This window comes from Copadichromis virginalis, linkage group LG1 (genome assembly GCF_057382275.1).
Source record: "Copadichromis virginalis isolate Kocher_CV1m ecotype Utaka linkage group LG1, C_Virginalis_male_GT1.1, whole genome shotgun sequence".
NCBI lineage: Eukaryota > Metazoa > Chordata > Actinopteri > Cichliformes > Cichlidae > Copadichromis > Copadichromis virginalis.
Genome location: NC_140618.1, coordinates 40,639,393 through 40,860,206, shown reverse-complemented (window position 1 = coordinate 40,860,206; position 220,814 = coordinate 40,639,393). Strand labels below are relative to the sequence as shown.

The 220,814-nt window shown below is 42.5% G+C and overlaps 5 protein-coding genes, 1 non-coding gene and 2 pseudogenes across 15 annotated transcripts; 4 read left to right on the top strand and 4 right to left on the bottom strand.

Annotated features, from left to right (window-relative positions):
- The first annotated feature begins 21,918 nt into the window (after positions 1-21,918).
- On the top strand, positions 21,919-65,552 carry LOC146719306 (CD82 antigen-like). Its single transcript, XM_085463184.1, has 9 exons — positions 21,919-22,036; positions 40,323-40,395; positions 42,791-42,863; positions 52,829-52,950; positions 56,921-56,995; positions 61,020-61,118; positions 63,050-63,223; positions 63,306-63,389; positions 64,027-65,552. Exons 2-9 carry the CDS (start codon positions 40,327-40,329, stop codon positions 64,102-64,104), a joined length of 774 nt encoding a protein of 257 aa, XP_085319310.1. The 5' UTR covers positions 21,919-22,036; positions 40,323-40,326; the 3' UTR covers positions 64,105-65,552.
- A 2,502-nt stretch (positions 65,553-68,054) lies between these two features.
- Positions 68,055-69,032, bottom strand: LOC146719305 (uncharacterized; annotated as a pseudogene).
- Positions 69,033-69,981: 949 nt separating this feature from the next.
- On the top strand, positions 69,982-80,154 carry LOC146719304 (uncharacterized). The gene is made up of 4 exons (XM_085456133.1): positions 69,982-70,359; positions 75,369-75,676; positions 79,481-79,522; positions 80,005-80,154. Exons 1-4 carry the CDS (start codon positions 70,277-70,279, stop codon positions 80,061-80,063), a joined length of 492 nt encoding a protein of 163 aa, XP_085312259.1. The 5' UTR covers positions 69,982-70,276; the 3' UTR covers positions 80,064-80,154.
- Positions 80,155-83,807: 3,653 nt separating this feature from the next.
- On the bottom strand, positions 83,808-178,119 carry herc1 (HECT and RLD domain containing E3 ubiquitin protein ligase family member 1). Of its 8 annotated transcripts, none has more exons than XM_085463108.1 (79): positions 177,747-178,119; positions 174,885-175,861; positions 174,602-174,697; positions 170,013-170,207; positions 168,602-168,913; positions 168,246-168,342; positions 167,860-168,003; positions 167,038-167,165; positions 164,288-164,432; positions 163,878-164,049; positions 163,062-163,196; positions 159,671-159,836; positions 159,406-159,531; positions 158,733-158,954; positions 158,145-158,297; positions 149,779-149,911; positions 149,420-149,611; positions 147,071-147,295; positions 145,667-145,840; positions 145,449-145,563; positions 145,232-145,352; positions 134,311-134,482; positions 133,344-133,680; positions 132,213-132,333; positions 131,453-131,504; positions 130,453-130,718; positions 127,654-127,869; positions 125,715-125,835; positions 125,237-125,474; positions 124,984-125,156; positions 124,594-124,749; positions 124,403-124,509; positions 124,205-124,315; positions 123,957-124,127; positions 122,379-122,618; positions 122,181-122,264; positions 121,077-121,636; positions 119,624-120,251; positions 119,098-119,371; positions 118,791-119,001; positions 118,529-118,695; positions 118,215-118,331; positions 117,707-117,962; positions 115,212-115,333; positions 114,885-115,111; positions 114,298-114,566; positions 114,055-114,107; positions 113,757-113,957; positions 113,127-113,301; positions 112,558-112,825; positions 110,816-111,029; positions 110,125-110,384; positions 109,904-110,031; positions 109,352-109,488; positions 107,742-107,942; positions 107,523-107,653; positions 107,170-107,387; positions 106,921-107,041; positions 106,634-106,783; positions 106,314-106,415; positions 106,041-106,214; positions 105,517-105,816; positions 105,365-105,430; positions 103,233-103,358; positions 102,971-103,109; positions 102,593-102,774; positions 101,079-101,234; positions 100,409-100,531; positions 100,203-100,305; positions 97,458-97,627; positions 95,960-96,098; positions 95,445-95,614; positions 92,150-92,319; positions 91,741-91,906; positions 91,561-91,637; positions 90,158-90,410; positions 88,880-89,032; positions 87,737-88,042; positions 83,808-84,439 (listed from the first exon to the last, which is right to left on the bottom strand). In XM_085463108.1, exons 2-79 carry the CDS (start codon positions 175,833-175,835, stop codon positions 84,254-84,256), a joined length of 14,916 nt encoding a protein of 4,971 aa, XP_085319234.1. In that variant the 5' UTR covers positions 175,836-175,861; positions 177,747-178,119; the 3' UTR covers positions 83,808-84,253. The 8 variants fall into 8 exon arrangements, with proteins under 8 accessions (XP_085319234.1, XP_085319286.1, XP_085319260.1 ...); XM_085463160.1 differs by having other exon boundaries at positions 110,125-110,333; XM_085463134.1 differs by having other exon boundaries at positions 114,906-115,111.
- Positions 91,360-91,464, bottom strand: LOC146719303 (U6 spliceosomal RNA). The gene has a single exon (XR_014921762.1). It is a non-coding gene; the product is annotated as a U6 spliceosomal RNA (small nuclear RNA).
- LOC146719302 (zinc finger BED domain-containing protein 4-like) lies at positions 139,277-141,793 on the top strand (annotated as a pseudogene).
- A 14,783-nt stretch (positions 178,120-192,902) lies between the features above and the next one.
- dapk2a (death-associated protein kinase 2a) lies at positions 192,903-205,852 on the bottom strand. Of its 3 annotated transcripts, none has more exons than XM_085463077.1 (9): positions 205,574-205,852; positions 205,252-205,336; positions 203,964-204,185; positions 201,723-201,861; positions 196,476-196,605; positions 195,677-195,752; positions 195,421-195,573; positions 195,233-195,278; positions 192,903-193,752 (listed from the first exon to the last, which is right to left on the bottom strand). In XM_085463077.1, the coding sequence occupies exons 1-9, from the start codon at positions 205,605-205,607 to the stop codon at positions 193,102-193,104; spliced, it is 1,536 nt and encodes a 511-aa protein (XP_085319203.1). In that variant the 5' UTR covers positions 205,608-205,852; the 3' UTR covers positions 192,903-193,101. The 3 variants fall into 3 exon arrangements, with proteins under 3 accessions (XP_085319203.1, XP_085319213.1, XP_085319221.1); XM_085463087.1 differs by having other exon boundaries at positions 205,579-205,852; XM_085463095.1 differs by lacking the exon at positions 205,574-205,852 and having other exon boundaries at positions 203,964-204,178; positions 205,252-205,310.
- A 1,286-nt stretch (positions 205,853-207,138) lies between these two features.
- Positions 207,139-220,233, top strand: sh2d7 (SH2 domain containing 7). The gene is made up of 6 exons (XM_085456011.1): positions 207,139-207,324; positions 208,403-208,492; positions 208,572-208,737; positions 216,368-216,607; positions 218,737-219,384; positions 219,473-220,233. Exons 1-6 carry the CDS (start codon positions 207,164-207,166, stop codon positions 219,515-219,517), a joined length of 1,350 nt encoding a protein of 449 aa, XP_085312137.1. The 5' UTR covers positions 207,139-207,163; the 3' UTR covers positions 219,518-220,233.
- Positions 220,234-220,814: the final 581 nt, after the last annotated feature.

Genomic DNA, 220,814 nt, shown 5'->3' with positions numbered 1-220,814 from the left:
AGTTTAAAGTGTCATTCTTCAGCGAGAAACATTAGTAAGTGGAAAATGCCTGAGACAGTCAGTATTCCTGGGAGTCAAACCATGAAATAGTGAAATAATTTAAAAAAAATCTGAAGACAAAAGTCTCAGGCTCTAAGGGCCTCAGCATGTTAAATGTTGAAAAAAAAAGTTGAAGTTCATGACAGTTAAAAAAAAGACAGAATAAATCAATATGTAAATATCTGACCATAATGCACAGTACCATGTTTTGAGAAAGCTTAACAGCATATTGATACCCCCCCCCCCCCCCATCAGCTGTCAAGCAGTGGTGCCGGGTTGATAATTTGATTAAACTTCCGATATACCAAAGTATTCTGCAGTTAAATGTGAAGCTATCTGTCTGAAAGCTAAATAATCAAGTGGTGGAAGGGTCCAGTCAAAGTCATGCCCTTAACCCAATTGATGGGGTCTTAGGTGAGTTGTGCACAATAATAATAATAATGGATTGGATTTATATAGCGCTTTTCAAGGCACCCAAAGCGCTTTACAATGCCACTATTCATTCACTCTCACACACTGGTGGAAGCAGCTACAGTTGTAGCCACAGCTGCCCTGGGGCAGACTGACAGAAGCGAGGCTGCCATATCGTGCCATCGGCCCCTCTGGCACAGTAGCACAGTGAAAATATCTGTAAGCTATATGAAGTTTCTTTGTATCTCTTGTTCGAGTTCTGATATTGAAGTTCCACGCTTGTTACAACAAACATCCCAGTATGATTTAATGCAAAAAGTGAAGATATCAAAACAAAGTTAAGATTTTGCCATTCACAGTGTTGGTCAAGTTACTTGAAAACAGTAATTAATTACTGATTGTTTCTCCAAGTAAGTTATTCCGTGACTTTAATGATTATTTATTTTCAAATCTAATTAGTTACTTTATTACTTTTTAAAAACATGACACACAACCTGAATACATTATAAAGTAATAGACCTTTCAGACCAATTTTATTTTTTCTGCATAATCCATCATATAACCCAGAAACCATTTGCTCTCAGCTCATTAAGTGTCTGTCCTCTGCCTTGATGCTGGGTTTTCTCATGGAACTGATCTAAAATCAGGTGTGTAATTATGCCATGTTTGGGTAGGATTATTGGATGCCTCGTGTCAAGCAGTAAGGAAGCCTTCATTAACCGCCCTCCTACCCTGAGAACACCGTCTTGCAATATTGGGTCAAGTTGGAACAAAGGATGGCTCTGTGGTAATTTACCATGGTTCAGTGCTTGGATTTCCTCCTTGAAAGCATCTTCTTGTGCTAATTTTATAAGCACATGACTTGCTTTTCTCCTGTCTTCCACATTTATACCCTTTGTTGCATTGGCTCTTTTGGCTAGTTGCTGGATCCTGGCAACTACATTTACTGCTGTATGCCATTTTGAGAACCTTTAGAGTCTCTCCAAGAAGTTCCTGTCCTCTACTACCTTTGTTTGTAGTATTTGTGTCGTTTTGACCTCTGGATCACCTACCAGAAGGTCTGGAGTTGAGTCTGGTGTGACAAACTCTCTTTCCCACAGGAAATGAGGTCCAATGAGCCAATTTGAACCTGAGGCCTCTGGTTTCTCCTCCAGGGCAACTTTAAAGGAGAAGGTGTCACTGCTTACACTCCACCTTACTCCCAACACAGTCTAAAATGGGAGTTCATGATGACTGATGTCCACTTCCTGGGCTCCACTAGCTCGTTCACTATCTGGAATTAACTCCAGGACTTCTCTGTTGGCTGCTGTGGGATGTTCCCTTTCATTTTGGCCCGCAAGATACTTCATTGCATAATTTGCGCAGCCTGGTGAGGATGCGGCCCCGAAAAGATGGACTTTCATGCGATATTCTTTTGGCTCTGTGTTTGTTTCACCATTTTCCCACCACAGTAATTTCTGTCCTCTCTGTTTACATGAAATCTGTTAAACATCTTCTCTACATCACAGATGATTGCAATTGGGTGTTGGCGAAATCGGCAGAGTACTCCAGTCAAACTGTTAATGAGATCAGGTCCAGTCAAGAGGTGATCATTCAGAGCTGTGCCACTGTACTTTGCAGAGCAGTCAAACACAACCCTGATTTTTTACGGTTTTCTCAGGTGATAGACGCCTTGATGTGGAATATACCACACATTTCCTTCTCTGGGATCATCTTCAGCTCTTTCAGCATCACCTTCCTTGAAGACATTGTCCATGAACCTTACATAATCGTCCTTAAATTTGGGATTTTTCTCAAACTTCCCTTTCAGGTGCTTAAGTCACACCAGAGCCAGAAGTTTATTTTCTGGCAGCTGAGGGCGTGCCTTAAAGGGAAGTGGCATCTCTAGGTGCCCATCAGCATTCTGGTGTATTTTCTCATTTAGCAGTTGCATGAACTGTATGTCATCTTGTGATATGCTCTTTTCTCCAGGAGCTGTGTCTTTGAAGTCTGACTCAAGCACTCTGATGATGGTGGCTGGTGTCAAGGGTGGAAGTTCCTTAACAGATAAGCGATGGCACAGGCCTGTCACTTCTGCTGATGTTGCCATTTTTTGTGAACTGCCAACAATGCTCCAGCCCAGGTCTGTCTTGATTGCATATGGCTCTTCGTCACTTCCCGCGATTACTTGCCGTGGTGCCAGTGCTCTAGGACAGTTGTAGCCTATTAACAGCCCAACCTTGCAATCCATTAACTCAGGCATTTCCTGTGCTATTCTGATTAGATGTTCCCATCTTTTGGCAGTTTCAGAGGTGGGAATGTGTGAACGTTCAAGTGGGATGAAGTCTCTGGTTTAGGCAAGCTGATAAAGCTTTTGGAGGAAAACCCTCTAACTCTGAGCCCACTAACTCTTTCGCTCTGAACAATGTAATCTCTTCCCATCATAGTGGTTAGCTTTAACTTCACTGGCTCTAAACTCATCCCCATCTCCTCACATACCCCTTGATCTACAAAAGTGTTGCTACTCTGTGCATCTAATAGAGCATACACTAAGGTCTCTCTCTCTGGAGTGGTGGTTGAAGAAACCCACACAGGCACGATCATGGATGTGCTCCCACCATCTCCTCTGTCCATGCAACAAGAAAGTGCAGATATGTTTTCTTCTGCCTGCATTCTACGTGATGATGTGTTCACTGCAGTCGTTGGACGGTCTTCGTGAAGAGCTGTTGGATGATGTTTTTTACAAACCCCACAAGTCGCCTTGGGCTTACAGTCTTTTGAATTGTGTCCTCTTCTCAGACAGCCAAAGCACAGGTTATTGTCAAGTATGACCTTTCTTTTGTTCTCCACGGACATTTTAGCAAAGGTCTGGCATTTGTGAATAGAATGGCTTTCTCCACAGCAGATACATGTGACTGAGTTTGATGGCAAAGCATTTGCTTTTCTTTCTATATCAGGCTCATTTGAATTGTTCTCCACTCCGCTGTATCCTGTGGTTGTTCTGTCTGATGCTTTCACATTTGTGATGTATGCATTAGCCTTTGGACGCTTTATGTCCCTAGCTGACCTTTCTTCAGTGTGTTTCAAGGCATGAAATGATGTTACAGGATTGCATGCAACTTCCGCTTCTTGTGCAACAAAATCAGCGAATTGCTTGAAGCTTGGATATTCTTCTGTTTGCCGTAACTGCAATGTGACATGACGATTCCAACGAGAAGTCACCCAGTCAGGAAGTTTTTGGAGCAATTTTTGATTCTCTTCACAGTCATTTAACACCTGCAGTTCTTTGATGTATGGCATAGCATTGCTGCAGTCTGTCAGAAAATCACTGAATTGTCTCAGTTTAAGCGACTCTCTTGAACGAATCTTTGGCCAGTTGTTCAGTTTTTCCCTAAATGCATGCTGGATTATAAAGGGGTGGGCATACTGAGCATTCAAAGCTTCCCAAGCTTAGTCATATGCTTCGTCATCTTTTCTGTAAAAGCTTCCCTCCAATACAGACCGTGCTTCTCCACTGATGTATTTGCGTAGGTAGAACAACCTGTCAGCTGGATTTGTGCATCGCCGTTCTATCAAAGCTTTGAAACTAGTGCTCCACTCTAAGACCTTAAGTGGGTCCCCTGAGAAGACGGTCAGTTTTAGGCCCTATTCTCTTCTCATTGTATTTGCTCCCTCTAGGCTCAATCTTTGAAAAATACAATATCGCCTTCCACTGTTATGCCGATGACATACAGATCTATTTTGAACTTGCTGACGACCTTGCTGTGTCCCTGCACTACTTTCAAGAATGCATGCGGGAGGTCAAAGAATGGTTCCTGAGTAATTCCCTTGTTTTGAATGATAAGAAGACTGAGACTGTGGTGTTCAACAGTAAAATCCCTCGTGCCCAACTCTGTGCTGCCCTGGGTTCCTTTGCTAGTTTTTCTTGTGACTATGTCAGTAACTTGGGTGCACTGCTGGATAGCTCGCTCAAACTCGATAAGCAAGTGTCTGCTGTAGTGAGATCTAGCTTCCACCAACTGCGCCTTATCTCTAAGGCTAGGCATTATGTTCCGCATGAGGACCTGGAGAGGCTTATTCACGCTTTTGTGACCTCCAGGTTGGATTATTGTAACTCCTTGTACTACGGTCTTCCCTCTTCTCTTCTTCTTAGACTGCAAACAGTCCAAAATCCAGCAGCCCGCCTCTTGACTGGTACCAGGAAATTTTGCCATATTACCCCTGTCCTAGCTAGCCTGCATTGGCTGCCCATAAAGTACCGTATTCAATTTAAAATATTACTCCTTACATTCAAAACTATTAATAAATTAGCGCCAAGTTATCTTAGTGAACTTCTCAAACCACATACTCCTGCTAGAACACTCAGATCTGCCACTCAACTACTTCTGACCCAACCCAGATCTCGGCTAAAGTCCCGGGGTGACCGTGCGTTTGCTCTGGCTGCCCCGGTACTGTGGAATAACCTTCCTCTCGACCTCCGCGCATCTGATTCCATTGCACTGTTCAAATCACGACTAAAAACCCACTTATTCAATCTTGCCTTTCCCTCTAGTTAATATTTCTTTTATGATTTTATGTCATGCACTTTTATGCTCATTTAATTTCTTGTTTGCTTTGTACCTGTTGCTTTCCTATGTATCAGTGACAGCTACCTACTTGCATACTTAGTACTTGCTTTGGTCCTATTTCTATTATCCTCTTCCTATTCTCTATCTTACTTGTTAAGCACCTTGGCATACCCTTGGTTTTTAAGTGTGCTTTATAAATAAAGTTTATTATTACTAGGGATGGGTATCGTTTAGGTTTTATCCGATACCGGTGCCAAACCAGTACTTTTGAAACGGTGCCGGTGCTTAAACGGTGCTCGAACCGGTGCTTAAAGAATGGAGAACACAAAATTGGTCCAAAACCCTCTCATGTTTAACTGTTTTCCACTTTTTCTTTGGTCATTTTAGCCTTTTTGGCCAGGGTGAAGGGAGTATCTGCCATCAAACAAGAAGACAGCCGCATGTAGCTATGATGATGTTTGCTAGTTCACCTTACATGCATTAATGTAATAACGTGGTTAGCCTACTCAACGTAAATTACACACGAACAACATTAAGCTACTCACGCAGAGAAGAACGGCTGCTGCTGCATCATCATCCTCATCATTTCTGCTACACTGGCAGGGCCAGGACTCTCCTCTTCGGGTTTTTGGGGGATGTTGCTAACTCCGGGTCCGATAACTGGCAACCCACCCACAGTAGATGTGCTCGGTGTGAGGTCTCGCAGCAAGCTATCAAATACGGCGCATTTCTCGGCTTTTAAAAAAACCCGCTATGCATCGCCAGGTGTTTCATCGGATTTGAGGTGTTACCTCCTTTGACAGTATCACAGTATCAGCTTAAAGCACTTGTTGCTGCTGAGTTTGCATCTTTTGCTGTGAAGTACAGCCAGACTTTTGACCGCTTTGCCTTGGACATTTAATCTGTAGCTCTGCTCTAAAAGAACGTACGTACCTGGACCCGCCTACTATCCTCGGAAACATAAAATGATTGGCTAGAATCCAAAGTGTATCACATCTCAGGGAAAAAAGCACCGAAATATGCGCTGCTTTTCAGTCTGGTTACTACCGTTTATGTCAGAACCGGTGCCATCATGGCACCGGATACCGGTACCCATCCCTAATTATTACTTTACTTGTTACTTGAAAAAAGTAATCGGGTAAGCGTTACTGCCTGTCTCTGTTAACCATTATATGATGTTCACATCTGTGGGACCCTTTTCAATAATACCAAAAGAAAAATGTGATTTATTATGATTTCAACTTCAGACTCCTTCCCTTCAGCTCAAACAAAGGATCACATGAGGTTCCACAGCCTAGACGAAGGGTAGGGAACTCCAGGCCTTGAGTGCCGGTGTCCTGCAGGTTTTAGATGTGTCCTTGAGCCAACACAGCTGATTCAAATTGTTAAATAACCTCCTCAACATGACTTCAGTTCTCCAGAGGCCTGGTAATGAACTAATCATTTGATTCAGGTGTGTTGACCCAGGGTGAGATCTAAAACCTGCAGAACATCGGCACTCGAGGCCTGGAGTTGCCCACCCCTGGCCTAGACGGATATTGCAAAAGAGGTCAAAGGAAGACTGAGAGAATATAAACACAGAGGATAATAAGGGAACAGGACAGAGGTGGTGTCAAAGAATAATGTTTAAATGTTTTTATGCTTTGCTTCAATACTGATAATGTTCATATTTTCACTGTGCAGCTCAGCTTGATAAACGTGAAACTGCAAGCCGCGTGTGCCATGTGATGAGGCCACAAGATCAGCACAAAAATACACATCTTTATTATTCTTAGAAACTGACTTGCTGCACACACACATACACACGAACAGGAAAAACAGGAACTGCTATCTATGCTTTAAATAAAGGAAACGCCTGCAACTGAGTGTGAGTCGCTCTGTTGAGCTCTCACCCGTGCACGTTAAAAATCTCTCCAAGTGTCTAAGTTAGTTAGCTTTCTTGTTATATGTAAAAATTGTATTGTATTTATTTATTTAAATTTTACTTTTTAATTATTTTACTTGCATTTTTAATCACTCTTATATTTAAATGTTCATTTGCTATTTTATCTAGGGATTGAGAGTAACGTAGTTTCTATTCTCTGTATGTCCTGTACATGTGGCAGAATTGACAATAAAGCTGACTTTGACTTTTGACTTTGACTAAGTGTCGTTTCTTCACCTGAGTGTTTGATAATTGTTGATATCCATGACAGGTGGGAACACAGCTGAAACTAATCGTGCACTAAAGAGACACGGGAAGCAAAACCGAACACAATGCACACAGGAGGAGAGACTATCAATGTAAGACAGTCCAGGTGTCAGTGTTAGCTAGTTCCTAAGACATACATGCTTGACACAGAAAGAAAGAAGAAGGAAAAACTACAGGAAAATAAGCAAGAACGAAAGAAGAACGTAAGAAACCAGAGTACACAGGGTTCGTACAGGTGCTTGAAATCCTTGAAAATGCTTGAATTTTAATATTGTCTTTTCAAGGATTGAAAAGTGCTTGAATTTCAGATGTGGTGCTTAAACGTGCTTGAAACGTGTATTTCATTCACCACAAACAACTATCTGACCGAATAGTTTTCTTATCAGAGAAATAAAATGAGTTGCAAAGTGTAAAAGCTAAATTTCTCCGCCTGGGCTGCCTCGCACACATGTCAGTCTGTTTCAATGTGTGACCCCGCCCCTCCCTCCGGACAGTCGGGGATGAGTGCGCTAACTTGACATTGCTGTTTTAATGAGTGTTTGATGGAAAACGACACTGGCGGGATTTGAGTCACATGACAGGTGAGTCCTAGTAAATAATTTCGAGTATGTGTACATAACACAGGCTAATGTTTAAAACTATGATTATTATTTTGCTAGCTATCAAACTTGCTGGAGAAATGATTGAAATGCACTGAGTGTGATAGAGTACGGCAGTGCTAGCACAGCAGTTAGTTATGGCATGGTGATTTATGCAGTGTGCTTTAAACTTGGCTAACATTACTTAGCAGTAGCAGTAATATTAGTGACTTCACTCAAGTGAAAGCTTTAATCGTTAGTCCGACACTTAACTAGCCAATTTAAGCCTTAAAGAAAAACTGGTAAAAAGAGGGACTGATGCATGTGGGCACAAAGAAGCCATTTCTTGTGCTGCTGAAGTTCCCTGGCTTTCATTCAAAATGTGTTTATCGTGAGCACCGACACATTAAACCATTTAAAAATTATAAATGGCTTTAAGCTCACATTGATGCCTGTGGGGCTCTATCAGCCACGGAGACGACAGACACATTTTAGTGTTTTAATGAATGAATGTTTCATACTTTAAGGCTGCCTGTTTATTTAAGGGAGATGAACAATACATTATTATTTGACATAATTCTATGACAGGTGATGGACTGAATAAATAGATTTTAGGTCGATGTTTGTGCGTTCTTAAAGTCTTATATGTTGAATTGAACTGAGTGTGTCATCTGTTCAAAGCCTCCCGTCAGTGCTGTTCTCCATGCCTGTCTTACTGTACATGGTGTTATTAGCACAAACACTTTAAAGCTGATCATTTAGGACTGTAACAATAATCCAGAGAGCAATGTAGTCAAACATCTCACAGTTAGTTTTATTGGGAATGAACTTTGACCTGTTAGGCCCCCAGGGCTTTTCTGAGCTTCCTGCTCGAAAATGAAGAGGCCAAAATAAATGGAGTATTTCTCTGCAATTACAAACTCTGTGTAAACAGTCTTGGTATCAAAATAAAGCTAACGCTTGTGAGCTGTCATCAGAGGGGTAAATATTACTGCAGATGTTACTATGTCAAAGTTACTGGGACTCAAACATAGAAAAAAATGATTATTTCCCTCACCTAATTTTTAAAAGTATTTTATAGCTTATATGCTATAAAATATACTTTGGGTCACATTTAACCAGTGTTGGGTAAGTTACTTTAAATTAGTAACTTGGTTACATTACTAGTTACTTCTATCAAAAGTAACTCAGTTACTTCAAGTTACTCGTTACTTTCAGAGTAACTAGTTACTAGGGAAAGTAACTTTGGTTTAACTCAGAATTCTCTTGTTAATGTGTTGCTAACTGGATACCCAGCAAGACTGCCAGTCTTCTAGCTTGCTTACTTGCCACAAGTGCACTGTGCCACCAACCAATAGAAAGGAAAAGATAACGTGCACATTTCCACGAGAGAAATCCCACGCCTGATTTTATCCTAGCCATTCTATCCTCGCTTTTTACATCCAACACAAAAACTGCAGTCGTGGTGCTTTCGATTGTACTCAGAACTCGGAAATTCTGCCTTCTGAATAGGAAGATGTAGGCAACACCAGACTGCAGATGAGCTGCTTACAGGGCTGGACTGGGACAGAAAATTGGCCTGGGCATTTTGACTAGAGACTGGCCCACCATTATAGGAAAAATCATAAAGCCTTTGAATGAAAATAAACACTGTTGTGACAGTGATGTTCACTGTTCTGATGGTATATATGCATCAATCTATCAATCGTTTGTTGCAAGACTCAGATAATTATTTTTTTAAAAGTGAGACATTTTAAATGAGAATAAGAAAGTATTTCTTTGTGCCCCCCTCTCCCTTTTAATGCCCTACCTGGCCCCCTGGCAACACTTTGCTAGACCCGCCCCTGCACAGTTACCAGCTGTCAGCTACATAGAAAAGGATCCTGGTGTTATTCGTCTCTCAGAAACAGTTCATAACTTCAACTCATTCACGTCACCTGAAAGGTAAACCTGTTTCTCCATCACCTGTTCAGCTCTGATGATTCAGTAAGGACATCTCCTGGTTTCATCTTCATGTTTCCCTCTCACCAGATAACCAAACCATATCATGACCAGCAGCTTTACAGCTGTGGCTCCAGCAAACATCAGCTGATACTAGAAATTAATATTAAATATATTCTAACAACAGCTGATCAAGCTTAAACGTGCTGCTGTTGTTTACCACGACATCTGCTGGTTTCCTCTTTCTGGCGCAAAGTGAGCGATAAACAAACAAGAGAGCCGATCAGCTGATCATTGATCAGTTTCATGATTGAAGTACAAACAGGAGAGGGAGGGGGGAGAATGAGAGAAGAAGAGGCAGCTGTGCAGCAAAGACACAGAGTAACTCCAGCTTTGTGTCTTTTTCCATTCTAGCTGAAGTTCGGGACAAACTGTGTTCTTTTTCAGCTCAACACCAAACGCGTAATAATTTCTCTGAATACGAGACGATTCCGTTTTTTTACAGGACGGTTGGCAACTCTAATAATTAACCTTATGAACAAAATAAAGTTCAACATCAGTAACAGAGCACCACCCAGCTGTATAGAAACTCCGTCATGCTAGCTAGCACGCAGTACGAAAAAGTCAGCACAACGAAAATAAACTCCACCTAAACTTGGTTCATATCTGACCCAGATGGACTGCAGGTCATAACTTCTTACCTGAAGTTCAGTTCACCTGACACTCTCGGACCAGCGGCCGCTTCGGGTCTCTCCTCTTGCCTCCCTTTTCCTTCATCCACCTGCTGGCCTCCACCACTTGCTAATGTTATTGAATCTGTTGAAGCTCCGCGATGCCGCCACACGAAGTAACGAATAACGAGCCTATTTAAATCCCAGTAACGAGTAACGCGTTCCCGGTTTTGGCATAATAACTAGTTACCGTGCTCGTTACCACAATAATAACGTAGTTACTGTAACGCGTTACTTAATAACGCGTTAGTCCCAACACTGCATTTAAGTCCAGAAAATCATAAATCAAAATATGGATGTTACCTGTCCACAGATTCATGGTGATGTAACTGCTCTTTTAACTGTTTGGTGTTTGTAGAAATGGTTTACAGCTGAGATTCAGATTTTCTGTGGACACTCATGTCTGCACTTATTTCTGACCTCGTGTTATAACCGATTAAATGTGATCTCCTCTCTTTTCCCCCATTTTTGGTGGTGTGGGTGCTTAACTAGTTAAAGTACCAAACATCTGTCTCCTGTTGTTGTGTCCCGTAGGAAAGAAGCATCAATATCTGATGAGCAGACTTGTTCATTTGTGCAGATTTCTTCTTTTGTGTGGTTGTTTTTTCCAAGTGGAGATGAGCATCTCTAACAAGTTGATTTGTTCACATTTGCACATCTGCATTTTTGAGAGAAATGAGTTTTTTGAGTTTGTGCACTATATGCATATAAGACAACCATTTCCTTTTTCAGTATTTTTGTGTGGTGCATTTTTCTCTGTTTTAACAAAAGAGGAACAAAGAACATTTAAGTCAACCTAAGACGATTTGTTTTAATTTTTACATGGTCTTACTGAGGTGATGCAAAGTGGAACATGCAATCTTTTTTTTTGGTAATGTGCTGGAAAAGCTTGATAATGGACCTTGAAAGTGCTTAAAAAGTGCTTAAATTTGATCCTGAGAAATCCCTTAGGTGAACAACTATAATACCAGTACACAATAATGTAGCATTCATGTAATGTTTTTTCTTCTTCTTCTTCTTCAGTATAACCATGCTTATTTCCACCCATATCTTGGTCATGACCCAGTTTTTCTTTTTTTTTTAATACAATCTATCACAAAAATGAACGAGGTTGTTATTCATAAATGTGCTAAATGTCAAATATGAACCACACAGCAGGTAAAATAAGTATTAAACACATCACCAATTTTGTAACTAAATATATTTCTAAAGGTGCTACTAACATGAAACTCTCACCAGATGTCAGTAGCAACCCATCCAATCCACACATGCAAAGAACTGAAACCATAGGTGTCCATAAATTATGTGTCATTATGAGAAATGACACAAGGAACAATATTGAACACCGTAAAATGTATTTATTACTTTATGCAGAAGCCTTTGTTGGTGACGACAGCTTCAAGACTCCTGTACGGAAAAACTAGTTGCATGCGTTGCTCAAACCTGAGCCTTCAAATGCAGTCTTCAACTCCTGAAGGTACCTTCTGTAAACTGTGAGTTTTAGTTCTTTCATATTTCACTCTTGTCACTGTTGAGATCACACAAAGTTTCTTTGTGCTGGTTTTCATCTTTGTTTTGTGTTGTTGGCTTTGTGGTGTTACATGCCACAATGAGTGGCACTGCTGTTTTTCTGTTGCTCTTGTCTTTCAGGTGTAAAGCCTCGACCTATTGGCCACGTGTCTATTGGCTGATCTGGGCACAGTAGGCCAATCATTAACCAGGAATGGTTGCAAAAGGGCAGCTCCCTGGGGCTGCTTCTGAGTCTCTCTGACCTCTGTTTGGTAGGTTCTGTGTGCAAATGGTGTTTGTGGTTGGAGGCTGGACAGGTAAGTTTGGGGTACCTGGTACACATGCAACAGAGCAACAATTGTTAGAAACACTAGGTTATGTGGTTGATGCCACTTTTGTATGGTTTTGACTGACCTTTTTGTAGAGCAGCTTAGACAAGCCTTTAGTTTTGGGTATTGGTTGATTTAGCTTTTAGGGAAGCCCCGGGCCTCTTTTGTTTCGTTCATTTCTTTGATTTGACTCAAGCCCCTGGTCCTCCTCCCCCACCTTTTTCTTGTAAGTGTATTGTTGTTAAGGCATGAAAAATGATAAATAAACACTGCCTGATTTTTAAACCTGCTCTCTTTCATTAATTTTGGTTGTCATGTTCTGCTGTCTCCTAACTGCCTTAGCCCGCACCATGTGGGGGTGGGAACATAACAGTGGCTATAGAAAGATAACACGTGTCTCCTCATTAGGATAGTGGTTTGTGTTGGTGTGTGTGACTGTAGCCTATAGTTTTGTATTGTTAAATGGTAATTTCCAACACTGGTGGTTTCCAATTCGGCCTGTCAGTTAGCAGCTCACACTAGCTGCTGAAACATGTGTACAGTGTATTTATTGCTATATTGTATATGAATAACGGATATTATTTTAATATATCTGCACCACTACATTATTTTGGGTAAAAAGAAAACTCACAAGTTGCATGTTTCTAATAAACTGAAGAGTAGGCTGATTTATTAAATATTCCCTTTCTTGGGTGAGGAAAATCATACCATAAAACTGTCTTAAGTCACATTATGAAAAGATATCAGAGCCTTAAACGGGATGATTTTTACTAAGTGGGTCTAGCAGGGCAGGTGAAACACACAGCATCCTCATAAAGATTCAAGATTCAAGGTCTTTATTGTCAATACAACAATATGCACAGTATACAGCATACCCAAATGCTGTTTCACCCCAAGCCCCCTATGGTGCATTTATAAGAACATAAAAAACATCTCCATGAGATATAAAACTAGAAATTACAAATAAATAATAACTCGCTAAATTTGGGTAAAATTACGTGATAAAAAGGTACTATTACTAACTATATCTATGTACAATAAACAAAGACAGGACAGATATAATACAAAGTGGTCATGTACAATTACAGTAACGTGAGATGACTGTGCTGTAGGTATTGAATGCCAGGTTCAAGTTATGGTCAGGACATTGTAGACAAGACGGGAGGAAGACATGTGCAAGGTGCAAAATGTGCAAATATCGTATAATACAGATGTGTTAAGGCATGATGTGACTGAGGTGTGCAAATAAACATACTGTTAAAAGGTTCAGTTTGTTGTGGATTTGTGGAAGTTTTTGTTGTTTGAGTCTTTTGGATGTTGTAAAAGTGTTTGTGTTTATCAGTCCTTGTGAGATGAGGGTTCTGACTGCTTGGGAGAAAAAGCTCTTGTAGTGTCTGGCCGTCACGGTTTTGATGCTGCGAAACCATCTGCCAGATGGAAGGAGGGAGAACAGTGCATGTGAGGGGTGGAACGCGTCCTTCACTATGCTGTTTGCACGTCGGATGATGTGTTTGTCTTAGAGTTGGGAGATGAGTGGCCTCCGATGATGCTCTCTGCTGTCCTCGCTATCCGCTGCAGAGACTCTTTTCAGTGAAAGTGCAGTTCCCGTACCAGAGAGTGATGTAGCAGCAGAGGACACTCTCAGTGGTTCCCTGGTAAAATGATGGGAGAAGGAAGTCTCATTCAGCTTCCTAAGAAAGTGAAGATGTTGTTTGGCTTTCGTCATGATGGTGGTAATGTTCAGGTTCCTCTGATATGTGCACACCCAGGAACTTCACACTGCTGACCATCTCAACAGCAGATCAAAAAGCAGATAAAAGATGATGCATTATTGTAGACTATATAAGTAGAATATATATGAACATCTGCAGAAATAATATACAAAGAACACATACATGTGGCAGCAATAATAACCCAAAATAAAACAGCTTCCATAGAACTGAAGGAAAAACAATATTGACAATTATTATAATGTTTGTTTGTTTGTTTGTTAACGTGGTCCCTACGCTCCATCATCCTTTTCGCCGGGCTGCAGGCAATGTGTTTGCCATGTTGTGCAAAATTCATGTGGTAAACATTTTATCTACTTAATTAAAATTCACAGATCTGTTTTTTTTTTCTCACTGCCTAGAGACAATATTCTAAAATGGTTTTCCAAAAGGGAACGAGGATGCAATTTAAAACAATCCTGTATTTGTAAAACACACGTTTTCTTGTTAGTTTCTTTCTCTATATACTGTACTGTATATAGCAGAGATGACAATAAAGTTTACTTTGAAGTTTTTGCGTGTGTGTGGAGTGAAGCTGTGGAACAGATTGTTTTTATATATGCATAATTATTTATTCAAATTTATATATCTGTAAATTTGTATATCTTTTGATGTGTTACTGGAGTTATAAAAGCAAATGTAACGAATTGTAAGGAAGAATGTATGATGGATAGGGCACAACAGGAAGAAAAAATGTTGACTATTAGTTACTAAATAGTGAAAATGGGGTAAAATAAGCATATGCTTCCTCCGACTCCTTTTTTGAACAGTTAAGTTGATCTTAAAGAAAGAACATTAAATTGGTGTTTTGCTTTGTCTCTTCTTCTCTGTTGTTGTTATGCTAACATGTTCAAAATAAAGATACAAAAAGAATATATATACAGTGGGGCAAAAAAGTATTTAGTCAGCCACCGATTGTGCAAGTTCCCCCACTTAAAATGATGACAGAGGTCAGTAATTTGCACCAGAGGTACACTTCAACTGTGAGAGACAGAATGTGAAAAAAAAATCCATGAATCCACATGGTAGGATTTGTAAAGAATTTATTCGTAAATCAGGGTGGAAAATAAGTATTTGGTCACCTCAAACAAGGAAAATCTCTGGCTCTCACAGACCTGTAACGTCTTCTGTAAGAAGCTTTTCTGTCCCCCACTCGTTACCTGTATGAATGGCACCTGTTTGAACTCATCATCTGTATAAAAGACACCTGTCCACAGCCTCAAACAGTCAGACTCCAAACTCCGCCATGGCCAAGACCAAAGAGCTTTCGAAGGACACCAGGAAAAGTATTGTAGACTTGCACCAGACTGGGAAGAGTGAATCTACAATAGGCAAGCAGCTTGGTGTGAAAAAATCAACTGTGGGAGCAATCATCAGAAAATGGAAGACATACAAGACCACTGATAATCTCCCTCGATCTGGGGCTCCACGCAAGATCTCATCCCGTGGGGTCAAAATGATCATGAGAACGGTGAGCAAAGATCCCAGAACCACACGGGGGGACCTGGTGAATGACCTGCAGAGAGCTGGGACCAAAGTAACAAAGGTCACCATCAGTAACACACTACAACGGCAGGGAATCAAATCCCGCAGTGCCAGACGTGTTCCGCTGCTGAAGCCAGTGCATGTCCAGGCCCGTCTGAAGTTTGCCAGAGAGCACATGGATGATACAGCAGAGGATTGGGAGAATGTCATGTGGTCAGATGAAACCAAAGTAGAACTTTTTGGTATAAACTCAACTCGTCGTGTTTGGAGGAAGAAGAATACTGAGTTGCATCCCAAGAACACCATACCTACTGTGAAGCATGGGGGTGGAAACATCATGCTATGGGGCTGTTTTTCTGCCAAGGGGACAGGACGACTGATCCGTGTTAAGGACAGAATGAATGGGGCCATGTATCGTGAGATTTTGAGCCAAAACCTCCTTCCATCAGTGAGAACTTTGAAGATGAAACGAGGCTGGGTCTTCCAACATGACAATGATCCAAAACACACCGCCCGGGCAACAAAGGAGTGGCTCCGTAAGAAGCATTTGAAAGTCCTGGAGTGGCCTAGCCAGTCTCCAGACCTCAACCCCATAGAAAATCTGTGGCGGGAGTTGAAAGTCCGTGTTGCTCGGCGACAGCCCCAAAACATCACTGCTCTCGAGAAGATCTGCATGGAGGAATGGGCCAAAATACCAGCTACTGTGTGTGCAAACCTGGTAAAGACCTATAGTAAACGTTTGACCTCTGTTATTGCCAACAAAGGTTATGTTACAAAGTATTGAGTTGTATTTTTGTTATTGACCAAATACTTATTTTCCACCCTGATTTACGAATAAATTCTTTACAAATCCTACCATGTGGATTCATGGATTTTTTTTTTTTTCACATTCTGTCTCTCACAGTTGAAGTGTACCTCTGGTGCAAATTACTGACCTCTGTCATCATTTTAGGTGGGGGAACTTGCACAATCGGTGGCTGACTAAATACTTTTTTGCCCCACTGTATATGTGTAAGGATTATGGGTTTGCTGTGTGGCAGGCAAGGTTAGGACCCCAAATGCAGGATTAAATGACATTACCTGGAACAGAGGAAGACCGAGGACTTAAATACACATGATAATGAGAGGATGGGCAACAGGTGGAAACACAGCTGGAACAAAACTGAACATAACACACATTAGATGAGGTACCCTCAAAATAAAGAGGGTACAAAGACACGTAAGCTTGACATTAGGACAGGGGATAAACAGATATGGGAGCACATGACAGACCTTTGTCAAAGGATGACGCAGACAAAGAGGGACACGGAGAGCGAGAGGGCGAGAGACACTGAGACATGACTGGGGAAACTGAAATCACAGGGAGGTACAAAGAACTAACGCAGGACGCAAGCGGACGGGGAACACAGGGAGGAATGATAACAGAAAGCTAAAGGCTAGATAGGAAACTAAGATCAACAATAAATACAAGGATGAAACACTGAATAACCGGAAAATAAATAACCTCATAAACCCAAATCATGAACCTTACTGAAAACTCACTTGTTTACTGTCACTACCTAAGATTTTGTTGCATTGCGTAAAGGACTTGGTATGAAATAAGGAGTTTGTCACTGAAATCATATACCTGTCTGACCAAAGTAAATGGATAGAGTTAAACAAGCTGCTAAAATGATTTGTTTTGCAGTCACATTGTGTATGACTTAAAGATGTTCTATGAATGTCCAACGGAAATCTTCCAGAAGTTTCACGTATCATTGTATATCTTTAGCCTCAGAGTGTTAAAACAAGATACCTAGTACATTTTGTAGATTCAAGAATCCAAATTCAAGTTTTGTCTCTTAACATCTTATGTATGAAAGAATCAATGAAGCCTCTTTGAAACCCGATGAGTGAAGAGGTCCCAGCTGCGATTCTGAGGTCAGTCCTCAGCTTTAGCGCTCAGAGATTGTCACCAGTTTTTAATGTCACGCTTTGCCATGAACCAAGCGACGCCTACAGATCCACAAGTGACTCGTACAGCTTGACGTTGAAGCGAGCAAGCAACTGTCATGATTGTGTGTCTCAGCTACAGAATGACACCATTTACAGGCAGATGGACGCAGCTCATGTTCTACACTATTGTATATGCTGTGGTCTGTGGAGAAGCATTGTTCTCTTCAAACTGGCTCTGATCTCACCATAACCCTCGAGCCCCCTGATCAGCGTGTGCGCACTGAGTGGCTATATGCAAAAAATCACTATTCATGATTAACTTAATGGATATTTTTTACTTTTTAAAAGTCTGTTTGTCACAGTTGAAACTAATTTCCGTTATAATTTTCATTCCAAACTCTTTGAAAGTAGCGTCCAGGTAGCTGGTCTGCACTGTGTTGGCACCTGGCATTGAAGAAGATAAAAGTGGATAGATTATATTTCCATTTTCCACATATGTGCAGGCGGAGGGAGGCATGGAGTCATCTCACAACCTTTTCTCTGTTCGCAGAGGGCCTGGAGGAGGAGCTGACCACCTGGTCGGGGTCTGGACTGGTGGGCTTCCCTGCTGCTGCAGGTGTACGTGTGTCTCCATGTTGGGCGAGTGTGTGAGTATATGTATATGTGTGCATGAGGGTGGAAATGCATAATTGTTTCTGTGTGTGCCTGTTTGTCTATGTCCATGTGTCAGGTCGGGTCTTCGACTCCACCTCTCTTAGACATCTCATTCTCTGGCGGGCCTCAGGGTGTCTGGGGCCCAGGTCTCCTCATGCCTCTCGACGGACCAGTTTGCAGGAACAAAAACATGCTAGGTAAGTGTGTTTGATCTCATGATTCATATAATACTGATGACGGATTTTTAGGCTAATAGTTAGGCTAACACACTTACCTCTCATATTTTCTTTCCTCACAAAAGCGATAGATCCTCCACTTCTTGTGTCTCCCAGTGCAATTCTTAGCATATTTTGGTTCCTGCAACTGGTCCGCCGGGTTATTGTCTTCCCAGAAACACTTCCCTTGTGCTGTTGGAAATCAGTTTTTTCCCGTTTCAGTTTTTGTTTTTCCTATTTCCGTTGTGTTTTGTGTGCCTCTGCAGCATTTTTCTTATTGCTGGTGTTTTCTTAAGTTGCAGTCCATTTGGCCTCTCAGGGCCACCGTATTATAGGGTCTACCTTACAATACAAAGCACCTTGAGGCAATAGTTTTTGTGATTTGGTGCTGCATAAATTCTGATTGCTACAATGCCGAACAGGACAGGCTAAACACAAACAAACAACCAAAAACCTTTGGTATTGCATGATCCAGCCATTAATTAATTCACGTTCACGTTTACATTTCATATAAGAACATTAGCGGTGCAGTTAAATAATCATTTTATGCTTTAAGTTATAGATTGCAAGCGTCACTTTATGTCTTCTATCTATTTTATTTGGTGCAAGTTATTACTGTGTAGGAAGCCTGTAAATGAATGTGCTGCCACACTGCTCCCCCTGGTGGATATCCAAAACATTACCACCGATTTTCATAGATACTTAGCAGCTTTACTACTCACAGTTGCGTCATCTACATCATGAGCGAGGATATTATTACCGCTGATCATCAGCTGATAATCAGTCAGGAATCGTCCGGGCATCCAACATGGTCCTGTCAGGGACGAGGCGGCTATTTTAAGTGGCTTTATCTGTAAATAACTCCTTGGTGGCCAAACCCCTGGGGTGGACCAGGTTGGCTCTGAGTTCCTAAAGGCTCTACATCAGGGGTGTCCAACTCCAGGCCTCAAGGGCCAGTGTCCTGCAGGCTTTAGATCTCACCCTGGGTCAACACACCTGAATCAAATAGTTAGTTCATTCACAGGCCTCTGGAGAACTTCAGGACACGTTGAGGAGGTCATTTAGCCATTTGAATCAGCTGTGATGAGGACACATCTAAAAGCTGCAGGACACTGGCATGGAATTGGACACCCCTGCTCTAGATAAAGCCTCTGCAACATCATGTGCAGATCTGGGGTGGTGCTTCTGGATTTGCAGACTAGGATGGTGGTCTCCATCTTTAAGATGGGGGACTGGAGGGTGTGCTTCAATGACAGGGGGATCACATTCCTCAGGCTCCCTGGGAAGGTCCTCCGTTAGTCAAAACTTGGATACATGAGGAACAATGAGGTATTCACCAATTGAACTCTTTGGACTCCATAATAAACACTATGTTTGGAGGTCAACGCGCATTGTATATCACCCCCAAAATTACCCTGCAAAGAGTAAGCGGGCACATCATGGTGTGGGGCTGTTTTCTTAGCATATGGCACTGGCAGGCTTCATTTAATTTAAGGAAGGATTACTAGAAAAATGTACTGAAACATTCCTGAGAAAAATCTGTACCAAATGTAGCAGGATGATGAAGACAATGATGACAAAACACAGCCACAGAAACTCTCAACTGGTTTCAAGGAAAGAAATATAGCTGCCAGAATGACCCAGCCAATCACCTGACATGAATCAAATTGGAAATCTATGGAGAGAACTAAAGCTCACAGTTCACAGACGGTGCCTTCAGCGTTTGAAGCTTGTTTGTGTGGAAGAATGGCCAAAATCATGCCTGAGCAATGCACGTGACTAGTTTCTCCGTACGGGAGCCATTTTGAGACATTCATGTTCAAAAATTGCCAGATTTTAATGTGAGAAAAAAACCCTGAAAGTGGTACAATGAACCGTTTTTCCAACAACAAAAGAAATCTTTAGATTGGTTTAAAATTACATTCCTCTTCAAAATAGTTCAGACTTTTTTTCAGATATTACTTGTTTATGAACACTCTCATAACACACTTTGTAATGTCAGTGACATGAAAGTGACTGAGCACTCCAAACGCTAACAGAGATGAGCATGTTCTGTAGAGACATTAGATGTCATGTGTTAATATTTGTACACAATTCTTACAGCATAATATGCTGAGTTGGACCAACATATTTGCTAAGTTTAACAAGCTCTATTTCAGATGAAGTAAAACACTTTGTGAAAGGACGGGAACAGTCCCCGTCCAGTCTGGTACTTCAGTAGGATGCTGAAGGTACACAATACAGGTGTATAAACAAAATGTATTTTTATTATTAGTTTTATTAACATTTTGCCCACCATTTGCCATTTTAGAAAGGGCAGGGGGCTGTTATTTGCACTGGTGACCAGAGATGGGCAGTAACGCGTTACTGTAATCTGATTACTTTTTTCAAGTAACGAGTAAGGTAAGGGATTACTATTGCAAAAACGGTAATTAGATTACCGTTACTTTCCCGTAGGAACGCTGCGTTACTGCGTTACTAAAACCGTGATTTTTTTGCGAGAATGTCTCACGACAGTGACGTAAGCGAGTGCGACGTTGGTGACAACAGCTGTGTGCAGATCAACAATGGATCACATATCGATTGTGGGAGAGAGTATGAGCGTGCAGCGTTTAAAGCGTGGAAGTACTGACCTTACTTTGAGTTTGATTCCATAAAAAGTGACAAAAACATTAGTGTCCGCTGTGCGTGGGAAGAAAACTTCTTTTTACAGTGAAAAAAACCCCTAAACTTCCAACAAGCACCGAGTAGCTACGACGTGATGGGAAACTCACAGAGAAACTCGCGGATTCTTCCACTGACCGCGGCACACCTGCACCAGGGTAAACCTACGCCTGCTATACAGGTGAAAATAGAGCAACAGGACCGCTGAGTCTTTGACTTTATTTATTTTCTGCTGTGTTTTACTTGCATCTATTTGAAAGACTGAGTGTAAACACAAAAAATATTTTATTTTATGTGCTGGAATGTGCAGAAAATAGGTTTAAATGTTAAACTAATTTCTTCCAGTCAGAGAATGTTGCAGATAATTAAATTTTTGCTTGATGCATAAAGGTAAAAGATTAAAACTAATAAAACAAGTTTTAAAAAGAGACTTTTCCATTTGATTACATTTTGTATGATGGATTATGTAGCAAAAGTAGAATTGGGCTGAGAGATCTATCACTTTATCACCTACTCAGGTTGTAAATCGTGTTTTTAAAAAGTAACTAAGTAACTAAGTAATTAATTACTTTTGAAAATAAGTAATCATTAAAGTAACGGGATTACTTTTGGGGGGAAGTAATCAGTAATTAGTTACTGATTACTTTTTTCAAGTAACTTGACCAACACTGCTGGTGAGTAAATAAGATAGTCACCGTGCTGAGGTCTGTTCCACACGGTTACGTTTCGAGCAGAATTCACCGGGCAGCAATGTGTTAAAATGGGATTATAAGTGTAACAGTATGAAGTTTTGGGTTCAACAAGCCGTTTCTACAGAAGAATGGAAGCATTTACTGTGACAGAGGAGTCCTGCGCTCCGACACGACAAGCTACAGCGCGGCGTAGCTCCTCCTCCTGGGGGATGATGGGGACAGTATCTGACAGTTGTTGCTGCCGAGGCACGCTGCTTCAGTCCCAGCAGCGGGTCTTTCAGAGGGCACAGGATCCTAACAGAAGTCGCGCTCAACCTTTTCTTCTTCACAATTTACACCGAAACACGTGAGTAACCGCTGCTCCGACTGTGTGCGTTTAGAGAAACAGCTTCTCTAAAGCCCTGTTCTCCTTACCTGTGCGCGTCTGTAGCAGCTATGGTGATTGAGTTCAGCTGATCACGAGTGGAAGTTCGCAAAATCGGCCACATATCAGCTGCTTTGTGGATGCTGTGAGGTGGAGGGGTTGGTGATATGGAGAGGATTTGTGTGTCGGACCATTCTTTGCTCTACAGCTAAAGTTTAGTCTCCTTTTACACTGCTTAGAAACTCATCTCTTAGAGTCTCTTGTAGTAAACCCCACAAAAATGAAGTAAAATAAAATACAAAAAATAAACGTCAGAAGTTTTCTTGCTGCAAAGTTTGTCATTCAGAAATGCAGTGATCTGTTTAAAGCCTGAGCAAATGTGGTCCAAAGAGAAACAGAAGGCAGGCTTGATGAACTCATTGGACTCTGTTGAAGTGCAGTTTTATTTATCAGGTACAGTCAATATCTGGGATCTTTTCATGGCCAGGCATTTATTCCCAATATTCGCTAATGCACGGCTTACTATTTAATGGTTTAAACTGAGGAAGAAACTTGCCTTTATAGTATGCATACAGTGTACTTAACAGGATACTGCATTTATAATAAATCTACTTTAAATTAAAGAATAAATACGTTTTTACACCAGCTTTTATGCTTGATCCATTAATATTGTAGGTAAATAGAAGTAGTTTTGCAAGGTAATTACTGAGAAGTGTATTTAAGCAAATTGGTAAAAATAATTAATTTTTTTTTAACTAAACAAAAGAAATGTGTGACATCATCATATCCATTTGTGGATAATTAAGTTTACAGTGAACAAGCCACCAATACTGCATCTTTTCACATTATGCTGTACTTGATTTGGGGTATTTAGACATTCTTGTGTCCAGTCCTGTCCAGTCTAATGGTGGATGATGGTGATGCTATATGCAAGTATGATATAGCTGGATTAGTTGAAAATGGGCTTGGGCAGGAAAGGAAACAATAGCATGTTCACTGCAAAAGGGAACAAGCATGAAGAAATCAGAGATCAGAAAAGCAGCACAAGTATAGACAGTGTTTGCAGAGTTCAGTGTGATTTTCACACTGTTTCACTTCACTACAAAGAAGGTGCTTGTATGTTGTGATCTTCTCAGCAGGAGTTAAACTAAAGGACAAACAAAACAGATAAACACTGACCACTGAAACGTGTAGCCAGAAGCTTCAGTGCACTTTCACTTTAATTCTCCAAGTTCTCCATCTTTACTATATTACGATGTTTAGGATGTTTTGCAATCATGCTACACACTTCAGCAAACACCGACAAATTAATAAATAATAAATTAATGTTCACAGTGTACTCTAACTCTCACTGAAAGCAGAGTGGGCCGTCTGTTTGAGGACATGTTTCTGTTATAGATGAAAATGTGGGTCAGTTTGTTTTTTCCACGGTGGCGTCAATGCCCAGCCAATATTTTAGCTGCCTGCTCATCAGAGGACCTTCATCTCTTTCTCACAATGTGAGACAATAGATCGGTTCAGCTCCAGGGCCAGCTCCACGATTCACTTTGGTGACTTTCCATATACCACGAACAGAAAAGCCTGTCTTGTTGGATAAATTGGACTGCGCTGGATACAGCTGGAGGTTAAAAGTCTAAATGACTGTTAGATAAGAATGTTTTCATCTCTTCGAGCTCTGCAACAGTTTGGCTCCATTCTAGAAAGATTTGATGAGAAGACTTGGGGGGCTCACAGTTTAACTCAGTACTACACCTCTTCGGTGTTCAATTCAATTCAATTCAATTCAATTTTATTTATATAGCGCCAAATCACAACATAAGTCACCTCAAGGCGCTTCATAGATACAGAGAAAAACCCAACAATCATATGACCCCCTATGAGCAGCACTTTGGCAACAGTGGGAAGGAAAAACTCCCTTTTAACAGGAAGAAACCTCCGGCAGAACCAGGCTCAGGGAGGGGCGGGGCCATCTGCTGCGACCGGTTGGTGTGAGAGAAGGAAGACAGGATAAAGACATGCTGTGGAAGAGACACAGAGGTTAATAACAGATATGATTCAATGCAGAGAGGTCTGTTAACACATAGTGAGCGAGAAAGGTGACTGGAAAGGAAAAACTCAATGCATCATGGGAATCCCCCGGCAGCCTACGTCCATTGCAGCATAACTAAGGGAGGATTCAGGGTCACCTGGTCCAGCCCTAACTATATGCTTTAGCAAAAAGGAAAGTTTGAAGCCTAATCTTGAAAGTAGAGATAGTGTCTGTCTCCTGAATCAGTGTTGCATGATAACAGAAGGGCTATATTTCAAACATTAACCCATAGTGAGTCCACAACTTGTTTTTCCTTTTTGGAATTGCCTTAGAGCTAATTATGGGATTACCCATTTTTAGCTCCCTCATTAAAATTCTACTCCACAGCTAACAACATGTGAACATGAGTTTAACCTCTAAAACCCAAGAGCCTTTCTGAGGCTCCTGATTGAAAATGACACGACCAACATGCAATTTAAAAACTCTGTATATCAAAATAAAGCCATAGAAATTTTTTCCTCGCCTAATTCTTTCTGTATCTTATAGAATATAGCCTTTTTGAAAACATGCTGCAGTAGACATATATACTGACATTATGTCTGCACAGACTGATGCTGCTGAAGTGAAACAGAGCGAAGTTACAGAGGTTTTACTCAACACATTTGGCACAATCTGTGAGAGTTGTTTCTTAAATACTGAATAGCAGAAGTTATTTAACTTTATTGACATGCCTCCAAACAATGCTTGTTTTTGAATTTTTTTTTATTACCCACACACAAATCTCTGTAACCGGGCATAAAATTGTTTTGTTTTGTTTTTTTGGCAAGGAACTGCTCTGAGGCATTGTGGGAGATCGAGTTATTCAGTTAATGCCTTTTAATTGCGGTGGATTTAAGTTTTGGAAGCAAGACAGCACGGGTATGAAAGAATTCATACTAATGTTTTTCAAACTTGAAGCATCGTTTTGGTCATGTTTTGCTGCTGGTTCAGTGAATTTTGATCTGAGGGTGACAAAACTTGCACGTTTGGCATCTGTGAGATGTCTCCTTTGAGTAGAGATATTGCTTGTTGGTGTAGTAGTATGCATGTAATATGGCCTTTGTGCCTTTTTCATCAGTTAATTTTGGAGTTACTACAAACAGGGAGCATATGGGATGATTTGTCTGTTCTCACTGGGTGGTGCTGAGGTCTAATCTGGCAGTAGCTTCTGTAATCACAAAGAGAACAGAATCATCACAAACTGAAATGTGATGATTGTCACTCAGATCTCAAATAAAGCTGATCCTTTCCTCGCACACTTCACGATCTTAAGTTCTGCTCTTACATTTTTTTCAGTTCTCCTGACAGCTGACACGTGGGCTGTTTGTTAAGAAAGATATAGCCTTATATACTAAAAGGAGAGCTGCAAAGATGAGATGATGGAGGTTTCCAGTCTCTCTCTATAAACAACGGTCGCCCTATAAAAGGGCGACCGGGGTTGGGAAGCGTATCTGTAACCGGAAGATCGCCGGTTCGATCCCTGGGCTCTCTGTCCTGGTCATTGTGTCCTTGGGCAAGACACTTTACCCTACCGCCTACTGGTGTTGGCCAGAGGGGCCGATGGCGCGATATGGCAGCCTCGCTTCTGTCAGTCTGCCCCAGGGCAGCTGTGGCTACAACTGTAGCTGCCTCCACCAGTGTATGAATGTGAGAGTGAATGAATAGTGGCATTGTAAAGCGCTTTGGGTGCCTTGAAAAGCGCTATATAAATCCAATCCATTATTATTATTATTATTATCATTAAAACAAATACAAATTTCCACTGGGTGACGTCTACGGCACTGACCTTAATCAATGTTTGACCTCAGAGTGATTTCTTTAGTCAGTTTTTGTTTTGCGGGAAAGTAAACGCTGGACTTCCTCTTAGCGTTTGCACAACAGAGATATGCAAGTTTCTCCGTCTCTGCCTGTCAAAGCTGTTTAGATGACGTTGCATCCCAATTTAACGGCATTATGGTAGTAATTGTAATCAAACCTATAACCTATACCTGCTAAAAAGCCATCCAATGCACACCTGCAAAGAAGTCAAACCATAGATGTCCATACATTACACTATGTATAATAATGAGTAAAGACACAGGGAGAATGTATATTTATTGAACTGTATTTAATACTTTGTACAAAAGCCTTTGTTGGCGATGACAGACTCCTGTATGGAGAAACCAGTTGCATGCATTGCCCAGGTGTAATTTTGGCCACTTATAGTTCACAGTCTTCAAATCCTGAAGGTCCCGTTTATGATTTCGACCTCCTGTAACGTTCCCTCAGACAGCCAGGTTGAAGGAACCTGTTGCTGAAACTGCTCTTCAGATTGTTGTGCATGTTATGAAGGGGGTGGGAGTCATTGTCCATGATTGCCAGCAGTCTTGCCAGCTTTCTGTCACCGATCACCACCTCCAGCGAGGTGAGCTTCATGCCAACAACAGATTCTGCCTTCCTGATGAGTTTGTTCAGTCTGTTTGTGTCCTTTGCTTTGATGCGTGCACCCCAGCACGCCACAGCAAAGAAGATGGTGCTCGCAACAACAGACTGATAACACATATCGAGCAGCCTGCTGATTACATTGAAAGATCTGAGCCTTCGTAGAAAGTAAAGCCGGCTCGAACCCTTTTTGTAGGCAGCGTCCGTATTGGCAGACCACTTGTGATCCAGTTGAACTCCCAGATACTTGTAGGATGTGACTGTTGCACAAAGGGGAGGGTCGGGATCTGTTTCTGCCAAAGTCCACCACCAGCTCCTTTGTTTTGGCCACATTCAGCTGCAGGTGATTCACCTCACACCTTCTCACGAAACGATCAATCAGTCCTCTGTACTCCTTTTCCCATCGCATCTCCACACTTCCAATTATGGCTGTGTCATCAGAGAATTTCTGGAGGAGACAAGTTTCTGTGATGTACTTGAAGTCGGCTGTATAGATGGTGAAGAGGAAAGGAGACAGAACAGTTCCATGGGGTGCGCCTATGTTGCTGTTCAGACTCTCTGACACAGAGCTCTGCAGTCTCACAAACTGTGGTCTGCCTGTCAGGTAGTCGCGGATCCACTAGACCAGTGGAGCCTCCACCTGCATGTCCTCCAACTTCTCCTTCAGCAGGGAAGGAGAAGTAAACTCCCTGGGCAGATAATACAAGCAAAGTCTGATGGCAAGTAGCTTGACATCGCAGTAGCAGAAACACTCTAACAGAGATATGTCTCGGGTTACACCACCTGCAGTTCACAAACACACCCACCCCACCTCCTTTTTTCTGCCGCTGGCGTCGGTATCTCTGTCCATCCGAACCGTGAAGAAGCCAGGGATCAAAACAGCAGAGTCCGGTATCTGATCGTTCAGCCACATTTCAGTGAAGCACATTATGCTGGACTCTCTGAACTTTCTCTGGGTCTGGGTGAGCTAGGGACCTTACATTCCCCACAATGACTGCCAGCACACAGGGTTTAAACCTCTTCCTCTTCGATCTCTGTTTAACCCCCACTCTACAGCCCAGAGGTCTCCTTGTCAGTTCCTCAGTTTCTCAGTAATACTAAGTTTGACATTAAGCCACAGCGTCCACCTGAAATATGCACATGCAAATATCAGGACCAACTTAAAGCTCTTCTGCTGCCAAGTGCTTATGTTGCTTGGTAGAAAAACTTTAGTCTGATTCAACTTTTTAGTTTTTTGGAACCCAGCCTATGCAGTGCAGTGGTAACAATCAAATACATGAAGGTCAGGGAGGAAATCTATCATATCATATCATATCGTATCATTCCATTCCTTAGTCTGTCAGACATGTAAGAGTCATAATAAAATTGTCTGACTGTATTTTAACTGCTTTTATAGTATGCTTTAAAAAGTTTTTTGCTGTTTTGAGTTTTTCCTGCATGCAAAAAATATCTGGTACCCATCCCAACAGGTTTTGGCCTCCAATCAAAGGAAGATTGTAATAAAAAACATTTTTACCCAGATTTTTTAAAATGGGGCTTTAATTTACTCAAGCATAAAAACATTTCTGTATTGTCAAATGGCCAGAAACAAAAGGAAAATGCATGACAAGGTAACAAAGACTCAGTGCTCTAACTATAGGCAGACCAATCATGCTTTTCAAATAAAAAGAAAGAGAGAGAGAAAGAAGACGATGATGAGCCCTGATATGGAGCCTCATCCTCCTTTTTCCTTCTCCTCCATTGCCATCCACCTGCATGAGCACATAAGCTAATGTGCTATAACCCAACTCCACTCGCAACAATCTTCTCACGTTTCTGAATATAACCCGTAACTGTAATTATCTCATTCCAGTATAATTTCACTAAAATGGTGTTTGATACGATAGTTACAGTACTACTTTTAGAAAAGTATCCTGTCCAATACTTTCTTTGTGAGAACAGCTGGTAAGAATGAAAACAAAAAGAAAAGAAAGAAAAGACATGTTATCTGGAGGGTCTGCTGTTTAACAATGCGTTCTCCAGATTGCCAGAAATTTATGCAGATCTGCTGACCTGACGGCACATTGGCCCTGGACTCTCTTCCTATCTGGGTTGGGTCTTGCCTGATTTGGTAGACCCAAGGGCGTAGATTTGGCATGGACGGAAGGGACATGTCCCCACCAATATCCAGCGATTATTGAATTTTCCCCACCAATAATTTGATCTCTTCGAGCAAAGACAAACAAACCCGATAGAAAGAAAAAAAAAACGATCTGTCAACGTCTCATTCACCCAGCGGTGCATAAAGAGTTAAATTACGTTCTCTACCCACCAGGTCATTCAGTGTTCGCTTAGTGCTAATGCATCAGAGATGTTGGTGTAACTGAAGTAATGTTGTTAAGTCCTTAAGGTCATATTCTTTTATTGTCATGACTGTATTTGAAGCTATTTTTGAATGATACCTGATTTATATGGAATATGGCTGAAGTAAACTAAAGCCTAAAATACTCAGTCATTTGTTTAATAGTAATTTAACATTATATAATTCAAATATAAAACTTTGAATTGTGATTTTAAATGGTTTAAAAGCATGTAGAATAGCATATGTAGGCAAGTATATTTCTCCTTTTTTTTATCAAGAAGCAAAGACAAAAAGGAAAAAGAAAGGAAACACGGCAGGGTTCGGTGGTTGAATCATCCGTCCCCACCAACGCCAAAACCAGATCTACGCCCTTGGGTAGACCCCAGCCTCTATCAGTCTGGTGCTTAGAGCTTGTTCTTGTGCTGCCATGATTAGTGCCTCTGGGGTGTCTTTTAGTTCTTCTTTCTCGTGTTTCTGCTGCTTGAGATATTCATTAATCACATAATCAGTTGTGGCCATCTGTCTGATGTGCTCATGTTGTTGGATAGTGGTTCTGACACTCACTACCGTAATCCTCGGCCTCCTTCCGCTTAGTGTTCTGGATTTGGAGATAAACCCTCCATGTATGGTAAGGAGCCTTCTTGTCTTGATGTTTGTGGCATTTGCCATAGAATACCAGAAGTGGCAGGTCCACCACTGGCATCCTATGCTTTTTACAGATTAGAGCCTGTTTACTATGAGCACATATGACAAACATGAAAGCTTCTGGGTAAGATGTGGAGTATTTATGCTGCTTTTAATGTCGTTCAACATGGTGGTGGGTCAGTGATGGTCTGGGGAGGCATATCCATGGAGGGAAGCACAGACCTCCACAGGGTAGGCAGCAGCACACTGACATTAGACATCGGGAGGAAGTCCTTGCTGTTCTTACTGACTCTTTTCTGTATGCTTGACTTTACAGATTTATTATTGTTAGTATTATTATTGTTAGGATAAGTTTTAAGTTGCCTGGAAGGAATAATCATGTCTCTACAAAGTGCAGTATAAGAACATATGACATGAGTAAGTGTGTCCAAATCATTCTAGCAAATCCCTTATCCCAGTGTGTGCAGTCATAATACTCTTGCAAGCAGAGCACAAATTGTTCTGTCCAGTTCTTTATCTCCTTCATCTGTGCTTTCTGTCTTTTTAAGACTGCTTTATAAGTGGGCACGGTTGTGGTCTGCAGTACCAAGTGGAGGTAGCGGGTAGTGGGACTAACTTGTACAGTGAGGCAACGTTTTGTCTAGTAGGACTGTCTGGTAGGACAGGAGACATCCATACATACATTTGTCCAACAATGGCCTTGTAGTACCATATCACCCTACTAGAGCACTTCGCTCTCGCTCTGCAGGCCTACTTGTTGTTCCTAGAGTATTTAAAAGTAGAATGGGAGGCAGAGCCTTCAGTTTTCAGGCCCCTCTTCTGTGGAACCAGCTTCCAGTTTGGATTCAGGAGACAGACACTATCTCTACTTTCAAGATTAGGCTTCAAACTTTCCTTTTTGCTAAAGCATATAGTTAGGGCTGGACCAGGTGACCCTGAATCCTCCCTTAGTTATGCTGCAATAGACGTAGGCTGCCGGGGATTCCCATGATGCATTGAGTTTTTCCTTTCCAGTCACCTTTCTCACTCACTATGTGTTAACAGACCTCTCTGGACTGAATCATACTTGTTATTAACCTCTGTCTCTCTTCCACAGCATGTCTTTATCCTGTCTTCCTTCTCTCACCCCAACTGGTCGCTGCAAATGGCCCCGCCCCTCCCTGAGCCTGGTTCTGCTGGAGTTTTCTTCCTGTTAAAAGGGAGTTTTTCCTTCCCACTGTCACCAAAGTGCTTGCTCATAGGGGGTCATATGATTGTTGGGCTTTTCTCTGTCTGTATTATAATAGGGTCTACCTTACAATGTAAAGTGGCTTGAAGAAAATGTTGTTGTGATTTGATGCTGTATACATAAAATAAAATAAAACTGAATACTGATAGAAGTTAAATAGTCTTTAAGCGAGACGTGATTAAAATCATCTAGAATGAAGTTAGGTGCCTCTGGTGAAAGTGATTGCTGTTTATTCACTACATCACTGCTGTTATAAAAAGCTGTGGGAACAGGTAAAATGGACAAACTGATACTGATAAAAGTTCAACATCTGCTGTGCAGATTAGTTCCATGACAGTCACAGAGTTACAGTTTCATTCAGTAAAATAAAGACATACGTCGCCTCCTTGAGTTTTCTGGATCACCTCGGCCTTTCGATCTAGACAAAAGGGTAATCTGAATCCCTCCAGAAAAAGGTCTGAAATCCTGTTTGGCCCCACTAAGCAATGTCTCTATAAAGGCTAAAATGCCACAATCTCTAAAATCCTTTTAGAATCAATGTTTCCCTGGAGCGCACTCAGTTTGCTCCTCAGAACGTTGGCCATGATAACCAAGAGCAGGGGAAGCCGGGTGTTTTCTCAGGAGCAACTTTACGCCAGCGTGTTTATCCTGCTTCCTCCTCCTGCGTGACTCACTAGGGATAATTTTGTGTGGAAGAAGAGGCATATGACATGTGAAATGCTCATTTATATGTGAGTGTGCACAGAGCCTGGACCAAAAAGCCTAGTTTAACAGATATAGCTGATAACCACCACTGTGATACTTACTGTCTCGACTGGGCTTGCCAAGTCAATTAATGCAAAGAAAGCCTCGCTGTGTTGAGCTTCTTTCATAGTATACCCTTGTGCCCCAATCTCACAGTGTGTTGCGTCACTGAGAGCTGCTGAGCTATGTAGGGTTGTGCCTGGTACTAGCAGAGGCTGGGAAAAAGGAGGAGGGGGTAGAAAAGGAGAGGCAGGAGGAGAGTTAAGTCTGCTTGTCGTGTCTTAGTTTTATTCATTTATTACGTTTCAGAATAAAACCAAAGGCTGACTGTGTTTCAGCTTTTTTGTCAGCTCTTTGTATAATTAAGACTCCATTGCTGAAGAAATAGCATGTTCAAGTGCATTTAAAGTTTGCTGAACAACATTTAGACTGTCTGTGAAATACTGGGGAGAGTCTGATCAGATCGGACCAAAATTTAACTGTTTGGATGCCACAATACAGATCCTGTTTGGACGTCAAAAGCCACTGCGTATCACCCCCAAAACACGATACCAGCAGTGACGTTTGAAGGTGGAACTATGCTGTAGGGCTGTTTATTGGCATATGGCACTGGCAGTCCTCTAAAAATCGAAGGAAGGATGAATGGAAAAATGTACCCAGACATTCTTGATAAAAATTGACTGCCATCTACCAGGATGATGAAGATGAAATAAGGGTGGATCTTTCAGCAATGCAATGATCCAAAGCACACAGCCAAAGAAACTGTCAACTGGTTTCAGAGAAAGAAAATAAAGCTGCTAGAATGGCCCAGCCAATCACCTGACATGAATCCAATTGAAAAACTCACAGTTCACAGAAGGTGCCTTCAGGATGTGAAGGTTGTTTGTGTGGAAGAATGGGCCACAATCACACCTGAGCAATGCATGCAACTAGTTTCTCCGTACGGGAGTCTTGAAGCTGTCGTCACCAACAAAGGCTTCTGTACAAAGTAATAAATACATTTCAGTAACAGTGTTCAATATTGTTCCTTGTGCCATTTCTCATAATGACACATAATTTATGGACATCTATTGTTTGATTTCTTTGCATGTGTGGATTGGATGGGTTCTTACCAGCAACCGGTGAGAGTTTCATCTCAGTAGCGCCTTTCCAAATATATTGAATGCCAGAGTTACTTGAGTGGCTCATAAAAAATGTCTATGCTTTTGACTTTCACTTTTAGATCGCCCAACCCCGCTAACAATTTGTCCTTAAAAGATCCAAAGTTTGAAATCAGACCATAGAAGATCGGCTTAATTGTGTGTGTGTGTGTGTGTGTGTGTGTGTGTGTGTGTGTGTGTGTGTGTGTGGTTAGACAGTCACTTCAATCTGACTTTGCTACAGGAAGTCACCAAAATTTTTCTCACTGGATAGTCTCTTCCCACTGCCATCACTGCAGGTACCACCCTTTCCAAGCTGGAACAAACACTGGTGTAACCGATTTACAGTAACAGGAAAGTGGGTCGCCCACAGGGCTCCACTGCCAGGGGAAGCATTGAGCAAGTTTTCCATATCTCACCCAGATTTCCATAGATTTATTGGACAGTAAATGCCACTACTCTGTGGAGTGAGGGCTGATTGATGGTCCATTCAGGTTGGTTTGTTTTTTTCCCCCACAGATATGAGCCACCACACAGAAGTAATTTGCAGTTTGGTACGGCAATCCAGTAAGTTACACCTGCAAATAGAGAGAAAATTGGCCATGACGATTTGCACCTGCTCTACCAGGTGTAACAATTGAGTTTAACATCCAGGCATCCATGAAAACGGAATTTATGACATTTAACAGAGTTAGAAGTTAGCAGGGAGTTAGCTCGCTAGCTTCTATCTAAATACAATATAGCATGTCCTGACTGCGGGGTTTTGGAAACAAATTAAAACGTACAGCTCTGTTATCACTTCCAGCATAAATGAAGACAGAAAACTAAACAGCAGTGACGTTTGTAGGGTTACTGAAGTTTGGCTAGCTGGTATATAATGATGTGCTACGTGACCGCTAGCGACACAGCTATGTTAGCATAATATAAACAAGCTAACTTTTTTCCACTGGATAAAAGTTAACGTGAGTGTTCTCGGTGGTCAGGAACAAATGTAATCGCATGGCAGGATGCTGTAAAAGGACCAAACTTCAGCCAGGAGAACAACTGAGATAATCCATCCACAATACGAGGTTAGTCATTCATATACTGCTGCATGGGCTGGGCTGTAGTTACATCCTAAGGTTTTAAAAACTGAGCTTAAATAAATGATTAGCGGTAATAAAAGCCGAGGGAGGTCAACAGTGATCACTGACTGTTTTAGGAGCTTTTTGAGATCAAATAGAAGAAAATACAAAACATTAAACATGTTAACAACACATAGTTAACACATAGCCATATTAAACGCAGACTACTTTAGGCCCGGAAGTAGGATTCGTCACGTCATCACTTAACGACCAGATAACGAAGGGAGTGGACTGGACACCACGTGGTCAGACACTCCTCCTCCGTGATATATGTGGCCTTACGCTCTCTGACAGCTTTCAGCTGATGTACACAATGGCCTCCTTACCTGCTGGGACAAAATGGCCCGCAGCCTCTGGCACTGCTCCATCCACTGGACCAGATCTGGCTCCACATTTTGGGTGAGCTCAGTCAAGGGACTGGATAACTCTGCAAACCCAGGCACAAACCAACAGTAGTACCCAGCCAGCCCCAAGAACCTTTTTTGGTCTTGGGACGCGGGCAGGATGCGATGGCTGTTGTTTTCTCCATCTGAGTGCATCCACTCTGTCACACCTGCAACTGTTGCAGAATGCTGCGGCACAGCTTTTAACTGGTAAAAAGATAATTTGAGCATATTACTCCAGTTCTGGCCTCCTTACATTGGCTTCCAATTGAATTTAGAATCTATTTTAAAATCCTTTCACTGGTTATAAAATCCTTAAATGGTCTGGCGCCTCATTGTCCCCCCTCATTCACTCCGGTCAGCTGAGCTGTTGCTCTCAGTCAGTAGATCACGGCTGAAACTTAGAGGAGACTCTACTGTTGCCCCAAAGCTTTGGAATGATCTTCCTCTTCACATTAGGCAATCTGCATCAGTGCTGGTTTCTAAATCCAGATTAAAAACTCATTTTTATTCACTGGCCTTTGACTCAGTGGGTAACTGACAGTTATTTTATTGCTGTTTAATTATTGTAGTTATTATTCTTTTTGTTTTTTTGTACATTTTATGTTTCTGCTGTACAGCAGTTTTGTCAGCCACTGCACACTTCTGCAAGTTGGCTGAGTAACTTGGCGAGTAACTTTGAGCTAGAAGAAGAGAGTAATACAAGCACTTTGTCTCCTGGTGAAGGGCCACGCTGCAGCCACCTCTCCGCCGCATCCTGCAGCCGGCGGGTGAAGGCAAAAAGTTGGTCCTCCGCCTACATATGCCCCCCCCTCCCCTTCCCCCGCTGGGCCATGATAGCCTTACAAACATCCATGAAGGTGATTGGCTGGGCCATTCCAGCAGCTTTAATTTCTTTCTCTGAAGCCAACTGAGAGTTTCCTTGGCTGTGTGTTTGGGATCATTGTCTTGCTGAAGCATACTCCCTCATTTGGTCTTCATAATCCTGGTGGATGGCAGCCGATTGTTATCAAGAATGTCTTGGTACATTTTTCCACTCATCCTTCCTTCAACTTTATGAAGGTTCAAGGTTCAAGGCTCTTTATTTGTCACATGCATAGTTATACAAGTATAACACACAGTGAAATGTAGCCTGACGCGCTCCTCGACATGTGCAAAAATTGGGGGGGGGGGGCTGTAGAGGAAGAACATTATATATATATATATATATATATATATATATATATATATATATATATATAGCTAGCAGCTGGATAGCGTAGTGGTTAGACTACACGCCTTTGGAACAGAGGATCGCAAGTTCAAGTTCGATTCCTGCCTGGGGCGTCTGTATCCAGTAAGGGTCCTAAGGCTAGAACCCCTATGCTAAGCAAGCCTACCGCAGACATGAGCGAGACAGATAAATATGAAGGCATGCCGGCTCGGACGTCGCCCGGATCAACAAGGTCCGCGTCAGGTGTTGAGGAACCAGGGCACCCTGACGAAAAGTGGGCTACTGGAACAAGAAGGCATCGGTGGGCAAGAGACGAAAACAGGGCGTTGTTGGAATGCTACTACGCAAGTAACCCCGGCGGAAGGGGCTACATGAATAGGATGAGGGACCTATGGATTCTTCGATACCCAACATCCACAATGACGGCGAAACAACTAGTAGCTCAGTGTTCCAACATTCGAAAGAAGGGACTGCTCTCACAGCTAGAGATTGACGAGGTACAACACAAATGCTACGGCAAGGAGGAGTCAGGACGCCAGGTCAGGGGGGCGATATCATCACCCCCACCCGAGATTGGGTACATAGCCCCAAGTGCGATAGGAGAAGGATCGTTGAGTGCGAGAGGAACTGACCTGAAAAATAGGATCATGGCCAAGCTTGAAACCTGGATCCCCCGTAGCCGGTTACCAAGATTACGTGAAGTACCCTCAGAAGGTCTGCTAGATGATGTTAATGCAGCACTACGGGCAATACCTACAACCACGATTACCGACACTAACAAGCTGATCTACAATACGGCAGCAGTGATCAGTGAGATGCTTGGCTACAAGTTGAACAGCGACAAGGGGCAGTACCCTCCATGGAGAAGGAGGCTAGAGGGCAAGATCAAAGTAGCACGGAGGGAGGTTAGCCAACTAACGGAGTTGCAGAAAGGTGCGACAAATAAGGTGCCTAAGAAATACAGCAAGCTGTCCATACCTGAGGCCTTGGAAACTGCCAAGCAAAGACTCACAGCCTTGGCCAGCCGCTTGAGGAGGTACACCAGAGAGATAGAAGGCAGGAGAATAAACCAGCTGTTCTCCACAGAACCAGCAAAGGTGTACTCTCAGTGGCAAGGGAACAATAAGAGAACAGCACCACCAAGGCTGGAGACGGAGCAATACTGGAAGAGCATATGGGAGAAGGATGCAACCCATAACGGCAATGCTCAGTGGCTAGAGGATCTGAGGGCAGACCACAGCGACCTCCCTGAACAGGGTCCAGTAACCATCACAGTGGCAGATATCCAAGAAAGGGTCTCCAGTATGAAGAGTTGGACAGCACCAGGGCCCGACATGGTTCACGCCTACTGGCTGAAGAAGCTGACTGCACTCCACGAGCGTCTGGCAGCACAAATGAACCAGCTGCTAGTTAACGAGAGACACCCGGAATGGCTAACTGAAGGCCAGACGGTCCTGATCCCCAAGGACCCCAAGAAGGGACCGGTCCCCTCCAACTACCGACCAATAACCTGCCTCAGTACTACATGGAAGCTCCTGTCAGGCATCATATCGGCTAAGATGAACAGGCACATGGGTCAATACATGAGCGGGACACAGAAAGGAATTGGCAAGAATACCAGAGGCGCAAAACACCAGCTACTGGTAGACAGAACAATCAGCCGAGACTGCAAGACCAGACTGACCAACCTGTGCACTGCCTGGATTGATTACAAGAAGGCCTATGACTCAATGCCCCACAGCTGGATACTGGAATGCCTAGAATTGTACAAGATCAATGGGACCCTAAGAGCCTTCATCAGGAACTCAATGGGGATGTGGCGTACAACACTAGAGGCCAACTCCAAGCCCATAGCACAAGTCACCATCAAGTGCGGGATCTACCAAGGAGATGCTCTGTCCCCACTGCTGTTCTGCATAGGCCTGAACCCCCTCAGTGAGATCATTAACAAGACTGGCTACGGATACCGACTACGGAACGGAGCAGTTGTCAGCCACCTCCTGTACATGGATGACATCAAGCTGTATGCCAAGAGTGAACGAGACATCGATTCACTGATCCACACTACCAGGCTATACAGCAATGACATTGGAATGTCGTTCGGACTGGAGAAGTGTAGCCGGATGGTAACAAAGAGAGGGAAGGTAGTCAGAACTGAGGGGATTGAACTACCAGAAGGCAACATTGCAGACATAGAGGACAGTTACAAGTACTTGGGGATCCCGCAGGCGAATGGGAACCATGAAGAGGCCGCTAGAAAAGCTGCAACCACCAAGTACCTGCAGAGGGTCAGGCAAGTCCTGAGGAGTCAGCTGAATGGTAAGAACAAGATCCGGGCCATCAACACGTACGCCCTACCCGTGATCAGGTACCCTGCTGGGGTAATAGGCTGGCCAAAGGAGGAGATAGAAGCCACTGACATAAAGACAAGAAAGCTCCTTACCATGCATGGAGGGTTTCACCCCAAGTCCAGCACCCTGAGGCTGTACGCTAAGCGGAAGGAAGGGGGCCGGGGACTGGTGAGTGTCAGCACCACAGTCCAGGATGAGACAAGGAACATCCAAGAATACATTGGGAAGATGGCCCCAACTGACCGAGTGCTCAGTGAATACCTCAGGCAGCAGAAACCCAAGAAAGAGGAGGGAGACGAGGAACCATCATGGAAGGACAGGCCCCTGCACGGTATGTACCACCGGCAGATAGAGGAGGTGGCTGATATCCAGAAATCCTACCAGTGGCTGGACAAAGCTGGACTGAAAGACAGCACAGAGGCACTAATCATGGCAGCACAAGAACAAGCTCTGAGCACAAGATCCATAGAGGCTGGGGTCTATCACACCAGGCAAGACCCCAGGTGCAGGCTGTGTAAAGATGCCCCAGAGACAATCCAGCACATAACAGCAGGGTGCAAGATGCTAGCAGGCAAGGCATACATGGAACGCCATAACCAAGTGGCCGGCATAGTGTACAGGAACATCTGTGCCGAGTATAACCTGGAAGTCCCGAGGTCAAAATGGGAGATGCCCCCAAGGGTGGTGGAGAATGACCGAGCTAAGATCCTGTGGGACTTCCAGATACAGACGGACAAAATGGTGGTGGCTAACCAACCGGACATAGTGGTGGTAGACAAACAGAAGAAGACGGCCGTAGTGATCGATGTAGCGGTTCCGAATGACAGCAATATCAGGAAGAAGGAACACGAGAAGCTGGAGAAATACCAAGGGCTCAGAGAAGAGCTCGAGAGGATGTGGAGGGTGAAGGTAACGGTGGTCCCCGTGGTAATCGGAGCACTAGGTGCGGTGACTCCCAAGCTAGGCGAGTGGCTCCAGCAGATCCCGGGAATAACATCGGAGATCTCTGTCCAGAAGAGCGCAGTCCTGGGAACAGCTAAGATACTGCGCAGGACCCTCAAGCTCCCAGGCCTCTGGTAGAGGACCTGAGCTTGATATATATCATCCACAACACTACACACTAACTACACAAGACAACACATTAAGTACACACTCCAAACACGCTAAACGTCACAAATCTCTCACATCTCAAAACTCTCTCTCTCTCTCCGTCACTCCTAAAACTTCCCCCTCTTCCTAAACAACCAAATGTCATGGTGCCATATCATTTTTTGATTGGTTGACATTTTTCCACCAACACGAAAGGGCTGATTTTTGTTTGTTTTTTTATTTTTTTGGTCATATGCAGAGAGTGCTCGCTGCGCTGTCCTTAGACGTTAAACATGACGAAACTATTGAGAAAAAAACGCGTATATATCGTTTATCATGACTCTGGTTTTACCTCAGCCAAACAGCAGCATTCATGCGATTGTTTTGCCGCCTTATCTCGTGTTGTGCCAAAAAGTTATCGCCCAGATTACTTACAGCTACTTCCGTGCAACTGATATAAGATGCAGTAAGCTGAAGACAGCTTCAGCCGCCTGTTTGTTGAAAAATAGTAACACGACCGCACCGCATTTTCTTGTTAGTAACGGTAACGGCGTTGTAACGATAGGAATAGTAATTATTTAGATTACTCGTTACTGAAAAAGGTAACGTCGTTACTTGTGCAGAGCATTATTAAATCTGCCCTGTGGGCTCCGTTATTATTGAGGTCATACTCAAATAAGTATTTAGATTTTGTTTTAGAGCTCACATGGGAACTGCAATACAAAAGCAGACTGGGAATCAATATTTTTTTTTAAGTTACCTGATGGGTTTGCAGTGTTTCCGATATTATAGTCAAACTTTAGAAATGTGTTCATAATGAAGACGTGCAGTCATCTACTTCAAATCACCTTCATGTAGTTTGTTGTTTGTTCTTCTCTCAGTTCTGTACTATACAATGTTGAAATGTCAAAATGCTTCAGTTAATGGGAAAGTTGATCAATTGCAACACTGATAACAAGTCCACACAGTCTGTTTTACTTTAATGTCTAACTGTTGTGTTAGGTATATTTTGTATAACTCCCTACAGCTAGATTTAGGATGACTGGGAAAGTACTAACTCTTGTCTCACTCTTTTTGTTTTGTTTAATTAATGGGGCTTAGAAAGATCGAAAGATCGAGCTTGAAGGATAAACCGCCCGCAGGGGCGTGCTGGGTGTTTTTTTTTTTTTATATATACATACATACACATTGGGTGAATGTGCAGTAGTAGCAGCAAGCAGGTGAATTCTGTACATTAATATGAATAGACATCTGACTGCCAGTGCAGTCTCCCCATGCTCACAGATTGAGGTCGTACTGGTTTTGCTGCTGTAATCTTTTAGATTTGAGCCCCTGGTCCTGATCTGATCATCATGATCCACAGTGGTCTCTAATTCTTACAGCATCTGTCGCCACTTCTTTACATCAAGATTATCCCTGATCTAAAGCTGTTACAATTAAACTGCATCCTGTAATAATCTCTGCTTCTGGGGCTGTTAATGTAAATTTCTATTATGACTCTTCATTTGTCTCATGTTCACAGATAAATGACCATGGGGAAAGGCTGCATGACAGCGAGCAAGTACTTCTTGTTCTTCTTCAACCTCATCTTCTTTGTAAGTATTTTAAATTTACTAGTGACTCATAAAAGTGTTCTGTTTCAGAAAAATGCACCTTTAGGATGGTGTTAGAGCAGCTGTATGTTTGTGATTGAGTTTATTACTCCATTCAGTTCACGTCAGTTTGATTTAATATTGCACCAAATCACAACAGGAGTCGCCTCAAGGCGCTTAATATGGTGAGATAAAAACCTGACAATAACAAAGTACATTTGATAACACATAAGTAAGCATGGGGAAACTGTCCAGCTTGTATTGTAGAATATCATGCTTTGGCCTAAGATCTACTTTTTAGAAGAATTTTATAAATCTTAGATTTTGTCAAATGGTGCTAAATAGAATAGAATAGAATAGAATAGAGTTTATTTTGAACATGTAAATATAACTAAAATGACAAAAGATTAAACCACTGACAAGTGGTTAGGGACAGATCATCTTCTTACAATGATTTGTAAGCATACTCCCTCATTTGGTCTTCATAATCCTGGTGGATGGCAGCCGATTGTTATCAAGAATGTCTTGGTACATTTTGCCATTCATCCTTCCTTCAACTTTATGAAGACTGCCAGTGCAGTGTCAATGTCAGTTACATTGATTTGTAAGAAGATAATGCAATGTTATGTTGGGATACCAAGGGCCCAGGCATTTAAGGCATTCCTGTCCAGGGTGTACTCTGCCTTTTGCTCTGTGACAGCTGAAATAGACTTTCCAACCCCTTAAATTGGATAAGCAGAAGAAAAAGGATGGATATATAAATATGGTTTAAAGTAGCGCTTATTTTGCTCTGACAGTGTAAGGCAGTTTAAGGCACTAACATTAACAGTCCACCAAAGTGACCAATCTTCCTTTGGGCTCTGCCCTCCAAACAGTGAAAAGTTAAGTTAGTTTATGCAAGCAGGATTCAGCTTTGAGCACATTAAGCAACCTATCTGCGCGAAACTGTAGCAGTGAGTGCAACGCAGACACTCTCATATGCATGATGGCTTTTTTGTGCAAGTGGCTGTGAGTTCTATGCATGCATGTTATAAAAATTAACATGTAAGGAATTTAATTGTGCTTGCAATAGTTTGGGGGTGGTTTTCGCGCACTGAACTTTTGGCATACACTACTGGTCAAAAGTTTTAGAACACCCCAATTTGTCCATTTATTTATTGCAATTCAAGTCGTTCATGTCCAATGAATAGCTCGAAATGATACAAAGGTAAGTGGGTGAACTGCCAGACCTTTTTTTTAAAAAAAAAAGGTAAGGTTACCCAGAACTGAAAAGTAATCTACATGTTAGAATTATACAAAAAGGCTTTTCAAAATGGGTTAACAATTTAAAGCTGTTCTGCAGCAATGGAGGTTCATCAAGCCTTGAGAGCTGGTGCTACTAATTCCTACAGCTGTTTCAACTGTTTTAGATTACTTACAACCCCCTCTGTGTGCATATTAGCAGTGTTGGAACGCACTGTAAAAATCAGCTGAACAGTCTTGTACTGCAGAAAGTAGTGCGTTGCTGCAAAAATGGTGAGAGGGCCATTATCAATGGAGACAGACCATCATAGCAAAAAGTCAAGGTGTCATTGAGTACAGTTTCATTCACCACTCAGAAACAAACTCTGTCCGGCAGATCTAAAGCCACAACTGAATCAGAGGACAAGTTTCTGAGAGTTAACAGGTTGTGTGATATGCGTAAGCAAGTCTCAGTTTCAACTATGAAGACAATACTTTGAGCTGCAGGTTTGACAGGACGAGTTGCATTGGATTTCTATTGTGGAAAGAATGCCACAGGTGTGTTCAGCTGTTATATCTGCCAAAGGTGGCTACTTTGATGAGTCAAAGATTTAGAATACGTTTTGGGCTATAAGTCGATTACATGATTCCCTTTTTTAACTCCAATGGCTTATTTGTACTATGCTTTCTTTTCAGAGTGCAATGTGATGTTAAACTGCATAATTTTCAATAAAAAATTTGAGAAAGTGGGATGTAAATGTAAATGTAATTCCAAACAAACATAGACAAACATGTTGTTGGCTTGTTGGCTAATATTTAGGAATATTCAATACAGCAACTTTTAGTCAAAATAAAGGTAAAATGTCAAGAAATTAATCAACTCAGGACAATTTGCGCTGTTGCATTAAAACTCTTAATAGAGTGGGTTTTCATTGTACCTGCATTTCACCCTCTGCATTTGCAGCTTCCACTGTGTTCCTATTTGTTCTGACAGATACTTCTGAAAACACATAATTTCATGCTTCTCATTAGTGAGTTTTTAGAACCCATTTTGATCAAAGTGTTTTTTTAAATACATGAAAATCATGGAAAGGAAGTGGTGCTTGTAACTATCAAATTTCTTGTGACATCCTTTCATTCTGATAGTTCTCATGCAGTTCTCATATGTATCCTCCAGCTGTTTGGGGCCGTCATCGTTGGCTTTGGATTTTGGATTCTCCTGGACAATCAGACTTTCATCGTTGTCCTGAGTAAGTGCTTGATCAGGTTTGAGGTCATCTGTACTTCTCTGTGTGTTTGAACCAGTGGTGGGAAGTAACGAGGTACAAATACTTTGTTACTGTACTTGAATGAATTTTTAGGTATCTGTACTTGAGTGTTTATTTAAATTGATGGTTTTCAGGGTTTTTATTGTTGACATGGTTTCCCTGAGTCTTTTCCCATGTTGTAGTTGTGTGTCTTATTTTGAAAGAAGTATTTACACGTTACCATAGCAGCCAGAGAGCATTAAGGGGCAGATAGGAGGATCTAACTCTTCATATTGTTGGCGCATTTCAGGCGGACGCTGCTAATAAAGTTACACAATTACACAGTGAATTCGTGTCTATTAATATATTTAAAAAATACAACAGTTTTTGTCTTGTTGGTATCATTTTATTTTGTTGTATGTATCCGCGACACCTTAAAGGCCGATCCGTTAAACCGGTGACGTTAAACCGGTCCGTGGACCAAAAAAGGTTGGGGGCCGCTTATCTAGAGCATGTATACTTGGGAGTCAAAGTGGGCTGAAAGGTACGGTGGCTGGGAAGTGCAAATCGCAACAAATTAAAAAACCACAACAAATTACAAAAACCCACAACAAATTACAAAAACCACAACAAATTAAAAAACCCCACAACAAATTAAAAAAACCCGCAACAAATTACAAAAACCGCAACAAATTACAAAAACCGCAACAAATTACAAAAACCCACAACAAATTACAAAAACCCGCAGCAAATTACAAAAACCGCAACAAATTACAAAAACCCGCAATAAATTACAAAAACCCGCAACAAATTACAAAACCCGCAACAAATTAAAAAAAACCCGCAACAAATTACAAAAACCCGCAACAAATTACAAAAACCCGCAATAAATTACAAAAACCGCAACAAATTACAAAAACCCGCAATAAATTACAAAAACCCGCAACAAATTACAAAACCCGCAACAAATTAAAAAAAACCCGCAACAAATTACAAAAACCCGCAACAAATTACAAAAACCCGCAATAAATTACAAAAACCGCAACAAATTACAAAAACCCGCAATAAATTACAAAAACCCGCAACAAATTACAAAAACCCGCAACAAATTAAAAATAAGGATAATTATTAGGCCATATATAAATAACAAAATAACTTAAAGCAAAATTGGAGAACGCAAAGTCTGAAACAAGTCTTTATATTAAGGGCCATCAGTCAAACATTACTGTTTGGTCTGGGTCTGAACAGAGCGTGTTGTGTGTGACGTCTGCTTTTGCGCATGCAGGCCACTTTGAGGGTTCACAAAGGAGCGCTTTTGCTGTCACATTTTATTTGTAGTGTGAACAAGCAGACACAAAAAATCAGATTTAAATATAAAAATCGGAATTGAGCATTAAGACCTGCAGTGTGAACGTAGCCATAGTGAGTTCAGTGCACTGATGTGACATTGTCCTGAAGGATTTAGTTATTCTCAATGGTTAAAGAAATTGCAATTATTTCTTCATATTTATTATAAATAATACTAATTATATATCTTGCTTCCATGTTTGTGTCCTGTGTCTCATTTTTTACTATAATACATTGATTAATATCAGCTCGTCTCACAGCTGCTATCCAGACTAGACGCCTTCTTTTGGTAACATCCGATACAAGAGCTGCCTCATGTTGCTTCCAGATGGGGAAAGAATGAAAAGATAAACCATTTTCAACCTTATTCCCTTGCCGGTCGTGCGATCTAACTTTACAACCGACCGCACAGCAAGTACGAACCATAGCTGGTGTTATCCGTGTACTTTCGCTCCTCTTTCGCTAGCGCTTTGTTTGGCCCAGAAACATGGCACCACAACCAAAAACCATGGCCACGCCCCCTCTCGTGACATCACGCTCCAAAAGCCCTATTAGGCTAATCGTTGCGTCACTTCCGGTATTTCAGACAATCCCTTTCCGTCAAGGATTTTTAATTTGTTGCGGGGTTTTGTAATTTGTTGTGGGTTTTTAATTTGTTGCGGGTTTTTAATTTGTTGCGATTTGCACTTCCCAGCCACTGTAGAAAGGAGTGCAGGTGTCCGTATGTTGTGGTTGCGGTACTTCAAATCTAGCTAGCATTACATGGAGAAAACATGAAGGGAGTTACATTTTTTAAGTGTCAGGTAATTTGAAATTCAAGCTTAACAAACATAAATAAACATACCAACTGTTGTGTGCAGTTTGACGCGTGTGTTGCTGAAAATAGTTGTTTGTATGAGATAAAGATGTTAGCTTGTCGTACTGTGGTTAATTTATTGTAAAGCACTGTGCTGGACTGGTGCACAGTGGCTGTGGTGTCCATGGTCAGTGTTGGTTTAAATCAACTGTAATATGCTAATATTCATTTACGTTTTGCATTTAAGTTCTCATGCAGTTCTCATATGTATCCTCCAGCTGTTTGGGGCCATCATGGTTAGATTAATTTGCTGAATCCACATTTGTACCAACAGTTTAGTAACAACACAATATACAGTGTGGAGTCAGTTTAGAAAATGGGAATCGGCCAAGACATTTTGAGTTGTGATTCTTTTCCTTATGCGGAGACACTACACAGATCTAAGGGTTCCCCACCTGCTGAATCCCTACATAACAGATTCAAACTGAGTGCATTCAATTGAATTAGAATTTATATTTAAATATTTGGATTATTATGTACTAATATTATTCTATTATATTAATATAGCACAGGGATCAGTTTCCTTTGTACAGAATTAGAAATGTCCTTCAAGGAGCTACTTTTTACTTTCCTACTTAGAGTACATTTCAGAGCCTTTACTTTTTCACTTTTACTTGAGTAAAAAAGATGCTTCAGTACTTTTACTTTTATTGGAGTATTTTTTTAGACACAGGTATCTATAGTTCTAAGTAAGAAAGTCTGTACTTTTTCCTCCTCTGGTTTTAACTTTACTTAAGTCACTTTCCTGCTCTTATTGAATAGGAGTATAAAAATACAACCTGCTGTCTTGACCAGCATTTGGTGTGAGTCCTACTAAAACAGAAATGCTATATTGTATTTTCTCCAGTGGATACTTCCCACTAAACCCCTTGTGGATTGCATTTAGGCCAAAAAAACAAGAAGCTATGATTAAGAGCCTAAATGTGGCCATGTTCTAGCTCCAAGTATCACTGTTTGTTTGTGTGACAGGAAGAAAAAAGAAGAAATGCAAACATTGGGAACCTCAGATTTTATGGTTTACTTATTTGAATTGTTAAAACACAAACTATGAAACTCAAAACTGTATCAATATATGATCAGACATAAGCATACCATTCTTATTTTGTCAAAGGATTTCATTTTTTTAACACTTTCTAGCGAATTCTGGATAATTGATTTTTGTTTTTTTTAACAATCATCAAATCCTATTTAAAATAAGGTTAAAATCTGTAAAACAAAACCAGAATCTATTTTTAGAGACAGCTTACCATGAAATCCCTTTTACAGTAATTATTTTAGTAATGAATCTATGTTTTTTACATCCAATGTATTGATACTTCTGTGACTATACATCATAGACATTAAACCGGTGCAGAGAAACTATGTTACAGCCTATGACACTGATGAGTTATAGATTTTGGTTTTAGATTGTGATTTTTGGGGGGATGGTCAAATATAATCTATAATAATTTAATCGACATGAAGTATGTGCTACAAACTGTCTGTTTCCTAAACTTCCTCAAAGTAGTAGTATGGACTATGTGTACTTTTTTATGTGGTTATTCCATTAGCAACAGGATTATCAGTAATTGATCTTAAAAAATATGTTGTAAGTATGTTGAGTTAAACCAATATATCCAGCTACTTTTCTTAATTTTTTGTTTGTTTTGCTCTTTGCCTTCAAGCTGGCTGTAGTTAAACCTTTACTCAAAAAGCATCTCTAGACCCAGCAGTCTTAGCTAATTATAGGCCAATCTCCAACCTTCCTTTCATATCAAACATCCTTGAAAGAGTAGTTGTCAAACAGCTAACAGATCATCTGCAGAGGCTTATTGAAGAGTTTCAGTCAGGTTTCAGAGCTCATCACAGCACAGAAACAGCTTTAGTGAAGGTTACAAATGATCTTCTTATGGCCTCTGACAGTGGACTCATCTCTGTGCTTGTCCTGCTAGACCTCAGTGCAGCGTTCGATACTGTCGACCATAATATCCTATTAGAGCGATTAGAACATGCTGTAGGTATTACAGGTACTGTGCTGCAGTGGTTTGTATCATATCTATCTAATAGACTCCAGTTTGTGCATGTAAATGGAGAGTCCTCTTCACACATTGAGGTTAATTATGGAGTTCCACAGGGTTCAGTGCTAGGACCAATTCTGTTTACATTATACATGCTTCCCTTAGGCAGCATCATTAGAAGACATAGCATACATTTTCACTGCTATGCAGATGACACCCAGCTCTATCTGTCCATGAAGCCAGATAACACACACCAATTAGTTAAACTGAATGTCTTAAAGATGTAAAGCCCTGGATGACCTGCTTCTAAATTCAGATAAAACTGAAGTTTTTGTACTCTATAGCTAGGGCAGGATTAAGTGATCCTGAATTCTCCCTTAGTTACACTGCAGTGCATCTAGGCTGCTTGGGGATTCCCCTTACTACGTGTTTACACACCTTTCTGCATTTAATTATTAGTTATTATTAATCGCTGGCTCTGTTCCACAGTGTGTCTTTGTCCCATCTTCCTTTTCCTAGCCCCAACTGGTCGCAGCAGATGGCCATCCATTCCTGAGTCTGGTTCTGCTGGATGTTTCTTCCTGTTAAAAGGAAGTTTTTCCTTCCCACTGTTGCCAAAATGCTTGCTCATAGGGGTTCATGTGATTGTTGGAGTTTTCTCTGTTTTCTTTCAATTACTGTAGGGTCTTTACCTTAAGATATAAAGCACGTTGAGCCATGATTAAATGAGATAATTAAGATATAACAGTCAGTGACATTGGTTTTAAAGTTTCTCATGAAGTTTTTGTGAAGTGCTTTTTTCAACTAAGGAGCTTGGAAAGAAAAGCGTCTGGACTTCTTTAACTTGCTTGAAGACGTTTCACCTCTCATCCGAGAAGCTTCTTCAGTTCTAAGGTCAAATGGTGGAGTGTCCCAGATATAAACCTAGTGGGAGTTTCCCCCCAAGAGGGACAAAGGACCCTCTAATGAATTCAGTCAGTCAGGAAAAATCACAAAAAACAAACAACGGTTATGATTATTTTAATACTTATTAGGAAGGGTTTTTTTGCATTCCTCACAGATATTTGCTTCTGCAGGTGTTCAAGTTGGGCATGATACTACCTTACACATAACAGTTATTATTAACAATAATAGTTAATATTTTCCAAATAGAAATAAAGATTTAATACTGGTATCAAAACTTAAAACTTTGATCTGGACTGTGTGTCTGTATCAGTGCAGTACAGACCAGAGGGACATGGTCTCTAAGGAATCTCAATAACCTTGCTTTAGATCAAAAGAACACTTGATGGGACATCAAAATTCTTGAGGGATACAAAATTAAAGCCCATGAATCTTTGATATTTGGGCTGATTGGGACCTGATGAATATAAAAACAAAGAATTACCAGATTTTTCTTTTTTACCTAATTTTTGCCACATATGAGGATATTCATTTAAAATTTCGATAGAAGAGTAGCAGTATAGTGTCCTCGTAAGTGGATATCAGGCCCTTGTAGAGCAAGATTTAGTATTTTGGTCTAAAGAACCCAAAATGTGATGTCCACATATGTGGACGCCAGGTCCTAGGAGGTTAAATGTCAGATGTTTGAAGTCTGACTAAAACAGAAACATTTTCATGACTAAACTGAATCTTAAACCAAAGTCATATACCAAAAGTTTCAGTTTGGAAACGCATCTGTTTGTAGTTGTTCAGTAACTGAAGAGCCATTGTTGGTTATGACATAGCAGATTGTAAATCTAACATCAGAAAGATCTTTAAAACTTACAAGGTTAACCTGCAGTAATAATATGTCAAGATGGTAAAAAGAGATAAACAGAAAGAGAAAGATGAGTTGTGTCCATGAGGGGGGAAAAGGTACAGACATGACTGAAGAGGGTTCAGTGAAGACATATAGAGACAGTGACCAAGTGTAATAGAGAAAGAATAGAACAGCGCACATCACTGAGGATGTTTGTCAGCCATGGCTGCTCAGCAGGTGCCCTCATCAGACACAGGGCTCTTTCAGCTCTGTCCAGCATCAGTATGCATCACATCAGCCTAGTGCGCTCACTCCCTTACTCATGACTCCACACTCGCAACCCACAATACATCACTGGCTGGACAAAGCTGAAAGGATAGACAGACGGCCTGATAGCACAAGTCCAGAGAGTTGAGCTCAGGAATGTGGTCATACAACGCAAACCGTATGAAATGTCTCACTTATGTACAGATTAGAGATGGATCGATCCGATATTACGTATCGGTATCAGTCCGATACTGACGTAAATTACTGGATCGGATATCGGAGAAAAATAAAAAATGTAATCCGATCCATTAAATATCAAAAAAGCACCTCACAAAACTTGCAACACCACGTAACTCGGCTCACAACCGTAGCACATCGGAGCAGTGTGGTCACGTGATAGAGCGGCTGTGTGTATTTGTAGTCTCGCTACCAAACCAGCATTTCATCTCCGAGGAAGTTATCCCAGAGAGAAGTAATGCAAGTGTGTAAGTTCATCTCTGAATGTTTGTAAAGCATTCCCACGTTAAGCTTAATAACCGATATATGGAGCGACTGCCTCTCTCTCAGGAGAGAGAGAGGCATATATATATATATGTATGTGTATATATATATATATATATATATATATATATATATATATATATATATATATATATAAAAAACACCCAGCACGCCCCTGCGGGCGGTTTATCCTTCAAGCTCGGGTCCTCTACCAGAGGCCTGGGAGCTTGAGGGTCCTGCGTAGTATCTTAGCTGTTCCCAGGACTGCGCTCTTCTGGACAGAGATCTCCGATGTTGTTCCTGGGATCTGCTGGAGCCACTCGTCTAGTTTGGGAGTCACCGCACCTAGTGCTCCGATTACCACGGGGACATATATATATATATATATATATATATATATATATATATATATATATATATATATATATATATATATATATATATATATATATATATAAACAAAGAGAGGGAAGGTAGTCAGAACTGAGGGGATTGAACTACCAGAAAGCAACATTGCAGACATAGAGGACAGTTACAAGTACCTGGGGATCCCGCAGGCGAATGGGAACCATGAAGAGGCCACTAGAACCACCAAGTACCTGCAGAGGGTCAGGCAAGTCCTGAGGAGTCAGCTGAATGGTAAGAACAAGATCCGGGCCATCAACACCTACGCCCTGCCCGTGATCAGGTACCCTGTTGGGGTAATAGGCTGGCCAAAGGAGGAGATAGAAGCCACTGATATAAAGACAAGAAAGCTCCTTACCATGCATGGAGGGTTTCACCCCAAGTCCAGCACCCTGAGGCTGTACACTAATCGGAAGGAAGGGGGCCGGGGACTGGTGAGTGTCAGCACCACAGTCCAGGATGAGACAACGAACATCCAAGAATACATTGGGAAGATGGCCCCAACTGACCGAGTGCTCAGTGAATACCTCAGGCAGCAGAAACCCAAGAAAGAGGAGGGAGACGAGGAACCATCATGGAAGGACAGGCCCCTGCACGGTATGTACCACCGGCAGATAGAGGAGGTGGCTGATATCCAGAAATCCTACCAGTGGCTGGACAAAGCTGGACTGAAAGACAGCACAGAGGCACTAATCATGGCAGCACAAGAACAAGCTCTGAGTACAAGATCCATAGAGGCTGGGGTCTATCACACCAGGCAAGACCCCAGGTGCAGGCTGTGTAAAGATGCCCCAGAGACAATCCAGCACATAACAGCAGGGTGCAAGATGCTAGCAGGCAAGGCATACATGGAACGCCATAACCAAGTGGCCGGCATAGTGTACAGGAACATCTGTGCCGAGTATAACCTGGAAGTCCCGAGGTCAAAATGGGAGATGCCCCCAAGGGTGGTGGAGAATGACCGAGCTAAGATCCTGTGGGACTTCCAGATACAGACGGACAAAATGGTGGTGGCTAACCAACCGGACATAGTGGTGGTAGACAAACAGAAGAAGACGGCCGTAGTGATCGATGTAGCGGTTCCGAATGACAGCAATATCAGGAAGAAGGAACACGAGAAGCTGGAGAAATACCAAGGGCTCAGAGAAGAGCTCGAGAGGATGTGGAGGGTGAAGGTAACGGTGGTCCCCGTGGTAATCGGAGCACTAGGTGCGGTGACTCCCAAGCTAGGCGAGTGGCTCCAGCAGATCCCGGGAACAACATCGGAGATCTCTGTCCAGAAGAGCGCAGTCCTGGGAACAGCTAAGATACTGCGCAGGACCCTCAAGCTCCCAGGCCTCTGGTAGAGGACCCGAGCTTGATATATATCATCCACAACACTACACACTAACTACACAAAACAACACATTAAGTACACACTCCAAACACGCTAAACGTCACAAATCTCTCACATCTCAAAACTCTCTCTCTCTCTCCGTCACTCCTAAAACTTCCCCCTCTTCCTAAACAACCAAATGTCATGGTGCCATATCATTTTTTGATTGGTTGACATTTTTCCACCAACACGAAAGGGCTGATTTTTGTTTGTTTTTTTATTTTTTTGGTCATATGCAGAGAGTGCTCGCTGCGCTGTCCTTAGACGTTAAACATGACGAAACTATTGAGAAAAAAACGCGTATATATCGTTTATCATGACTCTGGTTTTACCTCAGCCAAACAGCAGCATTCATGCGATTGTTTTGCCGCCTTATCTCGTGTTGTGCCAAAAAGTTATCGCCCAGATTACTTACAGCTACTTCCGTGCAACTGATATAAGATGCAGTAAGCTGAAGACAGCTTCAGCCGCCTGTTTGTTGAAAAATAGTAACACGACCGCACCGTATTTTCTTGTTAGTAACGGTAACGGCGTTGTAACGATAGGAATAGTAATTATTTAGATTACTCGTTACTGAAAAAGGTAACGTCGTTACTTGTGCAGAGCATTATTAAATCTGCCCTGTGGGCTCCGTTATTATTGAGGTCATACTCAAATAAGTATTTAGATTTTGTTTTAGAGCTCACATGGGAACCGCAATACAAAAGCAGACTGGGAATCAATATTTTTTTTAAAGTTACCTGATGGGTTTGCAGTGTTTCCGATATTATAGTCAAACTTTAGAAATGTGTTCATAATGAAGACGTGCAGTCATCTACTTCAAATCACCTTCATGTAGTTTGTTGTTTGTTCTTCTCTCAGTTCTGTACTATACAATGTTGAAATGTCAAAATGCTTCAGTTAATGGGAAAGTTGATCAATTGCAACACTGATAACAAGTCCACACAGTCTGTTTTACTTTAATGTCTAACTGTTGTGTTAGGTATATTTTGTATAACTCCCTACAGCTAGATTTAGGAGGACTGGGAAAGTACTAACTCTTGTCTCACTCTTTTTGTTTTGTTTAATTAATGGGGCTTAGAAAGATCGAAAGTCTCTTAGATTATTTTCTGAATCTTACACGACATAAAAATCACTTTAGTAAATATCTAGCATTTCATGGCATACAGGAAAAAAACATTTACACAATTACTGTGTAATTCCAATCCATGGATGTCGGGATCTGGTAGGTCAGCTGTAACATTCTTAAATTCAGTCTGACATTTGATCACGTTGCTCGGTTATAGTTGAATAATGTAAACTTACCACTGTGATGAAATCGCCTTAGAAACAAGTTACAACTCAAACATGCATGTGTGACCAATGTGCTTTGCTACTTAAACAAAAAGCATAATGTATATCCTAACAGTATGGTAGCCATAGTCACACGCTCTGACAGCTTGCAGTTTGTAACCTGAGATCTCTGTTGCTGATCCTCAGAAAACTCCACAGATGTGAAGTTGGCATGCTACATTTTGATAGGAGTTGGAGCTTTCCCCATTCTCATAAGCTTCTTCGGTTGCTTGGGGGCCATTTATGAGGTCCGCTCTCTGCTGAGCCTGGTGAGTATGTGTGTGTACCGTCCCCATTTAGACATGATAATGAAAAAATATAAATGATGTAAAGGTTTTCCTGTCAATAGTTAACTTTTGCATCCTTACTGAAGACTAGTGGTGCAACGGATCAAAAATCTCACGGTTCGGATCGGATCACGGTTTTAAGTCATGGATCGGATCAATTTTCGGATCAGCAAACTTAACATAACTTATTAACTTATTTAAGTATTTTTTGCCTATTAAAAACATTCAACTCAAGACTCAATCCATGCAATACGGTACAGGGCTTTGTATCTACCACTCCGCTGTGATATAATGAGCGGTCACGGTCACGTAGCTTTCCGTTGCCCTGGAGGTCCACCCATTTGTAGTTAGGGCAACAGACAGAAGATGCCTGGGACAGTTCAGCCATAACTTTAAACTTCTCCTGCTCATACATGCTTGGAACGATCTTGTCACGGAAGTGGACGCACAACGAGATATCATAGCGTGGCTCAAGCACGTTCATCACCGTTTAAACCCCTTGTTTTGCACAACAGAATACGGCCTCCCGTCTGCAGCTAACACCCCAGTAGCTTCTGTAACAGCTTTAGCCCGGTCGGACTGGGCAGCAAAGGGCTGCTTAAATGCCGCAACCTCCTCTGCTCCTCCACTTGGACCGCTGGCGCAACCGCTTGACAGACCCACCACGCGCACCATACACATACTTTTTTTCCTTCGTTTTTGAATCTTCGGATCACGTGCGTACCGAACCGTGGAGTGGGATCGGTTCGGATTATGAATCAACCGTGATCCGTTGCACCACTACTGAAGACCATTAGCTGTGTTACTTTAAGAGCTTATCCAACTACTGCATGTTTTGGAAAGAACAGTTCAGCTAATCGCAGTACTTTAAGTCCAGAAGATTTCCACAACAATAAAAGTGTGTACGAGTTCACACAGAGAAACACATCAAACGATATGTTGACAATTCACCTGGAAGGGAGGTTCCATCACCTGGAGAGAAGTTCACATCAGTGTTTCCCAGAGTTCAAATAGAAGACACAACTTGGCATTAGCTATTGAGAGGAGATTGTGCATCACACCCTTGTGGAGTAATAGCTGCAAATACATTACTGAGGGAGACAAGGTAGAAGATAGCTGAAGAGAAACAAACAGAAAGGACATCAAAACAGTGAGATCTGGACTTTGGTATCTGCACGTGCGCTTACCAAACTATCTACCAACTTCCATTCTATCCAATATCATCATTCAGCAGCTACACCCAGGCCAGAGTAAGGCTAAACCTGGGTTAGTGTCTTGCATACTTGAAACATGCCACCGTGTTTTCCAGTGAGCACTTGTGCCCTTTTATCAGTACCGTTGTTATCCAGTGTTCAGCAGTCCACTGTAAATTTTTGTGGCTTTTTTTCTAGCATCTCTACAATGTTTCTTCTAAGTGTTGTGAAAGTAGTGATTGAGGCTTCACACAGCCAATTCTTCTTGATGATAGGAGACTTTGTCAATAAGCAGACTTTGTACATCATTTATTTACAATACTGTCAAAAGTTTTTCCCCCTTCCTGATTTCTTTTTTTTCCCCATCTATTTGTGATATTTAAATGTTTCAGATTATAAAACTAAATATATCTTATATATAAGACAAATATAACCTGAATAAATTCAAAATTGTCATTTCATTTATTAGGGGAAATAAATAGGGCCTCATTTGGTCAGTTATTCATCATTTGTGATTCAACAGTAAGAAAGAGACTGGGCAAAAAATGCTTTCACGTGAGAGTTCCAAGGCGAAAAGCGCTGCTGAGCAAAAAGAACACAAAAGTGTATTTGTCAAAAAAACATCTCGATCCCAACATTTTGGGGGAAAATATTCTCTGGACTGAAGGTTTGTGTCCTGTTACAACTGGTGTTACATCTGGTATCTGGTTACTAACACAGTGTTGCACAAAAAGAATATTATGCCAGAGTCAAACGTGGTGGTGGTAGTGTGGTGTTCTGCTTTGCAGCTTCAGGAGCTGGGTGACTTGTCATAATCGATGGAACCATGAGTTTTGGTCTCTACCAGAAAATTCTGAAGGAGAATGACAGGATGTTCAAGTGCTCTTGGGTTAGGATAATGAGTCAAAGCACAACAGCAGGTTCACCTCTGAAGTTAGAATCTGGACTTGAATCAGCTTGAGATGCACTGGCAGGACTTTCAGCAAGCTGTTCATGTTTGAAAACCCCAGCAGGGCTGAATTAAAATAATTCTGCAAAGAGTGGGCCAGAATTCCTTCCCAATGATGTGAAACACACATTGCCAATTATCACAAATGCTTAATTTTAGTTTTTGTTGCCATTAAAAATCAAACATTTAAAACATGGTTGCATAGATGGATGGATCTGAAATTTAACAATATATTAAAAAAAAAAAAAAACAGGAAGGAGGAAAAGACTTTTTATCTTCATATTCTGTTTTTTTAAAGTGAGCCACAGCGCTCTTAACTTAAAGAATGGCTGCCTCAGACCAACAAACAAACAGCTCTGAGCACAAAAGCTCTCTCTGAGCTCTCTTTTCTCTGTTGGCTCTTGACGGAGGCGGTCGCACTTTTCTCCTTCTCCCTCTCCCTTATCTTTCCTGCTTGGCTTCTCATCTTTTGTATAGTCTTGCTTATTCTCTGACCCTCAGAGAGTTTCTCAGTCTTGTTCTCTAAAACCTAAAGAATTATGGATTTGATCAACTGGTCCCGTAACGGAATTGAGAGCCCGAGTGTCCTGCGGAGACGTTTGCTGCCGGATACTGGATGGTCGGTTGCGTCGTGTGTCTGGTGACGCTCTCGATGGAGGACATTGAACGACATCTACCAATTCGGAACCATGATAACAGAGTTCTGGCTGATTGGAGCTGGCTCGGACCCGGCTTATCGAAGAACAAGAAGCGGCTACAGCTGTTTAAAATCCCACAAGGCTGGCCGACATGACAGACGGTTGGCAGGACTGTGAGTGCTCAGACTGTGTTTTGAACGCAATATAGATAAGATCTTGGAGAAGAACAAAAAGAATTGAGAGAATTGGTGACCAGTGACGGACATTAGACCAATTGTAAAAATTGGATGCAGTTGTTTGCACTAAACCCAATCATTGTATAATATCCTGTAAAATAGTCAGATATCTATTCTTATTAATGTACAGAATTCACCTGCTTGCTGCTACTACTGCACATTCACCCAGTGTATATACTATATATGTATATATATATATATATATAATGTTCTTCCTCTACACCCCCCCCCCCAATTTTTGCACATGTCGAGGAGCGTGTCAGGCTACATTTCACTGTGTGTTATACTTGTATAACTATGCATGTGACAAATAAAGAACCTTGAACCTTGAACTTGAACTTGAACTCATTCATCTTCACTCATGCGGCTATCCCACTGGCGCCAGCTGAAGGCCTGCCAAGGTCTAAGCTGACTGGAACAACAAAAATCTCCATGATAACAGGATTGTTGTCAGGACTCTTTGTTCCTCCTTTAAGGCCGTCCGCGTTGATCGAAGATTGTTGACTTTTGCTTAACCGGGTGAAGGGACACTTTCTCTCTTTTTCTGTTCTCAAACTGATCTCCCTGTTGGAGCTCAGTCTGGGGGCAGTTCTTTCTTCTCCTCGTCTTTCCTCGTGTGTTTCCTTTGCTATACCTCTCTGACCTGTCTTCCCCATGTGATGTTTGTGTAATGTATGTATGGTCGGAGGGTAAGATGGCGCTGGCACGGCTGGCAGCCTGGGAAAAACTGCATTTGGATATGGAGTTTATTTGCTGCTCTCCCTCTTGACAACAGTAAAACATAATAGAGGGATATGCTTGTGTATGTACCACTAACTAACATATAGAGGTGGGTCTGACTGTTCAATTTCAATTTAATTCAATTCAGTTTTATTTATACAGCTGTTCACATGCCCCTAAATTTTTGTATTCACTGTTCTCTGTGATCCTCCTCAGTACTTCAGCGTCATCCTGCTCATCCTCATCACTCAGTTTGCAGCTGGTGCCCTCATCTACTTTCAGAAGGATGTGGTGAGTGATGGCATTTCAAATATTGCAAGCTTGAGTTCATCCACATGCTGTGATAAATGTACCCACCATGCAAAGAAAAAAATCTACAGTAGCAGTGTTCAGACTTAGTTATTTAGTTTGAGGTATTTCAGCCAGAAGTAAAACACAGTGAAAGCTTCATGGTTAAGAATAGTTTTTAAAGTGTTTACTATTTGTTTTTTCTTGGTTTATTTTGAGAGATGAGGGTTGAGGTTTTCTTTAGTTTATATCAACTGCAAAGTCAGTCCTTTTGCCAAATACGAGCTGGGTACTGGGTGTCAAAGCGTTTTATACTTTACGTTTTATACTTTTGCTCAGAGAGCCAGGAGATTGTGTTCACACAGACAAATGAAAGCAGAACACTACAAGAAAAAGGACGTCAGCTTTTACTGTATCTGAACTTCTGTTGGAAGGTCTTCTCAGCCACTGTCTGCTGCTCAAGTCCAGGCCAAACCTCCTTCCTGCTATGAGTTATTTCAGTCATTGGTCCAACAATAAATGCTTAGCTGATGTGAAGTGTTAAATAATGGCATACAAATACTTTGTTACTGTACTTTGAATTTTCACGTATCTCTGCTTTAACTGAGTAGTTCTCTTTATATTGACTCCCTACATTTTTGAACCAATATCTGTATTTCCTACTCTTTACATTTTCAGAACAGGCTCGTTAATTTTGATTTGACAGATTTAAGGCTTCAAACATCAAACCGATTTGATCCTAAACAGCAACACATGAAAGGCAGTGCTGTACGTGTAAATCCCAGAGGATGTCACATAACAGGAGGCAAAACCATGCACTATAGTTAGAGTTGAAAGTGGCTGAGAGTTTTGATTTTTTGGGGGATTTTTTGTTTTTGTTTTTTGCACAATGCTGGCATGACTGCAGGTCATAAGCGGTATTTCCCGTCGCTTCGATCATAGTGGCCAGCCTTGTGGGGTTTTGACCAGCTGTAATCGCTTTCTTTAATCTTTGATAAGCCAGCGCCGAGCCAGCTCTGATCAGCAAGAACCCTGTTATCATGGTTCCAAATAGGTATAAATCTTCTATGTCCTCAATCGACAGTCCCGCCAGGAAAACGCTGTGCCAATGCTGCCACCCATCCATCGTTTATCCGGCAGGAAATGTCCCTCCAGGACAATCAGGCTCTCTCGAATCCTGGCTTCTCGTCGACAAAAGGGTGTCAATTGGGTTGAGGGACCAGTTAATCAAATCCATAATTCTTTAGGTTTTAGAGAACAAGATGGAGAAGCTCTCTGAGGTTCTCTCTTAAAGTTAGTTGAGACTAGAGAAGGACATGAGAAGCCAAGCAGGAAAGATAAGGTGAGGGACACGGGGAAAGATGCGACCGCCTCCGTCAGAGCCAAGAGTTTACTGGAGCTCACATTAGAAATGATCGTCAGTTATGAGTTGTTTTCCCCACACTGAGCCATTACAATCAGTCTTAGGGTTCCCCCACCTGCTGTATCCCACTTTAACCCTGTACTCATTTTCCTGTTTAGAAGCAAAGTCACCCTCTACAATGTAGGCAACAGAAAATAGATTTTAGATTTTAATAGATTTCCTTCTTTTTCTCTGCTCATTTCTATTTAATTGGTTCAAGCTGAGGACAATTAGAATAAAAAACTCTGACTAAAATAAAGTTTGTATTCCCACTTGCTATTTTGTTATTACATTAACATAACAGGTTCAGTTAACTTTACACAAATAAGCTGTTTAAAAAAAACATCCTCGAAAGAGTTACTTTTTTACTTTGAGTGCATTTCATTCAGTACTTCAACATTTACTGGAGTACTTTTTAGGTATCTGTACTTCTACTTAAGTGCAGAATTTTTGTACTTTTGCTACCTCTGCAGTTCAGTCTCTACAGACGTTGTTTTGGCTGGTGATTTATTCTTCCTCATAATCTTTATGTATCAGAGTTGAACTAACTTCACATCTTGGGAGTTTGTAGTCATCGGGTGACTGAAGCCTATCCCAGCTGCCATATAGTGACAGACAGGGTTCAAACTGGACAGATCACCAATCTGACACAGAGAGACAGGCAACCACTCACATTCACACCTATGGGCAATTAAGAATCACCAATTAACCTAACCCCACAGGGTGTAGGTGTAGATAGCCTGGATCTTGTTCTTTTGCCTGGTCCTCTGCAGGTACTTGGTGACTGCAGCTTTCCTAGGGGGAGCTTCATGGTTCCCATTTGCCTGTGGGAACATGTAGCTGTCCTCAATGTCTGCAATGTTCAGTTCCATTCAATTTTATTTATGTAGCGCCAAATCACAACAACAGTCACCTCAAGGCGCTTTATGTTGCCTTCTGCTAGTTCGATCCCCTCAATTCTGACTACCTTCCCTCTCTTTGTTATCATCCAAGTACACTTCTCCAGTCCGAATGACATTGCAATGTCGTTGCGGTATATCCTGGTGGTGTGGATCAGCGAATCCATGTCTCTCTCTTGGCATACAGCTTTTTGTCATCCAGGAAGCCGGTGGCTGACAACTGCTCCGAAGTCAGTATCCGTAGTCAGTCTTGTCAGTGATCTCACTGAGGGGGTTCAGGCCTATGCAGAACAGCAGTGGGGACAGAGCATCTCCTTGGTAGATCCCGCACTTGATGGTGACTTGTGCTATGGGCTTGAGGTTGGCCTCCAGTGTTGTCCGCCACATCCCCATTGAGTTCCTGATGAATTCTCTTAGGGTTCTTCTGCTCTTGTATAGGTCATTCCAGGATCCAGGTGTGGGGCATCGAGTCATAGGCCTTCTTGTCACAATCCAGGCAGTGCACAGGTTGGTCAGTCTGGTTTTGCAGTCTTGGGTAACTGCTCGGTCTACCAGTTGCTGGTGTTTCGCGCCTCTGGTATTCTTGCCATTTCCTTTCTATGCCCCGCTCATGTATTGAGCCATGTGCCTGTTCATCTTAGCCACTATGATGCCTGACAGGAGCTTCCATGTGGTGCTGAAGCAGGTTATTGAGACTGGTAGTTGGATGGGATCGGCCCTTTCTGGGGGTCCTTGAGGATCAGGACTGTCCGGTCTTCAGTTGGCCTTTTTCGATGTCTCTGATCAACTAGCAGCAGGTTCATTTGTGCTGGCAGACGCTCGTAGGGTGCAGGAGCAAAACTGTATTCTGTTAGCAAAGAGTGTAAACTAATATAAATTCTGGTGAAAAGTTTGGATGCAAATGTCTGCTGTTCAGCCTGAACAAAAAAAAGAGGCTTATTTTGAGATAAAACATCTGCTGACCTGAAGAAGCTGACTGCTCCTACAGTCCTTCTCTTTTTTCTTTTGTCTTTTTGCATTCATAAACTTTTTGAACTTGTGTAAAATAAGTATAGCTATGTTTTCCAATTATTCTCAGAAGAACCTTTTTTGTACTTTCTTGCAAATGAACTGCAATATTTCTAAGAAAGACCTACACAATATGTTAGTCATCATATTATAAATGAAGATAAGATAAGATAAGATAAGATAAGATAACCTTTATTAGTCCCACACGTGGGAAATTTGTTTTGTCACAGCAGGAAGTGGACAGTGCAAAAGTTATGAGGCAAAAATTAGAATACAATAAGAATAAATACAGTACACAACTGTACAGAATAGAATAAAATAAAATACTATATACAGTAGAATAAAATAAAATAAATATACAATAAGATAAAAATAGAATACAAATACAAATACTATATACAACTGAGTAAAAATACAACGATGGGCTGTAAATATTGTTGTTATGATTGACAAAAACTCACATAGTCCTTCTAATTAATAAGATTTAAAACATGCCACATTGAGAAATTTTTATTTTACTTAGCGTCTGGCATAGCATGTAGTGAGGGCGTTTTAATTTAGTTCATTTGAATGGTATCCATCCAACAATATATTCACAAAAAGAAGACACAAAAGAGACACATTGGCTCAAACATGGATACAGTGTGGGCATATTACGCTGCCTATATGTTTATGGTAATACATGTTTCACCAACTCTGGCAGCCTGCTGTCTTTCAGGTCAACGAGCAGATCTCCAAGGTCATCACTAAGGTACTGGACAAATACTCTGGGAACAGTTCAATCACAGAGCAGGCCTGGGACTTCATCCAGACTAACGTGAGTTGGAAGCATGGACCTGAAATACAAACCCATCAATAAAAATATCTTCAGTGGTACAAAATGGCAGAAATGTCCTAGCTAGAAACTAGAAGCACAGGAAAGTCCATTTTTAACAGGGGGAATTTGATGCTTTACACTTTGTAACTATACAGTTAGACTTGTTCTTGTCAGCTGATGCTGGAAAATGCATTGAAAACCTAAATGAGACAAAGAAGACAAATTAACTTGAATTTACGTTTTCTAAAGAGACTAGGCAAGGCAAGTTTATTTGTATAGCACAATTCAACAACAAGGTGATTCAAAGTGCTTTACAGAGACATTAGAAACAAGAACAAATAAAAAGCATGATTTAAAATTGATTAAAACAAGCAAACAAACAAAATTACTAATTAACAAACAAACAATCAAAACAGATAAAATCAGAAATAGATAAGATCAGTAGTTAAATGTAAGTTTTGAAATTTAAGCTTAAAAGTGTGGATTTGGTGCTTTATTCAAATGCAGCTGAGAACAGGTGAGTCTTCAACCTGGATTTAAATAAACTGAGTGTTTCAGCTGATCTGAGGCTTTCTGGGAGTTTGTTCCAGATATAAGGAGCATAAAAGCTGAATGCAGCTTCTCCGTGTCTGGTTCTGACTCTGGGAACTGATAAAAGACCGGATCCAGATGACCTGAGGGATCTGGAAGGTTCATACTGGGTCAGGAGGTCATTGATGTATTTTGGTCCTAAATCATTCAGAGCTTTATAGGCCAGCATCAGAACTTTAAAGTCTATCCTCTGACGGACAGGCAGCCAGTGTAAAGACCTCAGAGCTGGACTGATGTGGTCCACTTTTTTGGTCTTAGTGAGGACTCGAGCAGCAGAGTTCTGAATGAGCTGTAGTTGTCTGACTGATTTTTTAGGTAGACCTGTAAAGATGCTGTTACAGTAATCAAGCCTACTAAAGATGAATGCATGGACTAGTTTTTCCAGGTCCTGTTGAGACATCAGATCTTTTATCCTAATAAGAATCTGTCTGAAATATATTATAAAATTTATTTTGTACTCTGAGCAATAACAATCTTAATTTCCACTGAGCTCAGGAGGTAGAGCAGGGCATTGGAAGGGTGCTCAGGTAACGTAGTAAAGGGTTATAAAAGGACCAGTACTTTTGCCTTTTACCACTTCTCCATCAATGTGTTTCCAAAAGAAGGTAATGTAGCTTAAAATAGCTCTCTAGATTTCTCTTTTCAGCCAGTTTCTTCTGAAATAATCAGATTTCATTTTTATATGAACAGATTCGGTCACTTGTGACAAAATAGCTTTGCAGTCTTGATAAGCAAAAATGACTTAATATCAACCTTTAATTTTCAGTAATCTAAACCTCAGTTATTTTAATCAGCAGATTTCCTGAGTTTAAATTTTTGCACTGTTAGTGTGTAGTCACCTTATCTCAACACACTTACGATATAATGTTTAATATAAGATAGCTGCATGTTGTAAATACTCCATTTGACTGCATTGTGTGGATCTTAAAGGCTTCCAGACATCTGTAATCACAGAAAATTCTCACACTACATGAGAGCAAACTGAGCATTTAACTTGTCTAATCCTGGTTCACACCAGTGTTTTCCAAGTGAAACAGTAACTAGAACTAAGGTTTGTGTGATGTCAGAACCTCCCCGGCAACATGTTGACATTAACAGGAATTTCATTTCATTTCAAAATATGAAAGTAGATTAATAACATTTGTAAATAAAATACTTTGATATTTTCTTCAGAAATGTTTACATTGGTGTTAAATTGAAAAACATGAAATCAGGCCAAAAGTAGCTGTTCCAGAATGATATGTGTCAACCCCTTCATCAGCCGTGCCAGTCAAACGTCCTTGAGAGTAAAACATTGGCTGTTACAAATGAAACCTGTGCTTAACTCTCCCCATCTGTAGATGGAGTGTTGTGGCTGGATTGATCGTACAGATTGGAGTGGTAACATGGTCATCGTCAACAGCTCGCAGCTGCTGTTTCCCTGCTCCTGCCAGAACATCTCACTTATTTCTGGAAACTTCTCTGACAGTGGATTCTGTGAGGCTAAGACACCTGACTGGCCTGTATACGATGTGGTAAATGGTGTTTTCCGTTCATCTCACATACTTGCTGTCTCTTAGATGCATTTCCAGTCAATAAGGTTCTTGTCTTAATCAGGGATGTGCCGCCAGCGTGGAGAGGTGGCTCCTCACCAACATTGGGGTTGTGTTAGGCATTTGCCTTGGAGTGACTCTTCTTGAGGTACAACGTCATTAACTCTCATTCACCTATAACTAGCTGGGTTTCCATGAAAGTAGTTTACAGAAACAAACAATATGCAAAATAATACCTGTTACAGTTCAACATCACTAAAGGATTCTTTGTTAATCATAAAATGTTGTTAATTAAAGTCAAATACAATTTTAATAAAACAAGCAGCTGCACCTTCATGTCATTGTTGAACACACCGAGTAATCACTCAGTGAAGGCTGAGCAGTTCCTCTATTTACAGTGTTGTGACACAAAGCTCTGATGTTTTCTTTGCTCTCACACACTTTCATACACTTCTGTGGCGTTACGCTATGCAGAACTTTTTCATAAATTTCTGACAATTTTTTGTCACAAATATTTGTTTTGAAGAAGAAAAAAAAAGCAAAGTTCACCAACAATTATGTTCTTCGATGCAAAGTGAGTGGAATAAAGACTCTTTGTGTTATTAGTTTACTGTGTTTTTTAATGTTTGCTACTAAGAATAAGCTCATATCAGACTGGAGAAATCCTGGTAATTCCAATGTATTGAAACTGTAGATTGAGTTTGTTCAAGATGAACAATCTGAGTTGTTTATGAATAAATAACTTAAAAATGAGAAATTTCAAAGTGTCTTTCTCTGGTCAACAGCTGCTGGGGATGATCCTGTCCATCTGCCTGTGCAGGAACGTCCACATGGAGGATTATACCAAAGTGCCAAAATACTGAAGCTCAGCGGAGGAAGTTACATTACTGAACTCAAGAAACACACAAATAGGGAGCAAAGTATTTGGCGAAATTGTATCCAAGGGTAATAATGAAATATGTCTATTTTTTTCCTTAGATTTTATTCGATTTTATCCTCTAAGGCTTTTTGTCAGTCTGGTTTTATTTTAAAAACTTATAGTTTTGAACTTTGGATCAAAGCGCAAAGCTGAAAAATGCTGAGAGGACACTGGGTTAGAGGAGATTAATAAAGAAAGGTGTCGTACTGGAGGATTTCTTTCCCTGCCAGTGTTGCTGGTTTCCACAGTGCCAACTTGCTGCTGCATGCTTTTAGTTTCCCTTGAAAATCTGAAAGTAAACCATCTGTGCATCTGTAATAGTGAAGTGAAAATGGATTCACCTTTCCTTTGGAGGCATTAATGAGCAAAATTAGCCATTGAAATTTCAAAATTTTAAAACTTTCCAGTTTGGCCATCATGTTCGTTTTAGGTAAACAGCTGTGAGAAATTCAACCAATGGAATCATTTCAGAGATTTTACCCTTTATGGTTAATCATTCCAATGCTTTTGACAATATACTGTAAAAGACTGAATTTCGAATGAAACACAAACTATTGTTAGCAAATCATTCACAAAAATATATATGCATGTATCTCACATGATGGCCATTTGAAAAAGAAAAAGAGAAAAAGGAATTCCTGTGTTTGTATCTACTTCTAATGATAAGATGCCTGCAGCACTGTAAAAATGTCGAGAAAAGCAAAGTTTTGACGACTCTGGAAAGTCCACTCGGTGGATGTTTTGTTTTATTTTTATATGCCAGTGTTTTGAGTTATTGTGTAAAGTTATAGTAGTTTGTCTGGAATTTAAGTGTTTATTTGTAAGAATTTGAGTCCCCAAAGTATTCCTTCCAGTATTTTCTATGGCAGCAGGTCTCTCCTTCAATTTTTAAACGACGTTCTTTCCCATTCTCCTAATTGCTTTTAAGTCTGAAAATAATAAAGGAAATAATAAGGTACTAAAAAGATACTTGTCTTCTAAAAGTGTTGCAGTTTACTATTGGCATTTTTAAACAAGCAAATAGAGCCTTTTTAGGTTGAAGTATGGAACCTTGTTTAATCCAGACGTTTGAGAAGAGTAGCACATTAATTGTAACCACTTGTGAACTGTGTGACATGATGGGACTATTTTTTAGCACGGATCCTTGGCATTCATTTGTGTACAATTTTAATTTCAAGCCAGTATGTGGTTTTCTCAGTGGCCTGTTTTTTGTTTTGTTTTGTTTACAGTCGCATAAATACCATCCCATTAACCTTGTAATGGTTTCTAAGACACAAAAGGATACATCTGTTTAGAAGTACATGGCCTTCTTCAATTATAGCTTGTTGGTGTCATAAGTATGTACTCACAAATGGATTCATATTTCATTTTGCCAATAAACTGATTACAGTACTTCAGTGTGATTCCTTGTTGCTCACGATGTTGTTAATATATATATTTTAAATGTAGTGTAAATTTTTTTTCATGCTCTCTAAATGTCTCTAACTCAGAACTTCATCTCTGACAACATTGTTGTGGCTGTTGTTCTTAGATTAGACTGTTTATGCACCTACATAAGTTTATCCTGCAGTCTAAAAGACTGCATTCATTCTAATGACCAGCAGGGGGCGTCTCCTGATTGCAAATAGGAGCAATCAGGAGAATAGGAAAACGGCCCTCGGCCAGTTTTTCCTACATGGTAAAAAAAAATACAGTAGTAAATGAAAGAAATCTGTCAGCAAGACTCTTTGGTCTTAAATTATATGAAGTTAATGTGTAAAATTAACATAATCTATAGTTTAATAACTCAAAGTGCTTTATATAACATACCTCATCCTCCCATTCATTCAAGCAGCCTTTTATTTCTCTTCTCCTTAAGTGCTTTCTATAGCATACACGCTACAATGGATGGACTGGAGAAAAACTTGGGGTTAGCTGGAGCAGCCAGGGATTTAACAACTAATATTTTGATCAGTTGATGACCTGCTCTACCTCCTGAGGTACAACCAAGGCACCGTGTTTATCAGTCTCACGGCTTGTGCAAAGAACGCTTCCAGCATCCTGGTGGTTCTGCAGCTGATGCTCCTGTACCTCTTGCCAGGGGTGGTGGGGGTCTCTGATGATGGAGATAGCTCTGCGTATGCAGCACTGTTTGTAGATCTCCTCCAGAGACGAGAGAGGGGCACCAACAATCCTCCTGGCAGTCTTAACAATCCTATTAAGTTGTCACTTCTCATTGGACAAACCAAGATGTCAAACTTTGTGTCAGGATGTTTTCAATGGTACAACCATTATGGTAAAACTGTTACAATTAAAAGCCATGAGGAATGGCCCATGGTCAAAGGAAACATTGATTTCACTTGAATCTCTTCCTTGTCCCTCTGTCTAGTTTCTTGCCGCATTAAGTACACCCTCCTCACCTATATAACAGCAATCTCCTGGAACTGCCAGGGTTTGGTACCAGTCATTGCTGATACTGATGTTATTGCTGCAGTGGTTTTCACTGTTGCCTCACAGCAATAAGGTCCTGAGTTTGACTCCACTATCTATTTTCAGTTCTCTTTGCATGTCCATGTTTGCATGGGTTTCCTCAGGGTGCTTCTACATCCCGCTACAGTATAAAAACATGTCATTAATGGGGGTTATGTTTCTAAATTGGTTATTTGGTGATTCTAAATTGCCCATCGGTGTGAATGACTCTTGCATCATATTGGTGAACTATCCGAGAGGTGTACCTCACCTCTCGCCCTGTGGTAGATGGGATAGGCTCCAGTGCCCCCACAACTCGATGAGCAGAAGAGAGTACAGAAGAGAATGGTGATTCGGCAGCAGCTACCCGGACATATGTTGGTTAATTTGACAAGGTTTGCTCCATCTGTTTCGATTTCATCTGTTTTCTTTTTCTCTTTTAGCTTTTCAGCTCCACTGTTTTGCTTTTGTTTTTCCATCTTTATCAAACACTTCATCCACACCAAATTCTATTCTACAGGGTGTATGAGCACACGGGGAAGGTATGAAGCACTCTATCAAGCAATGTGACACCTGAGCTTTTGGTTAATAGGAATTACCTGTGACTGCAGAGGAGGTGTGGGTGTTTGCAGAGACAGCTGGAAAGCTGTTGAGAGCAGTCGAAGCACCGAACAGGAAGCTGTGTGGCTGAGCTGCCATGAAGAAAAGCATCTAGTGTTTTGACACGCTGTAAAAATGAACTGTGTAACTATAATTGAACGCTGTGTGGGTCCGTGGTGTGTCAAAGACACTAACTCTGCTTTTATATTAGGCTTCAAACTTCCCTTCTTGCTAAAGCATATAGTTAGGGCTGGATCCGGTGACCCTGAATCCTCCCTTAGTTATGCTGCAATAGGTGTAGACTTGACACATTGAGTATTTCTTCTCCAGTCACCTTTCTCACTCACTATGTATTAATAGACCTCTCTGCATTGAATCATATCCGTTATTAACCTCTGTCTCTCTTCCACAGCATGTCTTTATCCTGTCTTCCTTCTCTCACCCCAACCAATCACAGCAGATGGCCCCGCCCCTCCCTGAGCCTGGTTCTGCCGGAGGTTTCTTCCTGTTAAAAGGAAGTTTTTCCTTCCTACTGTCGCCAAAGTGTTTGCTCATAGGGGGTCCTTCAATCCTTCAGAATTTGTCATCCGTCAGTCGATGTGGTTGTGTTGATCAGTTTGAATTGTCTCAGTAGAGAGCCATCGTTTTGCAAGTGCTGATTGGGTCAGTAAACCTGTAAAACTGGGTTTCTGTAACACAGAGTAAATCAATTTTTTGATCAATCATTAAATCATTTACTGATAAGAAGAGAGAAAAGTTTTACACTTAAGCTTTGTACTCTTTGCTGCAGTTGAGGATATTATGGTGTTTTTCTTTGTGAATTTTTATGTTTAAATCATTTGTTTTTCATTTTTGGTTTGTTAGTGGGGGGTTTTTTTTGGTGGTCTGGGAGCAGATGCAGTCTTTATCTATAAAGCCTACATAATTTTTTGGACACCACTCAGACAGCCAGTAATTTAAGGAGAGCACGTGGCTAAACATGTCCCTCCTGGTCCGATTGGGAAGGGGACAAGAGAAAACTATGACATTGTTTTCACAAAGTTACACACCGATTAAATATTAATTGTAATGAACTCCAATTGACGTAACCAGGTGTCAAGTGTGATGCTGACAAAAATGATAATTTGACATCATTTACACGTATCTTTAGTCAGTAGTTTCAGGGTTCCTTCAGTGTCTGGCGACTGGAAGACATTTCACTATGGTTGCTGGTGTTTCCAGCTTCACATGCCTCAAAACAGAATTGAAAATACCAGCGTTTGTTCCTCGGCAGGTGAGTGGGGGAAAACGATTAGAGACATGAACAGTTTACTGGGGCCTTCTGTTTAGGACTACACTTCCTCTTCACCGTCAGCCAGCCAGCCTGTTTTCCCAGGTATTCAGGACCATCTGCTGGCTATGCTACGTTCGTCTACACTGGTACAGTTGAAGATGACATATTTCACATTTCAATGAAGTCCATTTTTTTATATTCCTGCAAATCCTGACCCTGTAAAGGAAAATCAAATATCATCTGATCCTGGGCATCTCAACAGTGATCACATTACAAACAATGAAGTCAGTATAACCACTGAACAAATAGGCTGGTCCATTTGAAGATCTTCTTACAACTCGTATGAGGAAAACACCAATGGTACAGAAATGCCATAGGATCACAAGGACAGGGAAAAACATACTCTGAGGAACTTGAGCCCTCGCCCAATAGTGGTGACCTTTCTCTTAGCTTGGCAAACCTACAGTAAGGGTAAAGGATTGACATAAGACAAAACATGATTCCTCTACTGTGGCAGAGTTGTTGGGACAATGTTTAATAGCAGTTTTCATGTATTTTCTGTGGTATGATTTGGTGACTGTTTCTATCCGGTCGTTCAGTCTGACGTCACTAGCCGTGTCTGGGTCTAAACTCCGCTGCAGGTCCATATATCAAACGATCACTGTGGCATTACTGAGAGTTGAAAAACTGTCTAAAGTCTTTCATCTTTAATAAAATGATCAGCGTTCTGCTCTACCAGGTGTAACAATTGAGTTTAACATCCAGGCATCCATGAAAACGGAATTTATGACATTTAACGGAGTTAGAAGTTAGCAGGAAGTTAGCTCGCTAGCTTCTATCTAAATACAATATAGCATGTCCTGACTGCGGGGTTTTGGAAACAAATTAAAACGTACAGCTCTGTTATCACTTCCAACATAAATGAAGACAGAAAACTAAACAGCAGTGACGTTTGTAGGGTTACTGAAGTTGGGCTAGCTGGTATATAATGATGTGCTACGTGACCGCTAGCGACACAGCTATGTTAGCATAATATAAACAAGCTAACTTTTTTTCCACTCGATAAAAGTTACCGTGAGTGTTCTCGGTGGTCAGGAACAAATGTAATCGCATGGCAGGATGCTGTAAAAGGACCAAACTTCAGCCAGGAGAACAACTGAGATAATCCATCCACAATACGACGTTAGTCATTCATATACTGCTGCATGGGCTGGGCTGTAGTTACATCCTAAGGTTTTAAAAACTGAGCTTAAATAAATGATTAGCGGTAATAAAAGCCGAGGGAGGTCAACAGTGATCACTGACTGTTTTAGGAGCTTTTTGAGATCAAATAGAAGAAAATACAAAACATTAAACATGTTAACAACACAAAAGCCATATTAAACGCAGACTACTTTAGACCCGGAAGTAGGATTCGTCACGTCATCACTGAACAACCGGATTGTTCATGTAGTGGGTTTTTTTTCTTTAAGGTCTTCTCACTAGAAGTTTGGACGTTTTTCTGCCATCTTGTAGTCCATACACACTGTTCTTGAATTCTACTGAAACATGCGGTATAAAGTCTGTTCATTTTTCCTTTTTCACAAACACCAACAAGATTTTTTTTTCTGTGATCCAGAAGAATCAGATTACGTTGCGTCTACCTAGTCTTCAGATTCTGCACTCCTACAGCCAGAGCTTGTAAACTGACACCACAGCAAAAACAAAAATGATAGCACTTTTCATCTTCGGGCTCAGGGTTCTCTGTGTTAGAATCTTGTAAGTATTTGAACTTGTGGAGTCAATCTGTTAACAAATGTGGAGAACACCTCTCGAACAGAGCAGGACAGCTGCACTGTACCTTGGACTGATTCTGTCACACGTGGGTGGAGGAGGTAGGTTTAACCACACAGCCACAAACAAATATCACTTAACTTGAAAAACATGATCAGATAAAAGGAAGGTTTGAGATTGGCCTATAATTAGCTAAGACTAATTAATAGAGATAGGCTGATCATATTTAGGATTAGTGCATTAACCCTGTAAGACCCAGCCCAATCAAACAATTCAGACTTTTTGGAGCTGTGATGTTTAATAACCGTTATAACAAAATCCACACATTTTTTTTTGCTATGTCATGTTGTGTATTATTTTAATTATATATTTGTTATATTTTTTTTGTATCACATTTGATACAAAATGCAACTTTCTGTTAACAACAATGTTAATTTTAGACAAAAAAGAGTTTTGTCCATAACATTTTGATATTATGGTAAGTATTGATCATGTTGATGAGACTGAGGTCTCAGAAACTCATGTATATGATACAAAGGGCATTATAGGGGTCATAGATGTTAGGAGCAGACTTGTAGAAATCGGGTCTAAAAGACACATTGATGGTAAATGGACTGGTTAAGGTTTAACCTTAACCAGTCCATTTACCATGGTTGGCTCAACAAAGCTATGTCTTTTGGTCAGTCTGCCTACAGTGTTGAACTTATTTTCCTCAATCAGTTTTGAATAGTAAGACGTTCTAGTTTTACAGAGGGCTTTTTAATAAAGCAGCAAACTATTTTTCCAGGCTAAATGACGATTTTCTAATTTAGTGAGACGCCCTTTCCTCTCCAACTTATAAGTTATCTGCTGTAAGATGAGCATTGAGAGTTCTAATTTGAGGCTCTCTTTTTCAGAGGAGCTACAGTATCCAGTCATACACAGTGAAGATGTAAATATTCATATTAATATTATTAATTACAAGGTAATCAGCCTCTGTCAGAGTAGCATCCAAGTAGCTGCTCTGCACTGTGCTGGCACATGGCATTGAAGAAGATAACAGACTTAGTAACAGCACTTTCAGAATGACATCTACTGTGTTCAGATCTATTCACCACTGCTGTGCAATCCATTAAACCAAATCAAATCCCTTTTATTGTCACATCACATTACTGGCACACTGGTACAGCACATGTGAGTGAAATTGTTGTGTGCGAGCTTCACAAGCAACAGTGATACAAGAAGCATAAGATACAAGCCAAATATAAGAACAGGAATATCAGAATTATAAGAATAAATATATGTACAAATATAAGAATGTATCCACATTAATGAATATGTATTCCAAATATGGATATACATATATATAAAACATGCAGAGGTCAGCAGTATGAATATTGTGCAAAAGAAATGGTATATATGTGCAATATGGAGTGCATAAGTGTCAAAGTTCCAGGAAGTGAAAGTGAGGTTTCTATGAAGTGTTCAGCAGTCTGGTGGCCTGATGGAAAAAGCTGTCCCTCAGTCTGCTGGTTTGGGACCGGGTACTGCAGCCCCTCCTGTCTGATGGAAGTGGTTTGAACACGTATGGCTGGGGTGACTGGAATCTTCGATGGTCCTCCCCGCTTTCCTCAGGCACCGCTTCTTGTAGATGTCCTGGATGGAGGGAAGCTCACCTCCAATTATCCTTTCGTCACACCGCACCCCTCTGGAGAGCTTTGCGGTTGTAGGTGGTGCTGTTGCCATACCAGGTAGTGATGCTCTCAATGGCACAGTAGTAGAAGGTCCTGAGGACGCGGGGGCTCATGCCGAATTTCTTCAGTCTCCTGAGAAAGAAGAGGCGCTGCTGCGCCTTCTTCACTGTTCTGTTCATGTGAACAGACCATGTGAGATCACCCACCAGATGTAAACCTAGGAAACAGAAGCTGCTCACTCTCTCCACAGCAGCGCTGTTGATGGTAATGGAGTGTGCTTCTCTTCAACTCTGGAAGTCCATAAGTCCACCATCAACTCCTTTGTCTTTGTGACGTTGAGGGTGAGATGGTTGTCTTGGCACCAGTGTGTCAGGGCGCTGACCTCCTCCCTGTAAGGGAACATTATGTTATTGTAATGTTACAATAATTTACATTATTGCAAATGTTATTAAGAAATGATCAAATTTATTTATATAGCACATTTCCAGACAGACGATTCTGCACAAAGTGCTTAACAATATAAAAATGCCATTAAAAAGAAACAATGTGCAACAATAATAACAACATAAAACAATGATAGACAATAAAAGAATTAAAACAATAACTAAGACTATCAAATAAGACCAAAATGCTTGGGTCATAGTGTGTTAAAAGCCAGGGCATAAAAATGTCTCTTTAGTAGTGATTTAAATTGCAAATGTTTGTGCAGATCTAATATTTAGGGCAAGACTATTCCAAAGTCTGGGACAGACAAAGCTCTATCGGCACGAGATTTAAGATTAGTCCGTGGGATGGACAGCATTCATTTTGAGCTAAACCTCATAGTTTTTATTGGAGCATAAACAGAGAGGAGCTCAGACAGGTATGAAGGGGCTCGAGCGTTAAGTGACTTAGAAACAAATTTAAATTGGATCCTGTAGGAGACAGGAAGCCAGTGTAGAGAAGCTAAAACTGGGGTTATATGCTTTCTCCGTTTGGTACCAGTTAGCAGGTGAGCAGCTGCATTTTGGACCATGTGAAGATGATGAATGGAGGCCTGATCGAGACCAAAACACAATGAATTGCAGTAGTCCAACCTGCAAGTAAGGAAAAGGTGAATAACACGTTCAAAGATGTTAGGAGGTTTGGCTTTACCTTAGCTAGCTGTCTTAACTGAAAGAAGCAGGATTGGACTACTGCACTCACCTGCTTATTCAATTTAAAAGAACCATCAAGGCAGAGACCGAGGTTTTTTACATGTGTTTGACAGTAGCAGGAAAGGAGGCCCAGAGTGCTGTCGATGGGATTATTGACAAAGTTGCTGAAAATGACAGCTTCAGTTTTATTTTCATTTAGCTTTAGAAAATTTAAGGACATCCACTGTTTGATGTCATCAAGGCAGCATAATAAGAGCTGGGGATGGTCTGAGCCTGCTTTTAAAGGTAGGTCAGCTTTCTGGTTTCAACTCTGAATAGTGACGTTTTGGTGGGTTAAATAAATTTGGCCAGATTTCTAGAAATGAGAGCTGCGCCATTCAAAGTGGGATGGACGGTCTCCCAACAACACCAGTTTTTTTCCAGTTTGTTGGTGTTCTAGCTTCACATGTCTCAAAACAGAATCACCAGTTACTGGAGTTTGTTCCTTAGCAAGTGGGAAAAATTAATTGGGAGATGGATGGGTTGGTAGTGAACTGCGGCCTTCTATTTAGAGTACACGTCCTCCTCGTTGTCACCCAGCCATCCTGTTTTCCTGGCTCTGCCTGCAGAGCCAACAGAGAGTGTACTTTGGATAAAACACGTGAAGATTATACAGAACATCTTATTTCACTGAGTAAGTTTTAGTTAAACACAGATAAGCTGCACAAAAACACCACTGTGCATTGTAACAGGAAGTGATCAGGATCCAAAAATCTTTATTGTCATTGTAACAAGTACAACAAAATGTGTCACAAAGTAGAGGTAGAATATGATTACAAAAGGATACTATAAAAACAAAGGTAGTATTATAAAACCTTATTGCACATGTAACACTATTGCATAGGATGTGATCCATTGCACTGCACTTGTCAGGTTAAATTGGAGGTGATTACATGTCATTTAGCGCCCTGACAGTTACACAGTAGAAACTGCTATTCAGTCTATTTGTCTTTGTTTTGATGCGTCTCTATCTTTGCCTGATGGCGACAGTTACAGATTATGAGCGATGTCTTTTATAATATTTCCTGCTTTTCATGAGGCAGCGAGGGTGTTCAGTTCTTTGCCATCTCCGTCGTGTTCACACCCCAGTACAGGTCCTCCATGATGTGAACTCTCAGGAAGAGGAGCTCCGACACCATCTCCACCCCATCCCCATTGATGTAAAGTGGTTTAATGTGGTCTTAATCGCCTTAAATGTGTTCAGGATTAGGTTGTTGTCCCTGCACCACATTGTCAGCCACTCCAGTTCATCCCTTTAGGCGGACTCATGCTCCCCAGAGATGACCCACACCAAAGGGGAGTCGTCTGTAGATTTGACTATGGTGTTACTTTGGTGAGCGGGGGCACAGTCATGTGTGTATAGCGTGAAGAGCAGGGGGCTCAGCACACAGGAGAGCTAGTGCTGATGGCCGAGGAGATGTGGGGGTCCACCCTTACCCTTTGTGTTTGTCAGAAAGTCCTTAATCCAAAGCAGCTGGACTTTGGGAATCCTAGGGTTAACAGTAGGCCAGCTCTAATAGTAATTTGGTTTGGCTTCGCGGGCCAAATGTAATTAGGCTGCGGGCCAAATTTGGCCCGCGGGCCAGAGTTTGACACCTATGTACTAGAGTTTTTGTTTTTTGTGTGATTACAGATAAATTGTGTTAATGCAATTGTGTGACGCAAAAATTTCCCCGTTGTGGGATCAATAAAGTCTTATCTTATCTTATCTTATCTTATCTTATCTTATCTTATCTTATCTTATCTTAATAGAGTGTGTTCAATTCAATTTTATTTATACAGCGCCAAATCACAACAACAGTCGCCGCAAGGCGCTTTATATTTACAGTAGATCGTACAATAATAGATACAGAGAAAAACCCAACAATCATATGAGCCCCTATGAGCAGCACTTTGGCAACAGTGGGAAGGAAAAACTCCCTTTTAACAGGAAGAAACCAGTCATTGATAATAAAAAAAAAAAAAAAACCAAAACACCAAATTTCAACAAAAATGGCCAATTATATCCTGGAGCCCAAAGGGTTAACCCAACAAATCATGAAAAATTTGGTTTTCAATTTTTGGTGAAAAACACATTCGTGACAGTGCAGATTTCTGACATTTTGTCTAAATGTAAGCATGTAACAATTTGATTATTTCTAATTAAAAACACGTAAGTTAGACTTGTGTTTGTAAATGAACCACCACAGTATGTGTATAAAATTAAAAAATGCTGATTTGAGCATCTTCAAAAACATTAACCCTGAGTTCTTGTGTCTCAAGGTAGCACTGGGAAACTGCTCTGCCTGCTGGGCCAGCGTGCCACTTTGCCTTGCTCATACCACTATGAGGACCAGATGCATATCTTCCAGCTATCCATACAGTGGAGGAGTCCTCTCAATGAGCTGCTGTGTCACTATATCAAACACAAAGCCTTTCAGAACTGCACGGCTGGCTACACCATCAGCTACAGCCCAGGCAACATCACGCTCACCGTCCTGCAGGCCAGACTGGAGGACTTTGGGACTCACGTTTGCTCGGTGAGCAAACGGCATGAGTTCTCTGACTACAGCATTGAGCTGGCCAGAATGTCAGGTGAGTTTGACAGGTGAGATGTGTAGCTTGTGTCACAAAGTGATTGCTCAAAGGGGTCATTTGATTGTTGAAGTTTTAACATATTATTGTAGGGTCTTTACCTCACAATATAAGGTTTATTGTAAGGTATATTGAGGGGAATAATGTTGTGATTGGTGGTTTTATAAATAAAATTGAATTGAACTGAATTGCTGCAGTAAACATGGGCAATAGAGTATCTCGCTGGTCCTATCCTTATTTCTTAAGGATATAACTTTCAGATATTGTCTATCAACTGTAGTTAGACTTTTTCGGCCTGCCAGGTCTTTTTGTTTTTGTCCTCCACTTGTCCAGGTTCCTCATTTTTTAAAGGAAACATTGCACACCATGCTGAGATATGAAACTTTGTTTTAGGATATTTTTATTAGAAAATGCTGCTCTCAGCCTGTTTTGGCATCATTGTGATGTCATAGTGCGGTCAGCTTCTTCAGCCAGTAGGCGTGAACCATGTCTGGGCCTGGTGCTGTCCAACTCTCCATACTGGAGATGCTTTCTTGGATGTCTGCCACTGTGAAGGTTATTGGATCCTGTTCAGGGAGGTTGCTGTGGTCTGCTCTTAGATCCACTAGAAACTGAGTTGCATCCTTCTCCCATATGCTCTTCCAGTATCGCTCCATCTCCAGCCTCGGTGGTTCTGTGCTCATATTGTTCCCCTGCCACTGAGAGTAAACCGTGGCTGGTTCTGTGGAGAACAGCTGGTTTATTCTCCTGCCTTCTATCTCTCTGGTGTACGTCTTCAAGCAGCTGGCCGAGGCTGTGAGTCTTTGCTTGGCTGTTTGGACGGCCTACTGTACTTTTTAGGCACCTTCTTCATTGCACCAAGCCTGCCAGCTGACACCAAACCTTTCTAGCAAGGAACATTAAATGTAACTTATTATATTACACAACCTAATGTAATAACTAATTAATTAATACATGTAAACCTCACACATCAAATTGATGGGGCCAATGTTGCCACTGCAGTCTCTAGCATTTCAAATCACAAGCGGCAGTGGTGGTGGTACTCTAAACTGTAAGCTAAGTTTTAAAATAACCTGTTTGTGTGTCACCACCTGCACTTTTTAAATATTTTTTAGCCGAGAATGTAGTGAAGTAATTTTCAAAACAAAACGTCTGCACCAGCATGTTGATGCTGTTCGTGGAAGACTCCAACCTGCACCAGATATAATTAAATGATCAGTTTTATATGGGGAAAGTCTGCTCTTCAGGAGCGCTCACATTTAGTATACCACTTCCCAAACGTATCACTAGATGGAACTCCAACACAAGGGATGGAAATATGAATAATGAGGCAGTTAGCCAGTGGGTAACACACCTACAGTAGACTGTTCCAAGTCACATTGGAACGTAGATGTGACAAATAAAGATGAAGCAGGACCGGAAACTGATTTAATCGGGTCACCATGGTTCTCACTAACTAGCACGTGCCCCAACGGTAGCTAGAACAAATATTTTGAAAAGGTCAAAATAGAAGCATCCTAAACATGACCCACATAATCTCACATTTATGCCACAGACACCAGTCATAACAAACAAAGGACGGGTTATTGCCTTTGTTCCCAACAGCTCTTTCCTGCATCGTCAGCCCAGGAGCTGAGTCAGACCAGCTAGAACAAGGGCTAATCAATCCTGTGATGCTAGGCAAGGGGTTCTGGGTAATGTAGTCCATACCAACAGGGACATATATACAGCCACCCCTGTATTTACACTGCAAATGCACATCATAGCAAAAAATGTCTATAAGGTTTTCCCATCTTGCATCTGAGGCAGGGTAACTAGCTTGGTCGTGTGTAAGTGTGATCTTTTACTTGCCCTTCCACTGACCACACTATACCATCCACCCAAAGAAACAATTTTGAGATTTTCCCCAACTAGCCACATGGCCCTGGGCAGCTGAGAGTCCACTATCATGACGACTTCATCTACAGCAAGGTCAGGTGGCATCACACCACTTCTGTCTGAGCTGAACGCCATGGAGGCATCTCGAAATGAAATGGGTCCAGAAGTGTTCAGCAATGATCTGGCTTTGTTTCCATCTTTAACTGGCGATAAAGTTAACCTGGTCCATATGCCACCTGTGGGAACGAGGCATCCTGGTGCCCCATGACCATGAAAATGGGTACAATTGGGTCAGGATCAGCAATATCAGATGATATTTAGCCAAGAGGTTTAGCATTAAGGATCCCTTCCATTTTAGTGAGTGCTGTGAAGAAGACTTCTTCAGGCACTATTTGATTTGATCCTTTAGGATGACCTGGAGCGTGGACTTAACCGACCTTATTTCCCTCTTCCAGTCGCCTCCAAAATGTGGTGATAGAACCAACATCAACATGCTGTTTGATGAGCGCCGGCTTCTTTGCTGGATTTCAGATGTGACCTCAGACACTGAGCATCACGTGTTACATGAAAGATGAATCCCGACACTTCTGAAGTTAATTGAACGTATTATCATTAGTTTTAAAGTATTTTTTCAAGTTGTAGTTATTGTATTGCATCTTACTTAGTTGTAATGGTTAATGAGCTCATCCAGCATTATGACACTTGTCCATCTTATTAAAACCGCAAATCCCCTGTTACAGTTTGAAACAAGGACCTGAGGCACATACAGGCAGCACCCCCCAAAATACACATTCAAAGCACCACAATGGCAGCCCAATATTAGGTTGCTATTAGCTGTTAGCTCTGTAGAGTGGGCAATCATAATGAAGCAGTTCATTTTAATTTGTAGATTCAAGCTGCTCTTCATAGTTTTGCCCACCAGGTGGCACCAAAAGCTATTGGGAAGCTTTGAGTGATGAACCTTTTTTAAATACAAGCTTCAGTAAGCTTCATTTGCTCGCCGCTAGTTTAGGGTCATGTTGAATGAAATGAATCATGTGTATTTTGAAAATCTGTCATATTATTTTTCTATGCTCCTCACTGACTAATTACTTGTGACTGGCACCTCATTAGCAAATGAAGAAGCAGTGTTTCACAGTCAGACCCACTCGTCATTTTTCTTGATCTCAAACAGGACTTTGTGAACATCACAGTAACTATTCTCATTTATATAATTGTGACAGTTTTTTTTTTGTTTGTTTGTTTGTTTGTTTTTTGGGAGGGGGGGGGGGGGGTTGCCACAAGGGAGGCATTCCCTGATGTTCATTAGAAAAAATGTTGCACTGTTTATTATTTTCATTTAATTTTTACATTAAAATACATTTACTTTAAATGGCTATATAAACTACAGGGTGGGCCATTTATATGGATACACCGCAATAACATGGGAATGGTTGGTGATATTAAAGTCCTGTTTGTGGCACATTAGTATATGTGAGGGGCAAACTCCTCAAGATGGGCGGTGACCATGGTGGCCATTTAGAAGTCGGCCATCTTGGATACAACTTTTGTTTTTTCAATAGGACGAGGGCCATGTGACACATCAAACTTATTGGTAATGTCACAAGTTTGCCCCCTCACATATACTAATGTGCCACAAACAGGACTTTAATATCACCAACCATTCCCATGTTATTACCGTGTATCCATACAAATGGCCCACCCTGTATATAATATTTTAAGTATTAAGTATTAGGGTAGGATGTATTCATTTTAATTTCCATCCTGTTTATTGTAAAGGAAAACTTGTTTATTTTTTTATTCATACCTGAGAATTAGTCATTTCTTTTTGGGATCATGGCACAAACTGAGGCCTGAAAGAAAGGGAGTCAACTGTGTTAGTGTTAACAGCTCTAATGCTAACCAGGCGCATTTGTTTTCCTCTAGACTCTGTTACTTCAGCACCAACAGGTGGAATGAATCAGTCAGGTAAGAAGCATTACATTTTCAGTGTTTTTCTGAGGCACTGTTCTCTTCTTATCACTTTGAAAGTCAGAGAAGTCTAACCAGCCTAACCATCAACAAAAGAGTGAACTGCAGCTATTTCTCTGTAAACCCCCGAGGTGATCATGTGGGAAAATTCCAGTAGATCAGCATTTTGTGAAATAATCAGACCAGCCTACATGGCACTAAAAGCCACTATCAAAATCACTTAAATTACGATCAGTTTGAACTTGAGGGTTTTTTGACATGCCTACATGTCACTGAGTTGCTGCCATGTCACTGGCTGATTAAATATTTGATTTCATGTGCAGTTGAGGAAGCTTATCTAATAAAGTGTCTGGTTAGTGAATACAAACAGTTGGACATAGCAAAGTCTCCAGATCCAACATTATATATCAGCTTTACTTTTCATTGGATATAAATAGTGTGAATAACACATTATGGTTAATGTTTCCTTGTCTTTTCAGGCCTGACCTGGAGACTAATTATTCTTCATGCTTTGGCGTGCTTATTGGTTTGCACATAGAAGAGGAAATTTATATATTTATATACATTAACAGACACAAGCCTGTAAATTTACATAGAATCTAAATCCCACCTGTCCAGCAGAGACCTAAATAAAAGCTTTGCAAAAGGATGCGTGTTTGCTCATTCTTTTTCCAGAGGATGTGAGATGTTACTGTCATTCCTTTTAATTAGGTCGATACCTTTGTAAGGTAGTGGAGACAATCACAACCAAACACAGCATATCTTTTCATACAGCAGGTAAAACTAAGTGCAAGTATTGAATACGTCACCAGTTTTCTTAGTAAATATATTTCTAAAGGCGCTATTGACATGAAATCATCACCTCATCTCAGTAACAACCCATCCAATCCACACATGCAAAGAAATCAAATCATAGATGTAAATTTGCTTGTTTGGGATTTTTTTGCCCCTCCGCTGATCGCTACCTTATGTTGGTTGAGGGGTTTGTGTGTCCCAGGGATCCCAGGGGCTATGTTGTGTGGGGGCATTTGCCCCCTGGTAGGGTCTCCCATGGCAAATTGGTCCTGACAAAGAGCAATTCAGAAGACCCCTATGAAAAGACCATCGGGAACAGTTTACCCTGCCCGGGTTAGGTTTACTGGGGCCCCGCCCTGGAGCCAGGCCCGGGGTGGGTGCCCGAGGGTGAGCATCTGGTGGCCGGGCCTTAGTCGGCCACAGCCCGAAAAAGGGACATGAGCCCATCTTCCTGCAGGCCCACCACCCGCAGGAGGCACCGTGGGGGTTGGGTGCAATGTGAGTCGGGCAGCAGACAGGAGCGGAGGCCCTGGCGGACCAATCCCCGGCTACCAAGACTGGCAACTGGGACATGGAATGTCACCTCTCTAGTGGGGAAGGAGCCTGAGCTAGTGCGTGAGGTTGAGAGGTACCAGCTAGATATAGTTGGGCTCACCTCAACGCTTGCCCTGGGCTCTGGAACCAGTCTCCTAGAGAGGGGCTGGACTCTGTCTCAGTCTGGAGTTGCCCCTGGTGAGAGGCGGCGGGCTGGGGTGGGTATCTTGGTACCCCCTCGGCTTGCTACTGGTATGTTGGGGTTTTTCCCAGTGGACGAGACGGTTTGTTCCCTTCGCCTTTGGGTCAGGAAACGGGTCCTGGCTGTCATCTGTGCTTATGCTCCGAGCGGCAGTTCAGAGTACCCAGCCTTCTTGGAGTCCCTGAGTGGGGCACTGGAGGGTGCTCCTCCTAGGGACTCTGTTGTCCTACTGGGAGACTTCAATGCTCATGTGGGCAATGACAGTGAGACCTGGAAGGGCGTTATTGGGAGGAACGGCCTCCCGGATCTGAACCCGAGCGGTTTTTTGTTATTGGACTTCTGTGCAAACCACAGTTTGGCCATAACGAACACCATGTTCAAACATAAGTGCACATGGCACCAGGACACTCTAGGCCGCAGGTCGATGATCGATTTTGTAATCGTATCACCAGACCTGAGGCCATATGTTTTGGACACTCGGGCAAAGAGAGCGGCTGAGCTGTCAACTGATCACCACCTGGTGGTGAGTTGGATCAGGACCCAAATGTACAGTGAGGGTGTGCTGGGAACGTCTAGCAGAGGCCCCAGTCCGTGACATCTTCAACGCACACCTCCGGCAGAGCTTCAACAGCATTCCGAGGGAGACTGGGGACATTGAGTCCGAATGGACCACGTTCAGCAGCTCCATTGCCGAAGCTGCTGCACGGAGCTGTGGCCGCAAAGTGGTTGGTGCCTGTCGTGGTGGTAACCAGCCTACCGGGCTTGGTTAGCCTGTGGGACTCTGGAGGCAGCCGATAGGTACCGACAGGCCACCATCAGAGCCAGCGCCTAAACTGGATGCACAGGTTGGGGCTCCAGCATAACGTCCAGGATTTGGCACCACTGGAAAGACCTGGTACTGTGTGTGATGTTCATGATTAACATGAACAACAGAATTCTGGAGAATATGGAAATTTGTTTTTGTAAAGTTCTGCTGTAAAAAGTGACTGTAAAATGTGTTGGGTTCATTTTATGGTAAATGGCCTGTAGTTGTATAGCAATGTCAAGTAAAAAATAAAACACAAATATGTGATTCTAATTATGAGATATGAGCCTTAGAGAAATGAATCCCAACAAATGTAAAAACTGATGGGATCAGTACTATGATTTAAACAAGTTGTCTAGTCAAAGTCTGATTTAAGAATGAGGGTTGCGGACTACTCATTTCACTAAACTTCTAATTTTATCTTTTGGGAACCTGGACAGGAAAGAAAATCAGAGCGAACAATACTACAGCTCTAAATGCTTTTGTCAATACAATTCAGGTGCATGTATTTCTGACAAGAGTACGACGTGAAGAAGATCGAAGCCGATCTGACCGACGCCCTTGACCGACCCAAGTGGAGACGACTTTGCAGAAAAGCGGACCCTACAACCGAGCGGGAAAAACGCTAGGAGGAAGTATTTCTGACAAGATTTGTTCCTAACACAAATACACCCCTGAACTGACCCCTGACCTCCTAACAGCACCTCAAAACTGTTTCTGGGTTCTGATCTTCCTCACTGTCATCATCAGTTTGCCTGCCCTCAGTGAGTGCATGGTCCTCACTGGATAATATGTGCATGTTTATATTATTAACTTTCTAATCTGACATCCCATCCTGTACTCAGCTGACCTGTCAAATGTACAAATATATTGTGGTATTTGTATAAAATATTCTTATATGTGCTTTATGTATTTAATTTTCTTTATGCAAAGTTTCATCAAGATCGGTCATGTTTGCCTACTGGTGGTGGTCAGAGGGCCCGGTGGCGCCAGTGTCCGGCAGCCTCGCCTCTGTCAGTGCGCCCCAGGGTGGCTGAGGCTACAATGTAGCTGCCATCACCAGTGTGTGAATGTGTGGATGAATGTAGTGTAAAGTGCTTTGGGGTCCTTAGGGAGTAAGTAAAGCGCTATACAAATGCAGGCCATTTACCACTTACCCTTAGAAAAGTGATCCAAAGGCATAATGTTGCATGATGATATTGCAGTTTAAACATGGATAGAAAGGATATTAATCTCACAGATTTGGTTGTTGAACTAGAGACTAGCTCCGTGTATACCTGTGCTGTTAGACCAGCAGAAGATGATCTCAAGAATAAAACTAGGTCTGGTTTCAATTCAATTTCGGGGAAACCTGCAGTCAGCGGAGACCAAAGCAGTCACCTGGATGAGTGATGAAACGTTTCTCCCACTGAAAACGCTGCGTCCACATGAACACAATCAACCTTTTGGGATTTCCTTACCTGGATTATTGAGCATGCATCAAGACCTTTCTGAGTTCTAGCATATTTTTCATCATCAAAACATTTTACTATTACATAAAAATAACTCCAGTAAAAACTCTGCATTTTTAAAGTGAAGATTTCATTTTAGATTGAGTAAGTTAACCATTTGTCGCGGATGTTTCGTGTAATGAATGGACTCAACTAAAAACTGCATGTTGTATTTACTAGGGACATCTATGTTCGACATTAACATTTGTTTGATCGAAATAATGAAAATATGACAAATGTGCAAAAAAATAAGGAAATGGGAAGGAGGGACTTCCCAAAGCGCCGTGTCACGAGAATCTGTTTCACCTGCTCGGGTCGTTATTTTTTTCCAGTTTATTTCTTCCTGTCACACAGTGGCATTTGTGATATTTTGTACTTCTCACATAAATTAATCCATTTATGATGAAGGGTTTTTCTTTTTACCATGGAAATAGCCAACTCCAGCAACAGAACAAATCAATTATGCAGCATTTATTGTCAGGTCTTTTATATGGTTTGGGAAACTTGGCATAGGCAATGAAAACAATAAATATGACATTTCCCCTAATGTAGCATTTTACACAATGTACAATGTGTTTCTTTCTCCACAGCTTGCTTGATAAGGTTCTATACACATTTCCAAACAAATAAACATATCTCCATTCAGAAGCCCTGAAAATGGGATGTGCACAAAAAAAGATAATAAAACACTAAATGCATTTCTCGTATGAATTTGTGTCAATAAAAACTGCTAATAAACCACAAAGAGAAATGAAAAGTTGTGCTGTTTAATCGACATAAAACAGATTAGAAAATGGCCCATCTGCTTAAGAGTTTCCTACGATGGTGCGGTTTGGATAATACTGGCTGTTCCTGCTCATTTCTGCCGAGTTTATTTGTGTGCGTGTGAAGAACTGCTTGGATCAGTAGTCAGTGTCAGAGCCCTCGGCATTGTCCACGTTTCGGGAGAGCATGTAGTTGTCCATGTCGATGGAGCGGCAGTTATTGATGGCGTAGCGCAGCCTCTCAGCCATGACAGCCTGGCTTGAGTACGGAGGCAAGCGCAGCTGGAAGAAACATGTCTGAGAGGTGGGCAAGCTGTCGTAGGGCTGTGGAGGACACACAACAAATTCCAAATTACTTAAACCTCACACAGTGTCGTTCTGTGGCAGGCCAAACGCTGCTCTCCTAAATTCAATTCAGTTGGTACCAAATCACAACAACAGTCGCCTCAAGGCACTTTATATAATAAGGTAAAGAACAAACAACAGTACACTAATGATTTAATGGAAAGTGAGTGAATGTGAGTGAAGAAGAAACATGCAAGTGGTCATGCATCATGAGAAGCCCCAGCAGGTCCGGCCTACTGCAGCATAACGAAGGAAGGGTTCACGGTCATCCCAGCTATACGCTTTATCAAAAATGAAAGTCGGATCTTAAAAATACAGACGGTCTCCGTCTGGCAAATCCACACTGGGTGGTGATGACACAGAAGACGGACGTGAAAGCTCAAGGCTCTGCCCCCCAGTCTGCGCTACTTTTAAATACCCTGGTGGAAGTGATGGTTTTTGGTGGCGCTTCTGAGGCCACTACTATAGATCTTGGTTCGCTGGCACAGTATGTTAAACCAGTCATCACTAATCTGGGAGTTAAAATAGAGGCAAATCTTAAACTTGAAAGCCAGGTCAGAGCTGTTGTCAGATCTAGCTTTGTTCATTTGAGGGAATTAGCCAAAATAAAGCCGTTCTTATCGAAACAGCATTTTGAGACAGTAATCCATGCCTTTGTTACTTCTAGGCTGGATTATTGTAACGCACTTTATTGTGGGGTTAGTGATGCAGCTCGTCTTTTAACTGGAACAAAAAAGTCTGAGCACATTACCCCAATTTTAATTTCACTCCACTGGCTACCTGTACGTTTCAGGATTGTTTTTAAAATTCTCTTATTTGCCTTTAAATCTCTTGATGGCCTGGCCCCCCCCCCCTACCTCTCCGAGCTACTACAACCATATACACCTGCCCGTTCCCTTAGGTCCGCCAATCAGCAGCTGCTTAAGGTACCAAAAACTAAGTATAAATCTAAAGGTGATCGTGCTTCTGCTGTAGCTGCTCCGAAGCTGTGGAACGATCTGCCCTTGCATGTTAGGCCTCTTCTCTCTCTGAATCTAAAAGTCTTCTTAGAACATATTCATTCGCTGAAGCCTTTGGCATTGATTAGAGGGGTTGACTCAATTTGTTTTAACATGTTTCAATTTATTTGAGGTTTTTAGTTATTTATTTTATCTTATCTCATTTTAATTTTCTTTACTTATGCTATTAGCATGTACAGCACTTTGTGAACTCTGGTTTTATGTTAAGATGTTTAATGGACAAATGAAACTTCATTACTCGAAGCTTTTCAGCACGAAACTCTGGTGGCCAAAAATATGAAGCGCAGCTTGAATCTAAAAGTTAAATGAACTGCTCTACAGAACCTGTGACGTCTTGATATTTTTTATTCATAAAAAAAGACTATATATAATAATGTGCAACACACTCTTATAATAGGCTGGGACTACGCCTGTGCTGTGAGGTCCCTGCCTCTGCCTGATTATGTATTTCACCAGTGACCAAAGCTTATATAATACCACACCAACATAAAACCAGGGTTCACAAAGTGCTGTACATATACAAAAAGCATAAACACATAAAATAAAATTGTATCTAATTTAATAAAAGCTACAGCCCCTTTGGAGCAGCCTCCTCAAAAGCACCTCTAAATGTATACTTAGTTTTTGGTGCCTTAAGGAGCTGCTGATTGGTGGACGTAAGGTAGCAGGCAGGTGTATATGGCTGTAGTAGCCCCGAGAGGTAAGGGCCAATTAGAGATTTAAAAATAAAAGAACTAAAAGGTACAGGTAGCTGGTGGAGTGAAATTAGAATGGAGGTAATGTGCCCAGACTTTTTTGTTCCAGTTAAAAGGCGCACTGCATCACAATAAAGTGCGTTACAATAATCCAGCCTAGAAGTAACAAAGGCGTAGATTACTGTCTCAAAAAGCTGCTTTGATAAGACGGGCTTAAATTTAAAAAAGCTCTGACCAAGTTTAAGATCTGCCTTCATGTTAACTCCCAGATTAGTGATGGTTATAATTCTATCACTATATATGTACGGTGCATTTCTTATGTACAGTTTAGACCTGTGGGTAGAACTCCTTATTAAAGTGGTTTTTATTCAGGAATAGGCAGAACATCTTCTTTTTGTTGCTGACTCCATATCTCAATGTCGCACAGCAGTTCACTATGTCTCGCACAAAAGACCGCAAATCCTGCCAGTGGTTCACTTCCTTATAAACCAAAGAATCAGGTACTGAAGGAGTGATGTGCTGATGAACAAAGCCTCGGCACAGTAGCCAGGGCTACTATGAGCCCGAGCCTGAAGGCAGAGTCGGTTTGTGAGGCTGAGGACAAACCGCCCTACGTTTTAAGATGAAGATAATGGCTGGAGAGTAAAAACTGATATAATTTGAGATGGATCTTGGCTGGGTGAGAGAGCGCCCATCAGGATGCAGGTGTGAGGACCGGTTGCTATAGTGACTCTTGTCAGGTGACCCAGACTTCTGTCATCTTCAGGTTGAAATAGACAGAAATTTGTCTCTGAAATGCTTCCTAAGAGAAAACTGTTGTATAAGGAAACTTCTTTCACCGTGAGCGCCAACAACTCCTAGTCTACAAATTCTTAAATTTTCCTATCTGTAGAGTTTAGTATGTGGATGTCGTGACAGTGTGGAAACAGCCTGCGATTCGGATTTTCACATGAAATTTAGACGGTTTTCACATTGTTCCCTGTGGAAGAGTTGGACGGAGGAGGCAGCGCTTTGGGGACATTTATGAGAGACAAATATCTATCACAATAACCGGGGATGAAAGCGGACACCCGTGGCTATTATTTTAGAGTAAAATGATGGACTTTTTGGTTTTATTTAGCCCATTTTTCAATTTTGTGCTTCTACTTTTTACACTAAAGCTGGCTGATAATTTGGTAATCTAATTAAATTAAGCTCATTCAGGAAGTTCAGCTTTGACTATTTCAAATATTTTTAAACACTTCAGGCAAAATCTTTAAATTTCCAGCATTCACACTGCCAGGAAATGCAAAAATATGTTATTGTACACTCATAACGATAGTTAATCGTGTCCTGAGTTACGCAGCGGTCCATTGAAGATGGGAGAACAAAAGAACCAAAATGCCCCCAGATAAACGTAGACTGAGGTCCTCTGTCTCTGAACTGCCTCATCCAGAGAAAAGTTATTTTCCCTGCTCAGCTCATTGCCAATAAACCATCCTAAATATCACTTAGATTCCCCAGGGGATTTAAGGAAAATAATTGGGCATTTTTTCATGATGACAATGCACCGCTCTACTTACCCTGTCCACCTTCATGATCTGAAACCTCTGGGAGATATCAGCTGTGTTAGCAGGGAGCCTCGAGCGACCTGAGACAAAGCGCATGAAGAGGACACGCTCCTCGTTGGAGAACTCCTCCAGGGTCTGCCAAAACCACTGCACCAAGGAGTGCTGTTCATCCACCTCTCTGTAGCGCACCACCTTCTTGAGCACATCGCAGCAGATCTCCGGCATGCCACAAACCATCTGCTCCAGCTGCTTGGCAGTGAGCAGGGACAGTAGCGGCACCGGCACGATCCACGACATGCCCTCACGCACTGCTGCCACCTGGGAGAGATGAGCCCACAGGAGAAGACTTATGTCCGTGTTAAGGCCAAAGTCACGTTTTATCTAACGGTCAGTTCAGCTAAAGAGACGTTCTTGTTTGTTTCCAGTCCTGCACACAGCTTGCTGTTATTAGGGTTTCCATGTTGAAACAGCAGACAAACACTGTGTTCCTGTATCTGGATCATCTGTTCATTCCCCTGTGAATGCTCAGTGGCTAACAACTGGTGACTGAGAAGTCCTTAGCCAACGAAGTTTTGAAACAGTATGACCAAGACGTACAAGTTCAGTTCAATTTCATATGACCCAAATAAACTCCAAAGGAAAGTCAAGTCAAAATGCTTCCCAGACGTCTATCCGAAGTCTTTAGTTACAACCACAGCTATGGCCAATAAGTGGGTCTTTGACCCAACACAGGTTTAAAACACTTCCACACTTTTTTATGACTTTGAAGTTAATCCATGTTTTTAATAAACACATATTTATTTATTTTTTTAAAAAAGAAAAAAAAAAAACACACTGTGAAAAGAGTCAACATCGACGAGCTCGTCCTGATGTCTCTAAACAGGAAACTTAAAACACTGAGAATCTGACTCCATCCAATCTGAGGTAAAATAGTAACATTTTACTATTTCCATATCATTGCATGATTTGACTTACAATCGCATTTGTTGCCCAAGGCAGTGATCTGATTGGTCAGATCTGTTTATTCAGATCCAGAAAACTGGAAAAATGGAGTTTGTGCTGTTGTACTGAAGAGGTGAGTCCGAAAAATATTTTTAATACACAAAATATTCGCATGGATTTGACATGTCTGGTGTGTAAAGGCCTTTTCTGTACCTGACGGTCGATTTCATGCAGTCTGTACTCAATAGCTCTTTCCACATATTCCTTCCTGTTGGAGAAAGTGAGAGGGATGCTGTTCCCTCCTGGGATAATGGGGACCATTTTACCATCTGCACTCTGCCCGACAAAGGAATCCAGAGGAATCATCTGCAAAACAAACACAAAAACTGTGAGTACTGGCAAAGAGCTCACTGAGGTTAGAGAACTTCACTTCATAAAGAAAGGACCTGTGATGGAATTACATTAATGATTTAAAAATATACCTAAAATCTCCACATCTCTAAGTCCTAAATAATAAACCTTGGGCCCTGTAGATCAGTGACAATTAATCTTTGTCCCCAGATCTGAGTTTGATAAGACAAACTGCTGTTTTTCTATTTGAACACGTAGTTAAAAAGCAGTTATGTCCATGGCCTAAAAGAAGCAGATCAAAATGAGGCTTTGTACTAGAATATGACAATTATATTATCAAAGAGAACGCATTAGAAAGACAAGCAAAGCATAGAATACAAGTCAATAACGTCTGCAGTCATGGTAAATAAAGGCCACTGTATGGTTTTCTATAAAAGCTTTCCACTAAATCTAACAACCGTTCATTGTTCTGTTCATTTATTCATTTCATCCAACGCATGAAAGCTCATGTGGCAGAAATGAGCTCTCATCTGCAGCGTCTTTTCTTCAGTATTCCTCTCCTCACCCCCATCTGGCTCCTCCTCCCTGAGCCTGCTGGAGGTTTCTTCCTGTTAAAAGGGAGTTTTTCCTTCCCACTTTCGCCAAGTGCTTGCTCATAGGGGGTCTTTCGATTGTTGGGCTTTCTCTGTATTACTGTAGGGTCTTTACCTTTCACCCTATAAAGCCTAAAAGCGCAAATCAGTCTGTGCATAACTATATATTGCTCTGCCCATGTCGAATGTCGGTTGGAAAGATTTTAGATATTGCCCAACGTTAGACGATACCCAGCCCGCTTTGCCAATGTAGCCGCTCCCCCGGCCTAATTCCAGGTTGGACCCAGGTAAGCCTGTCTCAAGCAAAGTAACATTACACAGGTTTTCTTTCATATTTCAACTGTTCTTAAATGTAGACATCTGCTTTTTCTCTGTTGCACTAAAAATGAACCAAACATTGAATTTAATGTTCTATTAAACAACCCCAGTTAACGCTGCTCAATGAATGGATGTGTTTGTGGCTGCTGGCTTGCTTTAGTGTGGTTTCAATATTTAAATGTCTAAGTATAATCCTCACACGAACATACAATCAAAATGCTTTTCTAACCTCATGGAAATTATCCTCCGTGATGCCGCTGTCTTCAATGTGAAGAATGCTTTTGAGTGTCTGCACATAGAGCAGGTCCACTTCCTCCAGGTCCTCCAGCAACAAGGGGATGCAGCACAACTGCTTCCAAACCAAAGGAGCCAAGTGCAGATCCAGGGGCTTCTTGGTGCGGATGGCTACCCCCATAAGAATACCTAAGAATTTAAACTGGAGCATGTGCTCATCCAGGCATGCTGACGGGTTGAGGAGGAATCTATCAAAATCAGAATCAGAATACTTTAATAATCCAGAAGGAAACTATGTGGGTTTCAGTTGCTCCAAGGCAATAACAGTAACAGACTAGACTATTACAAAGTTTACACATTTAAGAAATAGCACAATATACACGCATACAAATCGCTCACTTATACATATGAAGAATATTATAGAGGTGAAATGTATATGATTGACATTTGACTCTAACCTGTGAAACTTTCGTTATTTTACTGTAGAGCGTGTGCAAAGGGTGTAATTGTTGCAGTGTGTACGGCGTATTAGATGGAGGAGTTCCACAGGCAGGAATGATTTCCTGTGTCTCAGTCCATGCTCCTGTGACTGGCTAGCAAGTCATGCAGTGTGTGGGAGGTGCTGTCCATCACTGTCCTTATCTTGGACAACAGCCACCTGTCAGAAACACCCTAAGAGAGTCCAGCTCCATCCCCACAACATTACTGGCCTTGCCGAGCAGTTGATTGAGTCTGTTGGCATGCTGTCCCAGAATGCAACAGCATAGAGGATGGCACTGGCCACAACGGACTCGTAAACAATCCTGAGGGAGTGGTGCAGCTCTGGATACGGCTGTAGGTGGCTGAGCATTCACTGCAGTGTCGTAAACAGCCACCAACATTACAAGGGTAAATTCCCTGATCAAATAATACGGCCCGAGTCTTTGATTGTTATGTTTGTTTGTTAACAAGAACAGCAAGCCCTCTTCCTTTCTGCTTACCGCTCGTGGCGCTGTCCCTGTCCGCCCGAACAGTGTGGAAGACACACTGTCCACTGGAATACCCCGGTGCATCCATGATTCGGTGAAACACATCAAGCTACACTCACGATATTCCCTCTGACTCCGTGTCAGCGCTGTTAGCTCGTCCATCTCGTTTGCTAGCAACCGAACGTTCCCCAATATAATAGACGGCAGACACGGTTTGAAGCCTCCGCTGAAAAATGTGAAACGCTTCACGAATTTACGTGTCATCCTTGCACAGAGACCATGCTAATCTTCCCTGTATCATATCCAGTTTAGCGCATGCCATCAAAGAAATGTCTTTCTTTTATTTCAAACAAAGGATTAGTTACTCTCTTAAAGTCCTACAACTTCCAACACATTAACTGACCTACATGTTTCATTAAGGTCTTCTCACCTGTCTCTGTTGTAGCCAACCTCTGCTGTGGCATTGGGAGATGGGATGAGCAGGTCCACAACTCCTGTCTCCAACTCCTATGGATAGATATACATGACAGTGAAGAAGTAGTAGCTCTATCAGACATCCAGTAAACAGCTGGAATAAAATTTGTTCTAACAAGTCCAGATGTTTACATACCTGACACATCTCTGTGATGGTGTCATCAAAGACCCCTCCTGCATCGTCAGCACCTTCTCCAACTAGTTTGACCTTCCAGGCTCTTGAGGGAAGTCGGAGATCTGAAGCATTCAACTTTACAACTTGCCGAGCAATCTGTACAAAGATTGGTTTACACTTCCGACCTCTGCAGAGTTCAAATGTGATGGAAAACCAAAGTGAAAAGGAAGAAGGGGATTTTAAGTTTACCTTTAAGCACAAAATTATATTTATAACATCAGTAGCTGATGAAGTAGTTATGCATCTATTTTTTTATGCAGTACAACAATTCCACCCTGGAACAGTTTAAAACAACCATTAAAACCTTCATACCAGTGGTGAGTGTATGGAAACCTCTGACTGCAGGCTAAAAACAGTTACCAGTACTGACCGTGTGGAGATGCGTTTGACAGTGATCTGGGGACCATAGTTCTTGCCCTGCACCATGGTCTTGCCTATCGACCGCACCATAGGCAGCGTATACACTCTGGGAGCCAAAAGGGGCCTTAACTGGCCCTGGACGATTCCCCAGGTACCGGCGTTGTAATGGGAGGTACAGCTCTGCAGAATTAAAATGACATTTAGTATTTACTAATTAAGAGGAGCCCCAAATCTTTTCCCTACATTTGTACGTCTAAACTATAGGGAAGAAAAAATCTTTCCAATTAAGATGTAACATAGTAGTCCCCTTTCAGTCCATACAACACATTTAGTTTGGGATATCACGCCCCTGCATGTTGTGGCTTAAGGCACCTCTATTCGTGCCCTGTGATGACACATATAGACTTCTGTGATCACATTGATCCTGCAGTTCTCACACTTCACCTGAGCGTAAAAACTGAGGGGATGCCGAGTTGGGCTAGCTACTGATAGTTAGAGCTGCTGTCTGCTGGCATGAAGTCAGTTTAACTGCCTCGTTGGTGTTAGCCTCCACTGTTCAGTTGGTGTGTGGGCTTCCCACAGAGTGGAAATTTCAAGTGTCCTTGTGCAGCACTGTTGCTTTGCATTTTGGCATGAGTACCAAACCAAAGCAAGCAAAGCAGAAATCTTCTGTTTCTCCCGTCCTAATGGGTGCTGTTTGCATGACCAGCATGAGGTTGCCCTGTCTGACTGGGGACTTACCACGCCGGGAAAAGTAAGCCTGTGTATGTTGTTGCCAGCTCCAGGGCTCGACCCTGGAAAGACGGAGAAAGTGCTAGAACGGCTGTTGCATTGCAATACCCTCGCTAGGGTTCCAGCTTTTCCAAATCTGAAGATGAGGAGTATCTGGTCGATGTCTCTGCAAATATCTGGACTGACTGAGGATAAACCACGCGGGAGCACTGGCTAGCCTCAGCGGACGCTCACCAACATGATGACGTGCTGGACATCAGCTTGGGCATTCATCGACATTCTCATGGATGAACAGCAGAGCCTGTTGTCGGCTCAGTGTGCCGCCGCTGCTCCGCTTGCAGGCCAAAACAACATCTCTGTTTTTTCCACGTTTCATCACACAGTGGAGAAGCTCAGAGTGGAAAGGCCATCTACAAATCTCTGGCAGTTTGTGGAGTTTTTCCTTCCAGCGAAGCTGACAACAGAGTATAACTGCCTTCCAGTATTCCCAGACTTTGTCTCCGAGCTAACCACTTCACATGTGTCAAGCCACCGTCTTGGGTTAGGGAATCCCCAGCTATGGACAGTATTTAGAGCTGGACAGCACAAAGAAGGCTGGCTTAGCCAACCCGCCTCCTACGGAATGGCTGTAGCTGGTAAATTTACCGTTTACATTTCTGGAGGCATCCCCATTCCACATATATGGTGTAGCTGATCCCACATCTCTTCCATCCAAGCACTGTACATGCTCTGCATCTCAGCCTGACAAGATTTATAATTCTCAGGCGGGCGCTGCCCATGCCATGAGCTCAGTCACTGTGATACAGTCGCACCAGGCGATGTACCCGGTGCAACTTGGGTCCATTGGTTTCCCCAGACAACTACTTCTACCTTAATAAGAACCAAGTAAAAATGGAATACATTCTCCGTGCCCTTTGTGGTGTGCTCCCTAACAGAGAGATGGCTTCAATAATAGTAGCACATCTGACCTCAGATAGGGACAGTGCTATCTACTTGGATGAGCCAGTATCTGTTGTCAGGTCATTTGAATCTGAACTGAGGAAGAAGCAGACGGCAGCTTTGCGTGATATCATTCACAGACATGACACAGGCTAGCTGTTCCTCTTCCCACCGCCGAGAGCGGACCGACTGCTGCTAATATGGGTGTACCACCAGCAAGAGCCCAGCCTCTGGGGTAACTTCCACGCCAGTCAGCCTGGAGCTAAGGTCCACCTTTGGGCCCCAACGCCCAGGAGAAAGACGTCTCAGTCCTCCTAGCTATGGGATTGAGTTAAGAACTGCAGGGAGATGCCAGTTCCCCTATCTGGTGCTGCCCAAGAGGCACTCCTTAAGTCACACACCCCACTGCACACAAAAATATATTTTTGCTGTTTCAGGTTGTAATTCCTAGTTCGGACTTGTCAGATGTTCAGGTGACCACAACAGGTAATCCCACGTTTCTCACCCTCATCAGAGTCTGAATTTCAGTGCAGCACAGGCTGCACACCAATCAGTGAGAGCTCCCAGCCGTGTTTCAAGCTCTCAACTTTCTTTGTCCAGTTCAACAGTGGTCTGTTACACAAACGCCCAGACAGGGGCACGTACCCCTTCACTGTTAAACCTATCTCAGTCTCTGCTTTCATGATTTAGTGTTCATTTTCTGTCTCCGAGAGCCACACATGCTGGGGCTGGACTTTCTCTCCAGGCAGGAACCCCAGAGGGGGGAATGAATATTACACCCTTTACTAGTGGCCAGTTGTGGGATCTGTTTGTCGAGGCAAAAGTAGACCTTTTTGCCTCCAGGGTGAAGACTTACTGCCCTCATTCTTCTCTGCAATTGACCACGACGCAACCATTTCCATCGGAGGACTCTGGACAAGGGGCCACCAACCTACTGAGAGGTCAATTTCACCAACTGCCTCCAGGACAGAGTGCTGACTTTTGGCTTGTGTCTGACACACAGTGTTTCTACAGTGTGCTGAGGAAGTCACAAAGCGTGACTGAGACAGGGGGTGTTAATTTAGCTGTATATTTAGGTGACTGGCTCCTTCTAGTGCAGTCAACGCAGGAAGTGACAACACAAATGTCAGATTTTAAGATGCAATCCGAGCTTCATAATAAACACCGAAAAGTGTGTACAACATGCACCTTTTCTGGGTTTATGCCTGAACTCAATCACCTTTACAGCCTTTCAGTTATGAGAGTGAAGGTGTTCAGAGCCTGGACTGTGCCTTCAGTCACTGAGGCTGGAGATGCAAACCAAAGGAAAGACAAATCTAAGTTTAGCCATTTTCTTCTTCTCATTCTGTTCACATCTATGGGAGAGTTTTCAGCTTGTTACAGTCAATGTGTTAGAGGCACTAAACTAACAGTATTTTTCCAGAAGCTGTTTCTGTAGTAGATAAAATACACAGTAAGACATAACTAACACTTAGCATCACTGCCAGGTCAAATATCAAAGGCTGCTAAAGCCTATCATTCAGAACAATATAACTGGTATCACATTACAAAAAATTCTAACAACACATTTTTTACCAAATTTCTAAACATTTTCTGTACAAGTGTCTTTTGTTTTTATTGTAGTCGTTGCCCACCTGGTTGTTAGGGCTGAGGTTGAGTAGTCTCCATGACGAGTACATGAGGTCAGAGAAGTGGTAGAGGAGCCGCAAACGGGCCCTCACTGCCTCGATGCTCACTTCTTTAAGCCCACTGTACTGAGGAGGCACTGCTGCTGGCAGGCCAAGCTGAAGAGGTACAGATGAGCCTGAGGAAGATTAGAGTGAGATATGATCACCCTGAACACTGAGAAGTGTGGGAAGAAAAGTCGACTCATTCATGACAAAAGTTACATTAAAGAGATTTTCTGCTGTCACAGTTATGCTAATTATTGTTTGTTGTGGCAGCCATCCAAAGCTCTGTCTCTAATCCCTTTGACATATTTTCTATGTGATGTGGTTTATAAGGCAGGTTTCTAAGCACAATACATAAAAATAAAACCATTACGCTCTGGTATTTTGTACGTTCCAGCAGCACAGCAGGAAATCTGATATCTGGGAGAAAGTATCAAAATATCAGGAGGCATTATGTGAATTTTGTGTGTCTGTGTAACCTGGTGCTCGAGGCGGCACAGAGGGAGCCGTCCACGCTGCACTATGACAGCGTCCAGCAGAGATCTGATGGATGTTCTTGCCCTGCAGCGTTGTTACCAGTGTAGGTTCTCTAACATGGTTGGTGTGTCCCAGACCCAGCTGCACAACACAGTCATAAGTCAACATTTAAGAATAAGTGTGTATAACAGCTCAAGATCAATTCTGAAAATAAATCAAACCTGACTGCCAGGAATGCAAACAATGCAATGTTAGTATTACCCTGCTGATGATGTGTTGTTGCAGTAGCAATCCTGCACAGTATGAGAGGCACAGCAGGAATTCTGCTTAGACTCAGTGATACCGTAGCACTCTGGATCTTTTGTTAGTCTAAGACAGCTGGCTGAGCGTTTTGTGACTGCTGGACGACAGGCGCCCCTCTCCAGTTGCACACTCAGATTTGTGGAGAACCTCGTGCTAAATATCTTGCAGATGACCTGATTCTGGGTCCTGTGCGAAGCAGAGCAGCTAATCGCTGCTACAACTGAAGGGGTGGCTGTAGCTCAGGTCATCTGCTGCGTTTGATCCCTGGCCGCTGTATGCCAAATATCTGTGGGCAAGATACTAATTCCAATGCTCTCCAAGACAGAAGCACTTAGATCACTAGAAAAAGTTCAAGTTCTATAAAGCGTTATATAAGAACTAGTCCATTTACCAGCCTGGTTCTGCTGAAGGTGTCGTCCTGTTAAAAGCGAGTTTTTCCTTCCCCCTGTCACTAAAGCACTTGCTTGTAGAGTTTTGTTGAGGTTTTCTCTGTTTGGATTATTGTAGGGTCTTTACCTCACTATATAAAGCACCTTGAGGCGACTGTGTTGTGATTTGGTATATAAATAAAACTGAATTCAACTGAACTGAATCTAACAGTCAGTGCAGAGGCCAAGGATGGGCCAAAGACTTCTCTTAGGAGCTTTGAAACACTGAGAGAGTCCCTGCTCATTGGGGGCAACTCATTCTTTTTCTTAGCATTTACAGACCAATCTCAAAATGATCATTTATTGCTAAGAGTTTAGAAAAGGCTATGACTAAGCAGATTACACCAGTCTTAAACAAAGACAGTGTGCTGGAGACATTTCAATCTGGGGCTCATTCTGTTCTTTGAGTGTCCAGTGTCATTTTAATGCAAAGTGACACTGGAGAATATTCTGATGTGAAACGCTACGTTTGATACCGTCCACCACCATACTTTCCTTGACAGGCTGAAATATTGGGGTGGTGTATCTGGTTCTGCTTTGGAGTGGCTCACATCATATCTGTCTGAATGATACTTTTCTTTGGCTGCTTCTGAGTCCTCGTCCTTTTATCTTAGCTATTGTGTGCCACAAGGCTCTCTATGTGTGTAATATAAGATAGATGACAAGGCTACATTTTCAGTAAATCCATTTACTTCAAATAAGATAAGCAGCAAACAGTCTTATTGAGACTTTGACACTTATGTTCCCACAAGCATTGTATGCATGTTACCTGTCCCTCCGAGTTGCTGCCCCAGGTGTAAACATCTCCTGTGGAGGAGAGTACCAGAGTGTGTTCAGCTCCTACAGCGACATCCTGGATGTGGATCCCTGAGAGACCTGGTACCTGTTGGGGCCGGTTGTGGTTCCTGGCTCGACCCTCTGGCAAGCCAATTAGGCGGTCTTCAACAAAAAAAGGTAAAAATATATTTGAATAATATGGCACGGAAAAAATCTCACTTTGACTTCATGGTGAAAACTCAATTGTGTAATTGTCATAATCAGTGTTAAAACCACTAATGGCCAAATCTAAATATCACACTCATTTTAATATGTTATATAATAAACTACTGTTTTCACTAGCATTCATTAATATGATTATAGATTATTGTGTTATTAATATCCCGTATAAAATAAGAAAAATGGGACTGAGGGGTTTGTGGGTTTCAGTTTTGTCTTATGGAGTTTATAGAGCACCATAATGTCACTAACAGAGGTTTCTATCTCAGGGCGTACATTATTATTTTTGCATTAATACCATCAACGTGGTTTTTGCACAAGCACATTTAGCTTTGGGTAGTGTGCAGTCACAGCTGTTTCATCTCACTGCTGCATTTTAAATGTAGAAAAAAACACGGTCATGTTGCTCTAACCCATAGGTGTCAAACTCTGGCGGCCCGCAGCCTAATTACATTTGGCCCACGAAGCCAAACCAAATGACTATCAGAGCTGGCCTGCTGGTATTATACAGCTAATATATATATTGTTTAGTATTAAGCTTTGCTTGTTCCATATTCAGTTTTTCAGCTAAACTTGTTTGAGTCCATAAGAAAAGATTCATTCTTAAATCTGGAGGAAGATTTGTTTTTCAATAAATATTAACGTCAGCCCGCGACTTTGTTCCAGTTTTGAATCTTGGCCCACTGTGTATTTGAGTTTGACACCCCTGCTCTAAACAATAGAAAGACAGTACTAAGAGTACTTCTATTAAACCTGTGGGCTTCTGCAAATACTTAAATACTGTGACCAATGACAATCTTTTAAGTCACATACTGACCACCTGTTAAAGAAACTGAGGCTGAAGTTGGGGTACTTTTTCACAAACAGATGATTTCTCTCCTGCTGCCACCCTCCGGGTTTAAGGTATCGTTCATCAGCCCTCCTGCTCACTCTCAGTTTATCATGAGGCATTAAGATACCTAACTGGCTGTAAACCTTTAACACATCAACATTCTTTGGCTGATTGGTATATCTATAAATCATTTTCTGGTTTTCCATTCTATTCACTGTTCCATCAGTTTGTGCAGAGCTTGGAAAAAAGGCCTTCTCATTTCCTGCCCTGTCATCATGGACCACATTACAGCGGAGCTCTCTCAGATGGCATCGCTTGCAGAGTTTAAAAGATCTATAAACGACTTTATGAATCTGTCACTGGGAATTTTTTATGTGATTTTGTAAATCTTGGACAAGTTTCACCATTTTAGTATGCTTGTCTGAAACAGATCATGTAATGAGAAAGGGAGTCTCAAATAAAAATTAAATAAAAATAAAAGCCCAGGTATTAGCTAATATGGGCGACATGGCAGTAGGGCTGCCACGATTAGTCGACTAGTCACGATTACGTCGACGACTGATTTAATAGTCGACGCGTCGTTTGAAGCTTTGTAAGATCTCAAAAGACGCAGGAATAAGCAGCAGGATTTAAGAGTGTAATAACGGACTGAAACAGAAGATGGCAGCACTGCATGTACAAGGATGCCAGCTGCCGTTAAACCCCGAAGAAGAAGAAGAAGAAGAAGAAGAAGCTGTGTCCCAGAATTCATAGCGCGGCCCAGCTTAGTTTCCAACAATGGCGGTAGCTAGTTAGTTTTAATATTACTCTTATTATTCTTTCTGGGTCACAAAATAAACGTTTAACATATTTTCAGGCGAGAATGTAGCTGTGTAAACCTCAAATATCTGCTCAGTTTATCAGGACACCACATATTTTCAAAAGCGCTCCGACGTTTTCGGAGACTTCTGTTACCCACTAGCTCGATAGCGAGCCGGGGGCTAGGCTAACTAGAGCCGTGAGAACACCGGACTCCCGGCAAATCGTTTTCAAACCCACCGCTGTCTTTCGCTACTCAGGTTAAATATATATGAGTCACTTAGATAACTTAAAATGTTATTGTTTGGCTTTTTTCAGTGTTTTATTTGTTCCTGAGTAAATCGGTTTGGCTGAGATTAAAGTTATAGTTTTTACACAGCTGAATAAACGTCAAGCAGACAGCTGATTATCAGAAGTGTGAGATGCTCCAGAATTTACTCCGGTGTCCTGTTATATTTTAGATAGCAAGGAGTTTATTAAACTTCACCGAAACAATCTGCAAATTTCATTAAAATTTAATAAACTATCATCTTGTCTTTATGTTTAGTTAGCACAGACCTTAAACACTTAAAGCTGTAAGCTAATGATAGTTATATAGGAGCAGATGCTGCTGGTGCAATAAGCTGAACGATGATGATCTGATTAGTCGACTAATCGCAAAAATAATCGTTTGTGGCAGCTCTACATGGCAGCTAGGTCTGTCTTTAAGACCCCAACGTGGGTGAGAGAAAGGCTGAGAACTCAAACTCCTCAGCAAAATGTTTTATGAAGTCGTTGATCAAGTGAGCTATAAGAACATTTGCCTACAGACTGGCCTTTAACAAGAATGCAGATTTAAGGCAGTTATAGATTAACTTTGTTTTTAAACCTGGAATAAGCTAAGCTTACCTTGGCCAAACGTGAAAACCTTGCCATCTTTGGTTAAAGCCACGGAAAACTGAGTTCCACAGGCTACTTTTTTTATACCAATCCCACACAGCACGTCCACTTTCTAAGGATTTCAAAACAGGTCAGGGTCACAAACAGTTTCACTGTTTGATAGGCCAACAGATTAACTTCAGTTCATTGATCAGGCATCACAATGCAGCAGGTACCTGAGGTGAGGACTTGGCTGTGGAATTCCCAAGTCCCAGTTTCCCGTAGTCTCCATCGCCAAAGGCCCAAACCATCATTCCATCAGCAGAGACAACTAAAGTGTGGTTCAAACCACAAGCCACCTGAGGAGGGAGCACACGACAACACCAACTATCAATAGCTAAGATAAGGCTGGACAACTGAAAATAATCAAAACAATTAGAACTCAAAACTGCCCCAAAGTAGTTCCAGCAACCAGAAATAATCTGCCAAAATGTCACAACACCTAGAGCACAATCATATTACTGCAAAAACCTTAAAAAATTAGCTGATGGGATTGGAAGGTTGGTAGCTTGATCAGCTCCAGTCTGTATGCCAAATATCCTTTGGGCACAACACTGTGTGTAAACGTGTGAGTGTTAAACAGAAAGCATGTGCTCGTATGAGCTCTTTGAGTGCCCAGGCAGAGTAGAAAAGCTCTATATAAGAACCACTGAAATATTTATTTCACAGTGTTTTTTGAATGTCCACAATCAGCATATAGCACCAGTGGACACATGACGACTGATGTCTTCATATTGTTCTCCAGTATAGAAAACAGTAACAGTGTAACAGTACAGAAATCCTCTGAATGTGCCGCGTATCCAAGCATTTCACAGACACCAACTGTAACAGTAATGAACGTCTTACCTGTCCTACATGGTAGCCCTCCAGAGCAGTGACCTTCTCTGGCAGCTTCTTGTTTGAGGTGTTCCCCAGCCCTAGTCTTCCATAATCACCATTACCAAAAGTGAAAAGCTTCCCATCAGCTGTGACTACGGCCGAATGTTTGAACCCGCAAGACATCTAAAGAGTGAAGAAAGCACAGAGCATTGTAACTGAAACTGCCTATCTCTATGATGTTCTTGTTAACCCCAATAAAGGTGTGCAGAATATGGAGGAGAAGCGTGACCCAGAGAAACCTTAATAGATATATGACAGAATTCTGCAACAGCAAAGATAGTGTTGGAAGTCTAACCTTCAAGAGAAAAAACTTATTTTTGGCTCAAAGTAGGCAAACATGTTTTATTGATTCCCACAGAATTACACTGTACACCGCTCAAAAAAGATTAAAAGAACACTTCTTAAGGAGACTCTAGCCAGAGTACAACATCTGGAATACTGATCAGTTAAGTAGCACAGAGGATGTTTTTGTGTTAATAAAATCAACAACAGGGTGGCTGTGGCTCAGGTGGTAGAGCAGATCAGCTACGGAGTGGAAGGTTGGTGGTTCGTGCCAAATATCCTTGGGCAAGATACTAACCCCAAGTTGCCCTCCGATGCGTTCATCGGTGTGTGAATGTTGGTTAGTTTGCACTTGAGTTTAGAAGTGCTTCTAGGAGTGGGTGTGAATGGGGAGAATGAGGCATGTTGTATACAGCGCTTTGAGAACATCCCAGCTTCATAGGTGGAAGCCACTGACAGATGAAGAGGGGACTTTTTAGTGTGGTGGGTCCTGGTTCCTCTGGGTGCATGATGATGTCAGGTCTCATGTGCAGACAGTATGAGAGAGCAGGCTGTTCCCAGAGGATGAACTGCCATTGACTGGCCCCCACGCTCGCATAACCTAAATCCAGTATTACACCTCTGAGATATTGTGTTTTAGTCTATCTGAACCTCAGGTTGTCTCTCCAAGAGCTCAGTCATGCCCTGGTACAGATCTTGGAGGACATCCCACAGCACATGGATACACAAACTATTCAATTTAACTCCATTTTGTTGATACATTTAGATACATGTGATATATACAGTATACATATTTACTTATATTTATAAGGCAGACCTTACAAACTAGTGAGTACCAATAAAATGTATACCCGGTCACATCATTGTCTGAATTCAGCCCTCTGTACATATCCTGCATGATTTTTTTGGGTACTGTGGAATTGAATAAAATTAGTGCTGTCAGCATTAATCTTGTTAAAATGACGTTAATACCATAACCGCATTAACACTGTAAATCTCTGTTAGCGAGTTAACACAGATCGCCCCGTGCGAGGGTCTGCACGGCACTAACACATTGATTAGCTAACTGCGCTAACGTATTAATGCCGCGCATTCCCCCCCCATAACCGTTAATGCAGTCATGGCTTTAATGTCATTTTAACGAGATTAACGCTGACAGCACTAAATGAAATATATTTTTAAGGAGGGTGGAGACTTACCTGGACCACCTCCTCTCCTTGCAGTGCCTCAATCTGTCGGGGTCGTCGCTGGCGGTCACTGTTTCCATGTCCAAGCTTGCCGTAGTCACCGTCTCCCCAGCTGAACACCTCGCCGCTCTCTGTCAGAGCCATGGAGTGACCGTCACTGCCACAAGATGTAACCAACTGGGTCACAACAAAACCTGGTAAGAACGAAAAGCACATGACAGGGTTTATGCCACCAATCCGCTGACCAAATGTTCTTTTAGCTCTATATTTCGTGCACACCAGCTACCACAAATAATTTGCCTTTTAGCCGTTAAGCGTTCTGCTACATTCAGCTGGCTTTGTGCCTGTGTGTTTGTTACTTTTGGTTGTGTACAGGTGTTGTCATGTCACCTTGAAGAGCTGAGATGACAGTAAGGACATGCAGGTCATCTGAGTTGCCTTGTCCCAGGCGGCCATAGCTCCCCTCTCCACAGGCCAATACGGTGCCGTTGGGCTGGATCACAAAGGTGCAATTCTGCCCACACACCACCTACAAGAAACGAGAATGTGAACGAGTAATCACAGGTAGAAATAAAATACAGCTCACGCTGCTGTTTTAATTATAGAAACAAAGTTCAAAAAACAATATGTCCAGTAGTTTATGTCTCTGTACCTGCTGTGCCTGAGAGAAGGAAGGGGCAATGGTTGGAACGAGGATATTTCTTCCAGCCTCTGCTAGCTGACCGTGTCGCCCTGCACCCCACAGAAACACGTCGCATTTCCCTCCGAGGTGCCAGTCCTGATCATGAACCCAAACATGAAAAATGGAAGAAAAGAATCGGGTTGAAACTAGATGTGATATTAAATCATGAGGTAAGGATTTGGTTGTTAATTTTTGAGATCAAGAAACGTGTTTGTTGTGTGGAAATATCCACCTTCTCACCTGGCCTGACATCCCTCTTACTTGCCATCACCCTTCAGTTAAGCTCACTGTTGTTAATGTTGTGATTTTGGCTGATTGAGACACTTTTTACACCATTTTACCCAAAAATGCAGAGCAAATATTCTGTGACTGTCTTACTGTTTCACAATGACCTCTTGCTCTCTTTCTGCAGTCAGAGGTATTAGCAGCAGATGAACCTGAGGTATCAATTTCAACATCCTATGTTGCCTTGTTGTCAAGTTACCAGAATTTCAGAAAACTTGACCTCTGACCTTGATCTTGAGGTTCAAGAACTTCACTGAAATTCTAATTCATCTAAGATTTTTAGTAGACACCTATGGTTTCAGTTTCAAACTCCTACATTACTACATTACTTCCACGTTGCTTCCCTGCCTGCTCGGCAGCGTGACAGCAGTACTGCATCAGCCTTTTACGCCGAGGGCTAAAAAAACAAAGCTATGATCACTTGTACCTAAATAAATAGATATTTAGAGCAGCGGTCTCCAACCTTTTTTGCACCACGGACCGGTTTATGCCCGACAATATTTTCATGGACCGGCCTTTAAGGTGTCGCGGATAAATACAACAGAATAAAACTAGTACCGGTAAGAAAATTTATTCATAACACACGTGAAAGACCCAGGAAAACAGAGTAAACGATAAAAACGATAACAAAATAACGCTGAAAACCGATAAAAACCCTGAAAACCACACATTTCACACCTGAGCCTCAACTCTCGCGGCCCGGTACCAAACGACTCACGGACCGGTACCGGTCCGAGGCCCGGGGGTTGGGGACCGCTGATTTAGAGGACTGTAGTTGGATAAAAAAGGGAGGGCTGAACGGGTCACACCAAAAAGTGATTTCAACAATTTAAACTATTGTAAATGACTTGGTCTAAAATCTGTTAAATATCTCTTGATTGCCATCAGCTCATTTTGATCATATCCCCATCGCAAGGTAAACTCTGCAATCGGTTTTGGGCAAAGTGACTTTTATATAATCTATAGCAGCAGAAACAAACATAACAGTTCTATAAAGATACTTTAGCTGTAAACAAAACCATAAGTACTGATTATAATGCAGAAGATAGAGTAGGTGCAATACTGCAATCATAAAGATACTTGCAAAACGTGTTGTACTTTATCTCCCCCTGTAACTCCTGCTGACTCCACATTATTTATCAGTATAGGTAAAGACATAAAAACTATACAGAAACATTTGAAATCACTTTTTGGAACAACAAGGCAGAGGCAGTGTGTGACTGCGGTGTGTGACTGCAGTGCGTGACTGCGGTGTGTGACTGCGGTGCGTGACTGCGGTGCGTGACTGCGGTGCGTGACTGCGGTGCGTGACTGGGTGGACTGCTGGCTGCTCTGAGTATTGGGGGAGCTGTAGCTGAACTGAGCGGAGAGTTCAGAGTGTGGAGAACGAATCTGAGACAATAGAGAGGGAAATGAATTTGGTTCAAATCTAAGGAGCAGAGTTATCGAGGTGAAGCTCAAGAGAGGCAGAGCAGTGTAAGCACTGGATGAGAAGCCAAACACATCATCCAAAATAACTTCTCATAATGTTCTTCTTCTGTACTAATTAATCCATTTACATGTGTTAGCTTTTGTGTTATATTTGTTCATTATTGTATTCTAATATGTATTTTAACCTTCTGTAATGAAACAATTTAATCTTCCTCTTAAACATTTCTAAAAATCCTACCTAAAATCAGAAAAATCATATGAAAATAAGCAGCTAAACTTGAAATGATTTCTCTGCCATTACTACATACTGCAACAGCAGTATAAAGCGTATAAAGCAGTACCCCCGGGAGGGGGGCCATTTATTTCACCTAAACTGTCAAAGTTACCTCTGGCCTGCAGGTGGCCCATGACATGATCTGTTCATCCATACTAGCTGACCATTTACTGTTGTCCTGTAGAAATAAAAGCAAAGGCTGCTGTTATGAGCTGCACAGGTTTTGATTACATTCTAAATTACAGTTTAATCAGCTTTGCTCACCAGGAGCAGAGCCATTTCATCTTTAGGCACGGGTTCCAGGTCAGGAACGGAGAAGGACTCGGGGAAGGCTGCACCTCGAGCAAGAGCCTCTGCCGCCTTTACTGTGGTGGAGAAACAGTCCAACCATGCCCACTCGCTGGCGCTCCATACAGCGATGCCAGACTCAGGTGGGCAGTGTCGAAGGTGGGGCGGCACAGGGGGACGGCACAGAAGCTGGTCCAGATGGAGACCTACAGCCAGAGAGGCAAGGCACTGCATGTACGGGCTGTGGACAAGCTGCTCCCCGCATACAACATGGGGCTGGAAGTAGAGAGCAAAAAGAGACATTATTAGTGTCAAATACTATTAATCTGTCATGAATAGTGCAAGTTTGCTTGGATTGGCTTTTATTTTTTTCTCAGAGTTCTCCAACACAAATAGAGCTGAAGAAGAAGGTTTTTTCAGCCCAAGAAAGAAACATGGTGATATAATCATCTAGTACAAACTCTGACTTCTAGTAGGGGCTATATCATATCTCCCTTTACCTTCTCATAGGCATACTGCTCCTGCAACATGACAGGCAGTCTCTCCAGGAAAGCTCTCATGCAGGGTGCCAAGTTGAGGCCGACCACACCTTGCTTCTTCAAAGCCGTGCGGCAGGTGGCCAGCACATGGTTAGATGCCATGAACTCTTTGGAGCAGTTCACAACCAACACATCCTGGAAATCAAGCCATACAAAAGGCAAATGAAACTTAACTGAGGACAAATACAATCATACAAAATGACGGAGACAATGGAGTCAAATGAGACAACTTGCCTTTGACCTGTTGGAGCAGACGGCCACGCCCACATCTGAGACCCAGACAATGTTCTGGACAGCCCCTGACCCAGCTACCACGGTCTGGAGTACTGAGCCATCCTGTTGGAAATGGACACACACACACACACACACACACACACACACACACAGTGTGCCATTCAGTGTCACTATAAACAGCAGCTTCATTCACCAGTGTAATTAAGTGTCATGTGTTCTTTCCATCTACATATTTCCAGTCATCTGTGTGTGTACTTACAGTATTTACATATGAACTATGTGCCTTCATTTCCATCTGTGTGTATATGTATGTTTCTTACCCGCAGGGACCAGATGTTCATGAGGCCTCCCACTCCTCCAGATGCCAGGGCCAGACCATCAGGACTGAAAGCCAGTGTTCTTACTGGAGTGATGTGGCCCTTTAGCTGGAACACACAAACTGCTCCATCTTCTGACCATCGGGTGGACTGCTGCACATCAATGATAGCACATTGAGGTTGAACAACACATTAACTTATTGCTCAAAAATAAAGCAAAAGAAACTCAGCTGCTACTGGATGACTTTGGCTAAAGTGCTTTTACAGTAGAAGTTAAAACACACAAATACCATTAACTTGGGTTTGGCTTCATTCTCCCACCATCCTTCTGAATCAGAGGAACAGGAGTCTGTGAAGTTTGAAATGTCTTGAGGAACAGTCCAGACAGAGACCAGACCATTCTGGCAGCATCTGAAAAGCATAATGACCCATAACAACTTTTTTTCCTCAAAATAATCATTTTGTGTGGAGAAACAACAAAAACGGCAGAAGTGAAATCACAAAACCCAAAACAGAGGGCGCATTCAAGGTCAACGTACACGGCGAACATGCTGAGGGGCTTCGGACTGCATCCAGGCAAGCTGCACCAGGCCACACCATTAACCAAGGAGGGGTGTCTAAGGCTCTGTAGGCAGTGCCAGCCAGAGCCCGTGTCAGAGCAGGAGTCTGGATTGGCCCACAGTTTCACAGTCTCCTCTTTAGCACACGTCAGCAGGATCTGACCCGTTGGACTCCACTTCATGCTGCTGATCGACTCCTGACAAAAAGATTTGGAATCACTGTCAGCTATAAATGTCCATCTAATCCATCTAGCTGACAGTAAAACAGCTCGCTCTTTTTGAAATTTAAATGAAAGAATCACAACATAAACAGAATGATAAAATTACTCCACCTTGTGCGCATCAATGACAACAATGGCTCCTTTATCCAAAGGTTCTTTGGATCCAATCAGCAGCTTTCCATCTGCGTAGCCAACGGCAAAAGGCTTGTCTTCACTGTACCAGGCAATGTGCATTATTGCCACTAAAGGAGAAAAAAACCTTCGGTTTTTCTTTCAGTTACACAAGTAAATATCAAAGATGTGGTTGAACCTGAAATAAAACTCTCATACCGTCTTTCCTGTAGCAGTGTTCCAGCTCTGTGCGGTGCATACCAGAAGAGTCCAGCACCTCGATGAGGCCCAGTGATCCATCCATTCGACCCACCAGCAGCATGTCTTTGGGCTCCCCACACCACAAGGACTCTGCTTCCTCTTCAGGCCAAGTTAGTGCAGACACCCAGTGAGGCTGCACATCCAAAAGCCCTTTACCACCTTGGAGACAATGAAAGCAGATCCATGATGACATTTTGTATAAGATATATCATACTTATATTGACAAATGCCCAAGTATACTTGGTTTTAATGTTCCTTTTAGGTATTTTATATAGTGGTTCTGATGTCTTTCAGCTGTCTGTGAAGGAACATGAGAGCTTCCTGCTTATACAGTTGGACAAACTCCAACACTGCAGTCTTGGAGTGAGCTGTCGTTTCTGTTCTTCCCTGCAGATTCACTGTGAGATGGATGATGACTTTGTTGCCACAATGTATCAACTTCTTTAATGCTGGGCTCACACTGTGCGATTTTTGGCCCATTTTGAGCCGATTTTTGAGTCGTGCGACCGTTTTGGCGATCGGCCCGATTTTGGCCTTCATCGTGCGTCGTGTAGTATACGTGGGGTAACGAGAAGCGATTAACACCTCAGGGTGTCACCGCAGCTTCTCACACTGCTCACGCGCAAACACATAAACGTCGGTGATAAAGACGGAGCAGCACGGCTGTGCAGCGTGTGATCTGGACACAAGCGATGGAGGCACAACTTGTAGAACTTTGGAAAGCTCATCCGAGCCTTTTCGATGTGGCCTCACAAAATTATCACGACCACAACAACCGTGAAAATAGTTGGATTTACATGCTGCTCAGTCACATCTGCCTGATCATGTTTTTCATTAGCAATTTAGCAAAGTTGATGGTGGTGGTGTGTCTGTGTGAGTGACAGACAGAGAGGGAGAGCGAGCGACAGAATTTCTGTTATAACCTTCATGTTATGGAGGCACAGTGTGAGCACTCGGGTCGCATCAGAGCATCGGGCGGTATAGTGTGAGACTCTGCATCGTGACCTGCAAACTTCTAACCCCTGCAAGTCAATCGTGCAGTTTGAGCAGGAGCTGAATCGCGCGACTGAAAAAAAATCGCACAGTGTCTGCCCGGCATAAGAAAGCATGAACTGCTTCTTTTTATGCAAATGCAAAATTATGTTAAAAAAAACAGTCAAAAAAGACGAGGAGGTTAAAATTTCAGTGGCCCCCACCTGTAAAACCATTCCTTTTTTCGGGGGTTTGTCTCATTGTTGCCCTTCTAGTGTACCTGCTGATAATTCATTAACACCAAACCAGGTGAAAGTGATTACACCTTCTATTAACCCCAGTAACAGCTCTGGACAGATGGTTCACAAAGCCAGGTGTATGGTGAGGGGCAGAAAATGATGCCTGGAACACATCCGGTGACCATTCAGTTTTATTTTTAATAGAAGACCTCTCATTCATATGCTGCAGGCCTCCGTCACCAGTGATACGAGGTGAGCCACAGATTATAGTGAAACAAGTCCTGCAAAACTCAGTGAAGCTCATCATTAACATATTCAATAACCCCCACAGAAGACTGGACAAAATGAACTCTTTACCATTAACTTGCCAGATGTTGACCATTTTCTCCATGGCAGAGGCGAGATACTTTCCAGTGACACTCCATGCAAGAGGTGACAGGCAAGGATCGCTGGGAGACCCCAAACCAGACATTCCCTCCTCCAAAGAGTCGTCACTAGTGAAAGATAAGATAAAAAAACAAAGTTAGAACTGTATTGAAGTATCTGACACCTTTGGGAGCACTCAAACTTATTTAAAGTCTCATCTAAAAGAACTTTATACAATGATGAAAACTATTTTTTTCTTTTGTAAGGAATGATGTGTGATTCTGTGAAAGAGGCTCATGGGACAGGAGCCTTCAGGACCTGCCTCAGCAAACTGCCAAAGGTCAGGTTGGTTCGATTCCTTGAGAAACGAACCAAAAACATTTGTCCCACAGGGATCGTTAAAAGGCATCTTAATTCTCAAACTGGTAACTGAGTTTCTGATGGAGAAAAAAGATTTATTGGGGGGAAATAAATACAAACTGGACCAATTACAGCAAGATGTCTCTGTTTAGCTGTGTGGGATCCTTAAAAAAAAAACCTTACTCCTTATTGAAGACGCAGGTCTGCTGGAGGGTGTACTGGCTCTTGGTTACGTTCCATACTCTGACCGTCCCGTCATTGCCACTGGTAGCCAAAAGGCCTTTCTTACTGCACCAACCACATGTGATGACCTGAAGCAACAAGAGGAGGATTATTTTAACTACCAATCAGAAATGGTGCAAACAACCTCACTGTATAATACAGAGAAAGACCAAACTACCGACCCTGCTCTGGTGAGCCTCTAGTTTGATAAAGGAGCACTTTCGCAGGTCCCCTGCCATGTCAGCAAAAGTCTGCGGACGGTTCTGGTTGTTGTCGCGGTCGTGGGCGGCCAGAGTGCGAACTAATTGCTGAGCACCCCACTGGCGATGCTGCGAGGAAAGCCGTGAGGACAGGCAACAAGCTGCCAGAGCGTTGGCCAGCTCCAGAGGGCCTACAGCGGAAGGATTATGGGAAGGATGGGCATACAAATGCGCAATTAGACCTGCTCGACACGGAACACAAAGTGACAAGAATGCCCGGTGAGTGAAAGAAGGAGCAACGATGAAAAGACACAAAAAGCACAAAAAATGTGAATATACAGAAGAAACTGGCACAAGCAGATGAGTTATGTCACTACTACATGAATTAAACGAATACGTGTATGACTGGTATCAGCACCAGGAAGAACATTTTAGAATAAGCAGAAGAACATAAGAGCATCACAGAATCACTGTTCTTCTGAGTATAAAGTATATTTATGTGAACACAAACCACATTGAAATGACTTTTCTTTAAATATTAAGAAAAAGTAACATCATAATATACCAATATGAGATATAACTTCAAGGTAATCAAGATCAATTCCATGAAGTAAGAGAGAAACAATGACAGACGAAATGACATGGAACGGCCTTTTCCTCAGAGTCTACAAACCTCTTTTCTCCATATCAGCCTTGTCATAAGCAGGTCTCAGTCTGGCCCCTTTATCTGCCAGGAGGGCCACAAGGGCCTGAGTCACCACAAAGTTAGGCGACGTGACCAGCTTGTTCTCCTCGGCCACACCACGCAGAAAGCTGGGCAAGAACTTTCTCTGGATGGGGTCGTCCACCGTTGTCAGATTCATGCCTGTAGCTGCAGAGATCAGGTTCTGGATAAGAAAAGGGGGGAAAAGCATCACATCAATCAACATTTTTAAAGTGCAAGAAAGCTGAAAGGGGAGACGTGGATAATCTGTCTGATGAAATCTGTGCAAAAGTCACAGCTGCACCCCACACCTGCTGCTCAACCTACAAATGCATTTCCTTACTAATGTTGCACCTTTTAATGAGACATAAACAGGCTTTCCAATAGTATAAGATTTATTCATTGTCAAAAAGCATTGTTAAAATAAATAAGTAATCAACCCAACATACATTTCTTTACTTTCTGTGGACTTTATCACACCACCTCTGTATAAACTGATAATGACCAAAAATGTGGATTCATAAGACCTGTTGCTCTAGATTTTCAGACCAGTTCTCATATGAATTAGCAAACCTTAACCTTTTCTCCCAGTTTCCCTTCTTTGGCGATCAAGGATGGCTTCCTGACAGCCACCTTTGCACTGAGACCATTTCTGATGAGGCACTGGCAAACAGCAGATGGATCAACTGAACACCACACCATCTCTTTCTTTGTAGGTCTTTACTGGACTTTTCCTATTTGTTAAGGCTGTGACTTCCCGGTACAGTTCAGTTTACTCCAATTTTTGAAGGACACACTGCACACCACACCAAGACTTTAACTGAACAAACACACACATCCACACATGTGCAATAACACTAAGTGCAATAATCTTTTCTGGCATCGTTGTATTTTTACTCAGTTGTATATAGCATTCGTATTCTATTTTTATCTTATTGTATATTTTTATTCTATTTTATTCTACTGTATATAGTATATTATTTTATTCTATTCTGTACAGCTGTGTACTGTATTTATTCTTATTGTATTCTAATTTTTGCGTCATAACTTTTGCACTGTCCACTTCCTGCTGTGACAAAACAAATTTCCCACGTGTGGGACTAATAAAGGTTATCTTATCTTATCTTATCTTATATGCCATATATAGCATATATATATGGCATATATATATAGAGCATATATATATATATATGCTCTATATATATGCCATATATAGCATATATATAGAGCATATATATATATATATATATATATATATATCTATATATCTATATATATATATATATATATATATATATATATATATATATATATATATATATATATATATATATATATAGCATATATATATATATATATATAGCATAAAAAAAAAAGACTTTTTTATCCATGTCAAACTATGTCATCTTTGGCATTTTTTGCAGACTCGTATAAAAGAAATCACATTAAATTAGGTGCTACAGGCTGCTGGTAGCAAAGTACCTAAAGATAAAAAGGGGTTCTGTTCAAGTTGTCAGTTACTGCATGTGTAGATTTCCACATACGGTATTTGAGAGAATAAAACTTCGATGTAATGGTATGTTTGACAAGGAATCTTTTCCTTTTGGACTGAACAAATTTGGGGAATCTCATCACCCAGTGACTGTGTTTTCAATATCTAAGCTGAAAATCAAATCAGTCATCAGGGAGATACTGGGGTGATGATACTTTACCTGAGTGCACAACTGAACTAGCAGCTTGGCAGCATTGGGACTGTTGGAGGCAAGACAGCCCACTGCTGTGCTGAGGTAAGCCAGGCAGGAGATGGGTTTGCTCGTCTTGGTGGCCCCACGGGGCCTTTCAGCATGGCCTGGGCCTGTGGACGAACTGGTGGAAAGACCAGCTCGGCCCGCTGCCGCCAGGCACATCAGCCTGACTAGAGTCCTAATGTCAGTCAAACCAAGGGACTCTAGACCTGCTGCGAGGCTGCAGCTTGATCCGCTGAATGTGTGGAAGGAGAGAAGAGAGAAAAACTAACTTATTGTTCTGGTTTCTGTTTACCTGTCAAACACAATTCATAAATATTTAAATTAATATTTTATCTATGAATACACAACCTCATCCAAAGGGTTGAAATAGATGTACTGTTGTTATTATGAATACTCTCACGGCATGATTATTCACATAATATCATATTTATTGACAATCCCACCCAGGAACATAATGAATTTCTGATTTCTAAAAAAAGCTTGTGTACCTTATTTAGGCTAAAAAAGTATTTCCAGCAGATACAAAAGGCTACCTGACGGATAGCAGGGACAAGGCTCTCATCACCATTGTCCTGGCCAGCAGCACCTGAGCTGCAGCGGTCACCCTCCTCAGTGCCATCACTCGGTCATGGGGGTTCTGTAGGGCTGCTGCCTGTTCACCGAGGGTCACCCTACCAGAAGAACTCTTGTCCACTGAGGTCTGACAGCCTGAACACACAAACACACACTCAGTTTACTGCCACTACAGTCACAAACACCCAACTTATAAAGATAAGGGGCCAAGTTTGCTTGACTGTACCAGGGCGAAACGCTCTAATGGCATTAAAACGACTTTCATGTGAAGACTGAAATTAAAAGGTGTGGACACAGTTATTTTTGTGACCTCACATCTGATCTGATGGTGAATTCGTGTGTTTTTTTTCTTCGTATCTCAGGTTAGATCCCTGCAAAGTATTTTGTGTTTAACGGCAGACCTGTCTGTAATAAAATCCTGCACTTCACCCTAGCATCATCCACATAGTCACCACACAGTTTTTAAGGAAAGAGTTTGGCCTTATATCAGGACATGTTGGTTCTATTTTAGCTGGTTCATTGATCTGAACTGCTTTGCTGCCCAGGAGAGGAACACATCCCCTACACGGTAATTACTGATGTTTTCTAACCTATCTGTAGTAAAGTCTCCTCCATGCTGTTGGTTGCCGTCACCATGGCAATAGAGGCTCCCAACGGGTCACTATCTAGAAACTGGACAGCCTCGGGGACAATCCTGCGCTCGCTCAGACCCAAAGGGCCAGCCAAAAGCTCAAACTCCTCCTCCCCTGTCAACTTCTCATCTTCATCGACGTCCAGCATGTCCCAATCCTCTGCAAGACCGAAAGACAACAGAGTTTAAAATTGAAGGAAAATTCTAAATCTGTTGTGTCAGTTCAACGCATCACATCCACAGTCACCGTGCGTTACCTTCATAAACACTGTCTTGCTTTCCCAGAAGGTCGGGAGCCTGTCCCTTGTATCTGAAGTCACACCACAAAATAAAATCACACAAAGATTCTAATATAATATAAATAAGTGCAGAAATATTTTTTATTATCGTGCTTTTCAATAGATTTTTCCCCTAATTTAAAACATCATTTCATTGCAGAAGTGTAAAAATCTAATCAACTTCCTGTTGCTTTGTCGGCTGTCACACACAGGAGTGCACACCTTTCCACAATGGGGACTTTGGCTTTGCTTTTGATTGCTAAGTACTTCTCTCTGCAGCCGCCACACAGCAGATAGTAGGGGTTTCCACTCCCACACTCCCCACCGAACCAGCCATCCACGTAGGAGCCGTTGCTGCGGTAGCCTTGCCGGTTGGCGCTGCGCCCACAGCCCGGGTGGCTCTTCTTCATGTGCTGATTGAAATTGGCCACGTTGGCCTCACACAGCTCGCACACTACCACTTCATCTCGATCGTCTGTCTCACACACGTGCTGTGAGTTGATGTACAACAGACACGAAGATGTTTTAGAGAAACAATACACATTCATGCAATCTAATCTGAACCTCTGACAGATATGAATGAGCAGCCAGTTATCAGTACTGAGAATAAAGATCGAGTTATCCAAAACATGAATTTCATTAGTTGCATGATTTAAAGTTTCAGGGGCAAAGTCCTAATGCAGGAAGATTTCATGGGTAATGTTTAACCAAACAAATGGGTTTATTTCAACGTGCATGTAAGTTTACTCGACGCAATAAGTGATGAAGCGAAACCGCAGAACCGTGATGGCAGCTCTAAAGTCACACACCCATGTTGGCCAATCCAGTACCTCCGGGATCCACATTCCCAGAATGTCAGTGTCACTAGCGAGGTCTTGGCCAAACATGGCCTCCATGGTCTCCTCATCAAGGTCCATCTCCAGCTCTTCATCCAGGTTGAAGTCATAGAGTGCACCTGGGTCTTGTTGCTGCTGTAAGGACGAGACCTCCCGACGTGACTGGCTGTGGTGGGCCTGCACTGAGCGGTACAGTCCAGCTACAAAAGAATCAACGTTTCCCGTGAGCTTCTGAGCGGAAGATAAACGTTCACTGTCTTGTAAAGAAAGGTAGGATATACACTTGTGAAATATTCTCACCAGCACGAGCCAGCAGTGTGCGTGCAGCCAGGTCAAAGCGGTGTTTCCTGCCCGCAGCAGAGCGGCCTCTGAGTGGGGCACTGCTGGATGCAGATGCATTGTCCTGCTCCAGACCTTCAGGACTAGAAGACAAAGTATACACACTTTAGAGTATTCATAGTCGCAGAGTAGCTGACATTTTGCAGAAAAAGAAACACACTCAATAAACACGTCATCTCATCTCGTGTCAGGGAAGTAGGCTGGGCACCTCTGTTCTGTGTTGGGGTGACTCTCAGTACTTTCCATTTCTCAATTGGGAGGGTTGTAAAAGCACCACAGACCTACATTCTCTAACTTCAGACACAGCAGAATTTTTTGTCGTCAGTTGAATTAAACAGTGAGTTTAAGTTTCAAACAAGAGAAAATGCATCTATGTGAGCGAGCTCTAAATACTTAGAGCAGCTTGGCCATAAATATCACGCTAAGTTTTAATGATTAAAAAAAAAACAACAACACTTGGGTGCAAAAATGTGAAATTACTTTGGATTTTCTCTCATCTACACAGGTTTAAAAGGAAACGTACTCCCTCAAATATATACATACACATTACTAATATTGGTTAGATGAGCCTTAGCAAGACCAGATGCTTTTGGTGACCATAGACAACTTTCTGACACGATTATAACTAGGGCTGCTCGATATAACGATATATATCGGATGATAATATGAAAACGTCTGTCGTGGTGTCGCAAAATAAACTGTTTACGGTAATATTTTGTCATCGTTCTGATGGACACTGTAGTGGCTGTATTCATTTCTTAAAGTTCTCTCTTTCTCTTCTATTTAATATAACCACACTACGGACGGACAAGCGCCTGTTTTTATGCGTTGTCATTAGCAACAACGACGGTAACAGCATCGCATGGCTCCGCCGTCCGTTTGATTATTTTCCGCATAAACCTTTCAAAATAAAGCTGAAGATCCTGTCGAGATTTTTCAAAATAAACTGAATTATGTGAAATAGCATGCAGAGTGTTTACGGACGAGAAGCTAAAAAGAGCCGTCAGGTGCTAAAAAATAAACCTTAGAACAGGCCGTGTATAAGTACTCACAAAGAAAATTGCGGCCGTTTCAACTTATGTAACACTCGACTCCAGCTACACGACGCCCAGCTGGAAACACTTCACGCAAGTTGAGTTGCTCGAGATTCACAGAATTTACAGAAAATGTAAAATTTTGTGATACATGTCGCTGTCGGGACATGAGACAATAAATGAGATTTTGGTCATATCGCACAGCCCTAATTATAATTGGATATTTGACGCTGTTCTTCACAGAACAGTTCATTTAATTGAATCGATTTCTCAGCCTCGCCCGTCGGGCTATATGATAACCCGACGGGCGGGGCTGAGATAGATTTTGGTCGCCCGACCGGAGATATCACTAGCTCCGGGACATCGGGCTAGCGATTTTGCGAGCCCTGTTTTGTGTTTTTTCACTTTAAATTGGTTTAAAAGGAAAAAGCTGAAAATTTAAATAGTTAAAAGTTGAAATGTGAATAGTTTTTTTATTATACGATTTATTTATTACATTTTATGTGGCGTGAATAAATAAAAGTATAGTTACGGTGGCCCCTACAGACAAAACACGTACAAACTCCAAAACACATACAAAACACAACAGAAGTGCTCCAGGATGCTAGGGGGCAGTGTTGAGCTTTTGTTACTTAGTGGCTACACAAGCCAGGAAGTACCAACGACCGGATTTGGTGTGTGGTAGTAACAGGTAAATGAATTTTAAATTATTTGACTATATATGAATGCTTGTGTATAAATACACAAACAATACACATATGCTTTCAATTGTGTAATTTAAGTGATCTAGTAGCTCTGCTTTGGAAGTTCAGTTAAAGCTAGAAATGTGTTTTGGAGTTTGTACGTGCTTTGTCTCTAGGGGCCACTGTATATATTTATATATAAACATATATAAATAAAACCACTTTCTTTTTTTACATTAGTAATTCCTTTTGTGCGTAATTTTATATTATTGTTAATAATAAATTAATTAAAGCAACAAAATAACCCGAAGAGCCGGTTGGGAGCCGAAAGAGCCGGCTCTCCAAAAAGAGCCAGAAATCCCATCAGTATTTCTTAGATCTTCACGGAGTTCCTTGGACTTTTCCATTTTTATATCGAAAGGGCGAAGCTATCAGTTGTCAATCATGATCAATAATAAGGAATGAATAGGCTACTAGTTAAAAGACTCAGTTGAATGTATGTTTGATCCTGTGTGGATTGGAGAAAATCCCAAATAAATTCAAATTTGTGGACCCAGTTTTTTTTAATTCATTAAAGACGCCTGGAATAAGAGCAGTTACTGTGACATACATGTCCATGATGAGTGTATGTAAACTTCTAACCACAACTTTTAAACATTACTTATCCTACTACTACTCTACTTAATTACTGTTGTAATTAAAATGCAACACGCTGCGAGCAATGAGCATCCTATTGTACCTTTCGCTGAAACCTTCCTCCACTTCGGAAGTGTCTGCGCTGGCTATGACCCCGGGAGAGCACAGATATGAGTTTTTATCCAGAGACTTGGCTCCAGTGATTGCTGTGGCACCAGGACAGGACGAGTCGGGGGCTTCACCGCTGACACCGCCGCCTCTGGCGTGGGGCTCATCGTGCTCATCCTCCGTTCCTGGATGTTCGATCATCCACATGGCTAGCACGGTGATGTTCTGAGCATCTACCTCTCCTCGAGCACCTGGGATAAAAACATATAACAGGTCGACTATTTGTAGGGGAAATCTTGTTATGCCACGTCACAGACACGTAATGACGCACAGAAGCTTTGTTACACAGGATGAATTGGTAGGGAGCATTCTGAGAACATTCAAGATTTTAGGTAGAAAAAATAAGTCAACATCTTGATTATTCCTGGAATATAATCTTTTTACCCTGACTTCATGTATTTGTAAATGGACAACAATGGGCCGGTTACTGCAGATAGACTGACCAGTGGCTTCCAGAGCTTTAGTGATCTGGCGCAGGGAGAAGCCCATCTCCAACAGAGGCACAGCAATCGCAGGTGGAGGAGGAGACGTGGACAGTCTGCTGCTGGGGTCCGACAGGGCTGAAGGAAACAACAATGACATCATCATCATCGGGGTCAGGCGGCTGAATACAGTATCAAAAGATGAAAAAAGTAAAACGGAATTATATTAAAATATCTGTTTGTGTTTTCTATTTTTTCAACTTTTCCATAATGGATAAGGTCCAAGCTTTCCACAGGCCAACCAAAGAATACTCCTTGCAGTTTGGCATACTTACAGGTACCTGTTCTGTTCTGTGGTCTGGAGGGCTGGGAGTCCGGAGAGGTGAGGCTCTGTCTGCGGCCAACCTCGTCTGACGGAGAGGTCGGTAGGGATGACACTGGAGGAGTCTGGGCTCGACGTGTCGGAACAAGAGTGGTGGTGGGGTAACTGGAGAACATTTGCCTGCAGGTGGATTCAAATAATCATCTGGCTTTAATCCCACACGGAAACAAGGCTACTCGTTAGCACTAGCTAAATAACAATATGTGCCATCTGACCTCAGGAGGCTGAGAGGCATGACTCCTGGAGACTCCGAGGCAGGGACGGTCTCTGTATCAGTGACAGGTGTGGTAGCCGTGGTAGTGTCCTCCAGTGAGGAGCTCATAAAGGAGGTGGTGCTGGAAGCTGACGGACTGGTGGTGACGGGGGTTTGTGCCAACTGTTCCCCCTCTGTAACTTCCCCCTCACCTTCAGGTTCACTTCTCATACCTGTGAAAGAGATAAAAAAATGATCATTTGTAGCTTTATTCTATGTGGCTTGATTATAAACTGGACTCTGAACTGAAACTATCTGCATGTTCTCACCAGCCTTTGCTTTCCCACCACTAGGCTCCTCCAACAACCCATTTACAACCAGCTTGTAGATCATAGCCTGCGCCCTCTCCAGGTCTGCCAGTCCCAGGGCTCGCTTGATGGGGGAGCGCATTACTGCCCGCTTCACCATGTGACGCATGAGGAACTGCAGAGCTGCCCGCATCTCCACCTCGTCCTGGTATACTGGTGAGGTGGCAGCTGGGTTTCCACTGGTGCAGGTGTTCAGATCAGCGTTGTGCCCACTGGGGGTTGCTTCTGGTAACACCTGGAGGTCAGGACAGAACTGGTGGTTAGAAATCTCGTAATATTTAACTGAGATCTGTTTTTGATTTCACCAACTTCAGACAATGTATTTACATATGTACTTAACATACTTTACACATGGTGCAAACAACCAGAAACGTTCACATTTCTGTAGAAGTCAAAGATTTCCTGTAAGAATTCCTATGAACTGCACAGCACGCCAAGTGCATGGACTGCTACAGCTTAAGTAAACGTACTCGGCAGGCTTCTTTACCTTTGGTATGAGGAGCAGCTCAGCATACTTGCTGCAGCTCAGCAGCGCGCTGAGGGTCTTCATAGCTCCCAGGTAGAGGTAGGACAGCTGCACAGCATGGATCTCTGACTGAGTGGTGATGGAGGAAGGAGAGGGCTCGTGACTGCGGCAGCCATGATCATGGCCTTTCTTCCTGTTCCCATCAGCAGGAGCAGGAGCAGTGAAAAGGGTTTCATTCGCACCTACCCCGCCCCCAGCCACAGAGGAGATCTCACTCTCTGACTTTGAGTTGGGCGCCACGTGTGCTTTCACCTCATCGAGGCTGTGGGACACTCGTAGGTCAGAGGTTGTGGCAGCCGAAGGGGCTCCAACGTTATCTTTTGAGTCGTTACGGTTGTGCCCTTCGCCGTCGGTTTTCTCCTCGCCGCCGGTCGGCTCGTGCCCAGTAGAGGGTGTGTTGCGGTGCTTCTTCTCGTGGCGTCGGGCGCTGAGCTTTGTTGTAGTATCCTCGTGAATGCTGGTAAGGTAGGTGAGGTCCAACAACAAGGAGGCAGTGAGGCCACGGAAACGGGCCACATCAAAGGGCAAAGGCTCGCACGGGTCCAGGTTGTACAATGGAGTGTCACTAGGTGACCAGAAAGTTGGGAAGCTTTAATAGAAGGGAGTGGAGAGTGAAAAGAGACAAGGGAAGGAAACACAAAGTGAGGGAAAGGGTAGGAGAGAAAAGGCACAGCATGCGAGACAAATAAAAAGGTGCATTATGTGGGTATCACACGTGACCATCCCAGAAGAATGTATGGACGATGAGTCAAAAGCCGAAGTCAAGATGTGAAAGAGTAAAACGGAGCAAAGGAAAACAGAGGGTGACATGATGATTTCAAAGGAGGACACGGCAGAAAACATGAAGACACATCCAGAAATCACATCCAGCTCCATCTGTGATGTCGACACGTTCCAGTAGACACGTGTTCTTCAGCAACACGAACACGTGTCTAGAGGACAGCTCGTTTCACATGCCGTGCAAAGTGATGTTACTCTTTTTTAACCCCTGAAGTCATTATTCCAGAGAAACAGAACAACGGTTGCAGTCTAAGCCTTAACCTCCTAAGACCCGAACTCTTTCATGGCATACATTCTTAACTTCTTCTGCTATTTGGGCTGTTTGGGACCTGATGAATGTAAAATCTTGCTCTCTAAGCGCCTGATATCCACATATGAGGGCATTCGTTTTGCATTTCGATAGAACGGTGGCAGTGTAACGTCCTCGTAAGTGGATATCAGGCCCTTGTAGAGCAATATTTAGTATTGTGGTCTAGACAACCCAAAATGTGATGTCCACATATGTGGATGCCAGGTCCTAGGGGGTAGAAGTCACTCAGCACTTTGTCTTACGTCTTTAGTATGTCCTAAACATATATGCTTTACATTTAATAAGAATAAGCCAGTAAACAGCAGAAAACTTTTCATTCGATACCTGATAGTGACCTCGGCTTCATCCCACTGCACCTTAGCTGAGGTACTGCCTTCCTTCGTCACACCCAGCAGAGTAGCATGCCTCCCGGTCTGTTTGTGCACACATCTGCCTCCGACCCGAAGTCCTGCGTCCGCCCCCCCGATCACTGCCAGGACAGGCCACACCTCTGTGCAGAGGGTTCTCAAGTGGTGCTCCGACAGTTCCCCCAAGCCGTGCTGCCGTCCGTGGCGACCTTTCTCCTCATCTGTCCGTGTGGGCGTCTCCTGGCTTTCTCTCTGAGTGTCGTGCTCCTCGCGGCTCTGCACCGAGCGGCTCTTTTTCAGCCTCTGTCCTAGGCCGCTGCCAGAAGCGCCAGCTGACTCTCTAAAGCACAGTTTGATTTTGTGAAGTCGTTCAATCATAGTCTTGTTTATGCGAGGGGTCCAGTGGTCAGTGCGATGTAGGATGCGGATCAGCTGTATGGTGGCTTCAGCCAGCACTGTGGCCACAGGGCTGCAGACAGGATCCCCAGGTAAGAGGTCTCGCGGTGTTCCCCTCATTTGCATGTCACATATCTTAACCTAGAGACCGAAGATAAAGACAAAACATATACAGTAACTAACATATACTCAGAAACAGATTCTTTGAGGTGATTTCAGGTGTTTTAAGTGTTTAATCAACGGTTGTTAGATGAATGTAGATACAAACAAGTGTCTGAGTAGTCAAAAATCCATAATGTAAATTTGACTATTTGCAAATCAACAATTCTCTTTTTGGGTCTCTCGCAAAGATCCAAAGCTGACAGACCTCATCAATAAAAGATTTCATTTCATGTCGATGACATGTGCTAATTACTTGTGATTGGTGGACAATATTAGCCTACATGCAGGCACATGAAACAGCGTCATGTGTCACATTAGTTTTGCACTGCACGATAAAAAGATCTAACGACTTTAAAACTGTTTATTTACTGTTTAATTACTTTTTATAGTGAAGATGAAAACACACATTACAACATGTGAAATGACTTCACAGATATCTTAAATGAATATTTCCATTAATTAATTCAACACTCAGCCTCAAAGAGTGAATGTTCAAAAGGACGGACTCAGTCCAGCCACCTACCTTCTCTCCTGGATTACTGCTGTAGAACATCACACAGGGATAGAGCTCCGTGGCATCCACGTCCTCAAAGGCCAACTTGGGCTCCTTTGGAATCAAACGTTGATAGTTAGAGAAAGAACTATTGATTTCTAACAGGAGTCTAACTAAAGTCTTTTCACTTGCACAAATAACTGACTGCTCTCCTTTTTCACCCCTCACCTCTCCGTTCTTGCCAAAGGAGACCGTTCTTGCTTCCATATCCAGAACGCAGGTGATGAAATCTCCCTGAGTAAAGCTGCTAAGCGTCAGCGTTTGCTCCCCGTTATGATAGAGGTTTCCGCTATACGCTCGGTACAGCCACATATCCGATGTGGTGCGATGGTTGAAGTCGTGCACGGGCCATCGTGACACACCCACGCATGTCCCCTCGTTGCCTCGATTCTCCTTCACAATGTAGAACTACGGGTGACAACAAACAAACTCTGAAACACGTAGGGAGCAAAATAAAAACAAAGGCCACCTCTCCCACCTCTGTGTTACTGATATTTAAAAACAAAACTATGCTTTATTATTATATAAGGAAATCGAGCAGAAAAATTGACTAAAAACAATATTAATCTTCTTTTTTGAGTGTTCTCCAACCAGTGTTGGGGAGTGTTGGGTCTGCGCCTCAGCAGACCCGCTGGTTCAGAGACTTATTCCCGTTAACGAAGCAAGACGAACAGCTCGACCAGTTCTTCACACGCTAGCTTCCCTGCAGCCTTTTATTTCTGTGACACACAGTTTACACAAACAGTTACTTTGTTGAAATAAGTGGATTACACGGCGGTCTCTCTGTTTTTGGTGATTCCACGCCGGTGGAAACCCAAACAAACACACATTAAGAGGATCTAATTCCTGTGTCTCGATCTCACTGCCCATGTCACCTCTACTTGCGGCCGCATAATGACGTGAAGAAATGTTTTTAAAATTATTGTTCAATAAATGATTAAATATGAAGGCAATAAGAGAGTGTTACAGGCATCGCCCTAAAGCATGCAGCCTGATGGGCAGTGTAGTCCGTGCTGCAGGGAGAATGGACGGCCATACCTGTGATGTGTCTGTGAGCGAGGAGGGAGAAAAAGGAAAAGTACGAGCTGTCACCGAGCAGAAACGGGAGCTGGAAGCATGTAAATATAATAATAACCACTGCAGCCTGACGAGCCCAGCTGTGAGTAAGCTGTTAAGACTCGACTGTACACTGTGTTCATGTTTTCCTCCGAAACAATAAGCTCTGTTGCAGCAGCCTTTCAACGCCTCTCTCTGTCTCTGCTAGCAAAGTTGACCCAGACAACAAAGTAAAGCTAGTTTTCGGCTACGAGCCCGACATGAACCCGACGTATCAGCCAGAGGTCCCTTTACTACGGTTCGGAGCCGCGGACCTGTTTTATATACGCGAGGAATAGTTTTCTATATGAGATCACTGCAAAAAGTGCAGCCTTACCTAATGTCCACCTACTGTTACTCATTTATATGAAGGTTTAAACATCTAGTTGGTGTTGGTGTGGAGAGTAGCCTTCAGTAATAGTAATAAATCACACAGCAGTAGTGCATTCATGTAGTTGTAAAAAGCATGATAATATATTAAGTAATCCAAAGTATTCAGAATACATTACTCTCATTGAGTAACGTAATGGAATACGTTACAAAATACATTTTGGGGCATGTAATCTGTAATCTGTAGTGGAATACATTTTAAAAGTAACCTTCCCAACACTGCCTCCAAGTAATAATGAGCCAATGAGAAAAATACTGTACCTTCCACTGGTAGCATCCAGAGGAGATGCCAGTCGAGGCCAGGCCGTAGCCTTTACCCCCGCTGCCGTGTGTCAGCCCCTGACTGTTTTCCACTACACAACACTGAGCCTTTTCTGGGTCAAAGGAAATTTCCTGAATGGGAAGGTTCTCATCTTCCTCCTCTGTATCTCCCTGTGAATTCAAGCAGCTGTCAGCTACATAAACAAATAAAGATAAAGATACATCCACAGCTAGGTGATCCTCCACACCTGTAGTTTAAGCTCCTGAACTTTTTCTTTAATCTGGATCGAGTGTTTGGTTTGAGCAATGGGACCTTCCCACATGCAGTCAGACAGCAGGGAGAAGAGCCGTTCAATGACCTAGAGGACAAGAAAATATTAAAGCTGGCGGACTGACGACAGTCATGTAGGGCAAACTGAGGACTTGCACAGAGAAACTATTAGCACCTGTGTCATTTGGTCATCTTCCATGCTAGCCTCGCAGGCAGGCAGGACAGCCTCCAAAACATGAAGAGCCAGGAGCCGAGTTCTCAAGTTTCCCACCAGAGGAACACCTACATTTAATAACCAGAGGAAACGTCATTTTCACTTATGTTTATATTTGAGAAAGCACCATACACGATAGTAGCTTCTCGTACCTGAGCAGCACTTCTGCGCTGCAATGTTCAGCAGCACCTCAGTCCATTTGGGGGATGCCATCTTGGACTGGATGGCCTTGGAGGACACCACCCTCCTTAGGAAGACCAAGAAGTCACCGAGGTGCAGTTCGGCTGTATGCTGTTTGCGCAGCAACGCTGAAAATCAACAAAATTGCAATAAGTATAATAACAGGTTGCACTTATACAAACACAAAAACGGACTTTCTTTGAAGCAAATACTGTTCACACCACATCATCTAAACCTCATGCAAAAGTGCATCACTCATGTGAGTGTTGCTAAGTCAATGACTTATACATCTCAAGATTTAAAGAAAATAAACAAGCTTTAACCAAACACAGAGATGTAATGACAACAAACGCGAGTTTCACCTCTGAAGTCTTTCCTTTCAGAGTCGGCGCTGTCCTCATGTTTGCCATCTTCCTGCTCTTTTCCAGCATGAAGGAGACTAACTCCTGCCTGAGATAACAGGTTTTTCAGCTGACTGCAAAGCAGGTCCAGCAGTGACTGGACAACCTTGGGACTCAATTTGTCTGCATATGTTCTGCAAACACAAGGAAAGACACTGGTGTTGCACTGCTTCTGATTTACCAATTCCTCTACTGCACCTTGTTGAGCGCTTACCCCGTGCTGATGGCGAGTATTTGCAGCAGCCGTGTGGAGGCCACCTTCAGGGCAGTGCTGAGCTGAGACACGCCAGGTTTTTGCAGGAGCTGGAGGGGCTGCCCCAGCATGGTCTCCGTCCCGCAGAGCTGGGACAGCACATTGAGCAGCCCACTGGAGATGGCCAGAGACACATCCACTGGCTGGTAGCGAACGCTCAATGCAAACACAGTCACCAGCAGGAGGCGCTGCTGAGCTTCTACGGTGACAAATGAAAAGATCAAAGAAAGGGGTCAAATAGAAGCTCACAGGCTGGGCCTTGTGTTTTAGAGGTTTAGAGTAAGGCCGTTAAGTTCTCTTTTCAAAACACGATTGGAGACATAACTTCACATCTACCTGCAGGTGAAGCTATCGCCTGAAAGTTCTAATAAGCTTTCATAAATGTAAGCAGTACAGCTGTGAACACTCCTCAGTTCTATACAGCAGCACTCTGGATTACCTATGTGGTGCTTGTTTGCCTGAAGTGCTCTTTCCAGTGTGACAGACAGTTGCTGGTAAATCTTATGGACAGCCGTCTGGATTTCCATTTGGAGGCTCCTCTTTGCTGCTTTTACACCATCCTGTCAAAAACAAACGCACAGCCACACAAAGACAGAGTTCAAAACAACAAATCAGTCAGTCCTTTACACATACACTGAAGGTGAAAATACTGATGCACCTCTTCCTGTCAAACAAATACAGAGATCCTATATTGAGGATACAGCGCATCACAATGAACCGGTAAACTCCTTTTGTACTGCAGGCAGCCCACTCTGAGTTTATGTGCCAGTGTACAGAACTTAATCCCTGAAATATTTTATATAAAAAAATAAGAACAGAAGGAAATCTCACCACTACCACTCACCCGTCAATATGTGTCTTATATGAGTGGACGAGTCAATGAATTCACTTCTATCCAATGACAGCATTACTAAAGTGAGTTTAGGATATCCTAAACTTTTCTGCTGGTAACCGCTGCTGTTTTTACCACTGTTAGCTGCTGTTAACTGATGGTATTGAAACTGAATTTGAAGGTGATTTAGCATTGTTGGACTCAAACGCTCGGTAAATAAATCCTCATACAATGTGAGAATACAATCAGACTCTTCATCAGAAACAAAATGTGACTTTTAGGCCTTGAGCCTAACGTTAGCTGGCATACTGTTAGCGTAGAGGCATGCTAATTGTCAGCTGTCCAGAGGCAAGATGGTTGCATGTCTAATCAGCAGACAAAGAGCAACTGCAACAATGTTGTGAATAAATAAGTGAGTTTATGGAGTTTCGTGTGTTAGAGCCCTGACCTCAGCTCAGCAGATGATGAAGTATCCATGTACAAATATTAAATGGTCATATATAGTTTAAAAGTGATCTTAAAAATATATAGTTTAAAAGTATTAGTGATCTTTAAATGAAAAGTATGTGGCTGGTCTCTTGAGACAGACACCCTTTCTATTTTTGATCAAACTTGTAGGCATGGCTGGATCAGGTCACCCTAAATCAGTCCTTAGATATGGTGCTATAGAAAGGCTCAGGCTGCTATTTCTCCACGTCCTTCAGTTTATGTGTTTATGTGCCACAACTGAATGCTAGATTTTGTCTGGTCACTTTTGGAGTTGCATTGCTGTGGAGGTAATTAATATCAACTCCAGAAGAGTCAATTCTTCAATTTGGGCTTAATTAATAATATTTTAATAATTAATATATTAGTATAATATTGACTGACATACTGGTCAATATTAGGTTTTTGTCAATACATTGGTATCTGCATTTATACTGGCCAGTAAATGAAAATGTAAAAACGTAAATAAGACACACGACAGAGGCAACTTGTTATGAAGAGAAAACAAGATTAAAAAACGTCATTGTCACGTTTGTTTTAGTAAGAACTCATAAATAGCTTCATATAACAAATTTTAGTGAAATCAGTTTGTCAATGATGTCAGCTGATACATTGTGTTTTTAAAACACCAGAAATCCACACAGTGCCTGGAGGAACGCAGAGCAAACAAAGGGACAAACTCAAACCCCGAACAGATAACCCTGCAGATCAGAACCACATTCTGAGCATTAGCAGAGCGAGCGGGACTTCCTGGTGGTTCCAACACCCAAATGAACCAGTGATGTATTTTGATGATGATCGTTATTAACAATAATTACTTTTGCAAACCTGGATCTATGTTGCCATCAAGAAAGGACAGCAAAGTTGAATCATTTCATTGGCTGGCCCGCTACGTTACTACTGTGACACCTATTACATACTTGAATTTTTTAACACGCCAAATATCCTGTAAAGACATTAAGATGCAAATCTATGAGATAACAGATAATGCCTATCATCTCACAAATTGTCCAGACACTCGCAATTCGAGGTATTCTTCATCCTGTGATGAGAGCCATACCTGGTAATGATGCAGCTGCACGTTCTCTCTCTTCAGCACTCCAGTTCCCACAGTGCCAAGGCCAAAACAGCCAGCCAGGAACTGCAACCTGACAGAGGTGAGCAGTGAAGAGGACTGGAAGACTGCGCTGGATCGATCTGCATTGTTCAGTTGGCTGCCCTTCTCTTCCATGCCTGAGATCAACACCACGATCTGGTGGAGTGCTTCCAAACGCAGCTGGACACAGAACACATCCAACACTCAAATGAATATTCTGAATACTGACTGATAAGATAGATGTAATTAGCATCAGTAACACTGGTTTGTGAAGCCCTGTTACTAGGCCTGGAGCTGTAGATGTTTTTAGCCAATAAGTATAGCCTAAATAAGTCTTTACAAGGAAGCTGTGTTTGAGTGGGTACGGCAAGCCAGGAGGTAGAGCAACTGGGAGGTCGGTGGATCAATTCCCGGCTACTCTAGAGCAGCGTTTCCCAACCACTGTGCTGCGGCACATAGGTGTGCCGTTCCACCTGATTATTACTCGAAGCGATCGGTGTGAGTAACGGCCAGAACAATTACATTGTCTTCCACTAGAGGAGAGTACAACTACCTGCTCTAATTAAATGGGTTGCCAAATGCCAGTAAAACAGGAGAAGACGAAGAAGAAATTACATAATAGTCACGTAATAGCAATAGATAAATATCTGAAGAGAAAAAGTAGTCAGCCTGATCTGGTTCCTGGAGAAAATGCTGACCCAGATGAAGGCCTTAGGATGAGCAGTGGTCAGAAGAAAGCACAAAAGGTCTACTGGGGACAAACCGAGCCAGTTTCGCTACGCATGGTGCTCAGGGGAAAATGATCAATATGCTTTTTGTGACATTGTTGTTTAATGGTGTGCCGTGTGATTTTTTTAATGTGAAATATGTGCCGTGGCTCCAAATGGTTGGGAAACACTGCTCTAGCATGTTAGGCAACAGACTGAATCCAGAATGGATCCATTGAGCACAAATGTTAAACAACGTGCTTGTTCATAGCATAGTGTTTACTGAGGTCATGGCCGAGGGCTGTTTCCTCATAGAATTCTATAAGCCCAATAAGTCCTTTCAAAACCATGTTTTATCTACTAAAAACATGCAAACCACTCTTCAAACCTGGAAGGCACCAAACCACTACTGCACATGCTCTATATGACTTGCACAAATTCCCCCTTTCGCTACAAATAGATTCCAAATTTGTGAGAAACACAGATTTGTCCAAACAATGTCTGAAGACCAACTCCTGAGACGTGTGGTGCAGAACTATAGTTGTAATATTTCTTAAGTGCAAAAATCATGGTATTGTAGATGTCAATTTTTCAAGGTACATGGATGGAGTCTTCCTTCAAGCTGCAGTTTGACTGTTTACTGGGTAAAATGTTTTCACTGGAAGCCCGTTTCCGCCACTAAATAAAAACAAAACAGCTAGTATCCATAACTCGAAATTTCGAGTTAGCTCTGCCAATCAAAAATATACGTGAATGAGGTCGCTTTCTTGTTACCCGGAAGCTTATGGCGCAGAGGAACGCGCACACAAAAACGGATCCCAACAAATTGGCGCTTTCGCGAGTACGTTTGCTGATAGCAACACCATGTGATTCAGCTAATAACAGGGATTTCATCATTTGTGAAGCCAGGCTGAAAACACGCAGCAATCTGTGCATTCACGACTGGATGTAATACCGGTAGCTTAGCTGTAGCATTTGTAGCTGAGGCTTCAGCTTCTGGGTAACAAGGAAATGACGTCATTCACGTAGATTACTGATTGGCAGCACTAACTCGAAATTTCAAGTTATTAACTCAAAATTTTGAGTTATGGATCCTTTTTTTTTAGTGGCGGAAACGGGCTTCCATAATGTTTTCCTGTATCCAGTGTGTGTGCTCTGTTCTGCCCAGCTCAGTCTTTTCTTTTTGTCGGCCCGTCTCAGACCATGAAGTCATCCCTCCACTGTGATGCTGACACTGGTGTTTGACAGGTACTATTTAATGCAGCTGCCAGTTTACAACCCGTGAGGTGTCTCCGTTTTAAACGACACATTCTCAGATGTTTGTCTTCTTGCACAGTTGTGCATCGGGCCTCCCACTCCTTTTTCTGCCTATTTTAGACTCAGTGTTTGCTGCTCCCTAAAGGGATATGGATAAGAGATTTTAAGTTTCTGCACAATTACTCACAATAGCCTTCCTTTCTCAGAAGAACAACTGATGACTGGAGAACAATAAAATGACTGATGCTTCGGACACTAAACTAACCTAAATAATGCTGTGCCATGGTTTCCAGCTGTGCAACACAACTGCAAAAGGTTTTTCTACTAATTTATTAGCCTTTTAAATGTATTGATTTGGATTAGCAGCCATACCAGGAAACTGATCCAGAGGACTGACAGCTGTTGATGATAGGCCTCTAAGCAAAACTGTAGAGACATTTTTAAAATATCATCTGACTAATTTGAATTGTTTTTAAATTTGATAACGTGTTCTTCTTTAGAAAATAAAAACCCAAACTTTTGACGAAGTCTTTATATCGTCAGTAGGAATCAGTCAGTTTTAGACTGAGTGAAATGAGAGACAGGCATTACAGATTTCGGTCTTCAACTGATTTGTTGAGAAGACAAAGAAAACGTATAAAATACTGTCATCTCTGTTCTGAAAAGGTATAACCGTACAAAAAATAAAAATCCTCCACAAATGAATTAAAAACGTTTCATAGAAGAAAAGAACAAAATCAACTATGCTGACTTTGATTAACCATCATTTGGTTCGACTTCTCGCTGAGGAATCGCTCACCTCTGCTCTGCTCTGCTGCTGTTCCATAGCCAGGATAATGGCCTGTGGGCTGGTGGACATACTTTCTTCTGGCTCCTTAAAAGCTGGAGCCAAGCCCACGTCACCACTGATGAAGCTGACCATGTTGTCGATGAGAGCGTGGATGCCCAGCGATCGGCTCAAGTCCAGGTCTGACTCTTCATACGTTGAACTGTAACTCTGCTGACGGCTCAGCTTGGCCCGAAACCAGGACTCAGCCAGGGAGTCTGGTGAGCTGTGAAGGAGGCCTGAGAAGGAGAAGAAGATCCCGTTTGTTGTATTTGTGCACACAGGGGATCTATTGAGGGATGTGCCGAGTAGCTTTGAAGCACTTAAAAGGAGCGCATTATTACTCGACCGGAGTTCATCAAATGGCCAAATGCCGAGTCTACATGCAGGCGCAAGCCTCCATTATGAGTTTGCCTGTGATGGATGCACCGAGTATCCAACACACACACTGAGGAAGAATTCTGCGGCTGAGAAGTGGAATGGGAAACAGGCTAGCGCGTCCACACAACAACTCAGTCAAAGTATCAGCACTGATGACTTCTTCAAAAGTGCAACCCAGAAAGTTCCATGAAAATTCTGCAAAGTAACAGATTACACTCTTCACGAGGAATGAGCCATCATAGTGCAAAGTAACAGTGCAAGCAGAAGAATGGCCTGAATGGAGACGTTTATGTGATCCTGATTTCTTTATCTTTCTTTTTTTCTTTACAAAATGAAAAGTTGAGGCTCAAAGAGGGCAGGGTGTGGGTATGGCATTACAGTCATGGAGTTATGAGTTAACAAGAGGAAGAAACATGCCATCGTTTACTTGCTTGAAGTTCCTCTTGTGTTTGGGGCTCAACTGCCCCAAAAGAAGCAAATAAACTATCCGTACAGGAATCAGAAGACAGAGAGACAAGAGTAACATATGAACGATAACAACCATTGTCCTCTCTCCAAACATTAGCGGAGCAAATTAGCGGTCGGTCGTTACCTCTCTTTTTGTGGGAGAATGCCAAGTCTAGGTCAACATTTCTTCTTCCATTCTGAAAGAAAAAACAGAACAGTTCACAGATTTGCACATTATGTTAACCTGTGATTGTAAACTGGAGATTCAGGCGGCTGAGGTGGAGGACAAACAGACTCAAGGACAAGTTATGTGTGTGGGCTTTGCAGTTGTTGTGTGAAGGAAGGCAAACATTAAAGGTGGAATTCTAATGTCAACTGCGTGATTATTGGACTAACAGATGCCAGTACTGCAGCCACAGTCTGTGAATCAATCTGCCTCTGTGTGTGTGTGTGTGTGTGTGGGGGGGGGGGGGGGGGGGGGGGGGGGGGGGCGCAAAGTGTTTCTGCGCAGTGTACCAGGGGCACGAAGAAAATGTGTCATACCATAGGCACGAGCGGTGTGTGTGTCTGTGTGTGGCAAGGTTTTTCTGTGCAGTGTACCAGGGGCACGGAGAAAAGTCGTCGTACGGCACGAGGAGAGTTTGTGTGTGTGTGTGTGTGTGTGTGTATAGTGTTCCACATGTCAGAAGCAAGTGACACATTACAGTGAACATGATTTGCTTATTAACACTGGCAAAGGGTTAATGTGTTTACTACCATCATTACTGTGACCTTGTTCTCTGTGAGATTAAAATCACATTATTTTGTCAGTGTGTGGTGGGTCAAAGGAGAGCAACTAGTTCTCTGAGTTGTTTGTCAACTGTACTGCAGATGTAACAAAGAGTGTGTGCAGGCATTTGATTTACCAAAGTGTAACCTTCTTCATCTGACTCTGGCTGGGAGAGGTCAGACTCGCTCCTGGACTTCATCAGTCTGTAACTTGGGCTGCTCTGCACTAAACGGCTCTCTGCGCTCAGGCTCTCACTTCTGTACACAAACATATCACAGCACTGTTAAATCAATGAGAACAAGACAGCTAAACAACAACAATTAAACACCATGATTTTCACCTGAATGGTGGCGCATACAGCCACATCAGTTGTCTCCCTTTTTATAAAAAGGACAAAGTACAACACGGTGCTCGAAATACAAAACATTGGAATACTTTGACATTAAAAGGGTAAAGCAGAATTATGTTCACTACGAGAGGTTCTGAGGTGCACACCGCAGGATCCAAACCACTATGGTTTGAAATGTGAGCTACAGCGTTACATTAACACAGTTTTTTTGTGTGCAGACTATTCTACTTTAATTCAGTAGGCTTAACAAACAAGAATGATAGGAATGATATTACACCATGATTAATTCAGCTGATCAGGTGCACACTCAATACGAGGCACAACAAGTGAGAAAGGCTGAACAAACAAACAAACAAAATGAATTACTGTCCAAAGACTTATGGAGTCGTGTAGACAACAAAAGTAGCCTGTGTGTTATCTTTTAGTCCTGTGCAGTCACCTTACCTCACTGATATTGGGCACTTAAGACTAGTCAGATCATGACTAACTGAAGACAGCTCTTGATGTGGAGCCTTACAGTTGTGGTCAGTACAGTTCCAGTACAACTATGTAATGTGCTCATTCCAATGCTTCACTGTAAAAGTTAACAAGAGCTTGGTGCAGGAATTCAGTGTTTTTCCACCCAAGTGACGACTCAAAAACACTTTTCAAAGCACTTTCATCAAACTACCTTTAAATAAGCAGATTTAAAGTAACTATAGAATATCAACCTAATGATAAACTGAGCTATATTAAATATAACTGAAATGTTACATTATAAAAGTATATGAAATAATTAAAATAAGTTGGGTTTTCCCTTAAGTGTATATGGGGCCAGTAAAAGAGAAATGCACAATTCTTAGTAATGTGACTGTGCCCAATGATAAAGGAATTCAATTTTTCAGGGATGTCAACAGTAGCATCCTATTTCTCTCCGACCTGGTCATGAAGCTGAGGCACTCCTGTGTCCCTGTAGCTAACTGGGTCTGAGCTTCTTCCTGGTTCTGCTTGGTCAGCTCGCCCAGTACTGGGCTGACTCCCAGTATCAGCAGAGCACAGCGGTGGATCACAGAGTTACAGGCTGCCGTGTAAAGGTCTTGGCCTTCTGGAAGACCCGTACTGCCCCTTCTGCCCTCTTGAGCCAGAATGGTGTCTTCCTCTCCACCTCCTCCTCCTCCATTCCTGGAGCTGGAGCCCAGTCCTGTGCTGCTGCTGGCCCGCTCTCTCTCCCGACTGCGAGCCACCTCCCGCGCTGAGAGAAAACATTGAAAGATTTCTGTGTTGTGCCACAATCATACACACACACACACGCACACACAAAAAGACACACAAATAAGATGCAGTGTTAGAGGACAAAACAGCAGCCACAAAGAATTACTGGAGTCTAATAGTCAATACTAAAGCCCGTGCTAAAGCAACACACTGCAAAGCCTTCGGCACATAAATGTCCATATATTACAGGACATGAATATCAAGTGAAGGTGTTCATAACAGTATGTCAGAAGTTTACAGCTTTAAAACTGCCAGATTACACATGCTCATAGGTGCTATGAAACACCTTCCTACTGAGAAAGCTAGCTGATAAACTGTTCGACTTAGAACTTCACAGCATGAGAAATATGCAGAAATCAGTTACAATGTTGCAGATTACAGCTGCACTTCCAAATACATTATACTAAGTAGTATACCTGAATATTATTAATAATAACCATTTATTAATAATATTCATACTAGAACCCTTTTACCAACACTACAGGCTACAGTGACAAGCAAAGTCAACAAAAACACAGATGAATAATACAGACAGGATTTTAAAAAGTTAACATTTATTCAGTTATGTCCTCCAATTGGCTACTGCTTTGCACACTAAACACACACACATGCAACTACAGGCACGAGTACTTACTTCCAGCTGTCATTACTTCATGCTCCCTGTCATCCTCTTCATCGTCTTGCTCTTGATGGCCTTCTTCTCTCTCACGGTCAACCCTCTCTTCAAGTTCTGCCTCCTCGTCAATGGTGCGTGTGAAAGAGTGCTCCTGGGGGTCCATGTCCAGAGAGTCCTGATTGTCAGAAATCTGGTCAAATGACAATAATGCCTGATTTTGGATACCATTGATATGACTATTAAGCTCGGTGGAAACGTGTGTATGCAGTTATGACCATAGTTTCTTGGACAAATACAGAATATATACACAATTTTGCCTCTGTACACCACCATAGTGGGTTTTAAATCAAATAATCAACATGTGCTTAAAGTACACATTTTACCTTCACAATAAATAGGTTTAGCAAAAACTTGGCATTAACTGTTTGGGAATTCCAGAGGTGGCTGTGGCTCATGTGGCGAAGCAGGCTGTCGATCAATCAGTCCCTGGCTACTACAGTCCATGTGTCCAAGTATCCTTGGGCAGGATACTGAACCCTGAGTTGCCCAAGATGCACCCATTGGAGTGCAAGTGGGTGTGTGAATAAAATGTGTGTGATTGGGTGAATGAGACCTGTAGTAGGACGCTCTTTGAGTTGTCAAAAATTGAAGAAAAGAAAAATAATGGCTCAATTACAGGGAGTGCAGAATTATTAGGCAAATGAGTATTTTGTCCACATCATCCTCTTCATGCATGTTGTCTTACTCCAAGCTGTATAGGCTCGAAAGCCTGCTACCAATTAAGCATATTAGGTGATGTGTAGAAGTCTGCATCCTTCAAGAAAAACATGATTTTCATGCAGGACAATGCTCCATCACACGCGTCCAAGTACTCCACAGCGTGGCTGCAAGAAAGGGTATAAAAGAAGAAAAACTAATGACATGGCCTCCTTGTTCACCTGATCTGAACCCCATTGAGAACCTGTGGTCCATCATCAAATGTGAGATTTACAAGGAGGGAAAACAGTACACCTCTCTGAACAGTGTCTGGGAGGCTGTGGTTGCTGCTGCACGCAATGTTGATGGTGAACAGATCAAAACACTGACAGAATCCATGGATGGCAGGCTTTTGAGTGTCCTTGCAAAGAAAGGTGGCTATATTGGTCGCTGATTTGTTTTTGTTTTGTTTTTGAATGTCAGAAATGTCTATTTGTGAATGTGGAGATGTTATATTGGTTTTACTGGTAAAAATAAATAATTGAAATGGGTATATATTTGTTTTTTGTTAAGTTGCCTAATAATTATGCACAGTAATAGTCACCTGCACACACAGATATCCCCCTAAAATAGCTAAAACTAAAAACAAACTAAAAACTACTTCCAAAAACATTCAGCTTTGATATTAATGAGTTTTTTGGGTTCATTGAGAACATGGTTGTCGTTCAATAATAAAATTATTCCTCAAAAATACAACTTGCCTAATAATTCTGCACTCCCTGTATATGGAGATGGTTCGGATTCAAAATGTCAGATGATCAGCAGAATAATGTGTTCTGTAGAGAATCCCTAAAAAATGTTCTGACAAAAGTTTCAAGCACTGCTAATCTTTTCCACCATTTACAACAGCGCCATAAAGTGCAGTATGAAGAGTGTGAAACTTTGCTGTATCACAGATCATAAAGCCTCCAGCACTGAAACAAACCACATTACAAAACTCCCATACCCATGCTGTGCCTTATGAGAAGTGGAGTGACAGTACTAAAGCAGCGGCCTATCATATCGCTAAAGACATGGTCCGCATCTCAACTGTGGAACAAGAGGCCTTTATACAGCTGCTAAAAACACTGACCGAACATACCAGATACCTAGTCAAAAGTACTTTGCAAGAGAAGTACGGCCAAAAGTATATGCTCACCAAAATGTCTCATTGACCAGCAGGACCTGTGAGCCATACATGAATGTGACTACAGCCCAAGACCACACCGCAGAGCATATAGCTGAAGCCCTGCAGGATGCCCTCACAAGCTGGAAGTTCAACCTGACGCTTTAACGACTGACAACGGGGCTAATACCTTGGTGGTTGAGGATGCAGTGTTTTTGTCACAGACTTCATGTGGCCATTGGTCAGTACAATACTGAATCAGCTGATTTGAAATAAGAAAAAAGATTACTAGGCATGACATTAAATAAAAATCTTATAGAATCACCGAAAGAGCTAAACATATCTACAGGGTGGGCCATTTATATGGATACACCATAATAACATGGGAATGGTTGGTGATATTAAAGTCCTGTTTGTTGCACATTAGTATATGTGAGGGGGCAAACTCCTCAAGATGGGTGGTGACCATGGTGGCCATTTAGAAGTCGGCCATCTTGGATACAACTTTTTTTTCCAATAGGAAGAGGGCCATGTGACACATCACACTTATTGGTAATGTCACAAGAAAAACAATGGTGTGCTTGGTTTCAACGTAACTTTATTTTTTCATGAGTTATTTACAAGTTTCTCTTTGTTCACAGCCATTGATATGTCGAAGAGGTTAACACGTGAGGAGCGGATCTAAATTGTGTTGATATCTGGTGAACGCAGTAACCGGGTCATTGCAGCAGATTTCAATGCAAGACGCCCTACGAGACCACCCATCTCCCATGCTACAGTCAGCAAACTGCTTGCTAAGTTTCGTGAAACTGGTTCAGTGTTGGACTGAAGTTGAACATCCCTTGGGCGGATATTAGCTACTCACAAATGGCACTCTTACAAACTCCAGCTACTGCAGCATCTCAGCGAGGATGACCCAGATCGGCCACATAATTTGCAGAATGGGCAAAACAAAAATTGGAACAGGACCCTCAGTTCACGCAGAAGATTTTGTTCAGTGATGAGACAAACTTCTATGTGAATGGTGTTAACAAACAAAACCAGCGCTATTGGTCTGACACTAACCCTCATTGGATGGATCCCTCCAAGACTGTTGGAACAACAAAAGTGATGGTTTGGTGTGGTATATGGGGCACAACGATAGTGGGTCCATTCTTCATCAATGGAAACCTCAAGGCCACTGGATATTTGAAATTGCTACATGATGATGTAGATGAACAGTTTCCTGGAAAGTGGATTGGTCGTCGTGGGCCAGTTGAATGGCCCCCAAAGTCTCCCGATCTGACCCCTTAGACTTTTATCTTTGGGGTTATCTGAAGGCAATTGTCTATGGTGTGAAGATACGAGATGTGCAGCACCTGAAACTACGGATACTGGATGCCTGTGCTGGCATTTCTCCTGCGGTGTTGCTATCAGTGTGTGAAGAGTGGGAGAAGAGGGTTGCATTGACAATCCAACACAATGGGCAGCACATTGAACACATCTTATAAGTGGCCAGAAACTTGTAAATAACTCATGAAAGAATAAAGTTACGTTGAAACCAAGCACACCATTGTTTTTCTTGTGACATTACCAATAAGTTTGATATGTCACATGGCCCTCTTCCTATTGAAAAAACAAAAAATGGATCCAAGATGGCCGACTTCTAAATGGCTACCATGGTCACCACCAGTGTTGGTCAAGTTACTTGAAAAAAGTAATCAGTAACTAATTACTTCCCCAAAAAAGTAATCCTGTTACTTTACTGATTACTTATTTTCAAAAGTAATTAATTACTTAGTTACTTTTTAAAAACACGATTTACAACCTGAAGAGGTGATAAAGTCTCTTTTTAAAACTTGTTTTATCAGTTTTAATCTTTTAACTTTATGCATCAAGCAAAAATTTAATTATATGCAACATTCTCTGACTGGAAGAAATTAGTTTAACATTTAAACCTATTTTCTGCACATTCCAGCACATAAAATAAAATATTTGTTGTGTTTACACTCACTCTTTCAAATAGATGCAAGTAAAACACAGCAGAAAATAAATAAAGTCAAAGACTCAGCGGTCCTGTTGCTCTATTTTCACCTGTAAAGCAGGAGTGGGGTAGGCGGAGGTTTACCCTGGTGCAGGTGTGCCGCGGTCAGTTGAAGAATCCGCGAGTTTCTCTGTGAGTTTCCCATTACGTCGTTGCGCACTCGTGCTTGCTCGGAAGTTTAGGGGTTTTTTCGCTGTAAAAAGAAGTTTTCTTCCCACGCACAACGGACACTAATGTTTTTGTCACTTTTTATGGAATCAAACTCAAAGTAAGGTCAGTACTTCCACGCTTTAAACGCTGCACGCTCATACTCTCTCCTGCACTCGATATGTGATCCATTGTTGATCTGCACACAGCTGTTGTCACTAACGGCGCACTCGCTTACGTCACTATCGTGAGACATTCTCGCAAAAAATCACGGTTTTAGTAACGCAGTAACACAGCGTTCCTACGGGAAAGTAACGGTAATCTAATTACCGTTTTTGCAATAGTAATCCCTTACTTTACTCGTTACTTGAAAAAAGTAATCAGATTACAGTAACGTACTGTGCTATAGCAGTGGGACGGAAAATAATAATAATAATAATAATAATAATAATAATGGATACTTTATTGATCCCCATGGGGAAATTACTTGTTTTTCTCTGCATTTGACCCATTCACTCAGTGAAGCAGTGGGCAGCCCACTAAGCAGGCGCCCGGGGAGCAGTGTGTAGGGACGGTACCTTGCTCAGGGGTACCTCAGGGTAGCCGTTAAGTGGATTCGAACCGCCGACCTTCCGATCATGGGGCGACCACTTTACCTACTAGTTGGGCATTTTAAACATTCCGCCTTAGCCTACTCCCGCCTCGAGGACATTCAGGGACAGCTCAACCAGCCAATAAAGAGACTGCAGCAGGACGTACAGATGCGCTGTAACAGCACGTATTACATGCTCCAGTCCCTCATTGAGCAAAAGCGAGTGCTGGGCATGTCCGAGCACGAACTCCCTGACTATCTCACCGCTCACCAATGGGCTCTTATGGAGACGACTGTTGCCATCCTCGCCCCCTTTGAGGAACTAACTAAAAGAGAGAGCATCTACGACGCACTAGCCTCTGATGTCATCCCAGCTGTGACTGTGCTAGTGAGACTTCTAAACAGAGAAACAGACGAGGACCACGGCGTTAAGACAATGAAAGCAACCTTACTGGCAGCTGTCAAGAAGAGCTTCAGTGATGTCGAGACCAACCCACTGTACTTCATCTCCACCATACTTGACCCAAGGTAAAGGCTGTGTGCTATAGGTATTCAATGATAAACTACAGTATTAAATGTAAGATTATTTTACATCTGAAATATTATATATTTGTAATTAAAATACACAAATACAAATGTATGCAATATACAGTGGGGCAAAAAAGTATTTAGTCAGCCACCGATTGTGCAAGTTCCCCCACCTAAAATGATGACAGAGGTCAGTAATTTGCACCAGAGGTACACTTCAACTGTGAGAGACAGAATGTGAAAAAAAAATCCATGAATCCACATGGTAGGATTTGTAAAGAATTTATTCGTAAATTAGGGTGGAAAATAAGTATTTGGTCACCTCGAACAAGGAAAATCTCTGGCTCTCACAGACCTGTAACGTCTTCTGTAAGAAGCTTTTCTGTCCCCCACTCGTTACCTGTATGAATGGCACCTGTTTGAACTCATCATCTGTATCAAAGACACCTGTCCACAGCCTCAAACAGTCAGACTCCAAACTCCGCCATGGCCAAGACCAAAGAGCTTTCGAAGGACACCAGGAAAAGTATTGTAGACCTGCACCAGACTGGGAAGAGTGAATCTACAATAGGCAAGCAGCTTGGTGTGAAAAAATCAACTGTGGGAGCAATCATCAGAAAATGGAAGACATACAAGACCACTGATAATCTCCCTCAATCTGGGGCTCCACGCAAGATCTCATCCCGTGGGGTCAAAATGATCATGAGAACGGTGAGCAAAGATCCCAGAACCACACGGGGGGACCTGGTGAATGACCTGCAGAGAGCTGGGACCAAAGTAACAAAGGTCACCATCAGTAACACACTACAACGGCAGGGAATCAAATCCCGCAGTGCCAGACGTGTTCCGCTGCTGAAGCCAGTGCATGTCCAGGCCCGTCTGAAGTTTGCCAGAGAGCACATGGATGATACAGCAGAGGATTGGGAGAATGTCATGTGGTCAGATGAAACCAAAGTAGAACTTTTTGGTATAAACTCAACTCGTCGTGTTTGGAGGAAGAAAAATACTGCGTTGCATCCCAAGAACACCATACCTACTGTGAAGCATGGGGGTGGAAACATCATGCTATGGGGCTGTTTTTCTGCCAAGGGGACAGGACGACTGATCCGTGTTAAGGACAGAATGAATGGGGCCATGTATCGTGAGATTTTGAGCCAAAACCTCCTTCCATCAGTGAGAACTTTGAAGATGAAACGAGGCTGGGTCTTCCAACATGACAATGATCCAAAACACACCGCCCGGGCAACAAAGGAGTGGCTCCGTAAGAAGCATTTGAAAGTCCTGGAGTGGCCTAGCCAGTCTCCAGACCTCAACCCCATAGAAAATCTGTGGCGGGAGTTGAAAGTCCGTGTTGCTCGGCGACAGCCCCAAAACATCACTGCTCTCGAGAAGATCTGCATGGAGGAATGGGCCAAAATACCAGCTACTGTGTGTGCAAACCTGGCAAAGACCTATAGTAAACGTTTGACCTCTGTTATTGCCAACAAAGGTTATGTTACAAAGTATTGAGTTGTATTTTTGTTATTGACCAAATACTTATTTTCCACCCTGATTTACGAATAAATTCTTTACAAATCCTACCATGTGGATTCATGGATTTTTTTTTTCACATTCTGTCTCTCACAGTTGAAGTGTACCTCTGGTGCAAATTACTGACCTGTGTCATCATTTTAGGTGGGGGAACTTGCACAATCGGTGGCTGACTAAATACTTTTTTGCCCCACTGTATATAATATGAAATACATTTCCCTTATTACTACCAGAAAGTCAAATGGCTGGCATTTGTCACAGTGGTTTAGGGGAAACTAAAATCAGTCCTATTTTTCCACATATTAACACATTCATAAATTTTGTGCAGGTATAAAGATCGCTTCTTCTCTAACAACACTGCTCCAGAGGCCAAGCTGCAGATGATGTCCAGAGCTGAGGCAGAGGGGAGTCGGGCAGAGCTGCAGAACCTCCTGCTAAACTGTTCCTCAAGGCCCAGGCCAGCACTAGCAGCAGTCTGGACACTGTATTTGATGAAATTGCTAAGGAGCAGCCCCAGGCAGCACAGCCGCTGGCAGCAGGTGCTGCCATTGAGCTCGACACGTACCTCGGAGAGGCCCCAAGCCCTCGTGAAGACAGTCCTCTGAAGTACTGGGGTGTCAACAAAATCAGGTTCCCCACTTTGGCTAAAATGGCCCGTAAATACCTCTCAGCCCCATGTAGCAGTGTGGAAAGTGAAAGGCTTTTTAGCTCATTGTCACATATTATAGATGAAAACAGAAACAGTCTGACTGCTGATAATGTAGAAAAGCTACTTTTTTCTTACTTTTCTTAAAAAAAACCTGCCACTCACTTTTTCTAAATAGGCTCCATTAAGTGAGTCGTCTTAGACTTGATGTTAATACCTACCTCAGTTGCACTGACTGCCACAGTTCTATGTTGGTGGATGTTGTTAGTTTATTCAAATATTGTGCACTAAATAGCAAAGATGTTTATTAATGCCCTTTGTGTTGTCCAAAGCGGCAGAGTTTACAACAAACTGAAAACAATACTTGAGTTGCACTGTCACTGTTTACATTTTTTTTCATCATTATTTATTCTGTAATATGTTGCATACAACATGCTTTTCATTTTAAATAAATGTTCTTAATTCCAAACCAGTCCCTTGTTTTTTTGTTAAATTATAGGACTAAAGCTGTTACCTGTAAATTTAAATCATGTTTTTTATTAAGTACTCAGTATCGGTATCGGCAAGTACTGAAATGCAAGTACTCGTACTCGTTTTCCGAAAAAAGTGGTATCGGTGCATCCCTACTGAAGATGTTTCACTCTCATCTGAGAAGCTTCTTCAGTTCTAAGGTCAAATGGTGGAGAGTCCCAGATTTAAACCCAGTGGGAGTTTCCCTCCAAAGAGGGACAAAGGAACCCCTGATAATACTCTACCTAATCACATGAGCCAAGGTGTGAAAATGGGTGTGGGTCACAATCAGCCAAGGTTTTGGGTGAGCTCATTGTGAAACCTGTACAGCATACACTACATTGTTAAGTCTGTGTTTAGGAGTTTTGTCTTTCGGGTGAACCAGTTTCTGTCTGAGTGTGTTGCTGGGTCTGAAATACACTGGGATGTCATGCTTGGAGAAAACTCTCCTGAGTTTCTCTGATACACCGGCTACATAGGGGATGACAATGTTGTTGCGTCTGTCCTTCTTATCCTCCCTCGCTGGTGTCTGGTCTTCTTTTCTCTGCCTCTTTGCTGACTTTAAGAACGCCCATTTAGGATAGCCGCACGTTTTGAGTGCTTCCTTTACATGTGTGTGTTCCTTCTTTTTCCCTTCAGGCTTAGAGGGAACATGTTCTGCCCGGTGGTGTAGGGTCTTAATTACTCCAAGTTTGTGTTCCAGAGGGTGATGGGAGTCAAAGAGGAGGTACTGGTCCGTGTGTGGGGGCTTCCGGTAAACTTCGATGTTGAGTTTGCCGTTCTCTTCAATGTGCACGGCGCAGTCCAGGAACGGCAGACAGTCGTCCTTTGTGTCTTCCCTGGTGAACTTGATGTTTTTATCCACAGCGTTAATGTGCGCAGTGAAGGATTCCACCCAGGTGTCGTCCACATATCTGTACCAGTGGCTGGGTACTCTTCCTTTGAAAGAGCCAAGAGCCTTCCTTTCCACTTCCTCCATGTAAAGGTTGGCTACAATAGGTGACACGGGGGAGCCCATGGCACAGCCATGTTTTTGGCTGTAGAAACCTTCGTTGTACTTGAAATATGTAGTGGTGAGGCAGAGGTCTAACAGTGTGCAGATCTGATCAGGTGTGAAGTTGGTCCTGTCCTCCAAGGAGCTGTCTTCTTGTAGTCGTTTTCTGACAGTCTCCACGGCCTCCGTGGTGGGTATGCAAGTGAAGAGAGAGACTACATCAAAGGACACCATGGTTTCATCTGGATCCAGGGTAAGTTTCTGGACCTTGTCAGTGAAGTTGTGTGGGGTGTTCCCCACAAGAGGTGCTAGGACGGTAGCAAGGTGTTTCGAGATGTTGTAAGTGGCTGAGTTTATGCTACTGACTATGGGTCTGAGTGGGACACCTTCTTTGTGGAGCTTAGGAAGTCCATAAATGCAGGGTAAAGGCGGTGATATGTAAGGCGGTCAAAGGTTTGTCCTTTTCAAGCTCTTGAAGGAAAGCGATAACTTTCTTTTTGTAGCTGCTTGTGGGGTCTCGCTTTAATGCTTTGTAGGTATTGTTGTCACTGAGGAGAGTAGTGATCTTTGTGTGGTAATCTGTAGTGTTTAGGACCACGGTGCATCTTCCCTTATCAGCTGGTAATATAGTGATGTTGTGGTCTTTGCTCTGGGAAGCGACGGCCTTCTTTTCTTGTATTGTGAGGTTGGACGGAGGGACTTTGGCAGTGGAGAGGGTGGCTGAGACTTTCATCCTGATTTGCTCTGCTTCTGTTTGTGATAATTTGTTCATCCGTACGGCGGTTTCTGTGGCTGTGATGAGGTCCACTATGGGCAACTGTTGCGAAGAAATGGCAAAATTGAGTCCTTTGGCTAATACTCTCTTTTCAGGTTCAGTGAGATTCCGGTCTGAAAAGTTCTTCACCCATTTTTCCTGACTTCCTCAGGTGTGTGTTCTTCTCTGAGTTGTGTAGATTCAGACTGACGAGTGTGTGTTTTTGAAAGCAAGTTGTGGAATTTCCTGCGTTGTCTTTCTTTTTCTTTAGAGTGTTGGGACCGCTGAGCCTTGTCCACAAACTTGTAAACCTCTTCTAAGATTGGAGACGGTAGAAGGGTTTTCATTTCCTGCAGTCTAGCTAATCTTGCTCTAATCTTGCTAATCAGCTATAGTGAAATGGACCTGTCTTATCCTTTCACTTAGAAGCTGATTTTGTGCTCTCCGTAGAATCAACTCTGTATCCCCTGACAGTGGATCCAAGGCGCAAACTCTTAGGAACAACCTTGTTCTGTCTGCATCTTCGTTAAAACGAAGATGGTTCCTATAATCCACTAGTTTCCTTGATTCCTTTTCATACTCCCGCACCAAGTGAAGGGTGTTCCTCCCCAAATGTACGCCGATGGTGTGCGTCCTGCTCGGAGTCGCCATTACCATTAATGGAGGTCCTGTTTGAGCTCACATTGGCACGGACCTCGTCGGGCCATTTCAACGGAGTACACAGGGATATCACTTTGTATTAGTTTTGGTGGCTTATGCAATACGATATCCTGAAGCAGTGCCTCTGCGCACCATTTCTGCAACGAGTGTGGTGCAGGCACGAGTCTGCAGATACTGACTGACCAGGGCATCACAAGAAAGAGATGAGATAGGGCCAGAGGTACCTAATTCCCACATTCCAGCCTCCTTCCATTGTAATAACCATCTCACACAGGCGCAGAGAGTGGACGTGCTGCATTGGAACAGCGTTTTGCAGATGTGTTCTCCCACCCTCAGCCGTGCCAATCTCATAAAGCACAAAGGGAGGAAGCTGTAAAGCTGATTGTGCTAAAAAACAGCTGTTCATTTTGCAACGTTGTGTTTATGGTATCAATCACACACTTGATCTCAGTCCAACAAAAGATACTTTTCAGTTACTAAAGACAAAAGTTAGGGCAGAGAGACCCATCACCCATGTATTAAAATCAACCCTTATATTTGAAATTATGTTGGTTTGTTCCTAAACAGTTTGTGCTACACTTTTTTGACCCCTTAAATTAAAGGTGAAAGTCTGTTGTTGAATCACACATTGATTTATTTAAATAGTGGTGTGCAGAGGCAAAACTAAAAAAAAAAAGAAGCTTTGTTTACTTACCCTCCTCTCACGAGAAGAAGATCGTGTCTGGATGAAGTCCATGTTCTTACAGGCTAGTAAGCGGTTTCGTACCTTAAAAACACACCGATAGACTTCTGCCAGGGACTTAGATGGTTGATACCTGATAGGAAAATATTTCCTTTAGACAGGTACTGTGGGACAGTATGGAAATGCTTCATGTATTTCATATATTAAAAGGTGTATTTTGTTTTACTACCTGCCCTCTCCACAGGCTTGGCCGAGCAGCCCTGTGTGCTTCAGTAAGGCTGCCAACACAAACCTGGACACAGTGTCTAATAGGGTCTCATTACTGAGAGATGCATTGTCCCAGTCTGCAACAAAATCCACAGTGCAGTCAGTGAATGTATATACCTGTAAAGCTAATTGCATTAAAGAAATGGTAGGATTCTGTATATACTCAAAAAAGATGCAAACCTTTGCCAATAGCGTACTCATGCATGTTGATCCAAAGGCTGTTGGCAGGTTCTTTAGAGGAACCCAGAGCCAAATCCACCAAGACACTCAAGTCAGGATGCAGTGTGCAGTCGAAGGGTTTCTGCTCCTCATTACCAGACAGTGCAGCCTCCAATAATGAGCTGATGCAGGTGTCTGAAGGACAAGCAAACAATTATCTTCACAAGTCACAGAAGAAGCGATAAATGAACTCAACTGGACAAGAGCCCTAGGATTCTGATCAGTCAGAAGTAATGTCCTGCTCTAAGTTACATTCTACTACTAATCTACTCATGTTGCTACTACTGTCCGATACCGATACCGATATCATCAATTTGGATATCTGCCGATACCGATATGAATCCGATATAGTGTTTTTTAATCAATAAAACTGTTTTTTTAATATATCTTGCTGCATTTTGTATAAGTTCATACTCAAGTTTAAATAAACAACAACACTAAAGCTATTCTGTTATACCTGTATGTAAAAAATACAACAAAATATTTCATAGTTCAGCAATACTGATCAATCTAATAAACTTAGACCTGCACCATCCTCCCTATTCTGGTATTTTAAAGAGTACTTAGCATAAATATTAAGCAACCTAACTAATAGGGTTCCAACTCCCAGCAACAACAAAAATAAATAAATAAAAAATAGGGAACCACCCCTCACGCTCCACCTCATGATGCTTAATCGACGTAATCAACTTTAATTTGATGCAGTGTGGAAAAAAAATGCACAGAAATCAATTATTTTTCAAGAAATATTAAATAGATTCAACATCTTTCTTCCACAGAACTGCAGACTGCACAGATGGTACCTTCCCAAAGGAAAAAGTACTATAGCTTACTAGGGTATATTAGACTTAACAGTTACTATATACAGTAATTGACTTCTATTCATTTTACACAAGATTAAAACTTTGGGTGTAAGACTCAGATAATTATTTATTAAAAGCGAGACATTTTAAATGAGAATAAGAAAGAAAAGTATGTCTTTGTGCCCCCTTTTCCCTGTTCATGCCCTATCGGCCCCCCTGGCTAAACTTTGCTAGCTCCGCCCCTGCACAGTTACCAGCCGTCAGCTACGTAGAAAAAGATCCTCGAGTAGAAAGTAATATTAAATAAATTCTAACAACAGCTGATTAAGCTTAAACGTGCTGCTGTTGTTCAGCCGCTGGTTTCCTCTTTCTGGTGCAAAGTGGGCCAAAAACAAAGAAGAGAAAAGCCGATCAGCTGATGATTGATCAGTTTCATGATTGAAGTAGCAGCAGGAGAGAGAGAGAGAGAGAGAGAGAGAGGCCGTCGCTCCATATATCGGTTGTTAAGCTTATCGTGTTAACTAGTTGCTACTGGTTGTGTATGTAGGCGTCCGTCCTGTACCTAGCTGGGGGATGTCCATCTCCAAGCCATTGCTAAATAGCGGTGTTTTGAGCCAGTAAACAGTATCTTGTTCCTCCAGTGAGGTGGGAGCTCCCTGCAGCATCCCACCAAGGCAGCGCCCAACTAGCAGGGCGACTGTCCTCTCCAGGTCCACAAGCCACACCCAAGAAAGTGCGGGCTGCGGCAGGGTCATTCCTGAGGCTGGCTCAGCAAAGTCTGAGGTACCTGGAAAAAGACAAATACGTTCTCCAATTTAGTACTCCACCAGACGTCAAGATGGCCCCAACTGCAGGGTGTTGAAACATATCACCTTTCATTATAAATAACACGATATGATTTTCATTTTCTCATATCAGACATCAGTGTTACATATTAATGTTAAGGCCAAAAATGAGTCTTGCGAAGTCGCATCTATTCAGCATCTCACACGAACATCTAGCCTAGAGGTCGGCGACCTGCAGCTTGCAAGCCAGGGGTTAGGATTAAGGTTACCCCGAACTAGGGCTGGGCCATATTATACCGTTCACGGTAATACCGGTATAATGTTAGGCAACGATAGGAAAATGAAATATCGCGATAGAATGGGAGTAAAACGCGCATGTGCAGTGCCTTTGTTTACATACGCACATGGCCGATTGTTGAGTGAAACAGATGATCCAGAATTGGTTTGTAAAAATGGTGCAACTTCAGTGATGTGGAACTGGTTTGGTGTTTGTCCGTCAGATACACAACAAAGCACATTTTTTTGCAGAACATGCAAGCGGCCGTTGTTATTGTCGTATTTGTCGGACTAAGATGCTCTTAAATCTGGGAGTAATCTGGGTCCTAAACTCCGTATGCTTCAGGTCAAACAACACTGCAGCATCACTTAGAGTTAAAAACTGTCTAAATTCTTTCATCTTTAATAAAACGATCAGCATTGCTGCTTTACCAGGTGTAACTATAAAGTTTAACTTCCAGGCATCCATGAAAACAAAAGTTATTACATTTAACGGAGTTAGAAGTTAGCAGGAAGCTAGCGGAAGTTAGCTCGCTAGTTTCGCTAGTTACCTAAGCATGATATAGCATGTTCTGACTGAGAGATTTCTGAAACATTCAAACGTACAGCTCTGCTATCACTTCCAACATAAATGAAGACAGGAAACTAAACAGCAGTGACGTTTGTAGGGTTACTGAAGTTGGGCTAGCTGGTATATAATGATGTGCTACGTGATCGCTAGCGACACAGCTATGTTAGCATAACATAAACAGTGAAGCTGGAGGACGAACACTAACACTTTTCCACTTATAAAAGTTAACGTGAAGGTTCTTCATGGTTAGAGACAAATGCAATCGCATGGCAGGATGCTGTAAACGGACCAAACTTCAGTCAGGAGAACAACTGAGATAATCCATCCACAATACGAGGTTAGTCATTAATATACTGCAACAACATGGGAATAGAGCAGCTGCCAGAGAATTCAACATTAATGAAACAATGGTACAGAAGTGGAGGAAGCAAGAAGAATGAGTTTAATAAAGTTTGATTTATCTGACTGCTTTGTTTCGCTTAATGTGCCTTATAATCCCGTGCACCTTATGGTCCGAAAAATGCGTACTGCACACTGCAGTTTAATGTTGCAAAGCACCTCTTTTTAACTTCAGTGGATATTATACATGGTTATGCTCAGGATATGTCAGCCCATTTCTACTGGAAATGCCTTTTGGTTAAACTTTCAGCAAGCAATTTGCATTTGCACTGTTACATTTTTATAAAGCTTTAATGTACATAAAAACCAGCTTCTTGTTTAAGTGAATATAAATGGAAGGTTGTCTTTTTGCGCTAGTAATGTTGTGGAGTTGTATTTTGTCTCGCATCAATTATATCGTCGGTTATATCATTATCGCAAATTTTCAAATATATATCGTGATAAATATTTTTGGCCATATCGCCCTGCTCTACCCCAAACCCTATTATACTATATGTACCTCTGTCCCCGTCACCTGCATGTGCTGCTCTTCTTCTCCCACTGCTTGGTAGGAGCAGCTATGACTCTTGATGTTGAAAGTTGCCGACACCTGAACCGGCAAATTAATCCTCCAATTCTAGTGTATGTTTATGCCAAATTAAAAAAAAATCATCAAGCTCTTAAAGAGAAAAAACTTAACGACAGAATATGTGTACACGTAATGCCTGCACACATGGCTTTTTGTAATTACACTGCTGGCTTAGCTGACAAGGGCTCATAATTTAACATCTCCAGCAGAAATGATCACATCATGTGTCTGTACATGCATTTACCTCATCCCAGGATATTTTGTAACTTTTTTTTTCAAATTTTGACCAAGTTAACCTTGCTCTGAGCTCACCCTGAAGAGGCCACTGCAGCTCCTGGTCCTCCAGAGGAGAGGCAGCAGGCAACAGTCTGTTCAAACAATCCAGAGGAGGCAGCAGTTCCAGCAGTTGGCTCAACAGCGGCCTTGCCACCGACACCGGAAGCAGCAGTAAGGCGTTGATTATCTGACACAGCATGCTGCCTGCTGCTGACACGTAGATCACATCTGCAGATTACATGGTCATAGTTTTATGACAATGATATAAAACAAAAGAAAGTATCTTCAATGCTAAATGAAAAGAACTTGAACTATCGGAGCAGAATGAGATAACAAGGAAGTGAAAACAGGCCTTTATAGCCAGATTACAACACAGGTCACTTGATTTCATTCACCTTGTAGCTTCTCCCGTATGCTGCCATTCCAGGAGCTCTCCTTTATCAGCGCTGCAGAGCGGGAGTAGATATCTGTGGCATGTGGCAAGAGCAGCTGCAGATGTTTGTGGAGCAATGACACACTGCTGGAGTTCTGCAAATAAACAGGGTGACAAAAAGTTTTTATATACTATGGTCATTTTCTTTTATTTGGTTTCTTTTATTCACTAAAAAAGTGACAGACAGACAGATTTTTACCAACATCACAGGGCTGAAATAAATGGCCTGTATTTGTATAGTGCTTTACTAGTCCCTAAGGACCCCAAAGCGCTTTACACAACCAGTCATCCACCCATTCACACACTGGTGATGGCAGCTACATTGTAGACACAGCCACCCTGGGGCGCACTGACAGAGGCGATCTATCTACAACATAGCACACCACATTATTAAGACACCACTGAAAAGAAGCATCAGTGAAATTATTCATCAGTAAATAAAACAGACATTTAGCTTTAACTCTATATTTAACCAGCAAAATGAAAGTTGTATCAACCCACTGCCACTGGAGACCAAGCCACTCCACAGTTTTCAAAGACACAATAAACAGCGTTTCAAGGCAGTTAAATTCAAGAAACATATGAAAACTAGTTTTTATTTCTTGACAAAAGGGACATAATTCACTTGCATCTTTTTTAACCTTGGACACAAAACTACTGACAGCAATGGCACCGTGCAAAACCCTCCCCTGTAGGTCACCTGACCTCTTATTGAGTGGGGGTTAATAAAAGACTCTCCATATAAGTTTCTGACATTCCTCAACTTTTAACTTGTCTCTCCAGACAGCATCGGTCCTTCCACTGAAGTGCCTTTTATTTAACCCTTGAACTGACATTTTATATAACAGTTTTCCACTCAGCATGTGAAAAGTCACGAGTCTTTCCGATTCATAAGCGAGGGTCCCGTCAAGAATGTAAAATCAATACTCAATTCCATTCCTCAAAAAGGATCTCTTTCATCGGAAATCTCTAATCCACGACTAGAATCTAACAGCATCTCCTTTTCAACTAAAGTTAAACATTTAAGCCAAAAGTCTAGAATACTCCTCATAATGTGGCTTGACTTGAACCAATGAAAGTTGTTGCTGTTTCTGTGTTCTGAAGGTCTGGTCCATAATTTGTCTCAGTTTGAGAGCCTTTGTCTCAAGCAGTCTTTTCAAAAAAGCAAGTCCAGTTCCATCACATGCATCCGGCCAAGCCCCCAAAAACAACGGTTCCTCTAGAAGCCAAAACAATGAGGAAGCTGGTTCCAGTCTTTTCCAACAGAAAAGGGTCCAAGCTTTAAAAAGGCCTTTATAAAACATAGGAATTTCATAACAAAATATTAAATTACAGTTTAGTAAAAACACGGAAGCATCCATTCCTAACTCTCCTTTTCCTCTTAAAATAACACTAGTTACTGGTTCCCAGAAAACATCTTCCCTTCCCATCAAGTGTTTCTGAATAAACTGCAGTCTGAAAGCTGCAGCTCTGCTCTCTAGGTGAGCTCGTCCCTGTCCACCTTCTTCTTTGGGCAAAAAGCACAGCCCGGTGTATCCAATGTCGATTATGCAAAAAAAACTTGATCATCAAGGATTAAAGTTTACGCGCACGGGTGCAGCGGCTCTTAGCTCTCCAGTTTGGTGCTCGTTTTTACTTTTAATGTGGATATTTTTGAATGTTTGCAACGCCGCCATCTCTTACAGTCGCCAGAACCTAATTGACCTAGGTTTTAAATATAGTTTGTCTGTTTCTGGCGACTATCAGCGAACACACAACATCCTGGAGGAGATAGCGAGACCGCCAGGGTCACCGTGGATGGTCTGCCCGCCCAGCAAGCGTAGAAGGCGACGGAGGGAAAGAAAGCGGAAGAGGGGATGCCGGTCGGGCTCAGACGCTAGGCTACGCAAACATCCACACCGGCCAGCACTTCCGAGCCTATCGGGCAGGGCTGCGTATAGGGCGGCCAGGGCAGACCTGAGTAGAGGCATCAGGAAAGCTAAGGCTGCCTATAGGAGGAGGATTGAAGATCACTTTGCTGACAACGACCCCAGAAAAATGTGGCAGGGGATCAATCACATTACCAACTACAGAAGCAATAACCAGGCGACATCTAGGACTGATGCCTCACTGGCTGAGGATCTAAACCGTTTCTTCGCCCGCTTTGAGACGACCAGGCCCTCAGCTGCCACACCACTTCCACCCGCCCCCAGCACTGGCACACTAACACTCAGGGAGCACCAAGTGAGGTGTGTTCTAAGGTCAGTGAATCCCAGGAAGGCGGCAGGTCCTGATGGAATACATGGAAAGGTTCTCAGAGCATGTGCTGACGAACTGACCGGAGTCTTCACTAAAATCTTCAACCTTTCCTTGTCATCAAACACCGTCCCGCCCTGCCTCAAAACCTCCACCATCATCCCCATCGCCAAGAAGACAGCTGTGTCCAGCCCAAATGACTACAGGCCTGTTGCACTTACGCCTGTAGTGATGAAGTGCTTTGAGAAACTGGTCTGTCAGCACATCAGGGCCGGTCTGCCTCCCACTCTGGACCCCCACCAATTTGCCTACAGGACAAATCGATCCACCGAGGACGCTATCACCATAGCGCTCCACACTGCGCTGAGTCACCTGGAGCACCGAGGAAGCTATGTGAGAATGCTCTTCCTGGACTTCAGCTCAGCATTCAATCATATCATCCCGGAGATCCTGGTCCAGAAACTGTCTCACCTGGGACTCTCCACCCCCATCTGCCTCTGGATCAAGGACTTCCTGACAAATAGACCACAGTCTGTCAGACTCGGCCCCCACCGGTCCAGCACCATCACACTCAGCACCGGGTCTCCACAAGGATGTGTTTTGAGTCCCCTCTTATCAACAATAGACCTGTCTGGCACGCAGTATGTTTGTGTTTGGTGGACAACCAGGGCCCTATTTCAGGAAGCCGGTTTAGTGCAAACTCTGAGTAAGTATACCCTGAGTTAACGAAAACTCTGGGTTTTCGGTTTCACAAAGCGAGTTTAGATTAATTCTGAGTGAGTTACTATGACGACACACTCCGTGAAGCTAACCTGCCCCCTAGCAGGTTTACTTCAACTAACCCCGACTTTCTCCGCCTCTTTGTCGGAAACCTGACTGTAGGAAGTGTCAGACATGGCGTGCTCCTTCCTTGAAGAGCCAGTAGATGTTGAAGCCCAAATTCTCCGCAGAGCTCTCCACCGGGAAAGTGATCAGAGCGCGTTTGGACATTTTATAATTTCCTGATGATTTCCTGTGTGAACGTTACAGTTTTTCAGCACAATCTATAATTTATTTGAATAACATCCTCAGGCCTAATATTGCTCATGTGACACATCGCGGACATTCTCTCAGTTCATTGCATATTATTTGTATTGCACTTCGGTTTTTTGCAAACGGGAGCTTTCTGTATAATATTGGTGACGCTGCACGTTTCCAAGGCTACCGTCTGTCGGGCAGTCAGGAATGTTACAGTTGCACTGAAACGTCTCCTGTACTCGTTTGTGGTGTTCCCCGGTCATAGACCCACAAGATTTATCAAAGAGGGATGCCACAAAATTGCAGGTATCAGCATGAACGAAACTTAATTCATGATGTGGTGATACTTGAACTACTACTTAAATTGCACATTTATTTTCAGGGTTCCCAGGCGTGATTGGCTGTATAGATGGCACTCACATTCCAATCATTGCTCCTTCAGTAAATGAAGGAGACTATGTGAACAGGAAGTCTTTCCACAGCATTAATGTACAGGTACATAGTTCCCTGTAGCATTTCAAATAGAGCTGGGCGATAGAACGATAACGATATGTATCGCGATATAACTTTTACTCGATAGAGAAATTAAGCTATCGCGATAGACCTCACCGCTCTTGTCCTCTTAAAAAAAAAATAATAATAATAATGTCAGCCAATCCAAATTAAGTAGCGCAGAGCCGAACCAATCACAGCCGCAGCGTCACGTCGCGTGACTTGTTAGTACAGCACAAGTGCCAAGCCGCACGTGTGTTTGTTTGGGAAGCAGCCAGCGGGTAATGGAGCCAGCGCGTAATGGAGGAAATGAGTGTGCCGACTAGAAAAATCAACCGAGCGTGACCGAAGAGAAAACAGATGACGGTTCCAATGCTGGAGAGATTGTCGAACGGAAGAGCCATAGAAGTTCCGTAGTGTGAAGGTATTTCGGCTATTTCAAGTCTGACAAAAAACAGAGTAGCGTGCACTGTAAATTGTGCCGAAAGCAAGTCTGGAAATACAATAAACTGGTGCATGCGTCACACTGCGCCACGTTATTGTTTCGGTTAAATGAATTTCTACAATACTGTTACTGTTAATTCTACTCTCTGCAGTGTTTAAATGCTTACATATACACACAGTTACTGTCCCTCCACACATACGACTCGGTTCTGCTTCTATGCCCCAGCTTTGTTTACTTTTTCCCACCGAGGCTTCTAGACTTCTGATTGGCCAACATTTCTGCACGGTTAGGAATCTAGCGCCACCTGCTGCTTTGGCATGTTCATAGCAGCGTTTTCCTTCATTTCTGCCTTTATGTGTGGACGGGATTATTTTTTAAAACGAAAACGGAAAATCTCCGTTTTCAAAAATACCCGTGTACGTGTGGACGTAGCCTCAGTCTCTGACTGGAAGCGCTAATTCGTCATTCGGCTTTTGTCAGACTAAAGTAACTGTTAAAACTGTTTGAAAAGCTAAGCTATACAACAAGGAGAGATTGAGAATTACCTTTTAGTTCTCAGTTTATTTGATATTGACAAAAGTTAGTCAGTTTTGTCTGTTCTTCTGTAAAACAAACTAAGATTTATTTTTAGAATTAATATTTTGTTTCTAAGTGGAATTGACAATTTAGTCTGTTTCATTTGTTCTATTTTGAAACTTAAACGCTTTAGCGGCTGTCTTTTGTGTAGTTTGCAATATTTGCCTTTTATTTATCTGAAAAAGTCTCATGTTCCTTAAGTACATCTACCCTGTTGAACTTATTATGGGAAATAAATATTTAAATAAAAACAAGCTGCTGATTATTTCACATTTTACTTGTGAGCAACGGCACATTTAAATCTTACAAATATAGTTATTTGGCTTATATCGTGATAGATATCGTTATCGCCTGAAATGAAAAAAACATATCGTGATATGAAAAAATCTCATATCGCCCAGCTCTAATTTCAAACTAACAAATTATTTCATTATAGTAATGGATGCTAATTTGTGTTCTCTGCACTGTGAAGATCATATGTGATGCTGCCAACATTATCACAAATGTGGAAGCCAACTGCTCAGCCTCTGTGAGTGGTGGTGGTGGAGGACCCCCACCTGTTTTTCAGGCCTCCGCTTTTTTTCTGTTGGCTATAACGGGCCACATTTGAGCATACAGAGTAAGCAAATATGTACTTGTAATGTGCTCAGATAATTTCAATAAGTGCTTACAGGGGGGAAATTAATGTAGCCTCTAACTGCAATTGATTTACATCGGACAAACAGACCAAGCACTATGGCTCATAATACAATTACACCTTACCTGTTTGGACTATATTTTTATATTTCATTTTTACTTGCTGCCAGGAACGTTTGGGGCCTGTTGGGTTGCACCTGCGCTCACATCACATCACAAAATAAAATGTATGAAATAAAAAATAAAATAACATATGATAAAATAACGTGTTAAATGGGTGGAAATCCCTAGATCAATGTTTAAATTAACACTCACGCATTGACTCTGTCGGCTTTGTTTTGCCATGCATGCTCCCTTTCTTTTGCAGCTGAGGCTGTGTTACTTTTTTTCCGCAAAATTTGCATGTTATCGGCATATGCTGCCATCAGAATTTCGGCCTCAAGCGCTGTAAAATACATTGACCGCGCCTTCTTTCCCTCCGTCTCCATGGTGACTCGCTTAATCTGTGCTCCACTAATCAGGGCTTTATGTATCCTCGTGCGCGCGCTTAACTTGGGGTTAAAGCAACTCCGCGTTGACTGAACTAATTGTTATCAGCCTTTCTGAAACCGAATATTCCGAGTTGGACAGTTCGGGGTTACTCAACCCTGAGTATCGTTTTTCACGCTGAGTTTTCTAAACCGGCTTCCTGAAATAGGGCCCAGATCCATCACCTTCTTCAGTCTGTTTGCCAGGCCGCCCCTTCTTAATATCCTGGAAATCACCTTTCTTTGGTAACAGCATTAGAACTGCTCTCCTGCAGCTCTGAGGTCTCTGAGCCTTCAGTGAAGCTCTCCTCAAAAACCTCCATGACATCGTCACAAAGGTCAGACCTTGCTCTGTCCTTTCTTTTTTCCAGAGAAAAGAAAACCTTCGTAGGAGCATCCATCAGAGAAAGATTTTGAAATCTGCAACAAACCTGAGCCCCCTGTGCTCCAGAGCCCGGCAAGGCTTTTTTAGATTTGAGGTTCTCAAACCAAACTCGGTTTCCTGTAAAATTTGCAGACACCTCCAGCTCCACTATGTCAGTCTCCAGATCTCTCAGAGATTTGGCCGATGAGTAGGGATGGGTATCGAAAACCGGTTCTTGTTGAGAACCGGTTCCCACTGTTTCAATTCCTTGGAATCGTTTGCCACTTTTAAAAACGATTCCCTTATCAATTCCAGTCGCCCCGAATGACGTCATCACGTTGAGTAGCGTCTTTTACCCAGTAGGAAACACGGCGCCTGAGCGGCACAAACGCTCAAAAGTTTGGTTACACTTTATGAGAAAGGATGACAACAGGGCAACGTGCAATACTTGCAAAGTAGAGATTTCATCAAAGGGAGGAAACACTACGAATATGCAAAAGCATTTGCTCAAAAAACACGCGATTGCGTTCAACGAATGTCGTGTTTTTGATCCGCTCTGGACTAGCGAAGCTCAACCCAGCAGCAGCGGTAGCGTTTCCACGTCCTCTCCCGTTAATACTGCAGGTAACTAATCAATTAGCATTGCATATTATGTTAGCGCGATTTACCTTATTACAAAACCTGCTATTACTGTGCGTTGCATTTAGATAACCATGATGAGAGAGACAGAGTCTGGCTCAGATGCTGGCAGGTCTCGCTGCAGTCTACCGGTAGCGTCTCCTTTCAGGCCAGGATAGACGAATGTCACCGAGCAGTGTCTAAGTTTGTGGTCAAAGGCTTGCACCCATTTGCCACAGCAGATGCCCCCGATTTCACTTTGGTAAGTGAATGTGTTTAATTGTAGGCAGGACATTACTGGATATTCTTGTGTAATTGCTACAGAATAATTTATGTTAAACTTTGTTATTGCTACAGGAGAATATTTATTTTATTATTTTACATATACATTTTTTTTCCTGGGGACCCTGTGACACCCCATTGAAGAGCCGTAGGCTGTGGCTCTCTTAAGATCTCACTGTTGGGTTTGTAAGGCCATGTTACTCCTAAATTTCTATCTTGTTCAAAGAGAAGATATAAAACACAGTTCTAAGCTAATCGACCTTAGTGTTCTCCTTTTTAAAAAAAAAAAAGAATCGATAAGAGAATCGATAAGAGAATCGATAAGGAATCGAATCGTTAAACAGAATCGAAAATGGAATCGGAATCGTTAAAATCTTATCAATACCCATCCCTACCGATGAGACAATGACAGTACACTGCTGACAAAATTCGTTGATTTCAGTTTTGCCAAGAACCCACCAGTGACTTAAAGACATAAAATCATCTTTCCGATTTATTTGCTTTATTTGCGTTCTCAACACTGTCAACAAAGATGACCACAGCGCTGAGTTCACCCACTGCCAGACTACACTCCTCTACTGAGCAAGGACAACTAGGTATGATCTTAAAACCATGTTGTCTCATGAGTTTAGAGAAGTCCATTTTGGCGATTTTGCACACTCAAAAAAAGTCAGTAATGCTTAATTTAATCAATTCAGAAAAGTAAAGTTAGAAACAAGTCCTCGATCTCTCAGTCAGACTCATCACACGCTCCACCGCCACACTCCCAGCATGCAATGCAGAAGGAACGAAAGAAAGATGCGGGGTACCAAGCACATTTTACACCTCTCCTGTTCACTGATAGAGAATTCAGTTTGCTCTCAGACAAACAAAACCAACGTGCCTGAGAGTTTAAAGCCATTTTAATCCTCATTACAACAACCATGTATGATCTGAAATTAAAGTGCAATCGGAAATAAAAAACGTCTTCAAATAAAACACTGTGAGGCTATGAAATTGTGTTGTAATCCCCCATCCCGTCATCCTGCCATGTTTTGGTAGTGTGAAAACTATTTTCTAAGTCATTAAGCATCAAGAATCAAAACAAATGTGTTTACACACTCTAATTATTCTAAAAAAGAGGAGCGCAGCCGTACCTCAGTAAGAGAGTTGATGTGGCAATATGCTAGAAGTTGCTTCTGCAGCGAGCAGAGAAGTTGGTGCAGGTGAGCCGGCTGGCTGCTGTCAGAGGAGGATGTGCCCTGCTGCAGCTTATCACTGTTCTTCTCCAGCTCACCGAAAGCCTGATCCTGTACAGCACAAACATACAAACACAAACATCTGTGGGTTCAGTTCCATTTATTTAACACTAGTCTACAACTGTCAAAGTCAGCTTTATTTTCAAAACCATGTACATGTACAGATCATACACAGGAGTCTGATATCGCAGTGCTCCCACGCTCTGATAGAAATCTCATATACACAACAGTCTCAAGCCGACTGTTGTTGTGATTTGGTGCTGTATAAATAAAAATGAATTGAATTGAAAAAAAGTTATTTCATCCAAGTAGTTTCTAGTTTTGTTTTGTTCGTCTGGATGTCAGAGTTCCATTTGTGGCTTTGCGAGAGCAGAAAACAGAATGATGTGGATAATTGAGTCAGAAGACTCAAGAGGAAACGTACAGCCAGAGGCAGTCTAACTAGCATTCAGTGTGCAGTGTGTTCATTTCTCGGTATTAACTTACAGTATAAAAGCCAAGGTTCCTGAGCAGCGTCTTCATGAGAATCTCGGCCAGGTGAGTGTCGGGGTGGCCTGTGGTGGTGCCGTAGGCAGGCTCTGGGAGAGCTGTAAAGGCAGGGCCAGATGAAAGTACCTCTGGGCCATCAGCAGGAGAGCTGTAACCCAGGAGTGAGGCCACGTGGGTGTGGTCCTGGAGGCTGGTCAGGATTATGTCGAGCTGCATCCTCTGTGACACAAAATACAAACATTCCTGAGCAATGCAGGCAACAGAGACATGAACCAATCAGCAAATTCATCTTTCACACCTGAGTAAGTGAGAATATATGAGGGCAATGTAAATCGATGCCATTGCTGCCCACCACTAATTTCCCTTTTGGTCTTCTGTGACTCCCCTCTGAAATTATTACGCTATTTAACATAAAAGACAACATTACTAAGATAAGTTACCCATGTTTCAGAGTTTAGTGTGTGATTTCTTTCTGAATCCTGTCCACAGCTACGTCTATTCCTCAGCCTGCATGCTTGTATCTACATGGCACTGATGGATTTGTTCCTGATAATCATTAGATTTTATTTTAAAAAAAAACAGGTTCTGTTCCTCTTCTTTACAGGCTGTTTAAAGCATCAAGCAACGAATCCTGCGCAGCTCCATCTACACAGTATGTAGCATCGGGTACCTGTCCTTTGGAGAGACTCTCCCATCTGTCCGGACCCTGAGGTAGCAGAGAGTGAAGAAGCTCCATCCTCTCCCTCAGTGGTGGCAGCAACATGGTTGCCCCCACAGACAGAGTCTCAATCACTGCCTGAAGGAAGAAAGTATTTTAAAGTCAGTTTTAGGTTTCATTCTGATCACCTCCCATAATCCTTCATGACTTATTTCTGTTATGAGTTCAGTCTGAATATTACTCTGTTGATAACAATTATCCGAAAAGCATCTTTTACCTCCTGAATCTCGTCTGGCACAGAGGAGTCCATCAGTCTGAAAAGGAGGTTCCTCAGTGGCCTGGCCTGCCGGCCCAAAATACTCGTTGCTACGCCCCCCGCCAGGGCCAGCGCCAGATGATTGGACAGAAGCCGAAGGCACAGCTTGAGGAAGTTGTGATGCTCCCTTCAAATAAATTTAAAAACATTTTTAATCCAGAACTTGGCAAGGTCTCCTCCTTGAATCGCTACCTTATCGTGGTGGAGGGGTTTGTGTGTCCCAGGGATCCCAGGGGCTATGTTGTCTGGGGGCTTTTGCCCCCTGGTAGGGTCTCCCATGGCAAATTGGTCCTGGGTGAGGGACCAGACAAAGAGCGATTCAGAAGACCCTTATGAAAAGAATATCGAGGGAACAGTTTACCCTGCCCGGGATAGGGTTACCGGGGCCCCGCCCTGGAGCCAGGCCCAGGGAGGGTGCCCGAGGGCGAGCGTCTGGTGGCCGGGCCTTAGTCCATGGGGCCCAGCCGGGCACAGCCTGAAGAGGAGACATGGGCCCATCCTCCCGCAGGCCCATAGGGGTCGGGTGCATTGTGTGCCGGGTGGCGGCCAGGAGCGGAGGCCCTGGCGAACTGACCCCCGGCTGCCAAGACTGGCAATAGGGACATGGAATGTCACTTCTCTGGTGGGGAAGGAACCTGAGTTAGTGCGTGAGGTTGAGAGGTACCGGCTAGATATAGTTGGGCTCGCCTCTACGCATGGCTTGGGCTCTGGAACCAGTCTCCTGGAGAGGGGCTGGACTCTGTCTCAGTCTGGAGTTGCCCCTGGTGAGAGGCGGCGGGCTGGGGTGGGTATCCTAATATCCCCTCGGCTTGCTGCCGGTACGTTGGGGTTTTTCCCGGTGGACGAGAGGGTTTGTTCCCTGCGCCTTAGGGTCGGGGAACGGGTCCTGACTGTCATCTGCGCTTATGCGCCGAGTGGCAGTTCGGAGTACCCAGCCTTCTTAGAGTCCCTGGGGGGGGGTGCTGGAAGGTGCTCCACCTGGAGACTCTGTTGTCCTGCTGGGAGACTTCAATGCTCATGTGGGTAACGACAGCGAGACCTGGAGGGGCGTGATTGGGAGGAACGGCCTCCCTGATCTGAACCCGAGCGGTGCTTTGTTATTGGACTTCTGTGCTAATCACAGTTTGGCCATAACGAACACCCTGTTCGAACATAAGAGTGTCCATAAGTGCACGTGGCACCAAGACGCTCTAGACCGTAGGTCGATGATCGATTTTGTAATGGTATCACCAGACCTGCGACCATATGTTCTGGACACTCGGGTAAAGAGAGGGGCTGAGCTGTCAACTGATCACCACCTGGTGGTTAGTTGGATCAGGTGGTGGGGGAGGACGCTGGACAGACCTGGTGCACCTAAACGCGTAGTGAGGGTGTGCTGGGAACGTCTAGCAGAGGCCCCAGTCCGGAGAGATCTTCAACACACACCTCCGGCAGAGCTTCAACAGCATTCCGAGGGAGACTGGGGACATTGAGTCCGAATGGACCATGTTCAGCGTCTCCATTGCCGAAGCTGCTGCATTGAGCTGCGGCCGCAAGGTGGTTGGTGCCTGCCGTGGTGGTAATCCCCGAAGCAAATGGTGGACACCACAGGTGAAGGGAGCCACCAGGCTGAAGAAGGAGTCCTATTGGGCTTGGTTAGCCTGTGGGACTCCGGAGGCAGCCGACAGGTATCGACAGGCCAAGCGGAATGCGGCTCGGGCAGTGGCTGAAGCAAAAACTCGGGTGTGGGAGGAATTCGGAGAGGCCATGGAAAAAGACTTTCGGACTGCCTCAAAGAGATTCTGACGTTGTAGGGCTGTCCTGGTTGACACGCCTCTGCAATGTTGTGTGGAGATCAGGGGCAGTACCTGTGGACTGGCAGACCGAGGTGGTGGTCCCCATCTTTAAGAAGGGGGACCGGCGGGTGTGTTCCAACTACAGGGGGATCACACTCCTCAGCCTCCCTGGGAAAGTCTATGCCAGGGTGCTGGAAAGGAGAGTTCGTCCGCTAGTCGAACCTCGGATACAGGAGGAACAATGCAGTTTTCGTCCTGGTCGCGGAACACTGGACCAGCTCTTTATCCTCTCGAGGATACTTGAGGGTGCATAGGAGTTTGCCCAACCAGTCTACATGTGTTTTGTGGACTTGGAGAAGGCATTCGACCGTGTCCCTCGGGGTGTCCTGTGGGAGGTGTTGCGGGAGTATGGGGTGTCTGGCCCATTGCTACGGGCCATTCGATCCCTATACGACCGTTGCAAGAGCTTGGTTCGCATTGCCGGCAATAAGTCGGACTCGTTCCCGGTGGGTGATGGGCTCCGCCAGGGCTGCCCTTTGTCTTCGGTTCTGTTCATAATTTTTATGGACAGGATTTCTAGGCGCAGCCAAGTGGCGGAGGGCTTTCGCTTTGGTGGCCTCAGAATCTCATCTCTGATTTTTGCGGATGATGTGGTTCTGTTGGCTTCATCGGGTGAGGGCCTCCAGCTCGCACTGGAACGGTTCGCAGCCGAGTGTGAAGCAGCGGGAATGAGGATCAGCACCTCCAAATCTGAGGCCATGGTTCTCAGCCGGAAAAGGGTGGAGTGCCCACTCCGGGTCGGGGATGAGTTCCTGCCCCAAGTGGAGGAGTTCAAGTATCTCGGGGTCTTGTTCGCGAGTGATGGGAGAAGGGAGCCGGAGATCGACAGACGGATTGGGGCTGCAGCTGCAGTAATGCGGACGCTGCACCGGTCCGTCGTGGTGAAGAGGGAGCTGAGTGTAAAAGCGAAGCTCTCAATTTACCGGTCGATCTACGTCCCTACCCTCACCTATGGCCACGAGCTGTGGTTAGTGACCGAAAGAACGAGATCGCGTATACAAGCGGCAGAAATGAGCTTCCTCCAAAGGGTGGCTGGCCTCTCCCTTAGAGATAGGGTGAGAAGTTCGGCCATCCGGGAGGGGCTCAGAGTAGAGCCGCTGCTGCTCCACATCGAAAGGAGCCAGCTGAGGTGGTTCGGGCATCTGACAAGGATGCCCCCTGGGCGCCTCCTGAGGTGTTCCAGGCATGTCCCACCGGGAGGAGGCCCCGGGGCAGACCCAGGACACGCTGGAGAGATTATATCTCTTGGCTGGTGTGGGAACGCCTTGGTATTCCCCCGGATAAGCTGGAGGAGGTGGCTGGGGAGAGAGAGGTCTGGGCCTCTTTGCTTAGGCTGCTGCCCCCGCGACCCGGCCTCGGATAAAGCGGATGAAGATGGATGGATGGATGGATGGATGGAACTTGGCAAGGTTACATTCTGATTGGTCACATATGATTTCACTAAGTGCAAGAAAGACTATACAGCAAGCCCAGGAGGGTTTATAACACCAGTGAAGGCTGGTGGCTAACAGGCTCACCTGGATGAGGGGAAGGGAAGAGGAGGGACCTCGCTGTTGATGCCTTCACAGTATCGTTCAAGGAAGGAGCGCAAATGAGAGAATGTGCTTTCTTCTAGGTCAACGCAGTAGGGCCGGTGCCAAGCTACTACTTGCCTAGAAAGAAGTAATAAGTAAATATTAGTAAAGTATGTAAGGTACAGTAAATTACTTTGATCTACAGTAAAGTGTTGTGTCGATGTCATAAACATAAAGGCCTGTGAAACCAAAATCCAAACAATAACTGTGATAACCACATTTGTATGTATCTCACATGTATGCTTTTAATCAATCAACACCTAAATGTGTTTGTTAAACAGCAGTTCTCTCACGCCGTCACCCTCGTTGACGCCTGTTGGCCTTTTTCAGCTGTTCCTGGAAGTGCATATCCTTAAAGACCTTGAATTACATATTTAACAAAAAGGCTGAATCACAGTGCTTCTCTTCTAAACTCATCTCCCAGGCTGAGAGGTAGGACCTCTGAGGATGCTCACAGTATCAGGGTATTTGTTTTGATTTGTGTTTTTCGGTGCATTTTTGGAGACTGATTGCTGAGTGACTGCAATAAAACCCACCACTGTAACCTTTACTCTGAATCACAAGATCAGTGTGTTGGTTTTGCAGTTTCAGTACTTTTCACGTGTAGTTACTGCCCTTTGACTCGTGCTTCCTAGTAGCTGAAAAACAAATTCTGGTGGTCTTGCAACATCAGCTCTTGCCTGCAGTCCCACGTGAATATTTCCAGAGAGAAAATCATCATGATGGGATCAGTTCGTGGTAACTGTTGCGGTAGCTGACCTGTCTCTGGGCAGGGCAGTCCAGGCCAGGCTGTGAGAGGTGCCAGCTGAGATCTGCTGAATGGCGACTCCATCCAGGCCGATGACCTTCTTGGGTTTGGTGATTGGCCCTGTGGAGTTCCCCTGCCCACACTGACCCATAGAGTTGTTGCCCCATGCATATACTTCATTGTCTGCATCGGGATTAAGCACAACACGATCGAAACAGATATGTCATATCTCAAGCTGGAAGTTACATATTACCCTAAATTGACAAGGTCTGCATATTTGCTATTACATCAGGCTGCTTGCAACAGCCCTCAACAAACACAAAAATTTTCTGTGTCAGCAAAAAAACTGACTGACAGAGACAGTTTGAGTATTTTAACTCTGATCCCAGACAGCAAGCGCACAAAAAGAGAAAAGTAGTACCATGTGACAGGGCCAGGCAGTGGCTGTCCCCTATGGAGATGTCCACTACTCTGGTGGTAGCCAGCTCCTCAATAAGTTTAGGTCTGAGTGCGGTGGCCTCAGAGGAACCACAGCCTAGACAAGCACCGCAGCCCCAAGCGTACACCTGAAAACAAGAGCGGGATCAGCATCAGCACAGCTTTCTGTCCTGGGCAGTGAAGCGGCACCTCAGAGACAAATAACTGGAAGAACAATATTATGTAACAAATCTCGACCTTAAATATTGAACTGTGTCCAACCAGCTGTCTGTTCAGTAGGAATACATAAACAGCTGCACGAAATTCCCTCTTTGGGATAAATGTCCATAAGTTTCAAGGATCTAAGCAGCTTGAAACAAGTTAATTTCAAGATGTTTTAAGATCCTTTTGAATACATTTTAGGGCATCTTTTAAAAATGGCAACAATATTTTCAGCGTGTTTAATTTGATTAAACACGTTGAAAATAGGCAGAATGCCTAAATGCTGTCACCAAGTGGAAAACAGTGATACACCTCCAGCTGTCAGGCCTGCAGACCTGTGATGTGCACCTCTGTCCTGTGGTACACACGAACTCGCAGGTTAAATACCTGCAAGCTTTTTGATGAATATTAGTGCAGCGTTAGCCACGCAGGGCTTTGTTGCTATAAACACCAAAAATATAGCGCCATGGCAAGTGTACAAGCTGCAAAGGAACAACGATTTTTAAAACGTTATGTCGGGGAAACTTTTGAAGCATTAGGAAAAATTCAGATTCAACAACTTGAACATGAAGGTGTAATGAAATGAAAATGATTTGATGCTTCAAGAATAACTGTCCAAATAAGGACCAGGAGTGGCACTTTCCAGACATTTTCTATTTCCATTGATAGCAGTTTGAACTTCTTCTGACCTCTGAACTTTGTTCGTTTCTCGTGTAGACAAGTTGAATTAGTCGTTCAACAAAACGGTGCACTCTCTTCTAAACTCATCTTACAGGTTGAGCCACAGGACCCACCCAGTATGAGTGTATTTGTAGGGCTGCACGATTTTGCATAAAATGAGAATCATGATTTTTAAGTGTGCCTATGCCAAAAGGCACACTTATTACTGTTTCTCGGATTTATTATTATTATTGTTATTATTATTATTTTCCTTTTTCATTTTGTGCGGCTGGAGCTGGAATGGTGTGCTATGACTTTTGGTGTTTATTAGTTCTATAGTTTTTTTAAATATGAATATTTTAATGCAAGTTTTTGCCCATTGAAATGAATGGGAAGGAAAGTGAAACTTAACTTCAAACGAAAGTGAAACTTAATTTGTGGTGTGTTGGCTCACTCACTTAATTTGTGGTGTGTTGGCTCACTCTAGTGGTATGCCAGCAGTAGTACGGCCTGTCTACCCTTATTTGGATTTTTTTTTTGTAGCCGTATGAATGGCAAACTACACTCATTGGCAGCGGCATAGGCACACTTAAAATTTCTTCTGAAATTTTCGCTTTCTAGTTTGGTTTAGAATTGAGATCACGATTCTCTCACGATTTTCTTTTCCAGTATAAATATTTATTGCACTTATTAACTGCACATCAACTTCGTAACAGTTGCGACTGAACATAAAAACAATAAATAAACATAAAAACAACAAATGTCTCACGTTTTGTTGTTCCCGCAAAATGTTGTACTGCTTGTAATTCCGTCTCCACCGTTGCTCGACGCTGCGTGTATAGAACAGGTAGTGCAACAATAGAAAAATAGTTGCGGGACGGCACTGTGTAGCGTTTGTCTAGGTCAGGGGTGTCAAACTCAAATACACAGTGGGCCAAAATTCAAAACTGGAACAAAGTCGTGGGCTAACATTAATATTTATTGAAAAAAAAATCTTCCTCCAGATATAAGAATGAATCTTTTCTTATGGACTCAAATAAGTTTTGCTGGAAAACTGAATATGGAACAAGCAAAGCTTAATACTAAACAATATATATATTAGCTGTATAATACCAGTAGGCCAGCTCTAATAGTAATTTGGTTTGGCTTCGTGGGCCAAATGTAATTAGGCTGCGGGCCAAATTTATTACTTAGGTGATAAGTGATAGCCTCCGTAATGTCTTTGTGCCTGCGGGAGTTCGACGTGTATAGGGAAGCGCTGTATAAGGTTCCCGTTATTGATGTTTGGGTGGTTGACCGGGACGGATTTTCTCCTGTCACTTTCTCGTCATCCCTGACGTGCTCTCTGTTGTTTTTTCCTGCTAATTTTAGCATCACACGGCACAGCTTCTGTATCACGTGGTATAAGGCTCCGCCCTCGTCATTTGTTGAGCAGGAAGAGTGAGTGCTTGTTTTCATGCAGATTACGTCCCGGATCAAAATACGGTACAATCGTCTTCGTCTTTTTTTTTTTCTTTTTTTTTTTTAAATCGTTGTCATTTGGAAATGAGATCGCACATAAGTATGAATCGAGATCGCGATTTTCTAACGATTAATCGTGCAGCCCTATGTATTTGCTTTGTGGTTTGTGGCAAAACTGCATATATTACACGAGTGAGTTCTGATTTCATATTGGTTAAGGCCTTGAGAAGTAGAAATTTCCCCCTCTGAGAGGGGGCGGGGATCATGTTTAAGCACTTCTATAATGATTGACTTTATAATTTTAAGATCGATCAAAATAATTTTACAGATATTTTAATGCTTAAAACTAAGATTACTGTATTGCAGACTTTTTATAACTCTTGGTTAGCGGAAACACAAATCATGTCCTACCTGTCCTGTAGAAGTTAATGCAAGAGATGACTGGCTTCCTGCACACACTTTTCTGATGAACATGCCCTGCAGGGCCTCCACTACTTTTGGTTTGTAGACTCGATTAGTATCGCCATGACCCAGTTTCCCTGCAAGACACAGAATGAACATTCTTAAATGAACTTATTTGCAGTTTACACATACTGGCCACTTCATTAGTTACAGCAAACATCATGGATTTACTGCAGATTTGTCAGCAAAACATCCTTAATGCGAATTTTCTGTTCCACAACATCCCAAAGTTGCTCTACTGGTTTAAGATCTGAGATCAGTGAAGTCACTGTTGTGTTTGAGAAACCAGGGTGAGATGACCTGTGCTTTGCGATGTAGTACATCATCCTTCATGTAGCAGTCATGAGAAAAATGGGTAAACTGTGGTAATAAAGAAATGGACACCTAACAGTAGCATTCTCAGTTGGTACTGTAGGGCCCAAAGTGTGCCAAAAAATATCCCCCACATAATTAAACCACCACCTTCAGCTTAAATGACTGGTACAAGGCAGGATCACTCTGTACGTTTGTGTTATTCTGAACCTATCTTTGTCCAGTTGCTGTAGACAATCTGACTCAATGTTTAGCAAGTTGTGCAGTCAAGCTCTTCTGCAGACCCTGGTTGTACTGACTGGTTATTTGAATGAATATTGCATTCCTATCAGCCCAAAGCATCCATTCAACTGGCCATTCTCTGACCTTTGGCATTATTTGTCCCACAGAAGTGCCAATGCAGATGTCCACATTTATACCCTTAGTTCTGAAGTCTATTTGACAAATGAAGGTACACACCATTGTCCCCTCCCCCAAATGACCAGACAGTGCGTCCATCCTTTGACAGAGCAATAGTGTGGGAGCTTCCGCATGACACCTCTCCAACATTGCTGATGTCTTTGACCAGGGTAGGAATGTTGCGGCTGTTGCTGTCACCGTGACCTGCATTCACACATAATAAAAAGGGTCAGGCTATTTACAAATGGAAATTCTGCAACACAAATGAAAAGCAGCAGATAACCCTGCACTCCCGTGACGCCCATCGTCTGTCATTTAGAAAATATACCAACTGGAACAGAGAGTAATCATCTGCACGGATATTTTGATGCTCAGAAAACTGGATGGATCTGCACATTACTTCACAGAAAAGGTGGAAATGAATGGACTGTAGCTCGACAACATACCTAATCTTCCAAAGTCTCCTTCTCCCCATGTGTACAGCTCTCCATCTTCACTGACTGCAGCACTGTGTCTGTAGCCAGCAGACACACACACCACCACCTGACAAAGCATACAAACGCATTGTAATGTTTGCCGATGCCAGGAAACACTCAAAAGACTGTGTGTTTTCTATGTGGTACAGGAGAACACCAACAAGATAATTCACCACGAGAACTGTTAAATCGTCATCTACTAGCACAGGACTCTGTATGAATTTTACAGTTTCTAGAAGTGGAGAAAATAGACACATCATATTTGGACCGTCTAGATTTCACTGCTGCTTTATTGTACTACATGAGTGAAAGTGTATACATCCTACCTTCCCCTGCAGCGGCCCCTGGATAAGTTTTGGGTACTTCTGTGTTGAGCTGTTCCCATGGCCCAGTTTGCCATAATCACCGTCTCCCCAGCTGAACACCTCACCCTCTGTGGTGAAGGCCAGTGTGTGGCCGTCTGATCCCTTGGATGATGACACCTTTTTGATGGCACGGTGGGGTTCAAAGGTCAACTTTTTGAGGGTCGACTGGTTGTTGGAGTCTCCGAGGCCTAGACGGCCATAACTGCCCTTCCCGCAGGCCCGCACAGACCCATCCGAGGAGATCACAAAGGTGCAGTACTGGCCTGCCTCAATCTGAAGAGAATAGCGAAGAAGTTTTGCCTCTGTGGTGAAAGGCTGCAGGCTTACTCAACACCATTCTGCAACTGTTACTGAGCGAGTTAGTGAGTGCTACGGTTTGATGCTGGAAAATATGACAAGGCACTACCCATCAGCCATGCTTCAGTTTAAGCCAACCTTCTCTAAACAGACAGTAACAGTTTCAATCTGCCATCGCTCCATCGCAAACAGCATCTCGTGCCAAAAGTGACACCACATTTTCGATTTTTGTTACTTGGCACATGCAGTGCGGAACAGCTGACTGGTCTTTACCACCGTTCTTGTGATATACCACTGCAGGATCTCAGAGATTCTTAGATTAGAGAGACGGGGAAACTGCAACAAACTGTTGTTTCGTGTTTGAACTTGCTCTGCTCCTGCTCTGCTGCATCAGAGCTGCGTGGCCGTTGAACTCACAGTGGAGTCTAACATAGCCTGCTGCTAAAAGCTGCAGTCCAAGATGTTGGCACTGGAGTCTCTGTGAGACTGGAGACAGCTGAGTCACACTGAGGACCAGAACTACCAGGCTAACAGCAACTGAACTTCCAAAACGAGAGATTGTACACTCATAGATTGTGTTTTTCTCTCAGTCAGATGAAAATAAATTATAATTTAAATGTCACGTAACTGGGCAGCCTGCCCAGTTAAGTCTTGTTGGGAAATATTACAATATGAAATTAATTATAATATTAAACTCAGTAAAACTATAATCAGAATAAAAAAAATTAGAACACAAACAAAAAGAAACCGGGTCTCAGAGTTCTACAAGCTTCTCATGTTTCAGTCATTTGTTTCCCAAAACATAAACAAGCCAAGTTGGAAGTAAAATCAGAATCATGTTCACTCCATCATCTCTAAAGTACCGTCCCTGTCTCAATAACAAATACAGTTTTAATCTCTGTGAGAAAACCAGTGAAATCTTACATCGAACCATTTTTGTGATCAGTAAAAGTAATGCCTCTTTAAAAGACAACATCCAGTTTGCCATTTGAAGCTGATGATAGGTTTCTTAATTTTCTACAAAGAATAGAGTTGAAGAATTATGAAGTTTTACAGTAGAAAGGTTTGCTCTTACTGTTTGTGCATCTGCGAAACTCGAAGCCAGCTTGGGCTGCAGTATCTTCTCTTGTGTTCCCTCCACTAGCTGGTGGCTGCTGTTGCTGCCCCACACATACACTTCACAGGTTTCCGACACCACAGGTGTCTCGCCAGTCTGTATGCTGTCCGGGCTAACACAAGTGCGAGAGTAGTCCGATGCCATTCGACATACCTGGGAGAAAACAAAAAGAGGAGCCATGATACTTATTTCCAGCTGCATAGCTTTATGCTGAAACTCTTCTAGAGTAAGCTTTACTTTTATTATTATTATTGTTATTTAGATGATTCACAGCTAACAATAATAGTCCTTTCTTCTCATGGGCTCTCCCTTTCAAACGTTGAGAGCAAAGCCTGAGCTTTACGCTCACAGGAATTCCTCGTACGTACATCAACTTCATAACTTGTTCCACTTCCCCTTTCAGTTGATTCTGTCGGTAAAACATATGTAGTACGGGATACTGTCCCCCCACGCCCCCTGGCTTTAAGGCAGATGATCTGTAATGACATATTTGAGGTCCGTCTTGCAACCCAAGTTCATATGCTGTTCACTTCAATAAGAACACCTCTGCTGAGTTGAGCTAGCTACTACCAGTTAGCGCTTTTGTCCACTGATTTTAAGCTAGCTCAACTGCTTCTAACAGTCTGGCATAAAGCCCAGACACACAAAAATGTACTTTTGCTGCCTCAGGGTGTAACTCCCAGTTGTACATGGTATAATTGGTCTCTGAACCACTTCAGCTTTTGCTGGTCCATCAGCCAGCCGTGGAGAAGAGCGAAGTTATAACATACAAAGACCTGAGTGTTAAAAACAATAAACCCTGTCCTCTGCAACCACTGTCTGTGCTTTTTATACTTGTTTTGATCTTTGAATTTTTCTCCTGTTCCCTCCTGCTTTGCTTCTATTGGTCAGTTGAAGGTACGTCCACAAGTAACCCATGCTTTGCTTGGCTGCAGCACGGCTTTCAGTCACAGTGACATCACCATTAGCAGTTCTTATAAAGCAATTTTCTACTCTATCTGAACACTCAAACCGCTTTACGGAGCTTCACCGATTCACACAAGCTCTGTTTTCTATGCAAGTGCTTTCTATCCAACTTTCACGAAGAACGGAAAACAACTCATGTTAGTATGTTGCCTAAAGATATTTGCCATGAAGGCCAGAGCACCTAGGGATTGAACCACAGATGATCTGCTCTACTCTCGAGCTACAGCCACACAGTTTTGTTCCCTGTTTTCCAGTGAGTTATCTGTTCTTTCACTTATTCGCTAACATAAACTAATGCAAGTCAATTATCTGCAACTAACCAACCCGGTGATGGTGGTTACTGGTCTGCTGTTGACATCTCAGCACCAAAAGGAAGAAATGAAAGGCAGTTTTGAACTAACTTGCAAACACAGAAATGTGTTAAGCTTAAGTTTAACGTTTCCAGTTGTATTGCCAGATCACTTTTAATTTAAAAATAGCATAGCATCTTTATTTATAACGCACTTTACATCCAACAATGTTGACCAAAGTGCTACAAATATAAAACAGAGAGGAAACAGTTTAAATTACATGTAAAATATATTAAAATTAAAAATAATATAATTAATAAGAAACATATTAAGAGACATCAACAAGTCCTGCTGTGCTGAAAGCCAAGGTAAATAAATATGTTTTAAGACGTGATTTAAAAACAGATAAGGAAGGTGCCTGTCTAACATGTAAAGGCAACTCATTCCACAATTTTGGTGCTGCCACAGCAAACGCCCGATCCCCTCTGAGCTCACGATTAGTCCTGGGCACGCTCAGGAGGAGCTGGTCTGCCGACCTGAGGGACCGTGAAGGTATGTATGGATGAAGAAGCTCAGAGAGGTACAGAGGGGCAGCATTGGACAAACATTTAAAAACAAATAAAAGCAGCTTAAAATGGATCCTAAAATGCACGGGCAGCCAATGAAGTGAATATAAAACTGGGGTGATATGCTCGTATCTACGAGTGCCAGTTAAAAGGCGTGCAGCAGCATTCTGGACTAACTGCAGTCGAAAAACAGAAGATCGACTCACCCCAAAATAAAGAGAATCACAGTAATCCAGCCGAACGGTTACAAAATACCCAAACTGTATTAAATAGTCAGCTTTTGTTGCTTAATGGTATAGTAGAAAATATGGCAACAATGCTTTTAAGTACCAGATTTTTCTCCTTAAATAAGGGTCCATCAGAGATTTAGTTTTCCTGGTAGTTCATCAGAGCTCTGTGTCACTTGACCTCTTGGCATTGTGTTTCTATCAAGAGCATGACTCATTTCTTTCGCTAAGTAAACTTTCACAATTAGTCGTGTTAGAATTTGGTTAAATCAAAACAATACAGTGATAAAAATATTGTTGTGCATTCTGTTTTACAGTTAATACTCTCAGTTACAAATCCAATGCACCAGCAGCCTGCTTTCAGTCACAGTGACGTCACCATCAGCACTTCAGTAATTGGTATGTTAAGTGCTTTGGAGCTACAAGTTACCATCTTTGATAAAGTGGAGTGCTAGCTGCTGTAGTGGAAGATGCAGCCATAAACACAGACATACAGCTGCTAGTTTAGGGCTGTGCGATAAGACGAAATATATCTGATGATGATATATCGAATAAGCAGCAAAAAAGAGCCGTCAGCTTCTCAAAATAAACCACAGAGTCAAACGTTAGAAGAGGTTTTGGTCCATGGTATGCCATTTAATAAAGGATCATTTCTTCATGAGAGACTGAACCCTCTGCAATCGATGTACAGGCTTTTTTTTAATATATATATTGCTATCGGGACAAGAAACCACTTATATCGGGATATAAGATTTTGGTAATATGGCACAGCTCTGTGCTAGTTAACTGTAAGAAATTCACTTAATCAACAGTACATGAATTTCAGTCCCCAAAACTAAGTCAGCAAGAAGCATTTTAATTCCATTAAAAATACTCCAAAAGGCACCAGCGCTACAAAACAACTACAGCTTCCTGTGGCAGCACTCCGGTATCCAGATTCATGAATTAATAAACAGAGTATGTTGTTGGTAGTTGTTATGAAGAAGGGTGACAGAGACCAAAGCTGTTTTATTTCACCAGGCTATAAACATGTTTATTTCTGCTGTACAATAAAAAGACTCCCATGTTGTGTTCACTGTATGATATTGACTACAATAAATCCACAAAATCATTAGCAGTACTTTCGGCTGCTTGAGGGGCACCACATCAGATCTGGCACAGATTTTAGGCTCTCCCTGGAACAACCCTCCCACTAACCCAGGAGTGGGAGTGGCATCAGGAGTGCACCAGCTGACACTACCCTGTGGCTGGGTTTGTGTCTCCTCTCGGTCTAGAAACTTCTCATATCATGTGAAGCAGTTAACACGACACTATGGAAAGCCCTGCTTTCAAAGTCATCCTATCATGTGACCCGTTGAGTAGGAATGGGAACTGAATTTATAGATTCTGATTGCATTATTAATATCACTTCACATTAGATTCACATTAGGTTCTCATTGGCCCCACTGAGAGTCACCAACATCTCTAAGCAACATTTTAAAGATATTACATTTGTTCAAAGTAAATGCGTGCTGTATGGTTAAATGTTTGTGCATATTTTGAGATATTTCCCCTCTTTGCTGTGATCACCATTCGAGTCGTTACTCAAAAAAAAAACAAAAAAAACAAAACAATGAATTATACATTACTCATTACTTTTCTCAAAAGTAATACAGTACATTACTTAATTACCGACCAGAGAAAGTAATTCATAAACCTACAGGCTACAGTTCCACACACCAACAAAAATCCTCATTCTAATGAAGACACACATGTGATCTTTCTCTCGGTATGAACACAAATAAAGATGAAAACAGCTCAAAGCGACTGCCACAGTGATTCTACTGCAGAAAAATAAGCAGACAGAAACTGAGGATCTGAGCCTGGCTGATAATTACTTCTTTTGTTACCTGTTGAAGTTCAGGGTCTGACTGCTGGGCGGGTGTTGACATTTACTCAGCTTGAACACCACTCTGGGTTCCTGGCGAGCTTAGCATTAGCATTAGCATTCTGTCTGTGCGGATGCTTGCAAAGAGCCGAAGTTGTGCTATGCAGTCGCCTCTGTCCTGGGTGCAGTATCCACTATACTTTCGTGCTCTCGTCCTTTTTTGCAATTAAAATTAAAGTAATGTCCATATCCAGCTATAGACTGCGCCACTATTTTCTTCCTCTGACACACGAATTGAAATCAGTTGATTGTAGCACAAGTGCAAGTAGGACCAAAAAGCACAATCAATGGGAAAACGAACAATTCCAAGGAACTGAACTGCTGCGGTTCTTGATTTCCATGCCTACTTGAGGTCACCTGACACAAGATGTGAGTGAAGGTTGAGGAGCCTGAAGTCCAGTTGCTTTCTTTTCACTCAGGATTTCAGTATTAAATATGAATATTTTTGCCAGAGTGGAACAGAACTACCCAACTCAACACCAAAAGTAAACAATTTAGTTACTGCCATTATAAGGTGCTATTTTTGGCGCAATAATACAATTTCTTAAAAGAAAAAAATGTGCTTGCTTACTTCTTCAAAAAGACAGAGTGCCGCCTCATATAATGAACACAAGCCATCAGAGGTCCGTGTGGGTTCTCGCCACTGGCTACGATCTGCTGAGGAACCCTGGAAGAAGACAATTCAATGATGAGAACACTCAAAGCTTCAAAGCATGGACACTGCACTTAATAACACTCAAACTGTTGCAGAATACCATTTCTTGTAGAGATGAGGAATGACATGCATATATTACCAGTTCTGACTGGATTTATAATACTAAAAATTAATAGGTACATTGTTAACATTTACTTACCAAAGAGCGCCTCATCTGCATGAGGATGTTCATGAAACAATCATAGCTAATGAGGCCTTCTTGGTTCTGTAGCAACTTATTCTGCTCCATCGTACTGACCACAGCTGACGCAGCCAAAGCCATCTCAATCCACTCCAGCAAGTAGCGCAGAGAACCCCTCTGTGAAGCCAACCCCAGTAGTAGTTCTGAGGCCAGCCGCCGCCCTAAAATATCTGCCCCAGAATTTGGCATTGTCACTCCCTTCAGAAAGGTGGTAACCTGGGACAGGCAGTCCAGTCCCATTGGTGGGATCTTGCTCTCATTGGCAAGAGAGAGTGCTGGCAGGGAGCTAACAACATCAATGGCTGTGTGAATGACATCATTACACAAGTTTATGTTGCTCCCAGGATTTCCACCTGGGTTCGGTGCAGTAGGCATCATCCAGCTCTGGCGCAGCAGAGCAAAGAGAAGGCTCAGGCCAGTGCGAACACCCATCTCAATGAGGGCGTCAGTGCTGGACCGTGGCCGCTCACTGACAGAGTGCAGATCTGCCGAACCCGAGTTGTTCTCCAGTGAGTGCTGGTGCTGCTTAACCTTGCCCTTGTCATGATACTTGTTGGAAAGCGCGTAGAAGACGCGTTGAAGCACCAGCACACGTTTCCGCAGAGCGGCAGCAAACGGGGAATCGGAGCACACCATCTTGGCCAACGCCAATTGGCTGCTGAGCAGAGCATCCAGGTAGTGCTCCTGCTCATCACTAGAGAGGGACTCGCGCTCAAAGTCTGGGAGCTGGGGGCCCTTCAGACACAGCACCTGCTGGGGCAGCAGTACAACCTCTTTGTTGGCCAGCAGCTTTGAGTAGAGCACAGAAACTCCCTCCCGTGTGGCTATGGACTCGCTGTCCTCGGTAATCCATGAGCTGTTCAGGTGCTCCAGCCATTTCAGTTTCACAGGGGGGATCATTAAAGCCATGGCATGTTACTCTGGAGCCATCAGTCCTGAAAACACGGAGTGGGCAAAACGTTAACATTAAATCTGTTTCGATTAAATTTATATATGTACCCTCTTATAGAACAGCTATCAGAGAACAGTCGTGTTGATATGACCCATTGTAAAATAATAAATTGGACATTGATTGCATTCATCACTACTGCTGTTTGTGAAGTTTAGTTGTACATTTGAGAATAAAGTCAGCCTGACATGTTTGAAACACTATCTCCCATTTATTTATTTATAAAGCACATTTAATAACAACAGAGAGTTGACCAAAGTGCTGTACAAAGTAATAATTAAATAGTGACATTAACATCAACAACGGGTAAGAACATTAAAAGAAAATTAGGATAAAAAGAATTGGTAACTCTCATGCAGTATCAAAAGCCAAAGAGAAAAAATATGTTTTAAGATGAAATTTATAAAGAGTGATAGTTGGGGCCTTTCTAATGCGGAGAGGTCGATCGTTCCACATTTTCGGCGCCACAACCACAAACGCCTGATCCCCTCTATGAACCATTCTAGACTTGCATAAATGATCACTTGATCGAAGGCTTCTAGAGGGCGTATAAAGCTGCAAAAGGTCAGACAAATAGACTATAAAGGTGTTCTGTTATAATTAGGGCTGCAATTATTCTGAAATCGAGAATTAAATAGCAATACAAACATCTACTATACTGCATCATGGTTCCATCTTACTGTAGCTGGGTCGTGTTTTGCGGCTTGGTCTTTTGGACTGAGCAGCCTAGTGCATCCTATACTGCTTTAGAACAGATGGGGATCTGAGGAATTTAAAGAAAGCTTTTGGTTATTATGTTCCTCAAGCCCATCGTGGGCAGTTTTGTGTTGTCTGCAGGGGGGGGCACTGATGTCAGGGAGTGGCCTGGTTCATGTCAGCATAACATCCACAATGGCTAGGATCCAGTGTTTCCCAGCAATGTGGCAAGATAGTCAATATTTGCTTCAGATCTCTGTGGTTTAAAGGCTGCAGCTGATCTGTGTTGAAACATGAATCAGAAACTAAATAAGCTACAATTCTGGAATGTCGTCACGGTATATTTCATTGCAGTATGGCATTTTTTCATTATATTTGATTTACATGGTCATTTCTTTACATTTTTAAGATTAGAAAGCTTCGAAATGTATGCTAACTAAGACACACGTGAAGGGTTACGTGAATTTTATAAAGTTTTCTGCTGTAGTGTAGATAACCAGTGTCAGGTCATGTAATCGTGGTGAACATGCAGACAGCACTTAGATGTTCAGATACCGTTAACATAGAGCAACGGCCGTGTTAACGCTGCTTTATTGTAGCTTCTAAGGTTAACAAACAGCTACCCGCCGGATGATACTTAGGTGTGACACCGCTGGCTTGAATGACGAGCGGTTTAGTAACTTGTTTCTTGTGTCAGATTGGAAAGGCTGTTTTTCTGCAATGATAATCACCAGCAGCTAATAGTTTCACAAAGTGACAGCACTGCAGAGGGCTGTCAAAGTAACAGAAATGGCAGTAAGCTTAGCAGCACTGCTAGCGCTTGCGTCAAACCACAAGCTACATGTTAGTGGTTAGTTTTGAGACGAGGCAAAACAAAACAAAACAGAAACAACTATCGACCGCTGCTACTGTCGGCGATTGTAGCTAACTTTCTTGACGACCCTCAGTTAGCCAAAGGTTAAAATACCTAAACGTGACATCTTCATGCGCGGGTGTAACGGGGGGTAACAACCTAGTTATGAGCATCCATAGCTGTACATAAAGCACAGGTTTGTGAGAGGTGAGCTATTTCGGCCAGTATCAGCCTGGCTTATCTGCTGTATCATCAGCGCCGAGTGTGTTAGCTTGCTAGCTACAGCTGACTAACGCTAGCTAGGGAAAAAAAGCTCGCTCACCAGTATAGCGAAAGGCCTCCTTTTCTCTGTGCGGTTACACAACAATCCAACTGAGCTTCATTTCAAGCAAAAGCAGTATGGTCAATGCCGTGGCGGTAACGTTAACGTGAAAAGAGACAGTGGCATGCAACGATTTCCATGCCTCCGCCCGCCTCGTCCTGCAGCGAGTGAATCCTGCAAGCGGCAGTGTGTTCACTGTCAACCCCGTACAGAGCCCCAGCCCCGGGCTATGACGCTGAGACCTGTCTATCTCTCTATCTGCCTGTCTGCTTCTCTAGTTGTCTGATTTTCGTTTGTCTGGTCAGTATGTTCCGTGTGTTTTCTCCGAGTGCCCATGTGCTCAAAACCATCAGCAGTAACGCACAGTAGCTCACGGCCACAGAGACAAAGGGCTTCATGACAGTCTTCGTGGTCAGCTGATTTCGATGCCATGTCACTTTTAATTATCATTTATGGTACAGGCCTCACCCTGACAGCGTCATTCTGTTCTGTACCATTACAGGTCAAAGCTGCTATCACAAAAATACTCTTAAAACTCAACCTTACTGTGAGTGTTTGAATAACTTAAAACTCAAACCCAAGTAAATGAAGACGCACATTTTTAATATGTTTAGCTCTTGTCTTTCAACATTTCAAGTATAATTGTTATCTATATTTATTTATTTATTTATTTATTTACTTATTGTTGTTGTTTCTGATCGGATTACCTATATACTGTATATTGTAAACTGGTCAAGCAAATTAAAGGAATACTTTAAGTGAGGGAAAAAAATCATTCCTATGTAGATATTGGGTGATGTGTTGAGAATAAAAGGATGTCGTATCATTTGATGAAAATGTTCAACCTACAAAGGGCTGCATTCAAAGACATGCCAAAAATGAAAGTGAAACAAAAAAAATATGTTCCAGGCTAAATCATTCTGCAGAAATTTCAGTACAACTCTATGGCTTCCACACACTTGTATTCGTGCCTTCCAATGTCTGGTCATGCTCTTAATGAGACAATGGATGATATCCTCAGGGATTCCTCCCAGATTTCGAGCAGGGCATCACTGACTTCCTGGATAGTCTAAAGTGCAATCTGGCGCCATCAGATGGACCAAAAGCATAATATTCCAGAGGAAGCAGGAAGTCAATGGTATCGATTCCTTCATTCTCCAGGAAATATCTGCATAGTCTTGCCACATGAGGCTGGAAATTGTCATGCAGCAGGAGGACCCACTGTGGCAATATAGGAACATTAAATCTGCTTAGCCAGAGGTTGTTTGGTTTGGTTTGGTTTCCCCAATGTATAAATCCTGGCAATCCTTCTGGCACTTCATACACTATATTACTCTGTTTGTGTCGGGGGACCCGATCCTTGGGGTGGATCAATTTTTGGTGCAGCGTGTTTTGGGGTTTAAAAGCCACAGATGTGCTGTGTTTAGAAAAAATGCACCTCAACTGTGCCGATACTCCAGACACTATGGGATCACTAAGGGTTTTCAATTAGTAGTTGTCCTTCTCTCCTGGATCAGCTGGAGCTTTCTTTAGGTTCCTTCCCAGATATTTATACATCGGGGAAACCAAAAAACCTCTGGGGAAGTGAATGGCACAACACAGAAAAGCTAACTCTAGCCAGGACTCTGCAATCTGTTTACACCTACAGGCCAGTGGACACTCTTTCAGTGATGAGGATGTACACATCCTGGACAGGGACGAATGTTGGTTTGAGCGCGGAGTAAAGGAGGCCATTTACATGAAAAGGGAAATCTCTGAATCAAGGAGTGGAGCTAAGGGTACGTCTTTCAGCATCTTACAATGCTGTGATTGCAGCCATTGCAGCGTCTCTACCACCTCAGACGCTTGAGAGACTTCCAACTGCCCTCCAAGGTGCTCAGGAACTTTTACTCGTGCACCATAGAGAGCATCCTGACGGGAAACATCTTAACCTGGTTCGGGAACAGCACCATGCAGGACAGACGAGCTCTACAGAGGGTTGTGCGGTCAGCTGAGCGCACCATCCGCTCCGAGCTCCCTGACCTGCACTCAATCTACAGCAGGCGGTGCCGGACCAAGGCCAGGAAGATCGTGAAGGACCTCAGCCATCCCAACAACAGACTGTTCTCTCTGCTGAGGTCAGGAAAGCGATTCCGCTCCCTGAAGACCAACACAGAGAGACTGAGGAGGAGCTTCTTCCCGCAGGCGATACGGTCTCTCAATCACACCACCACACAGTACTGACCCACACATACAGTTCTTACACACACACTGGACTTTCTGGACATTGTTTTCACTTCATCACTTAAATCACTTTAAGCATATTTGCACTGCACAGGACATAATGTGGATTGCACAACACTGGTCACTATATTCTTCATTTCCGGTTAATACTTGTACAGCTGCTGTTATTGTGTATATATTTATTTATATTTCTTCATACATTCTTATATAGTTCTATATTGTGTATTTTGTTGTACAGTTATTTTATTTTCAACTTTAATTTATATATTTTATCTTATTCTTCCCAGTTAAATTTACCCTTCATTCTAATTTGTGTTGTACAGTTATTTCATTTTTAACCTTAATTTATATTTTATTCCTTCCTAGTTAAATTTACCCTTTTTAATTTTTCATATTTATTTCCTATCTTATTCATAGCCTTTTCCTTTTTTGTTCTCTTTAGGTCACGAGCAGTTGTCCAAGCATTTCACTACATATCGTACTGTGTATGACTGTGTACGTGACAAATAAAATTTGAATTTGAATTCCCCAACTCTCTGTGAATGGTACTCATGGCCATTGATCAATGGTCATGACAATTTGCATATTAATGATCAAGGAACTGACCTCACAGCCCACTGTTCATTCAGTGGGCTGGTTTCAGTTATTGTGCTAATGTACTGTGTATAAGTTTGTGTCATGGTGCTGGGTCGTTGACCCAGCGTTTTGTGTTTTATGATTATTTTCCTCTGTTCTAGTTATTCTGATTTTGGTATTCTGTGTCCTCCCCCCTTGTGTCCGGTTCGTGTTCTAGATTTCCTGTTTTATTCTGAAGGTCTCTGTCTGTTGTCATTGTGTTCAGCTTGTGTCCTCCAGTCATCATGTGTATTAGGTTCAGCTGTTCTTCCCTCCTGTGTGTGATTACCCAATTACCTTGTGTGTGTATATTTAGTGGGTGTCGGTCTGTGTTCGTTGTTGGCTCGTCTGCATTTCTCTGTGTTCCATGGTGTTTCGTTCCTGTGGCTCTCTGCCCCGCACCCCTTTTGTATGCTCTTAGGTTTGTTATGTAGTTCTCCCAGTTTAGGTTTCTTCAGTTATTTGTCATGCCTCACTGCTTGCTTGCCACTATCCCACCTTGTAAATAAACGTCACACTCTTCATCAGTCAGCTGCCTGCATTTTGGGTCCTTTTCATTTCACTACACGACTGCTTCCCCAGCCGCGACAGTACGAGCCGACCAAACATGGACCCAGCAGCATCCGCACCTTCCCAGGAGTTTTGGGAGGAATTAATTGACTCTGTTTCAAGGTTGGTTAACCTGTGGCTCGAACGTGAGGGAGAGGAATTTCACCGCGTTATAGAAGCCAGGCTACAGCAATTACTCTCTCCTCACCCCTGGCTACTGGACTCTCTTCACCCGCTCGCACAGGACTTCATTCTGAACGAACTCCATCTTCACCCTCCAGCTGCTACCGCTTCCCGACCCAGCCCGGTGGTGAATGTTTTGCACCGCCGGCCGGGGAATCTGCGGCCCGGCCCGCCGGATGTGGAATTACCCGGCCGGTCGGTGCTATCCCTGAGAAGGAAGCGACGTTCACGCCGCCGACGCCCATTGCCACAGCCGGGTCCCGAGACTTCTGAGTTGCCGGCTGTGGTGAGTGGAAAAGGCACTCTTTGTTTCGCCAGACCTTGTGACTGTTTATACCGGGGCTGTGTGGTTTTTTTTTTTTTTTTTTTGTTTTGTTTTTTTTTTTGAGTTAGCTGCCCAGCCGGAAGCTCCGTCAGCTGCCCAGCCGGAAGCTCCGTCACATTCAGCCTCACTACCCATAGCCCAGTTACAGTCACAGCCAGACTTATTACAAACTATGTTACAGTCCATTGCCCAGTCAATAGCTCAGTTGGTAGAGGAATCATCAGCCTTATCGTCAGCTCAGTCTCCAACTTCACCACCATTATTTTTCCAACCTTTTCCTCAGTCGCCCTCAGCTCAGCCACCTATTCAGCCATCATCTTCACCTACTCCTCCAGTACAGCAAGCTATGTCTATTCAACCCATAAAGAACTGTTCTACGACCTCTAATCCTAAGCAGAGAGACAAACCACACAATTTTGTTATCAGTCCTCAAAAGCTGGCCAGTTCAGAGACTGTGACGCACTCCAGGGCCCCCCCAGAGGCTGAGTTTCAGCCCTCAGCCCACTCTGGACCCCTGGAGGCTAAGAACCGAGCTGAGGACTGCACCCGGCTGTCGCTGCCTGAGCAGGGTCAGTGCTCCGTGCAGCTGCAGTCAGCCATGTGTGTGCCAGGGGGCCCTGTGCCCGCTGGTTCAGTGACTGTTTCCACTGTGGGTTCTGGAGAGCCCGGCCAGCCCGTCCTCGTCTCCGTCTCCGCTGGAGGGCCCGAGGGACCGTTCCGGCCTCCTGTCTCCGCTGGAGGGCCCGAGGAGCCCGTCCAGCAACCTGCTTCTTCACCTGCTTCACCCACATCGCCTGCAGCAGCAGCTGCATCCACATCGCCAGCAGCAGCTGCAGCTCCGGCCTCGTCCTCGCCTGGTCCAGCCTCTGCCTTGCCTGGTGCTGCGGGGGCCACGCAGCCTTTGTGTCCCAAACTGCCGCCTCGACATCGGCAGTCATCTGCCAGGCTGCTTGTTGGGCGTCATCGCCACTATGGGCGACCTCCCAAACGCCGCTGCTATCTTCTGCGCGGCCGGCCTCCGGACTTGTCGCTGCCGTTGCCGTCCGCACGGGTGGCCCCTGAAGATGAACTGTTCTAGACTCCTGAATTGTCAGCCTCCGGGCCGGCCTCCTGAACTATGTTTTGGGACCCTGTTCAGGGACTCGTGTGTGTGTGTGTGTGTGTGTGTGTGTGTGTGTGTGTAATTCATTTGGATCACTGGAGCTTGTTGTTTGTTTGGTTTTGGAGAAGAAGAGAGTGAGCGAACGGCAGATGATTGTGGAGTTTGAGGAACATGGCGTATGTGGATTCCCCTCCCAACCTTTCCTTGGAGCCCTGGATTCCCCTGCCTGCACTTCATATATATCGTGCACATTGGTGACTGTAAATAAACCTTTGACCCAGAAAAGCCTGTTTGTACCCGAGTCCGTTCCGTCCGCCTTGACAGTTACATGTAATACATTTGGACAACAATGTTATGTCATTAGATCCTCGGCTTGAACAATTTGTTTTTCTAGTAGTTTAACAAGCCCTTTTTCAGATGAAAATAATGGAAAATGTACATTTTTTTTTTCATGCAGTGTTGCTTCCTTGAAATGGCTCTGACTAGACCCTAACAGTTTGGTGTTACCCACTTCCACATCAAATATTTGCAGAGAAAACTGGGCATTTACTTGAAGTGGTCTTTGCCCTTTGAAAGTCCAACATTCTCTCTAAGTTTAGCTCTGATTTGCTTCCCGTCAGCTGCTGAGAAAAACATCAGGCTCTTTACCTGATAATGTTCATCTTTCCAGCAGTTAATTTTTTACTTTGCCTGCCTGCTGTTTGCTCTGTGTTACAGTACTTTTATCAAATTTACTGGACCTTCCAACTGTTCCAACCTAATTTAACCCCGTTTCACTTTTTCACTGTACATAAATGCTCTGTGTTCACTTGGAGCTTTGCCACAAAGCTTGTTTTCAACATCTTGGATGAGCAGGCATTCCCTCCACTTGCGACAGACCGTCTATGCTCTTCCTCACCATTACTCAGCTGTGAACTCGGGTTCCTGGCTTCTTCCACCTGCTCTACGAATCATCCGAAGGTGAGTAGGTCCATCACATTCATCTCAGGGAATGGGACCTTCTTCAGGTAACTCAACACATCCTTCATCATCGAGCATCTCTGAAAAACCTCATAATTGGAGACTCACTTGTGAGGGATTTAAGAATAAAAGAGGTTTACTCTTTTCCAGTTTCAATGATTTTGCCACTTCTACACGACCTCTGTCATATGCTTATCATATCATTATATAATCATTTGGATGAAATGACAAAGACTTTATATACCGTGAAAAGTGATGCTCAAGGTAATGAAAGCACAGTGAATGACAACCCAGCTCTGAAATTACATTTCAAATTATTCACCAGGTGATCATAAACAGCACTCTAAATATCACAGTCAAGGTATAATTTGTGATAATATTGGTCTGTGTGAGCTGGGTTGCACAGTTTAATTTCTAGGAATCCACTGGGAGCGACTGAATCATGACACTTAATCCTGACGAAGAAGGAAGACGTCAGCGAACACAGGAAACCAGACCACATATTTGCAATGGACTTTAAATTGAAACAAAATTTAGACTCTGCTTTTAGAATAACTATGTACTGCAGTTAAACAATTACCATAAAATTAGAGCTGTATTCAATTTTTTCTGTATTCTGTCAATGATTCCATCGATTAATTTGCTAGGACACTTTGGTCTTATGAATTATACGGAGCCCCGCAAGGGACATGGGAGAAAAAAAAATTAAGACTGACTTTTGCGAGATCTCGCAAAAGTTGAATTCCAACAATGGCAGCAGCTACTTAGTTGTAATATTACTCTTTCTGGGTCACAAAATACACTTTTGAGATATTTTGAGGCATGAATGTAGTTGTGTAAACGTCAGATACCTGCTCTGTTTACAAGACATCACATATTTGCAAAAGTGCTCCGACGTTTTTGGAGATCTGACACCCACTAGCTCGAAGCTAACGGGAGGTCGAGACCTACTACAGCCGGGAGGAACGGAACACCGCTTTCCCGGCACATCGTGCCTCGACCTCCCGGTCGGCTTCGAGCTGGCGGCCTCCGAAGAATGCGCCTAAAACTTTTGCGAGATCTCGAGTTTGTTTTGCGAGATCTCGCAAAAGTCCGTCTTAATTTATTTTTTTTCTCCCATGTCCCCTGCGGGGCTCCGTAGGATTACAATGATTCATGTTCAAAAAAGAAAATCGTCTTTGAAAATGAACTGCTCATTTAAAAATCTGTTTAAAAACAAAACCAACCATTTTGTTGCCATATTAAAATAATATTTTTAAACAAATTATTTTTCGTAAATGCAAAATAAATAAATAAATCACAAGTACAGTATTGACAAGAAAAGGTATACATACAACCTAAACTAGGGCATAAATTAAGAGCTGTTTCTCCCTTTTCGGAAGCCTTTCTTACATTAGCAGGAGGCTGTTTTCCATCCAGCGGCTGGTATAAAACTCGGGGCAGGCATTTACTTCCCCAAGCAGCCACAGAAACAACGTTTCTTTAAAAACCACTGTTGTATATATTATTCAGCAAATTGTTAAATTGTCATGCTGTGCCGAGGCCAAAATGGCACACAAAATAGAACTAAGCTTCAACACAAACTCAGATAATCTACCTCAAAAACACTGCTCCCATCCAGAGCATGTCTACAATAAATGGCTTAAAGGTGTTTTTGCTCTATTTTTTGTTTACATGCTGGATATGGGGGACAGGGGGAGAGAGAGAAACTTTATTCAGGCCTTCAGGCCTGTTGCCTTGACTTCTCATCTGATGAAGACCATGGAAAGGCTCATCCTGCACCACCTTCGGCCACTGGTGGGCTCAGTGTTGGACCCCCTGCAGTTCGCCTACCGTTCTGGAATTGGGGTGGATGACGCTGTCATCTACCTGGTACACCGATCCCTCTCTCACTTAGAGCAGGCGGGGAGCACTGTGAGGATCATGTTTTTTGACTTCTCCAGTGCTTTCAACACCATCCAACCCGCACTAAGAGGGAAGCTGGAGGGAGCCGGAGAAGGCAAACAGCTGCCTGCATGGACCATCGACTACCTTACCAACAGACCACAGTATGTGAGGCTCCATGACTGTGTGTCCGAGGTGGTAATCTGCAGCACGGGGCCACCACAGGGCACGGTTCTCTCACCTTTCCTGTTCAGCCTTTACACTTCAGACTTCTGTTATAATTTGGACGATTGCCATCTACAGAAGTTCTCTGATGATACAGCCATCATTGGATGCGTATCAGACGGGAATGATCAGGAATACAGGGGGGTCATCAGTGACTTTGTTGGCTGGTGTGAGACCAACGTACTCCAAATCAACGCCGGCAAGACAAAGGAGATGATCATAGACCTCAGGAGGAAGTCACCCCCTACAACACCAGTGAACATCCAAGGGAAAGACATTGAGATAGTGGACTCTTATAAGTACCTGGGTGTTCACCTCAACAATAAACTGGACTGGACTACAAATACAGACGTCCTGTATAAGAAGGGCCAGAGTCGACTCCACCTGCTGAGGAGACTGAGGTCCTTCGGAGTCTGCAGGACTCTGTTATTCTATGACACTGTGGTAGCATCTGCCCTTTTCTATGCAGTGGCCTGCTCGGGGAGTGGCTGCACGGACAGGGACAGGAGCAGGATTGACAAACTGGTGCGGAGGTCTAGCTCCGTGCTGGGATGTCCCCTGGAGTCTGTGGAGGTGGTTGGTGAGGGGAGGATGTTAGTAAAGCTGACATCCATCATGAACAACCCACATCACCCACTGCATGAGTATGTGAGTGGGCTGAGCAGCTCCTTTAGTCAGAGACTGAAACACCCTTGCTGCAGGAAGGAGCACTTTCGCAGATCATTCATCCCAACAGCAGTTAGACTCTATAACTCCTCAATCATGATGTCATGAGTCACTGGACACTGTGAACATCCACGGTCACCACTTCATGCATAATGGACCTTCCAAGCTATATAGTTTGTCTTCCATATTTCCAACTATATCCATAATCACATACTGTGTATGCTACCATTGTATATAGTGTATTATCTTACTTTTTTTCATTGATTGTACTTATTTGTATTTTTGTATTTCCTTCATATATCTGTACCTGAGCTGAGGTGACGCAAAGATTTCCCCGTTGTGGGATCAATAAAGACTTATCTTATCTTATGTCCGTTTAGCTGGGCTTCTTGCATCTAGAGTGTGCGTCATACAGGCTCAGGTTTTTCCTGTTTGCTGGTGCTTGCCTGGGTCTGCCCTCCATCGATGGCTCCAGTGAGCCTGTACTTAAAGACCAGAGCTGCCATCAGTTCTTTGCTAGTCTGTCAGCTACCTCCTGTTCTCCTCGTCCAGTCTTCACTTTGCTTACCTGCAGTCAATTACCTGAACACTGGTTTTCTTGGCAAGATTTTCCAAACTTCTCCACAGACTCACCCTTGGCACACAATTAATTACCTCCTTCACCTGCTCCTCCTGTCTGCTGTCTTCTCTGGATCGTCTGGAACTTAAAGTTGGAATCGCATTTTGTCACTCACCTGTCGGACGCTCCCTCAGCTGCCTCCCCTCTATGCTTAACAACCTCCACCTGCTAGTAAGCCATCAAGTCTCTCTTTCTGGTTCTCGCTCATCATCCCCATATCTAACTACACTATCCCTCTGTTGCAGAGCCTCATGTCAGTGATTCTCTGCCTCGTGCTCACGTCCCATCCTTCGCCCCCTCGTCATTGTTATTCTTGTGTTTGCAATAAAACTCATATATTCCATTGATGTCTTCTGTTTGGTATTTGCGCTTGGGTCCACTGCCATGTACTGGCTTCTAGGCCCTTAGTCCGCTCAGCAAACAGGAGTCAGTCGCAGGACTCGTCTATAAAATTACATGAATTTATTTTCAACTTGGACTAAAACAACAATTCAGATCCAGAAACACTGATTAACTCACCGCTAACCACGGAGGAATCTTGCCACAGGAATGTGCACACAAGAAGACAAAGGTTAGCTTTTCTCAACAGGATAAACCTTTAAACGCTAAACCGTCGCCAGTGACGGGTTAGGGCAACTCCAGGCCTCAAGGGCTGGTGTCCTGCAGCGTTCTTGTCAAACCCTGGTTTAAAGCGTAAATGAGGTTAGGGGTTAAAGGGATAAGGTAGAATAAGACAACTATAGTGGAGAAACGTGGTGTTGAACACTGACTGTAGTAGTTCAATAATCCAACAAAGACTGAAGTTCAGCCACTTTCTTAAGTAGGGGCTTCTGACAAGGTTAACAGAGAGAGGTGTGCAATCACTCACAGGTGTGTGAAGCCCAAGGGGGGGCACCTGTGGTAACTCCCACCTCTGCAAAAAAAAACAACCCACCAACACACGCAAGAGTGGAATTTTATCATTTTATACTTATACAATGATGATACTTCAGAATTATGCAATTCCATTATTATGACTTATGTCTCACTGTCTCCAGTTTGAGACTCACCACCGTCACAAAGCAGCATTTCAAAGACACTACAGTCCTGCAAATGAACTGCATGCTGTTTGTGCAGATGTTTGTACATGTTGGCGCTATTACCACTCTTTGTTGTGAGCAGTGTTGGCTCATTACTCAAAAAGTTAATGTACTACACATATTATACAAAACGTACTTTTCTTAAAAGTCAAAAACTCAACGATCCAGGTGAGGAAATCCAAAAAGGTGATTCTGCTCATCTGGACGTAGCGTTTTCAGTGGCAGGAGCGTTTCGCCTGTCACGGTCCTGGGTCTTTGACCCAACGTTTTGGGATTTTGAGTTAGTAGTCTTTGATTTCATTGATATTTATAGTATTTGGTCTCTTGGTTTCCGTCACTGTGCTTCCTCTGTGTTCCTTGTGTCACATCTGATCTAGTTATGTGTTCATATCTGTGCTTCTCATTGTTCCAGTGTCAGTCCATGTCTCTCTGCCTGTTTCCTCTCGTCCTGTGTCTCATTCCCTCGTTATCCCTCTGTGTATTTAAGCCCTTTGTCTTCCTCTGTTTGCTGCCTGATTGTCTGCGTATCATCTACTGCAGGTGTGGGCAACTCCAGGCCGCAAGGGCCAGCGTCCAGCAGGTTTTAGATGTGTCCTTGATCTAACACAGCTGATTCAAATGGCTAAATTACCTCCTCAACATATCTTGTAGTTCTCCAGAGGCCTGGTAATGAACTAATCATTTGATTCAGGTGTGTTGACCCAGGGTGAGATCTAAAACCCGCAGGACACCGGCCCTTGAGGCCTCGAGTTGCCCATCTCTGATGTATTGCCTTTACCACATCTCATGTTTCTAGTTTCTTCCCAGTTTTGGATTTGTCAGTTTAGTCTCTGTTGCTTTCTGCTTTTCACACATCTGTCATAGAAGATGTGACTCATCCAAATGACTTTTTCAGTCTGGAGTATTTGGAGTGTGTTACTTAACCCTTGTGTGGTGTTCGTATTTTTGTTACTCAGCCAGTGTTCATGGGTCTGGTGGACCCGCTAGAGTTTTGGCTTTCCAAATTAACACTATCAAACAATTTTATGTTAAATTACTCAACAGATGTTTACTTCATCCCAATTACAAGACATATGAACAGCAAACATGGTTAATTTTTTCCCTTTACCTTTGTTAGATCACATTTATGAATTAATGTGCTTCTCGTTTTTCTTTTATATAAAATGTTATAAATAAATCAGTTATAATCAAGTGGAGTGAGTGGAAAGACACAACACATTTACACGTGAAAAAATAATTAATTGTTTAATTTTTCTTTTGAAAAAAACTGAACACGGGTCTCACAGACCCGAACACCATACAAGGGTTAATCACTCCCAGGAGAATTTCCTTATCCTATAGGATTAAAAAAAAGTAATGTGTTGAGTATACTCGTTGCATTACATTCGTGTTTCTCTGTAAAACAACATAATTAACAACAAAATCTCTTCTAAAAGTGATACCAGAGTTAAAGGATGGTAAAAAAGCTTTCAAATCATAATGTGGACTGTGCGTGGAATAAAAGCTGCAAGCTGAATGAAAGAGAAATATAAATTTTGTCTCACAAAATGAGTAAATTCAAAGTAACTTTGGAAAAATGAGCTATTATAACTTTTCATTTTTTATTTTATTAGCACACTGCTAATATGTGTGCTTCTCACTGCAGATGATTACTGTCAGAATATAGGAATACATGCTGCTTTTGATCCGACCACGTAGTGTTGGTCAGCATGGAGAGAGATCAGACTTTATATATTTTATTATTATTATTATTATTATTATTTTATTTTATTTTTTTACTATTTAATTTGTAAAAATGTGTACACACACACACACACACACACACACACACACACACACACACACACACACACACACACGTAGGAAAATATTTAGTATACACATCCAGAAATGCATACACTATTATATATTGTACATATATTTATTAGTTTCAGGTTGGCCATTCTTGTATTTTGCTCGTTTGTGTTGTTGTGTTTGCACATCTCTGTTGCTTGTGGGGCTCGCACACAAGAATTTCACTCGCATGTGCTGTGCCAGTGTGCCTGCACATGTGATGTGACAATAAAAAGTGATTTGATTTGATTTGACTGCACAGAGAGCTGCTCTCAGACATCACATCACATTTTAAGACAGATCAAGTACTGACATTCTGTACTAATTTGGGAACAGATCTCTTTGGGACCTTTATGGAAACAAAGAGCATTTCGAGGGACCCGATGCGTTTAAAAATGACCCTGAACATTATACACTGCCTGGCCAAATAAAAGTCGCCACCTGTTGGTCAATTACTGCATTGGCAATTACCTTTCAGCTGGCAACAAGTTATTTAACCCCAGCTGGTGAAATGAGTTGCTTCTCATTTCATAAACAACCATGTCGCGAGACACATCACGTGGTCCTGGAAAAGATGTTAGTGTGTTTGAGAAGGGTCAAATCATTGGGATCCATCAAGCAGAGAAAACGTCTAAGGTTAAGAACTGTCCAATGCATTATTAAAAAGTGGAAGGATAGTGGGGACTCATCGTCTTGGAGGAAGAAATGTGGCCAGAACAAAATCCTGAATGATCATGATCGGCAATCACTTAAATGTTTGGTGAAATCAAATTGAAGAAAAACAACAGTAGGACTCAGGGCTATGTTTAATAGTGAAAGTAAGAGCATTTCCACACACACAATATGAAGGAGTGGGACTGAACAGCTGTTTAGCCGTAAGAAAACCACTAATCAGTGAAGCAAACCGGGGGGAAAGGCTTCAGTTTACTAGGGAGCATAAAGATTGGACTCTGGAGCACTGGAAGAAGGTCATGTGGTCTGATGAGTCCAGATTTACCCTGTTCCAGAGTGATGGGTGCATCAGGGTAGGAAGAGAGGCAGATGAAGTGATGCACCCATCATGCCTAGTGCCTACTGTACAAGCCTGTGGGGGCAGTGCTATGATCTGGGGTTGCTGCAGTTGGTCAGGTCTAGGTTCAGCAACAGCATGTGCTCCAAGAATGAGGTCAGCTGACCAGCTGCTATGGACCGCAAACGCCTGCAGAGAGTGATAACAACTGCGGAGAAGATCATCAGGACTCCGCTGCCCTCTCTGCAGAGCAGCTACCATCACAGAGTCCAGAGGAGAGCTGCCTCCATCCTCAAAGACCCCACACACCCCCAACACGGACTGTGCACACTTCTGAAGTGTGCACATCAGGTCATCCTGCATATTAAGCTATAGCTCTTTGCACACATCTGTTTCACACCTCCATATTTTGTCTCCTTTCCTGTCTTCATTTATTTATTTGTACTATTTGTATTTTATACGTTCTGTTTCTATTGTATATATTAATCGGCATCTGTGGGTGGACAGCAAAGAAAGGATTTCATTGCACAGAGAAACGCCTTTGAATCTTTGAATCTACCCGACTATACTGAATGACCAGGTTATTCCATGAATGGGTTTTTTCTCCCCTGATGCATGGGCCTATTCCAAGATGACAGTGCCAGGATTCATCGGGCTTAAATGATGAATTAGTGGTTCTGGGAGCATGAGACATCATTTTCACACATGGACTGGCCACCACAGAGTCCAGACTTTAACCCCATTGAGGATCTTTGGGGTGTGCTGGAGAAGGCTTTGCACAGTGGTCAAAGGAGCTTGCAAAGAAAAGCGTCTGGACTTCTTTAAGTTACTTGAAGAGGTTTCATCTCTCATCCGAGAAGCTTCTTCAGTTCTAAGGTCAAATGGTGGAGAGTCCCAGAGAGTCCCAGTCCCAGACCTCTACATTGGAGAGACCAAACAGCCACTTCACAAGCGCATGGCACAACACAGAAGAGCCACCTCCACAGGACAAGACTCAGCAGTCCATCTGCATCTAAAGGTCAAAGGTCACTCTTTCGAGGATGCCAATGTTCACATTTTGGACAGAGAGGACAGATGGTTTGAAAGAGGAGTGAAAGAAGCATCTATGTCCACTGTGAGCGACCATCTTTGAACAGAGGCGGGGTTTACGACACCAACTCTCTGCCATCTATAATCCAGTTTTGAGATCCTTCCCAGACGCCTTAACGCCCACTCACATCCTGGGCCATCTGACCTCAGGAATTCGCATGATAAGGTGGGGCCAGGTTTCACAATGAACCCACCCGAAACTCTGGCTGATTGGGACCCACACCCAGTTTCCCACCTTGGCTCAGGCGATTAGAGGATCATCAGGGGGTCCTTTTGTCCCTCTGTGGGGGGAAACTCCCACTAGGTTTATATCTGGGACTCTCCACCATTTGACCTTAGAACTGAAGAAGCTTCTCGGATGAGAGGTGAAACGTCTTCAAGCAACTTAAAGAAGTCCAGACGCTTTTCTTTGCAAGCTCCTTTGACTACGATGACCTGGATGACTGAGAACCTTCACAGACAGTTTGCACAGTGGTCAGACTCCACCATCATCAATTCAAGATCTTGGTGAATGAATGCAACACTGGATGGAAATAAATCCTCTGACATTGCAGAAGCTTACTAAACAATGCCACAGTGAATGCGCCAAAGCTGAAGGGCGACCAACAAAATATTAGAGTGTGTGACCTTTTAATTTGGTGGTGACTTTTTTTGGCCAGGCAGTGTATTAATGCAGAATAGCAAATTAGTAAATCTTTCTTTTAGACTTAATGAGAAATAAGTAGAAAAGGCTTTTTTTTTTTAAATCTCTCCAACATAGAACACAATAAATGAATGGTGATTGTTACAGCGAAGTCTTTGCTTAACATTTAATAGTATTTTAGAACAGAAGATTTTGTTCATATGAAAAAAAGTTTCAGTATGGAAGTATGCAATCTGTTATTTACGTATAAAACAAACAGTGTATAGCTTTGTGTAACAAATATTTGGGCATGCTGCAGCACACTCCTGCTAGCTGCTTTTAAATGTTTTCTATGTGATTTAGTATTTTAAATCATTTTTGTTGTCCAGTTTCACTAAAGTCCAAGTTGATCCCAGAGAGCAGTTCTCCTTCACAGGAACGGTTTAAAAGCTCTTTCAGAGTTTCATTCACGTTGTTGAAAGCTGAGGAGAAGCTGCAGTTGGGGTATCTTCTACCTTCATCTGTATGAAATGACCCCATGACATCCTGCACCCACTTCACCTCGTTGCTTAGTTCCAGGGCCAGGGCATCAAACCGGCTCTGTCTCTCCTGGAAGCGGTTGCTGATGGCACCGAGGCTGCAGCTGAAGGCTTGGATGTCATCCTGCAGGCTCCTCTTCAAGGCCTCCACCTTACGGAACTCGTAGCGGATTTGCGAGAGCTCGTGACGCATGGCTTCATTCTCCTCCTTGTAGCAGGCTTCCTTTTCATTATAAATAGAGACCATGGCGTCTATATTTTCCTGCAGAGAGTCGTGGGCTGCGGCCAGGCTAATGAACGAGCTCTCCATCTGGTCAATGTCCTCCACAACCTGGGCAAAGCGCTCAAAGTTCACGTAGGTGTTGTTGGGTGGCATGCTTGAGTGGGACTTGATAGTGTACTCCCTCAGGCGCTTGGTCTTCAACTGGCGCCGCTCACTTTTCTTTGGCCCCCTGGCTTTATTCTCTTCCTTGTTCTCATTGGACTAAACAATTTCAAACACAGAGAGAGATTAACTGTTTTAAAGAAGAATCTTGGGATTCTTGAAAGGTGCTCTACAAATCCAAGTTATTATTATTATAAATAGTAGTGACTTTATTTATAAAGAACCTTTCAAAAACACTGTCAACATGTTTTTTATTCAAAGAATTAAACATTAAGTCAACATCAAAAGTTTGAGAGATAGCATAATAAAAATGTGAAAAGAAAGGATAGCATGCTCAGGTTTTTAAGAAAACTGCAGGAGATAACTGCAGCAGGCGCTGAAAGGACTGGGAACAAACAATTAGGTCTGCAAATGTGGGACAATTACAGTTTGTTTTTGTTTTTTGGGGGGGGGGGGGGGATAATTTTGATTCTTTACAATAAAAATATTTCTTTAAAAATTTCAGAGGCTTAAAAATAACTGGAGAACTGACAGTTTCGTGGACGGATGAATCCTGTTACCTAATTATTCCCAGAGAGAGGACACTAAGTAGATAAAACAAAAATTAATAGCTTTTCATGGAAACTTTCAATAACCGTTCCTGTTGGACAGTGACTTGGTTTTCCTCGTCCCTGTTCAGGATTTCCGTGGCTGCTTGTGAATCCTTGTTAGGATCCCTGGGGTTTGGACCCGGCGTTTTGGGGAAGGAATTTTGTTGTTGATTTTGGGTTTTATGATTTCTTTAGTTTCTGAGACTCTCTTATCTCCAAAAGTTGATTCTGTTCATCTGGACGCAGCGTTTTGTGGGAGAAACGTTTCGTCACTCATCCAGGTGACGTCTTCAGTCTCAGCTGACTGCAGGTTTCAATCTTATAAACAGGACATTTGCACAATGACTGAAACCAGCCCAGTGAGGGAACAATGGGCTGGGAGGTCAGTTCCTTAATCTTAATTATGCAAATTCTCATGACCATTGATCAACAACCACATTCGTGGTTGATTCGCTCTGTTCCTGTGCTACTGCCAGAGTAACTACCGCCCCTCCCCCCTCTGCTCAGCGCAAAGCGTCGTTCACGTCAAAGATCCGGCTCTAAGAGCCATTTCGTTCGTGACCGACACATCACTAGTGGATGCACAACTCTGTGAAAACAACTGAAAACGCTAGTGTGGATAGTTTTCAGAAGAAAACGCAGTTTTCAAATTTATCCGGGCTGGTGTGGACGTAGTCACAATGTTTTGTTTTATCTACAAAGAGCTCTTGGACTTCACGATTCAGTTTTTGTCCTAATGTGCAGTGTGAATTGCGTAAAGTCTCCTTGATCAGGTCATTTCAGAGCAACTCTGAATATTTTCCTAAATGAGAGATTTCAGTTTTTCATGCTCGAGTCTCCTGTTTCTCTGTAAATTTCTGAATTTATACCAGTGAAGTTTTTAAAAAGTGAAGAGCCCTAAGTGGTTTCTGAGGCATCATTTCTCTATAAAGCTCTCTGATAGCCATGCATTGCTCTGCGAACTGAGATGGCTTCAACAGAAGCATTACCTTGATCCATGGGTGATTGAGGGCATCTTGAATTGTTAATCTTTTCCTGTGAGACAAAAAAAAATCTTGCTAACTTTCATTATGTAAAAGTGGTGATGTGACTATAATGAGCTCTCCAGAATTAATGTGCGTTTTACTCTCCTGCTGTGGCACAAGTATCCTTCACTAAGCTATCCCTGAGCTCTTACTTCTTATCCTTCTCGAGTAGCTGGCTGATGAAGTTCTTGGCCAGCTTACTGGTGTGACAGAAGAACTCTTCATCAAACTCATAATTTATGGCTGAAATGTTCCCCAGTGTGTCCTGTTTTGTGTCCCCCAGGAAAGGAGAGGCACCACTCAGCCTGGAATAAAACAATAAAAAAGTGCAGTTTATTATACTGCTGCATTACTATGTATATGATATTGTAGGAGATGCCACATTAATATTGGGCGAGGTTAACTTGCAGGATGTAAGTGATGACACCAATGCTCCACATGTCTGCTTCCAATCCAAGGGGCTCATAGTTGACAATCTCTGGAGCTTTACAGGCAACCAATACAAAAATAAATAAATATGCACATAAAACAGAAAGGTAAACATTTCCTTGTATTTAGATCTAATATTGCAAACCCTTTAATGCGTTTCTATTTTTAAAGACATGACAGTTCAAAACCAGATTGCTAACTGGATAACTGGGACCAAACTCCTTTAAAATGTCCATTGCATTGTAGAACTGCTGGCAGTAAACAATGCTTTTCTTTCTAGCTTTTCTTATTTCTATTATTTTGTGGATATTTTTTGATTATTTTTGTTTACCTTCGTCTTTGTCCAGATTATTTTCTGATCGTTTAAGCAAAGCTGAGAGTTGTGATTAAGTGGCTAGATCGACATCCCCTAAATCTTCAGGCTGCCTTTTCCAGAGTTTTGGGATGTAGTTATTGACTTCATAACAGCTGAGAGGTCAGAATCAGAATCAGTTTAATTTCCTGAGAAGACTTCAAAAATTAAATCTTAGACAGATTGGCAAGTGATGTAAAGATTTTAAAAATGGAATGAAAAAGATTGGGTAACTGCAGCTCCGGAGATAGAGCTCGGACATCTACTAATCGAAAAAGAAAAAAGTTCTGGTGTGAATGAGGTGTTGTACAAAGCAATAGGAGTCCCCAGGTAGAGCAGAAAAGCACTATATAAGAACCAGTCCATTTACCAACAGTGAAGGAATATGAGCTCTTTGCTACCCCAGTTTATAAATAATAATCTTACCTACAAACTCAGGAGTTCCAAAGATGTTCTTGAACTCAACTCCAGCTTCAATCTTATGGGCAAGACCAAAATCAATCAGTTTTATTCTTGGCAAGGGTGTGTTCTTATCCAAAAGCATTATGTTTTCAGGCTGCAGAAGACAAGAACATGTACTAAGCAACTTTGAACACTTCACATTAGGAGGTTCTAAAACATGTGAGTTGATTTTTTGATACAAAAAGGGAAGAAAAATTAAAAAAGGGAAAAATCATTTGTGGAAAGCAGTGAAAAATGGACCCATCATGTTTCTATGCACAGCTTAATTCATGAATTTACTTTATTTACTATATGCTCAGTGGCATTTTGGTCTACGAACAAGTTTTCAACTACGAGTGAAATAAATCATTTTATTGATTAGTACATGGGATACATTGTCAGATAAGTGATTGTTTCTAAATGTCAGAAAAATGTTGTTACAATGTTTTGTTTTTTTCACTTAGCACATTCAGATGTGTTGCTACATATGAAGACCAGTCAATCATTTTGGACACACCTGGTCTTATTCTTTTTTTCTTTTACAGTGTTTGAAATAACACATACTGATGTTTGAAGCAAAGAAATGTGTTAACTGTTTCACACTCTTTATTCTTTTCACTTCTTCAGTTGTTCTCTGTTTTCTTTACTTTGGTCTCTAACTTATCCCACACCCATCCTAGTTCAAACCGTACGGAGCGATGCTTCTTCCAGGAGAGCACCAGGTACGTGTCTGAAACGCTGCATCACCAATACAGTTTTAAGATAAGATAAGATACAGAGTTTAAAAAATTGATTGTTTTGTTGACTTAGATTGTTAGATTCTGTTTAGAAATACAAAAGCAGCTTTGTAACTGCAGGAATGTCTTAAAGACACAATGTCCTGAATGACCTCGAATTTTCTGCTTCTAAATTCAGATAAAACTGAGGTTGTTGCACTAAATATCTAAGAAATATGGCATCTGGATGGCATTACTTCAGCTTCCAGCAATACTGAGGAATCTTGGAGTCATTTTCCACATACAAAAAATCAGGCCTCATCTTATCTTAATGATCTAGTCACCCCATTAGAGCAATTTGCTCTCAGACTCTGGGCCTACTTTTGGATTCTAGACTAGTTAAAAGTAGAATGGGAGGCAGAGCCTTCAGCTTTCGGGCCCCTCAACTGTGGAACCAGCTTCCAGTTTGGATTTGGGAGACAGACACCCATTCCACATTTAAGATTAGGCTTAACACTTTCCTTTTTGGTACAGCATATAATTAACGCTGGACCATGTGACCTTTCTGAATCCCTCCCTTAGCTATGATGCAATAGGTCTAGACTGCTGGGGATTCCCATGATGCATTGAGTGTTTCTTCTTCAAACATACTTTTTCACTCATTATCTGTTTATACACCACGTTGCGTGGTTCCACTTTGCATTTAATTATTTTTAAATGCAATGGTTCTCATCCACACTTTTCCCTGTCTTGATCCCCTCACCCCAACTGGTTGCGGCAGATGGCCCCGCCCCTCCCTGAGCCTGGTTCTGCCGGAGGTTTCTTCCTGTTAAAATGGAGTTTTTCCTTCTCACTGTCGCCAAAGCGCTTGCTCATAAGGGGTCATATGATTGTTGGGGTTTTTCCGTTTTCTTTGTATTATTTACCTTACAATATAAAACACCTTGAGGCAACTGTTTTTGTAAGTTGGCTTTGTTCATCATGACCCCTCAGAAGGGACTCGATCCATGAAACTACTGGCTAATAACCTGCCTCAGCACAACATGGAAGCTCCTGTCAGTTATCACAGCAGCTAAGATGGCACATTGATCAATACATGAGCAGGAAGGAATGGGTACAACATTAACTACTGGAAGACTTGAGACTATAAGACCAAACTGACAAACCAGTGAAACACCTGGATTGACAACAAGAAAGCCTGTAATTCAACAGAACCCTAAGAGCCTTCATCATGAACCCAATGCAACACACTAGAAGTCAACTCTCACAAGTCGCCATCAAGTGTGGGATTGACCAAGGAGATGCAGTATCTCCCTGGCTGTTCTGCATAGGCCTAAACCCCTCAGCCAGATCGTTAGCAAAAATGGCAATGGATACAGACTGCAGAATGGAGCTAATGTTAACTACATGGATAACTTCAAGCTCTATGCCAGGAGCGAACATTGATCCAGACCACTAGGATCTACAGCAATGACATATGTTTCGGAGGTGTTGTCCCTGGCTCAGCTGCAGGGGAGGAGTGGTGCAGTGAGCTCAAGGGGGTGGTACCGGGAGGCAGGTGAGCCACAGGTGGTGGTGACTGACTGATGACAGTGTCTCTTTCTGTTTCTCTATATAGTGAAGGCAAAGTTGAGTGGGGACGGAGAGAGCTGGACTGGAACGACTGTGTTCCCTGACTTCACAACTTTCAATAAAACGCAATTATAGTGAGCACGATCATCGTGTGCGTCGTGTACTTTTACAAGTGGTACCGAAACCCAGGAGTGGGATGTCTGACCCGCACGATGCGCTACCTACCCAGCCTGCACAGTTGTTGGCACAGATGCTGGTTGAATTGGCAACGATGTGTCAAGATCAGGCGGTGGCCCAGCGGGAGCGTCTGATTAAGCTGCAGGAGCACTCAGACCAGCAGACCAGGGTCCTTGAGCAGCTAGTTGGGGCTCCTGCACCGTCGAGGCCCCTGCCTCTGTCAGTAGTGATGCAAAGGATGGGGGACGGTGATGATCCTCAGGTTTTTTTGGAGGCATTCCATGCAACAGCGGAGGCGTGCCAGTGGCCACAAGCACAGTAGACCCCCTGATTCCAATACTGTCGGAGGAGTTGCAAACGGCAGCCCTGAGCCTACTACCGACCTCACAGAGCTGCGTCGCTGACATGAGCCAGGCCGTGTTTGAGCAGATGGGCCTCACCCAAGAAGATCATCGCCGGCGGTTCCGCACCTGCAGGCTGACTGGGGAGGATCATCCGCTGCCGGCGAGACAGCTAAGTGGACGTGGACGTGGCGGTCACACTGGTGGAGGATCACCTGGCCGCAAAAGCAAGGGAGGACGCGCCACCCCCCGCCACCTGGAAATTACCCCCACAGGAGATTTCCCACTGGAGCATTCTCTTGATGACACTCTGCGCTCAGCCTTTGACCAAGTGATTGAGATTGATGGTCACGTGGTGCACCCTGAAGCCGTGCGGACCTACCCGCACTTCATGTTCATGTTATTAAAAGACAGGTTATATTGAGTGAGTCGTGACACTCGCACGGAGGAGACACACAGCCAGTTGTTGGTGCCACAAGGCCGCTGGGAAATGATTTTCCAGGCGGCTCATTATAACCCCATGGCAGGGCATATGGGATGTGACAAAACTCTGGAGCAAATAATGGCCTGGTTTTATTGGTCGGGCATCTGGGTGGATGTTCACCGCTGGTGCGCATCCTGCCCAGAATGCCAGCTTGTTAACCAGCCAGCCATTCAAAAAGCGCCTTTGCGCCCACTCCCACTAGTGGAGGTTCTGTTTGAGCGCATTGGCATGGTTCTCATCGGGCCATTTCACCAGAGTGCACGTGGCTATCGCTTTGTATTAGTTCTGGTGGATTATGCAATGGGATACCCGGAAGCAGTGCCACTGCGTGACATCTCTACAAAGCGTGGGGCACAGGCACTGTTTCAGGTCATCTCCCGAGTCAGTATCCTGAAAAAAATATTGACTGAGCAGGGCACGTCATTCATGTCTCGCACACTGCGGGAACTGTCCAAATTGTTGGGCATTAAATCTGTTCGGATCAGCGTCTACCACCCTCAGACTGACGGGCTGATGGAGTGGCTGAATAAGACTTTGAAGTCCATGATTTGTAAGTTCATTCACGAAGATGAATGCAATTGGGATCGCTGGTTAGACCCTCAGTTATTTGCAGTTGCCGAGGTCCACCAGGCCTCCACAGGATTTTCTCCCTTTGAGCTGCTGTTCCGCCAGAAGCCACATGGGGTGCTCGACCTGATTAAAGAAAGCTGGGAGGAAGGTCCGTACGGAGCCCCGCAGGGGACATGGGAGAAAAAAAAATTAGGGAGAAAAAAAAAATTAATACGGACTTTTGCGAGATCTCGCAAAACAAACTCGGGATCTCGCAAAAGTTTTAGCCGCATTCTTCGGAGGCCGCCAGCTCGAAGCCGACCGGGAGGTCGAGGCACGATGTGCCGGGAAAGCGGTGTTCCTCCCGGCTGTAGTAGGTCTCGACCTCCCGTTAGCTTCGAGCTAGTGGGTGTCAGATCTCCAAAAACGTCGGAGCACTTTTGCAAATATGTGATGTCTTGTAAACCGAGCAGGTATCTGACATTTACACAGCTACATTCATGCCTCAAACTATCTTAAAAGTGTATTTTGTGACCCAGAAAGAGTAATATTACAACTAAGTAGCTGCTGCCATTGTTGGAATTCAACTTTTGCGAGATCCCGAGTTTGTTTTGCGAGATCTCGCAAAAGTCCGCCTTAATTTTTTTTTCTCCCTAATTTTTTTTTCTCCCTAATTTTTTTTTTTCTCCCTAATTTTTTTTTCTCCCTAATTTTTTTTTTCTCCCTAATTTTTTTTTTTCTCCCTAATTTTTTTCTTCTCCCATGTCCCCTGCGGGGCTCCGTAGGTCCGAGCCCTGCAAAGAATGAGATTCAGTACGTGTTGGACCTGAGAGCAAAAGTCCATCATTCCCACCTCCCTCCATTGTGATGACCATCTGACACGCCCAGAGAGCGGGCAACAGCGCTTTGCGGACGTGTTCCCCCCCCTGCCTGGCAGAACGTCTCTCATTGAGCATCGTTTTGAAACGCAGCCTGGCGTGACGGTGCGTTCACGGCCCTACAGGGTTCCTGAACATAAAAGGCAAATTGTTCAGAGGGAGTTAGCCAAAATGCTGAAAATGGGAGTAATAGAAGAGTCACACAGCGCCTGGCTGATATTGATCCCTTTGTCCTGTTTATTTTGGGCTCGTTCCTGTAAGAGCTCTGGGTCTGAAAGCTTGTACAAGTAGTATAGAGGCCTTTGGCGGTTATTGGGTGGTTTGGATCACTACATATAGGAGACATCTAATACGATTACCCTTGACAACTGTGCCAGAAAGCCTCCCCTGGCACTGCCCCCTGAACCCACTGCACCGCTGCTCCCTGGCAGCTGAGTCTCAAACCACACCCCACCACCACAAACATCTTATCTGTGGTGAAAAAAGAGACTGTGATATATCTTGTTTGGACAAACCTTAAGATCAAAGTGGGCTATCTTTCTGGCGTGAAGGTAGTTCACCCCCTCAAGGATTTGCTTGATGAACTGAGTAGCCTCCTCCTCACTCAGAGACTCCTTCTGGGCCAGGAAATCAAACAGCTCACCACCAGAGACTCTGAAAGGGTTAAAAAATCACTGTAAAAAATGCCGGTTTATCTCTTTTTATACGTTTCTCCTTCATTTCCCACTGAATAGCTTCAGGAACATACTGTCCGACAACCTTTCACACATTCAGTGAGCAGGCCTATCCGTCCACTGATGCTGGACGAGTAGGCCTGTCTTGCAGTCGCCGCTCTTCTGTCAGGTCATATTAGAACAGAAAGGACCATCTCCAAACTTTTCCCACACATTTAAAATTGTGAATATTTGGTAGCCAGAAAATGTTATGACTGGGCAAGAGCAATGCTATCACAGTCGGACGCTGGAACTCACTGAGCTCCTGAGAGCGACTTGTTCTCTATAGAAGCAGTCTGCATTCTGAGGTGCTTGATTCTGTGCATCTGTGGCCCCGGAAGTGACAGAAACACCGGAATTCAATTACATGGATGGGTGAGTGAATACTTTTGGCAATCTAGTGTATATACTTAATATCTAAAATATATAATATGGTGTATAGCTTCATATAGCAAATGATTTCTTTTTAAAGATTTTTTTTTCTCCATGTTTTGTAGCCTTTTTTCTCCCCGGTCATGTCCCTGTGTCTGTCTGGTTTCTCCATGTCCTGTCTCTGCAGGTTCCTGGTTTCCCTGCCATGGCTAGTTAATGTCTCCAGTTCTGGTCCCTGAGTTTCTCTTCCTGTCAATAGTCTCTCTGTGTTTCATCCTTTTTTCTTCCCAGTCAGTCATGTCTCCCTGTCTTTCTCCAGCCCCTTTATCAAGTTCACGTGTTTTAGTCTGGGTCTCAGTGTGTGTTACTTCCTGTTTTATTTTGATAGCCTTGCTTTCACTTATACAGTACCAATTTAATTTCAGTAGTCCCCTCTAGGCAACATATATTATAAGGACATGTTTCAACATCACAACCACATCTAAAGAACAGCAGGACTTACTCGCCTCACCTATGATCAGTGTTCATGATTCAGTAACAAGAAATGGGGAAAAAAGGTAGATTTCCAAGGTGAAAACCATTACTGACAAAAAAGAGCACAAAGGCTCATCTCATTTGCCAAGAAACATCTTGATGACCCTAAAAACTTAGGAGGAACATGTTCTATGGACTAAAAAGACAGATGTTTTACTTTTTGTAAGGTTTGCATCCTGTTACATCTCACATAAAACTAAAACAGCAAGTCATATAAGGGTATCAGCAAACGTGGTGGTGGTAGTGTGATGTACCGGGGCTGCTTCGATGCTTCAGGATCCAGACAACCTGTTATCAGTAATGGAGCCATGAATTCTACTCTATACCAAAAAATCCTGAAGGAGAACGTCTGATTGTCCGTTTGTGGATGTTAGTTAAAGTCTGGACTTGCATGTTCCCAAGAGTGGGACAAAATTAATACAATCAACCAAGTTTTAGGTAGGTACTTAGGTAATGGTAGTTATTTTCCATTAATAAATGAAAACACAATTTAGAAACTGTTTTACATTGACTCCAGTTATCCTTGTCTAATATTGATCTAAAACATGGAACTTTAGCAGACACGATAAAAAGAAATCAAGAAGGTGTCAAATGCTTTTTCACAACACTTTGAGAAAATTGGACAAGTAGAGCAGAAAAGAAGAAATATTGGGCTTAAAAAACTATATACAGCAGACGAGCCGTATCTGAAAGTTACGTCCTTCAGAAAAATCCAGCAAAAAACTGTCTTGTGATCCTTCAGTTGATCCTTCTGCAGCCTCATAAGAAATGGGCTCTGCAGACACGGTACCTTAACATTACTGAAGCACTGCGGGATGATCTTGACAGAGGACAGAACAAACCAAAGCCAATATCCAATAAATAGTGTTGAAATGACCTTCCTATTCTGTTCATGAAAACTCATTTCACATATTGACTTTCACACTTGTTACCACCAACTCAGAGTTTGCTATATTATGCATGCCTGTATTTTCATGCATATTTGCACATTTCAATGATTTGTGCACCCATTTCCCATCTGCCTGGCAAAATATAGAATATACATGAAGATTTTCCACTGTACTGTATTTTAGAGAAGCTAATTGGGATTACTCAATAATCTTTGAGTAATTATAGTAGTTATAATCAGCTACTCACAGCTCCAGGATAAGCACCACATCAGTGCGGTTCTCATAGACGTCGTGCAGCATGACGATGTTGGGGTGCTGAATCTGCTGGAGGATGTTTACCTCTCGCTCTATTTCGTCTCGCCGGACTCCACGAGAGCTGGCCATGCTCTGCCGCTTTTTGATAAACTTAGCAGCAAATTCCAAACCTGTAGTTTTCTCTCGACATTGCTTCACAATGGCAAACTGCCCACTCAAACACAGAGAGGAAATCACACAATCAAATGAAGATCATTGAAAAAATCACTTCCTAACTACCACACAGAACCATGAACATATCTGCAGGTTAGATGGAAACAAGGGTGCAGTCCTATTGACTGCACATAACTGTCATAAATATTTGGCAAAGTCTGGCGCACTGCAAAGTTTAAGCAAACTACAACATTTGTAGGTCGTTTTATTGACTGTGGAAAATTAGAGTTATTTTAAAATAGACCAATGAGTAATTTAGTTATTAGTTTGACTGTTTGACACTTTACTAACTAGAATGCACCCCACAAATTTCCTTATCTATATTGAAAATGACAACACAAACAACAACAACAACAAACTGCACAGTTACACCACAGGTCATGTACAGTATTTAACATTCAAATTCACTTATATGACCATGCAGATGCATCTATTTTTTCCTGGTTCACTTCAATGGTTTGTAAGCTGACACTCCACTTCCTGCAGCCAGGCTAAGAGCAAATATAACCTCTGCTAAATATAAACAAGTCCTTTAAAAAGCAGTTTGATGTGCATGACATTTGTCTCTCTCACACAACACACAGCAACAAAAGCAAAGCCAAACATGCAACTTTGTTTCTCACTTCTCTCAGAAATAGAAACCACCTGATATTTAGAGAGTGTGTGTCAGCAATCATCAGCTAAAAAGGAAGCTGTGTGCAGCCAAAGACAAATAAAAGACTTTTCACTGGTGCAGTTAATGACCCAGTGTCATTTCCATACCGTTAGAGCTCAGAAATAACTCTGTGGAAGAGTAAATGTAAGTCAAGTTTGAAAAAGATCCCAGTGTATTTTGTGTAGGTGTCTACTCTGCAAACATGCCTTATATTTCCTACGCCAGGATTACCAGTGATGAGCAGTTAAATGAACACAGGAATACACGTTGAAGTAGTTGGTGTTCTGGTTGGTGGTTGAGTTTGTAGTCAATCCATCCGTCTCACTATCTGCATTCTGATTTACATTAAACTAGCCGCTGTTACTCATTAAACTACATTTAAAGCAGATGCAAAAGCCGTGCGCGTCTGTACCTGCCAAGCTCTTCACCAATTTCATAGAAATCTTCCACTTTCTGTTGCTTGAATAGATCCATTACTGATGTTATTTCTGTCTGTCCTGAAATGATAATTAAATAACACGTAAAAAGTGCTTTACTTAAACAACATGGCCCAATTTTAAAAAACCATCTACAAATAATAAAGGGAAAAGATTTTGAAGTAAGCCTGTCCCCGAAAATAACCAGTTTCCGATGTCATCTGGAAAAACAGATCACAGGAACTGCAGCGTGTCGTGCCAGACAGACGCTACACAACGATAATGTGTAGAAAATGTGTCCGCGTTTTTAAAACATACGTAACTCTGTGCTCGTGGACTTCCTCCTCGTCATGCCCTGTCCCCGTGTCCGTGTCCCCGTGTCTGTGGCTGCAGCGCTCTGCACAGATCACGAAGTCGGGCAGAAAAGTCTCACAAAATTCGTATAGTTGGAAACAAATGTCGTCGTTATATATCGATAAAACGTGTATTCAGAGAAACAGTTACAGGATCTGAACGATGTGTTTGTGTTTGGTAAGATTAACATGATTAAAATGGTGAAGCAGTAAAAACGGAGACGCTAACGTCGAATTTGTTGAATCACACATGTGACAAATACACAGTGGTCCTGTTTCACGTTTATGAGTGGACTGTTTTAGCAACACTTCAAGTGTTACTCAAGAGACTTCTCTATAACGCGTGTAATCTTCCTCCTTACAATGAAATGCAGGTAATAATAGAACAAGAGGTATCAAACAGTTTCAAAGGAAAGGAGAAAAATATGTGTAAATATTATGTGAAGGCACAAAGCAAACTGTAGTTATGGTTACTGTAGATGGTGTAGTTAAAGTAAGAACTGTTCATTAAGCTGTAGCTACATCCTTACCTTCAACATTCACCACGTCACCTATAACCTGCTGGGGCCAGGGTGACATGTGGTGGGTTGGTAGACTGGTAATAAATAATAAATGTTAGGAAATTACAGCATCAGATTTTGAATTCTCTCTTCCTGCAGTTTCAGTACTTGCTATTTTTAATCTCATATTTCTGTTCTGTTTTCAATAAGCAGTAGCGTATATAGATTTTACAAAGTAAAAGTCTGTTACAGGTAAAGAGAACAGAGGTAAGCAGGAGGCGTTAGGTAGGTATGTTGTTTTCTTTTCCTGTTTTATTTAGTAATCCCTGTTATCAGTGTTACTTTTTGTTTTTATTAGTCTTTCACTCTTCAGTCTGCTCAGTCAATTAGAGTCTAACTCTAGTTATTAAGCTCCCCCTTGCAAAAATGCTTGTGAAATCTTAATAGTCAGGCTTTCCAGTTGGTCTTGTATTCCTATGTCCAGTAAGATCCTCTTGTATGTTTTTTTTTGACCGATTCTCTTATTTTCCCCCTTTGCTGCATTTGCTTTTCGCTAATAGTCTTTAAAGTTGTATTATTGTTGACCATAGCACATGAACAATGTAACTTTGGACTTCTATCCTTTGCATGCAGTGCACATAATGTGCTTTAAGTTGTGACATTAGTAGTTTTATATAGGCTCAGTGGGAGAGAGTGAGACTGGGTGTGCTTAGAAACATGAAAAGGAACATGGGGGGGAAGGTCATCTAAAGCTATATGTGTTTTTGTATAGATCTGTTAATCCAAGGTACAAACCAAATGAAATATTTACTTTGGGCCAAGCTGTTAAAGTTCAATCTGGAACAAGGAACACAGATAGTAAAATGAAAGTGCCTGTGCAATGTGAGGCAGAAAAGCTGGTGGCAGATGAACTAGATAAACTGCAACAATACCCCGATTCAGATGAGAGACAGAAGTAGTCAAATGAGGCACCTCTGCTTCCTTTAGAAGTATTACGTCAGAGCAGAGAGTATGCACACTGTATCACCTGTGCTCTGTCAGCAGCTCACATATGGATGTGGATGGAGAAGAGGTCGGGTGTTGAGCTGAATATGGAACCACAGGAAGGAGGGGGCCTGAAGGAGCTGGTGCTTCGATGGTTTACTGAGACACAGGCGCCGCTCGTCCAGCACAATGGAAACTTCCCTGATTGGTTTCAAGGCCTTGCTACAAGAAAGTAAGCAGCATACAAAAGACCTTTGCTTCAGGACACGTAGAGACTAGTGACGAGAAGATACCCAGAAAGCTGATTCTGTTCACCTGGACGTAGTGAAGAAGCCACTTTGATGACTGACCAAACATTTTCTCCCACTGAGAACGCGACGTCCAGATAAACAGAATCAACTTTCTAGATGACTGAGCACATGAAAAAAATTAGGCTTTTTTATAGGAAGTTCAAGAATTTCTGCTTCACTGGGGCTTCATCACTTACTTGTGATTTCATTTGAACACTGTAAATACTGTAAATATCTCCCATCACTATTATGGTTTTACTGTCCGTGTTTGTGGGTAGCTACTGAGGAAATGCAGAGTTTGAATATCATTTTCATTCCATGCTACCTCATGCCTCACGTTAGGACTGCTGACTTGGTGTTAGACGAGGGAAGAACATATAGGTGAACGTATTATGTATTTGTCCGTTTCTAATTACTTTTCACTGATTGGGATAAAATAGAGATGCAGATAGTGTTGCAGCAGTAGGACATGCACTTAGAGCTTTTTTTTCTTATACTTAAACATGTTTTGCTGAAAGCACCCACAAACTTTTACCTCAATGACTTTTTCAAAGCAAAAGTTTAGCTACATCTGTTTGGGAGAACAGGAGTTGTATTCAGAAAATAAAAAGCAGCCAATATCCATATTAATTAATATCACAGCCAAAAACGAGGTAAAATATGAATTGTCTTTGCTCGCATCATACTATTCAGATTAAAGCTCCTTCTTAAAGACTGGCATTCGACATAAAAACGAGTCGAGAGCTAGTTGTAAGTTATAGCGCATTAGCTACAAGTCTGTTGACATTAATGACCAGAAGGCTCTTAATGAACGGCCGTGGCTGTGCTGAACAGAAGACGGCTGTCCCCGCTTCCAAGGAATTTTGCTTAGAGCGTTAAAAATGTTACCTCTGGATTCAGCATCAATAGAGCTCTGTTTTCTGAGTGATGTAAGAGTGAAATGAATAGTTTCATGGCGTGTTTCAAATCCAGTTTGACTGCCGGTTTGTTCAATTGGATCGGTTTTGTTTTCCGCTGCAGGGAAGCAGAGGATCTCCTGAGGGATAAAAGTATGGGCTGTTTTCTCATTCGTCTCAGTGATAAAGCCTTCGGCTACATCCTGTCCTACAAGTAAGGCAAAGCATGTCAACTGGACCTTGTTGAACTGTTTCAGTATTCTTCCTCATTCCTCTCTCTGCCTTCTCCCAAGGGGTAATGACAGGTGCCGCCATTTTGTTATCACCCAAAATCAAGACGGACATTTTATCATATCAGGAGACTCTCAGACATACGGCAGTCTCACCGAGCTGATCCAACACTACAAGGTCAGCGCCATCCAGCCCTTTGGAGAATATCTGACCTCCAGCTGTAATGAGGTGAGGCTGTCAGGGTTTATAGAAGTGGAACCCAAGCACAAGACACAGAAGGCAGATTGAATGAACCAAACAGCCATTTGATTAGGCTGGTGCAGAACAAAGAAGCCCCAAAGCAGTCGTCCCAGAATTAGGAAAACACTGGGAAGTGTGAACTATATGACACAGGAAATAACCCAAGAGATTACACTGCCACACAATGAACTGAGAGGCCCAGTAAAAAGATGCATGTAACCTGAACCACAAACCTCCCCAAAGTAATATGGAGCTTGACATTAATGGGTACTTCACTGTGACCTCAGACAGCCTCTGATAGATGTAAACCAGGGGTAAAATGGCCTGTATTTATAGCGCTTTACTAATCCCTAAGGACCCAAAGCACTTTACACATCCACACATTCACACACTGGTGATGGCAGCTACATTGTAGCCACAGCCACCCTGGGGCGCACTGACAGAGGCGAGGCTGCCGGACACTGGCGCCACCGGGCCCTCTGACCACCACCAGTAGGCAACAGGTGAAGTGTCTTGCCCAAGGACACAACGACCGAGACGAAACTGTCCTTCCGATTACAAGGCGAACTCCCAACTCTTGAGCCACGATCGCCCCACAACCAAGAAGGTGCACAACCGATTTCCTCACGGGGCCACATGAGAAACTGGGATTGTTGCCTTTTTGTCTTCTCTTTTTCTCATCTTAAAAAGAGGTTACAATTATGCATAATAAAAACACGAATTCTTTTAAGTTCTTGCTTTCCTGTTCTGTGAGAAAAAAGGAGTGTATAAAATCAGGTTCAGTGTCTGAGGCAGAAATGCAAATCTCCAGCAAATGCGAGATCTGCCTTCCGTTCTGCGTCTGAGAGCAGATCTGAAATATCTGGAATGTCTTTGCTTTTCTCTCTGTTCCTGTACTGTGTTTAGCTCACTGCCAGGCTGAAGAAAACTTAACCCTGAACTCTGTTTATTTCAGCAGCTTAGCTTCATACTATCACAGACCAGCATACGTGTCAACAACAAAAGAAAAGTATATTAAAAATTCTTAGCAAAAGAAAATTAGCAAGTCCTCTATATACAAAACCCCCCAAATGCTTAAACACATGTAGCAGACATATTTAACCTCGCTGCCATGTTAGATGAAGCTCAACTCCTTGTTTACTTTCCCTGTTTCTCCGTGTTTCATTTCTCTCTCAGTAACCTCTAGCTTCCTTTGCTGTTTTAGACTTTTTTTATTACCTTTCTGTAATTACGAGTGTAAAGCTCCAGTCAAAGTAAGACATTTGTTATTACAGGAGAGAAGGGAGCCGGAGATCGACAGACGGATTGGTGCTGCAGCTGCAGTGATGCAGACGCTGCACCGGTCCGTCGTGGTGAAGAGGGAGCTGAGTGTAAAAGCGAAGCTCTCAATTTACCGGTCGATCTACGTCCCTACCCTCACCTATGGCCACGAGCTGTGGGTAGTGACCGAAAGAACGAGATCGCGGATACAAGCGGCAGAAATTAGCTTCCTCCGAAGGGTGGCTGGCCTCTCCCTTAGAGGTAGGGTGAGAAGTTCAGCCATCCGGGAGGGGCTCAGAGTAGAGCAGCTGCTGCTCCACATCCAAAGGAGCCAGCTGAGGTGGTTCGGGCATCTGACAAGGATGCCTCCTGGGCGCCTCCTGGGTGAGGTGTTCCAGGCATGTCCCACCGGGAGGAGGCCCCAGGGCAGACACAGGACACGCTGGAGAGATTATATCTCTCGGCTGGCCCGGGAACGCCTTGGTGTTCCCCCAGATAAGCTGGAGGAGGTGGCTGGGGAGAGGGAGGTCTGGGCTTCTCTGCTTAGGCTGCTGCCCCCGCGACCCGGCCTCGGAGTAAGCGGAAGAAGATGGATGGATGTTATTACAGGAAGGCTCAAAACATTTATAATAAGAAATAACTGCATTTCAAAATTTACAAACCTTTACAGCACACTGCATTGGAGGCAATTTACACTCCCGACTATTTCATTTGATGCTGTACATGCATTGTAACTTGAAACAGTTTTTTACAGAACACTGTATCATCACTGTTAGTGAGCGCTCCAAGCAGTTTGCTGTTTATGATTACCGTGGGTTCGTACAATAGCAAAGTTACATTGGTTTCCTATGAGGAACGTCAGCTGCTTTCATTTCATTCTGGCACATATAAAACTGATTCCTTGGTCACACTTAATTTGTTGACTGAGCGCCATAGTGCAAAAAAGCAATGCAAACCACTGACGAGAGCATTGGTTGACAGATTCCATAACAGTTCAACATAAACAGCACAAGAGCTAAAGCATGTAAACAGCAGGGCGTATTTCTTGTGTTCCTCGCATCCCTGTTTGGTCTTGAATGGGCCGACCAGTCTACGCCACAAAAACTCAAAGGTGGCACCACAGTAAGTGGCGGGTGGGAAGGATTCCATTCGCTCTGTAGGGAGGTTGCTCATTCTTTTATCTTCCATAGGTTTACTTGGTCTCCAACAGACCACACACTGACAGGTGTGGGATGAAACCAACTGACTTAATCTTCATGAGCCAGTAGATGGTATATCACTGGAGGGGACATAAAACCATATAAAACCACTGCGTGCTATTTACAACCAATGTGGGAAAACGGTGTACTTCATTATCTATGTATAATGAAGCTCGGCACAGCTTTAGAGCTTGTCCAGAAGAGTGCTTCCACATTGCTGTAACACAGCTCTTACCTGAGCATGTTACTCACTGAGACTGAGACAGCTGCTGCTGCTGCTATAAGGCGTATATGATTTACTCATGAAAGTGGCCACTTTCATATATCATTTTAGTAAGAATCCAAAACATACAAGTTTCTTTTAAATACTTTTTCTAGGGATATTATATCTGTTTTCACTCTTGTATGCTTTTCATACAAGTTTCACTCACAGATAAAAACTCTATAAGATTTATATGTATCTTTTCCATAAGGGTGATGGTGCTTGCATCTAAAAAAGGATGCAGTCCCTTTTTCATCCTTCAAAGCTTTCAACATCTGCCTATCCTTCTGTCTCTAGACTGGCAAAGTCCTCTCTCCATTGCTCCCACCATAGTTTCAGATGTTCAGGCAATGGGTCATCCCATCCTGTGCTTTGACATCTCTTGCAGGATTCTTTTTCTACTGAGAAGATGGGTAGTAGTACATCCCAGTGGGTTGTATGTGGATGCAATAGTGGACAATATTCCACACTGTATTACAGGTAGTCGAGGGATCTCTTATATACCAAGATGATGGGAGAAGGTCTTCACCATGTCTGTCTTGAAGGAAGATGATAAACCAACAACTGTGTTCTGCCCTAAATGTTTGAACAGTGTAACCCTCATCGTCTTTGCAAAGTATCACTCGTCTGGGTGCTAGTGCTCTGGGGCAGTTGCAGCCAATCAGAAGACCTGTTTCACTATTGAGGGGTTAATCTATGGTTGGTGATAGGCAGGAGGGAGGTGGGTGTGTGCTGCAGAGGTGTAACCCGTCACATGGAGACCAGATACTGTTTTACTGTGCTTTCTCACAGAAGTGTCACAGTGTTGACATCCTTCACACCTGACCTTGCTTTTACCTCCTAGGACCTGGCATCCACATACAGTGGGGCAAAAAAGTATTTAGTCAGCCACCGATTGTGCAAGTTCCCCCACTTAAAATGATGACAGAGGTCAGTAATTTGCACCAGAGGTACACTTCAACTGTGAGAGACGGAATGTGAAAAAAAAATCCATGAATCCACATGGTAGGATTTGTAAAGAATTTATTGGTAAATCAGGGTGGAAAATAAGTATTTGGTCACCTCAAACAAGGAAAATCTCTGGCTCTCACAGACCTGTAACGTCTTCTGTAAGAAGCTTTTCTGTCCCCCACTCGTTACCTGTATGAATGGCACCTGTTTGAACTCATCATCTGTATAAAAGACACCTGTCCACAGCCTCAAACAGTCAGACTCCAAACTCCGCCATGGCCAAGACCAAAGAGCTTTCGAAGGACACCAGGAAAAGTTTTGTAGACCTGCACCAGACTGGGAAGAGTGAATCTACAATAGGCAAGCAGCTTGGTGTGAAAAAATCAACTGTGGGAGCAATCATCAGAAAATGGAAGACATACAAGACCACTGATAATCTCCCTCGATCTGGGGCTCCACGCAAGATCTCATCCCGTGGGGTCAAAATGATCATGAGAACGGTGAGCAAAGATCCCAGAACCACACGGGGGGACCTGGTGAATGACCTGCAGAGAGCTGGGACCAAAGTAACAAAGGTCACCATCAGTAACACACTACAACGGCAGGGAATCAAATCCCGCAGTGCCAGACGTGTTCCGCTGCTGAAGCCAGTGCATGTCCAGGCCCGTCTGAAGTTTGCCAGAGAGCACATGGATGATACAGCAGAGGATTGGGAGAATGTCATGTGGTCAGATGAAACCAAAGTAGAACTTTTTGGTATAAACTCAACTCGTCGTGTTTGGAGGAAGAAGAATACTGAGTTGCATCCCAAGAACACCATACCTACTGTGAAGCATGGGGGTGGAAACATCATGCTATGGGGCTGTTTTTCTGCCAAGGGGACAGGACGACTGATCCGTGTTAAGGACAGAATGAATGGGGCCATGTATCGTGAGATTTTGAGCCAAAACCTCCTTCCATCAGTGAGAACTTTGAAGATGAAACGAGGCTGGGTCTTCCAACATGACAATGATCCAAAACACACCGCCCGGGCAACAAAGCAGTGGCTCCGTAAGAAGCATTTGAAAGTCCTGGAGTGGCCTAGCCAGTCTCCAGACCTCAACCCCATAGAAAATCTGTGGCGGGAGTTGAAAGTCTGTGTTGCTCGGCGACAGCCCCGAAACATCACTGCTCTCGAGAAGATCTGCATGGAGGAATGGGCCAAAATACCAGCTACTGTGTGTGCAAACCTGGTAAAGACCTATAGTAAACGTTTGACCTCTGTTATTGCCAACAAAGGTTATGTTACAAAGTATTGAGTTGTATTTTTGTTATTGACCAAATACTTATTTTCCACCCTGATTTACCAATAAATTCTTTACAAATCCTACCATGTGGATTCATGGATTTATTTTTTCACATTCTGTCTCTCACAGTTGAAGTGTACCTCTGGTGCAAATTACTGACCTCTGTCATCATTTTAAGTGGGGGAACTTGCACAATCGGTGGCTGACTAAATACTTTTTTGCCCCACTGTATGTGGACATCACATTTTAGGATGTCTGGATGAAAATATCCACCACTTATATTATACACTGTATATCGAAATTTAAAATGAATGTCCTCATATGTGGATTTTTTCTCAGAAACGAAAATCAGGTAGTAAAAAAAATAAATAAATAAAAAAATAAAAATCAGGTAATTCTTTGTTTTTACATTCATCAGGTCCCAATCAGCCCAAATAGCAAAGAGAAATTAAAAATGCATGCTGTGGAAGAGTTCAGGTCTTAGGAGGTCAAAAAGCCATAGCACAGCTCATTAGCCGTCAAATACGTCCTTCTGTCTTCTAGAGACCTTTTTATGAGGTTTGTGCAGTTGTGAAGCTGATGTGAGTTTGGTGTTCCCCATGTGATCTGGTTGATGTCTTGTCACAGTGTACATTTGTTTTGGTGCTTGGTCCTTTTAATGTCCTTTAGCTTCTCACTGTCGCTGCGTAACTTGGACGAAGAGCAGAGTTGAAGGTAACTGGGTTCCAGATGATTTCCACAACAGGGATGACACTATGGCACTGAAACTGGGAAACTCTCCACTTCTATTAAAGCGTTTGTAACAGGCAGTTTCTGATTTTTCTCACTGTCATTCAATATTTCCAGGCCCTTTACATAAGGCATTGCTACCATTCATGGAGTCTGTAAAGTTCCTTTGGGATCTTTCGTCTGTACTTTTGACAGGTTTGATAGCTTCTCTCTAAATGCTCTTTGAAAAACAAATGCCTGACCTTATTGTTGATTATGTTTTTTCCAGAACATGCCTTGTAGACATTACAAGTGGGGCCACCAATGCATTTTTTAAATCAGCAGCAGAGATGCCCTATTGGTCTATCAGTGACATTAAGGAGGTTTTCTATTGGATTTGCTCACCACTGAACACTGTTGGTTCCGGTGTGGGTAGCCTGCTCAGCGTTATACTGTCCTAAACACTTTGTGCTAGTAGAGCAACAGCAGGAGATGGAGATCCCATGGATCTGTCACATGGGTGTGCTGCGCTCTTAGCAGACTGGATACGACCAACCTGTAGTCTTTCTCCATTATAAGCTTCTTTCTTATGCTCTTCTTCCAGAGTGATATCTGCACTAATATCTCCATCAGCACCTGTTAGCCTTTTATATGTGATTTTGAAAAAACAGTTACTGGCTTACATGCATCAGTGCTTTTGTCTCAAATCCACGTGACTTCTTATGTCAGCATAGTTTCATAATGTCAGTGTCATCCTTTCCTTTTATTTTTCTCTAAATTGTCTGCAAGTGATGACGAGCATGTTTCGGTTCTGTCTGACTTCAGCTTTTCTCTTGGTGATAAGGTAATACGTCTATTTTTTATTTGTTTTTTAAAACGTCTCCCTTGATGTTAGTAAGAATTTTTTCTGTTGACATTCTGTTGTGTTCAGAGCAGCAAGATTCATCTTTGGATGTTAGACTGCAGATATGTCAGCGTTTTTACTTATTATCAGTTGTTCGCTTTATACCCTCCTTCTTTGTTCACTTGCATTTTGAAGCAAGCTTTGTTCATTAATGTCCTCAGGACTCACTGGTGAAGCTTGTATATTGTCCATTTTCTGTGCAGCCTCCTCTAGTCTTTTGTCACTTCAGTTTTTAGAGCACGTGCTGCCACCTGCAGGCCGTCATGAATGTACACTTTGACATTTTGAGACACTTTCACAGCAGCTTCTAGCCAAAGAACACTTAAGCCTAAGCTGACGGATTTTGTTGTGTATAGCAGTTTAACTCACGACTGTCACAGAACAAGAGCTGAAGAAACTTTAATCAATAAAAGAAAAATCCATTCAAAACTATTAGCAAGATAAAAATTGCCATTTTTTCATGAAACTAAACTAGGTGTTTGCTGTCTGTGATTCAGTTAATGCCCTGAAGTATTTGGCCATTTTAGTTACATCTTCAACACCACTGTTAATTGTTAGCATTAACAAAAACTACCGAGTGCTTCTCAGTTTATTTTGTTGACTGGACAGGAACACATTCCCAAATGCTTCTTTTTTCTGAGACCATATTAGTGCAACAGAGTCTTCCAAACACTGTTTGATAAACAGAAGGGCCTGCTGTTTTTATTTCACCAAGTTTATGAGAAATCATAACGCTGGTCAGATGGCTCCATCCCTGGGTATACAAAGCTTGGTTCAAAAGTTCTTGTTGCTAGCAAAGGTCCAGATGTTCATTCCCACTGCATCAGTCAAGTTCTTGCAATCTTTTGCATGTTTAGTTCCATAATAGCAAATTCATTCTTAAACCTTAATCTTGTCCAATGTCTAATCCTTAAATGCAGCAGTCTGGTCTCCACAAGCTAATCATACCTTAACATGTAACTGAATTTGATGTCATGTCATCAGATGATCTGTCTGGTTTTGCTTGTTGAAGCTCTTATTAGACAATAATGTTGCTTGTGATTTTCAGGTGGACACAAATGAACTGTATGATGTGGTGAACTATAACACCAAACAGATGTCTGGGGTGAGCGTGCAGGCACTGCGGACTCTGTGGGATCAGAAAAGTGATCATCACAGCCATGTGGGTACTAATCAAAGGATTCAGCAGCAAAATGACCCTCCTGCAGTGCAGCCACCCATACCACCGAAATCCACAGCCAGAAGGCTGACGGGGACGGTGTCTGTGGATGCAATGTCTCTTTCCCAGGTAAGCTGGACACTTGAACTGTCCTTTTTGAGGAATACAGAATTATAAGTGCTGTAATTACATAACATGTAATTAAAAGTGTGCATCTCACCACATACAAAGCTTTATAGTCAAAATACTTCTTAGGGAATTACAATTTTATATTTAATTTTATTCAATAGCTCAAGAATCATGTAGGAGAAAATTTGTGTAAAACACTGCACGTGCATACTTATGTGCAAATTATGCTAATGTGTGCAGGTATGCAACACAGTTTCACAATAATTAAATGTTTGCTTTCAGTGGCAGCATCCAACAGCAAAATCAGTTTAATCCAACTTCACAGTTAAAGCTCATTTTGTGCATCAACACAACAAAGATTGCAAAGTAACATAATATGAGAGCTATATTTCATATGTATATGATAAGAACTGCATTACAAACATGGACCAAAAATACAGTAATTCTTAACATTTGTGAAACCTGCATAAATATGACCTAAAATGTGACATGACCTGTAATACAGACAAATAAAGCACTGATCCAAAAAAAAAAGAAAATGATCCAGTGTTACATTTCTGTAAGAGAAAAGTGTGAACTTTTCAGTATCGGGTGTGATGCTTTTGAGCAGCAAGAACTGCAACTAAACAGTTACTGCGCTGTTTGTCTGGAGCTGAGAGCTGTTACACGTTTATGGCACGAACCACTCTCCTGATATTTTACTGTAGAATTTTCTGATAACGTTTAGAACTTATTAGTTTGTCAGTGATGGGAGCTATGCTTTCACCTTACAGTCTTGCCATCCAGTATGAGAGAGGCCTGTATTTAATTTACTCTTAATCTATTACATGCCTTGCTGTTGAAGAGATCTTTGTTGGGCCAGGGTAACAGTGGTCTTGAATTTTCTGTTTAGCCACTGTGTATTTGAAGTACACAGAATCTGGTTTGGTGTGCTTTAATTAACTTCAGCAAACAGGTACAAAGGTTTACTAATGTGTGGAAAATGTGTTTCCTTACTCGACTCCACACACGTACAAAAACCCCACAATTTTATATATGACACAGAACGGTGTTTTGCAGCTTCCTGCATATGTACAGCCTAATAAGAGCGCGCTTGAACAGCCTTTCATGGCCATAGAATTACTTGATGGAGACTTTCAGCAGGACAGTGCACCTGCATGTCACTTTTGCTAAAATCACAATTACATCAGAAAGTCCTGCCTGTTCTGAGGTGGGGTTTAAATCTACTCAGTTTTATTGAGAATAAAATCTCAGACTCTGTTTCAGTTTCACCCATAGATAATACTAGCTCTTTAGATGAATGTTAAATATGTTGTGTAATATCTACAGTTCCAGTTTGCTGTCCTGCCCTCTGGCAGATCCACTGTTAATTTTGGTGACAATTTTTTTTCGGATGAAAGCAAAATGATAAGTAAAATAAAAAATAATGCAGAAGGATAAAAATGATGAAATGAATTGACACATTTTTCAACGAGTGAAAATGAGATGAAAATATTCTGGAGAGATGAGAACAAATCATAAAGGAAGTTGAGTATAAACGTGACGCGAGTTTGGAAGTGATTCAATCAGAAGTAATCTCCTTGTTTGCTAAACTTTCACACACATTGATTTGCCTCAGGGAACAGTATAACCTTCCTATTTCCCATGCTCTGTAAAAACACAACAACATCTCAACACTTGAACGTTTAATGAACATTTGATTTCATGGAAAATAATTTGCTTTTGGAGCAACGTGGTCAAACTTGGACACTTAATATTTTTGTTAACTGAATCAACTTTAGATTAAGTCAACTATAATCTTACGATATTTAGTTGATCTTGATGCCTAAATTTGACTAAAATTCATTGTTGTTCGTCTTTTCATTCAGAAGACTAAAAGTCAAAATTTTATGTGAAAATGACTCAACGTCCAGTCAGTTGTTCTTCTTTTCCATCGTGCCATGTCCTTGGTAAAAGTAGATCATGTGATTCTTGGGCTTGGGTCTTCATCTTGCAAATATAGAGCATCTTGAGGCAAATATTGTTATGAATTGGTGCTAAATACAATAAAATCTAATGAAATTTATTTAATTTAAAGAAATGCTAGTGAATTGTGTAACTGGACTACTTTGTCACTCATTTTTATTAAGGGTATGCCTCCAGGACCAAAAAGAGGGATTCCTCTAGGATTTACCCTGAGTGGTTCCTTGCCTGATACAACTTCACATCCAATGAAATCCCAGATGGACGCATACAGAGCAGATGGAATCATGGCAAACACAAATTCAGCAGTAATGTCTAACAAAGACTCGGTTGATGCAACTGACACAATGTACCCTGGTGATCTTTTTCCTGGCATCACAACCTCTCAGTCGACACAAGTAGAGAGCAGGAGCAAATCCCTACCACAACTGGACAACAACACCACAGAGGAGGAGTACTCCAACCAGCTCAGCAGCCTGTCTCTGACATCGCCTGTTCCAGGAAAGAGGGTTACCTGCCAAACCTATTCCCTCCACGCACCCCATGAAAGCGTGATCAGGTCAGAAGAGCACAATGATGACCAGGAAATATCAAGATCCAACCCTCTGTACCAGACCTCTGAGGGGTCTGAAAGCCGTTCAACCCAGCGAGGAGATGACATGTATGCTGAGGTTCCTCCGGTGACAACTCCTGCTAGGCTGCGAGATGACACCTACGAGCAGATCCCTGGTGAGGCAGCTGCTGTTCAAGGCAACACTTATGAGACGCTGGACGACATGAAGACCAAGAAGTCAAAGTCCACCTGGACTAAAAGTGTAAGCCTGAAAGAATACTATGTATTCCAGTTCTTACTGTAAGCAGCAAAATATTAATATATGAACTTTTCTTATGTTCTGTTTGCAGAACATGAAGTGGAAGAAATTCCTACCTGACTACAAGAAGAAATAAATGCAGAATCTGTTGTGGAGAACCTCCTTAATATAAACGAGATGAACATTGCTCCTCCAGTTATTTGTTCTTATATGCAGATGACTGTGTGCTGTGAGTGACATAGGGATAGAGATAAAGTCAAGATAAGAGGCTTACACATAGGTAAGATTAAGAAAATCAAAGCTACAAAAAACCCTGAGCTGGACAGATGAGGGTTTTTTGGGACTGAACCCAATCACAAATGTTTTTAAATCAGAAAGGATTGGTTTTGTCTGAGGTTGGGTCCTTGGATATGAACAATGTCTAATCTGTAACACCTGCTGTTAAATACTTGGATTTTATTGTTGACAAGAATCTCAGCACTGCTGTCATGGATTTGAATGGGAAAAAGGTTTGAAATCATTACGTTAGGTCCTGATCTTAGCCCTGTTTTAACTCACATCATCAGATCCTTTGAATCAAACTCAGGGCTGTAACGCACAAAAACATCCATAAATATTCTTATTTACTCACAATTTATTACAATTACTTATTTTCAGCAGATTAGACCTGTGGTCTCCTTTGTCTCCGACCCTTATTGTGAAGCACTTTGTGGTTTTTATCCTGTGTAGAGTGCTCTTTAAATCAATAAAGTAAAGACCAACTGACAATGAGGCGGGTGGTTATGGGCTAACATTACAACAGCTAATATTAGGCTTCCGTGTCCTAAAAATCACTTTCCCTCTAAACAGGTTGAATATATTGTCACATCATGTCAGGATTAATTTTCCAGGTGTCTGAGTCAAACAATGTTAGATCAAAGTTTTATGAACGCCAGCTAACAAAACGGCAGCGCTTACTGACAGAAAGATTCAGGATATCCTGAGCAACTCAATTCAGTATTGTCATCAGATAGAAGTGAGCTCTACTGATTGATCCACCCATCCTGGACAGATTTCTCAGCTTTACAGCCTTCTCCAGAGTAAATAGACATATTGACATAGTAAACTTGGCTATCTGAGTTGAAATAACAAATATGTGAAAACAGTATGCCACTTCCTAACCAATGAACAGACAACATTTTTCAAAAGGGTATCCACTCCAAGAAAGGAGGCGAGATGCTGAAACAAACTGATACGTACTCGGCCCTGGATCATTAAGGGCAACTGTGCTGCAGTACGACACGAGACAACCATACCTAAGTACACCCAGTACTTTGAAGAGCTTAGAAATGCTCCTGTTGTTATTTTTCTACGTGTCCTTTGGCATCAGTGTCTTGTCTTGTGGTTTTAGGTAAAGTAAACTGACAAACAGGGTAAAAAGTGAAGCCAGTGCA

Bases quoted from the DNA above. Each gene is read 5' to 3' on its own strand.
- LOC146719306 (XM_085463184.1), top strand. From the start codon at position 40,327: ATGACCATGGGGAAAGGCTGCATGACAGCGAGCAAGTACTTCTTGTTC. The intron at 40,396-42,790 runs GTAAGTATTTTA...TGTATCCTCCAG, and splicing joins TCTTCAACCTCATCTTCTTT to CTGTTTGGGGCCGTCATCGT. The intron at 52,951-56,920 runs GTGAGTATGTGT...GATCCTCCTCAG, and splicing joins TCCGCTCTCTGCTGAGCCTG to TACTTCAGCGTCATCCTGCT.
- LOC146719304 (XM_085456133.1), top strand. From the start codon at position 70,277: ATGTGGAGAACACCTCTCGAACAGAGCAGGACAGCTGCACTGTACCTT. The intron at 70,360-75,368 runs GTTTAACCACAC...GTCTCAAGGTAG, and splicing joins CACGTGGGTGGAGGAGGTAG to CACTGGGAAACTGCTCTGCC. The intron at 75,677-79,480 runs GTGAGTTTGACA...GTTTTCCTCTAG, and splicing joins TGAGCTGGCCAGAATGTCAG to ACTCTGTTACTTCAGCACCA.
- herc1 (XM_085463108.1), bottom strand. From the start codon at position 175,835: ATGGCTTTAATGATCCCCCCTGTGAAACTGAAATGGCTGGAGCACCTG. The intron at 113,302-113,756 runs GTTAGAAAACAT...TTGTGTGTTCAG, and splicing joins GGAGACTTTACTACAGATAG to GCTGTCAGACCTCAGTGGAC. The intron at 109,489-109,903 runs GTAAGGTTTTTT...ATCTTTCACTAG, and splicing joins ACCTGCGTCTTCAATAAGGA to TGACGACTCTTTGGAGGAGG.
- dapk2a (XM_085463077.1), bottom strand. From the start codon at position 205,607: ATGACGAGGAGGAAGTCCACGAGCACAGAGTTAC. The intron at 195,753-196,475 runs GTAAGATTATTA...TTGCCTGTAAAG, and splicing joins TGGAACTCCTGAGTTTGTAG to CTCCAGAGATTGTCAACTAT. The intron at 195,279-195,420 runs GTAAGAGCTCAG...TTTGTCTCACAG, and splicing joins CTACTCGAGAAGGATAAGAA to GAAAAGATTAACAATTCAAG.
- sh2d7 (XM_085456011.1), top strand. From the start codon at position 207,164: ATGTGGATGGAGAAGAGGTCGGGTGTTGAGCTGAATATGGAACCACAG. The intron at 207,325-208,402 runs GTAAGCAGCATA...TTTCCGCTGCAG, and splicing joins CAAGGCCTTGCTACAAGAAA to GGAAGCAGAGGATCTCCTGA. The intron at 208,493-208,571 runs GTAAGGCAAAGC...CCTTCTCCCAAG, and splicing joins GGCTACATCCTGTCCTACAA to GGGTAATGACAGGTGCCGCC.